Raw genomic sequence first — 288,358 nt, 5'->3', positions numbered from 1 at the left:
AAAGGAACGATGTCCTCGGTCAAGGGATTTGCGATTCAGGAAAGCATCTAAGCAATACTTGCATGCTGATCGGTATGAGATCTAGCAGCACACCTCTGAATTGCATCGATGTCTTTCCTTAATCTGACCAGGCGGGGATCCAAAACACACGGACGATACTCAAGAATGGGTCGCATTAATATTCTATACGCCATTTGCTTTGTACGTGAGCTACACTTTCCCAAAAATCTCCCAATAAAACGAGTCAATCATTCGCTTACCTAATACCAGCCTGACGTGCTCGATCCATTTCATATCGCTTTTCAGTGTTACACTAAGATATGTAACCGCTGTGCGTCTGTCAAGCAGCACTGTACACTATTACTGCAGTATTCGAACGTTACAGAATTGTTTTTGCTACGCATTCGCATTAGCTTATCTTTTTCTACATTTATAAGGAGAGCACCCATTCACCATACCAAGGCAGTCGAGAGCAACTTAAAGGTTTATATTACTTAAGAAGCTTCGGAGCCACTCACACATCTGGGACCTAATCTGCGTGCAGGGTCCTTCAATAGCCTGCAGTGGGGCACCTTCCCAACGTCTTCTGGAAATCTATGAATATGCCCTTCATCCATAGCTCGCGAGATCTCATGTAAGAAAGGGGCAAACTGAGTTTCACTCTATCGATGTTTTCTAAATCTGTGCTGATTCGTGGACAGAAGCTTTTCTGTCTCAAGGAAATTTATTACATTCGAACTTAGATTGGGTCCAAGAATTCTGCAAGAACCGACGTCAAGGCGACTAAAGTTTTTTGGCCCGTTCTATTACTTTCTTATATACGCGAGTCATCTGAGATTTTTTCATTCGCTTCTGACTTTGCACTGAACGGAAGATTAGTGGTAAACGAAAACTAAGTACGGGATGAATGTCGCAGAGTACTCTGGAATTCTATTTGATCTGGTGGCTTATTTATTTTCAACTGCCTCAGTTGGTCTCCTACACTAGAGATGACTATCTGTTATTTCTCCAAGCGGCCGTATGCGACACCGAAACGACTGATGTTAGCAACATACTCCTGCGTGAATTTCTTCAGCGTGAATTTTAAAACTTCAGATTTCCTTTTACTGTCATTTACTGCCACCCTACAATGGTCGACGAGTGACTGGATATTTTCTCTGGTTCTCAGCAATAGGCAGGCCGGTGTGGCCGAGCGGTTCTAGGCACTTCAGTCTGGAATCGCGCGACCGCAACTGTCGCAGGTTCGAGTCCTGCCTTGGGCATGGATGTGTGTGATATCCTTAGGTTAGTTAGGTTTAAGTAATTCTAAGTTCTAGGGGACTGATGACCTCAGATGTTAACTCCCATAGTGCTCAGAGCCATTTGAACCACTTCTTAGCAATATATTTCACTAACGGGTGACGGTGGAAGTAGTATGCATCGTTCATCCATCTTCTTATGGACATACGAATTTCTACTAGCTGTCGACATTTGCGAGTTCTTTTTTGAACCAAGAGTGTATCGATATCTGCTTCCTCAGATTTTAGGAATTTTATTATTAGGCCACGGTGGGTCTTCTCCATCCTTAATCCACTTGCTTGAATGTACGTATCTAGAGCACGATTAACAGTCTGTTTATCCATAATTCTTATGCGTCCGTCATTCTGGAACTCAATTACGTCCATTGTTTTCTAAGTTGGATGCTAACAACTGCTTATCTGCTTTTTCTACGTAAGATCTTTCATAGCACTCATGATGGATTTGTTATCTTTAGTAACCATCGTCGCTACAATGATATCATGATCACTAATCCCTCTCTCTGTACCGACGGTATCGATACGGTCAGGTCTGTTTGTAGTTACTCGTATAAGGTCTAAAATATTTCCATTGCGAACAGGTTGCCTAACTAGTTGTTCAAGACGATTCTCTGAATATTTTATCAAAAGTGCGTTTACAAGACTGTCTGTCCGTACCATCAGCAATGTGCCCATGAACGACCCAGTCTATAATCGGTAAATTGAAGTTGCCTCAAACTAATATGTATGGGTATTACCGCACTAATGAGTGTAGATTTTCTATGAATGATCGTACAACTGTTACTAAGGAATCGGGTGTCTGGTCAAAATATCCGATAATAAACTTGAGTTCATCTTGGCGTGCTTGTCGTGTCCAAAGAATTTCAGCGTTACACTCAATTTCGACCTCAAAAGACACAATATCTTTTTCAACACTAATCAACCTTCTCCCTCCTTTTGTGGGAGTTTTGGTTTTCTGATCTGGCTGATGCAGCCAGCCACGAATTCCTCTCCTCAACCAACCTTTTTATCTCAGATTAGCCATTGCAGCTTACGTTCTCAGTAATTTGGTGGATTTATTCCAATATCTGTCTTCTTCTGCAGTTTTAACCCTCTACAGCTCGCTCTAGTACCATGGAAGTTATTCCCTGATGTCTTAACAGATGTCGTACCATCCTGCCGCTTCTTCTTGTGAGTGTTTTCCATTTATTCCTTTCCTTGCCGGTTCTCCGAAGAACCTCCTCATTCATTACCTTAGCAACCCACCAAATTTTCTGCATTCTGCTTGTAACAATAACAACGCTGTACTATTGTACAAATAAGTAATTTTTTTACCATGTGATTTTTCGATAAACTAGTGTAATTGATGTTCTGATTTCATTTCTTTTTTGTTTCATGTCATTGTGTTAAGAAAACTGTAAACAAGTTTCAATGTGAATATTAATGTTTATGTCAAATGTCAAGCAATATTGTAATAGAACTGAAATGTAACAAATGTTGAAACTGTTGTAAGATGTTTAAAATTGTAACTGTGCGTCTGGTCCATACGTAGGCAATGTGTTAGGATATGTAGAATGCTCATCGAAAGTGAAGAACTTCTGCATCTGTTTGACTGATGGATTTCAATATGTCATGCGGGAAAAGTGCGATGTGGGTTAGACATGATCTTTGTTTTCGGAATCAGAGCGGGCTGGCATGGATGATTGAATCCTGATCGAGATACCACATTACGTTTGGGTTGAGAATATGTTCCAAGATCCTACAACAAATTCATGTCAACGTATTGGACGGCAGTTTTGTAGACCATTTCTGCTACCCTTCTTATAGACAGGGATCTACGGTAGATTATAGTTAAAAATGGGCTAAATCAGCCGCAAATTCAGCATAAAGTCTGATCTGGATTCCATTGGGGTTCTGGAGCTTAGCTGAATTTTAACGATTTCAATTGTTCCTCAACACTACTGACGCTATTTCGTCCACCTAGTCAGTTGTACGAGTAATAATTGGGTCGCAATATTCCTGTATTTTCCTTGTAAAGTAACATCTGAAAACGGAGTGTAGCATTCCTGCCTTTGCATTGCCACTCTCTATTTCAGTTCCTGTCTCTCTCGTGAGTGATTGGACAGTAACTTTGATGCCACTAACAGCCTTTTCATATGACTAAAATTTCCTTGGGTTTTGTAGAATACATTTCGACATTATTCTGATACTATAGTCATTGCTCTGTTGACAGCCAAAAACGTTTCATCCAGCATCTCCCTATCTACAGGCCTATGCCTCGTTTTACACTTAATATAGTCTCTGTGGACCGGTCAACAGAGCGGTATTAATCACACAATAAGTTGTTAGTACGCGCGTCTGGCGATAATTTATTTATATCCTAGATGTACACACAAGTAAAAAACAAGTAAACCTAGAGAAACACATTACAAATCAAATAATTCAAAAGCCGTAGTTCCGAATGATAAATGTTAGGTAGTTTCCAGCGGCTACTGAAGTCCATTGCGCCGCGCGGGATTAGCCGAGCGGTCCGAGCCGCTGCAGTCATGGACTGTGCGGTTCGTCCCGGCGGAGGTTCAATTCCTCCCTCCTTAGGATAATTTAGGTAAAGTAGTATGTAAGCTTAGGGACTGATGACCTTAGCAGTTAAGTCCCATAAGATTTCACACACATTTGAACTTTTTTGAAGTCAATTCCTAGTCATTAGCAAAATATAAATGTCGTGAAGGGCCTCCCGTCGGGTAGACCGTTCGCCGGGTGCGACTTGCGTGTCGATGGGGATGAAATGACGATGAGGACAACACAACACCCAGTCCCTCAGCGGAGAAAGTCTCCGACACAGCCGGGAATCGATCCCAGGCCCTTAGGATCGACACTCTGTTGCGCTGACCACTTCTTTTTAAATCTCATTTTGTTCGTTTTCATTCGTTGCTTCTGCTCAGTGTGGACGTCGGAAGACACCCGTTTCAGTTCGTCGTTGATCCATTAACTCAGTTTTTACTGCAGAGGGCAGCTAACATTCTGACCGAACACGCTGAGTGACCGTGCTGTCGGGTAGACCGTTCGCCGGGTGCAAGTCTTTCGATTGATTTGACTTCACTTCCGCGACTTGCGCGTCGATGGGGATGAAATGATGATCATTAGGACAAGACAACACCCAGGGCCTGAGAGGAGAAAATCTTCTTCCCAGCCGGGAATCGGACCCGGGTCCTTAGGATTGACATTCTGTCCTGCTGGCCACTCAGCTACCGGGGATGGACAGTCATTAGAAGAACTTGCAATAATCGTGAAGATTTAAAGTCCATGCAACGTTTATGAGTTAAACACAATTTGGCGAACCCCATTCTTGGTAACACTGCTAACATTTTCTATGTGATACTGTTGTTGTTATAAGTAATGAAACAGAAATTTGAAACATTATCATTGACAAAATAACATCGAGTCCAACTCCGTAGAGGTGCAGCAGGGTGAGGCGGCACATCTACATCTATGTCTACATAGATACTCCGCAGGCCACCGTATGGTGCTTGACGGAGGGTACCTTGTACCTCTACAAGTCATTTCCTTTCTTATACCACTTGCTAACGAAGCGAGGGAAAAGCGACTATCTATACGGCTCCACATGAGCGCTAATTTCTCTCATCTGTTCTTCCTTGTCGTTTCTTCAAATGTGATTTGGCGGCAGTAGAATTGTTATGCAGTCAGCTGAAAATGCCGTTTGTCTAAATTTTCTCAATAGGGTTTCATGAAAAAAAAAAAAAACATCGTCTTCGCGCCAGAGACACCCATTTGAGTTCGCGAAGCATCTACATGCTTAGAGCCTACCGGGAACACTTCTAGCAGCATACCTTCGAACCGCTTCCTTTGATCTGACACGTTGGAGAGCCCAAACACACGAGTAGTACTCAACAATGTGTCGCACTACGATTCTATATGGGGTCTTCTTTATAGATGAGCTCCACGTTCCTGAAACTCTCTTAATTAACGGAGTAGACCATTCACCTTCCCTGCTACCATCCTTACGTGCTCGAAGATTTCACATCACTTCCCAACGTTAAGCCTGGGTATTTACTTGACTTGACTGTGTGAAGCAGCACACGACGATTATTGTATTCAAACATTACAGGATTGTTTTTCCTACTCATTTGCATTAATTCACATTTGCAGTTCCGGTGGCTGGTAGCTGCTTCGCCGTGTAGACTGAGGGTCTCATCTTTTTAATTTATTGGCTTTCGGTACGTGCCCATGCAGCTATCTCAACAATGGAAGGTCAGTTACAACGATACGAACCTGAGGACAACACCACACGAAGTCCCCGAGCGGAAAATATTTTCCGACCCGGCCAGAAAGCCAACCCGGGTTCCTTCGGTTAGCAATCTGTCGCCATGCAGAGATTCACTTTCGTTCCGTGGCCGATTATGTTGTTCTTCGCGTTGTGTGTTTACGAGTCGGTTGTCGTGACCAGAGGTAATTATATGCCTTTGCTGCTGCACATGACGGAGCCGCACAACTCACGTTACCGATGTTATCATCCTCCGAAGCTAGCAGAGATACACTAACGTACCGAAACATTACGACCACCTGCTTATTGACTTGTTAGTAAACCTTTAGAATACAATACGGCAAAAATTCTTAGATAACATCAGGTTACGTCCGTCTATGTGGAACTATATAAAACCAATAATGTTGAGTTTTACCTGTTTCGCCCTTTTTTTAAAAAAAGGATCATCAGTGGCAAGGTTTGTAAATTCATCTCTATGTGTGTGTTTGTTTTTCTGGTTGCTAACAAGTTGTGCTGTTTCCAGTCATTCGAAATTCCTGTAGCTTCCAGTCTTTCGAAATATAATAAATGATGAAGCCAGACAATAAATATGAACATGATCAATCTGGTGTCGGTGGATGAGCGTTTGAAAGATGCACAGAGTAGGGCCACTAGCTTTAAGGTAGGTTACAAAATGTAACAATATTTATTACAATTTTTCTGTATTTCAGCAGTAAAAGGTTTTGGAGGCTGAATGGGAATGTGGGTAAATGGGGACTTTATTTGTAAATTAAAGGGAATCACTATTGTCAACTGCAGCGGGACATTACGCAGAATCAGCGGCGGCCAATGGAAAAGTGTATCGGCGCAGGATTCGAACCCGCGATCTCCTGCTTAGTAGACAGGTGAGTTAACCACTGTGCCCTCCGGGACAAAGCGTTCTCGCAACTACAAACCTCACGATCGATCCACATACCCACCGAGCGCTACCTATCCGCAATCGCTGTCTACTGACTCCATGTTCGCTATTTTGGTGATCGCACAGGAGATCGGATGTATTTGTGCATCCGCGCTAAAGGAGGTGGATCTATTGCCCAGCCTGGGGTGTCAGTTATATGAACATGTCCGAAAGAACAGACACGACGCGTTGATATAAACGAGGACTGCGTGCAAAGCATACGTGAACCAGCGGTTAACTGACGGGGATTCGCTTGGTGTTTGCGTCGGAAAGACACGTGGCAGATGCTGGGTGGCTGGAAGGCCACGGCGTTAAACTTCGTATGATTCGGTGAGGAATCGCAAGTTCCAGACTTACAAGCAAGAAAACATCACCAATTCGACCTGCTATTGCAAGGAGCAAAATGTATACTTGCAAGGTACCAAGCATAGCAACCGAGTCCGCCATAAAATTTGGGTAATAATTCTTCCGGAGGCACAACTTATAAATTTCACTCGGGCCGTTTGTTCGTCATTCGCTCCGCCCCACTGTAGGTGCATAATGCCCGAGCGCTAAGTACTGCATTGTGAATCGACAAACAGAGCGCTCTTTTCGCAGAATGTTGAAAGAGAGGGAAGAGGACATAGCTGCCAAACGTGTCATGCATTTTGTTCGAGAACAGACATGTTCTAGGCGAAAAACAGTTAAGTAATGTGATTGAATTTTCTCATTTACTCAAGTTTTATTAAATTTTACGTTATGGTAGTTACATTTAAATGATGAGATGGGAGGCTGTGTATGGTATGAGTTCACACAATTGTGAAATTAGCGAGGACGTTGTGGAAGTCGAAGACATTTATTCTTGGTTAAAGCTTGGAGTATTACACTTGAAAGTTTACCGTCTCACCTCCTTGCCTAGGGACGCCAGATGAAAGTTGATGTCGTCAAACCCTGAATGAAAAATTGCGCAACGGATAACTGGGGAGGGGAGCTTGAGAGCGCTACCTAAAGAGCGTGCCTTTTCTGTACGATACTAGGCAAGTGGCTGGATGGCTCACACGCTGATGTGTGGGTCCTTGCATTCTATATCTTCTATTATTAAATGAATTCCTTTAACTGGACTCCTATGTGATTTTTAAGGTATGTTAAAGATTGATGACAGTTGATTACGTATTTATTTTAAATATTATTACTCGATTTTACAGCGATTGCAGCAATTGTTCCAGTTTACAAATATTACAATTTTACAACTTATAGCTCGGGTATATTATATACTAATCTGCACGCACATTTCTACGGGCAAGACAGAATTGCGTTGGTCAAATGTATACCACCAAAGTCCCAATATCTTACATAGGACATCCACTATGTGAGGAGGATAACGGGCAAACTGGGGACCAGATACAATAACACAGGGGGTCAAATTTCCTAAATTAACGAGATCATTCATATCCTTACACAATCCGAAGCTGGAAATAAAAGAATTAGTACAAATATTCAAATACCTCTCTCCCATGCGTGAACATTGAGACAGACGCAGTGAGGGCACGTCTGCTCACTTACCCGTCTTCTGTAACACCTCACGAATATGGCGGGCACCCGGAGGTCCTCCTGGGCCCCGGTGGAGGTGGTGGTCGAACCACTTGGCCGTGACCAACCTCTCCACCCCAAATCTTGTGACACTGGAAAGTCTTTGACTTTACCTGCCTGGGCTGTCTCTCTGATCCCCTACCCTGGAGTAAGGTTGGCACTACTGTACTACAGAACTACTTCCCAACAAAGATTTGGCCACGCTTTACGCAAAGGTGTGAGGAGGATTAGGAAAGTTCATGTGCAGATTCACATTCACGTACACGAAATGCATAATACGCGACACATATAAATGCGTATTATGAAGCCTGACACATTTCTTTCCACCCATCCACATGGGTTGTGTTGCACCCACGGCCAGCCGCGTCGTGTAATAAAACTGGCTGCGAAGCCCCCTCTGTTTCTATTTCCCGGTGCGAGCGAGCAGCGAAGCCTGCTGCTTATAGAGCGGAAACTACTGTACCGTTTCACACTCTAAGGCAAAAAAAGGGCGCGCCAAGAAGGGATTATCCGAATGTGACGGAAATCGGTAGATGTGATGTACGTACACAGACAAAAATTTGATTAAAATTTCAGAGAAACTGGATAATTTATCCAAGACAAAAAGCTTCACAAACAGAAATTAGTAACGCGTTTGTTCATCTCTGGGCCTTATGAAAGCAACTTCCGGCTTCGTATTGTTTAATAGACTTGGTGGAGGTCCCACTAAGGGATATAGTGCCAAATTCTGTGCAATAGCACGTTAGATCGTTAAAACTCCGCGGTGGTTGCAGACCCCTGTCCATAGTACTCCAAACGTTCTCAACTGGGGAGTGATTCGGTCTGCGACCTTCCTTCCAAGGTAGGCTTTGGCAAGCACGAAGAGAAGCAACAGAAATCCTCGCTGCGTGTAGGCACACATTATCTTGCTGAACTGTAAGCCCAGGATGGCTTGCCATGAAGGGTACTATAACGGGACGTAGTATTTCGTAGACGTACCACTCTGCTGTGAGGGTTCCACGTGCGACAACCAAAGGGGGCATACCATGAAAGGTAATGGCACCCGAGACCATCACTCTTGGCTGTCGAGTCGTATGGCGGGCGACAATCAGATTATTATCCCACCGCTGTTCGGGGCGTCTCCAGACACCTCTCTGCAGGTCATGGGCTCAATGCGAAACGGGACTTCAGTCAACGAAATTTCAGACCGAAGATGTGTCTGTAGATGCTCTGCACAGCGGTAGGATTCCAACTTGATTCACGCTCGCCATACGGCCTGACAACCAGGAGTGATGATCTGCGATGTCATTTCTCTCATAGCAGCACCCCTTTGGTGGTCATCTGCGACACCCTTAAAGAACAGCGATACGTCGACGAAGTTCTACCTCTCTCACCCCACCCCCGTATTGTTGACCTTCAGGGCAAGCTATGCCAAGATAATTCCCACCCGAACATGGCGATATTTTCTACCGCCTGTCTTCCGCTCGTCAGGCCCTACCTTGTCTAGCAAGGTTGCCAGGGCATTGTGAGAGAGTCCTCCAACAGAATCGAGATTTTGATGAACTAACGCACCAGTCGGACACAACCTGGCTCGATATTCCTCAGGAGCACCTCCATCTCTATCAGTCAATGCCAATCCGAATAATTGCTTGCATAAGCCCCGGAGTGTACCAACACATTATTGACTTGCTCAATTTTTTAAGCCCTTTCTACTGGATAAATCGTCTAGTTTTACTAGAACTTTAATCATTTGTTTGTATGTACACGTACATCACATTTATCTACTCCTGTCCTACTCGGATAAATACTTCGTCATGTATTTTTTTGGTGTAGTTTCGCTTGAAGGCAAAATTATCGTAGAAGGTTAAATTCCGGCACTATTTGCCAACTCCTGATAGTGATGCTGCTCACAAAGCATGGTCAATATCATTTCTATTACAAAAGTAACACTTGGATATCTAGAGACTGCTGGTTTTAGTTCCACAATTTTTGATGAACTAGAGATCTTCTTACTATAAAAATTTATTTAAATGCTGCTGACAATCATTCCACACATGATGTAATAGTAGAAAGGGAGGCATTTGCAGCCTGGTTGTTGTGGGGGGAGGAGACCAGACAGAGAGGTCATCAGTCCCATCGGATTAGGGAAGGACGGGGAAGGAAGTCGGCCGTGCCCTTTCAAAGGAACCATCCCGGCATTTGCCCGGAGCGATTTAGGGAAATCACGAAAAACCTAAATCAGGATGGCCGGACGCGGGATTGAACAGTCGTCCTCCCGAATGCGAGTCCAGTGTGCTAACCACTGCGCCACCTCGCTCGGGTGTAGCCTGTTGGCGCCCCAGTACAACACGTAGTGAGCAGCCACATAAGAGTCTGTGCAATAGCACGTTAGATCGTTAAAATTCCGCGATGGTTGCAGGCCCCTGTCCAGAGTACTCAAAACTTTCTCAACTGGGGAGTGATCCGGTCTGCGACCTTCCTGTCCAAGGTAGGCTTTGGCAAGCACGAAGAGAAGCAACAGAAATCCTCGCTGCGTGTAGGCACACATTATCTTGCTGAACTGTAAGCCCAGGATGGCTTACCATGAAGGGTAATATAACGGGACGTAGTATTTCGTAGACGTACCACTCTGCCGTGAGGGTTCCGCGTGCGACAACCAAAGGGGGCCTACCATGAAGGTAATGGCACCCGAGACCATCACTCCTGGCTGTCGAGCCGTATGGCGGTCTGAAAATTCGTTGACTGAAGTCCCGTTTCGCATTGAGCCCATGACCTGCAGAGAGGTGTCTGGAGACGCCCCGAACTGCGGTGGGATAATAATCTGATTGTCGCCCGCGATACGGCTCGACAGCCGGAGTGATGGTCTCGGGTGCCATTACCTTCATGGTAGGCCCCCTTTGGTTGTAGCACGCGGAACCTCGTTCCCCGCATCTGTGTGTGCCAAAAACTCTGAAAAATACCAGATCAAGCTCATTAAACTTGGAACACTGCGGAGGAAGGTCTGATGGTGTGGACATGCTAGACCTCCGCCGGTACGGTAGGATGACAGCACTAAAACTTGCTCCTTGTATGGGAGGCGCGTAACTTTTTCATCTTTTGATTAAAAGTTCTGAAGAAGCGTTCCGCTTCCCCATTGGATTGCGGATAAAATGGTGTGATGGTAACATGACTGATGCCAAAGGTGTCACAAAACTGCACTAAGTACGCCGATGTAAACTGTGGTCCACTGGCCAACACCAGCACTTCCGGTAAACTTGTTATCTCTCCCTTCCTAATAGGTCTGTTGGACTGCGATATAAATGACCTTGATCGTGTATGCGTAACGAAATTTACAATGAGTGAGGCTATCGTTGCCGAATGAAAATGATACCAGTTAGTAGGAGGGAAGTATACAACATACCCTTCCGAAGGAAGAATCTATTCTAAACCTAATAAAAATACTTATAATAACTTCGAAATGGGTGCAGTCTCGTACATTCACTCATGAATTATGCAGGGGGCTGAAGAATACCACGTAATATTTACCAAAGATACTGATTAGCAAAAAAAAGATAATTAAACTTTCAGGAAACATTCCTCACACACAAAGAAAGAAAATATGTTATGGTGACATGTGTCCGGAAACGCTTACTTTCCATGTTAGATCTCATTTTATTACTTCTCTTCAAATCACATTAATCATGGAATGGAAACACACAGCAACAGAACGTACCAGCATGACTTCAAACACTTCGTTACAGGAAATGTTCAAAATGTCCTCCGTTAGCTAGGATACAGGCATCCACCCTCCGTCGCGTGGAATCCCTGATGCGCTGACGCAGCCCTGGAGAATGGCGTATTGTATCACAGCCGTCCACAATACGAGCACGAAGAGTCTCCACATTTCGTACCGGGGTTGCGTAGACAAGAGCTTTCAAATGCCCCCATAAATGAAAGTCAAGAGGGTTGAGGCCAGGAGAGCGTGGAGGCCATGGAATTGGTCCGCCTCTACCAATCCATCGGTCACCGAATCTGTTGTTGAGAAGCGTACGAACACTTCGACTGAAATGTGCAGGAGCTCCATCGTGCATGAACCACATGTCGTGTCGTACTTGTAAAGGCACACGTTCTAGCAGCACAGCTAGAGTATCCCGTATGAAATCATGATAACGTGCTCCATTGAGCGTAGGTGCAAGAACAAACTAAAATGATCTCTAACATGGAATTTAAGCGTTTCCGGACACATGTTCACATAATATCTTTTCTTTATTTGTGTGTGAGGAATGTTTCCTGAAAGTTTGGCCGTATATTTTTGCAACACCCTGTATAATAACACCGAGATATTGGCATGCACGTCCAGCTATTGGGACAGTGTTATTAGGGAGGCAGTTGAGATTAAATTAGCGAGCAACCTCGTTAACAGGGATGGAGGTTTCTGTTTAAACTCTGTTTGGAATCTAGCTCTCTCCCTTGTCATTGCACTGCCAACCTGCGGCCGCCTTTGAGACGGACCCCCATCAGTCAGCGCGAACCAGCGCCGCGGCGGGGACCGATTAAAGGATGCTGCACCTCATACCTGTCCAGCTAGCTTGAAGTCTAATCCTGGTGTCTCGACACTCGAGCGCTGCTACTACAGTTTATGCGTGGACTTGCGTTGGCTCACGGATTTGTACGATTTGCTGATTTGGACTTGTTATTGGGAACCGAGTTAATTAAGCGAAGTTTATCACACTTCATTCTTTTGTTCCCCGTGGTAGTAACCACCAACTCCTTGGCGTCCATTACAGGACGACCAGGCATCTGAAAGCGAGGATGTAATTGAAAATTTGGGACATGTTATCAACAATCAGGGCATCCACCCTTCGCAGTCATAAATTTAAACAACATTTTCCGTGGAGCACAGCATCTGGTGCTATACTTTGGTTAAAATAACAGTCGAGATCGCAATTAGATTAGTTTATTACTGGTATTGCGATACCGAGTGTTGTTTTAACCAAACTTTGCAGTCATACTTAACTGCCGTCTGGGACGTTCCAGCTCCACAGAATGTCAGTGAAAACGATGCTGTGTTAGGTAAACTCACTATATTCGGTTCATTCCACATGCGACACAGATTGCAGCTCCATTTCATCGTCTTCAACAAAACGATGTTGCATTTGAGTGGACCAGGGTATGTCAAGTTGCATTTCAGAATCTGCAAAATGCTTTATTGAGCGATCGCTGTGTGGTTGATCCCATTAAGCTGGTGGTTCTGGTGGTTGACGCATCCTCTTATGGTATCGGTGCTATCCTCTCGCCCAGAGTTGGATAATTGGACGAGACAGTTGTCTTCACATCCAAACTCTTAAAAAACCATGATACAGCTCTTGTTATCGTATGTGGTGTGATAAAATCGTACCAATGCTTATTTAGCAGGAAATTCTACCTTGTGACGGATCGTAAGCCTCTCAGATCATTGCCAAGCCCTTCAAACCTGGCTCCTCCATGCATGGCTCGAAAGCTGCAGCGTTGATCTCTGCTCCTCATCACTCATCAGTGTGGGATTGTAAACAGGCCAATGGCTAGGCAAGTGGCTCCAGATGCGGTCAAGTCGTTTTCTGGCGCAAACACGAGCTGCTCCCAGCACAGGGCCCCGCTCGCCATCTTCCTCCTGCCGTTGCTAACCGAAGACTCCTGTCGCTTCCCGTCACACGTCGCATTGCGGCCCACATTCGCACCACACGCCTTTCTGGCAAAGATATTCTACACAACCAGCGATTCAAACATAGAGGCACAAAGTCGGAAAATACCAATATTTTCTGGATAGTTTCGACACACGGCACAATATTCTCAAGATTCTGTTGCAGTACCTCCGCACTGGTTGGCTGCATTGGATTAGACAAATTAGCGATACAATCGTCGGCTATTATTTCGCACTTCGGCACGGATTATCAGTCCAGCGTGATGTCATCTTATTACTTACAGAAAATGCGAAGTCCGTATAATTATGCCGTGGTTGCTTCAGAAGGAAGTTCTCCGCCCTCCCCATCAAGGCCATTCGGCCACTGTACACACTAAGCAGCTCGGCCGTGAGTTGGCATGAACGTTCAAATACAGCTGTTAACCTTCTATCTGGCATGTGTGGATCACCTGGTTTTCACTTGCATAAAGCCCTGCATCCCTTGACAGGGAATGCATACTGACTTCGCATGTCCATGTGCTCCACCACAACAGTTAGCACCATCAAGATTGACATCAGTTGGGTTGGGTTGGGTTGTTTGGGGGAAGAGACCAAACAGCGAGGTCATCGGTCTCATTGGATTAGGAAAGGACGGGGAAGCAAGTCGGCAGTGCCCTTTCAAAGGAATCATCCCGGCATTTGCCTGGAGCGATTTAGGGAAACCACGGAAAACCTAAATTAGGATGGCCGGACGCGGGATTGAACCGTCGTCTTCCCGATTGCGAGTCCAGTGTGCTGATCACTGCGCCACCACGATCGGTTTGACATCAGTCTTTTGCATCAAAGTTTTGTAATACCGAAAATGTATATAAAATACTTTTTACACCATCCCAAAATTTCTCGCTGTTTATTATCTGTTGATAACTTGTAATACACTGTTATTTATGAATCTGCAAGCTTTATTACAGAAACCATATGTAATATGTAATGGATGTATTCTTGTATTTATTTGTGAACTTGTGTAACTGATTGTAATTCTAATGTAAATGTTGTAAACTGCTGGGTAAACACCAAGGGAAGTTTGTTGAAATGTATCGATAGCAATGGCGAAATAGGAATAGATGTGCGACTGTTTATCTTTGGGTATAGAGAGTCTCCTACACGCTGCGAGCAGAGAGAACACACAGCAGCTTGAGTCTTGAGAGAGTGTGTAAGTGTTTGTTGGCCCATCCGACAGGTATGGTGTGTGGTTATGATCGCGCCAATGTAGGCACACCTACATTATTAACCAGAGAGCATTGAGAGCATGGTCGGAATGGACACGCTGAAAAAGATGCAATTCCAACTGTGGCCACTCCCATAATCCGTGACTCAGGAGGCGACTCGTGGTTCTCAGCCAGCAGCAAGAGCAGCTCAGATTTGGCATCGGCTACATTCTGCGTCGTCCGCAACGCTACAACATCATAAGACTGTTAACTGATACGGTACAGACATTACCCAGTGGCATTTCATTAACAACCTTTAATAACTAACTTCAATAATAAAATTTAGTACAAAACTTGTGGGGCATCTGTGTTGTCATTGTCCTCAGACATTATTGCCAAATAGGGTCGCTTTCCTGTCCATGCAATGAACGAGTGTCGTAAAAATATGAAAACTGATTAAATATTTACTGCCAGCTTTGTTTGTTCGCCAAAGACCAGTTTTACTATAAATTTAGCTGCCTCTGAATTTGTTCATTCTGGTATTCCATAACAGAGGCCTCACTAACTTGCAATTTTGAGTATTAACTTCACCCACTTAACATATTGCAAAGTTTAACTAACGAAACACGCAGTCCAAATAAAGAGTGCGCAATTTCATTTATTCTGAATTTAGCTTAGCGAGTGACTTTTGATGGCTTGGTGTGTATTTTCTGTTCTCATGTTAAAAGTAAATCAGTGGCTCATTTGCCTAAAGTAAATTCAATTCAATCTTTCAATAATCAAAAGTAAATTACTTGTTTTTTTTTGCAAATTTTGCATTACGCTATGCTGAGGTTACTGAAAGTCATTTTTTACGTAACGAAATTTCAGTTAGAACCAGTCATTTATTTAACCATCAGCATAATTTAACTTTGCTGTCAAAATTCAATATTTCTTGATAAGCAACTGCGAACTCAGTGTTTTCTGATACATTTATTTTCTCGTGAACTATTGTGCTGTGGAGTGAAACTGCTGCTATTGTCTCGTTACATATTTGTATCATTTCAACAATGACTTACGGAATTTTACCTGACAAAGACAACACAAACGTAACCTATTCATTTATTACCCACAATATACAATCCCAACCCAATCTGACTTTTATGCAGTGACAACACAACTTCAAATAATTAACCCAAAAGAATACCCCTGAATTGGAAGAAATTCCAACAGTAACCCACATTTTTTCATAAGTCACTTACCTCACAGAAAATTTTCATATCATGAATTAAAGCAATTACAGCAAGAAGCAACTACAGCCAGCTAAATAAATAGATTGTAACTACTATAGGCCCTAACTGCTAGGATGCATATAGTTAGCAAAAGAAAGATTTTGTCGAAGAGCAAAGAATGTATTTAGCATTTATTACCTTATTCATGTGACATCCAGTTCCAAAAATTATATATTGGTCAATAATTCCACTATCCAAACATTACCAACTACATCCATCATCATTTTACAAAGCATGTCCTACCAACACTGAGTCTCCACGAAGGACACATGTCCAAGCCGTCCGATCCCTAACTGCTAACTGCTAGTCCGTCAACCACAGAGTCTCTTACCGAGGGCACAGAGCGCTGTCAGCGATATTAATTACAGTCTATAGCACTGCCAACACACAAACATATAAACAGGCTACTTTCAATAGTAGGAAGCGCACCTGCTAACCACACTCACCGATGAAATCCTGGAAAGAACCAAGACGAATGTTTATTTTGTTGACATCAAAACACATGCACCGGCTACACACCTACACATAACAATGTCCAGTGACTTGTAGGCAGTCTGTTGTTACTCCTAGAACTGTATCATTAAGCAGCTTTGTGCATCCATCACTGGGGTGCTCCCTTGTCTGTGTATCTTTCTGTACGGTTGGTCTCACTTCTCTTTTACTATTAACGTTTCCTAGAACCCTCTATGCTAGAGCTGGAAAATTCTTCTCTTTATTAGCGGACAGACCCCACGAGTACGGCCGCAGTAAGTCAGACTAGTGATTGTGAGCCGACAGCCAAGAGTTACCCCTGGGAACTGGTGCCGATGCATTATTGTCACACCGAGTCACACATCAGCGCTAGCATCGATGCAGGGTGAGTCGACATGCGGTACATATCGATTCACCATAATCGAAAAGGACAAAGACGACCAGTCACAGTTGCTCAGACCTGCCCACTGTTGAACTGGTTCCCCAGATCACTGCAGGGATCCGCAAGCTCCCCTTGGTTCATAAGTGTGTTCACGACTCGTTAACTCACCTCTTCTTGAGGGATAAGATCCTGGGTCAAGTCCGTCCTCTCCTGCAGTACTAGGTTGGCTGCCCATGGTTCGTATGGGAATTTTTCCAGTACCTCACTGAGATTGAGGGAGACGATTCAACGTGCCCCAGTGAACAGATTCTGTAGCAGCATGCCAGTAGAGAGTGCGGTCTTCGCGATGGATTGAAGTCCATTTTCTCGTTTGTCTATCTAGTGTATGTAGGATACCACCAATATCCACTTTGAAAATCCTTGGTCTCTCTTACTGCACTGAGGAATTGGTCCGCTGGGTTTTCGGCAGTCTGTCTCAGAATATTTATAACACTGGTAGGTTCCCCATCTCCAAACCGCTCTCACACCGTAAGATCGGAAAAAGGAGGAGAGTATAGCTTAAAGTTCAGTCTACAATGAGATCATTGAAGACAGAGCACAGACTCGGTTTACTGACTGATGTGGAAAGAACTCGGCAGTGCCCTTTTCGGTGGAACCGTTCCAGCTTTTGCCTTAAGCGATATAGGGAAATAACGTAAAACATAATTCTGGGTAGCCGAATGAGGATTTAAACCGTCGTCTCCCGAATGTGAACCCAGTGTGCTAACCACTGCGTCATCTCGTTCCGTGTGTGAAATAAAGAGGGTAGATTTCTACATCCGTAATTCAGACTACGAAGGTGGACCCCGACACGTAGCCTTTAATTACCACACTCTCTCCTCTGGACATGAGACGTCCGTGAAAGTGTAACTAATTTGATGTCTTCCTGACACTTTGTCACTTACTTTCTCCTAACACTGCGTTCTCCTAAAAGCGGCTACTCTGAATTACATGAATCAGAACGATTTAAAAGAAGCCAAGGAGTTCTATAGCCTGAAAAAACTTTTTAGAAATGTAGAGATGTAAATGTGGCGACACATTCCAGAGCTTCCAGTAAGAGTGCATTGTGACAGACCTCGATAGCGTATTTGTGAGACACTGGACTCGCACTCTGGATGACGGCGGTCATGGAGATTTATGTTTTCCGTGATTATGTTAAACTGCTTAAGGAAAATGCACAGGCGGTTGCACTGAAAAACGTGGTCGAGTACCTGCTCCATCTTTCTCCAAACAGAGTTTCGGCTCGTTCTCTAATGACGGCATCATCGACGTGACGTTAAACACTTTTTTTATATCAGTGGAAGACCGATTAGTTTGTGGATGAACCCAGGTTTAAGTTGAAAAATTAGTGCAGACGTGTTTTGAAACATGGTGAAGTTAGAACAAGTTTTCATTCATGCAACGACCGTCGAAGGGAAGACGACGTGTGATATATGGCTGTTTGTTCTTATATGTTTAGAGCGTGACTTTCTACGGAAACATGGGACATCCTTGATGCTTATATGCGACCTTACATGGGTGCACTAACGATTCGTCCTATGGCACTCAACCACAATAGCATTACTTCAATACACTCAAAAACCAGCTCGATCTTCAAGCGTGTAGAACACAGATAATATTGACTTATAAATTCTAGACACAAGCTCATGCCGCAGTGTAAGCAGTCTTGAGTGGCACTCACGCACCTAGATGATCGAGCTTATCTATATGTCATTTTGTTCATGTGATTACACTTCGCCGGCCGGTGTGGCCGAGCATTTCTAGGCGCTTCAGTCTGGAAACGCGCGACCGCTAGGGTCGCAGGTTCGAATCTGCCTCGGGCATGGATGTGTGTGATGTCCTTAGGTTAGTTAGGTTTAAGTACTTCTAAGTCCAGGGGACTGATGACCTCAGATGTTAAGTCCCATAGTGCTTAGAGCCATTTGAACCATTTAATTACACTTCACGTAGGCTCTTCTTGTACAATATCTAATTGACGAATACGTTTTGTACCTTTGAAACAGGATGGACTTTCGATCAAAAACTCTCTGTCTCTATGTTTTAATGTGTTATTAATTCTGCGTTACTACGTTGTGGCGATTCTATTATTCCAAGGAGCTGGAAACAGTGAGTTTAATTAACAACTGTCCGAATCTATCGTTCACGAGCGCTTCATACATAGTTCTGCATGATGTGAACGTCCATCAAAATGAGGTCATACACACAAATACCCAAAAATGAGCAACTATTAACTGTTTAAAGTCTTTTTGTGGCCCTAAATGTTCATCTAACTGGGTACAACACGTAATTTCTACTGTCAACAAGTTCTCAAATCAAGCAGTGAAACCTCAGTTTCAAAATAATTGCCACTCCTTACAACACATCTGTTGCTTTCAGTGAAAAATTAACCCTTAATAAATGGAAACTGAATTCACCTCAAAGAAAGATCCGTCATTCAAAACAAAAAGACAACTGCAAAACGCGAGACATATTATTTCGTTTATATTCTGAAAAAAAAAAATACAAGACATGCATCTCGTAATTCCTAAGTATCTTATATGTAACTCGTTCAGTAACAGTCAACGAAGACAAAAAAGCGGTCGAACAGGGGAAAAATTTCGTATGGTTGCAAATTATTGTACAGTGGTAGAAGGGAGTATGATGAAGATCATGCTATAATTCCTGATCGGTGGGGTGAGAGCGTGAAGGTGGCTGTGGGAGGATGTTGGGGGTGGGGAGGAGAGTGTATGGAGTAGGGTATTTAAAGGTCACAATTTTAGGTTTCTCTTCAACAATATGAAAACCGCTCCTTCTAGCGAAGATGTTTTCCGGTAAAGAATTAAACCAAATAAAATATCCTACAGAAAATGCTTATTCGTATTTTCTCTAGACCTAATCATTACTACGTTGTGGGATGGAAAAATTGCAGTTATTGAAAATTGTGTTTTAATGGCGTGAAATTAATGATTATTTTTTAAATAAAGTGCATTAATATCAAACATTAAATGTACGTATCTCATGTAAGTGAAGCAGAGCCGTATTAAGAGATATATTGTGTTGTGGGTGTGTAACAGAGTGACGATCGAGAGGGGGTGGGGGAGGAGGATGTGTATGGGAACGTTGTTCGCCGGATTGTGCTCATGGACTTAGACATACATATGTAAAAAGAAGAACGAGCATTGGATTACCCATACACTCTATCCCACTACGTCATGAGAATCAACCACATGGTGTTTTCACAGGCGGCACTGTAGCTCAGCGTGTTCGACCAGAGGATGCGTGCTCTCTGTAATAAAAAAACTGAGTCAAGGAATCAACGATCAACTTGAACGGATGTCTTGTGACGTCCGCCCAGGCCAAACGCTACGAACTGTATCGAACAAAATTAAAATAGGAAAAAAAGGATGGACAGAGCGTCTGCCATGTAAGCAGGAGATTCTGGGTTCAAATCCTGGTCGGGGCACACATTTTCAACTGACCCTGTTGATGTATATCACCGCCTGTCGACAGCGCAGGGTCGTCATTTAATTATCATAAGCATCTTTGGCGTCGCAGTGCTTATTTCCACAAAGTGCGTAACAGTATTTGGAATACAGGTTGTTGTTGTTGTGGTCTTCAGTCCTGAGACTGGTTTGATGCAGCTCTCCATGCTACTCTATCCTGTGCAAGCTTCTTCATCTCCCAATACCTACTGCAACCTACATCCTTCTGAATCTGCTTAGTGTACTGATCTCTTGGTCTCCCTCTACGATTTTTACCCTCCACGCTGCCCTCCAATGCTAAATTTGTGATCCCTCGATGCCTCAGAACATGTCCTACCAACCGATCCCTTCTTCTAGTCAAGTTGTGCCACAAACTTCTCTTCTCCCCAATCCTATTCAATACCTCCTCATTAGTTACGTGATCTACCCACCTTATCTTCAGCATTCTTCTGTAGCACCACATTTCGAAAGCTTCTATTCTCTTCTTGTCCAAACTAGTTATCGTCCATGTCTCACTTCCATACATGGCTACACTCCATACAAATACTTTCAGAAACGACTTCCTGACACCTAAATCTATATTCGATGTTAACAAATTTCTCTTCTTGACAAACGCTTTCCTTGCCATTGCCAGTCTACATTTTATATCCTCTCTACTTCGACCATCATCGGTTATTTTACTCCCTAAATAGCAAAACTCCTTTACTACTTTAAGTGTCTCATTTCCTAATCTAATTCCCTCAGCATCACCCGACTTAATTTGACTACATTCCATTATCCTCGTTTTGCTTTTGTTGATGTTCATCTTATATCCTCCTTTCAAGACACTGTCCATTCCGTTCAACTGCTCTTCCAAGTCCTCTGCTGTCTCTGACAGAATTACAATGTCATCGGCGAACCTCAAAGTTTTTACTTCTTCTCCATGAATTTTAATACCTACTCCGAATTTTTCTTTTGTTTCCTTTACTGCTTGCTCAATATACAGATTGAATAACATCGGGGAGAGGCTACAACCCTGTCTCACTCCTTTCCCAACCACTGCTTCCCTTTCATGTCCCTCGACTCTTATAACGGCCATCTGGTTTCTGTACAAATTGTAAATAGCCTTTCGCTCCCTGTATTTAACCCCTGCCACCTTCAGAATTTGAAAGAGAGTATTCCAGTCAGCATTGTCAAAAGCTTTCTCTAAGTCTACAAATGCTAGAAACGTAGGTTTGCCTTTTCTTAATCTTTCTTCCAAGATAAGTCGTAAGGTCAGTATTGCCTCACGTGTTCCAACATTTCTACGGAATCCAAACTGATCTTCCCCGAGATCGGCTTCTACCAGTTTTTCCATTCGTCTGTAAAGAATTCGCGTTAGTATTTTGCAGCTGTGACTTATTAAACTGATAGTTCGGTAACTTTCACATCTGTCAACACCTGCTTTCTTTGGGATTGGAATTATTATATTCTTCTTAAAGTCTGAGGGTATTTCGCCTGTCTCATACATCGTGCTCACAGGTAAGACTCACCAATAACACTAACATAGGAAACGCGCATGGACAGAAGTTACGTAAATCTTTACACACTGTTCTACACAGCAAGAGGGGAAATTGATTCCTAGGTATCCAGTAGGGCAGTTGTAGCGTCCTTCAAGGAGAGGCAACTTCCCCCCGACCCACGAGGTTCAAATTGGCTCTGAGCACTATGGGACTTAAACTTCTGAGGTCATCAGTCCCCTATAACTTAGAACTACTTAAACCTAACTAACCTAAGGACATCACACACACCCATGCCCGAGGTAGGATTCGAACCTGCGACCGTAGCGGTCGCGCGGTTCCGGACTGTAGCGCCTAGAACCGCTCGGCCACTATGGCCGGCGACCCACGAGGGTTGCTCACTTTTAGGTTCACAGACTATATTTTACCATTACTTACAAAAGGTTCACTGAGTACGTGATTATATAGCACAGTTACTTTCAGTGTGTTTGTACGTCTTTGCTTACACTTCTCACATCTCCCTCCGCCCCTCCCCCACGCCCACCCAACCCTGTTACGGCTCTGCTGCACTGAATGTAGTACACACATTTAATATTTGTTTTACATTACTTCATTTAAGAATAAACTCCCATTTTAGAACAACAAAATAAATTTCAATCATTGAGATTTTTCCATTCTCTTCTGAGCAGAATTACACCCTTGTAACGAAATCACGCTGTACCTCCTCATATCGTGTCGGACCTCCGTTTGCCCGGCGTGGCACGGACTCCAAAAGTTGTCGGAACACACATACTGAGCCCCGCTGTCTCTACAGCCGACCATAACTGCAAAAGTGTTACCGGCCCAGAACTGTGTGCGCAAACTGATCCCTCAATTGCATCCTGCGTGAGGCGGTCTGGGTGGCCAAATGAATCGTTCGAACTGTCCAGAATCTTCTTCAAACTAATTGCGAACAGTTGTTGACCGGTGACAAAGCATGTTGTCATTAATAAGATTAGATTACATTAGATTAGATTAGATTAGATTAGATTAATACTAGTTCCATGGATCATGAATACGATATTTCGTAATGATGTGGAACGAGTCAAATTTTCCAATACATGACATAATTAAGTTAATTTAACAACATACTTAAGTTAATATAACAACTTTTTCATTTTTGTGGTTTTTTCATTTTTATTTTTTTTTATTTTTTATTTTTATTTTTTTAATATTTTTTAGTTTTTTTTTTATATCTAATAATTCCTCTATGGAGTAGTAGGAGTTGTCATTCAGAAATTCTTTTAATTTCTTCTTAAATACTTGTTGGTTATCTGTCAGACTTTTGATACTATTTGGTAAGTGACCAAAGATTTTAGTGTCAGTATAATTCACCCCTTTCTGTGCCATAGTTAGATTTAATCTTGAATAGTGAAGATCATCCTTTCTCCTAGTATTGTAGTTATGCACACTGCTATTACTTTTGAATTGGGTTTGGTTGTTAATAACAAATTTCATAAGAGAGTATATATACTGAAAAGCTACTGTTAATATCCCTAGATCCTTAAATAAATGTCTGCAGGATGATCTTGGGTGGACTCCAGCTATTATTCTGACTACACGCTTTTGTGCAATAAATACTTTATTCCTCAGTGATGAATTATCACAAAATATGATGCCATATGAAAGCAACGAGTGAAAATAGGCGTAGTAAGCTAAATTACTAAGATGTTTATCACCAAAATTTGCAATGACCCTTATTGCATAAGTAGCTGAACTCAAACGTTTCAGCAGATCATCAATGTGTTTCTTCCAATTTAATCTCTCATCAAAGGACACACCTAAAAATTTGGAATATTCTACCTTAGCTATATGCTTCTGATTAAGGTCTATATTTATTAATGGCGTCATACCATTCACTGTACGGAACTGTATGTACTGTGTCTTATCAAAATTCAGTGAGAGTCCGTTTACAAGGAACCACTTAGTAATTTTCTGAAAGACAGTATTAACAATTTCATCAGTTAATTCTTGTTTGTCAGGTGTGATTACTATACTTGTATCATCAGCAAAGAGAACTAACTTTGCCTCTTCATGAATATAGAATGGCAAGTCATTAATATATATTAAGAACAACAAAGGACCCAAGACTGACCCTTGTGGAACCCCATTCTTGATAGTTCTCCAGTTTGAGGAATGTGCTGATCTTTGCATATTATGAGAACTACTTATTTCAAATTTCTGCGCTCTTCCAGTTAGGTACGAATTAAACCATTTGTGCACTGTCCCACTCATGCCACAATACTTGAGCTTATCTACCAGAATTTCGTGATTTACACAATCAAAAGCCTTTGAGAAATCACAAAAAATCCCAATGGGTGGTGTTCGGTTATTCAGATCATTCAAAATTTGATTGGTGAAAGCATATATGGCATTTTCTGTTGAAAAACCTTTCTGAAAACCAAACTGACATTTTGTTAGTACTTCATTGTTACAGACAAATATTCCATGCTTGTTTGGTAACATGAAGTCCGATAATGGCTGGAAATGGTCTCCAAGAAAACGAACATGATCTGTTCAGGTGCACCAGAAAACACAGTCCATTCCATGTGAAAGCAGCCCACTCTGTTATCGAGCCCCCACCACCATCTGGCGCAGTGCCTTGTTGACAACTAGGGTACATGGCTTCTTGGGGCCTGCAGCACTCTCGAACCGCACCACTGGGTCTTATAAACTGAAATCAGGACTCATCGGACCAGGCCACGGTTTTCTGTTTGTCAAAGCTCAACCGCCTTGGTAATGAGCCCAGAAGAGGCTCTGCAGACGATGTGTTGTTAACAAAGGCCTGCCATAACTCATTAACGCAAAATTTCGCCACACTGTCCTAACGGATACGTTCGTCGTACGCCCACCATTGGTTTCTGCGCTTATTTTACTCAGTGTTGTTAGCCCTGACAACACAAACGCAACTGCTCCCGGTCTTTGAGTGAAGCGTTGTCCGATGTTAGAAGTTATGCTTGAAATTTGATATCCTCAGAACATTCTTCATGCTGTGGATATCGGAATATTGAATTCCCTGGTGATTTCCGAAATGGAATGTCCCTGTGTCGATCTCCAACTACCAATACTCATTCAAGGTCGTTAATTCCCGTCGTGCGGTCATAATTACTCGTATAACATTTCACATGAATCACAAAAGTACAAATGACAGTTCCGCCAATGCGCTGCCCTTTTATACCTCGTGTACACCATCCCACTGCCATCTGTTTATGTGCATATCTCTATCCCATTCCTTCTGTCACCTCATTGTGTTACTCCTAGAGAAGAAATTAATACGATCTTTTGTGTAGGAAATTTAATGTGGTTTAATTTTGTACTAGGCAACATTTTCCCTAGAAGGAGCGATTTACGAGTTACTGAAGAGAAACATAAAACAAGTGAGCTCAAAGAGCCCCCTCCTTCCCCCCCTCCCCATCCCCCCACCCCCAACCCCAAACACCCACATCACTCACTCCCACGCTCACTTCCCAGTAGTAAGGATTTTTAGCGCGTGGTTCGTGGAACTCCATCCTACCACTGTATAAATAATGGCGACAGATTTTCCCCTAACTTTCATTCGTTGCCTGGACTTAAATTGCGTTAGTTTTTTGAGCCTGGCACTGCCAAAAGCATTACGTCAGTCACAAAAAGGTACAAGGAAATGTCTGACACATTAAAAAATAATATACTTCTTCATTAACCAGCAATGGCTTCTTGTTGAGCCGTCTTCAAATTGGCATCACCGCTCACGCTGCTTACTGCCAGGTACATCGCTCCCTAGCCGGTTGAAATACAGCGTTGCTCCAACGACGTACTAGAAACAATTTTGCAGATACATTAAGACAACGATTATCTCACTTTTAGCTTCAATTCCATGGCTCAGCAAATATTTTTCCAATGGAATGAAAACCCTTAGCTGATTATAGGCGTTAACATACGTCAACGGGTACAGATGAAAATATGTGCCCCGACCGAGAGTCGAAGCCGGGATCTCTTGCTTACATGGCAGACGCTCTATCCATCTTTTTTTTTTAAAAAAAAAAAAACCATTTTGTTCCTTTTTGTTCATTGTCTTTGCTCGGAGCGGACGTCGCAAGACACCTGTTTCAGTTCGTCATTGATCCATTAATTCAGTTATTTTAATGCAGAGGGCTCTGACCGAACTCGCTGAGTTACCGTGCCGGCATCCAGCTGAGCCAGCGAGGACAGAGAAGATAGTGCGACTGCAGGGATTTATTTCTGCACACCTCCCTCGAAACCCATATTCTCAACGTATTGTCCCACACCACATTCATAGTGCCCCCGCCCATTATACTCATCACTCGCGGCGCGTTGCCGACTCCCGTAAGAGTTCGGGCACTGTTTGTGCATTCGCACAGAAGAAGAAGATGGTCAAGTGGCCGGGGACCCTTAACTACATATATACCAAGATGGTATCTGTTCTTTCGGACATGTCAGAAAGAACAGACCCAGGCTTAGTATATAAATGCTTTTCCAGCGTCGCTCTAGCTTTATCACTTTGCAGGAGGAATAAAAATGGCGCTTGTTCAGAGCCGATGTAGTCCTATTGTTGGAATAATAAGTTTTTGAGCTCTTGGTATTTGTCCTTGACTTCTAGAAATATGTGTTCTGAAGTATTTTTTTTGTGTAATACCAAATATCAAGTGAGTGTTCTGTTGAATTTAATTGTAACGCAATGACCAGCCTTACCTCCCCCCGAAAATCACAGGAATTCGTTTGTAATAACAGATACATAAATTTTTCTTAAACAACTTTTCTCAAAAACGACTAAAAAGATTCTTGTAGCCACGTTACTTAGTAACACGAAAACCACGTAATGGAAATGGGAAACGTAAGATAACAACAGCCCAGTTGACGTAACGTTATTGAAACTGGTGACCGAGAGAAGTGGCCAAGAAAAACTAGGGAAATACGCCACTAGAGGGTGCAAACGTAGAAGAAACACAATTACGTGCCAACCGAAGGCTGGAACCCGTTACAAAGTAAATTGCAGAGGAGAAAGACAGTGAAAAAGATAGTAATATAGCAAATATGTAAAGGGAAATTACTGGGCACGGGTGACAGCTGCGAAGATAAATTAAAAGTACCATACAAAACTTTCTGTGATGAAATAATATTTTTAAATTTTCTTAAGAAATATTTCTACTGCGTATCTAAGCTGTGGATGCCCAAACCGTAAGATCAGATGTTCGTCTGGAATAAATAAGTACATCTAGGTGTCTTGTTGCTCAGGGAAGACACATATTACACTGTAGTTATTTATTAAATGAGATTGAAATTGTAGTTTCGAAATGTAATTCTTCGGCCTTTCCGGTTGACAGCAGTTCTGAGAATGAAAATTGAAGTGAAAACACAGGCAGTCTTACGATGAATCAAGCTAATATACGTTGACCCAATAGCACGACAGTCTGTCCTGCGGCAGCATGTCATTCCACGTCGGTGAAAGGCGAACTAATTCGATTACTTGCAGTTTTTTGGTCTGTTGCTTTCTCTCCGCACGGAGACTACCTGTGAGCATCGCACTCTGGCAGAGAGAAAATAAAAACTATGCCCCTTAATTTGTCCTGATTAAAATGAGCGAATAAAGACAGGACTGCGATTTCACTGTCCACGTAGCACGTCAGCAGAAAAGAGCAGAACTAGCGCCACGCGGAGGCAGCGGCGGATGGCGCGCGGGCAGCTGTCTCCGCGACCGGAACCGGAAAAGAGCTCCGCCGTTAGGAACGGCCGACCGCGCTGCCCTCTAGCGAAAGACTTTAATTTGGGCTGGCGCGCCGGGCCTCGCCGGGCCAGAGGCGGGCTAATTTATGCCCGACACGACTGTGGGAGGGCCGCGCGCTGCTCCTTGAGCGAATTACCGCTGCGCTGCGCCGCTCGGCGCGGGGAGTGGCTGTCTGTCGTTGCGCCCGCCGAGTTGAGTTAGCTTCCGCCGCCGGAACTTCAATTAGACTCGCAGACTCCGCTCGGCGCCGACTCCGAGGGCGCGCTGATGCCTCTTATCGGTGCTGCCGAAGCCGCCCGCCTCGGCCTAACCCGCACTGCCACTCCCGGACTTATTATTAATTTTCCTGCCTCAGGTCGTACAGAGATGAGCGCGAGGCATCGCCGCCGCCTTTGTCTCTAAACCGCCCGGCAAAGTCGAGGCAGGCGGCGTAATTAATATTTCCTGCTCTCGGAATGATATCCGTTGAATACTCGAAACTAATCTAATAACGCGAAGATTCATTAACAGATCTCCGCTGCTCTTCGGAGATGAAAGCGGAACAGATCTGGCGACAAATTCAATATTTTCGTACCTACCTGTGTCCGTCCATATCGACAGCTTCTTCACCTAATGCCTCTCTCCACAGGTTCTTTCACCAACAATCATTACTACACTTACACAAAAAATGCAAGGACTGTGTTCAGTGGCACCTGCGTATAACACCTGGTTGCTATAATTAAAGTGCAGATATTCACCGAAGACCGATGTCGACTGTAATTGTCGTATGGTAGAACTTGATGGTATGCTAATGAGTTAAAACGGATCCGATGTACACTAGAAAAAATTAGTTCCAGATGCAAATCTGGCGCTGTACACAATGTATGACAGCATGATTTCCACGCTGCCATTTGACATGCCGTTAAGTGACTGACAGTATGGCTTCAAGCGAGACTTGGCGCTTTTAAGAAAACTGTTTTATGTGAACGGCAGCAATTACAGTGCTGCACTGAGAGAGTATCGCCGACTGGAAAGTGTGAAGAGAGGTCCGATGTTGCTGTGACTGACCACGCGGCACGTGCCACGGGTAATGCTAGGGCTCGTGCAGTGTTCCAAGAATTGTCTGACGCACGATCAACAGTACGGAAAGTCTATTTCACGCTGCTGTATCCGTACAGCAACTGAAAATTCATCTCCCGCAGCAACGTTCTGAAATTACTCTTCGGCTTCTGGCGCAGATCGGAGTTGATCACCTGTGGCCGCACAATCTTCTATGGAGTGACTAGCCGCATTTTACTCTACACAGTGCAGTGAATGCACAAAATTGCCGAATTTGGGGTACTGTTAAACCGCGTGTTGTGCATGAAGAGCCACTGCATTGTCTGTGTGCGACCATGTGGTATGGATTCAAAAGCACCTTTATTCTCTGTAAATTCCTCTTCGAAGTGAATACACCTAGAGGGCCTGACGGGTATATCATGACGTCTGCACGTTCCTAAAACCTCATTGTACACCATGTGATTCCTGCTTTCGAAGAGCCCAACTGTGTGGAAATCACTGTTCTCATGCAAGATGGGTCAACTTCATGTCACACACTCATTGAAAGACCTGCTTCATGGAACCTCCCACGAAAATGTTTTATCTCCAGAGGTTTTCCACACACATGGCCTGCAAGATCACTTAATCTGAACCCATGTGACTTTTGGATCTGGGGATACCTAAAGGATTGTTTTCATCAGGGATAGGTTCAGTCTCCACCGGAATTGAAGCTCAGCATTCAGGAAAAACGTTGCTTCTCAGATTCCAACGTAACTGCTGCGAGCAGCTGTCCGTACATCGTTTTACGGATGCACCATCTCCTCGACGTCTCCGATGCCCATTCTGAACAAACTGTGTAAGTGGCGATCCCGGTAGCTGAATGGTCAGCGTGAGGGATTATCAATCCTCTGATCCCGCGTTCGATTCCCGGCTGGGCTGGGGAATTTTCTCCTCCCAGGGACTGGGTGTTGTGCTGTCATCATCATCCTGTCACCCTCATCGACTGCAGGTCGCCGAAGTGGCGTCAAATTGAAACACCGGCACCCAGCGAACGGTCTACCCGACGGGGGGCCCTAGCCATATGAGTAAATAAATAAATAAATGAAGTGGCCATTAATAACAAAGCCGAGGTTATGCCTTTCTCACTTGTTTTAACTTTTTCTTCCCCCTTCCCGTTCATAGTCCGTCACATATGGAAACATTTCTATTCAGGGTTCCTAGGTGTCACTAAGGAAGGTACAGTTCTGTTTAGACAGCATCTCCAGAGACTTTCTGAGCACTACAGGTGTGGTTGTGTTATATTCAATAGAGTAACTCCCATCATAATGGCTGACAAATGAAACGTAAGTTCTTTAACATCACACTTAGTTCTGTTCATCAACAAGTACTTTTCAACTCTAAACGCCTCGTTCCTGTGAATCTTCCTTTCTCATGTCAACTAGCTATCACTACTGAGCATATCCAATGTAAACCTGCTCTCCGAAAATACAGTTTTGGGCCGATCACCTCTCCCTGGCATGGATATCACTCTGGTCTACCTCTGAACACCTGCATGACACTTGTACTACCACCCATTGCAACCTCGTGCATCAGGCATATGGTGACTCTTCCACTCAGACACTGCTCAAGCTCATCCTCGCTCATTTGCATATTCCAGTCCCCATCTTCTTCAACATCTCTTTGTGCTTCCTGTGGTATCTAGAACACCTTCATCTGCAGTTTCACTCTGCAAGATGCAGTAATCACCTGCACGTGCACTCCGCCGTGTATCTGGCGCAGGCTGTCTGGCCTTAACATGCATCATTCCCCAATGAGGCAGATACTATTGCATTTAAATAATAAATCTAGCCAATCCCAAATTTAATTATTCTAGTACAGGCCACACTTACTCCTGCTACCTCAGACTCCACAATTTGAATGGATATCGGAGCTGGTACTTCTGCATTATTCTCCTCAACAATGTCATTATTTCTTGCCTTGCTTAAATTTCTAGAACTTGCATTTCAACACCATACACAACTGATTCAATCTTCCCAGCGCTGTTCAGTTACATTACTGGTAGTCAGAATTGCTGAACGAACAGATAAACTACCCCCAACCTTCTCTTCTCCCTTTCACTTTCCTCCTAGACCCTTCAATCGTCTACCTCTCTTTTCCTTCTTTACGCCCTCTGCACAATCAACATATTCCAAATCGATCGTTTTTGATCAATCATAGTACGATAACCTGAGGAAAGGGGCCATTATCACCTCCCGTCCCCTAAGTAGCTCGCTATCTTCGATGGCACGGTTCATTACACTAAAAATACGTCCTACCCTAAGAAAAACGCAACAGTCTAGCCTGTATGGAAGAGAACAGTGCCAGATCTGCACCTGGTGGCCAATACTGTAAGTAATTTTTTCCATTGTAAATCGTTTCTGCATTAACGCATTATCAGTTTCGCTACCATACGATCATTACAACCCACAGTGGCCTCCATGGGTAGCTGCACACTTTAATTTCAACCACCTGATATGTGCATACTGAGAGGTTGTATTGTTACTGAGTCATCTGTCGCCGTCATCGTCCGAAGCTCCTCAAGTGGCCTGTCTGTGCACTCTCTTTTTTTGACTCTGCAGACAGTAACTGTGTTAAGAGGTTAACAGTGTTCTCAGCATTCATTCTAGGGCACAGCCATGCTCCGTCAACGAATACATACTCCTATTCAACAGCTTCAGCCATTTTTGAGCTTTGTGGGCCTGTGGGCAGCTAGATTGATATATCGACGTATTGTTGCACATGCTAGTCACCGTGTATCGGCAGTACATTCCTCCCTTCAGATGTGGTCTACGAAAAATTTGCATACCTTTAGACCAGGTTCTGGATGTTCATCTAGTACAGGCACATCTCAAGATCGACCCATTTCGCGAGTGTCCGAGGTCTACTGATCATCATCTAGACACGAAATCTGGGTATAGGTTGCACCTTCTGTGTCACCAGAGGCCACTGATAACCGTCTACTCTCAGCAGGAATAAGATCATTTGTGTCTCTGGCCAAGCTACCAGTGATATGATGATACCATCAAGTGCAGCTACTCTGGTGACTTGTAAGAGTTGACTATAGACCGGAATGGCGCTCTGTTGTTGTCGGTGATGAGAATAGGTTCTGTCTGTATGTGAATGAGGTCGTACACGTTAAAGGCGTATATTTGGTGAGCTGTCTATTCCAGAGTGCATTCGCACAAACGCACTGGCATCATACCAGGCTTCCTAGTGCGAGAGAGGGGGTGGGGGGGAGATCAGTTGTAACTCGCACTCACATCTGCTGTTTATGCAGGCTAAAGTAATCAGCTGTCGCTACACTGCACAGACTGTTATCCCCGTGCTTCTGTCATTTCTGCGACAGAAAGACGATCTATTTTTTTTTCAGCAGGACAATGCACGTCCACGTTCGGCTGCTGCGGCGCTGCGTGTTCCTTATGATGTACAACAGATGCCCTGGACAACAGGGTCACTAGGTCTCTCACCAATTGAATATATGTACTTGTTGTAGACTCTTAGAAGTATTCTCAAATCAAAGGTAATAAGGACTCTCGAACAGAATTACCTCCTTCATGCCAGCCTGCATGGATTCCGTAGACATAGATCACATGTAACCCAATTCGCATTTTTATCACGTGACATACTGAAAGCCACAGATCAAGCAGTCAGGTGGATGCAGGGTTTCTCGATTTTCGAAAAGCATTTGACTCAGTAACACAGCTACTCTTACTGCCTAAAGTACGATCATGTGGGGTATCAAGCAAAATTTTTCGGTATACTGATGGTTATTTGGTTGGGGGAAGGCAGCAAATTATCCTGGATGGAGAGTAATCACTGTGTGCAGAAGTAACTACGTGTTTGTCCCAGGGTAGTGTGTTGGGACCCTCGCTGTACATGGTGTATATTAATTACCTTGTGGACAATATTAATAGTAACCTCAGGATTTTTCAGGCGATGTCGTTATCTATAATGAATTGCTGTCTGAAAGAAGCTGCCCATATATGCAGACAGTGAGATGTTACTATCTCAGGATGGATCACCTCGCAATACCTGTAGGTATATCTGTGATCAGAAGCTTAAAGACTTTCCTGGTCTACCGTATCTTACGTAGCTCGTAGGCAAACTAAGTTCCTCCAGTATCTTCACAAAGATTTCACCTAATCACACCTCTATGTATCCGAAGATCGGTAAAATTATTATTTAGACAGGTTCACTCCGCTCTAGTGGTTCAATTGTGGACACTGAGTAGTATAAATACTTCAAAAAATTATCTTTTGGTGTAATTAAATGAGATGAAACCAAATATCTTCTTTTGTTCATTTATTCATTACTATGCGAACCAAGGAGGGCTGTTGTCACCGAGACCAAGAAGAACAGTTACCTGTGATAAGAGTATAAAAATGCTCAAATGTAGGAAATCTTTAATTATGTAATTGATGTTCAATTTTGATGCCCATTGAATAATGAAACTGGTGATCCCATCACAACATTATAATTTGAAAATGATTCTTAGATTCACAGTTTTATCACTTCTTGTAACCTCAATAAGTCAGATATTAAACACCATGTTCTTTTAGCTTTGTAGGTACAAAAATTGTCATTTAGTAACAATCACCGCTCTTCCGGATATGCACACACGTCAGTATAAATTAAGTGGAGTCATCAATTCCTAAAATAATTAATTCGTTAACACTTTTCGTTTTAGAATACAAAAAAGTTTTATTTCGTAACACCCTACACAGACGACTGCTACGTAAGAATTTCAGTGTACGTCTGCCATCAAGCGTGGCTCTTTCAGAACAGCTAGCGTCAAACTCTGATACCGAGCTGGAGTTACAATACTACATTTTCGTTTATGAGACATAATTTCATTGTTAAAAACACAGGCCACAGCATCTAAGGGGCCTCTCACATGAGCGACGTCGAGAAACTTTCCTATGGAAAATGAACTGCTATGTTTGCAGCTGTTGCAGTTGTTTTTCATATCTCCACGAATACTTACAATACATGAAATTCCAATTAAACTTGCTTTGGAACGTATTTCTCGGGAAATATAGATTACATTACAAGATACATTACATTTAACGACGCGAAATGGGTTGTGTTTAATTTGCCAGTGTGATCGTGAAATTATTTCAACACTTGTTAGACCTCGCTTTTTGTTTTTATTCATTAGCCTCCTAATCTAACTGCGAGTAATTACACAGTTTACTCGTTGTGTCTATAGAGATGATGTCAGTAGAAGTCCAAGTGATTCCACAACTCTTGCTATAATCTCTATGAAAGAAAATTGGCAAATTAGGCAAAATAACGTGATCAGTGGTGGTAATTGGATGGTTGTGTTTGACGGGCAACAACGCAGTTTAGGCACGTGTCGAGCTGGACTGTGCGTGTTCAGTACGGATTATGCATCAGTGCACGATGTTTACGGGTAGGGCACACTTCGTATTTGCATTCAGAGGACGAGGTCGACGAGCAATGAAAGCCCTAACAAGTTCCAAAGAGGGCAGATCGTGGGATTCCGATAAGTTGGAGCATCAGTAACTAAGACAGTCAGCTGATTGCATGTTTCAGGAGCAACTGTTTCAACAGTCATGACAGCCTACACAAAACATGGAAAGACATGCTCGCGTAAGCGTAATAGTAGGCACAAATCAAAACTAAATGACAGAGATCGTCGTAAATTGTGTCAAAACAACATAAAACTACGGCGGCTAAAGTGACTGTAGAGCTCAACAGCCATATTCGAGACCCGGTATCTATCGACACTGTCCGCTGAGAACTCCATAAAGCGAATATTCCAGGACAAGCTGCTATAGCGAAACCATCAGAGACGACAGCCAACGCAAAAAGCGTAAAACATGGTATTAGGAGAATAAATCCTGGATGGCTGATCACTGGAAACACGTCATATCCGGCGAGTCAACGTTTTCGTTATTTCCAACATCAGCCCTGGTATACGTCTGGAAAACGCTAAAAGAAACCTATTATCCTGATTGCTTGATTCCAACGGTTAAGTATAGAGGTGGAAGTGTGATGGTGTGGCCAGTCGTGTCTCGGTATTCTGCTGGTCCCATCATCATTATGAAACGTCGTGTTACAGTCAACGATTATATAAATATTTTAGGTGGTTTGATGAATCCCAGTCCGCAGCTCGTGGTCGTGCAGTAGCGTTCTCGCTTCCCGCGCCCGGGTTCCCGGGTTCGATTGCCGACGGGGTCAGGGATTTTCTCTGCCTCGTGATGACTGGGTGTTGTGTGATGTCCTTAGGTTAGTAAGGTTTAAGTAGTTCTAAGTTCTAGGGGACTGATGACCATAGATGTTAAGTCCTATAGTGCTCAGAGCCATTTGAACCATTTGATGAACCCCATTTCTCAAATGTTGGTCCCCAACAATGACGCAGTATTTTAGAACGGTAATGCACATATTCACACAGCCAGGACAACATAGACGTGGTATGAGGAGCATGAAACTGAACTGCAGAGTTTTCCCTAACTAGCACACTCCCTGGCTTGAACATTATCGAACCCTTGTGTGAAGTATTGGAGCACAGACTCCGGATCTGGTTTCCGCCTCCCTCTTCAGTAAGGGGTTAGAAGAGGTTCTGATCAAAGAGTGGCACAGCACTCCACTCGAGACTATACAATGATTATATGGCAGTATTCCAAGAAGAATCGCAGCTGTATTACGGACAAATGGTAGTCCAACCTCTTACACAGTTCTGCGAGAAAAAAAATTGTTCAATTTTATTAAGTGATTTTTATAGTGTTTTCAATGCGGATTTCGGGAAAAGTAGTGAAAAAATTCCATCACAAACTGCTTGTCTAGTTCTAGCTTTTTTCAGCACTCTAGTGAGTTTGAATTTTGGTTTTTAGGATCTCCGTGAATTGTTATTTAGCCGTTTTTATACTAGATATACGTAAAATAAAGAGTAATTAGGAGAAACCAGCAGTGTCTGTCTGTTGCGCTGCTCCTTTCCCCGCCATCACCAAGCAGTGAGCTTCTGCTATTGTCCTTCACAGTACCGCTTCTGTCTGTGCTGTTCATGTGTTGCTGTTACTAGTGCTTTAAAGTAGAAATTGTTTTCTGGTGTTGTGAAGTTGTTTTATGGACAATGGTTAATGGTTACCAGAAGTATAAACTCGCCAGATTGGTTCAAATGGTTCAAATGGTTCTGAGGTCATCAATCCCTTAGAACTTAGAACTACTTAAACCTAACTAAGGACATCACACACATCCATCCCCGAGGCAGGATTCAAACCTGCGACCGTAGCGGTCGCGCGGTTCCAGTCTGTAGCGCCTAGAACCTCTCGGCCACACCGGCGGGCTCGCCAGATTGATTCTGCTACATTTGTGGTAACCATACCGTTAAAAAGCAACAAAGAAACACTTCCGACTTTGTTGAAAAGGCGTATTTCGCCTATTTTGGTATAAGTTAGGCGATCAAGATAAGCCTTGGGCCCTACACAAAGTTTGTTCAGTGTGTGTTGAAGAAATGAGGCAATTTTTTCAACGTAAAAAGCAGTCCTTACGTTTTGGAATACCAAGGTATTGGAGGGAGCCAAAAAAATCGTAGTGATGACTAATGAATACACAGAGACTGCTACGATCCTGGCACAACCGATCCCATTCCATTCTCACAATCTGAAGTGAACGATTTAGTTAGAGATCTAGGTCTTTCTAAAGAATTGGCAGAGGTTTTATGATCTAGATTGAAAGATAAACATATGTTGGCTCCGGGTACATCCTTTTCCTGGTATCGATCGAGGGAAAAGGCGTTGGTATCTTTCTTCTCTCGAGTAGGTGACCAAGTGTTTTGCAGTGATGTTCCTCGACTTACGGCACCTTTCAAGATACAGTATGCTCCTGATGAGTGGCGACTTTTTATTGATTCTTCAAAAACAAACCTTAAAACAGTACTTCTACACAACGGAAATACGTATGCTTCTATACCAGTTGCACACTCGGTTCTCTTAAAAGAATGTTACGAAAACCTTGAACTGTATTTAAGCAAACTCTACTATTCAGACCACAAATGGACACTATGTGATGATTTAAAAGTGATTTCAATGCTGCTTGGGCAACAAAGTGGCTATACAAAGTTGCCTTGCTTTCTCTGTGAATGGGACAATAGAGACAGAAAGCAACCCTACATAAAAGAGCTTGGCCCTTGAGAAAAATCCTGCAGGTAGCGGTTAAATTGTTGAGAGTGAAAACCTTGTGGATACCAAAAAGGTGTTACTTCCACCACTTCACATTTGGTTGGGGCTGATGAAACAATTTGTTAAGGCATTGCCAAAAGAAGGAGAACGTTGCAGATATATGTGTGGACAGATTTCTGGTTTATCCGAAGCAAAACTAAAGGAAGGAGTCTTTGTCGGACCAGACATTAGAAAACTAATGACAGATCCAAACATTGTGGACAAAATGGAAACAAAAAAAAGGCAGCTAGGACATCTTTTAAATTAGCTGTTACCGGTTTCCTAGAAAACAAAAGAGATCTAAACTACAAGACAATCGTCACAGACATGCTCGACAACTTAAAGAAGCTGGGCTCTAACATGAGCATTAAAGTTCATTTTCTCCACTCACATCTTGACTACATCCCTGCAAACATTGGTGATGTAAGTGAAGAGCAGGGCGAAAGATTCCACCAAGACATCAAAGAAATGGAAATAAGATATCAAAGAAGATGGAACGTCAACATGATAGCGGATTACAGCAGATGATTACAAGAGATAATCCTCAACAAGTCCACAGCCGTAAAAGTGATGAAAGAAACTTCGACAGAAAGCGAAAGAGTTATTATAAGGGCTTATTAGCTTAAAGAGAAATGGAAATGTACTGGAAATGTAGTTTAGAGCATGATTTATAAATAAAATAAAATTGTATAATGTTGGAAAAAATGTAACAAATTTCTTAAATTTTGTTCAAATGGCGCTGAGCACTATGGGACTCAACATCTGTGGTCATAAGTCCTTAAATTTTGTTATTATATCCAAAAGTACTCCCTATTTTGACAGAAAACATGACGTGATAGAAAAAATTGATTGCGTTTTTGAAATCAGCACTGAAAAGTACATAAAAGTCAGTTACCAAATTTCAAACAACTTTAAAAAAAATATTTTTTTGCAGACCTGTGTTATTAATAAACAATTCCCAAGTTAAGTACCGGTGTTCATATTATTTTGCCTGTCCCCTGTTTATGAAATGACAAGGGACTGCATAATAGATTTTGCCTGAACATTTGAATTAGTATGTCCCCTTAACGTTATGCAGAGAAGCGCCAAAGAAACTGGTGTCGGAGTGCGAACCACTCAAGGAAACGTCATCTATATGAGCTTTCGGAGCCGAAGGTCCACTTGTGTACCCTTTATCATTGCACGACACAAAGCTCTACGCCTCGTCTGGGCCCGTCAACATCGATATTGGAATATTGATGAGTGGTAACGTGTTACCTGGTCGGACGAGTCTCATTTCAAATTGTATCGTGCGGATGGATGTGTAAGGGTACGCAGACAATCTCATGAATCCATGGACGCTGCATTTTGGTGGAGGCTCTGTAATGGTGTGGGACGTGTGCAGTCGGAGTGATATGGGACCCCTGATACGTCTAGATACCACTCTGACAATGACACGTACACTCTTTGACATAAAATTCGACCGGCGGCCGGCCGCTTCAGAGGCTAAGTCCGCGCCAATCGCGACATGGGACAAAAAAACTGGCCAACTCGCTAATTCTCTAAATCCGGTTATCTGCACAATCTGGCAACACTGTAGACTGCGGCACTTCCTGGAGGAAAACTTGTCCCAAGATAGAGAGACTCTAGGCTGATTACGCCTGTGGTCTAGCGGTAGCGTGCGTTGTTTCTGTTCATAATGTCAGTGGATCGAGAGCAGCTGGCATAAAATATTTTTATAGCCTCTTCTGTCTGAAAGCTGAAGACGTGAATGTAATGGTAGCGCAGATTCAATCTATTTCGCTTTGTGACACACCGATATCAAAATTTTATCTAGTAACGATTTTGCGGCAGATTTCCTGCAGACTGTCCTCCTCTGGACGCCGTATGCGGCAAAGCTCCGGGATCCATTTGCTGGCTACTGGCAGCGGCCGTGGCGACAGCAGCGGCGCTGCACTGCCCCGTTCTTTATCGAAAGCGCCCGCTACCGCTCATCGCTTTTGATGATTTAAAACGCTTTATTATTAAATGTTGCTCCACAGACAATTTCTACAATTTCCATTCACGCTCAAAAGCAACGGAGACAGACGCCCTGATTAGTAGGCGGGTAATCGGCAAGAGCTGAGTATGGCCCGAAATTAATTTTATAGACTGGGACGAAATTAAACCACCTCACTACATTCGATGAATTTATAAATGCTTCATACCTCGTTTCTTTTCCTTTCAAACTTAATTATTTGTGCAACTTTTGGTCAATGTTTGGATGTTTACGTCAAGCCAGAGTGAGCGTCTGTGGTGTAAAGTGTATTACAGTTCTTGTTTCATTCCTTATGGTAAGTCTATGCGACGAACTGTGTGAGTACCTTGCAATGCATGCTCTGTAGCAGTGCAGGCACACTGCACATTTGGAGTTCCATGTATGGGTTCATGAAGTATTTATTGTTGATCGGAAGTGATAGTTAAGGTCATCAGATTTAAACCAGAAAAATTTGTCGTTTTGAAGGTTTCAGAGAACGGAAAGGAATTGCTAACGCCGGTGTTAGAAAACGTCTACAGTTAAATGCTATTGCAAAAATTTAGAAGATGGGAACTATATTAATGAACATGTGCACTTCATAAACAACCTTCTGACATGTTAGACCTATATGACGAACAAAGCTCAAATTTATATCGTTGACAGTCGGTTTGAATCTTTTCAGGACCTATTTTACAGTGAAGCGCCTTGGAATTTGCAAAGCAGAAATCCATGATATTAACTTAATTTACTAAGTCGAAATCGGACGAAGATTGATGTTTAAAGGCATTCTTCAGATTTCGCATAAGAAATTTTTACTAGCAGTTTGCAACTCCATTAATTAAAATGGAAAATAAAAGGTTGTAGTCAGCGGCTTCTACCGTGATCCGAACTTATAGTACAAGCACTGCAACGCACAAGGGAACCTCTGAGCTAACGACACACTGGCGGCCAGAGGCGGGCTATAGTCACTGCGATGTTGCCTGAGCCTCAAAACGCAACCTTAAACACACAAACAGAGGAGGTGGAGATTACTGTTTTAACGTCCCGTCGACAACGATGTCATTAGAGACGGAGCAAAAGCTCGGATTAGGGAAGGATGGGGAAGGAAATCGGCCGTGCCCTTCCTAAGGAACCATCCCGGCATTTGCCTGAAGCGATTTAGGGAAATCATTGAAAACCTAAATCAGGATGACCGAATCACCATGAACTAGCTGCCTCGGCTACCCAGTGCATACATTCGACTATTTTGTAATCACAGAAATAAAATCACGTTACTGCCACCTACACACAACTGCCAACATTGTAGGATGCAGAAGTTTAAATAGGAAGTGTTCCTTTCCACTTGAGCTATTCTATTGCGCTATCTGTTACTAGAAAACGTCGTTCAGTCCAAAAGAAAAGCTGTAACTGTATGTCTCTCAGAAGTCAAGACCTGGCCATATGCATAATCTCACAGTGCTGTGGAATCCAAAAGTTCTGCAGGAATAGTTGCCGAGCTCTGGAGCTGTTGTAGCTACGTGTCAGCTTGTAGCATAGATAAGATGTCGCGAGTTCGAATACATTCAGTGCTACATTTTTTAAAACGCAGTTCTGCTCTCTGCTGAAGTTATCAATCTAATGGAACTTTGAACATAATTCCCTTCACTTCTCAACCCAAAGTAGTCGCATGTGGAAAAAGGACTAACTACTGTGACATTTTATTCTATTCAGGTTTAATAGACAGCAGGCAGCAGATGCATCTCGAAGATGTGCAGGGAGAGCGCATCGCGCCATAATATGTCAGAAAAGTATTTTCTGCATTAGCCGTCGTGTGGTAGTGATATTTTATTCTTCTTCAAACTTTGATTGACAGCTTTTACTCAGAACAAATTTTCTACATGCATGTAATCAATAAACTGCATGTGCATTGTCAGACTGTCATAGGTAACATCAGAGAATTCGCATATATCGTTGATGATTAATTTCTCTCTCATGTTTACCATTGTTTTAACAACACTAAAGGAAACCTTACAAAAATTGTGCACTGTATTATAAGAAATGAAATAAAACTAACCATGATAACCTTACGACGAAAGTATCTGTACACAAGCATGCCTCTATCGACACGAATTAGTAAAATACTACTCACTTAGATTTTGATTGGGTCTGTGTTTAATTGGTATGCTGTGTCATACTCAAGAGGTATGCAAATGTGGCATTACATAAATATAGTTACGTATTCCTAGAAACCCAAAATTCGCTTGTCAGCAGCGGAAACAGGCGTTACCTGTTGTGCAGCATTGTATGTTTTTCAACATTGCACTATGAGCTGAAAGCATTTTCTTGCGATTTCCTTATTGATGTTTGATGTGACTGCTTGTAGCTCTTTCACAGAAGGGATAAAAACGTTTCAGTCAGTGCGACTGGAACTGCGAACCGTAACAGTTGCTGTTTCACATGTCAGCACGTTACCACAGAGCTGGCGAGGAGGTCTGCGTCTCAGCTTCCTATTGCGACGACAATAGTAACTAGAACTCGTAAACTGCTATTTAAAGGTCGAGATTAGTTGCGATTTCCACCTGCAACGACTTTTCCTGGGCTGAAAACCGTAAATTTTCAATCTTTTGTTACCCTTCAAGCTATAATAACTCAGATTATTCAATGGAAATGACAGGTAAAATCAAGTGAACTTTGAGGCTTAATTCCGTGCACACCAGGAAGTAACTCGTCGATCACAGAGTTGCCAAACATGCGTTGCCTTGTTGCCAAATCTCAGTTACAGTACCAGCAGGAAGAAGACGAACCGATGTGATCCTACAGCGGTCTGGGAAGTGACCATAGCTGGTGTCTCCAAGTCGCGGCTGCTACGGCCTGGAATACGTAATGCGTCTGATTCGCTTTCTGTAACTAGGTTTAGGGACTGGAGCGTAGTTACTAATAATACTCAGAACTGACTGCAAACTGAGCATCATAAATCAGTAACTCTCATTGTTGTTTTTATATTTCTTTCGTAAGTGCACTCAAAACTAAGAAAGTCATTTACAGGCGTTTTCGTGCCTCGCCGATAGTCGAGCACAACATACAAATAAAAATAAAAAAGAATGTGTGTGTGTGTGTGTGTGAGAGAGAGAGAGAGAGAGAGAGAGAAATAAAAAAAAGCAATGAGAGAGAGTGTAAAAAATTGTTGTAAAGAAATTGAATCGTGGTATTTAAAGAAATCTTTCATTAAAATGACACGTTCCACATCATTAAGAAATGTCGTATTCATGATCTATGGAAGAAGAGTTAATCTAATGTAATCTAATCTAATCTAATCACATCATATTGATGATTAGCCATGAAGAGTCATGAATTACCGAAAGTTTTGCCAATACCAGTAACCAAATCTAAACTTGAAAATAAAAGACGACAATTTTTGTAATAAACCGTGACTCCTATCAAGACCCTTTCATCCCTGTTATCTAACCACGAAAGATGTCTGATATACCTCCATTCTGAAGTAACAAAGTGTGCATGCATTTAAAGATGAAGTGCATGATGTGAAGTTCTGTGACGGAGATACGAACCCAACACGTAATCCGATTGTTAACTAAGAAAAATCAAATGTTACGTATCGGTTTTTCGTACGAGCCGCTAGGTGTCTGAATCTAAAATAAGGATACAAACTTTTGTGCCTAAGCGACAATCGAACTGCACACCTACCGTGCATCCACGAATATAGCTTAAGTATCAGTTGCTTACTCATGAACAGTAAGATGTGTGCGTGTTTGACCAGAAATAACGACACCTGTTGCGATTGTTGGCAACACATGAACAGACATTGAAATTGCGCATTAATTTTCACTAGCAGGTGGGTGTGCACTTGATAAAGCTAGAAATGAAATTATGAATATTTTTGTACTGGATCAGGTTTCAGACCCACATACTTACCTTTGGAGGAGACCTAGAGAAGATTGCAGTCTTGGGAAAAGGAACGAAATGACTGAACTATACTGTTCCGAGAGATTCAGATCCTCGAAAGAGGAGATACGAATTCGAATCATAGTCCAGCACCAAATTTTTAAACGTCTCTAGTTCAATCAAGTACAAGTAAAATAAGAGCCCTGTCCCTTTAAATGGCTATCGGTTCATCAAATAAAATAAAATTTTCTAATGTAAGTAAGCTTACTGGCGACTGTATTTCTTTTTACCATGACTTCCGCTGTGTCATTTCCCAACGTAAACCGGCTCTGCCCAGTTGGTAATGAAGGAACGTGATGTTTAATGCGGATTCTGGATTATAACGTCTTTCTCTTGAGGTTACCAGAGGTAAAATAAATCTGTTTGTGCCTCTTAAACGTAAATGCCTGAACCCACGCATTGCACCTGTGATAGCTCGTTCCACCAGACCATTGTGGCCACATTACCCAGCCCCAGGAGTGTGCTGTAACGGATGATGTGCTTAGCTTACAAAATTAGTCACGGTGGAGAAAATGCGAGTCTATTAAATGGTCAAGTAGAAGCAAGCTTCTGACGCAGAGATTATGCTATTCTCATGTCAGCAGGATGTAAAGACTCTTCTAGGCATCATAGGCTGGATGTGAAGCCATTCTGATTTTTCACAAATTCAGCAAATTTCTTAGTTCGAGAAAATCCACTGTGAAGTGTGAAGTTGCCGGATAATTCGATTATTACTGTTATTATTAATATCATTTTATTCATACCGCTGATGGAACACGACCGTAGTCTTGAGGTAGTAAGCAACTGATACTTAAGCTATATTCGTGGATGCACGGTAGGTGTGCAGTTCGATTGTCGCTTAGGCACAAAAGTTTGTATCCTTATTTTAGATTCAGACACCTAGCGGCTCGTACGAAAAACCGATACGTAACATTTGATTTTTCTTAGTTAACAATCGGATTACGTGTTGGGTTCGTATCTCCGTCACAGAACTTCACATCATGCACTTCATCTTTAAATGCATGCACACTTTGTTACTTCAGAATGGAGGTATATCAGACATCTTTCGTGGTTAGATAACAGGGATGAAAGGGTCTTGATAGGAGTCACGGTTTATTACAAAAATTGTCGTCTTTTATTTTCAAGTTTAGATTTGGTTACTGGTATTGGCAAAACTTTCGGTAATTCATGACTCTTCATGGCTAATCATCAATATGATGTGATTAGATTAGATTAGATTACATTAGATTAACTCTTCTTCCATAGATCATGAATACGACATTTCTTAATGATGTGGAACGTGTCATTTTAATGAAAGATTTCTTTAAATACCACGATTCAATTTCTTTACAACAATTTTTTACACTCTCTCTCATTGCTTTTTTTATTTCTCTCTCTCTCTCTCTCTCTCTCACACACACACACACACACATTCTTTTTTATTTTTATTTGTATGTTGTGCTCGACTATCGGCGAGGCACGAAAACGCCTGTAAATGACTTTCTTAGTTTTGAGTGCACTTACGAAAGAAATATAAAAACAACAATGAGAGTTACTGATTTATGATGCTCAGTTTGCAGTCAGTTCTGAGTATTATTAGTAACTACGCTCCAGTCCCTAAACCTAGTTACAGAAAGCGAATCAGACGCATTACGTATTCCAGGCCGTAGCAGCCGCGACTTGGAGACACCAGCTATGGTCACTTCCCAGACCGCTGTAGGATCACATCGGTTCGTCTTCTTCCTGCTGGTACTGTAACTGAGATTTGGCAACAAGGCAACGCATGTTTGGCAACTCTGTGATCGACGAGTTACTTCCTGGTGTGCACGGAATTAAGCCTCAAAGTTCACTTGATTTTACCTGTCATTTCCATTGAATAATCTGAGTTATTATAGCTTGAAGGGTAACAAAAGATTGAAAATTTACGGTTTTCAGCCCAGGAAAAGTCGTTGCAGGTGGAAATCGCAACTAATCTCGACCTTTAAATAGCAGTTTACGAGTTCTAGTTACTATTGCCGTCGTAATAGGAAGCTGAGACACAGACCTTCTCGCCAGCTCTGTGGTAACGTGCTGACATGTGAAACAGCAACTGTTACGTTTCGCAGTTCCAGTCTCACTGACTGAAACGTTTTTATCCCTTCTGTGAAAGAGCTACAAGCAGTCACATCAAACATCAATAAGGAAATCGCAAGAAAATGCTTTCAGCTCATAGTGCAATGTTGAAAAACATACAATGCTGCACAACAGGTAACGCCTGTTTCCGCTGCTGACAAGCGAATTTTGGGTTTCTAGGAATACGTAACTATATTTATGTAATGCCACATTTGCATACCTCTTGAGTATGACACAGCATACCAATTAAACACAGACCCAATCAAAATCTAAGTGAGTAGTATTTTACTAATTCGTGTCGATAGAGGCATGCTTGTGTACAGATACTTTCGTCGTAAGGTTATCATGGTTAGTTTTATTTCATTTCTTATAATACAGTGCACAATTTTTGTAAGGTTTCCTTTAGTGTTGTTAAAACAATGGTAAACATGAGAGAGAAATTAATCATCAACGATATATGCGAATTCTCTGATGTTACCTATGACAGTCTGACAATGCACATACAGTTTATTGATTACTTGCATGTAGAAAATTTGTTCTGAGTTAAAGCTGTCAATCAAATTTTGAAGAAGAATAAAATATCACTACCACACGACGGCTAATGTAGAAAATACTTTTCTGACATATTATGACACGATGCGCTCTCCCTGCACATCTTCGAGATGCATCTGCTGCCTGCTGTCTATTAAACCTGAATAGAATAAAATGTCACAGTAGTTAGTCCTTTTTCCACATGCGACTACTTTGGGTTGAGAAGTGAAGGGAATTATGTTCAAAGTTCCATTAGATTGATAACTTCAGCAGAGAGCAGAACTGCGGTTTAAAAAATGTAGCACTGAATGTATTCGAACTCGCGACATCTTATCTATGCTACAAGCTGACACGTAGCTACAACAGCTCCAGAGCTCGGCAACTATTCCTGCAGAACTTTTGGATTCCACAGCACTGTGAGATTATGCATATGGCCAGGTCTTGACTTCTGAGAGACAAACAGTTACAGCTTTTCTTTTGGACTGAACGACGTTTTCTAGTAACAGATAGCGCAATAGAATAGCTCAAGTGGAAAGGAACACTTCCTATTTAAACTTCTGCATCCTACAATGTTGGCAGTTGTGTGTAGGTGGCAGTAACGTGATTTTATTTCTGTGATTACAAAATAGTCGAATGTATGCACTGGGTAGCCGAGGCAGCTAGTTCATGGTGATTCGGTCATCCTGATTTAGGTTTTCAATGATTTCCCTAAATCGCTTCAGGCAAATGCCGGGATAGTTCCTTAGGAAGGGCACGGCCGATTTCCTTCCCCATCCTTCCCTAATCCGAGCTTGTGCTCCGTCTCTAATGACATCGTTGTCGACGGGACGTTAAAACAGTAATCTCCACCTCCTCTGTTTGTGTGTTTAAGGTTGCGTTTTGAGGCTCAGGCAACATCGCAATTACTATAGTCCGCCCCTGGCCGCCAGTGTGTCGTTAGCTCAGAGGTTCCCTTGTGCGTTGCAGTGCTTATACTATAAGTTCGAATCACGGTAGAAGCCGCTGACTACAACATTTTATTTTCCATTTTAATTAATGGAGTTGCAAACTGCTAGTAAAAATTTCTTATGCGAAATCTGAAGAATGCCTTTAAACATCAATCTTCGTCCGATTTCGACTTAGTAAATTAAGTTAATATCATGGATTTCTGCTTTGCAAATTCCAAGGCGCTTCACTGTAAAATAGGTCCTGAAAAGATTCAAACCGACTGTCAACGATATAAATTTGAGCTTTGTTCGTCATATAGGTCTAACATGTCAGAAGGTTGTTTATGAAGTGCACATGTTCATTAATATAGTTCCCATCTTCTAAATTTTTGCAATAGCATTTAACTGTAGACGTTTTCTAACACCGGCGTTAGCAATTCCTTTCCGTTCTCTGAAACCTTCAAAACGACAAATTTTTCTGGTTTAAATCTGATGACCTTAACTATCACTTCCGATCAACAATAAATACTTCATGAACCCATACATGGAACTCCAAATGTGCAGTGTGCCTGCACTGCTACAGAGCATGCATTGCAAGGTACTCACACAGTTTGTCGCATAGACTTACCATAAGGAATGAAACAAGAACTGTAATACACTTTACACCACAGACGCTCACTCTGGCTTGACGTAAACATCCAAACATTGACCAAAAGTTGCACAAATAATTAAGTTTGAAAGGAAAAGAAACGAGGTATGAAGCATTTATAAATTCATCGAATGTAGTGAGGTGGTTTAATTTCGTCCCAGTCTATAAAATTAATTTCGGGCCATACTCAGCTCTTGCCGATTACCCGCCTACTAATCAGGGCGTCTGTCTCCGTTGCTTTTGAGCGTGAATGGAAATTGTAGAAATTGTCTGTGGAGCAACATTTAATAATAAAGCGTTTTAAATCATCAAAAGCGATGAGCGGTAGCGGGCGCTTTCGATAAAGAACGGGGCAGTGCAGCGCCGCTGCTGTCGCCACGGCCGCTGCCAGTAGCCAGCAAATGGATCCCGGAGCTTTGCCGCATACGGCGTCCAGAGGAGGACAGTCTGCAGGAAATCTGCCGCAAAATCGTTACTAGATAAAATTTTGATATCGGTGTGTCACAAAGCGAAATAGATTGAATCTGCGCTACCATTACATTCACGTCTTCAGCTTTCAGACAGAAGAGGCTATAAAAATATTTTATGCCAGCTGCTCTCGATCCACTGACATTATGAACAGAAACAACGCACGCTACCGCTAGACCACAGGCGTAATCAACTTAGAGTCTCTCTATCTTGGGACAAGTTTTCCTCCAGGAAGTGCCGCAGTCTACAGTGTTACCAGATTGTACAGATAACCGGACTTAGAGAATTAGCGAGTTGGCCAGTTTTTTTGTCCCATGTCGCGATCGGCGCGGACTTAGCCTCTGAAGCGGCCGGCCGCCGGTCGAGTTTTATGTCAAAGAGTGTACGTAAGCATCCTGTCTGATCACCTGCATCCATTCATGTTCATTGTGCATTCCGACGGACTTGAAAAATTCCAGCAGAACTATGCGACACCCCACACGGCCAGTATTGCTTCTGAGTTTAAACACTTTCGCTGGCCACCAAACTCCGCAGACATAAACATTATGGAGTATATCTGGGATGCCTTGCAACGTGCTCTTCAGAAGAGATGTCTACCCCTCTTACTCTTACGGATTTAGGGACATCCCTGCAGGATTCATGGTGTCAGTTCTCCCAGCACTACTTCAGATATTAGTCGAGTCCATGCTACGTCATGTTGCGGCACTTCTGTGCGCTTGCGGGAGCCCTACACGATGTTAGGAAGGTGTAAATCTTCCTCTGGATCTTCAGTGTAGTTGGTACGTACATGCCATTCTTTTTAGAAGTTAAAAACTTTAATAATGCGTATAGTTATTTCATAAATAGCTTACAGTCGTAAAATGAAGCACATTGAATCGCGACTATTACACGAACTTCCCATCTGTTCTACTTCAGTAACACATGCTTCGAAGTGCTAACACAGCAAAATCTGAGGCCTGATTTCATATTATGAACTTCAGTTCTGTTCTGCTTCTATAACACATACTTCAAAATGCTAATCACTACAAAATCGGAGGGTTCATTTTGTACTACTTCTTAATGTAAAGGGCATCTGCGGCTTCCACTTCACTTCGCAGAATAGTCTGTGGTCCCTGGATTATTATGAATTTGAACGTAAATTTGTTACTTAGCGTAGAGCAATGCGAAACGAAACAAAACTGAACAATAAAGAAAGAAACGAATCGCAGCCATATTGCCACATACCATTGCTAAACAGCCAGACCGCCAAATTTTGTGCGCGTATCGCATGCGATCCACCAGATTGCCAGGGATTTCCATGTGACCAGCGATTAGCCATCGATTGCATCGGTTTGCCCACACACGTGCAATCTGCGAAGCGATCTGTTGCCCATCCGAGGGATCATTGCGATCTGTCGTTATAGTGTGTGGGGCCCTTAAGGGATGCTTCCGGCTTGTTCTTTCTGTGCACAGCCGTCTTCTCTCTAACGTGTCCGGTGACTTCAACATTCTGGCCCAGGTGGTAGATTCTTTCCGCTCCGCTTAGTTGCTGCGCCGCTCACAAAACGTAAGAAACAACAGACACACGTATTTGTAGGTTTCAAAAGAGAAATTAACGTGTACATACATTATCTGTTTTATACCATTCTTGGCATGATTAAGTTTAGGCTGACATTTGCCACATGTCGTTGTGTGATAGTTGATACTGTAAAAAGCCTGTATCATCACAACAGTTCTTGATAAATTTCAAATTGGTGCAAAGTTTTGCAGCTGGCTTTAAATGCTCAGAAAACTGTGTAAAATAGTGCACTTCACAAGAATAAAAGAAACATAGTGTCATACGAATACAATTTCATCAATTCTCAGTTTAAATCGGTCAAGTCACATACCTAGCTATAAGAATTTGTAGGGATATGGAATGGAACGATCATGTAGTCCCTGTTGTAGGTAAAGCAGTTGGCAGACTGCCGTTCATTGGTAGCATTATAGTAAAATGCAACCAGTCTACAAAGAACACTTCATGCAAAAAACTAGTGCGAACCATCTTAGCATATTGCTAAAGGGTGTGGATATCACATCAGACAGGGTTAAAAGGGGATATCTGAAGGACACAAAGAGCAGCAGCACGAATGCTCACAAGATTTTTTGACCGACTGGAGAATGTCACGAAGATGCTGAAAGAAGTGAGGCGTCAGAGACAGACGCAAACTATTCCGTAAAAAACCAGTTTGGAATGTCTCTAGAAACAACTTTAAGTGATGAGTCAAGGAGTATATTATAACCTCTAGTATCGCTCCCAAAGGGAACCCAAAATCAAGCTTAGACTAATTACAGTACTCACAGAGGTGTTTAAGCAATCATTCATGCCGCATTCGATAAGTGAATGGACCGAGGGAAAGCCCTAATGACTGATACAGTGCACGTCACAATGGTTTGCAGAGTATATGTGTAGATGTAGGAGTAGAGTTTAAAGTGATAAATGTGGATATGCGCGACGTTATTTCATAATGACTGCTCAAGGTCTGAGCTCTTTATCGACGTTCAGACTGCCAGCAGTTTAAATGGGGTTTGGAGCGTCAAACAAATGATTGTTTTAACTTAGAAATTTGCTTTTGTGTTTGTCATCTGGTAAAACTGTTTCACATGTACTGCATTACAAAGTGTGCTAGATAATAGACAATACTGTCAGACTTCACGTGAGGATTCGTAGACTGTATCATTCTTGCGGATTCTAATTCGCACAATCACTTTATTTCGCATCCTTTGACGCCTCTCAGTGTGTTCATTATTGGGAGGTTATTTTATTAACACTGTTACTTTCATTGTTTGTTTTGGTTTTGTAGACAAGACTATCATGTGTTCTTGGTTTTAAAATGGTGTATTAAAATGTCCACTGAAACTTTACCCGTCTTATGTTGTGATTTGTCGTACGGTCATATGTTGGGAAAGAGCTATGGCAGATTTCTTGTTGCGAGCTCTTCACTCTATTGAAAGTCATAGTGTTGCAGGTTCGTTCGCCAGTCTACCCGGCGTCTCTCCAACTCTGCGTAGGTGTAGTGTAGCTGAAACTTTCCATAGTAATTAGAATGACTACGAAGAGTGATATTTACTTTTAAGTCCCACCTAATTCTTTGTCAGAGATGACCACTTGTTTATTTCTTCCTTGAATACAATTTTACTCTTAGTGTCTAGTTGTAATACGTAATATTCACAATTATAAACCCCCTTCGTCTTTTACATAGCAAGAACAAAATCGTAGTCATTAATATTACATTCAACAACAGAGATAATAAATATCAGAGATGATCCAATGATAATGTTCCGTTTCCTTACGGAAGGAAAATCGTCTTTGGTTCCTACACACAGCCGAGTATCTGACACAGCTATTTTCATAATAAAATGTGATGTTAGATGGTCACTTGATGATAGCTCGACTTCCTAATATCTTATTTTGTTCAAGCCGAAATTCTGACGATGGTACGATGGTTAAAACACTGAACTGAGCGAGATGATGTAAAGAGTTATTGAGTCATCATGACTTTATCGTGATCGTATCTCCACTGTTTATCTAAAATCATTCGCAGATTGCATGTTGAGTTTTCGATGAACTGAAATTCGTCAATCCGTCATTCTGACATTGATCAGTGTTGGGCGTCGTTGTCAATGTAGTGAACGCAAAACTCTTATCAGGCACATTTGTTACACTGTTACATTATCAGGCACATTTGCAGCAAGGAATGAGATTGCACATGCGTCACAACCATGCCTTAACATCACATTGAGTATTTCTGTTTGGAGCAGGATTTAGTAAATATAAAATTGGTGGCGTACTACACAATACACATCGTTCAGTACAACACGATATTTAACTACCACTATATTCAAATGAAGTTATAAATGTTTTGACAAATTCCTCATATGAAGTTTCTCAGAATCATTTGATAGGTGTATTTTTATTGTTTATAGTTTTGAGAAGATAGCAGTTTATGTCATACCCATTTAAAGGCGATTATCAGACATGGAGCGCTGGCGGCGCTGGCTGTATTGAGCAACTGGTGACGATCTATTCCAACGAGTAAAGAAGTGGAAGCTTCAAGAGTCTCGAGTACAAAATTAAACTTTTTAAAAGAGTCACTCCTTTGCGGATCTTCCGGACAATAGTCTTTGTCGGCATTTAGCTGAAATTCGAATGGAGCAGAGAAATAACAAAAATAATTATCTCGTTTTCATCAGTGTCTAGCAGTCCTCTCCCTGGGGTCAGGTTGGAGAGATTGTGCAGTTTGTTCCGTCACTCCACGGTCTGCAATGAAAAGTGCTGCCTACAGAGACTTGTAATCCCGCTGCTACAGCATTCCCTTAGACGAGTTCTTTTTTTTCTAATCATTCCACCTAAAAGCTTCCCTAGCCATTTCTGAAATTTCAGCTTTTTCCCGCTGACTCTGGCTATAGAGAACTTCAAAATATCACACGGAATCTCAACAACAGTCGCAAGCCCACAGCATTGTAAAACGTAACATCGAAAGTCCCTGATTGTCCTCAGAAATTTTCTATCCACAGCGATGTGACACGCAATTTTTCTAGGTTCCAGAAGTAGAACTCTAAAAATTGCGAACTCTTTTAGCGAAGCGACCGACACGTCATGTGTACGAACATAGATAGATTGCGTTAAGCGTTACAATGCAGTGTGTCCCGAGTTACGATGGCGCCCACCCTTGTCGTAGCCAAACTCCCTGAATCATATTTCTCATACAATAATTACATATACGATAGGATACGATATGCGGGGTTAGAATGAGTAGTCGCTTGTCTATCTAACGGCTCCCAAAACAAATATTCGCGTAATTATTGACCGAAATAAAAAATTTAAAATGCTACCTTCGTCTACTAATTAAGACGTTTAATCACAAGTTAAAAGATTAACAGAAAAAGAAAAATTACAGTTAGAAACTGTGTATATGCCCTGAGCCTGTATGACTGAAGACGTGCAAATACTTGGAATTTATTCGTCCAGTATTTCCGACTGAGAGCACCTAGCAGTTTTCAACAAACTTTACCGTCAAATTTCACACTTTTACGAAACTTTCTGTCATTGACACTCCCACAAAATGATGAAAGGAAAAACGTTTATCAGTTACGATCTTTTCGCTGTTCATGTGGCAGAACTTCAGCATCAGAGATCACTTGATTAATAAGTAATTCCTTATCTACCAACTCTACTCGCAACGCAGGTAACAAACATTATACAGAGAAGCATGCCCTAAACTGTCTCTCCGCCCTTAAAGTGGGCACCTGACTCTCGGCTGTGCATTCTTCTGAATTCTACTGCAAGCAACTGTGAATAATAACTCAGGCTTCTTCCATTCTGTACCATTGTGGCAAGTCGCTCTTCCCTTGTTACTTATCAATTTGCTACCACATGTTTTGGCAGTGAAAGACGTTCTTGCACTGTGCTGTATTTCTCGAATTTCCCCTGGATACTGCCAGGTAAGCATTTCAAAAATATACGGGATCTTCAAAAAGTCTCTCCGCAGTGCCGTATGATGATAAGCCGCGCGTGGCGTAATGATGGTTCGCCTGCCTGGGTTACTTCCTTTCAAGTGGACTCTCCCAACATTCCTCTGTTTCGTTTATATCAGCCAGTGACAGTAGTATCGTTGCTGTGTGTCGTTACATGTTGACGTGAACGTTTATGATTAGTTCCTTTGTTTCGTTCGTGTCACTGTTAAAATGCTAACCATTGAAGAACGTGTGTTTTTAGTCGAACAAGTGTTCAAAGCTGGCGGCAAATGCACAGTTTCAGATCGTCAAACACTTAATTCAGTTTTCCCGGAGACAACACCCCAACATGGCAATACTGTGCGAGATTTGGTTAACAAATTTCGAAGTACGGGTTTAGTGACAGATGCACCGTTAAGTGGTCGCCCTAGCGTTTTGTCTGAGGATAAAGTACTCGATATTTCCGATAAAATGTCCATGAGTCCGAACAAGTCTGTGAGAACAGTCGACCAGGAAATCGATGTTAGTGTCGGAACGGCCCATACAGCTGTAAGGAAATAATTAAAACTTTTCCCATACAAAGTGACCGAAAAATATTGGTCATAACAAGAGACTGCATTATTGGCAATGGTTAAAAAATGTCGTTCAACAAAATGGAAGGGATATCCTTAATGAAACCTTTTTCAGTGATGAGACGTGGTTCCATTAATCCGGGTACATGAACACAAAATTCTCGTATGTGGAGTACTGCAAATCCGTTGTGTATTCATGAGGAACTACTTCATTCTGTGAAAATAGGAGTTTGGATTGCAATTTCTAGACGTCGGATTGTGGGTCCATATTTTTCAACGAAACAATAAACGCACAACAATACTGCAGTGATATTCTGTACCCATTCATAGGAGAACTTGTGTTAAGTGAAATACTGAACGGCTACTTCCAACAAGATGGCGCAACTGCGCGTACAGCTTGAAACTTCCTTATTTAAATGAGTGTGGCTCTACTTAAATTGCTGAATGACTGAGTCTCACAATATCCTAGCGCAAGGCAATCTGACTGCTCAAAAAAGGTAACCTGACTTCACATAATTAATTCAAAAGAATGGCCCTGACTAAAAAGAAATTCTAACAATAACCTATACATTTCATTAAGCACTCACCTCACAAAATTCTTCATTACGCGAACTACTGCAACACAGCGAGCGTCAATACTGCCAGTTAAATAAAAGATTTTATTTACTAAAGCCATTAACTACTAATTGGCATATGGTTAGCAAAAGAAAGATTTTGTTGCAAACCAAATAATGTTTTTTTTTACCTTAACAATGTGACATCCAGGTCAGACAAGAATATAAATCGTCTTTGACATATAGTACAAAGGTATATAATCATGAATAACATTCAGTCTCAAAGTCGAACATGTCCAGATCGTTAGCCTACGCTAATTTTCAGACCTCTACCCTCCATCAATGCTAACTTCTCACATCTAACATCCACCACTTCTGGCTGTTTACCTCCAACTGCTCAACAATACTTCCATCACTGCTGGCGACTGACTTTCAACTGCCCAACACTACTGGCGATTAACTTCCAACAAAGAGTCCAACCAGCCACAAGCTCGCGTTTCAATGTCACTGCGCTTCAATGTTTTGGTGATCGCTTAATTTCACAGGAACTTTGGCCGCCACGATCGCCTGACCTAACACCATCTGACTTTTTCTTCTGGGGTGCAGCGAAAGCAACTGACTAGAAAAACCGCCCGAAATCAATCGATGAACTGAAAACTGTAATATCCACTTTCACTGCTTCTGTTACAGAAGAAATGTTACAGCTTGTGTTTGGAAACACAATTAGGCGAATTGAATTGTATATTGAACAACAGGAGGGACACTTTCAACATATAATGTGAAAATTCGTAAGTAAAAATGAATATTAAATAAATTAATAACTTGTATTTCACTGAGTTAAGTTTCAGTATATTCACTGCGGCTTACGGCATGCGCGGCTAACAATCATATTGCACTGTAGAGAGACTTTTTGACCACCCCGTGTATGTTCTTGGATAGTAAGGGTTAAGGTTAATGTTTATGAGCAAAGGGTTTCATTTGGACCTTGGTTATTTATTTGGTTCCGAAACGTAGGTTGTAGTCGAGCGAAGTGGAACCCCTTCAGTTGATTACATCGCACCCGATTACCTTTTCATGTTTAAAATCTGCCTTTATTAGTACACACACTCATTCTCTCGGAATTGTACTGCCGGTTCTAAGAGGTTAATGGGGACGATTGAGCAAAGAAACAGGAGTCATACTAAATTGACCAAAGCTGTTGATGCAGTTTATCTGTGCTCAGTCGTATGACTTGTGAAGAACGAACGTACAGTAGGCAGAGAGGAATAACACTGGATACCCTTTCTAACAAGGAAACACCCTTAACTAAACCTTATATTTTAAGGAGAAAAAATTACATTTGCAAGATATCAGCCCCAGCAGTCTACTCCGTGGGAAAATTTGTGCTCTAATTTTGACAGTATGCACCGCCCCACTGCAGTCGCCTAACGTCAGAGTGCGAAGAACTGTACAGTGGAATCAGTAAAAGGTTTGTGAAATACTTCTGTGACGTAGATAACAAGCCTCGTTTCAGTATGTGGGGGTCCGTGGTCTGTGAGCTGTAGCTTATGCTAGATATATCTTTGCACTGAACATTTTTATGTTGTGATTCACAGACGCAGTGTAACTGAAAGAAACGCTTGAGTATATTATTAAAGAAGTAGCGGAGTGCTATTTCATTATTAACACCACTACTGTGCGTTATTTTCTTTGGATTTGAAAACTCTCAATGTTAAGTGAAGTACACGCAGAAGATGCGCTATTCTTCAACGTGACTGGCATGATTAAATTGTAACTCGACAATAATTACTTCATTCCCTAATAGTTCTTTAGTTGCTTATGCTTACTTATTTTGCTTTTAAGCTATAATATAGCTGCAGCGTATCATACGAGAATATTGTTAAATAGTGTTACATGTGTATGTTCGTGAGGTTGACATATTTTGTACCATACTCTCACTATTTACCCATTCTTCAGGTAGAATAACATGTGATCTCGAGCAAGGTCTCGTAACACATTTGGCAGATGTATCCTCCTTCCTGTCCTCTCCTTACGCCTTCATAGTTTCGCGAATGGAAGGGCTCCGCTTATCATTCCCCTCGGGCATTAGGCTACTGCAGTGAAGCAGAGCGAGTGACAAAACAACCGGTGGCCGCGAAATTTAAAATCTGTACATTCAGAAGGTCATAACCGCTTACTGTCATAGTTACGGCTCAAATGTTCGCACGGGATCGATTTCTGGGGCTGATATCTTGAAAGTGCAGTTTTTTCTTATTAAAGTATGAGGTCAATTAGGTGTTGTTTCTCTATAAAACGAAATTGCTCGTCGATAGAGGGTTACTGCTTTTTTTAACCTCACAAAACCTAACTGTTAGAAAGAAAACCTAGAGGAACATCCTATAGCAGGGCTCTTTGATTTAGCAAAGGAAACAGAGAGAAACTGTAACATTGTGGGAGATGTCATATTATAACTACTTTGACACTAAAGTATGTTTTCCAACTTTATTTATTGCTATTTTGCTAACGTTTAGTAGGTGTACAATTTTGACAACTATTTTTCAAACTCGCCAAGCGTAACGATTTTAAAAATATATGTCTGTCCATAATAAGTTTGAATGATAAGAGGTAAATGATAATACCTCATAACAATGTAATATGTTCAAAATATCCCCGGGTGTACTACCGGCGGATCTACAGTGTCCAACGAGCACAATATTTCGGCGATCATACATGTCGCCATCATCAGGTGAACTGATGGACTGAGCCCCTGTGAACGTGCCGGAACGTAGATCCGTACGCTATGGCTGCTCAGAGGGAACAGGGTTCGGTCGTGGCGGCGGCCGATTTAAATACCCTCCGCCCGCGGCGCGCTCCCTCCGCTGTCCGCGCCTCGCGCAACGGTCGCGCGGTGGAAGAGATTGCGACGGCGTCTGAGATGACGTAGGAGTGGTGGCTCTGTCCGCCGTGGTTGTCACAACTATACGCCGGGAGAAACTCACGAATCACAATGTAATATGTGATTAAAACACATTTTTTTTCCATTTTCTAGTTCTTAAAAAAGTAACAACAAAATGAGGGCGTGGTTTTGGGCTCTTGCTCCTATCATTGTGTGTACCTGCATTTTTCAGCAGATACGACAGCATAAACATTGAGCTGCGTGGAAAAACAAGGTTCTGCTGGTGCATCCAGTGTTTAGTTATGAAAGCGATTAACAACTTACAGCTACCTTATCATAATTTCAAACCTTTCCTAAACTTTTTCCTCGCTTGCATGCTCATCGTCGAATGTTACCATGTTTTAATATTAGCTCATTTGTAAAGCAGTGTGACATTTGATGCTGTTTCATAAACGGGAGTTATATCGAATCTAGGGTATACTGATGCACTTCTAACCGTCACCGGCCTAACTTTTCGCGACATCAGTAACGCTGGCAGTGACGTTTGCACCCTACGCGCTTGCCTCCAGACAGCCGCGCCCTTTCCCGTACCTTACTTTCGGCTGGTCGCCCACTATGAGCCAGGCTGCCCAGGGCATCGGTGGTCTCGCCACCTCATGCTAAGGCTGCGACCCTGTGTCCGGCCCTTCCCCCGAGCCATCTGAATCTACATATACACTCTGCAAACCACCTTGAGGTGCATGGCAGAGTGCACATCCTATTGTGCCAATTATTAACGTTTCTTACAATTCCTTTCACTTATGGAGCGCGGGAAGAATGATTGTTTGAATGCCTCTGTGCGTACTGTAATTATTCTGATCTTATCATTACGACCTCTAAGTGAGCAATACATAGGAGATACTAGCATATTCCTAAAATTATCATTTAAAGCTGGTTCTTGAAACTTCGTTAATAGACTTTCTCAGGAAAGTTTATGTCTGTCTTCAAGAGACTTCCAGTTCAGTTCCTTCACTATCTCTGTGACCCTCTCTCACGAATAAAACAAACCTATAACCATTCGTGCCGCCCTTATTTTTATATTTTCAATATCCCCTGTTAGTCCTATTTGGTACAGGTCCCACACACTTGAGCAGTATTCTAGAATCGTTCGCACGAGTGATTTGTAACCATCTCATTTGTGGGCAGACTGCATTTCCACGGTATTCTACCAATAAAACCAAGTCTATTATGAGCTTTACCCACGTCTGATCCATTGTTATCAGTTCATTTCATATTCCTTCAAAGTGTTACACCTAGGTATTTGTATCAGTTGGTCGATTCCAACAGTGACTCATTGATATTATAGCCACAGGATACTACTTTTTTTCGTTTCGTGAAGTGGAAAGTATTACATTCCTGAACATTTAAAGCAAGTTTCCAATCTTTCCACTACTTTGAAATCTTATCAAGATCAAACTGAATATTTATGCTGCTTCTTTCAAATAGCACTTCGTTATAGACATGTGCATCATCTGCAAAAAGTCTGAGGTTACTGTTAATACTGTCTGCAAGGTCATTAACATGCATCAGTAACCCCTGGAGCACATCCGTAGTTACTTCCACATCTGACAATAGAGATCCAAGATAATATGCTGCATCGTAGCAAGACGCGCGTGCACACTTGCATCTGACTTTATAAGAGTTCCGCCGTTTAGTCGCCTTTTGGTTACCTTAAAAAGCTACGACTTACTACGTTTTGGTTGTGGATGGCCACTATGACTCGACTTGCAGAAGCACGTTGCTAGCCATTAAAATTTCATTACCATAAAGAACATCAAATAACGTAATTGTACTTTCGGTGCGTACTAGCGGAACCGGCAATGGTTCTCAATTTGTAAACATGTATGAAAATTGGATACCTCCTAATCTTCTTCTTCCCCGTTTGTGTAATTGTTTAAATGGTCTATCGGAGATGTTGGGCGACGACTCAGGATCTGCGCTATATGGCGAGTAGCAACTATCCTTTTCGTAATATTGTTGCATTCCATCCCGGATTTTCCATAGTTTGTTTAAATGTTCTGCTATACTAGTTAAAGGTGACAGCGAGAAGGAAATCAAAACCTTCACTGCCTCACCAACACAGTTAGACCGCAATAGACCGGTGATGCTGTATTGTAACATATCACAAAAAAAACGCGCAATTGATTTGATGCAAGTAATAGCGTGCTGTTTGAGATATATAGTACCAACAACGATGTTATAATGACATGTGTTGGACTTAAGGAAACCCCGTGTAACGCATAACTCTTCGATCTGACTTTGTGTAGTACATTCCGGAATTATCTCTCAAATACCAAAAAACATTACTAATACGTAGATTTAGAGTGTATAGTTTCAATTAAAGAACAACATTATTTCGTGTATTTAATGGTATAAAATACCTATCGTAAACTATACTAAACGTTCATAGAATTACAGAATAAGAAGTTGCAGCATTACTTTTACACCTTTTAGTTGCGTTTAGCATGCAGATGTTGGGCGTTTCCAGTTTTGTACGAGGCAACGGGTTGTGAGTTTTGTCGTTCGGTCATTTTGTGTGTTTTTATGTTTTTGAGAATCTGAACAAACTTTCTACTTTGGTATCTGAAGACTGAACTGCTAGTAGAAGTGAAATGATCACTTCGAGGCTTTCGTAAATAACATTACCACGATAATCTTTCAAACTTAGTACCCTCTCCAGTACATTTCAGCCGGAAATTGTTATATTTCTACCTGATCTTCAGCTGCAACGCACTTGTCTTCGAAGAGAGCTTGATGCCTCCATTAATTGGCCATATTTAGGATGTTGCTTTTTGTCAAAAAAACGTTTAAATGGCTAAACACATTTTTCTCAGACTGTTTCTCCATGTTTTGTGCTACTTTGGAAAATACATATTTCAATAAATCGGAAAGTTTCTCATCAACTTCAAACCACTGTTGTATCTGCAACATTAGTTCCACATAAATTTTCCGACAACTTTCACAAAATTTCTTCTGTTCTAGCTTTCTTCTTTAAAGCTTCTAGTATCACATTTGTTTGTAGTCCAACATAAATATGATAGATGTTCAGGTAAATTTCTGACATCCATTTGCACGAGGCAATTTAAATAAGATCTATTGCTGGGGTTTTCTTTCTTGATGAAACTGCGCAGAAAATTTTAAACATCTTCCAAACTGTCTCAGGCAGTATGTACAGCTGTGATGGTTTTGATTGAAGGCAAAAAGAAGTGATATTTCATATTTGGCATATTCATCTTGTATTGTTTGGAAGTTGCCTTTTGCGGTCTTGTCAGTTATACAGATCACATCAAAAATCTGCCGTCCACTTTTTTTATTATACTGTTAAAGAATGTTATTCTGAGAGCCATCCGTTTTCTCATGGGCATATCCGTGGTTTCATTATGATAATGTTAAAATATTTCTTCTTCGAGGTACACTTTTTGATCGGACACCTGGCTGAAAATGACTGACAAGTTCTAGGCGCCCTCCATCGGTAACGCCGCAATTCAGTATGGTGTTAGCCCACCCTTAGCCTTGATGACAGCTTCCACTCTCGCAGGCATACGTTCAAGGATCTGCCGGAAGGTTTCTTGGGGAATGGCAGTCCATTCTTCACCGACTGCTACACTGAGGAGAGGTATCGATGTCTATCGTTGAGGCCTGGCACGAAGTCGGCGTTCCAAAATATCCCAGAGGTGTTCTACAGGATTCAGGTCAGGACTCTGTGACGGCCAGACCATTACAGGGATGTTGTTGTCTGGTAACCACTCCGCCACAGGCCGTGCATTATGAACAGGTGCTCGATCTTGTAGAAAGATACAACCGCCATCCCTGAATTGCTCATCAACAGTGGCAAGCCAGAAGATGCTTAAAGCCGGCCGTTGTGGTCGATCGGTTCTAGGCACTTCAGTCCGACGCCGCGTGGCTGCTACGGTTGCAGTTCCGATTCCTGCCTCGAGCATGGATGTGTGTCTTATCCTTAGGTTAGTTAGGTTTAAGTAGTTCTCAGTCTAGGGGACTGATGATCGCAGATGTTAAGTCCCATAGTGCTTAGAGCCATTTGAACCATTTGAAGGTGCTTAAAACATCAATGTCACCCTGTGCTGTGTTAGTGCCACGCAAAACAACAAGAGGTGCAAGCCTCCTCCATGAAAAACACGACCACACCATAACACCACCGCCTTCGAATTTTACTGTTGGCACTACACACGCTGGCAGATAACGTTCGCCGGGCATTTGCCACACCCACACCCTGACATCGGATCGCCACATTGTGTACCGTGATTCGTCACTCCTCACAACGTTTTCCACTGTTCAATCGTCCAATGTTGACTCTCCTTACACCAAGTGAGGCGTCGTTTGGCATTTATCGGCGCTATGTGTGGCTTATGAGCAGCCGCTCGACCATGAAATCCAAGTTTTCTAACCTCCCGCCTAATTGTAATAGTACTTGCAGTGGATCCTGATGCAGTTTGGAATTCCTATGTGATGGTCTGGATAGATGTCAGCCTATTACGCCGGCCGAAGTGGCCGTGTGGTTCTAGGCGCTGCAGTCAGGAACCGCGAGACCGCTACGGTCGCAGGTTCGAATCCTGTCTCAGGCATGGATGTGTGTGATGTCCTTAGGTTCGTTAGGTTTAACTAGTTCTAAGTTCTATGGACTAATGACCTCAGAAGTTGAGTCTTATAGTGCTCAGAGCCATTTTGAATCAGCCTATTACACATTAGACCCTCTTCAACTCTCGGTGGTCTCTGTCAGTCAACAGACGGGATCGGCCTGTACGCTTATGTGCTGTACGTGCCCCTTCACGTTTCCACTTCACTGTCACATCGGAAACGGTGGAGCTAGGGATGTTTAAGAGTGTGGAAATCTCGCGTACAGACGTATGACACAAGTGACACCCAATCCCCTGACCACGTTCGAAGTCCGTGAGTTCCGCGGACCACCCCATTCTGCTATCTCACGATGTCCAGTGACTACTGAGGTCGCTGATATGGAGTACCTGGGAGTAGGTGGCAGCACAGTGCACCTAATGCGAAAAACGTATGTTTTAGGGGGTGTCCGGATACTTCTGATTACCTGGTGATGCTGGGCGCAGCAAATGCTCAAAAAAAAAAAGAAAAAAAAACCTTTGCGAAAGAAGCGGCGACAGTTTCTGTTCAACCCACCCATCATTTTGCACGACAATGCGCGGGCGCATACAGCGCAAGCTGTGGCTGCTCCGTTCGGTCGATGGGACCGGGGAGTACTGTACCATCCATCATACTCCCAGAACTTAAGTCCTTGTGACTATGATTTGATTCCTAAGATGAAGAAACCACTTCGTGGCATTCGCTTCAGAACTGTTCCAGAGATTCGACAGGCAGTAGAGCGCTCCATTCGCACCATCAACAGAACAGTCTCCACATCGCTGGCAACGGGCTCTACACGACGTTGGTGACTACTTTGGAGGACAGTAACAGGTGCAAACATGTAACTCTTTTGTATCGATTGTGAATGATAGTTGCCACTATTTAAGTTCCAACTCTCGTATAATTTTATATGTTATATGTATTTCAAAAATATAGTATATGTCAGTCGGAATGTTCAATAGAGTATCGGGTAAATTTTTATGTAAATCGTTCAAAAACTTTTCGAGATTTTACATAACTACGCTTCTCCTTTATATATCACTTATACATAAAAAATAAACTATGTCACTCTGAGCCGGCCGCGGTGGTCTCGCGGTTCTAGGCGCTCAGTCCGGAACCGCGCGACTGCTACGGTCGCAGGTTCGAATCCTGCCTCGGGCATGGATGTGTGTGATGTCCTTAGGTTAGTTAGGTTTAAGTAGTTAAGTTGAAACGTCCCCTTAGAACAATTATACAAGACTGTGCTTTAACTGACACACAGATGTTAAGTCCCATTGTGCTTAGAGCCACTCCGAACGTTTATTACAGTAACATGCAAAATTTTGAAGTAAACTGGCCAAGTTCTTTCCGAGATTTTTGGTAACAACATTAAACAACGCCTTCTCTGTATGTAGTAGTACAGGCAATAGGAAGAAAACATCAGTAAAACGGTGCCAATCGTAGCGTGATAAACTGCAGTCTCGATAGATAGCACACAATCCTTCGGCAGTCGAATGACGGTAAGATTTCGTAGACATTGCTTTTCTTTACATGAGAGACAACGTGATAGTTTAACAAACAACCAAAATTCAAACGTGACTGTTGGATGATATACCGCACTGCACAGTTTTCCTCTGCTTCCGTAGTAAGGACGGCGTATTCTTACTTTGTGCCGTTGCGCAGAAATCCTAATCATTAGTACACCCAAGAAAGTAATATGCCGTAGTATAATTTAATAAAAGTATTAAACTATTTGAACCATAACAGATATAAGATTTCATTCGTAACGAGATATAAGCACCTAGGTACTACAGATGAAAAATTGTAACCTGACACTGTGTAAGTAGGCTGTTTAGGTTTTCTTATTGGCAACGCCACGTAGCGCTCTGTATGAAAATTACTGGCTGTGCTGTGTGCAGTCTGTGGCTAGTTTGCATTGTTGTCTGCCATTGTAATGTTGGGCAGCTGGATGTGAACAGCGCGTAGCGTTGCGCAGTTGGAGGTGAGCCGCCAGCAGTGGTGGATGTGGGGAGAGAAATGGCGGAGATTTGAAATGTGTAAGACTGGATGGCATGAACTGCTATATATATTATGATTATTAAGGTAAATACATTGTTTGCTCTCTATTAAAATCTTTCATTTGATAACTATGCCCATCAGTAGTTAGTGCCTTCCGTAGTTTGAATCTTTTATTTAGCTGGCAGTAGTAGCGCTCGCTGTATTGCAGTAGTTCGAGTAACGAAGATGTTTGTGAGGTAAGTGATTTGTGAAAGGTATATGTTAATGTTAGTCAGGGCCATTCTTTTGTAGGGATTATTGAAAGTCAGATTGCGTTGCGCTAAAAAATATTGTGTGTCAGTTAAAGCGCAGTCTTGTATAATTGTTCTAAGGGGACGTTTCAACTGTTATGTAGGACTCAGTGCTGCATATCTTAAGTTTGCAATGCCAACGTTCGTGGACGCTCATTTTATCATGGTTCAAAATATTATTCACCTAATTACATATAACGCAGCAAGTCAACAAAACGGAAATAGTACAGTTTACCTCTGCAGAAACGGCTGATAACGCGTGCGCAAATGACTTTTATTTGAACCCACAGTTATTTTCAGTTTATTTTTTATTTTCATTTTAACCAAGGATCCTCTCTTTTACTTGGATAGCAAAGGAAAATATGTCACAACCACAATGAAAAGAAGAGTTAATGCACCGAACTGTGCAGTATGTGGTTCTTTAGCACTGGCCCAGATTTAGGATTTTTTTTATATAGATCTCGATAAACCGGACATTGGATTTCCAAAATGTTACTTTTGGTAAATTTCAGTTTTAAACTATCCATATCTCTAGTCATTTAACGCTGTCCATCTACGGAGTCTTAATTCTCTTAACTATCTTCGAGCAGTACTAACAAACTTTTAAATTTTTTGTCAGCATCTTAACTTTTGTCCAGCTATGCTTTGTCAGTGTTCCTGAGTATCTTCAATGTCAATGCACATAGGCAGAAGCATAACTTCTCTAGACACTAAATCCTGGGTGCAGTCCAACACAGGGTGCAGCGCTTAAATCCGGACAAATTTTACTTTGAATTTACCGCCATATCTTAGTTCCGCCAGAGGTCGCGATTGGTGTTCTGGAAAGCCATAGGCATCTGGTAAACAGGTCACAACATCAAAATGCTCGAGACGTTACGCGCAAGTGCTGAATACAACCGAAGAGCCGCAATTATCAAAAGGCTCTGAGCAGTATGGGACTCAACTGTTGTGGTCATCAGTCCCCTAGAACTTAGAACTACTTAAACCTAACTAACCTAAGGACATCACATACACCCATTCCCGAGGCAGGATTCGAACCTGCGACCGTAGCAACAGCGCGGCTCCGGACTGGAGCGCCTAGAACCGCACGGCCACCGCTGCCGGCCCGCAATTTTCGAAAGTCATTGCGAACGCCCACTGTTCGGTTCTGCGGGTACACGACGTCAACTTTTGGCCAAGTATAATGCTTCGGAGAGATCTGGGGAAGGTTTCGCTAATGCGGCGAAAACTTTCATTCGAGGATGCGCGTGTCACGAACTACGGCAGTCATCGAAAAGACTCAGACGCTGATTTCGGAGGACTGGGGGCAATCGCCGGTCAAACTGGCGTCAGTATTTAATGTCAGGGAGCGCAAATTGCATCGCATTGTAGAGGAGGACCTCATACGAGCCATTTACTTCAAAACTGACTCCAGATAACGTTGACATGTTCTGGTCAAAGGAGTTCTGACCGCCGAATAGCCCGGATTCGAGCTCCCTCCACTGTTTGGAGCATAGTCGAAAGAGCTACCAACAAGAGGAGGCACTCTTATGTCACATGTCTACGCACCGTTGTCGAAGCAGCATTTGCGAATATGACACCACTGTTTTAAAGAGCGCGTTGCGACGCTTCAGGACAAGATTGGAGGCGGTCATTGCGGCTAAAGGGGGTTACATCGGATAATGTTACTCGTGAAGGATACCACTACTTACATGTTAAAGGATTTTCATTTGTATTTCGCTTTAATAAATTTGCTTTTTTTAAAAAAAAGTTTCATTTGTCCCGATTTAGGCCCTGTACCCTGTACTAAAAACTAGATGGACATTCAGGTTCCGTCACACAAATAATGGACGAAAATACTGTTTTTGGACAACGCATCTATATAAGGTGATCGTAATTCTCATTCATATTTTGTGTTTCTTTCATGAAGACATTTTGTCAAAACTTCACGTTTTGACCAACAACTACCTCAACATACGAGGTATTAATTATGTGGGTCAACATTTGTTTATAAAATGCCTGATTATACTACACCGGAGTTGCGTATTATTGATCAATGCGTCGGAGATATGATTTCTCTTTAAAATTTTTAATTTTGATGAAAATCGATTTTGTAACGTATGCAGAATTTAGGACTGTATTTTATTCTGAATTACTTGTCACCACTAAGAATGTAGCCGATGTTATTAATATGTGTTTCTATCAGTTCTGTTCGTTCATTTTCGACGTTCTGTCAATTTTTTCCCAAATGTATGTAGATTTCTGTTTCCTCCTAAATGCTCCCACAGCCTTCTTCAACGGTCGTACAAAGAACATGAAGATTAATGTTTATATTTAGTGTGGACTGTTGATTATCTTAAAGATGCATTCTAAACGTACGTTGTTTTCACTTTTGTTATATGCTACTTGTATCTTACTGTAAATTTCCGTCCTGTTTGTCCGATGCAGATCTTGTCTCAGTTGCTGCATTTAATACTGTATATCCCTGATTGCTCTGATTTCTGAGGTTTATCTGTTCTGTGTGTTATCTTCAGTCCGAGTTTGTTCTCTGTGCAGAAGCTAATTGTAATATTAGTACTACGAATTGCGTTACATCTTTTTTGCGAAATGTTTCTCGTAAATTTGATGTATTTCGTAAACTAACCACAAGTGAACGTTAACACATAACCCATCGTTCCACCCACTAGCACACAAAACAGAGTATTTTCGCGCTATAATAGATTGTATGATTAGAGCTCCGCTTACTGAAGAAAATATGAAGACAAAATTAGATACAATTAAAACTATAGCCGCAGACAACGGCTATAATCCTAATATAGTCAGTGAAATTATGCAAAAAAACTTGAGCCAGATGTGCAAACGAAAATGAGGAAATGATATCAGCGAATACAGAAAGAAGGAAGAAATATTAGTTATTCTATCAAACATTGGAAATATTTCGCAAAACAGAGTAACACATTTCTGATGTTTCTGATCGATGAACCAGGTGTTCTCCTTCAGTATCGTTCTTCGGATGTAGAGCAAATATGATAACGGGTTTGTTTAAACTCTATTCGCTGTAGCTACACAAAATTTGTCATTTCTCCGGTTTGTTAACATACTACCACTGTTATGACACAAAAATCAAAGAACTGCTGATTTTATTTGAATTCTGTTTGGGTCCCACATTCAAATCAAAACAAAACATTTGCAAACAAATGAAAAGAAATCAGCTAGCACTAAATACATCTGCAGTTCGTTTCAATTTTTTGACGTAGGCCTTTTTACCAAAAGAAAGTGTCACGACAAGTGCGTAGAGATCCAGAACTTTTTAAATCATTTTTCTAGGCACATTTCGTTGATCAGACTTCGAAATAATAATCTTAAATTATCTATTATATCAATAAAACAATAAAAAAGTTTATGAAGTTTCCTCTATTTTGCCATAGAAGTAATTATGGAGAGATACAGATGCACTACTGTTACAATCTTCCCGTTTTTCAAGTTATCGATGTATCTGTGTAATATCTAAATATAATTAAGTTTGTTTATTGATTACAACTGCATCTTTATGAACACTACCGCTATAGGTTTTGACAATTACCAATGTCGTGACTGACAGCAGTTTGATTACGTCGTAATTCGCTTGTGAGGAAACTTCTTTTGACTGGTTGTGCAGTAAGCTAGATGCAAAAAAGGCCATTTGATGTTGACAACTATTATCGAAACGAGGAATGCCTGTGTTAATAAAAGCTGCCGTTGATAGTGATAAAAATGTGACTATATTTCGCATCAGACAATTATAAAATTCCTAATCATTCGATGACGAATATAATTTTGGATTTAATTAAATTCTATCTGGACCACGGTTTCAAACTGATATCTAAGCCTTCTGGATCTCGTGGATGAACTGATCGAGCTGTTTTTCACGTAAGAGTAGTTTGCGGAATCAATGTTGATTTCCACAGAGAAGAATTTTGGTCCCCAGAAATGTCACAATTCTAGCACATAAAACATTTCCCAAAACTCTACAACATACTGACGTCTACTACGTAGGCTTCTTGTTTTGTGCGTCTTTTCGACAAACCATCTTGAGAAAGAGAGCGACGTTTCCTTGTTCATCACCGTAGCTGAATGATCAGTTTGTGTGACTGCCATGCGGAGGTGACAGGTTCAGTTCCCGGTGCTGCCACGGATTTTTTCTTGGTGTGAGGGCTGTAAAAAAGACTGCAGTGCTTCCTTAATGCCAGTTGAGCCGCTGCTTGTATCAGAACTTCTGAAAAAGAAGTGGTTCCACAATGCTAACAATGTCAGGCAGAGGGGTGTAATGGTGTGATGGCCCCATGTCTCTGCATACCGCACCCAATTGACCCTGTATGGCGGAGGACGACGTGCGATCGGTCGGCATTAGCTGGTCCAGGCGGTAAGTTAACAGGTAATTTGAGAAAAAAAGTAGTATGAACACGGAAACCAAATGGGCCTTAGAAGTAGAACGAACACCATTTTCTCGAAGAAGGAAGAGTAATCGGCTGAGTGCAAGTTGTGCCGAATAAGCTGTACTAGTTCCCGATCACAGTAAATGCATATTGGGAGCTTCAGGTGCTTAAGATGATTTACGAACGGAACTACGGGCCCAGCAGCGCTCCGACGTTCGGGAGCAGCAGTTGCAGGTGCCTCTTCGCTAATTGCGCCATTATTTGCTCTACGGAAGCCACCGCGATTAGTTCTGAATCTTGTCGCTGGGCGATCCCTCGTGGCCTATTTAAGTAAACCTATTTCCTCGAGGGAGGCCGAAAAAGAAAGATATTTGAATCTAAAAAGTAAAAAGGGGCCTCCAGTAGCAATTGGAGTGCAGCACTACACGTGGTAGAGCTGATATGTTAACGATATTCATTTATAACGGGCGGAGGTATTCCGAACGGCCCTGGAGAGGCGCTGGCGAGCCATTATGGGTCGACCGGCCGAAAAATTAGATAGCGGCTGCGCTAGGTGTGGGCGGTGGCGGTGGCTGTGGCGGTGGTTGTGGCTGGGCAGTGCTCCCGCTATCTGCACCCATTAGCGGCCGTTCGTTAGGCAGCCGAGCATCGGCCACAAGTATCTGACGCTTTTTCTCATATGCTGCCTTTAACATCTTTCCGATATCGCTTGCTTTACTGCTGCAGCACCGCTCCGTTTATCTGGCAACGTTCCTAAGAGAGGTGAGCCACGCGGTCAAAGCAGTGTCTTACTGCTCACGTCATAAAATGAAACACCTACTGCTGTCGTTTTGATGTTTGTTATGTTGCAGCCAATTGCGGTGACTCTATACACCATATTCAGGCCCTAACTGACGCTGAGGTGGTGAACTCCAATCGTATACACGATCCCATCAGTGCTAAACATCTATAAGCTAATCACAGATTCTGGGCACTGGTGGGTTCTTCTACACGGTTGTATTTCACCCCCTGACCATCAGTTAACACCTCAAGATGATATGTTGAGTCACGGAAACTGTTTGCAGTGTAATAAAACAATAACAAAACGACAGCTGTAAGAGTTTCAGTTTTCTCTATAAATGAACTGCCGAAATCCCGCAGACCGTCTATCAGAAGGATGGATGCATACACACACACATACACACGCACACGCCCACACACAAAAAATCTTACAACACAGTTCAACAATATCATTGAAGGGTTGTTATTGCTGAGTGGTCCTTAATTCTGTTAATTAAATTAGAGTGGCCCTGAATTTTATAATTTCAAATTATTTCCTGTATTATTATTCATTACGAAAGAGATTAACATTCTGCAGCTAAGCTTTCACGTCAGCTGTTCGCGAGACATGAACATTTCTGTCGGACCGGGCCTCAAACCCGGATTTCCGGCTTCGAAAAGAAAAGGAGGAGGGTTAGACTTTAACATCCCGTCGATAGCGTGGTCATTATAGACGAAGCGCATGTTCAGATTACCAAAGGATGGTGAAGCAATTTGGTCGTGCCCTTTTCCAAGGAACCAAATCGGTATTTGCCTGGAGCGACGTAGGGAAATCACGGAAAACGTAAAACTGAATGGCCGAACGGTGTTTTGAACTGTCCTCCTCCCGAATACCACTCTGGCTGTCCAATCACACCTCCAGGATCGATCCAATCTTATGTCACATAGTCATAGTCCTTAAGCTTTCACAAATCGCGATTACCGCACGGGGAGAAAAATATTACATCGTCGTTTTAGCCGTCGAGGCATGGCTACATCACTGATGGTTACAATGTCTGTGTTTGGACAGTGTCTATATTTTCATAACACAATGCCCATCAAACATCCATATATGTCTGAAGGACATTCCATTGCGAAGATACGAACACTGTACAAACAAAGACATTGTAACTATCAACGACCTATTATTATTCACTAGTAAACTAGAGCACTCTAATCTACCAGCACACAATTAATTGCCGTCTCAATTCCTTATTGCAAGTAGAATCGGTTGATGCACAGCCCAGTTGCTTACCTCCAACTGACGATTGCCAAGCGACTTGTCAGCCGAAGTGATTACATACTTCTCACGTTCTTGCTCCCTGTAATTCCGCCGACAAAACACGCTGGAAAGTTGTGCCTGTGCTTGTCGAAACTGCAATAAAAGTTTCATGGTTTCGATATCGTTACGGAGTACTGAATCGTGATGTGTTTGTGTGTTTTGTGTGTGGGCGACAGAGAGGCAGGTTGGAGGAGTAGTTTACATACAGTATGCAAACAAGGACGTTGTTGAGCTGTTTGTGCAATGAAGGATATTAGTGCGGAAGGCGAGATGTGTGACCTTTCTTTAGCAGACCTTACCTGAAATCTGAATGGTGGAAGTCTCGAGGACCAGTTCACTTGACATATGCTTCAGTGTCATTACTAAGCAAAGACAAGTAATTTTTAAAGCTATAGCTCATTTTACTGCGTTGTAAGGCCAAACGTCTACTACCCTGTTGCTTAGCTTCCTTTTTTGAGAAGGCTATGATTTTTATTTTATTTATATATTTTTTTCCTTTAGGGACTCGTCATTTCTATGTTACTCGAACCATTTCGCCTCAGTGCTGGACCAACAACTAAACGATCAGCTAAGGTGAACTTGTGTGCCGGCCGCTGTGGCCGAGCGGTTCTAGTCCCTTAAGTCCGGAACCACGAGGCTGCTACGGTCGCAGGTTCGAATCCTGCCTCGGGCATCGTTAGTTAGGTTTATGTAGTTCTAAGTTTAGGGGACTGATGACCTCAGATGGTAAGTCCCAAAGTCCCATAGTGCTTAGAGCCGTTTGAACTATTTTTAATTTGAACTTGTGTAGACACGGTCTTTTTTTTTTTTTCACGACGTATTTTTATCTTAAGCTCTACCATGTATCCATTGTCGTACTTGGGTTTTGTTAATATACCAGTACGTGTTGAGTGTACCTATCTAGTACAGCCAGCACTAATGCACTGGGCACTGTAGTTACAGGACGCTAAGAAAGATGACGTAATTAAGATACGGGAGTTGTAACGTCCCCTTAGAACAATTTATACAAGACTGTGCTTAAACTGACACACAATGTTTTTAGCGCAACGCAATCTATCAAAGATCCCTGCAAAAGAATGGCCCTGAGTAACATTAAACTATACCTTTCAGAAATCACTTACCTCACAAAACTCTTCATTACTCGAACTACTGCAATACAGCGAGCGCCACTACTGCCAGCTAAATAAAAGATTCAAACTACGGAAGGCATTAACTACTGATAGGGATAGTTAGCAAATGAAAGATATTAATAGAGAACAAACAATGTATTTACCTTAAGAGTCATAATATATATAGCAGTTGATGACAAATTACAAAACTCCGCCATCTCTCTCCCCACATCCACCACTGCTGGCGGCTCACCTCCAACTGCGCAACGATACGCGCTGTTCATATCCAGCTGCCGCTGCCCAACACTACAATGGCAGACAACAATGCAAACTAGCTACAGACTGCACACAGCACAGCCAGTGATTGTCATACCAAGCGCTACGTAACGTTGCCGATAAGAAAACATAAACAGCCTACTTACAGAGTGTACACTTGAGACGCCCCATTATTAATAGTTGTTACCTAAGCACCGCTGTTACCTGAACGATGACTGCAGATCTACACCTACATTTACAGTCAGCAAGGCACCTTTCATAGCATGACGGAAGGTAGTTTTGGTACCACTATCGTTTTTGGTATCCCTATTGATTTCGTGAACAGTACGTGAGAAGAGCTACTGTGTTTAAACCTCCGTAGGAGCTCAAATATGTCTGATTTTATGTCGCGGTCACTTCGCGAGACGTACGCTACGTCATCATAACTATACGTAAACCCCTATGTAATGACCGTGCGAGGGAGGACGACGATTACAACCCACGTCCAGCCATCCTGATATAGGCTTTCCATTATTTCCCTAAATCGCTTCATGCGAATGCCTGGATGGTGCCTTAGAAAAGGCACGGCCGACTTCCTTCCCCATTCTTTCCTCAACCGATGGGGTCGATGGCTTCGCTGTTTGGTCCCCCGCCAAATCAACCAACCAACCTATGTAATGCGGAATTGCCTACTAGATGTCACGAGAGACAGACCCATCAGTATACAAAGAGTGGGGAGAAGTATTTTGTTGGCATTAGCGAAGCACTAATAGCAGGTCAGGAGAATTCAGTCACTTTGAAAGTGGACTAGTCACTGGATGGCACATGTGTAACAAGTCCATCACGGATAATTAAACCCTTGTAAAGCTGAGCAAGTAGATTGTTGATGTTGTGAATAAGAAACGCGAAGGAACAAACACGATAAATTAAGAGCATGCAGACATCATCTACTGACGAATTAGGACCGTAGATTATAGTGGGTAGTGTAAAAAAACGCATGAAATCATGAGTTCCAAAGTGCAGCCCAGCTAGGAGAATGACTGTACACAGTGAGCGAAATGTGGTACAGTGGTCGAGCAGCTCTCATACCAGACATTTCTGTAGTCAGCGTTAAGCGACGTTTGAGATGGTGTGAATGACTGGAAAACGAGTGATTTGGAGTCATGCTATTCTCTGTGGCAATAAGATGGAATGTTTGGGTTTGGTGAATGCCTGAGAAACTTAACTGCCATAATTTATAGTGCCAACTGCGAAGTACGGAGGGGGTGACATTACGGTATGGGGGTTTTTCTTACTTGTGGTGATGTCCCCATGCTGAGCTTAAGAAAACGCTAAATGCGGAAGGATGTGAATATATTTTACAGCGATGTATACTGCACACAGTAAAGGAGCAGTTGGAAAATGATGATTGTATCAGTATAACAAAGCACCAATTCACCGTCATAAAACAGCATCTGTGATGTAAAGGATGGTGGACAATAACAATACTCAAATGGATTGACCAGTCCAGACCCCCGATCTGAGGCCATTGGAACACCTTTGGAAAAGTTGTAACGTCGACTTCACACCAGATGCCGGCGTCCAGTATCATTACCTTCTTTGGTTCCTGGTCTTAAGTGAGAAAGGGCTGTCATTCTTTCAAGGACAATCAAACTCCTTACTGAATTAAAAAGCTTTCGATGGCGTTGAGCCACAGTCATATAACATTTTTTAAATGTTTGATTGTGCATTATTATATTTATCTTTTGTAGTCTCTAGATTTCGGCTTTTATGCCATAATCAAGTGTTGCATTTGATTATGGCATAAAAACCGAAATCTAGAGACTACAAAAGATAAATATAATAATGCACAGTCAAACATTTAAAAAATGGTATGTTACACGATCATTAAGTCACACATTGTGACTCTAATATTGTTTGAGCGAGTGACAGAGACATATAAGTAACAGCACATTTTAAATCCTTCGCAAGACTCGAACCTGCAATCTCCAATTTAAAGTACACTCTATGCGAAACATCCACAAAATGTTGCTAATTTTTTTTCGTGATGAATAAATCCGCACCAGCTGTAACCGACAAGTCCTTCATTTGGATAAATTCGTACACAAGATCCGTGTTTCGGCATGTAAAGCCATCTTCAGACGCTCGATTACGTACGATCAAATCGTGCAGTCATGAGGGACTTTTGCGTGACTGGTACGAATTTCTTGTGCGCATTGAAGCACCTGAAGCCAGGATTTACATCCTGAAATCGCGGCAGTGTTTACGATTTTATGCAAATGAAGATTTGTCACTTACAACCGGTGCGGATTTATTCATGATGTCTAATTTAAAAGTCAGCGACAATACCCTAAGATTGTGCAAACTAACGACAACACAGCAAAAGCTTCATGCAGCGAGGTATAAGTATAAAACGAACGTTACAGTTTTCCACTTTTCGTTGGATTACGCCGGCATCCAGTGAGAACTATATTTGGTGTGATGAATACCAGCTTGCTCTAAATGATGGAAAATGAAAGTTATTTCATGTAAGGAGAATAAGCAATACAATATTAGTGATGTGCTCCTTGACACAGTTACGTCGAATAAATATCTAGTTGTAACACTGCACAGTGATATGAAATGCAAGTATTACGGAAGACCACTTGTAGGGAAGGTCAATAGTTGACTTCGGTTTGCTGGGAGAATTCTAGAAGGGTTTAGCTAGTCTATGAAGGATACGGCTTACAGAACACAACTCGATTGTTTCTTATCTATACCGGGTCGGATTAAAGTAAAGGAAAGACATCGAAACAATTCAGAGAAGAGCTGCCTGACTGCTTACCAACACATTCGATCAATGGGAGTGCATTACTGAAACGCTCCGTGAATTCAAATGGGTATCCTTAGAGCGAATAAGACGTTCTTCACCCTACAAACCAAAGAAGGATTCTGCTGCGGCCAACTTACATTTCGTATAAGGACCACGAAGAAAAGAGCTATTAGGGCTCGTACGGAAGTCTTCGCCTGTTCCATTTTCGAGTGCAATGGGAAAGGGAATCAAAAGCAGTGAAATAAGATCTCCTTCGCAAAGCACCGTTCGGTAGCTTACGGAGTATAAATGTACATTCGAGTACAGTTTCAGTACGCTTGAATGCCTGCAATTCGGTGCACATTTCCTCCTAGTTGTTTTACCTGAAGCTGAATCTTTTACTTAAATGCTCTAATACACATGCATATTCGAAGAAACCTTCGACAGTTTAGGCTCAAATGGCTCTGAGCACTATGGGACTTAACTTCTGAGGTCATCAGTCCCCTAGAACTTAGAACTACTTAAACCTAACTAACCTAAGGACATCACACACATCCATGCCTGAGGCATGATTCGAACCTGCGTCCGTAGCGGTCCCGCTGTTCCAGACTGTAGCGCCTAGAACCGCCCGGCCACCCTGGCCGGCCTTCGCACAGTTTTGCGTACGGTTTGAAAAGTATGTTTTCGACTTCGTTGTAGGTGCACTCTCAACGCTGCGTCACCACTTAAAACATGTGCTTTTAGTCTGATGCTCCTAGGCAGTTCGAGACAGGTTGCTTCATTGTGAAATACTTTTGCTATTGTTTCATGAGAGACGAAAATAATGTAAGGAATTAGTTCCTTATATTTGCAGCTTATTTGATATTTTCAAGTTTCTTTTTGTTTTAGTTCCCTTATGTCCGTATATGGCCAACACCAAACAAAACCAATACATCAGTTAATCAGTTAAGCAATCGTGGAACCGTAACGGCGAATTATTTATAAAACGTAAACTACATTTCCTGTGCATTCAAGAGTACAGAGGCAGACAAATCCGGCGCCCTGAAGTAGTGTGTAATTTATAATGTACCCAGGGTCAGCTTTCACGAAGACCTTGCACTGCAGTAGTTCAGTGGCGAATTACCAGCCAAAGCGAGGCATGGGTCCGCCCGCAGTCAGAGAGATGGACTACTACTCCGATCGTGACACCAAGGTGAGCGCGGGAGAAACTTTTGCTCCTCCTCGAAGGTTTCATTTTTACTCTCTCCTAAATCGTGGGCGTGTTAGTGGAATTACTGGTTCCGTAAGACCGGGTATACCGGCGGCCTTAACTCCCAGCATGTTAAGAAGTTCATCAATCGTGTGCAGCCTATCACGTCACATTCCTGGCTAAAGATTTCATACCTCAGTGACTTACCTAGATTACGAGTGATCTCCACTAAGGTGAGACACGCGACCAGAAGATGACATTTCAACAAAGAAAGCAACTCTTTTTTTGAAGGATGTCATTTTTCTGGTTAGGCTGCTGTTTTATTTTAAAATGTTCTTCTTCTTCCCTGTTCCGGCTTCACAGGATTTATTCCCATCATTTCTTTTATCCTGCCACACTCCTTCCTGCTGGCTTGTATCTACTTGCTGCTTTTGGTATTCTTCTTTCACTCATAGGTTGCAGACGGTCTCCCCATTATTTATGTAGTATTTTATCATTTATGTTATTTATTTGCAACTCTTCTCTTCGTTTCTAAATCGATCTCGTTTAGAAAATCCTTTTACAGTCCTTAGGAAATTCATTTCCACTGTTTGTACGAGGCACTTATCTCTCTCTCATATCCATAATTCGCTTACGTGAAGCAACATACGGAGAGCCATTATAGTCTGAACTGAAACATAGTATTATTTTGTAACAAACATTATATTATAATGTAATTAGTATAACTCTTAAACTGTCGTTTTAACAGTTCACTAAGGTATTTTAATGTGTTATGTATTTTGGAACAGCGACAATACCCGCATAAGGGCTGCACTTTTGCCATTTTACATAAAGACTTCACATCTGAAATAGTTGTGTCCTTCCTACCACAAGTTACACGAACTTGTTTTCAAGAACACCATTACATGTTGTTTCCATCACGTGGATGTGTAGAATACGTCGCATTACACACATTACAATTTTTACTGTGTGGAGCTTAATACACTACTGGCCATTAAAATTGCTACACCACCAAGATGTGCTACAAACGCGAAATTTAACCGACAGGAGGAAGACGCTGTGACATGCAAATGATTAGCTTTTCAGAGCATTGACACAAGGTTGGCGCCGGTGGTGACACCTACAACGTGCTGACGGAAAGTTTCCAACCGATTGCTCATACACTAACAGAAGTTGACCGGCGTTGCCTGGTGAAACGTTGTTGTGATGCCTCGTACGGAGGAAAAATGCGTACCATCACGTTCCCGATTTTGATAAAGGTCGGATTGTAGCCTATTGCGATTGAGGTTTATCGTATCGTGACATTACTGCTCGCGATGGTCTAGATCCAACGAATGTTAGCAGAACATGGAATCGGTGGGTTCAGGAGGGTAATACGGAACGCCGTGCTGGATGCCAACGGCCTCCAATCACTAGCAGTCGAGATGACAGGCATCTTATCCGCATGGCTGTAACGGATCGTGCAGCCACGTCTCGATTCAATAGTCAACAGATGGCGACGATTGCGAGACAACAACCGTCTGCATGAACAGTTCGACGACGGTTGCAGCAGCATGGACTATCAGTTCGGAGGCCATGGCTGCGGTTACCGTTGGCGCTGCATCACAGACAGGAGCGCCTGCGATGGTGTACTCAACGACGAACCTGGGTGCACGAATGGCAAAACGTCATTTTTTCGGATGAATCCAGGTTCTGTTTACAGCATTATGATGGTCGCATCCGTGTTTGACGACATCACGGTTAACGCACATTGGAAGCGTGTATCTGTCATCGCCTTACTGGCGTATCACCCTGCGTGATGGTATAGGGTGCCATTTGTTACAGGTCTCGGTCACCTCTTGTTCGCATTGACGGCACTTTGAACGGTGGACGTTACATTTCAGATGTGTTACGACCCGTGGCTCTACCCTTCATTCAATCCCTGCGAAACCCTACATTTCAGCCGGATAATGCACGACCCCATGTTGCAGGTCCTATACGGGCCTTTCTGGATACAGAAAATGTTCGACTGCTGCCCTGGCCAGCACACTCTCCAGATCTCTCACCAATTAAAACGTCTGGTCAATGGTGGTCGAGCAACTGGCTCGTCACAATACGCCAGTCACTACTCTTGATGAACTGTGGTATCGTATTGAAGCTGCATGGGCAGCTGTAACTGTACACTCCATCCCAAGCTCTGTTTGACTCAATGCCCAGGGGTATCAAGGCCGTTATTACGGCCAGAGGTGGTTGTTCTGGGTACTGATTTCTCAGGATCTATGCACCCAAATTGTGTGAAAATATAATCACATGTCAGTTCTAGTATAATATATTTGTCCAATGAATACCCGTTTATCATCTGCATTTCTACTTGGTGTAGCAATTTTAATGGCCAGTAGTGTAATTTCGAAGGGGGTAAAATTAACTAATCGTTAAATTATGAAACAAAATGTTTATTTGAAACTAAAAGATAGTTGACCTAAGAAAACGAGTTCCTTCAAATAATTCATAGGGCTGCTAGCCCGTACACACGACAGAGTGTTGTAGCAATTCTTTCTTTGATTATCACCATGTACACTTAGATTTTTCTCAACGCACTATATGTGATTTATGCACCTAACTGGTACACTAGTGGTACAAACTTAGACGAGTTACTGGGTTGACCTGGCCTCACCGAAATAACCCAGAAACTATTTTCTGGAAGCGAAACCGCAGGGAAAGCTCTATATCCACTGGGATCGGAGGAAGGGACTTTCACTGAATGCTTTTCTATACTTCAACGCAGTCACCAAGGCACTACAAATAACAGTCGGAGCGTTGCGTTCTAGGAATCGATCAGTTCCTCAACGATAGAAGTCCGTGTCTTAGTCACGGAACCATTCGATAACTGCTGCTTGAAAGTTCTTCGATAGTTGCGGATCACTTTCCCGATTGCCTGGACAATTTCGTCTGTGGTCATTGCCGATGACCTTCGTTTTCGATGAGCATCGACTACGTCTGTGCGGCACTAGTCAATTTGTTGTCACTGTTTCACTACGGCTGGACGCAACATTTCATTTGGTCCGTACACAGCCAGGTTTCAAGGTGAATCTGTGTATAATTTAGACGTTTTGCGGACAAGAATCGTACTGTTCCGCGCACCTCAACTTTGGAATACGTTTCCAGTTGCCGCGCCATTCCACTCCCTCACTCTGATTCGGTGTAGCCCATGAAAGTCGTTTGAAAGCGATGTCCTTCGCGCACAGAATGCAACTTCATTGTATCCTATGCCTGCCATTAACTTGATCTAGAATTGAGACCATGTGGCCGTGTCATTTCATTGTTCCACCTGCCTGCTAATCCAACAGACATGTAAAATATTGTATTTCGCGATCTCTTGCCCGAGGGAAGAATGAGTGGTAGTATTGCGCTTTTGTAATAGGATGGATGAGAAAAATGTCAGAATTATTCTCAGCCTCATACAGCAAGTTTGCTATTGGAGATGTAGGTGTGTTTTGGAGAGGCATTTCCAAGCGGGTGCAGTCGTCAGCACGTCGATGCAGCGGTAAGTGCCTGCATTAATAATACTCTTTAGCGTCACAGGATAACTTCTAGGCACTATCTACAATGGTTCCCCGGTTTTTCATAACAATTTCTAAACTTACTTCGTCATAAACAGCCATAACAAGAACAGAATTATGGAGCAATAAAAGGCAGAGTTGTGATAAATACATTAATAATGTGCAGCATAGTCGTAAAGGGTGATAAGAGTATGCATTACGGGTACTGAGGGATTTTGAACAAGAGAAAGAAAGAAAGCTCACATTAATTTGCATGTCTGAAAAATTATAATTGCTGTAATTCACTGATCTACATTCAAATCCAAACTACGTAAACACTGAGAAGTGTACGGCAGTCGATCTTTTTCCTTGTACCAACTGTAATGGTCTCTTTCCCTTTCATTGGTGTATGGATTGCAGGAAAAATAACCGCTGAAATGCCTCTCTGCACGTTGTGTTTGGTCTAAGCTTATCTTCACGAACCCAGCGGGGGCGACCCTTAGGTCTCAATAGTATTTTCCTAGATTCCTCTCTTAGTACTTCTTGAAGCTTTGTAAATATGTTCTCGCAGGATAGTTTGGTGTCTACCTTCAAGCGCCTCCCAGTGCGTGTTCTTTATAATTTCCATGACACTCTTTAGTAGGTCAGACAAATCTTTTGCCATTTGTGCATCCCCAGTTAGACCTACTTATTGTGAATCCCACACAACTCGGCAATATTCTTAAACTGGTCACACGAATCTTTTGCAAGCATTCGCCTTCTTCCCGAATACTACCCATAAACCAATGTCTAGCTCCGGCTTTATCTGCGAGTGACATTATGTGGTTATTACACCAAGTACGAGTATTTGTACCAGTTGACTGTTTCCAATTTTGATTGGAGGACATTGTAGTCAAAGCTAATAATTCCACCACTTTAAAATTTTATAAAAGAATGCCCAAATATTTGTGCAACATTTTTCAGATAGTAATTCATTATTGAAAATGTGGCCTAATAAATACGCAAAATCAAATGAGAGTTTGTGATATAGCAGATGTAAATGCGTATGTACAAGGTGACCGCCGCGCGGGATTAGCCGAGCGGTCTGAGGCGCTGCAGTCATTGACTGTGTGACTGATCCCGGCTGAGGTTCGAGTCCTCCCTCGGGCATGTGTGTGTGTGTTTGTCCTTAGGATAATTTATGTTCAATAGTGTGTAAGCTTAGGGACTGATGACCTTAGCAGTTAAGTTCCATAAGGTTTCACACACATTTGAACAGTTCAGTAAGAAATGGAGATTTTAACGGGTACATCTCCCCAAGTTGAAGACAGCTCGTGAAGCCGCACGTCTCCCTGGCACCCCACGCACTAATGTTTGAGAGAACTAAGGTGTACCCTCCACTGCCATCCGTACAAAATTCAGCATCAACATGAACTGTTAGCCACCGACATGGAAAGCTCTTCCGGTGTAAACACATCAAGAAGTGGGCGAAGATGACGACTAATTGTCTACGGGTTGCGTACGATGAAGCCCATTACACTTTCCGAGGGTCTGTCAGCACACACAGCTAAAGCATTTGGGCTGTCGGAAATCCAAGAACTGTCGTGGAAACCACACTGCATGACGAGAAAATCATTGGTGCGGAATGGATCTACCACATCAATCATGATCGGAGCTTTTTTCTTCGTGGAAATGAGGGGTGCTGCTTTCAAAATTGTCAACGTGACTCGTGCGTGGTATGCCGACATGTTACAGAGTCGTATCTTCCCTAGCCTGGCTGATAAACACCTGCTAGAAGGTACCACTTCCATGCAGCATGGCGCTCCACCCCTCACTGCTATACGTGTGAAAGATCTCTTGCACACATCGTTTGGTAAGGAACGCCTGACGATCCGTCACTTCCGTCTTGCCTGGCCTCTCAGTTCCCAAAACCTCAGTTCGAGTGATTATTGGTTGTGGAGCTACCTGAAGTCGCAAGCCTACCACTATCGGTCGACTTCATTAGGAATGCTAAAAGAAAACATCCGAAAGCAATTTTTCACCGCACCTATTGATATGCTGTACAGAGCTGTTCTCAGTATTGTCCCTAAAATACAGGTATTTTTCATGGATCACGACCGACTTGTTGATCATTTCCACTGATAAGATTCAATTGTCATGCTAATTATTGCTTTTATGATATGAAGTGACATCTGTTGGCCATTTGGTGCATTTCTTGTGGTATAAATAAAACCCTATGTCATTTCGGGTATGTGCGACACTTTTTACGCCTCTACCTATATTATTCCGTGAAGTATTGAAACTTCAAATGTTAACGGAACTTTCGTTAACGGAATTTTTGGCCACCCTGTATATCAACAACAGTAAATAAATTGCAGCTTTTTCAACACTAAGATACAGTAATGCTCCGGAACGAAGTTCCGCCTGTTCGTGTTCAAATTTTGAAACTGATGCTGAAGATATGAAAATATGCCAGTGGAATGTAATATGGAGTAGTTCACACTCTATTTTGGAATGGAGATAAAGTATAACGAAATATATCTGATTTGCGCAATTTATCAGATATTTGTCCAGATACACCGAGAAGAGTTAGAATAATAGCAGAAGCAATTAAAAACGATGTGAAGACAAATTTAGAAATATTGTTTTCTTCTCGATAAAACAATACGTAGAAGAACGTGCAGAATTTATTACACCGGATGCGGTATAAGTCAGTTAACCACTGTCCATTTCTGTCCATGGTCCAATTTCAGCTAGGTAGTATTAAGTTATATCCCCCGAATTGAAAAATCACAGAACCTGCGCACATTGAATTTGTTAATAGAATGATGGCCAGTTTGTGTCATTTGTGTTTTCGTTGTAAATGTGAAAAGTGTGCATAAGGCACAGCTAACTGTCTACAGAACGTTGTGTGTTTGGTTTACTCATTTGGTGGAAATTTTATCGAAATTATGAAAACACAGAACTATCGTAAGTTGAAAATTTTCACAATACATAGCCACGATGCACGCAGTCTATCTACAAATTAAATCGGAGTTTCTAGCTGACAAGTTCAGTAGCTGACTTATCATTCAGTAACGACCAAAATTAGTAAATACTGAAGAAAATCTGCAGCTCGTGGCGTAGACACTAGTTCACGAAGCCAAAAAATCTGCAAGAGTAGCTTGCAAAGAACTATAATTTCCAAACAGAAGTCGAAGGATAACGTTAAAAGTACTATATCTGAAGCCATGTGAGGAGTATGATCCAGATCGAAGACGTGAATTCTGAGGGTGGTACGTAATTCGCAGTGAAAGTGATCATAACCAATTTTTAAGTTGAATGAAAGAGTTAACAAACACAACCGTGTGTACGGGACTTCTGAAAATTAGCTGGTAGTTATTAAGGCGATAAAAGGTCCTGCAGTTGCGGTATGGGATGGTATATGCAGCAAAGGAGTAATGAGCCCTTACGTTTTCGACGGGATCGTGACAGCAGATAGGTATATTGAAGAGAAGATAGACAATATGCCTATACTTGAAGCTGTACAAAACAACCTCATTTTTTAATCAGTAGGTATACTGCAACTTCAACAAATACGCCGGGAGACATTCTCATCATGATCTTACACTTCACCACTCACATACGAAGGAAACTTAACGAGATCAGATATTTACATCACAACCTTACGCTTCACCACTCACAAGCAAAGAATATTTTCAATATGTACAAGCCCCCCATGAACCATGGACCTTGTTGGTGGGGAGGCCTGCGTGCCTCAGCGATACAGATGGCCGTACCGTAGGTGCAACCACAACGGAGGGGTATCAGTTGAGAGGTCTGACAAATGTGTGGTTCCTGAAGAGGGGCAGCAGCCTTTTCAGTAGTTGCAAGGGCAACAGTCTGGATGATTCAATGATCTGGCCTTGTAACAATAACCAAAACGGCCTTGCTGTGCTGGTACTGAGAACGGCTGAAAGCAAGGGGAAACTACGGCCGTAATTTTTCCCGAGGGCATGCAGCTTTACTGTATGGTTAAATGATGATGGCGTCCTCTTGGGTAAAATATTCCGGAGGTAAAATAATCCCCCATTCGACTCTCCGGGCGGGGACTACTCAAGAGGACGTCGTTATCAGGAGAAAGAAAACTGGCGTTCTACGGATCGGAGCGTGGAATGTCAGATCCCTTAATTGGGCAGGTAGGTTAGAAAATATAAAAAGGGAAATGGATAGGTTAAAATTATATAGAGTGGGAATTATTGAATTCGGTGGCAGGAGGAACAAGACTTTTGGTCAGATGAATACAGGGTTATAAATACAAAATCAAATAGGGGTAAAGCAGGAGTAGGTTTAATAATGAATAAAAAAATAGGAGTGCGGGTTAGCTATTACAATCAGAATAGTTAACGCATTATTGTGGCCAAGATAGACACGAAGCCCACGCCTACTACAGTAGTACAAGTTTATATGCCAACTAGCTCTGCAGATGATGAAGAAATTGAAGAAATGTATAATGAGATAAAAGAAATTATTCAGGTAGTGAAGGGAGACGAAAATTTAATAGTCATGGGTGACTGGAATTCGAGAGTAGGAAAAGGGAGAGAAGGAAACATAGTAGGTGAATATGGATTGGGGGTAAGAAATGAAAGAGGAAGCCGTCTGGTAGAATTTTGCACAGAGCATAACTTAATCATAGCTAACACTTGGTTCAAGAGTCATAAAAGAAGGTTGTATACATGGAAGAATCCTGGAGATACTAGAAGGTATCAGATAGATTATATAATGGTAAGACAGAGAATTAGGAACCAGGTTTTAAATTGTAAGACATTTCCAGAGGCAGAGGTGGACTCTGACCACAATCTATTGGTTATGAACTGTAGATTAAAACTGAAGAAACTGCAAAAAGGTGGAAATTTAAGGAGATGGGATCTGGATAAACTGACTAAACCAGAGTTTGTACAGAGTTTCAGGGAGAGCATAAGGGAACAATTGGCAGGAATGGGGGAAAGAAATACAATAGAAGAAGAATGGGTAGCTCTGAGGGATAAAGTAGTGAAGGCAGCAGAGGATCAAGTAGGTAAAAAGACGAGGGCTAGTAGAAATCCTTGGGTAACAGAAGGAATACTGAATTTAATTGATGAAAGGAGAAAATATAAAAATGCAGTAAATGGAGCAGGCAAAAAGGAATACAAACGTCTCAAAAATGAGATCGACAGGAAGTGCAAAATGGCTAAGCTGGGATGGCTAGAGGACAAATGTAAGGACGTAGAGGCTTATCTCACTAGGAGTAAGATAGATACTGCCTACAGGAAAATTAAAGAGACCTTTGGAGATAAGAGAACCAGTTGTATGAATATCAAGAGCTCAGATGGAAACCCAGTTCTAAGCAAAGAAGGGGAAGCAGAAAGGTGGAAGGAGTATGTAGAGGGTCTATACAAGGGCGATGTACTTGAGGACAATATTATGGAAATGGAAGAGGATGTAGATGAAGATGAAATGGGAGATATGATACTGCGTGAAGAGTTTGACAGAGCCCTGAAAGACCTGACTCGAAACAAGTCAACATTCCATTAGAACTGACGGCCTTGGGAGAGCCAGTCATGACTAAACTCTACCATATGGTGAGCAAGATGTATGAGACAGGGGAAATAACCTCAGACTTCAAGAATAATATAATAATTCCAATCCCAAAGAAAACAGGTGTTGACAGATGTGAAAATTACCGAACTATAAGTTTAATAAGCCACAGCTGCAAAGTACTAACGCGAATTCTTTACAGACGAATGGAAAAGCTTGTAGAAGCCGACCTCGGGGAAGTTCAGTTTGGATTCCGTAGAAATGTTGGAACACGTGAGGCAATACTAAACTTACGACTTATCTTAGAAGAAAGATTAAGGAAAGGCAAACCTACGTTTCTAGCATCTGTAGACTTAGAGAAAGCTTTTGACAATGTTGACTAGAATACTCTCTTTCAAAGCCTGAAGGTGACAGGGGTACAATACAGGGAGCGAAAGGCTATTTACAATTTGTACAGAAACCAGATGGCAGTTACAAGAGTCGAGGCACATGAAAGGGAAGCAGTGATTGGGAAGGGAGTGAGGCAGGGTTGTAGCCTCTCCCCGATATTATTCAATGTGTATATTGAGCAAGGAGTAAAGGAAACAAAAGAAAAGTTCGGAGTAGGCATTAAAAACCATGGAGAAGAAATAAAAACTTTGAGATTCGGCGATGACATTGTAATTCTGGAAGAGCAGTTGAACGGAATGGACAGTGTCTTGAAAGGAGGATATAAGATGAACATCAACAAAAGCAAAACGAGGATTATGGAATGTAGTCAAATTAAGTCGGGTGATGCTGAGGGAATTAGATTGGGAAATGAGACACTTATAGTAGTAGAGGAATTTTGCTATTTGGGGAGTAAAATAACTGATGATGGTCGAAGTAGAGAGGATGTAAAATGTAGACTGGCAATTGCAAGGAAAGCGTTTCTGAAGAAGAAAAATTTACTAACATCGAGTATAGATTTAAGTCTCAGGAAGTCGTTTCTGAAAGTATTTGTATGGAGAGTAGCCATGTATGGAAGTCAAACATGGACGATAAATAGTTTGGACAAGAAGAGAATAGAAGCTTTCGAAATGTGGTGCTACAGAAGAATGCTGAAGATTCAATGGGTAGATCACATAAGTAATGTGGAGGTACTGAATAGAAATGGAGAGAAGAGGAGTTTGTGGCACAACTTGACAAGAAGAAGGGAGCGGTTGGTAGGACATGTTCTGAGGCATCAAGGGATCACAAATTTAGCATTGGAGGGCAGCGTGGAGGGTAAAAATCGTAGAGGGAGACCAAGAGATGAATACACTAAGCAGATTCAGAAGGATGTAGGTTGCAGTAGGTACAGGGAGATGAAGAAGCTTGCACAGGATAGAGTAGCATGGAGAGCTGCATCAAACCAGTCTCAGGACTGAAGACTACAACAACAACATGCATAGGAAGCCGTGACTCTTGAGGGCTTCTAATCCCGCCTACACGCCAACTTCCTGGATAAAGTTGTCAAACACTTCTATACATCTAGAGGTCTGTGTATGGAAATGTATGCATTGTAAAATGTAAATGTCGTATGACACAGTTGGCTGGAATATCCCATGGGGTGGGTTCAGAGAACACCACCTGTATAGGTGGCGATGGTTTAGCTGCCTGGCGGAAAGGCTGTTTTTCCTTACCCCCGACCCACTTTCCTTTAGGATATGTGGGAATAGTGTCGTGTGTTTATATTTAGAGTGTGGATGAGTGTAATGGACGGCTGTGTGGAGTAGTGTTATCTTCTTCTTTGTATGAAGATGTACGGATCAACATCAACACAGACGGTTGGTGACAGGCAAGCTCAGCGCAAGTAAAGATGGCTAGCAAGTCACGAGGTCCATCGCTCATCGGGGTTTTCCCAAGTAGGAAGAGGCGTGTTTCGTCGACATGGTCGCAGGACTAGCTAAGATGGAGGGTCCTCTGACTTGGAATGACAACAGTAATATAATGTTAATGAAAATACGTAAAATTCATTGCACGTATGCTAGACAAAATTCCGTCAAAGTACTGGAACCGTGACAATGGGGCGAGCTCATTGAACTTAAATCCTTCTCTGGAGCTTCAATAGTTTAAAAGTTATGAACATTACTACCAGTATTGTTTGTAACTGATTGTAACTACTGAACCCATCACGAAAGTCACCATTGTGTGCGCCAAATGAAAGAGGATAATGCCTGCAGTATAATGAATAGATTATTTTCTAATTAAACAACTAAGTTAAAATTTTATAAATAGTTCAGTTTCTTACGTAAGTGGTGCCGTAGCTTTGGACTCCTAGACGAAGACACAAATGATACTATTAGAAATTTATTTTCCGTCTTTAATATTCCAATAACTTTCGATGTTTATGTAATTATTGTTGTGATTTATAAAATCTGGCATGTTAGTGTTTAGACCGGATATGACGATTTATGTATCTGACATTTGTGTGTACTTTTTGAAATAATTGAATAAAATATTTTATTGAGAGATTGGAAAATGACTGCAAATATTTCTATACGTTTCATCATAAATATTTATATGAAATTTTTGCGAAAATTACGAATGATGGTCAGGATTAAAGTATCTGTACTGACCCGAGGAGTCGTCATGTGATCGAACGTTTAAATAAGCAGAACAGAGCTCGAGGTCTTCCGCCGGTCGTCTTGCATCTGGAGTTTGGTGAGGTATTTTCATCTTGGTTTCGTCTAAAGTCGGCAAAATTGTGGGCAGTGTGTACGTCGCGAATGTTATTTTCGAGTACCGGGAGTTGTACGTTATTATGTATCGCATGTTTCTTGGTTTAAAAGTTGTATCTGTACAGAGCAGTTCTGCACTGCTGATAGATACTGAGCAGTTATTCAGTCCACTATTTGTATATGCCCACTATGCAAAAACATTATGCTTTTTTTTACATGCGTTATATCAAAGCTAAAATCAATCTGCTTCGAGCAATGTTACATCCTTCGGGATTTCAACCGACAGATCCAACATAAGTACATCTTTTGTTAAATTACTCACTAATGTCTCAGTGCTAGCATAAGGTTTTGCTATTAACACTTCTACGTTGCGGTGTAAGACCAACCCCTCCTGATGATATCGAGCCATGCTCAGAGTTACATTGCCCACACTGTGGTGGAACTTACTACTGCGTCGTAATTGTGTGCATCAAAAGAGAAACATGACGTGAGGAGTGGGAGCTAGAACCCCAGGAAAAGGTGTCATACCGTCACTTCATGAGTCACTGAGGAGAGCTTTGGAATGTAACCCAGGAGACTGGAACAAGAGCCAGTGATCAGGAAATTTATGCCACCAACTCTTCTCCCCGTGCCGACGAAATACACGTAGCGAACAGCTCATCCACCACCAGGATCCAAAACGTCTAACCTAGGAGTCGAATGCCACCGCACAGCAGATTTTATGTAATTACACTCTAAGCCATAGAAAGGAAAAAAAGGAAAGGACGCACCACGGGAATTATCCGAATGGACGGAAATCAGTGGATCTGACGTGCATGTACAGACAAACAGATGATGACGATTTAATAAATGCTCGATGATTTATTCAAGAGAGATTCACAAGCTGAGTAAGTCAATAACGCTTTCGTCCACCTTTCGGTCTTCTGCAAACAGTAATTCGGCTTAGCTCTGATCAACAGAATGGTTGGATGACCTCCTGGGTGATGTCGTTCCAAATACTGCACAATTTGCGCCTTAGATCGTCCAAATCCAGAGGTGACTGGAGAGCGCTGCCCATAATGCTCCAAACGTTCTCAAATGCAGGAAATCCGTCGACCTTTCTGGGCAGAATAGGGTTTGGCAAGCATGAAGACAAGTAGAACAGACTCGCGGCGTGTGCGGGTGAGCATTATCTTGCTGAAATGTAAGTCCAGAATGGCTTACCATGAGGGGCTGCAAACTGGGGCGGAGTGTGTTGTCGACGTACAGCTGTGCTATTGAGGTGCCGCGGATGACTACCAAACGGGTCCTGCGATGAAAAGAAATGGTACCCCAGACCATCATTCCTAGTTTTCGAGAGGTATGGCGGGTGATAGTGAGGATGGTATACCAGCGCTAACCGTGGCGTCTACGGACTCGACTTCGCTGGTCATTGCGACTCAGTTCCAAGTGGGCTCATCACTGAAGACAGTTCTACTCCAACCACTGAGATTCCAGGCCAAAGACGTGTCTGGAAACGCCTCAGACGGTTACCAAGGAGACCATTGCCCACTTTACGTGAGTGTCTGTGGTGCCATTTATTGATCCTTTTCGTTGTCTTATGCGGCACCCTTACACCACAGCGGTCCGTCGGACAATATTCTACAGTCAACTTTGTTGCCCTTCGTGGCAAGCCATCCTGGGTTTACATGTGTGCAAAATAATGCCCGCGCGCACATGGCGACAGTTTCTATCGCTTTTCTTCGTGCTTGCCAAACCAAACCTCGCATAGCAGTGTAGTCGGATCTCTCCTCGACTGAGAAAGTTTTGAGCATTATAGGCTAGGCGCTTCAACCCGCTCAGGAGTTTTACTATCTAATGCGCTAGTTGGACAGAATTTGGCACGACACCCCTCTCTCAACCAATAGCAAGCCGACTGTTTGCATAAGGGCCGGAGGTGGTCCAATGCGTTATTGCCTTCTGAAATTGTAATCATTCTTGTGCCTATACATGTACATCACATATACCGATTTCCGTTCTTCTTGGATAATTACTTCGTCTTGCGTCGGTTTCTTTTCTTTTTTTCTTTGCGTGTATTTGTGCGTAGAACGGATCGGACTATCGTGTGAGAGGCATTGCCAAAATCTAAAGTAATAAAAGCTTATGAAGATAATTCTACGCCTGTAGAGAAAGTTCTTGTAAACACCGTCGCTGACTCCCTGAATTACAATGCCCAACAGAAGGCGTAGCCCACAATCAGTCTACATATACATATACCGTTCTACAACTAGTCAAACGACATGGCGGGATATGGTCTGCTTCAGATAGTTTACGTACTCGCTACTGCGGACATCATCTCATGCCACGAGCGGTGGATTATAGCGTCGTTAATGAGGGAAGGCCTTTTCAAGTGGAGGCAACTGTCAGCTACGCGACCCGTCGCTGCTTGAACGATTCCCCCCTCCTTCTTCCCACTCAGCGTTCAGTTTCCAAGACAAAGCAGTGAGTGGCGATACGGCGTTGGCATCTTTGTTGTGCCAATCCAATTAGTGGCGAGTCCTGTCCGCTTTTAATGAACGGAAGGCGCGCGTGCGTCGCCGCCGCCTCCACAAAACACTTGTTTCCCTAATAAGACGGGGTCGCACCGTGCCACGCCCCACCGTTTCCCTCGCGGAACTTTTACATTCTCGTTTAGAAAATTGCTTTAACTGCTCCGCCGGCTAATGTATGCATTACATCTGCATTTTTTTCAAGCTTACTCTGGTTTAAACAGTACAAGTTCTAAATTATTCTCGGCTACTTCGCAAAAAGAAGTGGCATAGAAACAGCTACCGCACATAGCTTAATGCAAATGAATAAGTATTGTAAAAGTTATTTTCCCAACTTTTATCCCTCTCATGTTGCGACACTGGAATCTTTCCCCCCCGTCGCTGGCTAAAAGATGCAAATTAGGCCTTCCGGTATGCATTGCTGACGGCTCGCCAAACGCAATTCTCATTACAGTTCTGCGAAGACCAACAGCGGCGTATTTACGCTCTGCCATTGCCGTAGCAGGCACGCGCTGCTTATCTTCGTTTCTTTAACAGTGGTGTTGTGCCTATAATTTTAAAGCTAAAAATAAAATTCCATTTACAATATTGTAATTAAGGTGATGTCGAAACACATATGAAACGTCTGTGTCAATGACGTTGCATACCAGAATTTTTGGTTTTCTGAAGTGTACAGTTCAACATTTCTAAAGATTTAAAGGAAGACGTATCCTAGCACAGCTCTTAAATGTTATATAATGCCCGTAAGAAAAAAATGTGGTGTCCAACCGTTAAAACCTGGGCTGTGGCGCAACAGAAGAATGTCATTTGGTAGGATGAGTGTTATTCCATACTTTTACAACTTCCGGCTCAAGAGTGAAACATGACGTGGGTTGAGTGATGATTTTGCGGGCAGCGAAATCGGCGTACTCAGTTGGCTCCACGGTTTCTCTACATGGTCCTATTATTACCAAGGACTATGTGACCTTTTTCTCAGATAAGGTCCATCCCGTGGTACAATGCTTTATCCCGAAAGGTGAAGTTGTGTTTCAGAACGTATGGGCCCCTTTTCACAGGGCTCGCATCACCCATTACTGGCTTTGCGAACAAGAGTATGAATTTAGGCTCTCCCAGCTTCCTGTTGGTGAAAAGCTCTCAGGTTTCTAACCGGTGGCAGAGTGAAAATATTGCGCCCTTTCGACGAGTGTCATACTATTAACTTCCGACTAAGATGATGAATATGACAGTCGGCGAAACATTGCGGTATTTTAACACCGCTTGGAAACCCGAGAGCTTTCCACCACAAGGATGAGTTGTTGCATCTGACCCGGACACATGGTCACCATCTCTTTCAATATAACTAAGAATTTCAGGTTTACATCAGGGAGAACGCTGCGTGATGGCTATAAACTTCCGTCAGCGTTACGTGAACTCGCATCTATTTTGCAGTAAGAATGGTGGTATAAGATTCCTTTGGAAACCGTGCAGCACCTGTAAGTATCCATTTCAGTTCGACTAGAAGATGTTTTGAATGTCAACGGTTTTCCTACACCGTATAATGCATGGTACTGTGTTGTGTTTGCGGTTTACCATATTTTTTTGCATTTCCTGCACACGTTCTGTAAAACTGTTTTTGGGTCACCAGAGAATAATGTTTGAACTTCGTATTTGTAGTAACACCGATTAAAAATTCGTACAAACTGGCAGCAATATCGTGATTTTCGGTGTCCTTAAGGTGCTATGAAGAAATCAGTAATTCAACACGTCGAGCCCCACCTGTGCTGACTTACATATTATATTTCTTCCTGCCCACTATATTGGCATTATAATTTATAAGTACCTTACCTTTTTTTATTTCACTCCCTCATCTTTTTCGAGGAGACTTTATACTTTCAACAACGACAAGTTTGTCTGTGATAAGGCCAACAGCTGACTGTAACGTATCCAATGACCCTGTGAGTCTTACTACGATAGGGTTTCAATTTAATGCTCTTGACACACGGATGGTTTCGTTTACTCTGTTAGCAAGTAATAATTGACTTCCTTCATGACCCTCTACGTAGAGTGCCACACAATAGACGTTTTCTGAACAAGCCCGCACATTGTTGGTACAAACTTTCGAGCATATGCATTTTAGTGTACTAGCATAGACTTGACCACTACGAATGCCGGGGCACAAAAACCACCTTACATATAGTCCGGTACGCTTCCACAAAGGGATAGATCACACATGCTTGTCAAGCCCTGTAGTTCGTTTGTGGTCGCCTTTATTCTACCAAAGCATTAGTCCTCTTTGTCAACTAACGAAACTCGGAATCCTTAGGGGCTGTTGACATTTGAGATGATAGCAGTGTACACCAAATGAATATGAACTAAAAATAATAACATAACCCCCTACAGCAACTCGTCAGCATAAAACACTCACAAAATTCATTCCTGAATGTAACACATCGAGGTCACGTCTCATCTTGGCGCACACCAAAGTACCTTTCAAGCTTTCGCGACACCATTACACGTGATTTTTGTATCAGATACAAAAATGCAAACAAAGAAAGTACACACAATACATTTTTGTTATTGTTACCCGTAGAACCACATATAATGGTGGGCGATATAATGCAGATTGGGCTACTCAAAGGAATGGTATAACGATGAATTAATTCTTTTCTAAATATGTTATATGCGGACGTCATTAAAGATCTCGCTACGCGCTTGGCATGTATTCGTGACGTATTAATGTGTCGTGACCTGGCGGTTGAGAAATGCTGGCCTAATCTACGAAATCCTTACATAATCAGGAAAAAGTCAACTGTACGAAGATAGTCACATTCTTCGGCACAGTGCAACATTCATACATTGTGCCCATAAGACCTTTTCCTTTATTGTATTTATGCAACTTGTAGATGCGCAGTAATTAAGAATTATAAATGTACCTCTTAGTGACTGCCAAGTGTTCAACGATAGAATGAGTCATCTTTGACAGTAACAATGCAGTCGCTGCGAGTCATCGTAGTTTAAAACTGAGAGTTACGCGAGGGAGACGTTGAAATGTTTGTGACAAAACCACTTACTTAAGAATGCTTTTTATTACCTTTGCGTTATAGTTTGTGCACTTTAGTAGCTGTATGACGGTACTTCTATGTTTCAACAAGAATAACTTCTATGTTTCAACAAGAATACATTATCTCAATGTTGTAGTAGTAATATGAAAGCAGGTGCTCTAAATTCCAATTACAGTGTCGACCATGTACTGTGATCTACGAGTAGAATAGCCTCTGCATCTCAATTTTTGAAGACGAGCAATAACTGTAAATATATTACTTTCTACATGTGTGGTGCCAATTACTCTAAACTGAATCTATCTGTAAATGCAATTGATTACAAAGAATGACTATCAATAAAATGTAGAAACATTTTCTCACCAACATCACAGACAGGCTAGATGTCGCGTGTTGAAGACTGTGACCTACTAAAGAAGGCACCTACTAAATAATTTCAAAACTTTGCAAAGGAATACTGCATCCTAATTCCATCTCATAAAGTTCGTTTAGGACCTACAATTGTTTCTTGTCTTGCGCAACAGACAGCTCTGCATAATATGAAACGTCGAAATAAATGTTCTTGAAGTAAATCATAGCGCGGCTAACTACTCTAATATTTTCTATGGGCTGCAGTGCCAAATTGGCATTTTGTTAGCTTTCTAAATAATGCACCCCAATGTACACGCGACAGTACAAGTGCTGAATTGGTGTCAAGTGCTCCTGTGACCGCCAACTTCGGAGGTAAGACATGGCAGTGAAGTGGTGTGTTTGTGTTCCAGCAGATCATATTGAATCAGCACAGTAAGGTGGGTCGGCGTGCTAACGTGACAGAATGGCAGAAACGCGCTATTGTGTTTAGACGTTCCCATAACGACGCCATACATGAAGCTATCCGATTTGTTGGTGTATCTTCGTGACCTGTCCAGTGTGTCCACCGAGAATTGTATACCATTCGTAGTCATGTAACACGGCTTAAGGAAAGTGGTCGTAACCGACAGGTAGCGGATGCGTCAATCTTTGTCAGTGTCGTTCGGTTTGGCGACACGTTGTGTTACTGAATATAGATCGAACCCAACCTGCTTACGGGTGTACGTGGCGAAGAGAACTATTTGCAACGGACGTTTGAGGTGGATAGCACTTGAAGTCCATTTCTGACATCGGCCAACAAAGCTGCATCTCTTTAAACACAGTAAGAGGTGAGTAGCACACAAATAACGACACAGAAAACAGGTCAGTAGCACACAAGTACTAACACAGTAACAGGACAGTGGCACACTGGATTTGCATAGTTTGGTCTGGTATGTCGCCGCTTTTCAAAAGACCCGGACGGCCCAACGAGGCGTTGAATCTGCAGTGAATCGAATCTGCAGTTGAGACCAGAGGTGGATCTGTGATATTTTGGGACTATTTGTTGTAGCATGACTTCTGTCCACTCCTTCAGATTACCAAGCTCATGTTCTAGGATCTTTGTCGACAAATCTCAGTGATAAGTGTTACCCTTTCTTCCCCACCTTGAGAGGACACGCCGCTGGTTGAAGATAGCATGCGATCCTGGTTTAAATAATACTAAGGCGCCGTTTTCACACCAAACTAGCCTGCTAAGTCACAAGATGTTAGTACCACAGCAAAGGTCTGGGACTCTCAGGAGGCGTGTTATACGGTATTAGCGTGGTGTCTCCTGAGGGTAAATAACTTCTGCCCCACGAGCTTACTGTGTGTGCTTTGTTGTACGATTGTTGATGAAGTTCTGTGGTGACTGCTGCTTCGCTATAGCTGCTCTTTGGGTGTTGTTACTCATCCCGTGTTAATAGCATTGCAGTAATTACGAAAACCAGCCGAAACAATGCTCCTATCGGAGCATAAAAAATGCGAATATGCTCCTGTTTAAAATATTGACTGAGAACTACGGTGCCAGCTTCCTCATTCTACCTTCCTCAGGACCTTCAAAATATTTCCAAAAGTTTGGTCTTGTAACATATTCTGCCTCTTTTTTAACACGCAACTCAGCTATCCCTCCCACTATCTCCCCTAACTGTAACTCGCTCATATCCTCTAGTCCATCATTATAACTAGCTCACATCCATCCACTTCCATTGGCCCATTCTCACTCATTCAGCCCAACTCATTATCATTATCTCTCTGTGTTTCTCTAACTGTCACTCTTTCCCGCCTCACAGCCAGAGTCTCCTTCGTTGCCTCCTACTACTACTGTCTCATGTCACTGTCTCCCTCTTGCTCTCATTTACTGCTACTGTCTCATTCATTCCTTCCCACTGCTGCTGCCTTCTAAATGACGCTATATCTAGATCCACGTAGATATTCCACAAGCCACCGTCCGGTGCGTGGCCTAGGATACCGTAGCCATTTCGTTCCCTGTTCCAATCGCAAATAGAGCGAGGGAAAAACGACTATCTAGACACCTCCGTATGAGCCCTAGTCTCTCGTATCTTATCTCCTTGGTCCTTACGCAGTGCATGTTGGCGGCAGTAGAATCGTTAGGCAGTCAGCTTCAAATGTCTGTTCTCTAAATTTTCTGATTAGTGTTTCTTGGAAAGCACGTCGCCTTCCCTCCAGGGATTCCCAGTTGAGTTGCCGAAGCATCTCCGTAACATATGTTGTTCGAATCCACCGATAACAAATCTAGCAGCCCGCCTCTGAATTGCTTCGACGTCTTCCTTCAATCCGACCTGGTAGGGGTCCCAAACACTCGGGCAATACGCAAAAATAGTTCGCACCAGCGTCCTATATGATGTCTCCTTTACAAGTGAACCATCCTTTCCTAAACTTCTCTACATTCACTAATGCTGACCATTCGCCTTCCCTACCAGAGTTCTCACATCCTCTTTCCATTTCATATCGCTTTGCAACGTTATACCAAGATATTTAAACGACTTTACTGTGTCAAGCAGGATACTAGTAGTACTGCATCCAAATATTACAGGTTGTTCTTCCTTTAGAGCCAGCTGCCATTCATCACACTATGAATTTTTGCTAAGTCGTCTTGTATCTTACTACAGTCACTCAACTTCGACACCTCACTGTAATCCACGGCATCATCAACAAACAACCGCAGATTGCTGCCCACCCTGTTCGCCAAATCATTTATGTACGTAAAGAACAACAGCTGTCCTATAACACTTCCCTGGGACACTCCTGACGATATCCTTGTCTCTGATGAACGCTCGCCGTCGAGAACAACATAGTTGGTCCTAATTACTTGAGAAGTCTTCGAGCCACTCACATATCTGTGAACTTATTCCATATGTTCTTATCTTTGTTAACAGCCTGTAATGGGGCACCGTGTCAAACGTCTACATATATGTCATCTACCTGTGGCCCTTCATCCATACTACGCAGTACATCATCTGAGAAAACGTCAAGCTGAGTTTAACAAGTGCGATGCTTTCTATGACCATGCTGATTCGTGGATTTAAACTTCTCAGTTTCCAGAAACTTTATTACATTCGAAATCAGAAATGTTGAAGGATTCTGCACCAAACCGACGTAGCGGATATTGGTCTGTAATTTTGTGGACTCGGTCCTCTACCCGTCTTATATACTGGATTCCACTGCGCTTTTTTGCAGTCACATTGGACTTTGTGCTGGGCGTGAGATTCACGATGTACGAAGGTTAGGCAAGGGTCTAATGCCGCAGATTACTCTTTGCAAAACCGAACTGGGATTCCATTGAAACATGGTGATTTATTTATTATCATGTCTTTAACTTTTTTCTCTACCCCAGGGACGCTTGTTACTATGTCATCCGTACGAGAGTCTGTCCGACGGTCACATGGCGATAGATGTTTGTAGGACCGCGCGTGGCAGAGGCGCGGTCTGAGGCGTCTCGTCACGGTCTGGGCGGCTTACCCCCGTCGAACGTTCGAGTCCTCCCTCGGGCATGGGTAAGTGTGTGTGTGTGTTGTCCTTAGCGTAACTTAGTTTAGGTAAGGTTAAGTAATGTGTAGGTTTAGGAGCCGATGAACTCAGCAGTTTGGTCCCTTAAGAATTCACACATTTGAACATTTGTTTTACGAATCTCCTGCGTGAACGGTTTCTTGAACCCGAAATTTAAAACTTCGCCGGCTGGTGTGGCCGAGCGGTTCTAGGCGCTACAGTCTGGAACCTCGCGACCGCTACGGTCGCCGGTTCGAATCCTGCCTCTGGCATGGATGTGTGTGATGTCCTTAGGTTAGTTCGGTTTATGTAGTTCTAAGTTCTAAGCAGGTTAGTCCCATAGTGCTCAGAGCCATTTGAACCATTGAACCAAAACTTCCGCTTTTGTTTTGGTATCTACAACTGCCGCTCTAGACTGGTCAATAATGGACAGAATGGAAGCCTTAGACCCGGTTAGCGATTTTACAAGGTTCAGAATTTTCTCGGGTTCTCTGGCAGATCTTTTGATACGGTGTGACGGTGCTGGTTGTTGTATGCATCGCGCATGGATATTTTCATGGGCGCACGAACCTCTACTAATCTTTGCTTGTAATCATTTATGCCTTATATTTTGAACCGAGAGTACGACATCCTCTACTTCCTCAGCATCTTTCGAATTTCGTTACTAAACCATGGTAGGTCTATCCCATAATTAATCCACTTTCTAGGCACATAACTCTCCAGACCACTATTTACAAGCTGCTTAAACTGTGCCCATTATTCTTCTATGTCCATCTTACTGGGACCAAGTGATGCCAGGTCTACATCTACATCTACATTTATACTCCGCAAGCCACCCAACGTTGTTTGGCGGAGGGCACTTTACGTGCCACTGTCATTACCTCCCTTTCCTGTTCCAGTCGCGTATGGTTCGCGGGAAGAACGACTGTCTGAAAGCCTCTGTGCGCGCTCTAATCTCTCTAATTTTACATTCGTGATCTCCTCGGGAGGTATAAGTAGGGGGAAGCAATATATTCGATACCTCATCCAGAAACGCACCCTCTCGAAACCTGGCGAGCAAGCTACACCGCGATGCAGAGCGCCTCTCTTGCAGAGTCTGCCACTTGAGTTTGTTAAACATCTCCGTAACGCTATCACGGTTACCAAATAACCCTGTGACGAAACGCGCCGCTCTTCTTTGGATCTTCTCTATCTCCTCCGTCAACCCGATCTGGTACGGATCCCACACTCATGAGCAATACTCAAGTATAGGTCGAACGAGTGTTTTGTAAGCCACCTCCTTTGTTGATGGACTACATTTTCTAAGGACTCTCCCAATGAATCTCAACCTGGTACCCGCCTCACCAACAATTAATTTTATATGATCATTCCACTTCAAATCGTTCCGCACGCATACTCCCAGATATTTTACAGAAGTAACTGCTACCAGTGTTTGTTCCGCTATCATATAATCATACAATAAAGGATCCTTCTTTCTATGTATTCGCAATACATTACATTTGTCTATGTTAAGGGTCAGTTGCCACTCCCTGCACCAAGTGCCTATCCGCTGCAGATCTTCCTGCATTTCGCTACAATTTTCTAATGCTGCAACTTCTCTGTATACTACAGCATCATCCGCGAAAAGCCACATGGAACTTCCGAATCTACTAGGTCATTTATATATATTGTGAAAAGCAATGGTCCCATAACACTCCGAAAAGCAATGGTCCCATAACACTCCCCTGTGGCACGCAAGAGGTTACTTTAATGTCTGTAGGCGTCTCTCCGTTGATAACAACATGCTGTGTTCTGTTTGCTAAAAACTCTTCAATCCAGCCACACAGCTGGTCTGATATTCCGTAGGCTCTTATTTTGTTTATCGGGCGACAGTGCGGAACTGTATCGAACGCCTTCCGGAAGTCAAGAAAAATAGCATCTACCTGGTAGCCTGTATCTAATATTTTCTGGGTCTCATGAACAAATAAAGCGAGTTGGGTTTCACACGATCGCTGTTTCCGGAATCCATGTTGATTCCTACATAGTAGATTCTGAGTTTCCAAAAACGACATGATACTCGAGCAAAACACATGTTCTAAAATTCTACAACAGATCGACGTCAGAGATATAGGTCTATAGTTTTGCGCATCTGCTCGACGACCCTTCTTGAAGACTGGGACTACCTGTGCTCTTTTCCAATCATTTGGAACCTTCTGTTCCACTAGAGACTTGCGGTACACGGCTGTTAGAAGGGGGGGCAAGTTCTTTCGCGTACTCTGTGTAGAATCGAATTGGTATCCCGTCAGGTCCAGTGGACCTCCCTCTGTTGAGTGATTCCAGTTGCTTTTCTATTCCTTGGACACTTATTTCGATGTCTGCCATTTTTTCGTTGGTGCGAGGATTTAGAGAAGGAACTGCAGTGCGGTCTTCCTCTGTGAAACAGCTTTGGAAAAAGGTGTTTAGTATTTCAGCTTGACGCTTGTCATCCTCTGTTTCAATGCCATCATCATCCCGGAGTGTCTGGACATGATGTTTCGAGCCACTTACTGATTTAACGTAAGACCAGAACTTCCTACGATTTTCTGTCAAGTCGATACCTAGTATTTTACTTTCGAATTCACTGAACGCTTCACGCATAGCCCTCCTTACGCTAACTTTGACATCGTTTAGCTTCTGTTTGTCTGAGAGGTTTTGGCTGCGTTTAAACTTGGAGTGAAGCTCTCTTTGCTTTCGCAGTAGTTTCCTAACTTTGTTGTTGTACCACGGTGGGTTTTTCCCGTCCCTCACAATTTTACTCGGCACGTACCTGTCTAAAACGCATTTTACGATTGCCTTGAACTTTTTCCATAAACACTCAGCATTGTCAGTGTCGAAACAGAAATTTTCGTTTTGATCTGTTAGGTAGTCTGAAATCTACCTTCTATTACTCTTGCTAAACAGATAAACCTTCCTCCCTTTTTTTATATTCCTATTAACTTCCATATTCATGGATGCTGCAACGGCCTTATGATCACTGATTCCCTGTTCTGCACTTACAGAGTCGAAAAGTTCGGGTCTGTTTGTTATCAGTAGGTCCAAGATGTTATCTCCACGAGTCGGTTCTCTGTTTAATTGCTCGAGGTAATTTTCGGATAGTGCACTCAGTATAATGTCACTCGATGCTCTGTCCCTACCACCCGTCCTAAACATCTGAGTGTCCCAGTCTATATCTGGTAAATTGAAATCTCCACCTAAGACCATAACATGCTGAGAAAATTTATGTGAAATGTATTCCAAATTTTCTCTCAGTTGTACTGCCACTAATGCTGCTGAGTCGGGGGGTCGGTAAAAGGAGCCAATTATTAACCTAGCTCGGTTGTCGAGTGTAACCTCCACCCATAATAATTCACAGGAACTATCCACTTCTACTTCACTACAGGATAAACTACTACTAACAGCGACGAACACTCCACCACCGGTTGCATGCAATGTATCCTTTCTAAACACCGTCTGTGCCTTTGTAAAAATTTCGCCAGAATTTATCTCTGGCTTCAGCCAGCTTTCTGTACCTATAACGATTTCAGCTTCGGTGCTTTCTATCAGCGCTTGAAGTTCCGGTACTTTACCAACGCAGCTTCGACAGTTTACAATTACAATACCGATTGCTGCTTGGTCCCCGCATGTTCTGACTTTGCCCCGCACCCGTTGAGGCTGTTGCCCTTTCTGCACTTGCCCGAGGCCATCTAACCTAAAAAACCGCCCAGCCCACGCCACACAACCCCTGCTACCCGTGTAGCCGCTTTTTGCGTGTAGTGGACTCCTGACCTATCCAGCGGAACCCGAAACCCCACCACCCTATGGCGCAAGTCGAGGAATCTGCAGCCCACACGGTCGCAGAACCGTCTCAGCCTCTGATTCAGACCCTCCACTCGGCTCTGTACCAAAGGTCCGCAGTCAGTCCTGTCGACGATGCTGCAGATGGTGAGCTCTGCTTTAATCCCGCTAGCGAGACTGGCAGTCTTCACCAAATCAGATAGCCGCCGGAAGCCAGAGAGGATTTCCTCCGATCCATAGCGACACACATCATTGGTGCCGACATGAGCGACCACCTGCAGATGGGTGCACCCTGTACCCTTCATGGCATCCGGAAGGACCCTTTCCACATCTGGAATGACTCCCTCCGGTATGCACACGGAGTGCACTTTGGTTTTCTTCCCCTCCCTTGCTGCCATATCCCTAAGGGGCCCCATTACGCGCCTGACGTTGGAGCTCCCAACTACCAGTAAGCCCACCCTCTGCGACTGCCTGGATCTTGCAGACTGAGGGGCAACCTCTGGAACAGGACAAGCAGCCATGTCAGGCCGAAGATCAGTATCAGCCTGAGACAGAGCCTGAAACCGGTTCGTCAGACAAACTGGAGAGGCCTTCCGTTCAGCCCTCCGGAATGTCTTTCGCCCCCTGCCACACCTTGAGACGACCTCCCACTCTACCACAGGTGAGGGATCAGCCTCAATGCGGGCAGTATCCCGGGCAACCACAGTCGTAGTCCGATCGGGGGATGCGTGGGACGAGCTGGCCGTCCCCGACAAACCCCCATCCGGACCCCCACAGTGATGCCCATTGGCAACAGCCTCAAGCTGTGTGACCGAAGCCAACACTGCCTGAAGCTGGGAGCGAAGGGATGCCAACTCAGCCTGCATCCGAACACAGCAGTTGCAGTCCCTATCCATGCTAAAAACTGTTGTGCAAAGAACGTCTGAACTAATCTACAGAGAGCGCAAACAAAACGACACAAAATTGAAATGGTTATTAAAATACAAGATTGCCTAGTAAATGCAGTAATGCTGCCACTTGTGCACTGCTGACACACTGCTCGGCGGCGGAAGGAGACTATGCGATTTAACACTATTCGAGTACTAAAACGCGATGCTACAACTCTCAAATACTATAATACGCCCTAAATTTATGAATTAAGCAATGCAAGTACCAAAAACACGCAAAGAAATTAAGAATTAAACTATGTAACAAATGAGTGAGCTAGGAGTATACGACTTGCTGCTGCAGCTGCTTATCCAACGGCGGCAGGGAGCACACTGACTGACCAACCGACACTGGCCGTTCAAAACAAAAACAGATGACAGACGACTACGCGAATTTACACTATTCAGGTACTAAAACGCGATGCTACAACTCTCAAATACTATAATACGCCCGAAATTTATGAATTAAACAATGCAAGTACCAAAAACACGCAAAGAAATTAAGAATTAAACTATGTAACAAGTCTCAGTGAAATGCTGACAACTGCTTATTTGCTCTGTATAGCAGAAACACTTTTATAGACTTCTTGCTGATTTATTTACTTTCGTAAACATAGTTGCTCTAATGACATCATGATCGGTAATCCCCGTTTATATATTGGCATTGTCGATGAGGTCTGGCCTACTTGTAGTTACAAGGTCTGAGATATTTCCATTGCGTGTAGGCTGCCGACCTAGCTGCTGAAGACTATTTTCAAACAATGTGTTAAAAAGTATTTCACATGACTATTTCACATGACTGCCTGTCTGTACCACCCGCAATTAATTGACATACATGCCAGTCTATGCGCTGTAGGTTAATGTCGCCTCGAACTAGTATTGCATGATCTGCATATTTAGGCGCCACCGACTGTATACTATCTTTGAATGACTCTAGAACTGTCATAGAGGAATCAAGTGGCCGGTAAAAACTTCCCACAATCAACTTGGTTTCACTTTCACCTGTAATACTTGACCAGATAACTTCTCTGTCACCACAACTTCGACTCAATAGAGAGAATATTTTTGTGAACTGCAACGAGCATTTCCATTCCTATAGCCTTTAATCTGTCTGTCAGATACAAGTCCCACACTCGATAAGTATCTCAGAGCTTTCCACTTTGGGTTTCAGCCGTCTCTCGGTCCCAAGAATAATATGAGCGCGAGAACTTTACCGGAGGGTAGTAAATTCTAGAACTTTACTACGAATACTTTGACAATTTACAGATAAAATTATGACAGTCGAAGTGTCTTTACTCTGAACTCCATCTGACTTCCCTTTCTGCGTATCGACTGGCGAGTGTTGTCTCACTCTTCCTCGTTGTCATTTTCATAGACTCTGTCTCACATTATTATTAGCTCTCAGCTGCTTGCACTTTCTTCTTCTCTTTATTCCAGTCCCATTGACACTGTCTCCTTCATTCGTTTCCTGGCATTGTTCTGTCACTGTCAACTGTGATCCTCCCATTCTCTCACACTATCACCTCCGCTCTTTTTATAAAACAACCATTGTCTACTGTTTTCCAGTATTTATCACTTTTGTGTCTCTTTCCCACTGCCACTGTTTCCTTCTCTCGAAGCATAAAAAAGCGCAAATAAGTTCTCATGCAACTAGAGATACATCTTCAACACGGTGATAGCGAGCTCATGATGAGGTAGATGGTAGTCGATGTCTAAAACTTCGTGTTGTGGTTTCGCTAAAGAATTAATTAAAATGCTGGCGAAACAACACGAGTGGTCTCCGTTCCTAAAGTGAAAAGAAATAATCTCAACAAGGAATGAAACATAGAGTTTATCCTCGCGCTTCAGTGCCACACCTTTGTAACCGTGAGATACAGTCTAGCACTACCATAACATACACCATAGTTCACCAATATCTCTTCAATTACAATTACACCACCTTGTGATTAGTGTCCCGAGCTGCGTATGATGCTCAGTAAATCAGACTGATTTTGTTGCTGGAAAACAGCATGAAACGGTTTCCAACACCAAAGAAATTTTTGTGCAGCTTATATGTGAGCTGAGTATAAAGATGAACAATGTTACGCCCACGGGCTTTACAGCAACGTTCGATATAAAATCCTTGCTCATGCTGTGCCAGCGAAAAATACGCTAGGCGTTTTAGAGGAGAGCATTCAATCTGATTAACGTAACACTGAAAGACACAGTACTACCACACATGATGAGAGTTTACTTGTGCTCCTGATAATATCGTCAGAGCGACTCTTGCATAAATTTGAAGAGACGGCGCAGATTTCCACTTTTCTACGCTGACTCCGTTACGTGAGCGATACCTGCATAATTCAGCTGTACACAGAAGAGAAGCTTCAAAACTTTCTACAGCACCTTATCCAAAAGCAATGCAACGTACTGTTTGTGGTGTGTGTAGCTAAGAACTTGTGCACTATCGTTCAAGGGCTCACGAGTACACTTCAAAGCGAACGCTTATTTTAGGAAAGCAGGGAGGAATTCTGGATATTGTATCATAGTGACACATCAAAATATTCTTGAGTAAAAACGGTATTTTCTTAACCCTTTTTCTGTTTTTCATTTTATAGTGTCAGTACTGAAAAGTCGTACATTTTTATGCTGTCATGCACCATTCTCTTTAAATTGCCGTATGTCACGCTACTTTCACTTAAAAAATCGTAAAAAATAACTTACCCACAAAAGTATAGGATTTATTATGCTATACATTGATATTCATATTTTTTCAAGTTAAATTGTTCATAAGACACCAAATAAAAAGTTTTTCTAAATACATGTAAATCAGATTTTTTCCCTGTACACTATATTTAATTTGAAGAAGGATCACTAATCTCCATAAAATCTACATAAATTTCTAAGTAAGATGACGTAACCAAAATGTAATTATTGTTAATTTTTAGAGAGATAATAAACTTAACACCTGAAAAGTACATTACCACAGCCCCAAGTATGCACCTCAGTATTACATTACATTTTTGCTTAAGGAAAACTGGACTCATTAAAATTACCGGCAAGTACATCATTGTGATATTTTGAGCTCCTGCTGTTTTCAGTAAAATACTCTGTTACTAATATTTTCCAAAATCTCACGAATTTTACCTTCTAAGTTCTCTATTTGGGCTTTTGTTGGACTCATTTTTAAAAAAAATAAATCACGAAAGCGCTTAAAATAAACATAATTCAAACGCTAACTGCCCGCACCTCGTGGTCGTGCGGTAGCGTTCTCGCTTCCCACGCCCGGGTTCCCGGGTTCGATTCCCGGCGGGGTCAGGGATTTTCTCTGCCTCGTGATGGCTGGGTGTTGTGTGCTGTCCTTAGGTTAGTTACGTTTAAGTAGTTCTAAGTTCTAGGGGACTGGTGACCATAGATGTTAAGTCCCATAGTGCTCAGAGCCAAGAGCCAAACGCTAACTTAAGGAAAAGATAACACAAAAACAATGTCAGGATAGCAAAATAAAACAGTGCCATTACACCAAAATACAATGACATTAAGAACTGGACTGCACAAGACAAATAATAATAATAACAGATGTAAACAAGTATTACGGAGCTCGATGTCTGCACTCATAAACATTCTGTAGGAACAGAATTACCAAAAGTCAGTAATCTACTGTACTGGAGTTCAAAATTCGGTAGCCACAAATGTATAGACACCTGAAAATGTTGAATATCAACATTCAGCATTCTACGACTATCTAATGGTAGATTTTAAAAGGTAAATGAGACTAAAGAGCATAACAACAAATCAGCACTCTGGAAATTCTTGCATCAATAGTGGGTCATGATTTTCACTAAGTTGTTTGTGATTGTCGTCTTGTTCTTTCTTCGACTGTTTGGAATTGTTGTCTATTTTTTCATTAAGTTGTAGCAATACTGCCATAATTTGATCCAAGCCAAAATTAGCGACTCTTTTCTCTGAGCTATGTGGTGGTGTATCTGAATTTGTCACGTTTTGTGTAACCATTTCGTCATTTTCTGATTCTTGAAAAGGTTCGCCAATTGGATGTGCACTGTTGGTCACTACCTCGGAATCAAATAAATCTGACATATTTTGCCTACATTGCTCATCTTCGTGAGAAAAATTTATCTGTTCACTATGCAAATTTTGCAAACCGGGTGTGTCAAACTGAGCAGCGGAACGTGCCGCGTCATCAATTGTTACATTTACTCTGGGCATAATTGCATTTGTTCGCTCATCATTAGCATTAAAATCATTACTAGTGATCGGTATGCACTGATTGTCTGTAAATGGAGGATTATCGCCATTACACTGAGTGTCGCAAGTATTATCGGTCAAATTAATCGAGTCGGCAATTTCACCCATTGCACATCGCGATGTACTGTTAAGAGTTTTTCGCGGCATTTTTTCACAAATCAAAATTATGCACAAATGAAACAAAGACAAAGCGAAATGAAACAAACACTTACAACAAAGAGCAATAAATTGCCGATGATCTGTTAAAGGAAGAGTGACAAATTAGTAAATGCGTTGCGCCAGATGCAAACTACATTTAAGTAAATAAGAGCATATATCTGACTACTTCTCAGAAATTCACAAAGGAAATCCGATCCTGGCCGGTTGTCGCCAAGGGTAACCTCCCCACACGAAATAATTTTAAATATTATTTGGTTAATGATTCTAATCACAGTTCGTACTGCAGTCAACACTGCTCTTTGGTCTCAGATTCTCTTATAGCTTACATATCGCAGGCAGCACATACCTCTTACAATGCTCGACAGATAATCAGCGGTCGTAAGAACTTGTCAAATCAGGAAGCTATATCACCACTTCACCTTCTCACCCAGCCTCCATTTTTTTCCCCAGGAGAAATACGTCTCATGTCTCCGGAGTGAGGCGTGAGTGGGCGTCCTTGCAGCCCCCGCCCCCCCCCCCCCCCCCCCACAATCGCCACTGTTGAAAAGTCATTAAGAGCAAGGTCAGAAACTGTGTTAGTGGAGGAACACTTACGGTTTCTAAAGTGACACAATGACTCCTCAGACACACATTGTTATACACTGATGAAAGTAAATGCCTTAAAAATGAAAATGATTGTGAAATTTTGACTTCCGCATTAAAAGTTTCGGTATATTTACAGTCGGTCAATAGCAAAAAGAGACGACATTACATCATTCACATAAATGATGAAAGAGGTCTGTTATAATTGTCAACTTCCCATTTCTCTTGTTTTACACATCTGTTCACTCGCGAGCAGTTTTTGCTGCGATAATCTGTACACAGTCGTCGATGTATGCGGGTAGTCACTGCTGCCTCACCTGTAGTGGTTTATCGCAACGTCGTTCTTTGGTTCAAATGGCTCTGAGCAATATGCGCCTTAACTTCTGAAGTCATCAGTCGCCTAGAACTTAGAACTAATTAAACCTAACTAACGTAAGGACATCACACACATCCGTGACCGAGGTAGGATTCGAACCTGCGACCATAGCGGTCGCTCGGCTCCAGACTGTAGCGCCTAGAACCGCACGGCCACTCCGGCCGGACGTCGTTCTTTGGTATGAGAATTCAGTGCGTACAGTGATGGCCGAGTAGCCTGTGTTTTGAAGCAGGAACAAAGTTTCTACTCAGTTCTGTTCACTTCTTGTGTTTGCTACAGTGTGCTTGGTAAGGAAGAAACATTGTTACTCTGAGACTGATTGAAAGAAGGAAATGGTTGGTGATTGCGACTTGGATTTGTATGAGAAAACATCTGCAAATTCATTGAACGGCTTGCAGCTAACTTTTAGACACAAAGAAATATAACTTTCGCACCTTGTTTGTAATTCAAAACATTATACCATATTCCATGTCTGAAAGTAATTGCAAGCCGTCCAACGAACTTGCAAATGACATGATATATGCCGAGAAACACGTCAACGACCACAAGAAAAAAAAACCGCGGAAAGTATGCCGTAAACAGCGGCAGAAACTATAAAACCAGGCTCTGACATATAGAAAATAGGAATCAAAGAAGTCACTGATGATGGCGACATTTGTCCGTGTAACTAGTTTGCGAAAAAATAAATAAATAACAAAAGTGTCTCGCATCAAGGCGGACCCACAATTCCATATTGTTATTAAGGCAGTATTTGTTGCAAGTGAGTTGCTTGGCGTGCCGTATTGATGCACATTGTCCACGGCTGTACTGATTAGAAGACTACACGGCCGTCAGATATTTGTGTTTTTCTGTTTATGGTAGGTAAAGTTCATAACTCAAATATATATATCCCAAAATTCTGGAAAAAAATCAACTTTGAAATATTCCGAATGATTTTAATCCCCAAAATTAAGGTACATTTTCAGTATGCCATATGGCTTTGTGGTAGAGTGCTTGCCTCCCATGTAAGGGTCCTAGGTTCGATTTCTGGCTGTTGCAAATTTTTAACATAAATACAAGTTCTGCGAGCACTATCGAGAAGTATTAAATACATACAGGTGGAAAAATTATGTAGCGTTCAAAACGTAATTTCTGAGTGGGTAGTCGGAGTATAGAATTGGTCACTTTTCTCATTTTCTTTCTTTCTGTTCGAATTCGTACTTTACTTAAGACACAAAATTTATCAAATGTATGGTAATTGGCTCTTATCTAATTGTTATTTTCATTAAAAATGCTTATCCTCTTATTTAGAAGTGCATATTACATAAAAGTCAAGTTTTCATTCCAAAATTCTTTATTTCAAAACTTTTATAAATAGTTCCTCTTAAAGACTGTTTAAAGTAAAGAAAACTTTAAAAATTAAACTGTTTTCATCTTATTGTATTTTACACCGATAAACAAAACCATTACGACCACTGTCCACCGCGACGTTGGATGCCGTCTGGTGGCGTTGCGACCACGTGACGCGGTAGCAATAGTATGTGAGCGGAGCAGACACGGACGGGGAATCGCCCTAGCGAAGATATGGGATGAAAATAAGGAAATCCTTTGAAATAATCGACTCTGACAAAGGGAAGATTATTATCACACAGAGCCTGTGAACGAAAAACTCGGAAACGGTGAACCTGTTTAGATGTTCACGTGATACTGTCGTGATCATGTATGGAAAGAGATGTAAAGACACTGAAACTACCACTAGGCGCTAAATTGTTGGACACCCACGGCTCTTCAGAGAACGTGGAGTTCCGAGGTTTTTCTGCTCTGTAAAGCAGGATAGATGGTGATCTGTGGCATCTTTGATCATAGAGCACAATGCTGGTGTATGCACAAGTGTTTCGGAAAACGCCGTTCATCGTACATTGTTGAACATGGAGCTCATGCAGCTCCGCAGCACACCACCCCTTCGTATTCACATTTTCGCCTAACGACATGTGAATTACGACTGGCAGTGGGCATGGGACCACCGGGACTCGACCGTTGATCAGTGGGAACGTGTCAGCTCTTCGGGTGAATCACATTTTTCCTACACTACGTGGATGGTCGTCTCCGCAAAAGCCATCATTGAACGGGGGCTCGAAACGTGCATCCCGCTAAGAACATAGGCTGGTTGGAGCAGTATTATGCTATGGGAGACATTCTCCTGCGCTTTCATGGATCGTATGGTAGTAGTCGAAGACAAGCTGACAGCTGCGAACCACCTGCATCCTTTCATCCTTGATGCCTTCCCCGACGGCGATGTCATCTTTCAGCAGTATAACTGTGCGTGTCTCGGAGCCAGAACCATGATACAGTGAAACTTCCTGGCAGATTAAAACTGTGTGCCGGACCGAAACTCGAACTCGGGACCTTTGCCCTTCGCGGGCAAGTGCTCTACCAACTGAGCTACCCAAGCACGACTCACGCCCCGTCCTCGCAGCTTTACTTCTGCCAGTACCTCGTCTCCTACCTTCCAAACTTTACAGAAGCTCTCCTGCGAACCCTGCAGGACTAGCAATCCTGAAAGGAAGGATATTGCGGAGGCATGGCTTAGCCACAGCCTGGGGGATGTTTCCAGAATGAGGTTTTCACTCTGCAGCGGAGTGTGCGCTGATATGAAACTTCCTGGCAGATTAAAACTGCGAGGACGGGGCGTGAGTCGTGCTTGGGTAGCTCAGTTGGTAGAGCACTTGCTCGCGAAAGGCAAAGGCCCCGAGTTCGAGTCTCGGTCCGGCACACAGTTTTAATCTGCCAGGAAGTTTCATATCAGCGCACACTCCGCTGCAGAGTGAAAATCTCATTTATGATACAGTGGACTGACGATCATTATAGTGAACTCACGTTGATGTCTCTGCGACCAAATTCGCCTGTTGTAAATCATATGGAATCTATCTGAGTCGCTATCGGGTGCCATTACTGTGTACGCAAACGAGCGGCCCGTTATTTAAGCAAATTACATCAGCAGTGCGTAGACATGTAATGCCACATACCTCCATAAAGCTGCCAACAAACTGTCGGATCTTTGATACGCAGAATCATTCCAAAGACGGACAAATAAGCTATTAGGGAGATGGTCGTAATGTTTTGGCTCAATAGTGTATGTTTCATAGCAAAGCTCGTAAAACATGCACCATTGCTTAAAATTTTGCACCAAATAGGAATCAAACCAATGCCCCTGTATAGGAGGGAAACAATTTGCTACAGAATCACACTGATTAACGAAAAAGTTGGAAAACTTCAAAATCGATTTTCTCGAGAACTTTTCAGGATTGCACCAGCTGCTTTGGCCAACTTATATTTGAATTCTGAACTGCGTGTTGCATAACTATTTTAAGAAATACAAAAATCCAATGACGGTGTGGTCTCTTTTTGAGCCCTTATGGACAAAATGGTGTGACATGTGGTTTCGATTAGTGTCGGCCAGAACCTGTTTTCTCTGTATTATGCATCTGATTCGTACACAAGTTCTGTAAACCCGTTCTTCACTCACCTTATGACTCTTCATTTTCATTGCTTTAATGAATGGTTTGTGAGTGAAGTCTTTGCCTGCTATGGCGTAGCTACCAAATGTCTTATAATATTTATTGCTTTCTATCAAATGAAATAACTGTATATGTGGGTTACAAAAATTATCGTGGGATAGAGTATCTTATTGTATTTATTCACACAACTTCGCATCATTAAACTGAAAGCATATACTGGGAGAAACGGATACCACTGCAAATATTTTTGTATGTGAGAACTTAATATGTACACACAACAGTGTGTTGGTTGTTTTTTCTGCATCGAACACTCTTCTCACAAACACGTCAGAAATGTTACGACCTTATATTTTATGCATGGCTACAACTGCGCCACTAAGTGGGCCACACTTGTCAGTAAAGACTAACCATTTTGCGCCCCTGTGTCCAATTTCAACACCTGACTTGCTGTCCAGGGAAAAATAGGCGTTAATAGCTTGTTGTTGCCGCATGTACATTAAGGTACTAACCAACCTGGAAACGTACGACATGTAATAATTGTACTATCGTGACATGTGCACTATCCTTCAAAAAGTGGGCCATGGATGACTAAAACCACTAATTCTGCTGTTATTGTCCATCTTATATAGCAAAAGTACGTCCCACCGAAGAACGCCGTTTTGAATAGCTAACAAACACTGGACGCCTTTTACTACTACTTGCTCGTTTCGAAAACTAGTCAATTCCCTAAGAAAGGATGCAGCCAAATAGCCTGGTTTCACGATAAGTTGCTTTTCACTTGTGGGTTGCAAAAGGTAGCAGCTCCGTCTATTTCGCAGTAATAACCGTGCAAACACTTCTGGCGTAGAATGTATTGCAGACTAAACAAAGTTAGAACTTAAGAAGTATCGACCACGTTTCAGAGTGTATTCCGGACCTTCTAAGAGATATAATTCAGTACGTCATATTAACGGGCTGAAACTGACACATGTGAAGATAATTTTGGAGTAATGTATGCGAGTGTTACTGCGCTATTACTAATTACAATGTGTCTTACTGGTCCAATGGATGACATCGGAAGCCTCATTAGTGTATTTGTAGACGATGATATTGTCAAGAAGAAGGTTACAAAACCAAAAGACAATAGCGAAACTGAGGCATCTTTATAGAGGTTTGATGAGTGCTGCAGCGACTGGCAGAAGAACTTCACGTAAATAAATATAATACACTGCGCGGAAACAGGCGAAAGGTCCATTACTTTTCATTGCGGAGTTGATTAAATAGTGCTGGAGACAGTAGCAACAGTAAATTATGTAGCAATAACAATCTGCTGCGATGTAAAGTGAAACACCACGTAAAACAAATTGTACGGAAAGCAGGCTCCAGGCCTAGATTCATTGAAAAAATAAGAAAATATAATTCGTCAGCGAAAGACGTCGGTTACAAAATACTTGTTCAACGATTTATTCGGTATTGTTCATCAGTCTGGCACAATTAACAAGTAGGGTTCACGAAAGATGTAGTGTAGGCCCAGCGAACAGCGACACCTTTCGTGACGGGATCGTTTAGTAAGTGCGAGAGGGTTACGGAGATGCTCAACAAGCCCCAGTGGCAGTAGCTACAAGAGAGGTGTTGTGCATCACGAACTTCCGAGAGCCCATGTTCGAAGAATTGGGCAACATATTTCTTACACGCACATACGCCTCGCGAAAATGACAATGATAAATGTTAGAGAAATCAGAGCTTGTTGGGAAGATTAACATTAGTTCTTACACGCCCCGTTCGTGAATTGGAAGGAAAGTTTGAAAATGATGGTCGTACTAAAGGCACCATAGGCCAAACAGTTAGGTGGCTTCTGGTCTGTGGATGTAATGATAACTTTCCGACGTGACGCAGACACAAGCAAATCGCCTTTGCAACTAAATGGACAAAGATGTAATAAGGTTTCTCGCATTGCTACACGGCAAGAGGATAAGGGATGTCGTGAGACGGGTCGCCGGCAGCTGACCCGCTGCTCCGCCAGTCAGCCGGCACAGTGGCTGCAGCAGCACCTGGTGGCCAGAGCGCGGTTTGCCTTATCGCGCCGGCTGGTGCGCGCCTGACGACGGACGATCATTATGCAAATGGCGCCGGCCGGCGAGTTCCGCGGCGTTAAACCCGTCCTGCGGCTCCACCGACTGCGAAATTAGCCCGGCCTGCCTGCCCCTGGTCCAACAGCCTCCGCGGCTCGCGACTTAGGGTCGCTTTAGAGCTCTGGTGCTGAGCCGCTGTTACAGACCAGACACTGTGCCTCTGCAACAGGCAGGTAATGTCTCCTCCCCTCTCGCCACACTCCTCTCCAATCCTCGTGTTCCCAATCTCTGAAGAGCTTCACTGCTGCCAGATACCGTATTGCGACTCACTCCCATCCACTAGAAACGCCGATAGGTCTAAGGGGGAGGAATTGTCTAATGATGTGCCATAAGAAGAATTCACAATCGATGTAAAATATATACGGATCCAGCGCTGGAGTTTAACAGAACTTAGGATGAAATCAACTACAACATTACTTCGGGATAGCTAAAGGTACGTGGAAGTTGGATGTATAGCCTGAACTCCTTTGTCTCTCTCTCTCTCTATCCACCTCCTCCCCCCCCCCCCCCGCCCACCGCACACACATTTCACATTCTCATATCCTCCTCCCTCTGCGTGTATTATCTCCTCCTTCCATCTCCTTGCCCCTCTCTAAGTCCATTTCCTCCCTCCCGCCCCCCCCCCATTCCATTTCTCCATCTCCTCCCCTCTGTCTGGCCTGGAGGCTTGATTATTGTTGTAGCAAACGAAACTTCGACTTGCTTAAGATTGATGGGTAAACCGGTCGGGATACGTGGTATAAGGGCTATGAGATAAAGTCTTCCATCTTGGATCTGCGGGGACAGTAGCTTCTGCAACAGCATTTCGCATCGTTTTAATATGCGAATTGGGAAGACTACAAAGTTTCGTACCATTCACATTCCGTCGTGGTATTCTTATCACAACCCGATACACCATAATACAACTTCCTGTTTTCTCTAAAACCGACGGCGAGGATGAAGAAGAAAAGCAGCACATTGTTATAAATAAGGAGAACGAATATATGAGGGAGAAACACTTAGTCTAATGATTTAATTGCTCTGTTACCGAACATAAAACTGACTGTGGGAAAGAAAATGAAATTTAAAAAAAATCTGTAGAATACCATTTAAGGTTAGCTGCAGCAGCATAAGTCATTTTGGGTCCTTCGTCGAAATTGATTACACTGGTGGAATTCACCGTACCGACTGCATTACATTTTGCGCGCTACGGAAGGGAAAACGATTATGGTTAACTTGTTGGCTCGGGTGATGACAGTGAGCTGCTTATACGGTATCAAGTAGTGCAAAATTGTGTCACTGCAAATAGAAGACAGTGATAGTGATCATAGTATTCCCAAGAAATTCGCTTTGCATTCTGCGCCATGCTTGTACGTTCGTCAAAACGATTGCAGTTAACTTGTTCGCCCAGGTGAGGACTGTGACGTATTTATGTTAAGTACCAATAAATAGTGTCACTGGAAACAGAAGAGATACTGTTTCTAGTACTCCAAAAAAGTCTACAACCGGTGTGGTTAAATGAAAGAGGCGATTACAAATGTGTGGAACACTCTGGGATATTAGTCTTGAATTTAAAGATTGTTTGTGCGCTTGTGAATCGAACTCCGAAGGGACTAGGTGCAGAACACCTAAAGTAACTTTTGTATCTGAATTGAGATATGTTAAAACAACGGAAAATGAAAATCGTGTCAAAGAGTGAAGTTGGTGCCACACAAATGCCAGGCAATTTTGAGTACATCTCTGAAATCAGCTACAACTGATGCGTCTTTACACAATCAGGCTGACATTTCTGAAACTAAATTGGCAGGATTCGTGGCAGAACACAATTTTCAATGTTTTAGATCATCTGGAGACCGTAATTAAGAGTTACTTTCCTGATTCCTAAATCGTCGACTTAATACAAGTGCGTCGCACTAAATGTTCCCAGATCGCAAAGAACGTGATTGGAGAGAACCATAAAAACCAACTTACAGAAAAACTGAGACGTACAAAATTTAGTATTCCTTTACTGAAGATTCAACAGACGTAAGACCTGTTAAAACGTCATGTGTCGTTGTTAGATTTTTTTGATAAAGACACAAATAAAATTGAAAGTAAATTTTGAAATCTTGGAAATGTTTTATCAGGATGAATATGATAAGGCAAACAAATGTGCAATAGGTAAAAGCCTTCATTCTAATCCAATGCTTTCATTTTCTGGGCACAATATTTCCGAAAACGATATTACAGGATTTGTTTGTGATGGCTGTAATTCTATAATGGGGTCAAGAAACATTTTTGCCTCTCGGTTAAGTGAAATATGTTCTGGGCTAATTATTCTCAAATGTATATGTCACTCGCTTCAGGTATGTTCCTGTGAAGCTGGCAAAAGTCTTCCCAGACGTTGCGAAGACCTAACTGGGAACAGTCATAACCATTTTAAAGCTACTGCTAAGAGACGTGCACTGCTGCATGAATTTCAAAAGTGTTTAGATATCAAAAGCTGTTGCATCCTTCGCAGACAAGATTTCTATCCTTCTGGGTCGTTGTAGTGAGAATTTTTTGCGTCTCTATTTTCATTTTAAATACCTTGAAGAGAGGCTGGTAGCGGCAGAATAAATTCACCGGTCCTTCAATGATAATTTTTAAAAATTAGTTTATTTATTTTTAGCAGATATTTTACCGAAACTCACAGATTTAAACAAGTATTTCCAGAGAGGTAAAGTAGTTGTTATCAACTTATGTGAAAAGATGGTAGAAGAGTGCAAGAAAATACTGCTTCACTGTGTAGATTAGCATTATGTCGTAAAAAATAAATTGATCGACATTGACCCCAACAACAGGTCAAAGTTTCTTTCTGACAGCCAAATGTATATAAGAGTTGAACTTCGGAATGAAATTTAGAAACCATAAATATATATTGAACGGAATGCCGTAAAAGACTTTTACCGCAGATGTAGGAGCCTGGAACCGCTCGGCCACAGCGGCCCACAAATCAGTGAACACTGGAGGAAACCTTCTATCGTAGAAATAGACGACAATGTTAAGAACGGTTCAGAAGTGATTTTGAAGGAATATACTCTACATGAAAACTTTCTTTGGTGAGAGAGAATTCCCAGCCTTACCCGAGACCGCGCTCTTATGTGTATCCCCTCCACATTCAATGCTAACTGCAAAAGAGTTTTTAGTAAGATGTGTCTCATAAAAATGGAAGATAAGAATAAGCTCGTAGCTTCCACAGTCAATGGTTTGCTTGCCAGTCAGAGTGTGAGGAGCAGCAGCCGATGTAAAAATTTTGTTCCTACTGAAAATATGCTCAGTAGCATGAAGAAAATGCAGTTGTAAATTATAGCCAACCACTTCCAGTTCTTCTGTTCCTGACTCTCCAGAGGAGAACGATGATGCTGATGATGCATTCCGTTTCTAAGTTTTCTTCCAAGGTCAGCAAATAATGAAGTAATTTGTTTGTATAATTTTATGGACCGTATTTAATTTTTAAAACTGTTTCCTAATAAAAATATTAAAAATCAGTACAATTAAAATTAACGTGAAACAATCGAACACTTCAATTTTTATGTGGTATCGGTATAAAAACGAGGCGAAGGCAGGCTACGAGTTCTTCTCAGTGCACTACAACAATCATAACAGCGCTCTAGTTCCGTTATTCTTGACGATAAGCACGTAACTGCGAAACTGTTTAGAAAAATATTGAAATTATACACAAAATTTGTTGAAAGTCGCTAAGTGCTTTCATCATGAATTACTGGATTATTACAAAGTAGGTAATGTCAAGCAGAAGCGCGTTTTTGACGCTTCTCATTATTTCTGGCGTCATATCTCCTGAACTATTTGTTGTACGGTGATATTATATTGCAGGTGCATTCAGTGACATATGTAGATACTTTATACAAAATGTGTTACGAATGGCATTAATAGTAAAAAAGTGATAAATTAAAACGTCACGCCTGATGTTGAAGTTTTACTGCGCGCCAATGTGAGCAGAAGCTAGTTTTCGACACGTCTAAGTGCACGTCGTACGCCCCTGACCTATGTGCCGTACAGTGATATAATCTTGGAGATGCATTCGGTGATATATGTACAAACTGTCTGCAAAGGGTCTTGCCAATTGCAGTAGCAATCGATAAACTTTTCTCCTTCCATCATTTTGTAGGATTGCCACCGAGAAAAAGTTTCAGTTATAAGTGAAGCGTATTTCAACTCGCTAAGTGTTAAGTTGTAATATCTGAGCGTCTTCAGTTTCAAGACAAATGCTTAGTTCCCAACTGTAACACTTATAGAGTTAAACTTATCTTGCTCTTAATGAGTAGATTATGATGGCATGTTAAATTTTCAAATTCGGTCAATAATTAAACGAAAAACAGAAAATGAACTTTCTGTTGCCCCTGGAAGCCGTTAGATAGGCCGCCTGCAACAACAATTCCAGGACAGACACCTAAAAATGGATTTTATATTGTATATAGTAAATAAGTACCATCCCTTAGTGAAATGTACGATAATTTAGATTATGCGATCCAGTAACGCTGAAAGGTTAGCGACGCTGGTCTAGTTTTTTATTACCGTATAACGTAGAAGTTTGAAGTTAACTGGTCAAGAACTTTTCGAGATTCTTGATAACAGAGTCAAGTAACGACTTGTCTTTATATAGTAGTATTGATAAGAGTAAGTGACAACGAAACAGCTACTGAAGTTGGTTTGTAGAATCTTTGACTTTGGAGATATGCCATTAGAACGGCACGAGCAGAATATGGCGACTAAAATCGCTCTAGCAGCTTAACAGTTAATGTCTAAAACAACCCATTACTATCATTTTACGCTCAACCTCCTACCCTCCCATAACTTTCCGCCAGTTATGTTTATATGCGACGGTATTCTGCATATAATGTAGTTACTTTTTTACATACTGTAAAGTGATGGAAAGTAGATACTTAGTACTTTTATTTTGTCTCTTTCTTAGATCAGACTATAATTTTATATCAAAAGTACTAATCATAAATGATGAAGCGACGAATGAAAATTCGTACCATCATAGATGTTTGAAACTTGAAAAGCTCTCTGGAACCATACAGTACCATAGGACTACTAACAAAAACAAATGTACAACCGAGGCGATGAAATAAAGGAAAAATAAAATATTATACTATGGAGGAATCGGTTATCTAAGGTACAAGTCTCATTATGAAGTGGCTGTTAGTGCCCAATGGAAGTGAGTGGGAAAAAATCTTAGAAGGAATACATTTTTATACTCAGTCTACCGTGGCTGTGCACAAGAAGTGCATAAAAAATGAAATGGCGGCCATAAACTTACGCAAGTGATTATTGATGTACTAGATGATATAGTCTAATCATATGGAGATGGGTTCGACTTGTGTTTGATCTATAGCGTCTACGTTTTTGTACATCTCGATGATGCTATTGTGAAACAACGGCAGGTCTAACTATATTTACGAGATATGAGCAGATTGTAATCTCACTGGGCGCATGCCGGAACTACATCCTGAATTTTAATATAAACAACGTTTCCCCAATGCATTGCGGACACACAGTAACTTGAAGCCCCGAAACGTCGTTTACAATTTTTTTGTCTTTAACGTAACCCAGAAGGTGTACTGGAATGCTGATATGCTATTATCTACTGACCCGTCGTAATGTTATGTGCTGACAATCTCAGCTCTTAGGTTTATTATGGGTTTGGCACCTGAGGAAATCTCCACATCAATGCGAGAAATACCCCAGTACCAGTAACGGCAGATGTACGGCCATTGTGTCACCGAAAACAGCACTCGCAGTTGCAATACCAAGATGGTGTTGTGTTCCGCTGTATGCTGGTGCTATTGCTCTCTCTCTCCGTCTCTCTCTCTCTTTTTTTTTTTTTTTTTTTTTTTTTTAATGGTACACAACGCTTGTCCTCTCCAAGCGTCTGCGTGCAAAGTGTCGCCCACACATTGTGAGTACCACAGGCTACTAGGTGCTTCCCAAATTTCAGGTGTATTTAACACGTATTTGTAGGTGTTCCAGCTGCAGTTCTTACTAAAATGGGTAGTACTCTTCTGATTCTGATCGCACATCCCTACGGACATAAGCAATAAAAAAACTCCTTGTGGAACATGCCATGTCTTGAAAAGCAATAGGGATCACCACTGCAGCCACATACCCTCATAAGAGACAATAATATTTTATATGAATGCTTGGTGTTTGTTTTTAGGAAATGCCCAAAAGAACAGACATCACGCATTCTTACAACTGATTCGTCCCGATAGGCAATGAATCCAAAACCTTCACTACGGATGCACAACTAAACCCAGTCTCCTGCGGGTATTTCAATATAGTGAGCATGGAGGACATGGACGCGATCTGAGGCTAGGTGGTAATATGGGTCGGTATAGAGGTGTGCAGGCATAGTCTGCACAGTTGCGGTAAAAATTGTGTCAGCGCGGCGCAGAACTGGCACCACTCATTCATGTAATTGATTCGCCGCGATAGGCAATGAATTCAGTGCGGATGTATAATTACGCGTAGCCTTCTGCTAGAATCTCAATGGTAGCGAGCATGGAGGGCACAGACGGGGCAGTGGATAGGTCGCGCTAGATTGAAATTGGGTCGCCTGACAGGCGTGACGAGATAGTCTGAACAAATTCTGTAAACACTGTGACCGGGTGGCACAGCAGTTAAGGCAACTTCGTACTAAGCAAGAGGTCCCGGTCTAGCACACATTTTCACTCGTCGCCGCTGATGCAGCTGACATCAATAGTCCCTTGCACATCCTTTCATTTTTCTGCCCTACACCTTCTATTCATGTAACAATATTTTGTGAAGCACGATGTATTTCTCCGACATGTGGTTTGCACAGTAACTGTGCTGTAGTATTGTCAGCATAGACACAAAATGTCAATGGAACAAGGCCTAGATTGATCAGACAACGAGCACAGGACGGGAAAACTGCGTTGAACGTAAGTGACCAAACTCGTCTTTCGCAGCCCAGTAAGTCAGACATTGCCAAACATCGTGTCTCCATACGACATTCCATGGAGCATTCCATCACGGAACCTTGACCTCGACAAGATCCTCTTGTAGTTCGGTACAAGAGTCTGTTAATCGTGATGGCAGCTTTCTACTGCATAAAGCGTGGACTCCGGTGATCTTCTTAACATCTTCAGAAAGAAAATGTTTTATGTCTCGACAGGTAATTTTTATCAGTTTGACATCTGAATTTTAACTACGCGATCCCGCGTTCCGAGAGAGAGCGGGGTTGCAACATCACCATTACGCATGCGTCTGCGCGCCGTAGACGGAGCACTATTCGAAGCCCGCGCAGAGGTTACTCCAGTAGCGGCTGCAGTGTGCATGCTTTGCAGGGTCAATTTTTGGGATAATCAATTATTGGTGTAACATTAGCGACGTGAAGCAGCGATCTCCAGCCCAAAACACTCAGCTGAAGATGGCTGAATGGTTGTCAGCTCATATATCGCGGAAAGAAGTATACGTCATCTGGCTGCAATCAGACATTTCACTGAACAAGAATTCTGTAGCGTCCGCATCATTACACTCCATAATGTCGCCACCATCAATCACGGATTAGGCCTTAAGGCGTCGGCATACGTGACAAGGCATCTGACGTTGACGTGCTCGCACCCAGGGTGTCCAACGTCACGACACAGAGTGAGCGCTGTCGCCACATGGGACGAGCTGCTTAAAGTGATTTTGGACTCTTAGCTCTCTACAGTGGAGGTATCGGCTTTACTTTGCACGCAAACAATACAGTTGTTCACGGAAATGGATGCGCCTAAAATTTCTACGTTAGGTCTATTAAAACGCCCCTTCTCTCCTTTGTTTATATGCTGGTCATGTTCTTCTGAATGTCTTATACATAAATAAAAGGATGTCCGTGAGCATGTAATAAGACAAACAAGAAAGATACGTGTCCGAGTCAGTGAGGACATCGGCTTACAAAAGGTCACCAAATCGATCAAACTTACGCCTGACTGAGAACACTCTTACATTTATATAACATTAATATTATAGAAATTATTTCTATTAATTTCATAAGAAAGTCCCACAACCTTTTACAGACAGTGAAGATGAAAAAAAAAAACAGATTAGATACAATAGGACAAGAACTTTATGATCACCTAACTTCTGCACTATAAAATGGTGCTTCTACACACTAAACTGGGCTGAAGCTTCGTTATAAGAGGTTTTGAGTCTTATTTATAGTCTTGTGTAGGCTTTAATCATCGATACGTTACAAATTTATCTTTAATTATATAGTAACAAGAACGACACGTGTCTCACGAACCTTTAACGTGCCGTTGCCTTAAAACTGCTTACTCTGGTAACATGTGAATTACAGCGAGGTAATAACTAAGAAAATCCTTCAAACACCATTATGACATTACCCCAATAACGATTCATTCTCGAGATGTTCAACGCGCTGGTGCTTCGAAACAGCGTTTATTCATTGGGTGTAGAGTGTAGCGTAAAATTCACCAAATAGGGGCTTCTACTGAACAAATAAAATATTGCGTCTTGGTGTCTGCGGGCCTCAAGCTTTCTGCTTGTGACGTAGGGAGCGTTCTTGCTTCCTACTGGTTAGAGCTTACATGACACGTCGCCGTAATATCACAGAACTTATTTTATGTTTCACGTGACGAAGTGGCTCCTCAACGTTAAACAGCAGGAAGTGACTTCACAAAATCAGTAAAGCCCCACCTTAACGTTAGCTAACTCGTCCAGTGTACCGACGGAGGAGGAGGAGATTAGCGTTTAACGTCCCGTCGACAACGAGATCATTAGAGACGGAGCACAAGATCGGATTAGTGAACGACGGTGAAGGAAAGCGGCCCAGCCCTTAAGAAGGAACCATTCTGGAATTTTTCTAAAGCTATTTAGGGAAATCACGGAAAACCTAAATCAGGACGGCCGGACGCGGGTTTGAAGCGACGTCCTCCCGAATGCCAGTCAAGTGTGCTAACCACTGCACTACCACGCTCCGTGTATTCTGTCGTCCTTAGGCCTGTTCTGATTGACTGACTCCTGCTTACAAGGCAGTACAGGGAGTGATCTATGATCGTGGGACACGTAATCATCATATCGTCAATCACTCCAGCCGTTCTTGCCAGTGGATGAATCCTGATGATGTCGCCGCTTCTTTATTCAAGCAGTTCTTCATCTGGTCTCATGATGCTGACTGAACCCCGTTGCAGACATCCCTGCCGCAGAAAAACCAGAGTAGGTCCTCGATATCGAACCGGAGGTCTTCCACATCGCGGGCAACAATGCTAACCATTCGGCTACGGAGGCGACCCACTCCATCATATATCGCACTGAAAATATATCCTTTCATGTGGTATGCCTTAGTAGGTTATGTACGATCCCTTATTTGTTGCCTAGTTGCTCTGGCCAAAACATTGCTGGATGCGTGGGAATCATCGTGAATGAAGTACGAAAGAGCTCAGACGAAGCACTTTCCCGCAGTCCTGTAGTGGCAGCTTGACTCACATAAAAGCGGCAAGTGTTCTTCTCTGCCCTCACCGGTTCTTCTCTGAGACGTTTCTCGTAGCAGAGCAACTTTCATCCGACAACTTTCACTTGATTGGGTCCAGTAACAGCACTTTTACCGCCGAGGTCAATGCCACTCGTGGCACATTTTCTTCCCCTCGTCCACAGACTCCAGCCCACTGGAGCGTCTCGGCTTTCCTGTCACAGCATCGGTTTCAGCGGAAAATTTTGGTAATAACATATCCTCCGTATGCGTCATTATCGTATACAAAAGGCTATACTGTAGCTCAGAAGGAGCAGAACATCATGAAACTTTTTATTAATAGCCTGAGACATAACAGGAGGTACAGAATGTAAGAGAATTTTTCGTGGAAAAGTATATTCTAACTAGGAGACGTTTGTCGTAGACGAAATTTTCCTAGTCATCATTTCAGGGAAGTAATTCTTTGAAGAAATACCTTCTACAGGTATATGGACACAGGAAAAAAGTCATATTTGTATAAATCTGGTCAGTGTCATTTAGCAGACTAGAGACATTTTCTACTGATTTGTTTTCGTTAGTGTTCAAAGTAGACCCAGAAAACTTGCAGATGTTTTATTTGCAGCGTTTGTGTTCCAGTAGTAAATTACTAATCAAAAAATATGTAGGCATTAGTACGTGTTTTGTGGTACCTTTCATTTTGTAAGAAAACGATGTAGCATCATTTCTGACTTTTACCCTTATCATTTTAGGAATAGCTCATTCTTCTCAAATGTTTGCCAAAGTACTTAATACAGCAGCTGTCCGTCATACAGTAATATGAGATAAGAGAGTACTGATCTGAGTATCTAACAGTGTAATGCTCCTCTAGCTAACGGCAGGGAGAATTGATGTCCATTAGTCTCTGACTAGCGTAATAAAAACCTCAGTGCAGATGGCAGTTTCTCAGTAGTTACTCTGTTTTTCGTATTTGTCATTTTTGTGTCTCAAGATAACAATAATAGTAATAATAACAATAATACAATTATATTTAAGCAATTAGGTTACCATAACTGGCAGCAGCCCTCTCTTGCAATAGTTTCACGGTCAACACGTGTTGTATTGAACTCAATAATCAAATCAGATTGGTAAGTAACATTTGTTTCATCTTAAACTTTATCAATAATTTCCTACTGCATACCCATAAACGATGAGGGAACTGATGTTACGTAACTTGCATGCACATTCAGACTTGGAAAAAAAAGTGTTCTATGAACTTTACCAAGATGCAGAAACAACAAACGTTCTTGAATGGTAGGTTTCTGCGGATACGGTTTAGCATTAAGCTAATTAAGTATCGTATTGCCTCTGTATTCCTACTATTTGCTTTAAGTATAATTTCAGCAAGATATGACTGTATACCTTCTATATATGTTTCTGTGCTATATTTGTTTCCTTTGGATACATGTAACACTCATTTTCATTGAGACTTCCACATTTAACTTACTTTTGTGTCTTGTCAGTTTTGTTAGGAGTCATTGGGATAGCTCTGCAAATCTATTCCATTTTTAAACTTCGCCCTGCGTTCGTTTACCGAACTGTTACTGACGTATACATTTACCTATAAGAAAGTACTGTTGGGGTGTGTACTCTGTTTCCCACAAACTGAACCAATGATTTCGGAAGATTACGATGGCTGAATAGCATTGAACAAGGATCGGACGTGGGGAAGTGGTTTTTATGCTTCGTGCAGCAATTTAATTGAAGACAGGATCTGCTACAGCTTCAAAGCAGTGATGCATTATTCTGATAGTGTATCGTGGTAGACACGTAGGGTGACGTATACAACATTCTTGTGAAAAGAGGTTCTAGCCCTTGCTTTAACACAACCCCCATCACATTTACACATAACCCTATAGAGCTGGGACTCGATATCACACCTGGCAAATGTAATGTGCACAATTCCGCCAAACAGTCATAGTGATAAGAAAAAAGAAGTTAGGAGGAACAGATAAGTTTATTGTCCAGCAAGTTAAATAATATTTGTGTTTGACGCAGAAAACCATATCAATTTTTCTGGCTTCGTTTCATGTAGACACTTACGAACACCATAACGAAATACGAGACACTTGTAAGATCTTTTGCAGGCCTGATTTTTCATCCTGCACTCTCAGCACAGATGTTTGAAGTTATTTACCCCGTGTAGTTACAGTGGGAAGGTACTGACCAGAGATCCCCTCCGATAACTACAGCCTATCAAAAATGGTTCAAATGGCTCGAAGCACTATGGGACTTAACATCTGGGGTCATCTGTCCTCTACACTTAGAACTACCTAAACCTTATTAACATAAGGACATCACACACATCCAAGTCCGAGGCAGGATTCGAACTTGCGACTGTAGCTGCAGCGCGGTTCCGGACTGAAGCGCCTAGAACTGCTCGGCCACAGCTACAGCCTATCGATTATTATCATTACCTTATAATCTGTGTAAAGTACCTGCTATAATAATTTTGTTACATCGTAAGAAACTAAGCGTGGAATATATTAACGTTATCCATTCAATACACCCTGCGCTAGAGTCCATAATTGCCGTGGACAGTCATTTCTATTCTGAACTTCGCGAAGTGAGTCTGCACAACAGTAGATTAGGTTTGAATACCTACTCCTAAAAATATCCTATTCCTAAAAATCATACGTAAGTATCCAATTTACAATATTAAAATGGCAGAAAATTTAAGGCCCGTGTATCAAATTGATACTTACGACCCTACTGAAATGCCGTATTAGATGTCTTAAGTAAAGGATGCAATTCATTTTGTCACCAACACATTGTTACAACACGCTTTTCTCGAATTCGTTTATAACGCATGATTTAACCCATTGATAATTGTTTTTAGAACTTAGAGTCCATAGTTCTAGTTGACTAGTGCGTCGAAGTAGCATCAATAAGAGGAAATAGTGTCTCACGGAGACCCATCTGGTATTTCAAATGATGTACAGGAAGACGGTTGTGAACATTTTATTACAAAAGAGTTTTATCACTTACAAATGTATCAACAGAGAAACAGATAACAACAACAACAGTTAAAGCAGTCTATGGGCAGTGTGGTAAGGCACCGGCAGCTGGGTGCGGCAGCGGCGGCGGCGGCTTCAGTGGTGGTGGTGCGGCGCGTGGTGCAGCACCGGCTCGTGGTGCTTGGGGATGTGGTAGATGTGCTTGTAGACGGGCACGTGCACGGGGAAGGGCTGCGGCACGGGCACGGGCACGTGGCGCGCCACCGCGATCGGCACCGGCTTGTCCACCGGGTACGGCACCTGTCAACAGGGGTCCGCTGTAGTCACTCACTGGAGCTTCACGGCACTTCTCTTGTAAACGTCAAGTCTCCCTTGGGGATGAGCAGGGAAACAAATTAGTGGAACCCAAACATCATATAAGGACTTATGCAAAACCACATTAAAGGAACACGATCATAAGATACTGTAGAAGCTAAGAAGCTACAATGCAAAATTCATCAGTAGTTTAGCAGCTATGACCACAACGTGACAGGTATAACTGAGAATGGTTGAAATAATAACAAATGAGAAAGTACACTACTGGCCATTAAAATTGCTACACCGCGAAGATGACGTGCTACAGACGCGAGATTTATCCGACAGGAAGAACATGCCGTGATGCAAATGATTACCTTTTCAGAGCATTCACACAACGTTGGAGGTCGGATAGTAGCCTATCGCGATTGCGGTGTAACGTATCGCGACATTGCTGCTCGCGTTGGTCGAGATCCAATGACTGTTAGCAGAATATGGAATCGGTGGGTTCAGGAGGGTAATACGGAACGCCGTGCTAGATCCCAACGGCCCCGAATCACTAGCAGTCGAGATGACAGGCATCTTATCCGCATGGCTGGAACGGATCGTGCAGCCACGTCTCGATCCCTGAGTCAACTCATGGGGACGTTTGCAAGACAACAACGCACGAACAGTTCGACGACGTTTGCAGAAGCATGGACTATGAGCTCGGAGACCATGGCTGCGGTTACCCTTAACGCTGCTTCACAGACAGCAGCGCCTGCGATGGTGTACTTAACGACGAACCTGGTTGCACGAATGGCAAAACGTCACTTTTTCGGATGAATCCAGATTCTGTTTATAGCATCATGATGGTCGCATCCGTGTTTGGCGACATCGCAGTGAACGCAAATTGGAAGCGTGTATTCGTCATCGCCATACTGGCGTATCACGCTGCGTGATGGTATGGGGTGCCAATGGTTACACGTCTCGGTCACCTCTTGTTCGAATTGACGGCACTTTGAACAGTTGACGTTACATTTCAGATGTGTTACGACCCGTGGCTCTACCCTTCATTCGATCCCAGCGAAACCCTACATTTCAGCAGGATAATGCACGACCACATGTACGGACCTTTCTGGATACAGAAAATGTTCGACTGCTGCCCTGGCCACCACATTCTCCAGATCTCTCACCAATTGAAAACGTCTGGTCAATGGTCGCGGAGCAACTGTCTCGTCACAATACGACAGTCACTACTCTTGATGAACTGTGGTATCGTGTTGAAGCTGCATGGGCAGCTGTACCTGTACACGCTATCCAAGCTCAGTTTGACTCAATGCCCAGGCGTATCAAGGCCGTTATTACGGCGAGATGTGGTTGTTATGGGTACTGATTTCTCAGGATCTATGCACCCAAATTGCGTGAAAATGTAATCACGTGTCAGTTCTAGATAGTATGTTTATCGAATGTATACCCGTTTATCATCTGCGTTTCTTCTCGGTGTAGCAATTTTAATGGCCAGTAGTGTAGTTCAACCACAATCAGCGAACTTCACGTAAATACTTTTTCTAAACGTCACATATCCTATAGATGTATAAAATTGCATATACACCGCTACAAAGCTGCTGAAGCTCTACCACAAACCTCGTTTGTCAAATGGTTTCTAATAGAGCAGACACGTTGTTTATTGTTCGACTCCGAAACATTTGAATTCTAAAGTTCTAAAGTCTATCCCTTTCAAATGTGAACAAACAGAAAAAAGTGCAGTTACACTCACTCAACCAGTACGCTACATATGTATATGAAAATATAATGAAATGTGAAAAAACGTCATACAATAATACACATTTTATCTTGTATTGGGAACTAGGAAAAGAAGGATAATAGCAAAGTTGATACCAACATTGAATGTAAAACGATCAGAATGGCTGAAATTTGATATGAGAAGCGCAGTCAGTGGCCAGCAAGACGTACGTATTTGTTCAAATCGTTTTTAATAGCTTACACATTCATCACCGCTGCGATAATTTTGTCACAAAAAATACATTTACTGTCCTCTCATAGATCTGTAAGGTATCCAAATTAATAATCAAGTTTCTAATGCACTGTAGCTGAGTTGTATTGGACACGAAAGTAGTCGATTTGAATGCTATTAGTGGAAGAAATATTCAGTCTAGGAGAACACATAGTTACGTGAAGATTTCTGTCACCGGAGTTTATACTAATGACCTCGATAATGAAATCGATTGCAACGAAAATAGCAACTTGATAGCTGTATTAAAAAGTCCTAAAAGGCTATCCTACTAAACTAGTGCTGCCGTGGGCCGTCACAATAATCGTCTAAACGAAGAAAACCTTTAGATCGAACACTGTATACTGAACGCACTGATGGTAATGGTATACGTTGTCGAGTAGTAGTAGGTCATTGCCCATTAGAAACTGTAGCGGTTTGTCCCTGCGCATTCTTAATTGTTGCTTCTGAATTATGCACGTGAAAAATGAGAAAAAATATGGAGGAATAGGTGGCGACTTTCTTTTATCAAACTCAGTTGTGATAGAAAAGTCTGCCAATAACCAGCTTCAGATCGTACGAAGAAGCAGTAATTCACGCACAGTAGGAGAATTATTTTCTCTGAAGATGACCAGTGATGTCCGAAACCAGCGACCCCCATTTGCATATTTATTCGATAACACCGGACAATAAACCATTTTAAAATGAACTCTGCCAGTCATAGACGATTTCATAGCGACTGAGACGTCAGGACGGCCGAAGCAGGCATTTACATTTCAAATGTTATGTGACTGTGTCGGACTATAAACTATTTTAAAAAGAACATTATCCATATGTTACTTACGTTCCCAACTGCGGGGCGGGGTTTGGTCTGTCACTGGCGATGGTGTCGGGTTTAGCCTTTGATTACATCAGTTACTTAAAAAAAGTTATAGGAATCTAAATTTTCTTAAGCTCGATGAAGTAATATATCGTTGCTAAAATTTTTTAAGATGTTGGCGATGGGCGCTACTGGTCATATTTCTTAAATAAGACTACCAGTCAGATTTTCTAAGTAAGGGAACAGAAAGCAGATGAATTGCAGAAGATGTGGTATAAGGACGCATGTGCTGTGAAGGGTTAAGAGAAGGAACAGAAGTGGTAGGAGACAAGAAGCACTGCAGCTGTGCAGGAAGAGAAATGTTAACAACATGCTATTATTGTAATTAAGTTAGTTAAGTAATGTCAAGAACCTGTCGCATGAATTCTGTAATGAAATTATACCATCATTCTAATTCAGATTGAAGTGATAACAAAGAATGAAAATATGTACATTGTCATGTCAACAAGTTGAAAATATCATACGGGCTGAGGACGTGTGATTCAGTATTGATATTTATTTCGCTTAGTACGGTGCTGAATTTGGCACACCGCCAAAAAGTCTGTTATTAAAAATGTTTTGGAATATTGTATGATTTTCTTCCTTTTCTCCTAATACAGTTAACAGATAATTGTAACATACTCTGTCATTTTATTTCTGTTTTATGGACCAAAGGGCAAGTGATCATTCACAGTACGTAGATAAGTACCTGAGTCAATTTTTCTAAAGTTACTGCCTCCAACGACAACGTGTGGGGATATTACTAGGGTATTTGCTTGAAAAATAATATGATTAACACATTTATTTACTAAAGTGATTAATTTTGTAAATTATGAGGCGAACAGTAATTTGAAAGAGTATCCTCAGATTCCACTTTCGTCTTAGCATGCCACTCACCCCTCGGACAGCGAGCAACTCTTGGCATGATCATAGTATAGCTCGAGCATAATGTCTTTCCCTGATTACAAAAATTTATTTCTAAGGGACATTTTTAAATACAGCCATATGCGTTGTTGCAAAAGGTAGCTTTACTCATAAGTTTATTTCTATAGACTTCTACATGAGCTCTGATAGCATCTCATTTCTTTACGCTCTCTCTCTCTCTCTTTCCTTTTTTACAGGTTGCGTAATTTAGAAACGCCGCTCCCATAAAGGTGTCCATACAAGAGAAAACACGATGTGTTTCTCAGTTTCGTGGAACAGACCTGAAACGGGTGACGACAATGTTGATACGTGAATACAATGTTTCAGTGCAGTCAGTGGAAACTGAAATGTTATTTTTGTAGAGAAACAGGCATACCTCAGCCCAGTGATGAAGATTTTACAGAAACTGCTGCAACCCCATATGTAAAATATGTCACTTCTGCAAGTTGCGTAGCCAGATGATAAGCCGAGTCGAGCTGAGTTTGCTAGGACACGACGGCTTAGTAAATCGTGCTTTTCCTTTGAAGAAACTTTTCAAATCAGTGGGAAAGTAAATAGGCATACCGTGCAGATCAGAGGTTTCAAAACTCGTATATTGTGGTACACCGGGTAAGGGACAGCTCTACAGTGAATGTGTGGTGGGACGGAGTCAAGCACTATGGCAACAGTTTACTTGAACATGTTGAAATTCTACGATATACCGCAGTTACAGGGATTACAACCATGAACAGCGTTTAAACAAATTGAAATCTTCCCTGATAGATGGCTCGGTTAAGTCTGTACAACATCGTGGCAATCACGTTCACTAAATATAACCCATTTTTTTCTGGGGGTACATTAAGGACAAAGCTTTCAGTTCACCAATCCTGATGTGCAGACTTTTACAGCACGAGTAGAAGGTACTGTGAAGCTACTGATGGAAGAGATGTTGGAAAATACGTGGAGAGAAATTGAGTATCCTATAGACCTTTTACGCGCAGCAGTCCGTCCCAATAGCCGAGTGGTGCCGGCACGGAGCTCAGCGTGTTGGGTCAGAGAGCTGGTTAGCCTCTGTAATAATAAAAAAATTGAGTGGAAGGATCAATAAACGAATTTTAACAGATATCATGTGACGTCCGCAACGACCAAACACAACGATCAATTAAAAAAGAAAAAGTGGTCAGCGTGACGGATTGCCGTCCTACGGACCCGGTTTTGATTCCCGGCTGGGTCGGAGATTTCCTCCGCTCAGGGACTGGATGTTGTGTCGTCTTCATCATCATTTCATCCCTATATGGCCCGCAGGACGCCCAATGTGGCGTCGCATGTAATAAGACCTGCACCGCACAGGGCCTTCCGGCCAATGACACCAAACGCTCATTTCCATTTTTACGTGCCGCCAACGGAGTTTGTGTGGAAGTGGATCCATCAAGTTTTTTTGAACTTCAGTTGGAACCACATAACTATATAAAACATGGTTCCTTAGAAATAGATTTTTGTAATTAGGGATAGACGTTATGCCGGCCCTGTACAGTGGTGTACTTTACAGATCCATCTGTCGGGAAAGGTTTCATCCAAGAACTGGCGAATAACCTCCACTGTAGCGGTACACCATCTTGTTGAAAAGTTGTAATGCCTGTAACTGAGGAGCAGCGTAGAGTTTGCACATGTTCAACTAAACTGTTGCCATTGTTGTAGGTTCGGTGAAAAAATAATCGAACAATAGTAGTGAAGAAGTCACACCACACATTCACTATAGGGCTGTCCCTTATCTGGTATACCCTAATATATGGATTCTCCGAACCTCTGATCTGGACATTATGACTTTATACTTTCCTGGTGAAGTAAAAAGTCGATTCAGAGGAAAAATAAGTTTTATTAAGGTACTCATGGCAACTGATTCATTCCAGGGTTTCCTAGTAAACTCAGCACGTCTGCTCGTATCATCTGGCTACAAAGCTAGCAATGGTGACATATTTTACAAATGGAAATGCAGCCGTTTCCTCTAGAAAAGTCACTGCTCCATTTTCGCGGACTACATTGAAATGTGGACTGCAGGGTTATCAACAGTGTAGTCTCTCGCTGCAGGTCTGTTCCACGAAACCGAAAAACGTGTCGCGTTTTCTGTGGAAGTGTGCCATTGTGAGAGCAGCATTCATAAATTACGTTATCCGTAAAAAGAATGTGTGTGTGTGTGTGTGTGTGTGTGTGTGTGTGTGAGAGAGAGAGAGAGAGAGAGAGAGAGAGGGGGGGGGGGAGAGAAACAGAGAGAGAGAGAGAGAGAGAGTAAAGAAACGAGATGCTATCAGAGCTCAAGTAGAGGTCTATAGAGGTCTTATGAGTTGAGCTATCTTCTGGAAGAAACCATTTGGCTGTATTTAAAAGTGCGTGCACTTACAAATAAATTTTTGTAATGAGGGAAAGACATTATACTAGAGTTTTTTTATGATCATGCCACGAGTTGTTCGCTGTCAGAGGGGCCAATGGCATTTTGCCCCCGCACCTCGACAGATAGCAATGTGCGGCTGTTTGCTGATGATGCTGTGGTGTGCGGGAAGGTGTCGTCGTTGAGTGGCTATAGGAGGACACAAGATGACTTGGACAGGACTTGTGATTGGTGTAAAGAATGGCAGCTAACTCTACTTATAGATAAATGTAAATTAAAGCAGATGAATAGGAAAAAGAATCTTGTAATGTTTGAATACCCCGTTAGTAGTGTAGCGCTCGACACAGTCACGTCGATTAAATATTTTGGCGTATCATTGCAGTTCGATATGGAGTGGGACAAGCACGTAATGGCAGTTGTGGGGAAGGCGGATAGTCGTCTTCGGTTCATTGGTAGAATTTTGGGAAGATGTGGTTCATCTGTAAAGGAGATCGCTTATAAAACACTAATACGACATATTGCTCAGTAGTGCTCGAGCGTTTGGGATCCCTAACAAGTCGGATTGAGGGAGGACATAGAAACAATTCAGAGGCGGGCTGCTAGATTTGTTACTGGTAGGTTTGCTCATCACGCGAGTTTTACGGAAATGCAGAATGAGATTTTCACTCTACAGAGGAGTGTGCTCTGATATGAAACTTCCTGGCAGATTAAAACTGTGTGCCGGACGGAGACTCAAACTCGGGACCTTTGCCTTTCGCGGGCAAGTGCTCTACCAACTGAGCTACCCAAGCACGACTCACGCCCCGTCCTCACAGTTTTAGTTCTGCCAGTACCTCGTCTCCTACCTTCCAAACTTTACAGAAGTTCACCTGCGAACCTTGCAGAACTAGCACTCCTGAAAGAAAGGATATTGCGGAGACATGGCTTAGCCACAGCCTGGGGGATGTTTCCAGAATGCACCGAGCGAGGTGGCGCAGTGGTTAGCACACTAGACTCGCATTCGGGAGGACGACGGTTCAATCCCGTCTCCGGCCATCCTGATTTAGGTTTTCTGTGATTTCCCTAAATCGCTTCAGGCAAATGCCGGGATGGTTCCTTTGAAAGGGCACGGCCGATTTCCTTCCCCATCCTTCCCTCACCCGAGCTTGTGCTCCGTCTCTAATGACCTCGTTGTCGACGGGACGTTAAACACTAATCTCCTCCTCCTGCTCTGTTTCCAGAATGATATTTTCACTCTGCAGCGGAGTGTGCGCTGATATGAAACTTCCTGGCAGATTAAAACTGTGTGCCGGACCGAGACTCGAACTCGGGACCTTTGCCTTTCGCGGGCAAGTGCTGAGTCGTGCTTGGATAGCTCAGTTGGTAGACCACTTGCCCGCAAAAGGCAAAGGTCCCGAGTTCGAGTCTCGGTTTGGCACACAGTTTTAATCTGCTAGGAAGTTTCGTTACGGAAATGCTTTAGGAACTCGCGTGGGAGTTTCTAGAGGATAGGAGGCGTTCTTTCGTGAATCGCTACTGGGGAAATTTAGAGAACCAGCATTTGAGGGTGACTGCAATACAATTTTACTGCCGCCAAGTTACATTTCGCGGAAAGACCAGAAAGATAAGAGAGATAGAGAGATTAGGGCTCGTACAGAGGCATACAGGCAGTCATTTTTCCCTCGTTCTTTTTGGGAGTGGAACAGGGAGGGATGATGCCAGTTGTGGTACGAGGTACTCTCCGCCACGCACCGTACGGTGGATTTCGGAGTATGTATGTAGATGTAGATGTAGTGTAGTTGGATTTGATTTTGCGGGAATGCTGTGGAGGAAGAACGAATGTAATCGTGCTGAGACGGTGAGGGCGGAAGGCAGAAGCGGGCGCACGCACCTTCCTCTCGACCTCGACGGGGTAGTGCTTCTCGACGGGCACGTGCACCTGCCGCAGCACGGGCACCTCGACGGGCAGCGGCACGCGGATGTGGACGGGCACGGGCTGCGGCACGGGCACCAGCACGGCGTGCGGCACGGCCACGGGCACCGGCGCCGCCACCGGCACGCGCACCACCTTCACCACGGGCACCGCGTACGGCCGCAGCTTCTCCACCGTCTTGCCCAGGCCCTCGCCGCCCGCCGTGCCCGCGAAGCCCACGTCGCCCACCGCGTTCTGCTCTGTGAACACGGCGCACGCGTACCATGTAGTCGAGCTAAAAAATCCTAAGGAATTGCAATCCGAAAGCAAAGAAAGTAGGTTACACTGCGCTTGATCGCCCACTGCTTGAATACTGCTCAGCAGTGTGGGATCCGTACCAGATAGGGTTGATAGAGGAGATAGAGAAGATCCGACGGAGAGCAGCGCTCTTCCTTACAGGATCATTTAGTAATCGCGAGAGCCTTACGGAGATGATAGATAAACTCCAGTGGAAGACTCTGCAGGAGAGACGCTCAGTAGCTCGTTACGGGCTTTTGTTGAAGTTTCGAGAACATACCTCCACTGAGGAGTCAAGCAGTATGTTGCCCCCTCCTACGTATATCTCGCGAAGAGACCACGAGGATAAAATCAGAGAGATTAGAGCCCACGCAGAGGAATACCGACAATCCTTCTTTCCACGAACAATACGGGAATGGAATAGAAGGGAGAACCGATACAGGTACTTAAGGTACCCTCCGCCACACACCGTCAGGTCGCTTGCGGAGTATGGATGTAGATGTAGATGTAGAATGCACTTTACGAAACCTTCGATACCGGTGGGTATCAATCTCGGTACCACTGGGTATCGATCTTTTCATTTATAGTATAAAATCGGACAAGTGTGCGATTTGAGGGTACCGTACCAACTTAATATGTATATATGGTTCATCCACAGGTTATGATGAGTGAGGCTGCGAGGATCAAAATGTTTGATATTAATGGCCATATCTTTTGATTGCATTCGCTTAGAAGTTTAAATTTTCTACCCCACAAAGGACAGCAGATCTTAGTATTTGACATAAATTTCCACTTGCTACTTCCTCCCGTTCCTTAGAAATGGGTCTTAATAGATGGACAGACAGAGAGACAGACAACGAAGTTCAAAATGGCTCTGAGGTCATCAGTCCCCTAGAACTCAGGACTACTTAAACCTACTAACCTAAGGACATCACACACATCCATGCCCGAGGCAGGATTCGAACCTGCGACCGTAGCGGTCGCGCGTTTCCAGACGGAAGTGCCTAGAACCGCTCCGTCACAACGGCCGGCTTAAAAATGTTCACATGTGTGTGAAATCTTATGGGACTTAACTGCTAATGTCATCAGTCCCTAAGCTTACACACTACCTAACCTAAATTATCCTTAGGACAAACACAAAAACCCATCCCCGAGGGAGGACTCGAACCTCCGCCGGGACCAGCCGCACAGTCCATGACTACAGCGCCCCAAACCGCTCGGCTAATCCCGCGCGGCAGACAACCAAGTGATCCTGTAACGGATCCGCTTCTACCGATTGAAATACGGAACCCTAAAAAATAACATCTTTATAAATCGATTTCAATGTAAGCGGTATGCTTTGTGAACTTCTGCTTTCATTTGACGTGAACTGGTTTTGTAATTAACTAACAAGAAACTTACATGTCTTGTTTTGATACAGTTATTTACAGAAATTATTTTCTACAAATTTTGCAGTATTTACGAAAATAGTTGTGTTAAGTAAATTTAAATATTTTTGTCTCCAGCTATGCAAATGATGAGCCTGTTTGCTATCTCTGTTGTACTTCATGTCGGGCGGGAAGGGATGAAGTAATAGTGAGTCATTTTGAGTCAATTCAATAGAGAGACATATTTGAACTGTTCCAGCGCAGAGACAAATTTATGTAGTCGTAGAGGTTGTATTTTGTAAAACTTCATTTATCATTGTGCAAAAGTTTGTTTCTTTTCTAAGAGAAATATAGAAGAAATAAGCATTGGTAACTCTCATTATTTAAGTGGAAGAGCTTGGAAGAGCATGTCACATGCAGCATAAGCACACGTCACATGATTACACTAGAAACAAAATAGAACTAACCTACTGAATTGTAAACCCATTTAAATGACATCGATTTGCAGTATTATTCTGGAACGTATACTGTGATGCAGTATTATGAAATCGAAGGGAGCGATTTACTGACACAAAACTAGACAGATTCAAATAACATAGTTTTCGCGAAACTCAAGTTCGTGAAATTCAAGTGTCTTTTTACTCATGGAATCTCGACTTGATTCAATATTTTTAGATTTCAAGAAACCTTCAGAAGCAGTTCATCACAAACAGTTTCAACTCAGCCGACCGTAGTGGCCGAGCGGTTCTAGGGGCTTCAGTCTGGAACCGCACTACCGCTACGGCCCAGGTTCGAATCCAGCCTCGGGCATGGATGTGTGTGATGTCCTTACGTTAGTTAGGTTTAAGTAGTTCTAAGTTCTAGGGGACTGATGACCACAGATGTTAAGACCCATAGTGCTCAGAGCCATTTGAACCAAATGACTTACGAGGCAATTTGAGTAGCCCTCTCAGATTGTTTACAGATGATGATGATGCATGTTCCGTCTAGTAAAGTCATCGGTACATCAACACTAATTTCAATATAATTTATACAAGATCTCCACATGGCGCAAAAAGTGGCAGTTGAACCTAAACTAAAAGCCTAAGGATTACAATTAATATCAAATTCATTTGGAACCATCGCATACTGCTGAAGGGAAAGATAATGGAAAACGAAGTTTTACTGATAGAACACTACTAAAGAGTCTGTTATCATCTTCTAGAGTACTGCTGCGAGATATGAGTTGGAGATATGATACACGAGTTGGGATGGAAATTATTTAAACAAACCAAAATGTTTTTACTAGATTTCAGTTTCACTAGATTTCAGCCATCAACTTTGTCCTGCGAACGAGAAAACGTTTTATTGATTTGCACTAACATAGGCAGAAATGTCACTGCAAATCAATAAAACATATAGGGAGAAATGGAAATGTTGGAACACGTGAGGTAATACAGACCCTACGACTTATCTTAGAAGATGGATTAAGGAAAGGCAAACCTACATTTCTAGCATTTGTAGTCTTAGAGAAGGCTTTTGACAATGGTGATTGGAATACTCTCCTTCAAATTCTCAAGGTGGAAGGGGCCAAATACAGTGAGCGAACGGCTTTTTACAATTTGTACAGAAACCAGATGGCCGTTATAAGGTTCGAGGGGCTTGAAAGGGAAGCAGTGGTTGGCAAGGGACTAAGACACGGTTGTAACCTATCCCCGATGTTATTCAATCTGTATAGTAAGCAAGCAGTAAAGGAAACAAAAAAAATTCGAGTGTGAACTAAAAACCATGGAGAAGAAATAAAAATTTTGCGGTTTGCCGATGATATTTTACATTTCTCAGAGACAGTAAAGGACCTGGAAGAGCAGTTGAACGGAATGGACAGTGTCTTGAAAGGATGATGTAAGATGAACATCAACAAAATCAAAACGAGAATAACGGAATGTAGTCGAATTAAATCGGGTGGTGCTGAGGGAATGAGATTAGGAAATGAGGCAAGGTAGTAGATGAGTTTTGCAACTTGGGGAGCAAAATAACTGATGATGGTCGAAGTAGAAAGGATATAAGCCTTATACTGGCAATTGCAAGGGAAGTGTTTCTGAAGAAGAGAAATCTATTAATATCGAGCATAGATTTAAGTGTCAAAAAGTCATTTCTGAAACTATTTGTATGGAGTGTAGCCATCTATGGAAGTTAAACATGGATGATTACTAGTTTAGACAAGAAGAGAATAGAAGCTTTCGAAATGTTGTGCTACAGAAGAATGCTGAAGGTTATATGGGTAGATAACGTAACTAATGAGGAGGTACTGAACACATTTGGGGAGAAGAGGAATTTGTGGCACAACTTGACTAGAGGGAGGGATCTGTTGTGAGGACATGTTCTGGGGCATCAAGGGACCAAACATTTTGAATTGGAGGGCAGCGTGGAGGGTAAAAACCATAGAGGGAGACCAAGAGATGAATACACTAAACAGATTCAGAAGGATGTAGGTTGCAGTAGTTACTTGGAGATGAAGAACTGGAGAGCTGCATCAAACCAGTCTCTGGATGGAGCCCATAACAACAAAAGGGAGAAATGGCCATCGTAATAAAAGAAGAGATATGAGAGGTAGCAAGGATACAATTGTGTGTCCACTTTGCATTTGCTGTTTGAGTGTGGAACGGTTGAAAAATAATATGGACATTCTGCCAAACACTTAAGAATGAACTGCAGATAAATCGTTTGGGTGTCGATAACCGACACATAGAGTACGCTCCTACTGCACTACTGTGCAAAATTAGGCGTAAGTAATGCAGAAGGAAAAGGTAGGGAGTAATTGTCAGCAAGCAAAAAGAAACTACCATCAGATTACAAGGTTTGAGGTAAGCCTCTGAAATCCATCATGCTGTTCAAATCTTCTGTTTCTACATATCCAGCTCCAGGATATTTCAGGAATGGCATCTTATTATAAAGGAACATTCCTGAATTGCGCTTGAAGTTGACAAATAGTCTTATGTTATCACGGCCGATGCTGAGTTTAGTTAAATGTCCGAGCAGAGAGTACGTGGTCGATCTGTAAGACAGTTTAATAATTGTTCGTCCCCATCAGCGGGAATATGATTAAATGAAACTTTGAATATAATAGAGAACGTTTACTATTTGAGAAGGAAGTGACTGCCGATGTCAGAGGTGGATACAAAATGGAGGCTGGTAACAGCAAGTGAAGCTTTTCTGAAAAAAAAAGAAAAGAAAATATCGAACATATAATAAAGTGATTTCAAGTAGATTCTGAAAACATTTGTCAGGAGGGTAGCCGACTACAGAAGTGAACTTGGACGATATCCACTACAAAGCAGTCTTTCTGTTGTGGAGGGAGGTACCCTACTGTGTCAAAGATGACAAACAAGTGTGTCGATGCTGCATAAATTAGTTGAGTTTCTTTTATTTGATGCTTACAGCGCAAATGTTTGTTTTCCGCAGGACAAGGTCTCTACTTTAAATGACACAGAGACGAGTGTGGCACTTGGTTTTAGCTTTTGTGACTCAGTTCCCTTACCTAAAAGAGTGTGAGATTTTAGTGTCAGCAAAATGCCTGGGTGCGTCGATCATTTTTGAGGAGGCACCCAGCCACAGTAATTTAGCCCCTTTTAGAGGTGTCTGTATCCGCATTTTATGATTAGCTAGAAATCCATCACGGCTTCACACAGATGGCAATGGGTATCTACAACCGGACGACTTATTTATAACATGCAGAGATATAAGGAAACCTTCCTTGTAAATAAGTCTATCTGTTAATGAAAACTGTATCAAAATCCCTAGAACAGTTCCTGAGGTTAACCCGAATCCACAGACCAAAACCACTACGAGGAAATTTAATCTATCATACGTTACATAGAAGATATACACGAACCTTCCTCGTGAATCAGTGTACATAGTTGCGTAAACAGTATCAGAATCCCTACAGCAATTCCCGAGCTTAGCTATGACATACAGGCAGAAAAAGATGGCACTGACTTTAATTTATAACGTGTACAGAAGGAGGGTGTATGTATATACATACAGTTTCCTGCCGGCCCTTTGCAAATCTTTCAGTTAGTCGTCTCCCTAGGCAGTTATCCAACCGGAGAAAGGTAACCTGCGGCTTAACGTGGAATCCGTACCTCTTTTCCTTCTGGCGACTGTCCACTTAATTGAGATGTGAATGCTGGATTGAAAGACAGTTTGGAAAATCCGTGGGCCAACCGGTATTCGATCCCGCGTCCTTTCAGCTTCCAAGCAAACTTTTTACTGTCAGACCACCACGCCCGACTTGGATTGCACTCAAGCTTCGCTGCTCTCTGGAAATGCGGCGGCGGACAGTTCATAGTTCAACCAGTTTCAACGAAATATTTATAAATTATGTATACGAAACTTCCTCGTGCACCAGTGTACCCTTAATTAAAATATGATCTATATCCCGACAGTAGTTTCTCTGATTAACCAGAGCATACAGTTAGAAGCAAGCAGGGGACTTCTATTTATACATGCACAGATTTGATCTATAGTTATTTGACTGCCTTTTTTCTCATTTCATGGACTGTTTTTTATGAGCCTCCATATGTAAATGTTTTAATTCTTGTTTATACAGCGGGGTGACGTAAAGAGGAGGCTGGGATACGATCTTCGGGGCACCTGTAAAGAGCACTCATAGGAACGGTACTCTCCTCGCATTTCGGCGGTAGCTGCTCACCTGCCAGGGAGCCGCCCACGTCGGCGACGCCGCCGTAGTCGGCGGTGAGCGCCGCGGCGTGAGCGTAGCTGTCACCGGCGCCTGCCGCCGCCGCCGCCCCCAAGTCCGCCACTGCTGCTGCCGCTGCCGCTCCCGCGTCACCGGCGCCGCCCCCGTAGTCCCCGGCGGCGGCCGCGTAGCCGCCGTCGGCGCTGAGGCCGCGCTTCTCCACAGGCTTCTCGTCCGGCTCCTCGTGCACCTGGATTGGCTCGGCCAGCGCCGCCACAACCAGCAGGAGCAACTGCAACACGCCAACCCAGTGAGCAGCTCGTCACCAGTGAAGCCAGGGAGTTGGAAAATCAAACTATCTGTAACGGTGGAGGCCTAGTCAGGAGGCTGGTGCTTTATATACGGCGTGGGTTACAGCTAGTCAACGCAGCATTTCGCTTCCTTCATAGCGAACCAGTTTTTCGGGCAAGTACCGTCCTTCAGAGAGGAACTGAACTGTGTGGCAGTATTTGTCTTCTGCATTAACCAGCCCCCTTTGGTCGTTGACAATGTCCTAGAAGGAGCAGTCATTATTCATACATATGAAGGATCGCTCGTTTGGGCATACGGACTATTACGAATGGATTGCGAGATAGAGCACATTAATTATGTCACTGTTGTGCGTTTTCCTTGAATAACTCGAAAATCGCGACCTTTAGCAAAAACTTGTCGCACTATAAAATTAAACTACGTTGAATTTCCTATACGAAAGTCCTTTTTATTTTTTTTCTCTAACTAACAGTCTGCATGAAGAGAGTGAGAGAATACTGAAAGTCTTGCGCGACGCGCATGCGCTGTAACTTAGGTAGTTTTTGTAGGCCAATTCAAGATAGAAGAATACGATTAGACTTCAGCTCCATAATTTATTGGTGACGTACGACAAGCTGTGCCGCACCCGGATATCGCGCTTTACGAGAGCGGTCGCCTTAAACTATTTGGCTCTCCGGGCGCGCTTCCTGTGCCGACCCAAACCTCCATATGTCACCGTGTGTCCATGTCCTATATTCGCACAGTTGTCGATATCCTCACAGGAACAGACTAATTTATTATTATCGCGGCCTCTCTAGGCATGTGCTATTATTTTGCAATGCCCGTGTTTTATGGTTTACTATGCGATGTCTTCAAGACATGCATTAATGTGTTTTACGGTGTACTGTTAAATGTCTTTCAGTCATTTATGCGTGTGTGCATGTGTGAAGGATATTGTATAGTACATTGTAAAACACAGACAATGTAGGATTGAACGATTTAAGATAGTTTCCCGACTGGATTGACTATAAGTGATCCATATCAAACTGTTGGCCTCGACTTCCACTGTCTAAACTACTGTGGTACGATGTAAACAACGACAAAGTATTGTATAATCTAGAAAATAAATAACAATGTACATTAAAATGCATCAGACTAAAAGCAATCTTCATTGAGAAGTTATTTAATATTAATGATGCGTTTCATTCTTTCGGGGCAACATCAGATTGTAAATATAAAACGAGAAACCACTCAATTAGAAACAAACAGAGGATGGGGCATTGTCCTATCTCACACGGCTAGGCACGAAAAATGAACTAAAAGTAACAGAAACTTGCGCAAAAGTAGCTGGATATGTAAATGACCTGTGGTAAAACCATATAAAATGGAAAATAGACGTAAGAGTAACCAGAGATGTAATCCATCCGTAATAAAACATATAAAATGCAATGTGGACCTAACGAAAAGAAAAGAAAACCGACAGTACATCATTAAGGAGATACAGGAACGTGGTAGCTGTGTGTACGCCCAACGGATATTGTGCTGTGTGCGGCTCGTACCACGTTTATTTTGTAAACGTGGCCCTATTTTGCACTGCTGTGGCGCAGTCAACTGGTTAGCCGAAATAACATGCGATAGTCGCTCAAATTTAGCGGCCACCTTTCTGTCCCTTATTGAAGGCGGTTTCCTTTTCTTTTAACATGGTTCCACCTTGCATTTTATATGTTTTTGTGGTGAATGGATTATATGTCCAGTTACAGTTGGGTCGATTTCCCATTTTACATGGCTTTATAACAGTGGGTTACATATCCAGCTCCTTTTGCGTAAGTTTTTATTACTTTTAGTTCAATTTACCCTCGTAGTCGTGCAAGATACAACCATTTGTTTCAAGTTGATTGATTTCTTGTTTTTTTATTGACAATCGAATGATGCCCCAAAAAGGGTGAAATGTGTCATTGATGTTAAATAATTTCTCAACCGAGACTGTTTTTATTCTGAAATAATTAGAAACTGGTTGCTTACCACCCTGCCACAATGGAATGGAATAATTCTTACATTAAATGTGTTCATGGCAACCGTTTGGACTAGGGCGTACGTTCGTATGACTGTTTTCTGCTTCAAATAATCGTTGCCGTATAACCCTGAATATTGGTTACTTCTCCTGGGACACTCTACATATACCCCCTGGCCAGCCGAGCAGGTAATCGGTAAGGCTGAGGTATCCATCGACGTCCGCCGTGTGGTGGTCTCTGCTATGGAATCGCAGACGCTCTTCCACCACAGCTCTCATCGGCGCAGCTAGGACGCAAGCCAACTACCGCTTTTTGCCGGCCTAGCCATCAGGCCACATTCAATCCACCACTGTCTCCTCAGAACCGCCAGTCGGGCATCCTGCCCCCGCCTCATGGTCCAAGGTACGAACTGAGACCCTCCTAATGCCAAGCCGCTGGGGCTCGACGCTGCCGGATGCAGCGTTCCAGCCAGGAGATCGGGGTTCGCCATCCTGACGCGTCCGCCGTTTCCTGCTTGGCTGCCTACTGCCCTTCTCCACTCCGCCACGCCATCGTGATTCATTAAGAGCCAGCCGCTTGATATGCCCTGGTTGGCAAGGCCGCTCGCTACCGGGCTGCTTCTTCGAGCAGTGCTTATTATATCGGCGCGACCACACCGGCGCGCCAGGGTGCAGGGTTCAACGCCCATCGGTCGTCGTTCAACTACTTCAGGCTCGCCGCACTACGCCTGTTTGTGTTAAACCATAATGCACCATTATGTATCCCTCCCGCGCCATTACGTTTTACAAACATCAGTTTACCTTGTGTACCCAGGAACAACGTAAGATTCCGGGGATCTCGAAAATGTCTCGGTTTGTTCCAGTGTATATGACGCGTCGCAGGTCAGGACTATAAACCGATCTCAATCGCTACAATTTTTACAGCAGGAAGCGATCTACTAGAAATACTCTTTCTTCATAAACGTCGTAACAGCATTTGCTGGATTTGACACTTAGCCCGTTTCGACACTAATGAGTCATAATCAAAACCAATATCTTGTCACAAAAGTAACACCCTGACGAGAGCTGCCCATGGTCACTTAAAGTCATGTGGTAGAGGACGGCTTACCATTTTGGTTATAAAATGCCGGTCAAAACTGTTGTCTAATCCACCAAGTGTGAGCAAGATACTTGTAAGTGGATGGCAAATTGTCTGCGCTCTTGAATGACGAAATATGTGAAGAGCAAGGACTTGCCTATAGGAGCCAAAACTACTCTTGCAAAGTCTGCGAGTGCTCTGTGTGGCCAAAACATCCACAAACTAATAGGTACCAGATCCCATCAGTATGTGTGTGGCTCCCATCTTCCAGAGAGATATTCGCTCAGTTCCGCACTCTGCTGAATTTAGTACTTGCTTCTTTACATCTACATCTGTACTCCACATGCCACATTACAGTGAGTGGCAAAACTTGCGTCTGCTGGTTCTACCATCTCACCCTTTTCATCTTCCATTCACAAAAACCTCAATCGCTAAGTCTGCCGTGACCTCTAATTTATCTAACTTTCTCATAGTGATCGTTTCGCTAGACATATTTCGGAGGAAGTAATATGTTGTCTGACTCTTCTTAGAAAGCAGACTCTGCGAATATTCATGATAAAACTCACTTTGCTACACAACGCCTCACTTGTAACAACTGCCACTGGAGTTTGCTGAGCACCTTCGTAACGCTCTTCTGCTTACTGAACGAGCCCGTGACGAAGCGTGTTGCTGTTTGTTGAATCTTGGGTGCCAGACTAATGACAAGTGCGTAATAATTACTCTAAGGGATAGTTTGTGAATAAATTACATGTTGTTACGTTTCTTCCACTTGAATCTCAGTCTGATATCTGCCTTTCCTGCAGTTAGTTTTACGTGGTAATCCCACCTTTGGTCGGTGTCTCCTTGGTATTCTACTGTCGTTATTGTTTTCGATGATATGTCGGCAGAAGGGTGATCAACCCTTATAGGAGTTCCTCTTTTATTTATTCACAGTGCGTTGCATTTAATCACAATAGATAGCATTTGTGGGTTAAATCCCAGCCTCTGTTTCAATAACCGATCTTCCATAGGTCTTCCTGCCTTTCGCTATAGCAGTCCGACATAGCAGCCTTATGGAATATTACTCCAAGTACGCGACTTCAGAGCGGATTGTTAGAAAACAGAATTCAGTACCTCATTTTCAATGGGGGTATATCATTCTTAACTCTAGGAAATGCAATAGGGTCGTTAAAATTTAGTAAGTAAACTTCCGTGAGAAACTGAAATAGAGATAGCTGCTGCGTAGGAAAGAGAAAGCTACTGCCGCCTCAGCGAAAGGAGTGAATCAGCTTTGTACGTGACTAGGATGTCATCACTGCTTGGACTCGGCTAGTGGAGGATGGGCTTTTATGGTCATGATCGCAGTTCCTTCGTGGCTCCCCTTCGTATGGGACACACTATCTTTGAAGTAGTTCATATCAAACAATGAGTGTGTCTTTGTATTCGGATATACCCGTCACGCTCAGAATGAAATGTTCTTGACAATCAGGAATTGTTAGAGAGGAGACAGCACAGCACTGCGATCGGTGATGCAGCCACCTGTAGCTAGTCTTACTAACCACAGGCAGTACCTCGTGAAATGGTACTGAAAGTACTATCCGACATACGTTGCCCTGCTCATGGAATGCTGACAAGGACAGAGATTAGCCAGTGCGCCGCAACGCTACCATAGGACGTTCTAAGCATCAAAAGGTTTAACAAGTTTTTATGTAATAAAAACAGTGTGTATCGCATACAAAATTTTGTTTTAAAAACGGTGACTGGTTTCGATCAGTGTTTTATCATTTTCAGACGGTTACTCCATGCTGACTTCCGGAGATGGTGGCACGGATCATGAACAGCTCTAGGATGGCGTGAGGATGATATGCTCTGAAAATGATCAACCACTGATAAGAACTGGTCGCCGTTCTTAAAATAAAATTGCCGTACGCGATATCAACAATTTTAGTAGGGTTTTACCACCGCTGTTGCTTCGTAGAACAACGTTTCAAAAAATCAAAAGATTTACCGTGACTAGTGTGTCGCGCTATGTGTTAGTGCTCGCCAGCGGTAACATAAAGGCGGAAATCAATGTGAGACGATGATTTCGTCAGCCAGTTGCAAACTTTTCAGGCTCGTAGTGGAGCTATTCAGATCAGGGAGTTATTTAAATGAGGGAAAATGAGGCCACTTGTAAGTTTCGAATAACAACGATCTACTTTTCATTCATAACATGCAACAGTTCTTATTTTTCAGCTCTAGCATGCGGTATGTGATCATCAGCAAGACAACACGCTAGTCCATTTCCCCCATGGAAATGGAAATGCCGTGTGGCTAGGGCTACCGGCCGGGTGCACCGTTCGCCTGGTGCAAGTCTTTCGAGGTGACTTCGGCGACTTGCGTGTCTATGGGGATGAAATGATGATGATAAGGACAACACAACACCCAGTCCCTGCGCGGAGAAAATCTCCGACCCAGCCGGAAATTGAACCCGGGCCGTTAGGTATCACATTCCGTCGCGCTGACCATTCAGCTACCAGGGGCGGACATAGCCCCCATAATATTTTACTATTGTTTGCGGAAGACTCAAGAGAAATGGGGATGCTTATGTGCTTAACCCGGTCACATGATCTCAATCCTACTGAGCACATCTGGGATGCCAACAAACGAGAAGGCCGAGCCTTTGAACAGCACCCACGCCAAAAAATATCTTTCGATTTTGGACTCCGTTTGAGAGGCCCGTCAGCAGTTTAGATCCTCTGTTTAGTAGATGCCACTCCACGACGCGTACAGCCATAAGGGAGAAAGTTATTGCTTCTCTCTAACATACACTCCTGGAAATGGAAAAAAGAACACATTGACACCGGTGTGTCAGACCCACCATACTTGCTCCGGACACTGCGAGAGGGCTGTACAAGCAATGATCACACGCACGGCACAGCGGACACACCAGGAACCGCGGTGTTGGCCGTCGAATGGCGCTAGCTGCGCAGCATTTGTGCACCGCCGCCGTCAGTGTCAGCCAGTTTGCCGTGGCATACGGAGCTCCATCGCAGTCTTTAACACTGGTAGCATGCCGCTACAGCGTGGACGTGAACCGTATGTGCAGTTGACGGACTTTGAGCGAGGGCGTATAGTGGGCATGCGGGAGGCCGGGTGGACGTACCGCCGAATTGCTCAAAACGTGGGGCGTGAGGTCTCCACAGTACATCGATGTTGTCGCCAGTGGTCGGCGGAAGGTGCACGTGCCCGTCGACCTGGGACCGGACCGCAGCGACGCACGGATGCACGCCAAGACCGTAGGATCCTACGCAGTGCCGTAGGGGACCGCACCGCCACTTCCCAGCAAATTAGGGACACTGTTGCTCCTGGGGTATCGGCGAGGACCATTCGCAACCGTCACCATGAAGCTGGGCTACGGTCCCGCACACCGTTAGGCCGTCTTCCGCTCACGCCCCAACATCGTGCAGCCCACCTCCAGTGGTGTCGCGACAGGCGTGAATGGAGGGACGAATGGAGACGTGTCGTCTTCAGCGATGAGAGTCGCTTCTGCCTTGGTGCCAATGATGGTCGTATGCGTGTTTGGCGCCGTGCAGGTGAGCGCCACAATCAGGTTTGCATACGACCGAGGCACACAGGGCCAACACCCAGCATCATGGTGTGGGGAGCGATCTCCTACACTGGCCGTACACCACTGGTGATCGTCGAGGGGTCACTGAATAGTGCACGGTACATCCAAACCGTCATCGAACCCATCGTTCTACCATTGCTAGACCGGCAAGGGAACTTGCTGTTCCAACAGGACAATGCACGTCCGCATGTATCCCGTGCCACCCAACGTGCTCTAGAAGGTGTAAGTCAACTACCCTGGCCAGCAAGATCTCCGGATCTGTCCCCCATTGAGTATGTTTGGGACTGGATGAAGCGTCGTCTCACGCGGTCTGCACGTCCAGCACGAACGCTGGTCCAACTGAGGCGCCAGGTGGAAATGGCATGGCAAGCCGTTCCACAGAACTACATCCAGCATCTCTACGATCGTCTCCATGGGTGAATAGCAGCCTGCATTGCTGCGAAAGGTGGATATACACTGTACTAGTGCCGACATTGTGCATGCTCTGTTGCCTGTGTCTATGTGCCTGTGGTTCTGTCAGTGTGATCATGTGATGTATCTGACCCCAGGAATGTGTCAATAAAGTTTCCCCTTCCTGGGACAATGAATTCACGGTGTTCTTATTTCAATTTCCAGGAGTGTAGTAGTGTACTGGCGTCCAAGAAAAACATCAGTTCACACTTGTAGTTCACTGAGAACGTATACATTGTTATTAAACAGTTCTTTATTTTAATGTACAGATCAGTATCTTTTACTCTTTATAGACCACTAACAATAAAATGTACTTATTGTTGACCAGGTCGTATGGATTTCAATAAAAAATTAAAAATATAAAATTAATTGTTAATCGTGTACGTTTTCTTATAAGATAATTACGCATTCGATAGTGAAACTACTTGTCATAATTTGGACACACGAGGGCAAACTGGACAGTAATGCCTCTGAATTTTTTTTGTGAAAACTCTTAAGCCGTTTAAATAAAACAAACGTTATTAACATCCTACATCTTTATTCTCCGCACATACAAGGCCATTTTTCGACATGGTCACCATGGCGACGAACCCATTTCTCCCAACCAGAGGCGAGTTCGTTGATACCGCCACTGTAGATTATTTGAATTTGTTGACGATGCCACAACCTCAACTCTGCATGCACCGCTTTATCACTATTAAATTGAACTCGTCGAAGTTGTTCTTGAAGTTTTGATAACTGAAGCGAGTCGGATGGGGTCAACTCAGGACTGTATGTAGCACGATCGGTGACAGTGAACCCAAGGAGTGGGATTATTGCAGTTGTCACAGTTCTGAAGTGTGGTCTGCAACCGTCATGCGGAAGGAGTGGGTGCGTTGAGGGTGGACTAACTCCTCGAATTCGAAACTCCATTACAGTACCGTATTACTCACGCACCTATATAGTTAAGTTACACACCGCCATGTTACACTTTACAATTTAGAGCTTTCTAGCGCAGAAGGCTGCAAATATGCAGAAACCCGGAATAATGCTGTTTTACTTCAAAAGCCTTATGAGTTTTCACATAAGAAATTCTGAGGCATTAGTTTTCACTTCGTAAAACATAAAGAGACAAATTCATTTTGCTGTCGGAGGTCCCACTTGTAGTTGTGTACTGTGTGACAACGTTAGAAATTTGTTACAAAATGCAGCAAGACATGAGGCCGTCAGCACTTGTTGGGAGCATTGTCAACTGTCATTATACATAAATCAATGTAATGCATATTACTTGACTTCACGATTAGCTGACTCTACTCATCTGACGAGGAATGGTCACATAAAATGTTATTAGTGTAACCAATACCTTCATTGGGATGTGTCGGAAGAATTCTAGAGCAGTGGGATAATTCATATGTGGAGAAGGATGAAAACATTGTTCCATCAATTCCGGAGCATTCCTTGTCAGTTTTTGACCTCTACCAAGTTGTATTGACGGAAAAGATGATTTAGATTTTAAAAAGGAAAAGAAAGATTTATGGTAACAGTCGCTCAAGGGTGATGTCATTAACGACGGGGCACAAGCTCATAGTAGGGAAAATAACTGGCCCTTTCGATATCATACAAAAGATCTCGACATTAATGGAAACCCTGAAAAACTAAGTTTGAACCACAGTCCTCCTGAATGCAAGTCCAGAGTCTCAGAACGGCATCTCTTCGTTCGGCTTCAAAGAAGAGCTGCGCAGTTCGTCACGGTTGTGATTATTTTGCGAAATGTCAATATAGAAGTGCACAACAAAATCCAATGGTAAACATAAAAAGAAAACCACAGTGTATCGCAGAAAGCTTCACTCTGAAATTATCAACGGCTATGGTTCAAACACAAGTGGTATACGTACATCAATTTCTCCGATATACGTTTCACTTGATCATCACAAGGGTAAAAACAGGGATATTTGGAATCATAAAAGAGGGGTACACCATTCGCTCTACCCACGCGCTATTTACAAACAGAGTTGCAAGGAAATGGGGGTAGAGGGGAAGGCGGGGATGTAACCATAGCTCACAGCGTGTGTGAGATGTACTACGTAGATACAACTTCGTCGTCAGCTTCACTGTTAATTTATTTCATTATTTAAGTTCAAATTACCATACAGAATATTTCACCTGACAGCTGAGAGGAACAATCTGACTTCCGAAAAGATAGCTTGTGGTCGATGCTGTTTTCAGTATATCAAAAAGACAGGAATATGACACTGAGACATATATTATTGCTTTCATATACTAAGGGTTCTGACAAAAATAAGACATCGGAAATGGCGTGAGATTGTAAAAGACAGAGTAACAGTAATGTATCATTATTCGGTCAATCCTCCTGATCTTGTGAAGTGTTCGCTGCTGTGCATATTTGAAAAGGAGTCAACATACTGTACCAGTCACTTCTTTCTACCTAGCAGAACGTGTTACGCGAAATTATTGTTAAAATTGTGTATTCTACATCTTTTTGAATGTGACTCATGTCTGTATGATATTCTCGGTTTTAATGCTGTCGTCATTTATGACAGATAAGCCATAAGGGAAATAGCGTAGGTTAATAACGAATTATAGGGTGCAACTTTTAAATGTAGTTGAGGGATGTTCGGTCAATGGTTTGATTCTAGGAGCCCATGGTCTGCAGTGGCTAGACGCTCTCTAGAAATAAATGGACACGTTACACATTTCATGTCTGCAGGACTATATCAGGCGGACTGTGACGACATAGTTTGATGTGGGAGCTATTCATTATCTTTAAACGACTGTAACATCGTGTGCATAGAAACAGTCAAGCGACGCGCACAAACCGTTGCATTCTATGACGTTTTATTGCAACTTCAACTGAGAGTGGCCTAACCATCAGCTGATTCGGGTATCGGCTGGATATCACACACAGGACTCCAGAATATCGTCGGTATCATGACTGATGACCGGACTGGTCGTAATACATTACTGCTAACAGCAAACTGTCGCTGAAAATATTATGGCACGAAGATAATCCCGAATACCGCATGCAAGGTGCATCGATGCTCCATTGCACTAAGCCGCATTGTTGATACTTCATCGGTGGCACATTCATCTGCAAATGTGAGTAGACATTCTGAAGCAACATTTTGAAGACTTATGAACATCATAACCGCTTTTGGAACAGGTAGTTCCTAATCAGACCCATAGCATCGGTTGCAATAAGTTTAAGCAAAATTTTGAAAATGAAATTTATGTTCCGAAAGCGACCATGCTGTAACACATAGGATAATAAAAGCTATTGCAAAATACTTTTCCGTTACTTCCAACACAAAATTCCATATTTATAGTTGGTACGCCTGATTTCTGTAATCGCAGAACACAGAAGGAAAGTAGTTCACACAATTGATTCGTGAGTTGACCAGTAAGAAGAACTTGAGCAGCTGTATGTAAGTTTGTGCAACGTTTTTATTCCTTTTTAAAAAGCATTTCATTGTCTTCATCTTAGCAGTTGTAAGTATAAGTATTGAGAATCACATTACTCTTGTATGACCTTTCAGCTACAGTATTTCAGTACCATTTGGAAAAAAATGCAATAAAATAAAATAAAAATAAAAAAGTATATTTCACCACCACCAATATATGCTGGTACCCCAATTCCTTATGTACTAGCCATTTCAGTCATTTTATCTACAGGTATCATAAAATTATCTTAGACCAGCGCACATGGCAGCAATTTTGAGTTAACTCAAGAAAGTCAAATGACTGAAGTCGGTAGGAAATACAGAAATATATCGCTAGGTGTTAGCGGCCTATAATCTGTATTTTGAGCTGTTGGTTACCACTTGCACATAATATATTCTAGTACAATATCGACTCTATACGAAAGAAACCTCTCATGTACCGAGCTAGTGCGAATGCAGAAACATTCAAGCAACATTTTAAAAATTGTCGCCCTTTAGACTTCGGATGAAACTAAAGCCTTTTGCAAGTGTCTGGGATTTAATTGGTATCTAATTTTGTGACATTACATTAGAACCGGTAGCTAAATTAAGACATTTGCACTAGAAAATAGGCTGAAATTTGATTTGACTACTAGATGCCTGAATAAATGAATTTATTGAACCATAAGGTCATGTTCTACAACTCAATGGCGGTAGAAATTCACTGTTTTCAGTGGTTTCTTTCAAATAAATAAAGCAACCTGTAGCTCCCAACCTGTGAACAGCGTTCTGGCGTGACTGCAAGTGGAATATAGGCTTTCATTCCGTGAGGTACTAGGAGAGGTAGGGTGATGAGCTCATCACCGTGACCGTCTCTAACCTCCTGAAAAGATCCACGGTCTCCGCGGTCCTCAGTTGGATAGGAGCCTAGGCAGAGATTGGGTCGTCCTGAAAAGAGGAATCCCCTACCAGGGATTGAATGTGGAACCTCGAGGGTCAAAGTCTAGTGCTCTGCCTGCTAGATTCATCACGACCACTTTCAAGTAAATATGAATTGCAAAAGGATTCTGCCTTCAGGTAAGAAAGTTTCCTTCCTCTTTCTACTCACTCTTGTATCAGTGAAGTTTCGCCGTAATCAGTAGGTTTACTTTTTTTTTTTTTAATAGGCATACTTATGTTCCTGTTACTGCCTGTAATCTGAACTCGCTAACACACACAGTACAGCCGTTCATGAGGGCTGTGTGCTCAATAAACAGTAGCACAGTGTGTGTTTCATAGAGTCATAAAAACCAAGAACCCACTAAAATTGCAGATGACCCGCTGCTGAACTGTAGATAGCTATACGAACTTCAGAATGTGCTATTAAAAAAAAAAAAAATGAATCAAACGATGATGGTGAAACTTCACCGAAATATGAGTGGTCGAAGAAAAAGAAAATTGAGTTTGGTCGTAGGCAGAATCCTTTACACGTGTAATTCAGCAGAGCTTGTCAGTGCTGTCTTACAAGAAACGCCTCCTCCTCACGCAGTGTAATCGTCGGCGCTACTCACTGCCTCTCACTGCAGCTTTCATTCACCTACTGATACTTAACCCTAGCACTCGACGTCGTTGATACAAGTGCGATTACGGTATGCGCGAAAGGCAAACGTACGATCTTGATAGAGAAGGACGTGATGTGCAGAAAGAGGCGGTGAAGGTAGCCGACTCACCGTCACGACGGTCCTCATGGTGAGACGCAGAGGGAGCCTTCTCTAGTTCTTCAGTCCAGCTGCGGCAGCGGCCTCTCACCGGCAGAATGGCTGTATTGGGGGGCGGGCCTTCTTATTATACCAGTGTTTCACTTTCTCCGCGGCAGTTTTCCCCGTGACCGCGGCCACAGCGGCGACGGCTTTCCCTGTGGACGGAGCCGCTGGACCGGACCGGTCTTACCTGGCGGTCAAGGCTCGGTCCGCAAGGCCGACCTGCCCAGCCCAGCCCAGCCCAGCCCAGCGGCAGCGGGCAGCAGGTCCCGCCTTCAATGGCATTGGCCGCTGAGAAGCCGCTACTGGGCCGCCTTAGCACGCCTCGCCCCTCTCACGTAGGTGCCGCTACGGACTGCTCCGCGACGTGAATACCTCGCCTGCGAGACTCACAGTGCCCGAGCAAACAACGGGTGAACTCACAAAGAGACCGCGTCGTCATCGATAGCGTCCTAATTTGTGGTATATCAAACGCTGGGTCAGAAATTAAAGCGAGCTCTAGATGGCCCAGCATTTAGAAGTATTTGACCAGCTGCGAGTGGAACCAGTGCTCTTATGGTTCCGTAAAAACCTAATTACCCTGTACAGAAAGTTCATTCATCTCAGGAATCGAGAATCTCTACTACTTTTGCTCGTTACTGACGTTAATACTGGCAAGATATCAGTCCCCGGAATTCTTGAACTTTCAAGAACGTTTAAATTTCAAGTCTGAAACGGAATAACAAATGACAAAAAATAAGTTTTCCGTATTCTATAATTACAAGTGAACACTTTTCGCAATTTTTTGGCTTTAAACCTTGCCTCTAGTCTAATTTTATGATTCTGTGTAAACGGAAAGTGCGCTATAAGTTTTCATGAATGAGTTTCCTAGTATCAAAATGTCACACGATTGGAATATCTTTTGATCGCATCAACGTAGAAGCTTGCATTTTGTTCACCGCCAAGGGACGATAGATCTTAACATGTGACAAATTTCAACGTTATGCGTGTACCGTTTCCTGAGGAAAAGTTCGTCTTAACAGACTCATGAATAACAGATGACAAAAAATTTTTTCGTGTGATACAATTACAAATTCGCAATTTTACTATCTTTTCCTTATTTTCGCTGTAAAGTCTTTCTTCTTGACAAATTTCGTGATTCTAAGGTTTTGATGGGTGAGTTTTCGATTGTTAAGGTATATGAGATAAATTGCCATATCTTTTGATTGCACTGACTAAGAAGGTTTAATTTTTGACACAGTCAACCGATAATAGATCCTAGTATTTGATGTAAATTTCAACTTGATACGTCTAGCCGTTTCTGAGAAATAGGGGTCTTAATAGATGGACGGAGAGACAGCCAGATAACAATGGACAACATTTTACACTTTTAGGATTTTCTGCTGTAGTTGAGCTGTGAAACATTGCCTTTTACCAAAATTCATGATTCTGGGTCAAGAGGAAGTAGGCTGTATGTTTGGATGAGTGAGTCTGCGAGTCTCAAAATATGTGACATAAATAGCCGGATGTTTTGACTGAACTGATTTGGGAGCTTTAATTTTTTCATCCTCCAAGAGACCATAACGCTCAATACGTGGCTTAAATTTAACTTGAGGTAAAGAATTCTTAACAGTCGGGCAGGCAGACAGACATGCTGAGTGACAAATGAAAAACAAAGCGATTCTATAAGGGTTTCTTTTTTGCAGTTTGAGGCACGGAATCCTAAAAAATAACGTTTTTCTGCATGGATGGTGCGAGGTTCGAGCCATTTATTTTAGCACGGTTTCCAGACGTCCTTTGGCGTAGCGTAAAGAGGCAGAATGGCAATGCAACGGTCGTGGGCTCGTGTTCCAACGTGAATCCCTTATTTTACTCTCAATTTTTGCATTGCTTGCACTACTAATAAACCTAAGTAATGTTGAGCATATTGAATTTATTAATATTTACAAAAAGGCGTGAAAACAAGAGGTAAAAGTCGAAGATGCTACTCCAGGCGGGTGCGCAACGGAAAATAATAAACGCTAAAATGAAGATTTGCCATTGTCTGACTACCCCCTGAAGCAGATCGTAGGATTTCTTAATGCTCTTCAACATATGAATTCCAATCTAAACAGAAATGAATGATTAAGGGAACTAATTATTCTAAATGATAAACGTTGTTGCTGCTTATACATTTATTGTATATTAAAGACAATCTTTATTAGAAATGTTTATATTTCCTAACTAAAATTACTGATCCATTGAACAACTCTGCCCTTTTATTGTGACTGCGCAATCTAATATAAATAACGCGAAATGACTGACATCATCTCCGTACCAAACACAAGAAGACACTACTTTTAGAGACGATCTACAATGGAGTGCATCGTCAGTGGAAATAAATCCTACGTGATGACAGCTGTTCAGCCATACATCCCCTAATAAGCCAAAGCAATTAGCAATATCACCGTATGTACTGCGTCCGGTGTGTCGGAGTGATGGTTCTAGTACACGCGACGATGGAAGAAATCCAGCCACAAATAAACTTTTTCAGACACTAGGACGGCAGAAGGCGGTCCCCTGACTAATATGCTCTAACACTGTCGTCTCCTCTCTGTGTCCTACAGACGAGAAACGCGATCTCACAACCACAAGGACCGAGTTCAGATAACATCTCAACACTAGTATAGGCAGAAGTGCTCTCAATCACTGAAGGCTGCGTACTCAACGACGACTTTCATCCCGGAGGCGAAGTCCAGAATCGTATAAGTTCAAAACAGTACTGTGCAAAACCGTTCTAACTATAAAATCTCATGAGAGCAAAGACAACAAGTCCATCCGTACCAACAAGAAGCTGATACTGAGCGACCATCACACATGGGAGCTCAAAACGGAAGACCACGTCTCTCCAGTGCTGGCTTCCCAGCAAGGCTTGGCTCCCCACCATCGTAATTCCGAAAACGAATCATATTCCCGAAACCACGGAATATTCTCCCTCTCTACAGATTCTCCCGAACGCTGACCAACCATATTTTAGTCTTTTGTCGTCCAGCGCGGAAAGTGTGAGAGGAAAAACCTGTACTCGTACAATGGAACGCTTCTGAGTAAAAATCCTTGGAGATAACCCAGCCTGTGTGGTTTCCGCTTTTCGTTCTTCTCACCTGTATCCAATATTTTCGTAGTTTCCGAAGTATAATCCTTCCGGTTCGGCTACAACACCGGCCGGCGCGACTCTATTGTGCTCCAGCACTTAGCTACTATGACGTCTCCTACTTCCTGTGTTTAAGCAGGGCCAACACACTTGTGTGGGCCTTCCACCCAGGGCTTGAGTTCCGTCTGCCATTTCATTTCCACTGTCGTTCCAATCTCTAATAGCATGATCATAACGCACTCCAACACCTTTCATGCAATAAGCGTTAACAGTTTTTTACAAGGCGTACATCACAATGTCAGACTCCTTTAAATATTCATAAATACGATGTACTACCAATCAAATAATAAATAAAGTGGTTGTAGATCACGGCAAAGTGATTGGATTGAAGAGTTCCTAGATAACAGAACGATAACAGAACAGCATGTCATTCTCAATGGAGAGTAGTCTTCCGAAGTAAGAGTGATTTCAGGTGTGCCGCAGGGGAATGTCATAGGACCGTTGCTATTCACAATATACATAAATGACCTTGTGGATGACATCGGAAGTTCACTGAGGCTTTTTGCAGATGATGCTGTGGTGTATCGAGAGGTTGTAACAATGGAAAATTGTACTGAAATGCAGGAGGATCTGCAGCGAATTGACGGATGGTGCAGGGAATGGCAATTGAATCTCAATGTAGACAAGTGTAATGTGCTGCAAATACATAGAAAGATAGATCCCTGATCAAAAATGGCTCTGAGCACTATGGGACTCAACTGCTGTGGTAATCAGTCCCCTAGAACTTAGAACTAATTAAACCTACCTAACCTAAGGACATCACACACATCCATGCCCGAGGCTGGATTCGAACCTGCGACCGTAGCAGCAGCGCGGCTCCGGACTGGAGCGCCTAGAACCGCACGGACACCGCGGCCGGCGATCCCTTATCATTTAGCTACAAAATAGCAGGTCAGCAACTGGAAGCAGTTAATTCCATAAATTATCTGGGAGTACGCATTAGGAGTAATTTAAAATGGAATGATCATATAAAGTTGATCGTCGGTAAAGCAGATGCCAGACTGGGATTCTTTGGAAGAATCCTAAGGAAATGCAGTCCGAAAACAAAGGAAGTAGGTTACAGTACGCTTGTTCGCCCACTGCTTGAATACTGCTCAGCAGTGTGGGATCCGTACCAGATAGGGTTGATAGAAGAGATAGAGAAGATCCAACGGAGAGCAGCGCGCTTCGTTACCGGATCATTTAGTAATCGCGAAAGCGTTACGGAGATGATAGATAAACTCCAGTGGAAGACTCTGCAGGAGAGACGCTCAGTAGCTCGTTACGGGCGTTTGTTAAAGTTTCGAAAACATACCTTCACCGAAGAGTCAAGCAGTATATTGCTCCCTCCTACGTATATCTCGCGAAGAGACCATGATGATAAAATCAGAGAGATTAGAGCCCACACAGAAGCATACCGACAATCCTTCTTTCCACGAACAATACGAGACTGGAATACACTCCTGGAAATGGAAAAAAGAACACATTGACACCGGTGTGTCAGACCCACCATACTTGCTCCGGACACTGCGAGAGGGCTGTACAAGCAATGATCACACGCACGGCACAGCGGACACACCAGGAACCGCGGTGTTGGCCGTCGAATGGCGCTAGCTGCGCAGCATTTGTGCACCGCCGCCGTCAGTGTCAGCCAGTTTGCCGTGGCATACGGAGCTCCATCGCAGTCTTTAACACTGGTAGCATGCTGCGACAGCGTGGACGTGAACCGTATGTGCAGTTGACGGACTTTGAGCGAGGGCGTATAGTGGGCATGCGGGAGGCCGGGTGGACGTACCGCCGAATTGCTCAACACGTGGGGCGTGAGGTCTCCACAGTACATCGATGTTGTCGCCAGTGGTCGGCGGAAGGTGCACGTGCCCGTCGACCTGGAACCGGACCGCAGCGACGCACGGATGCACGCCAAGACCGTAGGATCCTACGCAGTGCCGTAGGGGACCGCACCGCCACTTCCCAGCAAATTAGGGACACTGTTGCTCCTGGGGTATCGGCGAGGACCATTCGCAACCGTCTCCATGAAGCTGGGCTACGGTCCCGCACACCGTTAGGCCGTCTTCCGCTCACGCCCCAACATCGTGCAGCCCGCCTCCAGTGGTGTCGCGACAGGCGTGAATGGAGGGACGAATGGAGACGTGTCGTCTTCAGCGATGAGCGTCGCTTCTGCCTTGGTGCCAATGATGGTCGTATGCGTGTTTGGCGCCGTGCAGGTGAGCGCCACAATCAGGACTGCATACGACCGAGGCACACAGGGCCAACACCCGGCATCATGGTGTGGGGAGCGATCTCCTACACTGGCCGTACACCACTGGTGATCGTCGAGGGGACACTGAATAGTGCACGGTACATCCAAACCGTCATCGAACCCATCGTTCTACCATTGCTAGACCGGCAAGGGAACTTGCTGTTCCAACAGGACAATGCACGTCCGCATGTATCCCGTGCCACCCAACGTGCTCTAGAAGGTGTAAGTCAACTACCCTGGCCAGCAAGATCTCCGGATCTGTCCCCCATTGAGCATGTTTGGGACTGCATGAAGCGTCGTCTCACGCGGTCTGCACGTCCAGCACGAACGCTGGTCCAACTGAGGCGCCAGGTGGAAATGGCATGGCAAGCCGTTCCACAGGACTACATCCAGCATCTCTACGATCGTCTCCATGGGAGAATAGCAGCCTGCATTGCTGCGAAAGGTGGATATACACAGTACTAGTGCCGACATTGTGCATGCTCTGTTGCCTGTGTCTATGTGCCTGTGGTTCTGTCAGTGTGATCATGTGATGTATCTGACCCCAGGAATGTGTCAATAAAGTTTCCCCTTCCTGGGACAGTGAATTCACGGTGTTCTTATTTCAATTTCCAGGAGTGTAGAAGGGAGAACCGATAGAGGTACTCAGGGTACCCTCCGCCACACACCGTCAGGTGGCTTGCGGATTATGGATGTATATGTAGATGTAGAAAGTATGTGGATGAGTGCTTGTAAGGTGCGAAATTATAGCTACCACACAATGGAAAATTTCAGTTTGCTAAAGGGGTGATTAGGACGCTCCTGCAGCGTTTCCGATGGTAAGGGTTTGATCGCTCTCTTACAGAGTAACTTGGTTCCCTCTGATTTTCGTCACTCTTCACATGAACAGCTGGCTATGGAGACAACATTTTGGTACAGGCAACGAGCTGCAGACCAGCTTAGAGAACTGGCGGAAACCACGGGCTGCTGCCTTTTATGACGAGGGTACTTGAAAGTTGGTACAATGTTACGTTATAAACATGGTCCTGCTTGCAGATGTTCAAATAAAGTAATCTCTTATTCGGAGCGGCGAGCATGTAGAGAAGTAACTAGAAGGTGTAGTGAACTGTTGCAAATAAAACATTTTTGATTTTCATTGTGGTTTCTGTTTCGCGACCGATCGGTCCTTAGTTTCCGAATAACCGTCGTACGCCTAGATGTAAAAGCACTAATTTCCACAGTAACTTGCACACGTTATAAAAGCTCCAATTTTGCAATTACACGATGGTTTCAAAGTTCCATAAAATATTGTTTTACGTTCATAAAATGGTCTGTCTTACAACAGTTTGACAGCAAACCACGCGTAACGCATAATTTCGCTCAATATTGGTGAGGGTAACTGATGATGTTGAGTGGAATGTATTTTGATGTTCTCGTAATGTAATTTCTTTTTTTCTGTCGCGGAGATAAGAGCAGTTTTGAAGCTTAGCTGACGATATACGTAAGCATCACTGGAAAGCACCACCTAAGTGCATTTACGGGAATTATTTTAATAATGCACGATGGCAAAATTTCATCTTTGAAACACCTTGGTGCATAATTGTGAACTTGTTTGTTCTCAAATTCAAATGGTTCAAATGGCTCTAAGCACTATGGGACTTAACATCTGAGGTCATCAGTCCCCCAGACCTAGAATTACTTAACCGAAACTAACCTAAGGACATCACACACATCCGTGCCCGAGGCAGTATTCGAACCTGCGACCATAGCAGCAGCCCGGTTCCGGACTCAGTTGTTTGTTCTTCCGACGAGTCAGTTACCAGAAAAAATTTGTTCTCCTGCACTTGAAATACCATATATAGAACATTATCTCGGTTTACTTGTAGTGTAAGTAATGTAGAAACGGAATGGAAAAAAAAAACTGAGCTAGCAGTGTATTCTCACATTGTTACTCAATCACATGACCGCAAGCTTAACGCCAGCCGTTGCCTGAAAACTAAGCAAACATAAATGACTCGCGCTTCTCCCGAACCAAGCCATAAATACATTTTTTTTCTAAACACTTGGCCATCTGCAGCTCCCACTTCTGTCCTTTTGATTTTTGGGCGTAAATTTGGACGAACTCTGTCATGACGAGTAGGTACGGTTCCCTTGTGAGTCTTCCTGCAAAACAAAAGCAATATGGAAAGAGAAACATTCGAAGAAGATTTATAATCTTACCTGTCTTTAGGAGTTATTTGGCAAGCAGAACACAAATGCGAGGAATGTGTTCACTCCCCCACTGTACCGTCCACATGATAACCCACAATCAACTACTTCTATCTCCATTTCTTTCCCCTCATCCAATTCCCCATCTCTAGTCTATAAACAACAGAGATGAGACTTAGCGACTTTAGCGCTGTTTCTTCCGTTTCATAATGGTTTGATCTGTGAGAGAGCCCGCTGATTCAAACAGCAATAGGAGTGCAACACGAATTTAAGACTTCAGCTTATTAAGTTATGTAATAGTTATTTTGTTTCATTTAAAAAAAAGATACCTTTAATTTCAACACCTGCAGATCATGTCGCCAGGGGATCCCGCCGAAGTTGATGGAAAGCCTTCCGCGCGGATGACGGATTTACTTTTCAACAACCTGCATGATTTAACAATGGAAACTCTCGCATGACAGAAGAAACTGGCGCCGACGAAGCAGCTTTTGGCATGCGAGCAGAAGACGGGCTATGAGAACCCGCCAGGTTAGCCGAGGGCGCTATTGCACTGCTTCCTGGACTCAGGTAGGCGAGCCGGCTCCGGATCGAATCCGCCCGGCGGCTTAACGACGGAGGCATGTGTGCCGCCAGGCTGGATGTGGTTTTTAGGCTGTTTTCCACATCCCACTTGGTGAATACAGGGCTGGTCCCCACGTCCCGCCTCAGTTACACGGCTCGCAGACATCTGAACACATTCGCACTATTCCATGGATTACACTCGACACAGACAGTTGGGGTACACTAATTCTGTCCCAGGGGGTACGGGGTGGCGGCAGGAAGGGCATCTGGCCACCTCTTAATTTAAGCTTGTCAAATCCGATTAACCATGCTGACCCTGCGTCATTGCGGGAAAATGGCGCAAGCAAAAACAAGAAAGGACGGGCTACAAGAGCGGTTGGAAGCCCAAATCAAAAATAGCTCAGTCTGTAGCGCATTAGCCTGCGAATGGCAAAAACCCAAGATTCTAGTCCTGTCCGGCGCCCAGAAATTTCCTAGTATATGCTTGTTTTCGGAAGTATCTAGTGCACTGGAAGGCAGCTAACGTGGCGTGAAGCAGATATGGCTAGTGTTATCACTACAGGAATGGAGCACTCCTGTGAATGGGAAGCTGTATGGAGAAGCGAAGGAGAGAATCAGATGTTGCCAATTCTACAGTAAGACGAGGGCTTTACATCCGATCTTTTATTATGTTTAATTTTATAATTACTTCACACTTTTGTAAGTGCTTGTGTTGAAGAGATGGACGCAGACAATCAGGTGATCGAAGTTTGACTTCCGAAACATGTAGTTGTCAACTACATTCGTCACTCAGTCCACGCCGCGCGGAGTGTCCGCGTGGTTCGAGGCGTCATGTCACGCACTGTGCGGCCTCTCCTGCCGGAGGTTCGAGTCATCTCTCGGGCAAGGGGTTGTGTGTTGTACTTAGCACAAGTTAGTTTAAGGAGTGTGTGAGTCTAGGGACCGATGACCTAAGCAGTTTGGTCTTTTAGGAATTCACACACATCTGAACATTTGAACACATTCCACGTTTAACAAATATCGTCGTTAGGATATCATACTGTCCCGCATGTAGGACATAGAAATAGGCATCCATGACATACAGAAACAATTAAAGGAGTTGAAAACAAACAAATTCCCACATCAAGATGGAATCCCAATCTGGTTTTCCAAAGAGTGCTCTGCGGCATTGGACCCATACTTAGCTTGCATTTAGCGCGATTCTCTAACCCGGCGCGAAGTCCAAGTGTTTGGAAAAAAGCGCAGGAGACTCCTGTATATTATATAGTATATAGGGAACGTAAAAGAAGGGACCTGCATAATTACAGACCAATATCTTTAACTTTGGTTTCGAGCGGAATTCTTGAACACATTTTGAGTTCCAGTATAATCCATTTCTTTGAGACAGAAAGGCTTCTGTCCACAAATCAGAAAGGCTTTAGAAAGCATCACTCGACCGAAACTCAGCTTGCCCGTTGCTAGCGTCATATCTTACGAACCATGGATGAAGGACAACAGGCAAATTCCATAATCCTAGAGTTCCGGGAAGCATTAGAAAGAAATTGTTCAAATGGCTCTGAGCACTATGGGACTTAACATCTGAGGTCATCAGTCCCCTAGACTTAGAACTACTTAAACCTAACTAACCTAAGGACGTCACACACACCCATGCCCGAGGCAGGATTGGAACCTACGGCCGTAGCAGCCGCGTGGTTCCGGAGTGAAGCGCCAAGAACCGCTCGGCCACCGCGGCCGGCGGAAGCATTAGACACTGCGCGTTACTGCCGTTTGTTGACAAAGATCCGAGATTACGGTTTAGGTTCCGAGATTAGTGAGTGGCTCGAAGATCTTTTTCTTTTCATAAAAGAACTCATTAAGCTGTCCTCGATGGCGAACGTTCATCATAGACAACGGTACCGTCAGCGGTGCCCCAGAGAAGTGCGATGGGACCGCTCTTATTCTTCATATACATCAATGATCTGACCGACAGGGCGAGGAGCAATTTACGGCTACTTGTTTGTGATACTACGGTGTACGGGAAGGTGTCGCCATTGAGGCACTCTAGTATACTAGATGACTTAGAGAGAATTTCTAGTTCGCGTGGTGAATGACATCTTCGTCCGCTTCGGTAGCCGCGCGGTTATGGGCCGGCACGGTAGCTCAGCGTGATCGGTCAGAGGGTTTAGCTACCCTCTGTAACAAAAAACTGAGTGAACGGATCAACGAACAACCTGAACGAGCGTCATCGGACGACCACCACGCACAAAGTCAACGAACAATAGGAAAAATGAGATTAAAAAAATAGGTTATCGTGGCAGTACGCTAACCAAAGGGTCCTGGGTTCGATTCTCGACGAGGCCGGACATTTTTTGGTGGGTGTTGTTGTTTTTTACGTTTGTATCGTCATAACTGACATTCCATTGTTGATATGGCTCCATGGACACGTCATAAAAGTCAATCAATTAAAAAATAGACAGCTTGTTCTAACTATAGAAAAATCTAAGTCAATGCGGATGAGTAGGTAAAACAATCTTGACATGTTCGAATACAGCATTAGCAGACTGCTGCTTGACACAATTTCATCGATTAAATATCTAGGCGTAACGTTACAAAGACATATCAAATGGAATGAGCACGTTAGGTTGGTAATAGGGAAGGTGAATACTCGACCTTGTTTTACAGGAAGCATTTTGTGAAAGGCAGTTCATCCGTAAAGAAGACGGCGTATAGAACTCTAGTACGACCCATTCTTGAATACTGCTCGGGTGTTTGGTATCCTTACCAGGTCGAATTAAAGAGAGATCTCGAAGCAATTCAGAAACGTGATACTAGATTTTTTTGCTGGTAGGTTCTATCAGCACGCGTTACCGTCTTCTCTCCAGGAATTCCTAGAGAAATGTCGGCGCTCTATCCTCAAGACACTACTGCTAAAATTTAGCGAACCGGCATTTGGGGCAGACTGCAGAACAATTCTACTGCCGCCAACGTACATTTCGGGTAAGGAAAGGAAAGATAAGAAGAGAGAAATTGGGGTTCAAATGGTTTCAATGGCTCTGAGCACTATGGGACTTAACTTCTGAGGGCATCAGTCCCCTAGAACTTAGAACTACTTAAACCTAACTAACCTAAGGACATCCCACACATCCATGCCCGAGGCAGGATTCGAACCTGCGACCGTAGCGGTCGCGCGGTTCCAGACTGTAACGCCTAGAACCGCTCGGCCACTCTGGCCGACAGAAATTAGGGTTCCTAACATAGGTATATAGGCAGTCGTTCTTTCTCTTGCGCTGTTTGACAGTCGAACAGGGATGGAAATCACTAGAAGTGGTACAGGGCACCCTCCACCGTACACAGTTCGGTGGCTAGCAGATTATGCATGTAGATGTAGAGTTGTGTGTTGTAGGCTATTTAAAGGTAATGTAGTAGTTGTCCGACGATATTCAAGGAAAATAAAACAATGCTGGGAATATTTCTGAATAAAATGGAACACGATAAACATAGATAAGAAACTAGGTGAAACAACGTAATAACGATGAAAGAGATGTCGTTGAAATTAACTCCATTCCAGAAAATGAGTAACTGGATAATTTTCAAAATTGATGAACAGGTACAAAGAAGCCGGCCGAAGTGGCCGTGCGGATCTAGGCGCTACAGTCTGGAACCGCGTGACCACTACGGTCGCAGGTTTGAATCCTGCATCGGGCATGGACGTGTGTGATATCCTTAGGTTAGTTAGGTTTAAGTAGTTCTAAGTTCTAGGGGACTAATGACCACAGCAGTTAAGTCCCATAGTGCTCAGAGCCATTTGAAGCCAGGTGCAAAGGAAATGTGAGAACTGCATTTAGTGACGAGCATGTTGATCTTATATTAGTGGAAGAACTTAAGGCTGCGTTAGAGACACCCAAAGAAAAATATCCCCTGGAGAAAACACTCTCACTACAGAATTATTTATATATGCTTGAGAATCATCACTATTCCACCTATTAAATTTTGTAAATACATGTCAAAACGATAGTAACATACCAGAAGAGTGACAAACCGTAGCTGTAATACCACTATTTAAAAGTAATGGGACGGTAATCATCTTACATCTCTCGATAAAAGATAAATGCGAGGCTAATAATATATAAAGATATTTTCAGAAACGTTACTTACAGAACAGAATGGGTTTTGGATGGGAAGATAGCGCGTAAACAACGTTTTTCCTGTCTGCCAAACTACTGAAAGACGCAGACAGTACAATCATCCCACATAGATAGCCTTTATCCCCTATGAGAAAGCCTTTGACAAAGTTAATAAAGTAGATTCATGGGAAATTTTAGAAAGGACTGGTGTGCCTCAGCATCTAAGAACTCTAACTTGACGTATGTACGTACGTAAAACAATCAAAATACAGAAACTAAGACCATTTACGAGAACCATGCCCCAAGGAGTGAAATAAGAGTATATTTTATCACCCACATTATTTACTGTGTACACAGACAATGTAGTAAAGATGTGCCACAATAAAGCAATGCGCCATAATAAGCTTATTATAAAGTTATAAACATACTCCTGTTTGCAGATCATCAAATAAACTTAATGGACATTGAAGATAAATTACAGTGAGTAATTTTCTGCTTGACCTAGACTGAAGTGATATTACTTACTCAATATCTAAGAATAAAACTAAGGTAGTGACATTCAATGGTAAGAAGCATTTAAGAGGAAAAATAATAGTTGATGATAAACAACTAGAACAAATAAATAGCTTTAAATACCTGGGATGTGAGATTTCATATAATACATCCAATTCAAAAACACATCTCAAAACTTTCAACAGTCAGTAGGTATTATAAATCTCACCCTCCTTGAAAAAGTCCTGTAGCTGATTACAAAGTCATAGATCGGAAAAAAATAATGGTGAAACTGGAAATGAACTGGGCGTCAAATGTATACTTCAGAAAATAGACGAGTACTGGAAGGAATGGTATGAAAACGTGGAAAAAATGTCAGTTGAACGAATAACTAAAATAATATACAAAATGTTGAGCGTTCTATGATGAGGTGAAAAGATCAGTTGTAGTCTTATACAAATTGGAACAGGCGGAAATGCCTAAACCAAAACTGTATATGGCGAACCTGAAGTACAAAAGAGGACAGAGGACAAAATATTTCTTTGCTTTACATTATTTCCTAAGAAAAAAGGAAACAGTCCTCACTTTCATTGACAGTTGATTTAACTGCGCTATGTTGCTGCTGCTGCTGTCTTCTGGCCGAAGATGGTATGATGATGCTCCTCACGCTAGACCATTCGTTGTATATCTCTTCCTCTCTGCATGACCACTCTGCAACCTACATACATTTGAACCTGCTTGTTGTTGTCAAGTCTTGAACTCCCTCCGCAAAATCCTCTATCACTCTCTTTCTCTACTTTTTTTGGCCAAGTTATGCCTTAAATCTCTTTCCTTCCACAATTAGATTCAGTAGCACTTCATCAGCTATCCAATTTACTAATCTAATCTTTGGCACTCCTTTGTTGTACCACATTTGAGAAGCTTCTGTTCCCTTCTTGTCTGAACTGTTGACTGTCTCCGTTTCACTTTCATACGAAGCTATACTGCAGACAAATACCTTCAGTAAAGGAAGATTAACTGCACCATTCAAATGGAAATTATCAGTTCCATTTCCACAAACAATCCTTTTCGAGGAACGTCCGCAATTGCGCATTATAGCAGAGGTTGAAAATGCCGCTTCAGCTGTAAAGTTCTATTATTTTTAAATGACCGACTTCGGACGCCCATCTTCAGGTGTCGTGACTTGGTTCTCTGGCCCCCGAGCGCCGCGGTGGACGTGTGCTAGGCGCGGTGTGCTACCTGTGAGCGCAGAAGAGGCAGTTTTCGAAAATCGTTCTGCGCTCTTCGGTAGCACAAGGTGCCTAGTACACGTCCACCGCGGCGCTCGGGGGCCAGAGAACCAAGTCACGACACCTGAAGATGGGCTTATAAGAGCCCGAAACCGGTCTTGTGATAAAAAAAGGACTTTACAACTGAAGCGGCATTCTCAACCTTTGGTAGGTCCATTTCTGTTCCATATTCTCCATGAGACAAAAGTTTGAAAAAAAAAAAGAAAAAACTAGCTGTTTGTGAAAAAATACCACTACTATATAAAAAAAGAGAAGAAAATTGCCAGAGTGCTCTAAATCGAAGAAGCAGTGACGGAAATAAAGCAAAGGCTCGAGTGGGATTAAAAATCAGGATGAAAGGGCATCAGAGGTGTAATTCATTGAGGATACTGCTGTGTTCAGGACCTTTTGAACTCAATGAACAGTATAATAGGAGTGCTCTCTATGGATTCCGGAAAGAATGCAGAAGCCGAAAGTAATGGGGAGTAGTAGAAACGAGATTAGTGATGACCTTAACGTCAAAATTGGAAACCACGGGGTAGAAGAAGGGACGGAATTCTACCACCTCCGAAAGAAAATCGTGCATGACGACCGTAGCAGGGAAGAAAATGGTTCAAATGGCTCTGAGCACTATGGGACTCAACTGCTGTGGTCATAAGTCCCCTAGAACTTAGAACTACTTAAACCTAACTAACCTAAGGACATCACACACATCCATGCCCGAGGCAGGATTCGAACCTGCGAGCGTAGCGGCCGTACGGTTCCAGACTGTAGCGCCTTTAACCGCTCGGCCACTTCGGCCGGCACAGGGAAGAAATAAAGGACAGTCTACTACAGGCAAAGACAGAATTTCTGTAGGTGGGCTATACTTCAGGTTTTGTTAATCTTTTGATTGAAAGACATCCAAAAGCTATGAGTCGCTTACTCTAATAGACAGTGCCACAGGCTGCCCGCAATCGTAAACATATAACATACATGCCCCATTAATTCAGGAGTGCAATCTGTTTATATATAGTGACTCGTATCAGTAAACGCTTCAGTCGCTTTAGTAAGTGATACGCTCATTGTCTCAATACGTTAAAGAGTAAGGAAGCAAAGACCCAAACACTTTCTCAACTTACATTTTAGGTTCTTTTACTTCCCATTTCTTTTAATGGAACCAGTGTGTAACCTGTTCCGGAAAGCGATTAGTAATCTTCAGACGAAGGCATTGTGAAATATGCCTCTGACTTTGGCATTTAATAAATAAATCACTTAATTTCCACGAATAGCGTGTGATTTTTTTCCCAAAATCGTAAGTATAATGACAGAGAAGTTGTCGAGTTTGTAATGATGACACACTCGCTCCGCCTACGCTGAGCCGCAGCAAGTGCATAGTTGCACCAGCTGCTTACACGGCATCGTTGCAGCAACTAGTGCCGTGAAGGTTGTTACTCCACAGCGGTCAAGAGCGCTGTGGCTGGCGAAACGCCATCACGCTTCTGCTAAAGCCACTCGCCGTGCAATGAATGGCAGTCGAGTAATTGTGCTTCTGCATTACGTGGAACAAATAACACCTTCCCCCTCCTTCTTCACCCCTCCACACACAGACACACACACACACACACACACTTTTTAGAATCGGGCACCATAGGTCCAATAAATTCAATGACTTACCCAAAGCCGGCCGGTGTGGCCGTGCGGTTCTAGGCGCTTCAGTCTGGAACCGCTTGACCGCTGCGGTCGCAGGTTCGAATCCTGCCTCGGGCATGGATGTGTGTGATGTCCTTAGGTTAGTTATGTTCAATTAGTTCTAAGTTCTAGGGAACTGATGACCATACATGTTAAGTCCCATAGTGCTCAGAGCCATTTGAACCATTTGAACTTACCCAAACAAGTCACAGGCAACTCTAACTGCCAAACAGTCAGTCAGAGATATGAGCAGTCATATCATAAATAGAAAACACGTACTCTAAATTCACATGCACAGCTGAACACTTTAACTGAGATCATAGAAGAAAATAAACACAGATGTAAACAAAATCTACACACCACCTTTAGTTTTATAAAATAGTCAATTAACAAGTATTTAATTTTTTTACGCTCTCTATGATATACAGGAATTATATCAAGTTATTTTACTCCATATATTTAAGATGTGAGCATCGTTAATTAAATCTTGCCCCTTATTAGACGCCATATTATCCTCAATCAAGTTTGCTTGATGGGTAATCCTCCCTTGTAGAGAAGTACGTTACGTGTATAGCATGTCTTAAGCTGAAACTGTTATGCAAAACCCTGTGAAGTATTCATGTGCCGCAGCTGAATGCATAATATGTGCGTGCTGTTTCGGTATGAACATTTTGTACCTCTCCGAAAAATAAAGCGAAAAAAAAATAAAGCACCCTGTCTTGAAATAAAGGGAGAGGCGTATAGCATTGCTAGATTGGAGATCTTGAAGGTTTATTTATCTGTCCAATCGGAAATACATTCCAATCGGTGTTTAATAATTGTGCCTTACGTGTAAGTAATGAGCATAGTTGACAGTACGGAATGTATGTGTGTCTAGTGTCGTATCGTGTTAATAATTTTTCGGTGAAGGAAAGGAGGGTGTGAATCACTGAGCCAGCTACACAGTCTATTTCTCTAGAATAGCGCCGAACAGACCGCTGAGCATAACGACCCAGTCCGACTTGCCCTTTCTTGATGAGACACGGAGAAAAATGTGAAGCTTAATCCAAGATCAGGAACTGTGCGTCACCGCCATTCCTCCTCTTACAGACCAAATACTGGTGGTGAAAATTTCTCCCAGCACTTGGATTCGAACCGCCAAGCTCCGAGCGAGTCGCCACCACCCAGGCGTGCGTTAGCGACTCGACTCCGAAGGCAGGTTACATCCAAGCATTTCCTCAGCACTCCATACAGACCGTTGTTTACATCACAACTAGCAGAATTTGGAACGTTTTCAACGTTACATCGGCTTTGGTCCTCATGCAAGATACATCGCAATATACTGTTGGTTAAAGTTACATACATAGAAGTAATTCGGTACGTTGTGGGGCTTGCAAAATCTGCAATCAAAGACCATAAACGTCGTCGTATGCTGAGAGTGGGTGTAACTTTGGTGAATTCCCTGAACGTCGTTCCTATGTGAAACCACAACTTGTCAACAGTGGTTTCTGGAAGAACTTGACGAGTGAGAGCGTGGCCACTCTTTCCTCGCTACACAGACCCAGGTGTTGAAATGCTAGCGTGCGGCATAGAGTTGTCTGGGATAATGTTAGGACCTTCAAATCTAGGAGCTCCTTGTCTCATTGCCACGAAGGCGTAGAATCAAAACCGCTCCTTGTATCCAATGACGCCATCTACCACAATATGTCGATCAACTACACGTGCTGCAGTCTGCCAGAGAGCGGACATTTGCCTCACGATTTGCCTCGATTGCGTGTTTTTAGCAGCCTGAGGTGATTGTGATTTTACGGTATGTTTGGTGAGAAAATAGTATGCGTGCAGATACTCTAGTCTGGAGCAGACAGTGTCGAGGTGTCGACTCAGACAAGTCAGAGTGCTAGAGTCACATCGACACTGTGGATAGAGGTGTCCGGTCAATTACTGCCATGCACGGTAAATAACTCCAACAGCCGTTAACTGCTGCACACGATGCTGTTAATACCGAGGTACTGCTACGTGACCATTTTTAACGGACTGTCCTGTAATACATGTAAAATCCAGAAGAAAGCGTCAAATCGAAACGGAACAGATTAATCTCCACAATATAATGTAATGTAAATGAGGTACTGATTGTCAATATTTAAATACTCACATTAAGATATCCTGTGTTGAATTGCATGAATAGCCAAATGAGAAGCCGCTGAGAAAGCAAGTTCGACTCAGCGGACAACGAGGGAGGCGCCGAATAACCATAAACTGCAGGGAGTCAGACCCTACCCTGATTCCTTGAATCCCTGTTCGCCTCCGTGCGGAAGAGAACACTAGGTATAATGTTCGGCAGGGCTGTGATTTGAAAAGGAATTTGCCCTGGCGCTGAACGTCCGAAATGAAACAATGCAGATTATACACATACCTCCAGGATATGCGTGCCAAGAGCGACTGTTTCTCGCAATTATTTCGTCATGCATGCCTCCAAACGACAGAGTCCCGGAAGAGCTACCACAGTGGAGAGAAACTCGGGCACCTTAAAACACGAGTTGTTACGATAACATCTTAGGAAGGGGAACAGGAACAGAAAGTTTAGGGCTCCTTTGAAGATCACGAGATACCGACACCTCACCCAGGTGCCGACAAAACAAAGTAGTTATCGAAATGTAAAAATGGCTACCACTGTCTCACGTAAATAATTTAGGAATGGGAGTAAGTATCGCCGCAGTGCTTACAGAGTTCCTTCAGTCCTAGCCGAAGCACGAACAAGTAAGAGAGAGAAGACCGAAATACTGAATTCGGTCTTCCGAAATTGTTTCGAAACAGAAGATTGTAACACGGTACCCATTTTCAATAATTGTACAAACGTCGAAATGTAAGATACTGACATAACCGATCACAGAATGAAAAATCATCTACAGTCGTTTAATAGTGGAAATAAATCGGGACCAGGTGAGATAGCTATAAGAATCTACAAAGATAGTGTGAAAGAACTTGTCCCCTCCTAGCACCAATCTATCGTACATCGATGGAGCAACGAAGGATATCTGGCGAATGAAGGAAACCGCAGGTCATACTCATTTTAAGGAGAGTAGTAGGATAGATACAAATAACGACAGCGCTCAAGTTGATGACGTGTCCCTTGACTTCAGGAAGGCATTTGATACCGTCCTGCAATGCTGTTTAGTTATAGATACACAAGCCTACCGATTATCGCACCAGATTTTGGAACAGATTCAAGACTTCCTAGGAGATAGAACTCAACAGGTGGCTCTTAATGGAACAAAATATACTGATCAAATGTAATTTATGGAGTACCACAAGGAACTGTGATAGGGAAGTTACTGTTTACAATGCACGTTAATGTTCTATTAGAAAGCGTCGGGAGTTCTGTAATACTATTCACAGATGATGATACGACAATTACTGTTTTAAAATGCATGTAAATGTTCTATTAGAAAGCGTCGGTAGTTCTGTATCACTATTCGTAGATGATGTGGTTGCTATGAGAAAGTAGCAAACGCCGGAAGACAGTATCGATAAGCAGAATGGCCTGCAGAGGATTAATGAGTAGTGTTGGCTCTGACATCTACATCTACATGGATACTCAGCAAATCACATTTAAGTGCCTGGCAGAGGGTTCATCGAACCACCTTCACAATTCTCTATTATTCCAATCTCGTATAGCGCGCGGAAAGAATGAACACCTATATCTTTCCGTATGAGCTCTGATTTCCCTTATTTTATCGTGGTGATCGTTCCGTCTTATGTAGGTCGGTGTCAACAAAATATTTTCGCATTCGGAGGAGAGATTTGGTGATTGGAATTTCGTGAGAAGATTCCGTCGCAACGAAAAATGTCTTTCTTTTAAAGATTTCCAGTTCAAATCCTGGATCATTTCTGTGACACTCTCTCCCGTATTTCGCGATAATACAAAACATGCTGCCTTTCTTTGAAGTTTTTCGATTTACTCCGTCAGTCCTGTCTGGTAAGGATCCCACACCGTGCAGCAGTATTCTAAAAGAGGACCGACAAGCGTAGTGTAGGTCTGTTACATTTTCTAAGTGTCCTGCCAATAAAACGTAGCCTTTGGTTAGCCTTCCCCTCAACATTTTCTACGTGTTCTTTCAATTTACGTTGTTCGTAATTGTAATACCTAGGTATTTAGTTGAATTTACGGCTTTTAGATTAAAATGATTTATCATGTAACCGAAGTTTAACGAGTTCCTTTTCGCATTCATGTGGATGACCTTACACTTTTCGCTATTTAGGGTCAACTGCCTCTTTTCACACCATTAAGATATTTTTTCTAAATCGTTTTGTTTTGATCTTCTGATGCCTTTATTAGTCGATAAACGACAGCGTCATCTGCAAACATCCGAAGACGGATGCTCAGATTGGCTCCCAAATCGTTTATATAGATAAGGAACATAAAATGGCCTATAACACTACCTTAGGGAACGCCTGAAATTACTTCTGTTTTACTCGATGACTTTCCGTCAGTTACTACGAACTGTGACCTCTCTGACAGGAAATCGCAAATCCAGTCGCATAACTGAGACGATATTCCATAAGCACGCAATTTCACTACGAGCCGCTTGTGTGGTACAATGTCAAAAGCCTTCCGGAAATCCAGGAATACGGAATCAATCTGAAATGCCTCGTCAATAGCACTCAGCACTTCATGTGAATATAGAGCTAGTTGTGTTTCACAAGAACGATGTTTTCTAAACCCATGTTGACTATGTGTCAATAGACCGTTTCCTCCGAGGTAACTCATAATATTCGAACACAATATATGTTCTAAAATCCTGCTGCATATCTACGTTAACGATATGGGCCTGTAATTTAGTGGATTACTCCTACTGCCTTTCTTGAATATTGATGTGACCTCAGCAACTTTCCAGTCTTTGGGTACGGATCTTTCGTTGAGCGAACGGTTGTATATGATTGTAAAGTATGGAGCTAATGCATCAGCATACTCGGAAAGGAACGTCATTGGTAAATAGTCTGGACCAGAAGACTTGTTTTTATCAAGTGATTTGAGTTGCTTCACTACTCTGAGGATATTTTTTTCTTCTCATGTTGGCAGCAGTTCTCGATTCGAATTCTGGAATATTTACTTCGTCTTCTGCTTTGGCAGCACTGTCTTCGATAGTATCTCCATTGTTTCTTGCCGGTAACATACTTCGCATACGACCAGAATCGCTTTGGATTTTCTGCCAGGTTTCGAGACAAAGTTTCTACGTGGAAACTCTTATAGGCGTCTCGCAATGAACTCCACGCTAACTTTCGAGCTTCTGTAAAGGATCGCCAATCTTGGGGATTTTGCGTCTGTTAAATTTGGTATGATTTGTTTTCTTGTTTCTGCAACAGTGTTCTAACCCGTTTTGTGTACAAAGGAGGATCAGCTCCGTCGTTTGTTAGTTTATTTGGTATAAACCTCTCAATTTCTGCCGATACTACTTCTTTGAATTTAAGCCACATCTTGTCTACACTTAATATATTAATTTTATCTGCTTTTTTGAATAGAAATATTTTTCGCTCATATTTAGAGGATTTGGGGATTACAATATTCAATCTTGCTACTACAACCCTGTGTTCACTAATCCCTGTATCGGTTTTGATGCTGGTTATTAACTCAGGATTATTTGTTGCTAAGAGGTCAAGTGTGTTTTCACAACCGTCTACTATTCGCGTGGGCTCATGAACTAACTGCCCGAAATAATTTTCAGGGAATGCGTTTAGCACAATTTCGGACGATATTTTGTGGATACCTCCAGAATTAAACATGTATTTTTGCCAACATATCGGGGGTAAATTAAAGTCACCACCAACTATTATCGTATGCGTCGGCTACGTGTTTGAAATCAAACTCAAGTTTTCTTTGAACCTTTTAGCAACTGTATCATCTGAAATGGGAAGTCGATAAAAGGATCCAATTATTATTTTATTCCGGTTGCCAACAATGACCTCTGCCCATACTAACTCACAGGAAGTATCTACTTCAATTTCGCGACAAGTTAAACTACTTCTAACAGCAACAAAGACGCCACCACCAACCGTGTTTAGCCTATCTTTTCGGAACACCGTTAGCTTCTTCGCAAAAATTTCAGCTGAGCTTATATCCGGCTTTAGCCAGCTTTCAGTGCCTATAACGATTTGAGCATCAGTGCTTTATCTCTGAACATAAATAAATGTAACATATTGCGCATACATAGGAAAAGAGATCCATTACTGTACCGTCACACAATTGATGAGATATTGCTGGAAACAGTATATGCCGAAAAGTATCTACGAGTAACTATCCAGAGCGACTTTAAGTGAAAGACCACACAAAAGAAATTGTAGGGAAAGCTGATGCCAAAATGACATTCATAGGAAGAATCTTAAGGAAATGTAACTCATCGACCTAGGAAGTGGCTTGTAAGGCACTTGTTCGACCGATTCTGTAGTATTCTTCATCAATCTGGGAGAGGACTGATAGAAGAAATAGATAAGATCCGAAGTGGAGCGGTGCGTTTCGTCACGGAATCGTTTAGTCGGCGCGAGACCGTTGCAGAGATGCTTAACAGATCAGTGACAGACGCTGCAAGAAACACGTTGTGCTTCACGGAGATAGTTGCAGTGGAAATTTCGATAGAGTACTTCCCGGGAAGAGTCGGACAACATATTACTTCTGCGAATGTAAATGTTTTGTCCAGATGCATGTTCACTTTAATCACATTAGAGATACCCGATCCAAACTGCCAAGACGTTAGTCCAACCATTGTAATGTGTGTCACATTTCTTTATTGTGAATTTGATTGCGTACGATTGACAGCAAAAGAAGTGGGCCATTACTGAATGCAACCGACATAACATAGCTGTGTCACAGGTCCTCTAAATATCGAAAGCCTGTGGGCTTCAGTCGTTTGACTATACACAATAGTTACCACAAGAGACAACTAGAGAACACTGCTCAATATAGCAGTTAGTCCAGATGTTGGCTAATACTACTCGTACATCTACATCTACATCTACATGATTACTCTGCAATTCACATTTAAGTGCTTGGCAGAGGGTTCATCGAACCACAATCATACTATCTCCCTACCATTCCACTCCCGAACAGCGCGCGGGATAAACGAACACCTAAACCTTTCTGTTCGAGCTCTGATTTCTCTTATTTTATTTTGATGATCATTCCTACCTATGTAGGTTGGGCTCAACAAAATATTTTCGGATTCGGAAGAGAATGTTGGTGACTGGAACTTCGTAAATAGATCTCGCCGCGCCGGCCGGTGTGGCCGTGCGGTTAAAGGCGCTTCAGTCTGGAACCGCGTGACCGCTACGGTCGCAGGTTCGAATCCTGCCTCGGGCATGGATGTGTGTGATGTAATTAGGTTAGTTAGGTTTAATTAGTTCTAAGTTCTAGGCGACTGATGACCTCAGAAGTGCTCAGAGCCAGCCAGATCTCGCCGCGACGAAAAACGTCTTTGCTTTAATGACTTCCATCCCAGCTCGCGTATAATATCTGAAACACTCTCTCCCCTATTACGTGATAATACAAAACGAGCTGCCATTTTTTGCACCCTTTCGATGTCCTTCGAAAATCCCACCTGGTAAGGATCCCACACCGCGCAGCAATATTCTAATAAGAGGACGAACGAGTGTAGTGTAAGCTGTCTCTTTAGTGGACTTGTTGCATCTTCTATGTGTCCTGCCAATGAAACGCAACCTTTGATTCGCCTTCCCCACAATATTATCTATGTGGTCTTTCCAACTGAAGTTGTTCGTAATTTTAACACCCAGGTACTTAGTTGAATTGACAGCCTTGAGAATTGTACTATTTATCGAGTAATCGAATTCCAACGGATTTCTTTTGGAACTCATGTGGATCACCTCACACATTTCGTTATTTAGCGTCAACTGCCACCTGCCACACCATACAGCAATCTTTTCTAAATCGCTTTGCAACTGATACTGGTCTTCGGATGACCTTACTAGACTGTAAATTACAGCATCATCTGCGAACGACCTAAGAGAACTGCTCAGATTGTCACCCAGGTCATTTATATAGATCAGGAACAGCAGAGGTCCCAGGACGCTTCCCTGGGGAACACCTGATATCACTTCAGTTTTACTCGATGATTTGCGTCTATTACTACGAACTGCGACCTTCCTGACAGGATATCACGAATTCAGTCGCACAACTGAGACGATACCCCGTAGGCCCGCAGCTTGATTAGAAGTCGCTTGTGAGGAACGGTGTCAAAAGCTTTCCGGAAATCTAGAAATACGGAATCAACTTGACATTCCCTGTCGATAGCGGCCATTACTGCAATACAAAAAATATTGGAAAACACGTTATTAGATATGAAACAATCCCTAACGCTTGTAAACTTCATTTTAATAGATGACACTGACTAAGTCGTGTCACACCAATTTAATGACATTATGAGTTTTGGTTTGTGATCTGAATTTGAACCCACTGTTAAGCACACAAAGACTTCGTGTCTGATCGAGACTTGACTGGGCATAAAGAGAACATATTCAAGTTTTCTCTAGTATCAGTTTACAATGCCGAATGTCCGAACCTGGAAAAAATGACGATACTTTTACACAGCACCAGAAATCCCATGAAGCTTATATTGCCCGTGAGAAGAAACCATGGAAGGTGTGTAATAAAATGCAATGTACAAATGTGAAATGGTACAACGTAAAGTTTTGGTGATGGTTGGAGAGTAGAACCCAGAATCTATATGAATTGTTAACAGCACAGTTAGATATCAGATACTAAATGTGTTTACTAACAGGGGATAGGCAAAATAATGTGAACACCTGTACTTACTTGGGAACGGTTTATTAATAAGGGGTATGACCCCCACCCTTCTATCAGAACCTCTTCTAACTCTTGTAATGACGAGGGAGGTGGAAATCTGCTCCGGAGTCTGCGCTCCAATACCACCCACAAGGGTGGCTGTAACACGGCCTTTGATAGTAATTCCGGGAGCAGCAGAGTACCATAATATGGCTACCCACACGATCACACTTCCACATCCGTGCTTAACTGTTCGAATCAAGCAATCAGGATTGTAGGCTTCTTTTGGCGTTCTCCAGACGTAAACCCGGCCCGATGTTGGAAATAACGAAAACGTTGACTCGTCCGACCATATGACGTGTTTCCATTGATTAGCCGTCCAGGATTTTTGCTCCTGACACCACATTTTACGCTTCTTTGCGTTGATTGTCGTCTCTAATGGTTTCGGTATAGCAGCTCATCCATGAATATTCACTTTAAGGTGTTCTCGGCGGACAGTGTCGATAAATACGGTGTCTCGAAGATGGCTATTGAGCTCTGCGGTGTTTTAGCCGTCGTAGTTTAGTGTTGTTTTGACGCAATACGTGTTAACATACTACGATCTCTATAATTTAGTTTCGATTTGCTCCTATTATTACGTTTACACGATGATGTCTTTCCTTGTTTTGTGTAGGCTGTCACGACTGTTGAAACAGTTGCTCATGAAAGATTCAATAAGTTGGCTGTCTTGGTTACTGATGCTCCAGCTAATCAGGCCCCCCACAATCTGCACCCTTTGGAACTCTTTTAGGTCTTTCATTGCACATCGACCTCAGCCTCTGAATGCTAATACGAAGTGTGCTCTACTCGTAAACAGTCTGCACTGTTGCCTAGTCCGTACTGAACATGCACAGTCCAGGACGACAGGTGTCTTACCTTTGTTGTTGACCGTGAAATACGACCATCCCTATACTACCACTGTTCACGTTATTTTGCCAATCCAATGAACAGTATGGTCTTGGAACCTGAAAAGGTGTCTTACCTGTGTTGTCGACCGTCAAATACGACGATCCCTTTACTACCACTGTTCACATTATTTCGCCTATCTAATGAACAGTTTGGTCTTGGAACCTGAAAAGATGATACGAATGATTTTTGCCTGGTAGGGATTAGAACCCGACATATTTCGCTATTGTCTTACAGCTACGAACAGACTTGAAACATTTATTGCTCCTTCACCAGTAGCGGGATGTGCACATGTTCGGATGGAGATAACGCAACCACTGTCACATTGTCTTTCTACCGTTCCTCTTCCAAAAATGCGCGTGGAAATAATGAACAACTAAACCTTACCGTGCAAGCATTGATGTTTTTATAACAAAGCTCATGTCACTTGTGTATGTAGGAGTAAACAAAATATAGTGGCATTCAGCGGAGGCGGTTGGCGATTCGAATTTAGTGAAAACGCCTCGCCGCAGTGTAAGACGCCTACGTTGCAATGATTTATATCCTAACCCGCTTACTATACCCTTATTTCGTGATAACAGAAAAATAGCTGCCCTTCCATGACCGTTTTCGATGTCTTCCGTCAGTCCTACCTTGTAGGGATCCCAGACCGCACAGGAATACTCACAAAGAGGACGGAAATCAGTTTTGCAAGTGGTCACTTCAATTTATTTGTTGCATCTACCAATAAAAGGTTGTCTTTGGGTTTCGTTCCGGAGTGTAGCCATGTATGGAAGTGAAACGTGGACGATAAATAGTTCAGACAAGAAGAGAATGGAAGCCTCCGAAATCTGGTGCTACAGAAGAATGCTGAAGATTAGATGGATAGATGACATAACTAATGAGAAGGTACTGAATAGAATTGGAGAGAAGAGAAATTTGTGGCACTACTTGAGTAGAAGAAGGGATCGGTTGGTAGGGCATATTCTGAAGCATCAAGGGATCACCAATTTAGTATTGGAGGGCAGCGTGGAGGGTAATAATCGTAGAGGGAGACCAAGTGATGAGTATACTAAACAGATTCAGAAGGATGTAGGTTGCATTAGGTACTGGGAGATGAAGAAGCTTGCACAGGATAGAGTAGCATGGAGAGCTGCATCAAAGTAGTCTCTGGACTGAAGACCACAACAACCCCACAATATTTACCATATGACGGTTCCAGTGTAAGTTGGTGATCGTACCTCCTAGATGGTTGAATCGACAACTTTTAAACATCACTGATGTATCGCGTAAGCGATCATTAAAGGAATTGTTTTGCTATTTATGCAAAGAACCTCACAGTTTTTATTTTTACGTCCATTTGTAGATTTTTGCACTGTGACGATATACACTCCTGGAAATGGAAAAAAGAACACATTGACACCGGTGTGTCAGACCCACCATACTTGATCCGGACACTGCGAGAGGGCTGTACAAGCAATGATCACACGCACGGCACAGCGGACACACCAGGAAACGCGGTGTTGGCCGTCGAATGGCGCTAGCTGCGCAGCATTTGTGCACCGCCGCCGTCAGTGTCAGCCAGTTTGCCGTGGCATACGGAGCTCCATCGCAGTCTTTAACACTGGTAGCATGCCGCGACAGCGTGGACGTGAACCGTATGTGCAGTTGACGGACTTTGAGCGAGGGCGTATAGTGGGCATGCGGGAGGCCGGGTGGACGTACCGCCGAATTGCTCAACACGTGGGGCGTGAGGTCTCCACAGTACATCGATGTTGTCGCCAGTGGTCGGCGGAAGGTGCACGTGCCTGTCGACCTGGGCCCGGACCGCAGCGACGCACGGATGCACGCCAAGACCGTAGGATCCTACGCAGTGCCGTAGGGGACCGCACCGCCACTTCCCAGCAAATTAGGGACACTGTTGTTCCTGGGGTATCGGCGAGGACCATTCGCAACCGTCTCCATGAAGCTGGGCTACGGTCCCGCACACCGTTAGGCCGTCTTCCGCTCACGCCCCAACATCGTGCAGCCCGCCTCCAGTGGTGTCGCGACAGGCGTGAATGGAGGGACGAATGGAGACGTGTCATCTTCAGCGATGAGAGTCGCTTCTGCCTTGGTGCCAATGATGGTCGTATGCGTGTTTGGCGCCGTGCAGGTGAGCGCCACAATCAGGACTGCATACGACCGAGGCACACAGGGCCAACAGCCGGCATCATGGTGTGGGGAGCGATCTCCTACACTGGCCGTACACCACTCGTGATCGTCGAGGGGACACTGAATAGTGCACGGTACATCCAAACCGTCATCGAACCCATCGTTCTACCATTCCTAGACCGGCAAGGGAACTTGCTGTTCCAACAGGACAATGCACGTCCGCATGTATCCCGTGCCACCCAACGTACTCTAGAAGGTGTAAGTCAACTACCCTGGCCAGCAAGATCTCCGGATCTGTCCACCATTGAGTATGTTTGGGACTGGATGAAGCGTCGTCTCACGCGGTCTGCACGTCCAGCACGAACGCTGGTCCAACTGAGGCGCCAGGTGGAAATGGCATTGCAAGCCGTTCCACAGGACTACATCCAGCATCTCTACGATCGTCTTCATGGGAGAATAGCAGCCTGCATTGCTGCGAAAGGTGGATATACACTGTACTAGTGCCGACATTGTGCATGCTCTGTTGCCTGTGTCTATGTGCCTGTGGTTCTGTCAGTGTGATCATGTGATGTAACTGACCCCAGGAATGTGTCAATAAAGTTTCCCCTTCCTGGGACAATGAATTCACGGTGTTCTTATTTCAATTTCCAGGAGTGTATTTTCAACGTCATTTTGCAATTCACTTTGTTATTCTGATTAGTTTACTAGACGACAGCATTACCTGCCACAAATTTGAGAGATATGTTCTGAGCGTTTGCTAAATAGCTTGCATATATTGGCAATAGCAGAAGGTCTATATCTATTTACTTGCGGAATCACATACTTCTGTTTTACTAGGTGACGTCCGTTCAGTTACTGCGATGTGTGACCTTTCAGGCAGGAAATCACGAATCCAGTCGCACATCGGAGACGGTAGTCTATAGGAAAGCAATGTGGTTGGAAGCCGCTTATGAGGAATGATATCAAAAGCCTTTTTGGAGCTCTACAAGAACGGAATCTATTTGAGAGCCGCTGTACACAGTACGTCATGCTAGTAAAGTGCCAGCTGTGTCTCACAAGAGTCATTCTTTCCAACACCAGGCTGGTTTGATGTCAGTAGGTAATTTTTTTCGGGGTATTTCAAACGTTGGAACAAACTACTTGTTCTCACGACCTGCTACATGACGATGTCAATGAAATGGATTTGTTACTCACTGTATTAAGTTTATTTTCTCTTGTATGTATTGCGGTGGACCGTGAAACTTTACATTCTTCTCCCTAGCCATAAAAAACTATAATAGTTAAAAACTAGTATACTCATCATTATGTCGTAATAAATGTAATTAAGCCATTTCATTGTTAATAGACAAGATGCACTCCTAAATTGTTAGCCCAGTCAAGAAAGACATTGCCTGGACAAACATAATGTCCCTGCAACCACTATGGCAGGGACTCGAGAACATGGTGGAAAATGTCTGGTGACGCTGTGATCTTGAAAGATTCACTTGATGTATTTGTGCTATACTATCTAAAGATCCTGAATAAATTCCACTTTGGCGTGCCATCCACTTATCAAATATAGGTTTGTTGGCACTGGACTGGGATTACAGCTTCGATTCCAGTTTTCCCTAGAATTTGAACCCTTCAAGATGGTACTGTCCCATCATTTCGTTGTTTCTTCACGACGCCAAACTCCTCCAGATCTCTATGAATGGCGCAATCCTAACTACTATTGAAAAAGGATCTGACAGTTGACACCTCTTAACAATGACGCTACGCACGGTTTACTGTCCCAGGAAGCACATAACTATTCGTTGCGTTACCACTAGCGGAAAATGCACATCTCGCTACTGGTGAAGAAACAATAAATATTTCATGTCTATTCGTAACTATAAGACAATAACTAAAGGTGCCGGGCTCGAATCCCTGCCAGGGAAGAATCATTTGCTTCACCATTTCAGGTTCCTATATCACACTGTTGGTCAACGTGTTTAATATCTAACATCTACTTGCACTTAGTAAACAATCCAAATAGGTACTGGGCTCTACTCCCCGTCCATCACTACAACCCAACTACATGGCGTTTCACATTCATGCGTTGCACTCTATTACATACTTTCCAAGGTTACTTCTCAATGGGAAGACAAGCTTCGTTGGAGTTCCTGGTGCAGTAAACAACGTATTGTCAGTTCTTTCCCGCCTCGACATTCGGCCTTGTAAACTGACACTGGTGATATTTTACGTGTCTTTATGCCTAGTTGAGTCTCGATCAGACACGCAAGCTTCGTTTCGTTAATAGTGGGTTCAAATTCAGACCATGAATAACAACTCATCATGCCTTTTCATGAGTATAATAAGACTCCTACAGTGTCACTTATTGTAATGAAATGTTCAAATGTGTGTGAATTCCTAAGGAACCAAACTGTGGAGGTCATCGGTCCCTGGACTTACACACTAGTTAAGCAAACTTAAAGTAACTTACGATAAGAGCAACACACACACCCATGCCCAAGGGAGAACTCGAAAATCTGGCGGGAGGGCCGCACTATTGTAATATAGTTTAATTTACAAGCCTTAAGGAATGTATCATCTCTAATAAAATGTTTTCTAATATTTGTTGTATGATGGTACTGGTTTACATCTGCACTGACTGCCGTTAGCAGGAATGTTCTCAGGAAAGTTTTTGTGGTGCCCATTATATCAAGCCAAACGACTGCACAGCTGATGCTTAGTGGATCTGTGACGCAGCTGTGCTATGTTGGTTGCATACAATCAGGTGCAGCCTACGCTTTGGAATTCAGGGATGGCCCACTTTTTGTGCTGTCAAGTGTACGTGGGTCATAAACTGACACCATTGAGATATTTGTCGAATTTCGTAGTTAGATGAATTTCTTTATCATTAATTTGATGGATTACAGTTTACGTATGTCAGATATACTGGGCCCTATTCATTCAGTCAAAGAATCAAATTAAAATACTCCACCCACAAATCACATGATAGGACATAAACTTACAGTGTTATAAACCCATCACTGTAATAGCAACATGCCCACTATGAACCCAAATTTCACAGTATCAACCGATAACCTATAGCCTGATCATTTATTGCAAGTGTACCACTTCACAACAATGGCAAGTATATTGGCATTTGCTTCCTAGTTATGATCATGTTTTACATCTCTGCCGTACCTTATTTTAACGTGAAGCTAATGGGGTATGTCTCACAAAACCCAATGCTTCTCGGTAAGCGTGAGTCCTGTTCATATGAGCTTCATCGCTTTCTAATGACACATTTTGTGTGGTGGTAAAGGTGATCATTCTGCAGTGCAGATATCATTTGCTGTTCTATTGAATTGAAAATTATAATTTCCCTGCTAACAGATTCGTGCAGTCTTCTTGGATTCTACTTCTAGGAAAATTTTCTCTTTTCTCTTATGAGTACACGTTGATTCTATTGAATGGCGATCGCAAATTTTCTTCTCAACATTCCCCTCATATGCAACTGCGATCTTTTAAGTGATTATAGTTCTCAAAATAATGTATTGCTTCATACAGATACTGAAGTTGTTGTTATTCATTCAACATCTTTTCCAAATAATTTATTTTTTATTCCAATACCACCTACATCTGTTGTCATAATGTTTATTTCATTTTCTCCTCATGTATCGATGTGGCTAATGATGCGCTACACGAACGTCCTGAATTTTTTAAGAGTTACAGTCTTTAATTTCTTTCGTCTAGACAAGATTATATCACCTGGCAGCTTATAGCATGATGTTAATTGGCTTATAAGCTTTATCGTGCGAATCTTATGTCTGACAAGATGCTTTATCCCCTACCCTCAGATCTTCCCATGTATCGTTTCCACAATGTGCAATGATTTTACTCTTCATCTGAGTGCACGCTATTTTGGAAAGTTTTGGGTGATTATAACTGGGTGCTGGCCAGCACTCGATCTCAAAACATTGCCCTCTGTGCATAGTGCTCGTAACGTCGGAGCTACCTAGGCACGAATTATGACCCACTCTCACAGCTTTGCATCTGCTAATCTCTTCTGCCTTCCCAACTTCACCGAAACTAAACGGACTGGGACTCTTACAAGAAATACAATATTGCAGTGCCCGTGTTAATCTGATTACGATGCAAAGTTCCTCTCGACATGCATGCATGTCGAAATGAACTTTGCATCGTAATTAGAATAACACAGTCACTGTAATATCGTATTTATCTACCCACACTGGGCAAGTGACTTTCAAGTACAACGTCTGACCTGTATAGGAATATACGAATGGATGTACGACATATGGAGGTTTGGGTCTGGCCATGCGTCGTGCACAGATAGCAGAATGGTACTGCCAGCACGGTAGTTCAGCCTGTTCGTTGAGAAGGTTAGCTGCCCGCTGTGATAAAAAACTGAGTGGACGATGAGTGGTAAAGCGACCAATCGCCATAAGCGAGAAATCTGGATTCGAGTCCCGGGCAGGCATTAATTTTAACTGTCTTCATTCCATTCTACAGCTGATATTTGCCCTTATTCGCAATTCCGAATTCAATTAATGTATCTTACAAGAAAGGATGGTGCGGTGAAATGGTTTTGCCACAGTGTTTGGGATTGACCCTAGATTGTATTTTTCAGCATTAACTGGATTGTCTTGGGGTGGTCTATGGGTAGCGTCTTTGATTCATAATTAAAACGTCTTCAGTCCCGGGTTCGAATCCCGTCGCTGCTCAAATCGTGATTAATAATCAGCATTGACTTCCAGCATAAGAAGTCACGCATCATTCTGCCAAATGCCTTGTCAAAGAGGCCGGAGGAGCGCACAGAAATTGAGGGCACTCTCTTGTCCTAGAGGTGTGAAGATACCCCTAAAGGCGAAAGAATCAGCAATGATCAATGACATGAGGATGCAGAAGGCAATAGAAACCACTGCATTAAAGACCTGCTATTGAATAAGTGCCATGATGATCCCTCCATTGTCAAAAGATTCCGGGATAGTCCCCCATTCCGATCTCCGAGACGGGACTTCTACGGGCGAGGTTACCAAGAGACAAAAGTTGAATAATCAACGGAAGGATAACATCGGGTCGTGGGCGTGGAATGTCAGAAACTTGAACGTGTTAGGGAAACTAGAAAATCTGAAAAGGTAAATGCAAAGGCTCAATCTAGTTATAGTAGGGTCTCAGTGAAGTGCAGTGGAAAGATGACAAGGAGTTCTGGTCAGATGAGTGTAGGGTAATATCAACAGCAGCAGAAAATTTTATATTGGGAGTAGGATTCGTTATGAATAGGAAGGTAAGGCAGAGAGAGTGGTACTGTCAACAGTTCAGTGATAGGGTTGCTCTTCTCAGAATCGACAGCAAACCAACAACGACAACGACAGGTCAGGTATAAATGCCGACGTCGCAAGCTGAAGATGAAGAGATAGAGAAAGGGTAATATAGTATGTGAAGGGATATGAAAATCTAATAGTCATGGGAGACTGGAATTCAGTTTTAGGGGTAGGAGTAGAAGAAAAGGTTACAGGAGAATTTGGGCATCGGACAAGGAATGAGAGAAGAGAAAGACTGAGTTTTGATACAATTTTCAGCTAGTAATAGCGAATACTCTGTTCAAGAATCACAAGAGGAGGAGGTATACTTAGAAGAGGCCGTTTGATACGGGAAAATTTCACTTAGTTTACGTCATGGTCAGACAGAGATTCTGGAATCAGCTACTGGATTGTAAGGCGTACCCAGGACCAGACATGGACTCAGATCACAATATAGTAGTGATGAAGAGTAGGCTGAAGTTCAAGACATTACTCAAGAAAGAAGTGGGATACGGAAGTACTAAGGAATGACGAGATCCGGTTAATGTTCTCTAAGGCTATAGATACAGCAATAAGGATTAGCTGAGTAGGCAGTACAGTTGAAGAGAAATGGACATATCAAAAAAGGGCCATCACAGAAGTTGGGAAGGAAAAAAATAGGTACAAGAAGGTAACTGTGAAGAACCCACGGGTAACGGAAGAACTACTTCAGTTGAACGATGAAAGCAGGGAGAACGAAAATGTTCCGGGAAACTCAGGAATACAGAAATACAAGTAACAGTGGAATGAAATAAATAGGAAGTGCAGGGTAGTTAAGACAAATAGTTGCATGAAAAATGTGAAGAAATCGAAAAAGAAATGATTGTCAGAAGGACAGACTCAGCATACAGGAAATTAAAAGCAAGGCTGGTAAAGAGTGCAGCGGGAATTCCACCGTTAAATGTAGAGGAAAGAGCGCATAGGTGGAAAGAATACATTGAAAGCCTCTATGTAGGGAAGATTTGTCCGATGTGATAGAAGAAGAAACAAGAGTCGACTTAAAAGAGTTAGGGGATCCAGTATTAGAAACAAATTTTAAAAGATTTTTGGAGGTCTTAATATCAAATAATGTAGAAGGGATAGGCAACATTCCATAATAATTTCTAAAATCATTGGGGGATGTGGCAACAAAACGACTATTCACGCTGGTGTGTAGAATGTATGAGTCTAGCGACATACAATGTGACTTTCCGAAAAGCATTATCCACACAGTTCCGAAGACGGCAAGAGCTGAAAAGTGCGACTATTACCGCACTTCAGCTCATGCATCCGAGTTGCTTACATGAATAATATACAGAAGAATGGAAAAGGAAATTGAGGATGCGCTAGATGACTATCAGTTTGTCTTTAGAGACGTTAAAGGCGCGAGAGAGGCAATTCTGACATTGTGGTTATTAATGGAAGAAAGACTAAAGAAACACCAAGACACGTTCATAGGATTTCTCGACCTGGAAAAAGAGTTCGACAATGTAAAATGGCGCAAGATGATCGCAATTCTGAGAAAAGTAGGGGTAAGGTATAGGGAGAGACGGGTGATATACAATGTGTACAACAGCCAAGAGGGAATAATAAGAGTGGAAGACCAAGAAAGAAATGCCCGGATTAAAAAGGGTGTAAGACAAGGATGTAGCCCCTTCGCCCCTACTGTTCAATTTGTACATCGAGGAAGCAATGATGGAAATAAAAAACAGGTTCAGGAGTGGATTTAAAATTCAAGGTGAAAGGACATCAGTGATACGATTCGCTGATAACATTACTATCCTGAGTGAAAGTGAAGAAGAATGAAATGATCTGCTGAACGGAATGGTGTAATGAGTACAGAGTATGGATTGAGAATAAATCGAGGAAAGACGAAGGTAATGAGAAGTAGCAGAAATGAGAACAGCGAGAAACTTAACATCAGGATTGATGGTCACGGAGTAGATGAAGTTAAGGAATTCTGCTACCTAGTGAAACGTCCCCTTAGAGAAATTAGTGAATTACTGGGCTGACAAACTTCTTACGTTATTTGATTTTCAAACAGGTGAGCAGAAGTGAACGTACTCAGACATTACTCTCTTTACTTATTCTGATCAACACTAAACTGACACAATATTTTTAGCGTAACGCAATCTGACTTTCAACAATCCCTTCAAAAGAATGGCCCTGACTAACAATACCCTATAATTTTCATGAATCACTTACCTCACAAAAATCTTCGTTACTCGAACTACTGCAATACAGCGAGCGACAATACTGCCAGCTAAATAAAAGTTTATAACTGCTGAGAGCACTAACTACTGATAGGCATACACTCCTGGAAATTGAAATAAGAACACCGTGAATTCATTGTCCCAGGAAGGGGAAACTTTATTGACACATTCCTGGGGTCAGATACATCACATGATCACACTGACAGAACCACAGGCACATAGACACAGGCAACAGAGCATACACAATGTCGGCACTAGTACAGTGTATATCCACCTTTCGCAGCAATGCAGGCTGCTATTCTCCCATGGAGACGATCGTAGAGATGCTGGATGTAGTCCTGTGGAACGGCTTGCCATGCCATTTCCACCTCGCGCCTCAGTTGGACCAGCGTTCGTGCTGGACGTGCAGACCGCGTGAGACGACGCTTCATCCAGTCCCAAACATGCTCAATGGGGGACAGATCCGGAGATCTTGCTGGCCAGGGTAGTTGACTTACACCTTCTAGAGCACGTTGGGTGGCACGGGATACATGCGGACGTGCATTGTCCTGTTGGAACAGCAAGTTCCCTTGCCGGTCTAGGAATGGTAGAACGATGGGTTCGATGACGGTTTGGATGTACCGTGCACTATTCAGTGTCCCCTCGACGATCACCAGTGGTGTACGGCCAGTGTAGGAGATCGCTCCCCACACCATGATGCCGGGTGTTGGCCCTGTGTGCCTCGGTCGTATGCAGTCCTGATTGTGGCGCTCACCTGCACGGCGCCAAACACGCATACGACCATCATTGGCACCAAGGCAGAAGCGACTCTCATCGCTGAAGACGACACGTCTCCATTCGTCCCTCCATTCACGCCTGTCGCGACACCACTGGAGGCGGGCTGCACGATGTTGGAGCGTGAGCGGAAGACGGCCTAACGGTGAGCGGGACCGTAGCCCAGCTTCATGGAGACGGTTGCGAATGGTCCTCGCCGATACCCCAGGAGCAACAGTGTCCCTAATTTGCTGGGAAGTGGCGGTGCGGTCCCCTACGGCACTGCGTAGGATCCTACGGTCTTGGCGTGCATCCGTGCGTCGCTGCGGTCCGGTCCCAGGTCGACGCGCACGTGCACCTTCCGCCGACCACTGGCGACAACATCGATGTACTGTGGAGACCTCACGCCCCACGTGTTGAGCAATTCGGCGGTACGTCCACCCGGCCTCCCGCATGCCCACTATACGCCCTCGCTCAAAGTCCGTCAACTGCACATACGGTTCACGTCCACGCTGTCGCGGCATGCTACCAGTGTTAAAGACTGCGATGGAGCTCCGTATGCCACGACAAACTGGCTGACACTGACGGCGGCGGTGCACAAATGCTGCGCAGCTAGCGCCATTCGACGGCCAACACCGCGGTTCCTGGTGTGTCCGCTGTGCCGTGCGTGTGATCATTGCTTGTACAGCCCTCTCGCAGTGTCCGGAGCAAGTATGGTGGGTCTGACACACCGGTGTCAATGTGTTCTTTTTTCCATTTCCAGGAGTGTAGTTAGCAAATGAAAGATTTTGATAGAGAACAAACAGTGTATTTACCTTAATAGTGTTCCAAATCATCATATATATATCAGTTCATGATATCCAATATTACAAGTTTACTGTTTCAGATGGACACACGTCCAGATCGTCCGCTCTCAAAATTCTGCCATTTATCTCCGCACATCCACCACTGCTGGCGGCTCACCTCCAACTGCGCAGTTCACATCCAACTGCCCAACACTACAATAGCGACTATTCCAACAATGCCAACCAGCCACAGACTGCACACAGCACAGGCAGTGATTTTCATATAGAGCGCTACGTGGCGTTACTAACATAAAAACCTAAACAACCTACTTACACTAGGCAGTAAATTAACTAATGACGGACGGAGCAAGGAGGATACGAAAAGCGGACTAGCAATGGCAAAAAGGGCATTGCTGGCCAAGAGAAGTCTACTAAGATCAAATGCCGGCCTTAATTTGGGGAAGAAATTTTTGAGAATGTACGTCTGGAATACAGCGTTGTATGTTAATGAAACATGCACTGTGGGAAAACCGCATCAGAAGAGATTCGAAGCGTTTGGGATGTGGTGCTACAGATGAATGTTGCAAATTAGGTGGACTGATAAGGTAAGTAATGGGGATGTTTTGCGCGGAGTCGGAGAGGAAAGGGATATGTGGAAAGCACTGATAAGGAGAAGGGACAGGATAATAGGACATCCGTTAAACCATGAGGGAATGACTTTCATGGTACTATAGGGAGCTGTAGAGGGCATAAACTTTAGAGGAAGACAGAGATTGCAATACATCCAGCAAATAATTGAGGACGTAGGTTGCAAGTTCTACCCTGAGATGAGGAGGTTAGCATAGGAGAGGAATTGGTTGCGTTCCGCATCAAACCAGTCAGAAGGCTAATAAAACAAAACAAAAAAATATTCTGTGCTGTTTCAAAGCATCCTGGCTGATTGAAACAGTGTGCCGTACTCAGACTCCGAGCATGAACCTCGGCTATCGAGGGAATGACCTCTCCGATTGAGCCATTCAGACTCGACACAGAATACTACCACACGGATTAAGTCCTGCTAGTATTACCGTCGTACTTTCCAAACTTCACAGGAGTTCCTCTGCGTATGAGAGAGGGAGTGGGAAGGAGTGGGAAGTATGTACAGTTCCATATGTCGTGCAGTTTAGTGCCCAGGATATGGATATGAGAGTTTAATAGTAATTCTGAGCTTCGTATTGGCATACTTATTTTGGCATGATTCACAACTCTATTCGAGAGAATGATTGACTTCTGTTTTTCTCCTAATGCACTGCCTGATCAAAAGTATTCGAACACCCATTTGTTGGACGTTAATATGATGTGGAACCTCCCTTCGTTTTTGTGACGGCCTGACACCTGCTGATGACTTTCTCAGTTAGTTGAGTGTATGTCCACTGTCACGGTAAAATTTTAATTTAGTTGATTTTTAAATTTCACACCGATTCTACTGAGTGATTCAAGTCATGACCCGTAGCTAATAAGAAAGAGACAAACACCACCGATAAAGAAACAATGTAGTAAACATGGACTTTAGCGTCACCCTCTATGTTAATTCTTGTAGAAGATATTGTGAAATCGGACGAGTTATTTCGAAATATCGCTATCGTCCTGAATCTCACATGGAGTTCACGCTTGCTGCGCTACACAGACGTATTTTCCCGTCTTTAGAATAAGGTCTTCATGTGGTGTAGAAGAACAAAATGATGCAGCGCAACGTTGTTTGAAAGTGACAAAGAAGTATCTCACTTTATCCTGGCGAATCGTAAGTGAGATGAAGTGGAGAAAACACAGCAACAATAACGAGTGTGGGAGACGAGTGAGGAGGGTAGTCTGGATGGAGTGTCGACGCCCCTTCCGGCGTCAGACGACGACTGGCGCGTCCGAGCAGGAGTCGGGGGAGCGGCGACACCCCACACGCAGCACAGTGAGAGAAACGGCGCCCCGGCAGCCACTAAATCCATCGGCTGTAACAAAGTTTATGACGACCACAAAACACGCGGCGCAGGCCAACAGGTTTCCGGCAACAGCGGCCAGTGTTTACGAGTGGCGCGACGTGATGCGCTTGTTTACGGTCGCTAACTCGGCGACGCCGGCGCCATCGGCAGGCGTCGCACTGTGCGTGGGAGGCGGTGGCGTCGGCAAGAAGCGAAGCCACTGGCCGTATCGAGATAACAATTTACAGACCTAACAAACTCACCCGCGGCTATGCTGGGAACTATAATCTGCGGCGGAGACCGACTTCGCGTGTAATCTCCAGTCAGATCGCTTCGATCCAGTTTTAGGATGTTTCTGATACGTCGTAAAATATACTGCAGCATCTCTTCTATCATAGGAGACGTGTCAACAGTGTGTTTGTTTCTCCATCATCTGAAATTATGGTAGTAAGCCTCTCTTTCCAGCCTATAACAGAATACTGCTCTTCTACTCCGTATCAGGTCTTCAATAATCACACCCCTTTTCCAGGATCCTCTCCCCCTTTCTAGATGCTTGGTTCGGCGTCCTCCTCCCCAAATGTTTTATCCCACATCTTTTCCAAAACTTTCTCCATCCACTAACACATTCGTTTTCTGTAAATGTTGCAAAACGCAGTGCTCAATTTCTTAAAAACAATAAAACGGGAAATGAAATTCCTGGAAACCTTGTGGACTTGTGTGAGTAAAAACGTCTAGAGCGCTTAATATATTCACTTATAACCGTTTCTCCCCTACTCCCTTTATTACATTTGTAATTAAGGTAAAGGAGCCTAAGAAGGACAGATGGTATAAATTATACTATGATAAAAGAAAAAGTGAAAGAATTAAAACAAATGTTCTCACGAAAACTGAGAATAGAAACATTGAATTCGAATGGATCACATCATCTTTTTTCGTGCCAAGACACCTGTTGTTGTTGTGGTCTTCAGTCCTGAGACTGGTTTGATGCAGCTATCCATGCTACCTTATCCTGTGCAAGCTGTTTCATCTCCCAGTCCTTATTGCAACCTACATCCTTCTGAATCTGCTTAGTGTATTCATCTCTTGGTCTCCCTCTACGATTTTTACCCTCCACGCTGCACTCCAACGCTAAATTTATGATCCCTTGATGCTTGAGAATATGTCCTACCAACCGGTCCCTTCTTCTTGTCAATTTGCCACTAACTCCTCCCAAATTCTATTCAATACCTCCTCATTAGTTATGTGATCGACCCATCTAATCTTCAGCATTCTTCTGTAGCACCACATTTCGAAAGCTTCTATTCTCTTGTTAGCTTTCTTTAAATATGTATACAGGGCATACATGACATGGCTTGATATTGTCAAATGATACTGCATAATTGTGATTACAACGAATGTTTTCATACCGAGATAACGGTAAAATACCGAAACCAGTATAAATAAAAGTTGGCTCTTACTCATTTCAAAAAGTGCAATACTCGGAATTTGTCAAGTAACATTTAGTGTCAGGTGAATTAAAACTGTGCCCTAACGGTGCGAAAACTTCCAACTCGGTTTAAAGATATGCAGCGCTACCCAAGAAGTGGCGATGTTGCGGCAGACATTTTCTACATTTTTCAAGTCATACATATAAAAGTACTAACAGTCTGTAAACTGAGAAATACTCTAAGTCAAATCATGAAATATAACTGGAACCAGTATAGTTGCACACTCACAAAATTACCTTTTCAGATGCCAGCCGGACGTTTCTGCTGAGTTAACGGTGTAGCCATCTTTGAATGCATCAAAAAAGATGATTTTCATTACTTTTCTAAGGAAAAACAAAAAGTAATGGTAAATCCGATGATTAGTTTTATTTCTCACTCTCTTGTCTTTAAGGAATAATTTTTTGTGTCCACTCGGCCTCTCCTTGTAATCGCTGCACTTTGTGGAAATACCCCTTCCAGCCGAAACATTCCTCACTGGCGATAATTCCTGAAGCTCACCTTTTGGACCAGTAACAAAATAATTTTGTACTATTTATGAACTGCCAACTTACTGATGGAGGGTAAGACCAACAACTTGGATATTAAATTTTTATTTTCTCCACAATCGGTCGCAGTTGTGAAAAGGCAAACTCTTTGTAGTGACTGGTTTCCAAACATTGTCAACTTCGCTATTTGACGTAAGCGTAATAACATAGCTCCTACCAGTCTACGTGTGAGGAGACAAATATTCATTATCCTTCACTGGTAATAATTAGAGAAATACAAAATGAAAAACTTCTTGTGGGTATACAATTCGATTTCTTTCCAATTGAACTAAGAGAAATAATGAATATTTCTTAACTTACACAACTTTGGTGGGAGCTGTATATTTACACCTTCGTCTGGGTCTTTGGCCTGAAAGTGGACATGACGGTCCGAAGCTAGTGGCCGCTAAGGAATGATTATTATCGTAGCTGTGACGGATAGTGAAAGAAAATGAAATTTTTGTGTCTGTCATTTTCGATAGATTCTCTGTCAGCATACATAGAATAATTGAAAACAATAAAGTTTAACAAAATATTGGCGTTTGGAAACAAATGACATTTCTGTCGTCCAGGAAGTCTAGACAAAAGCGTGCGCCGAAGTTAAATTTTTGAACGTATCGCAAAAGGGCTACGAACGATGACAAAGAATTTAATTTAGAAAGCTGACATCAAATTGTGGCCAAAATCGTATGTACCGTTCTCAAGCTATGTTTCGCGCCAATCTGAAATATATGGTTTCGAGAAAAACGCTTTTAAAGTTGAGGGATGCATTGTTCGTAGTTCAATTAAACATGTCTATACCCAGCGATACATGGACCACTTAGCAATCTTTCTGGGTCCGAAAGCTCCTCCATTTTCTTCGTGACCATGGTAATCTTGTGGTCATGTCTGACAACTTCTGCAATTCGTTGCTCTGCTCGCTCGATACGCTCTTCATCCGCTTTTGTACAGAGGTTTTAACAGGTGGTTAAACCTCAATTTCGACCACATTCATAATTTCCATCATGCATGTTAGGTCATTGTTTAAGTTACTGCTGGCACGTTGGTTGTGATGCTGACTACCTTTTTCCGCTGTGAATACTTTTCGGAGAAACTTTTTCACAAATCGTCTGGTGACTCGATAACTATTTTGCCTTAACATTATGCTGTAACAACAAAAATTGGTTTTGCTGTTACGATTCTGCGCGCGCAATATGAAGGTGGTCAGAAACAGTCTGAAAAACCTGTAAGGATTTTAAAAGGCAGGCTGTGATGAGAAATAACTGTGAAGAATGCGATATGGGACGAAGTTTCCGAGTTAACAAACATTGAAATCAGCCAATCAGGGCATTGCGCTCGCAAATTCAAGCAGCACAGGTGGTGTCGCCAATCGTGTTCTTCGTTTGGTTTCCACAAACCGAACAGGAGAGCGATACGAATTTTGGGCATGCTACGGTAATAAGGAGCCAACACGAGGTAAAAGCTGAGCAGTCTCGCGTGATGTCGTCTACCCCATGAGAACAACTAACACTTGTTTTATCTGGCAGGCCACTTGAAATTGCGAGCGCAACGGCGTGTTTCGCTAACTTCAGTGCTAATTAACTAGTAAAAAACGCTACGTATCGATATTTTTCATAACACTTATTTCTCAGAACAACATACTCTTCAACACCCGTAAAAACTTCTCATACTGTTTCTGGCCACCCAGTATAAAATCTGTGTCGTTAGATTTAAAAAAGAAACTGTCGTCCACTTCCTGTATTTTAAAAATATTCAGTTTAAATGCTTCAATGTATCAGTTCCTGTATTAATAATGTAAAGAGAAATGTACATACCTTTACGAGCCAAAATGTAATGATCACCTGATTAACAGTATTTTTGCCCATCTTTCGTATACAGTGGTATTTATGGAAAAAAGCAATATTGCAGCGATTCTGTATGACAGAAACTTACAAGTCATTGGTAGATTTTCAGAAATACGTCTACATATGCACCACACAGTTCACGTAAATTACGGACCTATGTTCTTTGAGCGTGGAGTTGGCACTCGATATTTTCACGGATGTGTTCCATCGGTTCCAGGTCAAGCGAATTTTGTGGCCAAGACGTCAACGAGAGTTCAGTAACGTGCTCTTCAAATCACTGTAGCACGATTGTGACCTTGTTACACAGACAACTGTCCAGATGGAAACAGCATCCTCCTCCGGGAAGACATCAAGTATGGACGAATACAGCTGGTTTTCATAATGTTCGCACATAGAGCACACACTGAGAGCCTTTACCTGTCGGCGAAAGTGGCATGATGCAGTTTAGTTTCTGCTCATTTAAAATAATTCCCCACATACCATTTTAAATGAGCAGACAGAATTGGCGTATAACTCCTTCTTTCAGAATTTTAAGGATTCTTTGAACTTAAAAAACTAAACAGTCATTCAGAAACAATATGCCCCCCCCCTCTCCTTTTTCCTATACACCCCCCCCACCGCTAACTCCTTTTCCACACCCTTTCAAGTACCAGCATTACTTATTATTTCAAGTTAACCATCAACCTCTCATCCCTGACATCATATGCCAAGATCAGCCAATGGAAGGAGCAAGAAATTAGCTGTCATAATACTCTCAATACCAATAATCTTAAATGTAACTGAAATATTATGTAAAAAAAATTTAGTTTTATATACCTGTTAAAATTGCACAGTTAATTTATAAATAAATATTTTAATAGTTTAAGCTAATTTACATTTATTTTCTATGTAATAAAGACAAATCTCTTGTCAGTGTGTGCGATGACTAATAATGCCTCTGGTCAACTTGAAATCTTTGATACTGTAGTTATATTGCAATCTTTGGCTTGTTTATAATGTGTAAATCCTGTATTCGTATCTGTGGCTAAGTGTGTTCAGCGATGTTTACGGAAAACAAGATATATGTTTCCTACAGTGCCTCATAAAAGTAATATACATCTAGTGAAAGTTTTAACTTGTGTAATTGTGAAAAACAAGACACAATGGTTTCAAAAATACGTCCTAAAAGAGATATATATACCTGCAGAAAGATTTATCTGTAAGTAACACCTCAAAACGTAAATTAAACTGTAAATATTTCATGTAACTGTACCACATGTAGTGATTATTTGCTCTTATACGTTAAACATAAATTATTCTGTAAATATTTCGTGTTACTGTACCACATGTAGCGATTATTTGTTCTCGTTTCTGTTTAGCCACAGATACTCAACCACCCACACAATGGGTACAAAAAAGCACTAAATGTATATACCATCTGATGATGAGTTGCTAGGCAGCTCGAAACCGGTCATGGTTAAATAAAATACATCTACATAAAAGGCGACTGGTTGCAGTAATTTCTGAAAACCTTTTCACACCACAGTCGCAGTGTTCCACATCCACAATGGATAAAAGTCAACGTCATCAGTTGTTTATCTATGCCTTATACAGTTTTTACTCGCTATAGTTCCGTCTAGTAGCAAATAAGTTATTTCCCTATGTCTTAAAACTCTCTTCTTCTTGTCAGCATTTTCCGCATTTTCATTTCTTCGTCGATTTTGCGGAGAACCTGCTCATACCCTACCTTATCACCTCACCAAAATTTAAAAATTATTCTGTAGCAACCTATGTCGAATGCTTCGATTCTCTTCCGTTGCGGCTGTGCTCTGATCGTACATTCTCAGTATTTTTCGTCCATAAATTAACACTTTTTTTGATACTAGTAGAGTTCTTTGGCCAGGAATACCCTCTTTCCCTCTGTTAGTCTGCCTTATGTCTTCCATGCCTCGCCCGCCGTGGGTTACTGTACTTCCAAGATAACCTAATTCTTTGACTTCATCTACATCGTGATAACCAGTTTTGATGTTAAGCTACTCCTTATTCTCGTTTCTGATACTTGTCATTACTTTCGCAATCTCCTGTTTACTCTAAACCCATATTCTGTTTTCCTTTGACTGTTCATTCCATTCAACAGATCCTGTAATTCCTACTCACCATCACTAAGGGCAGCACTCTTATCAGCAGATCTTGTCGTTGATATTCTTTCAACCTGAATTTTAATCCCATTCTTGAATAATTCCTCAAGTTCTGTCATCGTTTCCTCGATGTATACATAGAACAGTAGAGGCGAAACACTGCATCTGTGTCTTACACTCTCGTTCTTGATATTCCATTCATGTTGTTCCCTCTTGCTGCTTATACATATAGTATATTACCCGTCTTTCCCTATTTTTCTCAGAATTTCAAAAATTTTTCAGTATTTATGCTGCCGAACGCTGTTTCCAGATCGACAAATCCTGCCGACGATGTCTTGAGCTTACTTCAGTCTTGCTTCCATTCACGAGCGCATCGTCATGGCTAACTCTCTGATGTGTTCACCTTTCCTGAAGCGAAACTGATTATCATCTAATAGAACCTCAGTATTATGTTCAGTTCTTCTGCATAGTAATGTTGTCAGCAAGTTGGATCCACGAGCTGTTAAGCTGACAGAGCGACAGTTCTCTCACTTAACTGCTCTTGCTACCTCCTGAATCACTTCGATATTTTTACGAGTAGTTTGGTTGCTATTTACCACAATGACTTTACACTATTGGCCATTGAAGTTGCTACACCACGAAGATGACGTGCTTCAGACGCGAAATTTAACTGATAGGAAGAAGGTGCTGTGATATAAAAATGATTAGCTTTTCAGAGCATTCACACAAGGTTGGTGCCGGTGGCGACACCTACAACGTGCTGACATGAGGAAAGTTTCCAACCGATTTCTCATACACATACAGCAGTTGACCGGCGTTGCCTTGTGAAATGTTGTTGTGATGCCTCGTGTAAAGAGGAGAAATGCGTACCATCACGTTTCCGACTTTGATGAAGGTCGGATTGTAGCCTATCGCGATTGCGGTGTAACGTATCGCGACATTGCTGCTCGCGTTGGTCGAGATCCAGTGACTATTAGCAGAATATGGAATCGGTGGGTTGCTGGATCCCAATGGCCTCCTATCACTAGCAGTCGAGATGAAAGGAGTCTTATCCGCATGGCTGTAACGGATCGTGCAGCCACGTCTCGATCCCTGAGTCAACACTTGGGGACGTTTGCAAGACAACAACCATCTGCACGAACAGTTCGACGACGTTTGCAGAAGCATGGACTATTAGCTCGGAGACCATGGCTGCGGTTACCCTTGACGCTGCATCACAGACAGGAATGCCTGCGATGGTGTACTCAACGATGAACCTGGGTGCACGAATGGGAAAAAGTCATGTTTTCGGATGAATCCAAGTTCTGTTTACAGCATCATGATGGTCGCAACAGTGTTTGGTGATATCGCGGTGAACGAACATTGGAAGCGTGTATTCGTCATCGCCATACTGGTGTATCACCCGGCGTGATGGTATGGGGTGCCATTGGTTACACATCTCGGTCACCTCTTGTTCGCATTGACGGCACTTTGAACAGTGGAACTTACATTTCAGATGTGTTACGAACCGTGGCTCTACCCTTCATTCGATCCCTGCGAAGTCCTACATTTCAGCAGGATAATGCACGACCGCATGTTGCAGGTCCTGTATGGGCCTTTCTAGATACAGAAAATGTTCGAGTGCTGCCCTGGGCAGCACGTTCTCCAGATCTCTCACCAACTGAAAACATCTGGTCAATGGTGCCCGAGCAACTGGCTCGTCACAATACGCCAGTCACTACTCTTGACGAACTGTGGTATTGTGTTGAAGTTGCATGGGCAGCTGTATCTGTACACGCCATCCAAGCTCTGTTTGACTCAATGCCTAGGAGTATCAAGGTCGTTATTACGGCCAGAGGTGGTTGTTCTGGGTACTGATGTCTCAGGATCTATGCACCCAAATTGAGTGAAAATGTAATCACATGTCAGTTCTAGTATAATATATTAGTCCAATGAATACCCGTTCATCATCTACATTTCTTCTTGGTGTAGCAATTTTAATAGCCAGTAGTGTATTTATTTGATTCTTAAATGAATTTTATTGTTTTATTACTGTCTTTCCTTGAAAATTTATTTAATTCGTGCTTCGTCGATCAGTTGAAGTGTTTCTCCTGTTACCCAAGATTTGTTCACAGTTACCTTCCTCGTATCTACGTTTCTCCCTCCAACTTCTTTGAGTTCACTTTTTCGAGAAGTACATTTCTCTTCAATTGAATTGCCTGCTGTGGTATGCAGTATCTGCATCCCTAGTGCACTTCAAATGTGTCTCGTCATTCCTCGGGGTTTCAGTATCCCATTTTGTTTCAAACTGATTCTTCGAGAAGGTTCTCTTAAACGTCAGTCTACTCTCCCCCATTACCAAGAGGTGCTCTGAGACTACTTATGAACGTAGATAAGCCTTACAATCCAGTTGATTTCTGCATCTCTCTATGACTATGATGTTCAAATGGTTCCAAGCACTATGGGACTTAACATCTGAGGTCATCAGTCCCCTAGACTTAGAACCACTTAAACCTAACTAACCTAAGGACATCACACACATCCATGCCCGAGGCAGGATTCGAATCTGCGACTGTAGCAGCTGTGTGGTTCCGGACTGAAGTGCCTAGAACCGCTCGACCACAGCGACCGACCGACTATAATGCAATCCAGCTGGAAAATTCCTGTGTCTCCAGGCCTTTTCCACAAGTACATCCTCCTCTTGAGGTTTTCGAACTATTACTAGCTGAAATGTATTGCCTAATGCAATTAGTTTTCCTTCTCTCTCATTCCTACTATCGAGCCGCTATTCTATAGGGATCCTTTCGTCTTCTCGTTCCAATACAGCAAACTACATTCCCCTTTGACTGTCAGATTTTCGTCTCCTTTGTGACGTTACACATATTTAGGCGTTGGAGTCGTTCGCCAAATATTGGTACGAGTTAAGGTGTATTTGATGTACGGCTGGATGCTAGCACGCTGGGGGTTCAGGGCAGGCCGCTGCGACCGCTACAGGCCAGCCCGGGACGAAGACTAGTAGTGTAGCATGATGTGGGAAAATCGCAAAAGAGGGAAATTGGACAACAGTAACTCGCTTAGCAGAATGCGGAATGACCAGCATTGGTGGACTCTGAGATGTGCTTAAGGTTGGGGACTTATAGCTCTTTGGGGACTTAAAGATATTACAATCAAATATATTAATGAAAATTTGAATACACCGGCAATACCAGAAAAATGAGGCGCTTTTAATGACACAACAGTAATTTCAATGCATGTTGATGCTGTTACGTAGAAGATAACGGCAACCAACTACTTTTTACAATGCTATTTAATTATTTACCGGATAAGATACATTTTACATCTATCTTAACGTGAAATAGCCCTCTAAAGATGAACCGATAACAGCGTTATTTAAGTGAAGAAATAGCGTTGTTAAAAATGGCTGGTTGCTACTGTCTTCTGTGTAAGATTCAACCTACATTTTGTACACAGCCACGGGCTCAGAATGTCAGTTTTTGACGAAACAGAATTTCAATATCTTTAAAACCACAAAATTAATATTTCGCAGCGTAAAAACATTTTCACAATGAACCTCTAAATGGACAGTTTCAGTATATGATACCTCAGATGATAGCATTGCATTATAGCTATCATCTTTGAAAGTTACGCATCTGTATCTATTTTATTTCTAGATTTATTACGTCTTCTATATCTTTTTTACTATACAAACGTTTGTCATCATTTACGCAGCAAATGAAGACAGCATCAGTACCTTTATTTTGTCATATTTGTATATTTATTTAATGTATAGTTTACTATTTTGCCAGTAACTTTATTCAGATGTTGACTGCAAGTGTCTTTAAGAAACTGTGCTAATGCATGAGTAGTCAATCACATTTGTTAGCGGGCACCGCAACTGAAAAGAGAACCACAGACCTTCTGTCAAGAAGACATAAATAGTTGTTTAAACAAAAATACCTTGTCATTTAATGTGAGTGCACTGTGCAATAGTATTACTTAATTAATTAATTAATTTATGCACAAACCTTTATTTGTAACTACTGTGATTGATCTGAGTGTGACAAAATGTGTACAGCAGTTTTATTTAGTTAGGGTTGTAGCAGATTAATTTAGCCTGGGAAGTGTTTAAATCGAATCAAATCATGTCTTTATTTTCGGCGGTGACGGCCTACAGCCAATGGAAAGGCAGACAGTGGCGGGAGACTGCTGAAGTCAAGTTGAGGCAGAGACTTTTCGAGTGCAGAGCACAAGGGAGCGATACGGACAGTTTTGCACGAATGAAAGAGTGTGAGCTACTATGCGTCAGTTTTTGAATCATGTTGATCTATGAACTGTTTTGAGCTGATGGATGTTTTGTGTGCTGTGATCACGAAATTGACTTAGGTTTGGCGAATCTCCGATTACAACTTAGCCTGGGCATCTTGCTACCATTCTTGTCAGATTTTCTACGTATTTTTAGTGCCTTTGATAAGAGCATTTTGTCTGTATTTTAATTGAATATCTTAGCACCACTTGACGTTTATCTGAGATGAACGTTCTTGAACAAACATTATTCAACACAATTTTCTGTCATCTACAACAATTACAGACATTAGGATAAAATCCTTGTTATTAAATTATTCATTCAACTTTTATTTTGTATTGCTGTGTATTTTATTAACTCGCAATGCATATATTGTTTGAGTGCAGAATCACAGTTATAGGTTATTATTTGAAGCTACAGGTTATTATTTGCAGCGAATTAGTTTCGGGACATGAAAGCAGACGTGAGGGTCTCGACCTTATTCCTTCATCGAGCTATTCCTTTTAAACAGAGAGCCATGCGCAGCCCAAGTACCTAAGGTTCGAGTAATCAGAGATAAAGAAACAACTGATTGCCGTTATGGGATATTGTTTGAAAGAGCAACTACACTCCTGGAAATTGAAATAAGAACACTGTGAATTCATTGTCCCAGGAAGGGGAAACTTTATTGACACATTCCTGGGGTCAGATACATCACATGATCACACTGACAGAACCACAGGCACATAGACACAGGCAACGGAGCATGCACAATGTCGGCACTAGTACAGTGTATATCCACCTTTCGCAGCAATGCAGGCTGCTATTCTCCCATGGAGACGATCGTAGAGATGCTGGATGTAGTCCTGTGGAACGTCTTGCCATGCCATTTCCACCTGGCGCCTCAGTTGGACCAGCGTTCGTGCTGGACGTGCAGACTGCGTGAGACGACGCTTAATCCAGTCTCAAACATGCTCAATGGGGGACAGATCCGGAGATCTTGCTGGCCAGGGTAGTTGACCTACACCTTCTAGAGCACGTTGGGTGGCACGGGATACATGCGGACGTGCATTGTCCTGTTGGAACAGCAAGTTCCCTTGCCGGTCTAGGAATGGTAGAACGATGGGTTCGATGGCGGTTTGGATGTACCGTGCACTATTCAGTGTCCCCTCGACGATCACCAGTGGTGTACGGCCAGTGTAGGAGATCGCTCCCCACACCATGATGCCGGGTGTTGGCCCTGTGTGCCTCGGTCGTATGCAGTCCTGATTGTGGCGCTCACCTGCACGGCGCCAAACACGCATACGACCATCATTGGCACCAAGGCAGAAGCGACTCTCATCGCTGAAGACGACACGTCTCCATTCGTCCCTCCATTCACGCCTGTCGCGACACCACTGGAGGCGGGCTGCACGATGTATGGGCGTGAGCGGAAGACGGCCTAACGGTGTGCGGGACCGTAGCCCAGCTTCATGGAGACGGTTGCGAATGGTCCTCGCCGATACCCCAGGAGCAACAGTGTCCCTAATTTGCTGGGAAGTGGCGGTGCGGTCCCCTACGGCACTGCGTAGGATCCTACGGTCTTGGCGTGCATTCGTGCGTCGCTGCGGTCCGGTCCCAGGTCGACGGACACGTGCACCTTCCGCCGACCACTGGCGACAACATCGATGTACTGTGGAGACCTCACGCCCCACGTGTTGAGCAATTCGGCGGTGCGTCCACCCGGCCTCCCGCATGCCCACTATACGCCCTCGCTCAAAGTCCGTCAACTGCACATACAGTTCACGTCCACGCTGTCGCGGCATGCTACCAGTGTTAAAGACGGCGATGGAGCTCCGTATGCCACGGCAAACTGGCTGACACTGACGGCGGCGGTGCACAAATGCTGCGCAGCTAGCGCCATTCGACGGCCATCACCGCGGTTCCTGGTGTGTCCGCTGTGCCGTGCGTGTGATCATTGCTTGTACAGCCCTCTCGCAGTGTCCGGATCAAGTATGGTGGGTCTGACACACCGGTGTCAATGTGTTCTTTTTTCCATTTCCAGGAGTGTATTTAGCAATAACCGTTAGATACCGTCGCACCTCCTACGTAGTGAATTGTCCGTTCTACATTTTTAAATACTTTCGCTGCCTCTTCATCTTTTACTTGCGTCGTCGGCGATGGCTTGCTGTCGAAGCTGGTGACGACAATCTCATCACTGAAGCGTTCACATTAGTTCACTCTCTGCCCTAGAATCCCCTTCATAGCGAATCCTATTCCCGCTCTACCATTTCCTGCCGTTTTTGATATTATCCTGTACTCGTCTGCACAGAAGTCCTCGTCTCCTTTTCGTTGCACTTCACTCTCCCGCGCTACATCTAGATTGAGTCTTACTATTTCCTTTTTCAGGTATTGTAGCTTCCTGCCATGATCAAACTTCTGAGATTCCTCCGACTCGCAGAACGTTAGCCTCTCGTTGATTAATCCATTTTTTCTCATGATCACCTCCCCTTTGGCAGTCCCAACCCCAAGATTCTAAAGGGGGACTAATCGGGAGTATTTAGGAAATGTAGATGTCCTCATGACACTTTGTCAGTAACAGGCCAGATGTTACGTGGGTACACATTAAGTGTCGTCAGTGCAGTGGTTTCCATTGCCATCTGCGTCCTCACGCTTTCGATCATTGCGATTCTTCCGCATTTTTGTGGGAATTTCCTATCCCAAGGGCAACAGACTGCCTTGGAACTCTGTCTGCTTCAACATTCTCTTTGATACGGCTGATGGTAGAACGAGGCAGACTTCTTATAACTAAAGTCTTCTGCGGCATTGCTGATGATTTTTGTAGCGAGGTTAGACTACTGGACCCACAACGCTGGCGTTACTAATCAAAGATGCTAGCCTCCAATTTTTTTTCTTCTTTCTTTCGATCCTCTTTTTCATCGTTATTTCATAACAGGTTGTTTGTTGATGCCGCATGATATGTTTAAAATTCTCTCGACGAAAACTTCTCTATCTCTTTTTTAATTTTTTATTACAGAGAGTGGTAATTCCCCTGACCGAACACGCTGAACTACCCTGCCTGGAGACGCCTTAGTCAAAAACGACCTGCCCTTTGTCAAAGTCGACTATGTCAGGATTTGCGGCTATATCATCGCTAAATTGCTTCCACATTCGTCTGTGCTTCGATTATATACTATTCGTACAAAGTTCGCGTGCCGTTCAATCTCACGATGGCAGAGGTTATTATGTTTTATATCAAAAGTATATTTTACGTTTTCTATACTTTTAGAGCTATATTGCTTCATTAATTCTTTAGCTGAATAGCTGCAATGTACCGTGGCAATTTCATGCTCACTACTACATTCGAGCGAATAAGCAAGGTAAAAAATTAAACAATTATAGTCCAAAGCTCGATTACGAAGGTTAACAGAGAGTATTCAATGTAGAGTTATGATTCTCGTCACCTTCCGTCACCAATCGAAGTGGGTAACTGAAAAAGTACTGAAACGCCATCGGGTGGATGGTGGTTACAGTCCGCGTCTTACCATTCTGATTTGCGCTTTCCGAGTATCCTTAAGGAACTATCATCAACCTACTTCCTAACCCTCCTCTCTTTCCAAACGGCGAGATGGTCGTCGGAAGAATAATTGAATTTAATCCTAGTTAAATCTGAATTCCAGCGTTTTTTGCGTCATAGCCATTTAACCAAACCCCTCCCCAAATTACCATGGACCTTTCCGTAGGTGGGGAAGCTTCCATGGCTCAGAACGGAGCGGTATCTGTTGAGAGGCCGGACAAACGTGTGGTTCCTGAAGAGGGGCAGCAGCCTTTTCAGAAGTTGCAGGGGCAACAGTCCGGATGCTTGACTGAACTCGCTTAGTAACACTAACCAAAACGGCCTTGCTGTGCTGGTACTGCGAACGGCTGAAAGCAAGGGGAAACTACAGCCGTAATTTTTCCCGAGGCCATGCAGCTTTACAGTATGGTTAAATGATGATGGCGTCTTCTTGGGTAAAATATTACGGATGTAAAATAGTAACCGATTCGGATCTCCGGGCGGGGACTACTCAGGAGGACGTCGTTATCAGGAGAATGAAAACTGGGATGCTACGGATCGGTAGATTAAAACTGAAGAAACTGCAGAAAGGTGGGAATTTAAGGAGATGAGACCTGGATAAACTGACAGAATCAGATGATATAGATAGTTCCAGGGAGAGCATTAGGAAACGATTGACAGGAATGGGGGAAAGAAATATAGTAGAACAAGAATAGGTAGCTTTGAGAGATGAAATAGTGAATGCAGCAGAGGATCAGGCAGGCAAATGATGAGGTCTAGTAGAAATCATTGGGTAATGCAAGAGATATTGAATTTAATTGATGAAAGGAGAAAATATAAAAATGCAGTAACTCAAGCAGGCAAAAACGAATACAAACGTCTCAAAAATGAAATTGACAGGAAGTGCAAAGTGGCTGAACAGGGATGGCCAGAGGACAAATGTAAGGATGTAGAGGCATATATCACTAGGAGTAAGATAGATACTGCCTACAGGAAAATTAAAGAGACCTTTGGAGGAAAGAGAGCCACTTGTATGAATATCAAGAGCTCAGACGGAAACCCAGTTCTAAGCAAAGAAGGGAAAGCAGAAAAGTGGAAGGAGTATATTGAGGGTGTATACAAGGGCGATCCTCCCCCATGAACCATGGACCTTGCCGTTGGTGGGGAGGCTTGCGTGCCTCAGCGATACAGATGGCCGTACCGTAGGTGCAACCACAACGGAGGGGTATCTGTTGAGAGGCCAGACAAACATGTGGTTCCTGAAGAGGGGCAGCAGCCTTTTCAGTAGTTGCAGGGGCAACAGTCTGGATGATTGACTGATCTGGCCTTGTAACATTAACCAAAATGGCCTTGCTGTGCTGGTACTGCGAACGGCTGAAAGCAAGGGGAAACTACAGCCGTAATTTTTCCCGAGGACATGCAGCTCTACTGTATGATTAAATGATGATGGCGTCCTCTTGGGTAAAATATTCCGGAGGTAAAATAGTCCCCCATTCGGATCTCCGGGCGGGGACTACTCAAGAGGACGTCGTTATCAGGAGAAAGAAAACTGGCGTTCTACGGATCGGAGCGTGGAATGTCAGATCACTTAATCGGGCAGGTAGGTTAGAAAATTTAAAAAGGGAAATGGATAGGTTAAAGTTAGATATAGTGGGAATTAGTGAAGTTCGGTGGCAGGAGGGACAAGACTTTTGGTCAGGTGATTACAGTGTTATAAATACAAAATCAAATAGGGGTAATGCAGGAGTAGGTTTAATAATGAATAAAAAAATAGGAGTGCGGGTTAGCTACTACAAACAGCATAGTAAACGCATTATTGTGGCCAAGATAGACACAAAGCCCATGCCTACTACAGTAGTACAAGTTTATATGCCAACTAGCTCTGCAGATGATGAAGAAATAGATGAAATGTATGACGAGATACAAGAAATTATTCAGGTAGTGAAGGGAGACGAAAATTTAATAGTGATGGGTGACTGGAATTCATCAGTAGGAAAAGGGAGAGAAGGAAACATAGTAGGTGAATATGGATTGGGTGGAAGGAATGAAAGAGGAAGCCGCCTTGTAGAATTTTGCACAGAGCATAACTTAATCATAGCTAACACTTGGTTCAAGAATCATGAAAGGAGGCTGTATACATGGAAGAAGCCTGGAGATACTGACAGGTTTCAGATAGATTATATAATGGTAAGACAGAGATTTAGGAACCAGGTTTTAAACTGTAAGACATTTCCTGGGGCAGATGTAGATTCTGACCACAATCTATTGGTTATGAACTGCAGATTGAAACTGAAGAAACTGCAAAAAGGTGGGAATTTAAGGAGGTGGGACCTGGATAAACTGAAAGAACCAGAGGTTGTAGAGAGTTTCAGGGAGAGCATTAGGGAACAATTGACAGGAATGGGAGAAAGAAATACAGTAGAAGAAGAATGGGTAGCTCTGAGGGATGAAGTGGTGAAGGCAGCAGAGGATCAAGTAGGTAAAAAGACGCGGGCTAATAGAAATCCTTGGGTAACAGAAGAAATATTGAATTTAATTTATGAAAGGAGAAAATATAAAAATGCAGTAAATGAAGCAAGCAAAAAGGAATACAAACGTCTCAAAAATGAAACCGACAGGAAGTGCAAAATGGCTAAGCAGGGATGGCTAGAGGACAAATGTAAGGATGTAGAGGCTTGTCTCACTAGGGGTAAGATAGATACTGCCTACAGGAAAATTAAAGAGACCTTTGGAGAGAAGAGAACCACTTGTATGAATATCAAGAGCTCAGATGGCAACCCAGTTCTAAGCAAAGAAGGGAAAGCAGAAAGGTGGAAGGAGAATATAGAGGGTTTATACAAGGGCAATGTACTTGAGGACAATATTATGGAAATGGAAGAGGATGTAGATGAAGATGAAATGGGAGATAAGATACTGCGTGAAGAGTTTGACAGAGCACTGAAAGACCTGAGTCAAAACAAGGCCCCGGGAGTAGACAACATTCCATTAGAACTACTGATGGCCTCAGGAGAGCCAAACATGACAAAAATCTACCATCTGGTGAGCACGATGTATGAGACAGGCGAAATACCCTCAGATTTTAAGAAGAATATAATAATTCCAATCCCAAAGAAAGCAGGTGTTGACAGATGTGAAAGTTACCGAACTATCAGTTTAATAAGTCACAGCTGCAAAATACTAACGCGAATTCTTTACAGACGAATGGAAAAAATGGTAGAAGCCGACCTCGGGGAAGATCAGTTTGGATTCCGTAGAAATGTTGGAACACGTGAGGCAATACTGACCTTACGACTTATCTTGGAAGAAAGATTAAGAAAAGGCAAACCTACGTTTCTAGCATTTGTAGACTTAGAGAAAGCTTTTGACAATGTTGACTGGAATACTCTCTTTCGAATTCTGAAGGTGGCAGGGGTAAAATACAGGGAGCGAAAGGCTATTTACAATTTGTACAGAAACCAGATGGCAGTTATAAGAGTCGAGGGGCATGAAAAGGAAGCAGTGGTTGGGAAAGGAGTGAGACAGGGTTGTAGCCTCTCCCCGATGTTATTCAATCTGTATATTGAGCAAGCAGTAAAGGAAGCAAAAGAAAAATTGGGAGTAGGTATTAAAATTCATGGAGAAGAAGTAAAAACTTTGAGGTTCGCCGATGACATTGTAATCCTGTCAGAGACAGCAAAGGACTTGGAAGAGCAGTTGAACGGAATGGACAGTGTCTTGAAAGGAGGATATAAGATGAACATCAACAAAAGCAAAACGAGGATAATGGAATGTAGTCAAATTAAGTCGGGTGATGCTGAGGAAATTAGATTAGGAAATGAGACACTTAAAGTAGTAAAGGAGTTTTGCTATTTAGGGAGTAAAATAACCGATGATGGTCGAAGTAGAGAGGATATAAAATGTAGACTGGCAATGGCAAGGAAAGCGTTTCTCAAGAAGAGAAATTTGTTAACATCGAATATAGATTTAGGTGTCAGGAAGTCGTTTCTGAAAGTATTTGTATGGAGTGTAGCCATGTATGGAAGTGAGACATGGACGATAACTAGTTTGGACAAGAAGAGAATAGAAGATTTCGAAATGTGGTGCTACAGAAGAATGCTGAAGATAAGGTGGGTAGATCATGTTGAAAGGTCTCTGTTGGATTCCTTTCATGTTTAATTTCTTAAATCTGTTGCCATTTATGGAATAAATTCCTCTTCTAAATGTACTGTGGCGTTTCTGACTATCTGGGAGGAGACTGAGCAGTGGAACGTGTTACTTTTACACATAAACAAGAACGATCTGTCACACTACTACACTTTAAAGCACAGTTTATATGTAATTCTTATATGTAATTCATGTCACACAGTCTCATACGGAACCTACATCCGCTTTCTTTTATATACTGTATATGATAAGATACTGTCATCCCCCTCCCCTTTTGTGTGAGAGGATATGTATTTCTAGTTGCATGCTTGAGGGTAGCAGACAAGGCTGTCTGCTAGAGAACAGTAGGACCAACGTCGGAACAGGTAGCTACGCTTCCTAAAAGCAAAGAGGTTTCTATCCTTAGTATGGTCCTGTCCGTCCGTTGTCATGTTGGTATAGGAAGCTGCCCCTCTGGCCACTTCCGTTGGTCTTTGAGAGCCGCTCTCAGGAAGCACGCTCGGCAGTAGTGAGTTGCAGTGTGGCCGTGGCGAGCGTCTGAAGTGGTAAGATCTCCGGCTAAGCGCGTGTCTGTTAAGTCCGTAGGACAATGGATTTCTTAAGTTCAGCCTAACTGAAAATTTAATCACTTTTATTTCGGGTTTAGGTCTAAAATATCCGATGTTATCTTAAATTGCAGCGCAGTGTAATTATCGGGTGAAGTTCAGATTATTTTTCGGTAGTTGCTTTGTTACTACTTTGTGAATAAAGTGGAACCACGTGTTGATCAGTAACTCTAACTAAGTTCATCAATCTTAAATCCGAATGTGCGTGAGATTATAACGTCTCGTCTTGAGAATATTTTTTTTATATAGCAACTTTTCTTTATGCTTTTCTTTATGTTCAACCCACGTGGGGTGTACTTTGCGAGACCAGTACCACGTGCTTATATAACTGTTTGACCCATCAGGTTAATAGTAAGACGTTAGTAACCTGTTCAAGGTTTTTCTTTTGTCAATTGCTTTTCGATCTAATGTATTTTAATTATCAAAATTATTGTGGAGTTGTACGCTTTGTGTAAACCAAGTTGACCACGTGCAGCATGTGGTGTAATCATCAAAGTAGCCCTCAGCTATTCTTTTTGCGAAGACTTCACAAAGAGTTAATATGAATTTAGTATACCAGTGTGTGGTAATTACATGACGGACAGGATTGTGGTATGAACGTAATTTCTTTGGGTAAAAACTGAATCTGTTGGTTGTGGTTAATTTCTTCTTGCTTATGTTTCAATGTTCTTCGTGTGTTATTTTATGAATGGAGTGTTGTATGCAGTTTTCCAAATCTTGGCTCCATATTTTATGTGTTCCGTAAGATTACAATCTCACATTCTTTTCAATCGTAAACAAGGCACCAGCTCAGTTATAACTCAATTTCCAAATATAAACTGATTTCTTTCTTTTTATTTAAATTCTCCTTTATATATATATATATATTACCGGTTTTGTATGACTATTAAAAGATTATCATTAATGTTAGTCTGGTTGGTAAACCTAGACTAAATATCTGATGAAACAGTTGCCCAGTAATCCACGGTTAACGTCCCCAGACAGATCACGGCTTTTAACCCACTTTCATTGTCTATTAGCTCCGATTTCAGCATACCAAATTAAAGTAACAATATTACACATGGCGACCCTGCCCATTGTCAATTAGCACCGATTTCAGTATACCAAAATTAAAGTAACAATATTACACATCAGCATACCAAATTAAAGTTACAACATTACACATGGCGACCCTGTTCTGTGATTCCGCTAGACTCTGGAATCTCTGAAACGTTAGATTGCGAGCGTGTTATAATCTTATTTTTTTTCCCTACAGCGCTCAAACAACTTCTGCGTTGTTTCCGAGCAGACTTTCAAAAGATACACAGCGTTGCGTTGTTTGTCTTGTTTTGTTTTTTATATTTGTGTGTTTTATATGTCTGTGTGTTTTTTATTCTCGCTTGTAAATTCCACTGTTTCGATCAAAGATAAAAAATTTGTTTTGCGTGTGAAAAAGTGTGTACTAGGTTGGGTATCTTTCGTGTGACTGTCGTAATTTTTGGGGGACACATTTATTGTGATTAGTGTGTTGCGTACTGAGTATAAATTGCACTAATGCAAACACGTAACCAAGCTAAAAGTAAGCGGTCCAACAACTTAAGCAACATGGACCAAGGGGATAATTTGATTTCCAATATTAATGCGTCGGGCGGTTCCGAAAATGCAATGGGGAATACTTCAGACGAAATGCAAAACAGCACGAACAGGCTCACATCAGAGCCAGAAATTAATTTGCCTCTAACTAACCAAATTGATGTAGCAGAACTTATGAAAGCATTATTGCAACAAAATAAAGAAAACGCAGAGAAATCAGAAAAATCGTTCCGAGAACAAAAAGAATCATCCGAAAAATCGATCCGCGAGCTAGGCGAACAAATAGACAAAAAACTAATCCAGCAGACAAATAAAGTCGACAAGTCGATGCAGAGAGTGTCGGATGATATCTCACAAAGAATAAACAATCTAGCAAGTGAGATAAAAAGTGATATTATGAAAGAATTAGGCCGTACATTTGAACAAATCGATAATCGTCTGCAAGCCTTAGAACAGAGCAAGCGGAGGGGCGATGCCGAATCTAAAGAAAGCGAAGAACGGCTGCTTAGGAATTTCCGAGAGCTGAGGGAAGAATGCCAAAGGGAGCACCAGCAGGTACTCTCGAGTATCCAAGAGGCAGAAACGCATTGTCCCACGTCCGTTAGCAACACAATAGCGGACAACAGTTTAGCGATCCACGCGTTGGAACAGCAAGTAGAACAATTGAAGCAGACTGTGGCGGAGGACAAGAGACAAATTGATGATAAGATTGCGGCATTAGCGGACATTGTAGGCACGATGAAGCTGATGGAAAGCGAGAACAATACTACACCAGTAGCGGCCGCAGAGACCGAAGAAGTGCGTTCGCTTCTGAGATTTCAGAAGGGACAGTTCGAAGTGAACAGGCAAAACAGAGCTGTAACAGGCGAATTACGAGAACGCGTGGCGCATCTGGAAAACCGCATGGCGTGTGATTCCGAACTCGTCAATAGCATTAAAAATAGCCGTACGAACAGTGCAGAGAGGGACTCCGGCCACGAGGGAGATTTTGACGACAGGGAAGAATGTAATTTGAGGGGCAGACATGAGAATAATAGAAACATTCAAGGGCCTCGCCAGGAGGAAATGCGGGGATTTGATTTCAAACATTTCCTTACGGTGAGAAAGTTTGAGATATTCCGAAATTCGCAAAAAGGAATACATCCACGAGCATGGCTCGAGCAATTTGAGTTCTGTCTTCCTCCCGACTGGGCAAGTTCACATAAGATAGAATATATGTGTGGCTATTTGGAAGGCGAACCGGCGATTCGCATGAGGTCGGCAGCGCGTCACTGCAACTCCACTCGGGAGTTTCGACAAGCCTTTCTGTCCGCCTATTGGTCGGAAGCGGCACAAGATAGGGTCAAACATGGCATAATTAGGCTGCCAAATTTGAACCAGTCTGGTTTCGGCAGCCCTGCACGCCTATTCGATCACATGCTGCAGGCAAATCAATTTTTATACGACCCATACGGGCCTGCGGAACTAATTAGGATATGCATCACCAAATTGCCGATGCACTTGCGGCACGTCATTCTTGCGGGACGATGCAAAGAGGACGTGGAAACGTTTAAAACACTTCTCCAAGAGTTGGAATACAATACAGCAGAATGCCCGCCTAATCAGGCACAAAGTTATTACGGGGCACAGCAGCGCGACAGCAGTCGTGGCCGTATTACTAATCAACGGCGTGACTGGTCGTCGCGACGCGTACGGAACAATAATCGGGACAGGCCGTATAGAAACTGGGGTAACAGTCGCGAACACAGGTGGAACAACAGAAATGATCGAGGACGTAGACAGGATCGTGAACGCTACAGGTACGGCAACCAGAATCGACACTATGATGAATACGGTGGGAATAGGACTGTAGGCGGAGCACCTCATGATGTCGAAATTCGGCCGGCTAACCCTAGACATAATCCAGCAAATGGAAATGAACGAAACCGGCAATGACAAACGATCAGCGCAGAAGGCGCCCAATCGGAACAAATGAGCGACATGGCAAATGAGTAGAAAGGACAGTGAGAAGTAGAGAGGACGGTGAGGAGAAATAATTGATTAGTTTAAATTTGTGACGTATGCATTTTGAATAATATGTTAGTAAAAATTAATGATAAAGATGTTTCTATGTGATGGATTGAAGTGATGTTTTAATTTTTTTCTCTCCTTGTGCAATTAGGATTTAGTTTGATTCAAACGTGAAGATAAAAGGTTTCTTTGTGAACGAGGAAAATGCTGTTTATGTTTTTTTTGTGTGTAAATTGAAAAGAGTCGCTCCTGAGGAAAGCAAGATCGTTGCTGAATTAGTGCATAAACTCAGGGGAATATCCGATCTGTGGGTATTATGGGTCTGGCAAACCCAGGTCCCCAGCTGTTAGTAGCCTTGTTTCCGATTTTCTGCTTTCAGTGCTACTATCTATCTATTACTATTCTATATCTGTCAGTATAAATGAGGATCTCTTACTATAGTATGCGTGCTGTATGAATATTTTAAGATAGGAGAACTCTGAGAAAGGAATGAGTAAGTTAGGAATCTTGAAAACAGGATGCGATAATACGATTGTTGAACCATTGGCTTCCAATATGCGATGATATGTTAATATTGATGATATATGTCTTTTTTTTTGTTCTTTATAGCTGAGTACGTAAAGTGCTGTCTGTGGATTTCGTAAGTATATTGATTCCCTTCAAGGTGAAAGAAGAATTGTGGTTTGTGTAATTTACGTGGCTCTGAAATATTATTGTGGTAGTCAAATACGAGCAGCTTTTCAGCAAATGGAGAATGGAACGGAAATATGGATCCTTTTTGTAGTCTTGATTGATGTTGAGCCAAAGCCTAAAAAAATTATTCTGCGTTAATACTTGTCCTAGAAAAGCGACGTTTATGTGTTTTGCTGATGCTGTGAGCATTACAGCTTACTGTTCTCGCTGGTGCGGGATGCACTGCAGCCTATATGATTTGTACTGAGGAAATTTCCCTCTTGAAGGTAGAGGATGATTAAATAATTTTGATTATGGGAACGAAGGAAAGCTTGGTTTAAGGTAATAAGGATAAAGCAAAACATTTGTCATTTAAACTACAGGAGGATTCGGATCTTTTGTGTCTGTTGTAAGTTCAATATGTTAAGATGATACTGTTTTACAGAATAGAGGTGACCACAATTTTGCCATTCATGAGAAATGAATCCAGAATAACCACCACAGGCGAAATAACTGATTTGGAAGCGAAAGGTAACGTAAAGAAGGAACGAAATCGCAGCAAAATGGGTAAGAAAATGTAATATAACCTGTATAATGCAAATATTTTTAACCTTCTCAGAGTCATCTGCGTGATTAATTGTTGTGATAACGTAATTTTAGGTGAAATTTTCTTACTGTTTTATGTGTGAATATATGAGTATGATAAATGTATAATTGCGAATCTCTTTTCAGGTGTGCGAACTGGTATAAATGTTTTGGCGTGTAAATAACCATTGTTCTTTTTAATGTGTATGTTTAAGGAAAGTTCTCCGTATTCATTATATGACAAGACATATGCGGCGAGCGTCAAGAAGAGGACGAATTAGAACAATGTTGTAGTGGTGTAAACACTTTGTTGAAGTAGTATTGAAGTAGCTTGTTGGCTTAACTAGTAGTGGATAGAAGTAGAATTATGAGTAATGCATGTTTATGGGTAGTTAGTTTGTAGAATAGACAGCAGGTGTGTGTGTGTGTGTAAATAACATGTGAACCCTATGCTGTCCTGACCTATACTTGCACAAGGCATAATCCTACTCATTTTAGTGAATTAATAAATAGCATTTGATTTATTAAAACGTAAGTGAACCACATTAGTGATGTGGATTTAAATATTATATTGTCAGTTCATTTAAATTTTTATTTTTATACTGTCAAGTCATTTCACTTTTATTTTTTTTACATTGTCAAGTCATTTACATTTTATTTTATATTGTCGATTCATCTAATTTTTTTATTAAAAAAATATTAAGTCTCACTTTGTTCTTAAAAATTGTGAAAGACAATACTATGTGGTATTATGTACGACATTGTGTAATCACATAAGGATGATGAAAAATTTCTGTGAATGCAGTTGAGAACGTGAAAGCCAACCGGCAAAACTCTTAAGACACAGCGGGAGCAGCCGGACTAGTTGTAAACTGGCGGGTTTCCCAGCAGGACACGCTGTCAACCGGGCCACTTCGGGAGCGCGGCCGACAACAAAAGAAGGTACGCGGCAAACACTTTCCCTTGTACCTGGAGCTAATGGGCGGCCGCCCCGGGCGACCCTTCCTCGAGGCGATGACCTGAGATGGGCGAGCGGTCCACCGCGCGGAAATCCATCTGCTGGCAACGCACCACACGCACGCGACCGTGACGAGACGGCCGCGGTGAAACAACACAAGGGGCGTCGAGCCTTTTGACAGGTACTGCCCAGAGAAACTTGCAGACGTCAACGACGCCTATCGACATTTCCTGATGGATGCCTACTGTCAAGCGACAGTAAATCATGGTTCGATGTTCTCTGGTCGCTAAGGGTGGCACAAAAGAAGAGCCATTAAGTGTCATCCTTGCCCAGGAATATCAAACCGGCGAGCCAATTGAGGATAACCCAAGAATGTAACAACACAAAGGGCGTGGAGCCTTTTGACACATACTGTCCAGAGTAACTGGCTGACTTCAATGACGCCTATCAACATCTCCTGACGGATGCCCACTGTCAAGCGACAGTAAATCATGGTTCGATGTTCTCTGGTCGCTAAGGGTGGCACAAAAGAAGAGCCATTAAGTGTCATCCTTGCCCAGGAATATCAACCTGGCGTGTCAAACGAGGATACCGCACGAATTTGACAACACAAACATGGAACCAAATCGAGATGACGTGACACAGGAGAAACTTCATGAGAGGGCAGAGACGGCGGGATCGCACGCAACAGATGGACAAAAAAATCCCTACTGACAGCTGCGGCGACGAACCCCCCCTCTTTCCCCTATATTGTGCCTCGGAATAGTGGAAGTACTGAGTGTGTCAGTGAACAGTGATTATACGGTTCTTAGTCCAGTGCATATACGTGTGTTTCTGTCAGAGAAACTCTGACTCGTGTGTTTTGCAGGAGTTCGATTTATTGGTGTTTATTAGACTGACTCTTGTATTTTGCAGGTGTTCTATTTATCTTTTTTTATACTTTGACTCTTGTATTTTGCAGGTGTTTTATTTATAGGTGTTTTTGTTTTGTTTTAGATGTTGACTATTGTACTGTTTTATTTATCAATGTTTGTTTTTGTGTGATGTATTAGATTTGTGATATTTTGTTTCGTAAATTCATTGCTGTGGCATTGCTTCGTTTATCAGTCAGATAGCTTTTTATTCTCATCGAACTGTGATCGATTAGCCTTTGCATGGGGCATATTTACTGTGAGGAACCCCTTAAGGGTAACAATCACATAATTATTGTAGTTTCTGTATAATGACAGTGCTCATTGTTTGCTAGCTAATTGAAATATAGTAGAGTGATTAAATGAGTGCCATATAGTTATTTTAATTCTACAAATTATTAGTTTTATACGATATAGAATTTTTTTGCGATAACCACTTTGTAAAACATGTTTTTTCTCTTATCAATTTGTTGCTTTTGCAGATTGTGCATTGTTATGTTCTGCTTTTTAATACCGATGTTATTTGATGTTCTTTTTTTAATTGCTGTGGCACCTTTGCTATTTTCATAAATTTTGCTTGTTAATAAACAGTCATAAATTTTCCTGTGATCAGTTGGCTCTTGCAATGAGCAAATACTGGTGAACTCCATAAGGGTAACAACCAGAAATTGTTTTCATATTAATGACACAGAAACCATTGTTTTTACTTGCTGACCGAATTAGGTCTACACTACCTTTTAAATAGGTGTCACAGATTGTGTTCTTTTTTTTCTGTTTGAAATTGGTAGATTCTAAAGATGTGTTGAAATTATTGTGTTTTAGCAAGTAGCTGGTGTCCTTTTGCCTTTTCTTTTACACTTTTGGTTTAAGTAGGGTGTGAGAAGCCTGCTTGGGAATGTCCTAGCATGGCCAGAAAATTCCCTGCACAGTCTTTTCCCGGAGCGTTGGGGTTATGAAACGTCTCTGTTGGATTCCTTTCATGTTTAATTTCTTAAATCTGTTGCCATTTATGGAATAAATTCCTCTTCTAAATGTACTGTGGCGTTTCTGACTATCTGGGAGGAGACTGAGCAGTGGAACGTGTTACTTTTACACATAAACAAGAACGATCTGTCACACTACTACACTTTAAAGCACAGTTTATATGTAATTCTTATATGTAATTCATGTCACACAGTCTCATACGGAACCTACATCCGCTTTCTTTTATATACTGTATATGATAAGATACTGTCATCCCCCTTCCCTTTTGTGTGAGAGGATATGTATTTCTAGTTGCATGCTTGAGGGTAGCAGACAAGGCTGTCTGCTAGAGAACAGTAGGACCAACGTCGGAACAGGTAGCTACGCTTCCTAAAAGCAAAGAGGTTTCTATCCTTAGTATGGTCCTGTCCGTCCGTTGTCATGTTGGTATAGGAAGCTGCCCCTCTGGCCACTTCCGTTGGTCTTTGAGAGCCGCTCTCAGGAAGCACGCTCGGCAGTAGTGAGTTGCAGTGTGGCCGTGGCGAGCGTCTGAAGTGGTAAGATCTCCGGCTAAGCGCGTGTCTGTTAAGTCCGTAGGACAATGGATTTCTTAAGTTCAGCCTAACTGAAAATTTAATCACTTTTATTTCGGGTTTAGGTCTAAAATATCCGATGTTATCTTAAATTGCAGCGCAGTGTAATTATCGGGTGAAGTTCAGATTATTTTTCGGTAGTTGCTTTGTTACTACTTTGTGAATAAAGTGGAACCACGTGTTGATCAGTAACTCTAACTAAGTTCATCAATCTTAAATCCGAATGTGCGTGAGATTATAACGTCTCGTCTTGAGAATATTTTTTTTATATAGCAACTTTTCTTTATGCTTTTCTTTATGTTCAACCCACGTGGGGTGTACTTTGCGAGACCAGTGCCATGTGCTTATATAACTGTTTGACCCATCAGGTTAATAGTAAGACGTTAGTAACCTGTTCAAGGTTTTTCTTTTGTCAATTGCTTTTCGATCTAATGTATTTTAATTATCAAAATTATTGTGGAGTTGTACGCTTTGTGTAAACCAAGTTGACCACGTGCAGCATGTGGTGTAATCATCAAAGTAGCCCTCAGCTATTCTTTTTGCGAAGACTTCACAAAGAGTTAATATGAATTTAGTATACCAGTGTGTGGTAATTACATGACGGACAGGATTGTGGTATGAACGTAATTTCTTTGGGTAAAAACTGAATCTGTTGGTTGTGGTTAATTTCTTCTTGCTTATGTTTCAATGTTCTTCGTGTGTTATTTTATGAATGGAGTGTTGTATGCAGTTTTCCAAATCTTGGCTCCATATTTTATGTGTTCCGTAAGATTACAATCTCACATTCTTTTCAATCGTAAACAAGGCACCAGCTCAGTTATAACTCAATTTCCAAATATAAACTGATTTCTTTCTTTTTATTTAAATTCTCCTTTATATATATATATATATTACCGGTTTTGTATGACTATTAAAAGATTATCATTAATGTTAGTCTGGTTGGTAAACCTAGACTAAATATCTGATGAAACAGTTGCCCAGTAATCCACGGTTAACGTCCCCAGACAGATCACGGCTTTTAACCCACTTTCATTGTCTATTAGCTCCGATTTCAGCATACCAAATTAAAGTAACAATATTACACATGGCGACCCTGCCCATTGTCAATTAGCACCGATTTCAGTATACCAAAATTAAAGTAACAATATTACACATCAGCATACCAAATTAAAGTTACAACATTACACATGGCGACCCTGTTCTGTGATTCCGCTAGACTCTGGAATCTCTGAAACGTTAGATTGCGAGCGTGTTATAATCTTAATTTTTTTTCCCTACAGCGCTCAAACAACTTCTGCGTTGTTTCCGAGCAGACTTTCAAAAGATTCACGGCGTTGCGTTGTTTGTCTTGTTTTGTTTTTTATATTTGTGTGTTTTATATGTCTGTGTGTTTTTTATTCTCGCTTGTAAATTCCACTGTTTCGATCAAAGATAAAAAATTTGTTTTGCGTGTGAAAAAGTGTGTACTAGGTTGGGTATCTTTCGTGTGACTGTCGTAATTTTTGGGGGACACATTTATTGTGATTAGTGTGTTGCGTACTGAGTATAAATTGCACTAATGCAAACACGTAACCAAGCTAAAAGTAAGCGGTCCAACAACTTAAGCAACATGGACCAAGGGGATAATTTGATTTCCAATATTAATGCGTCGGGCGGTTCCGAAAATGCAATGGGGAATACTTCAGACGAAATGCAAAACAGCACGAACAGGCTCACATCAGAGCCAGAAATTAATTTGCCTCTAACTAACCAAATTGATGTAGCAGAACTTATGAAAGCCTTATTGCAACAAAATAAAGAAAACGCAGAGAAATCAGAAAAATCGTTCCGAGAACAAAAAGAATCATCCGAAAAATCGATCCGCGAGCTAGGCGAACAAATAGACAAAAAACTAATCCAGCAGACAAATAAAGTCGACAAGTCGATGCAGAGAGTGTCGGATGATATCTCACAAAGAATAAACAATCTAGCAAGTGAGATAAAAAGTGATATTATGAAAGAATTAGGCCGTACATTTGAACAAATCGATAATCGTCTGCAAGCCTTAGAACAGAGCAAGCGGAGGGGCGATGCCGAATCTAAAGAAAGCGAAGAACGGCTACTTAGGAATTTCCGAGAGCTGAGGGAAGAATGCCAAAGGGAGCACCAGCAGGTACTCTCGAGTATCCAAGAGGCAGAAACGCATTGTCCCACGTCCGTTAGCAACACAATAGCGGACAACAGTTTAGCGATCCACGCGTTGGAACAGCAAGTAGAACAATTGAAGCAGACTGTGGCGGAGGACAAGAGACAAATTGATGATAAGATTGCGGCATTAGCGGACATTGTAGGCACGATGAAGCTGATGGAAAGCGAGAACAATACTACACCAGTAGCGGCCGCAGAGACCGAAGAAGTGCGTTCGCTTCTGAGATTTCAGAAGGGACAGTTCGAAGTGAACAGGCAAAACAGAGCTGTAACAGGGGAATTACAAGAACGCGTGGCGCATCTGGAAAACCGCATGGCGTGTGATTCCGAACTCGTCAATAGCATTAAAAATAGCCGTACAAACAGTGCAGAGAGGGACTCCGGCCACGAGGGAGATTTTGACGACAGGGAAGAATGTAATTTGAGGGGCAGACATGAGAATAATAGAAACATTCAAGGGCCTCGCCAGGAGGAAATGCGGGGATTTGATTTCAAACATTTCCTTACGGTGAGAAAGTTTGAGATATTCCGAAATTCGCAAAAAGGAATACATCCACGAGCATGGCTCGAGCAATTTGAGTTCTGTCTTCCTCCCGACTGGGCAAGTTCACATAAGATAGAATATATGTGTGGCTATTTGGAAGGCGAACCGGCGATTCGCATGAGGTCGGCAGCGCGTCACTGCAACTCCACTCGGGAGTTTCGACAAGCCTTTCTGTCCGCCTATTGGTCGGAAGCGGCACAAGATAGGGTCAAACATGGCATAATTAGGCTGCCAAATTTGAACCAGTCTGGTTTCGGCAGCCCTGCACGCTTATTCGATCACATGCTGCAGGCAAATCAATTTTTATACGACCCATACGGGCCTGCGGAACTAATTAGGATATGCATCACCAAATTGCCGATGCACTTGCGGCACGTCATTCTTGCGGGACGATGCAAAGAGGACGTGGAAACGTTTAAAACACTTCTCCAAGAGTTGGAATACAATACAGCAGAATGCCCGCCTAATCAGGCACAAAGTTATTACGGGGCACAGCAGCGCGACAGCAGTCGTGGCCGTATTACTAATCAACGGCGTGACTGGTCGTCGCGACGCGTACGGAACAATAATCGGGACAGGCCGTATAGAAACTGGGGTAACAGTCGCGAACACAGGTGGAACAACAGAAATGATCGAGGACGTAGACAGGATCGTGAACGCTACAGGTACGGCAACCAGAATCGACACTATGATGAATACGGTGGGAATAGGACTGTAGGCGGAGCACCTCATGATGTCGAAATTCGGCCGGCTAACCCTAGACATAATCCAGCAAATGGAAATGAACGAAACCGGCAATGACAAACGATCAGCGCAGAAGGCGCCCAATCGGAACAAATGAGCGACATGGCAAATGAGTAGAAAGGACAGTGAGAAGTAGAGAGGACGGTGAGGAGAAATAATTGATTAGTTTAAATTTGTGACGTATGCATTTTGAATAATATGTTAGTAAAAATTAATGATAAAGATGTTTCTATGTGATGGATTGAAGTGATGTTTTAATTTTTTTCTCTCCTTGTGCAATTAGGATTTAGTTTGATTCAAACGTGAAGATAAAAGGTTTCTTTGTGAACGAGGAAAATGCTGTTTATGTTTTTTTTGTGTGTAAATTGAAAAGAGTCGCTCCTGAGGAAAGCAAGATCGTTGCTGAATTAGTGCATAAACTCAGGGGAATGTCCGATCTGTGGGTATTATGGGTCTGGCAAACCCAGGTCCCCAGCTGTTAGTAGCCTTGTTTCCGATTTTCTGCTTTCAGTGCTACTATCTATCTATTACTATTCTATATCTGTCAGTATAAATGAGGATCTCTTACTATAGTATGCGTGCTGTATGAATATTTTAAGATAGGAGAACTCTGAGAAAGGAATGAGTAAGTTAGGAATCTTGAAAACAGGATGCGATAATACGATTGTTGAACCATTGGCTTCCAATATGCGATGATATGTTAATATTGATGATATATGTCTTTTTTTTTTGTTCTTTATAGCTGAGTACGTAAAGTGCTGTCCGTGGATTTCGTAAGTATATTGATTCCCTTCAAGGTGAAAGAAGAATTGTGGTTTGTGTAATTTACGTGGCTCTGAAATATTATTGTGGTAGTCAAATACGAGCAGCTTTTCAGCAAATGGAGAATGGAACGGAAATATGGATCCTTTTTGTAGTCTTGATTGATGTTGAGCCAAAGCCTAAAAAAATTATTCTGCGTTAATACTTGTCCTAGAAAAGCGACGTTTATGTGTTTTGCTGATGCTGTGAGCATTACAGCTTACTGTTCTCGCTGGTGCGGGATGCACTGCAGCCTATATGATTTGTACTGAGGAAATTTCCCTCTTGAAGGTAGAGGATGATTAAATAATTTTGATTATGGGAACGAAGGAAAGCTTGGTTTAAGGTAATAAGGATAAAGCAAAACATTTGTCATTTAAACTACAGGAGGATTCGGATCTTTTGTGTCTGTTGTAAGTTCAATATGTTAAGATGATACTGTTTTACAGAATAGAGGTGACCACAATTTTGCCATTCATGAGAAATGAATCCAGAATAACCACCACAGGCGAAATAACTGATTTGAAAGCGAAAGGTAACGTAAAGAAGGAACGAAATCGCAGCAAAATGGGTAAGAAAATGTAATATAACCTGTATAATGCAAATATTTTTAACCTTCTCAGAGTCATCTGCGTGATTAATTGTTGTGATAACGTAATTTTAGGTGAAATTTTCTTACTGTTTTATGTGTGAATATATGAGTATGATAAATGTATAATTGCGAATCTCTTTTCAGGTGTGCGAACTGGTATAAATGTTTTGGCGTGTAAATAACCATTGTTCTTTTTAATGTGTATGTTTAAGGAAAGTTCTCCGTATTCATTATATGACAAGACATATGCGGCGAGCGTCAAGAAGAGGACGAATTAGAACAATGTTGTAGTGGTGTAAACACTTTGTTGAAGTAGTATTGAAGTAGCTTGTTGGCTTAACTAGTAGTGGATAGAAGTAGAATTATGAGTAATGCATGTTTATGGGTAGTTAGTTTGTAGAATAGACAGCAGGTGTGTGTGTGTGTGTAAATAACATGTGAACCCTATGCTGTCCTGACCTATACTTGCACAAGGCATAATCCTACTCATTTTAGTGAATTAATAAATAGCATTTGATTTATTAAAACGTAAGTGAACCACATTAGTGATGTGGATTTAAATATTATATTGTCAGTTCATTTAAATTTTTATTTTTATACTGTCAAGTCATTTCACTTTTATTTTTTTTACATTGTCAAGTCATTTACATTTTATTTTATATTGTCGATTCATCTAATTTTTTTATTAAAAAAATATTAAGTCTCACTTTGTTCTTAAAAATTGTGAAAGACAATACTATGTGGTATTATGTACGACATTGTGTAATCACATAAGGATGATGAAAAATTTCTGTGAATGCAGTTGAGAACGTGAAAGCCAACCGGCAAAACTCTTAAGACACAGCGGGAGCAGCCGGACTAGTTGTAAACTGGCGGGTTTCCCAGCAGGACACGCTGTCAACCGGGCCACTTCGGGAGCGCGGCCGACAACAAAAGAAGGTACGCGGCAAACACTTTCCCTTGTACCTGGAGCTAATGGGCGGCCGCCCCGGGCGACCCTTCCTCGAGGCGATGACCTGAGATGGGCGAGCGGTCCACCGCGCGGAAATCCATCTGCTGGCAACGCACCACACGCACGCGACCGTGACGAGACGGCCGCGGTGAAACAACACAAGGGGCGTCGAACCTTTTGACAGGTACTGCCCAGAGAAACTTGCAGACGTCAACGACGCCTATCGACATTTCCTGATGGATGCCTACTGTCAAGCGACAGTAAATCATGGTTCGATGTTCTCTGGTCGCTAAGGGTGGCACAAAAGAAGAGCCATTAAGTGTCATCCTTGCCCAGGAATATCAACCTGGCGTGTCAAACGAGGATACCACACGAATTTGACAACACAAACATGGAACCAAATCGAGATGACGTGACACGGGAGAAACTTCATGAGAGGGCAGAGACGGCGGGATCGCACGCAACAGATGGACAAAAAAATCCCTACTGACAGCTGCGGCGACGAACCCCCCCTCTTTCCCCTATATTGTGCCTCGGAATAGTGGAAGTACTGAGTGTGTCAGTGAACAGTGATTATACGGTTCTTAGTCCAGTGCATATACGTGTGTTTCTGTCAGAGAAACTCTGACTCGTGTGTTTTGCAGGAGTTCGATTTATTGGTGTTTATTAGACTGACTCTTGTATTTTGCAGGTGTTCTATTTATCTTTTTTTATACTTTGACTCTTGTATTTTGCAGGTGTTTTATTTATAGGTGTTTTTGTTTTGTTTTAGATGTTGACTATTGTACTGTTTTATTTATCAATGTTTGTTTTTGTGTGATGTATTAGATTTGTGATATTTTGTTTCGTAAATTCATTGCTGTGGCATTGCTTCGTTTATCAGTCAGATAGCTTTTTATTCTCATCGAACTGTGATCGATTAGCCTTTGCATGGGGCATATTTACTGTGAGGAACCCCTTAAGGGTAACAATCACATAATTATTGTAGTTTCTGTATAATGACAGTGCTCATTGTTTGCTAGCTAATTGAAATATAGTAGAGTGATTAAATGAGTGCCACATAGTTATTTTAATTCTACAAATTATTAGTTTTATACGATATAGAATTTTTTTGCGATAACCACTTTGTAAAACATGTTTTTTCTCTTATCAATTTGTTGCTTTTGCAGATTGTGCATTGTTATGTTCTGCTTTTTAATACCGATGTTATTTGATGTTCTTTTTTTAATTGCTGTGGCACCTTTGCTATTTTCATAAATTTTGCTTGTTAATAAACAGTCATAAATTTTCCTGTGATCAGTTGGCTCTTGCAATGAGCAAATACTGGTGAACTCCATAAGGGTAACAACCAGAAATTGTTTTCATATTAATGACACAGAAACCATTGTTTTTACTTGCTGACCGAATTAGGTCTACACTACCTTTTAAATAGGTGTCACAGATTGTGTTCTTTTTTTTCTGTTTGAAATTGGTAGATTCTAAAGATGTGTTGAAATTATTGTGTTTTAGCAAGTAGCTGGTGTCCTTTTGCCTTTTCTTTTACACTTTTGGTTTAAGTAGGGTGTGAGAAGCCTGCTTGGGAATGTCCTAGCATGGCCAGAAAATTCCCTGCACAGTCTTTTCCCGGAGCGTTGGGGTTATGAAACGTCTCTGTTGGATTCCTTTCATGTTTAATTTCTTAAATCTGTTGCCATTTATGGAATAAATTCCTCTTCTAAATGTACTGTGGCGTTTCTGACTATCTGGGAGGAGACTGAGCAGTGGAACGTGTTACTTTTACACATAAACAAGAACGATCTGTCACACTACTACACTTTAAAGCACAGTTTATATGTAATTCTTATATGTAATTCATGTCACACAGTCTCATACGGAACCTACATCCGCTTTCTTTTATATACTGTATATGATAAGATACTGTCATCCCCCTTCCCTTTTGTGTGAGAGGATATGTATTTCTAGTTGCATGCTTGAGGGTAGCAGACAAGGCTGTCTGCTAGAGAACAGTAGGACCAACGTCGGAACAGGTAGCTACGCTTCCTAAAAGCAAAGAGGTTTCTATCCTTAGTATGGTCCTGTCCGTCCGTTGTCATGTTGGTATAGGAAGCTGCCCCTCTGGCCACTTCCGTTGGTCTTTGAGAGCCGCTCTCAGGAAGCACGCTCGGCAGTAGTGAGTTGCAGTGTGGCCGTGGCGAGCGTCTGAAGTGGTAAGATCTCCGGCTAAGCGCGTGTCTGTTAAGTCCGTAGGACAATGGATTTCTTAAGTTCAGCCTAACTGAAAATTTAATCACTTTTATTTCGGGTTTAGGTCTAAAATATCCGATGTTATATTAAATTGCAGCGCAGTGTAATTATCGGGTGAAGTTCAGATTATTTTTCGGTAGTTGCTTTGTTACTACTTTGTGAATAAAGTGGAACCACGTGTTGATCAGTAACTCTAACTAAGTTTATCAATCTTAAATCCGAATGTGCGTGAGATTATAACGTCTCGTCTTGAGAATATTTTTTTTATATAGCAACTTTTCTTTATGCTTTTCTTTATGTTCAACCCACGTGGGGTGTACTTTGCGAGACCAGTGCCACGTGCTTATATAACTGTTTGACCCATCAGGTTAATAGTAAGACGTTAGTAACCTGTTCAAGGTTTTTCTTTTGTCAATTGCTTTTCGATCTAATGTATTTTAATTATCAAAATTATTGTGGAGTTGTACGCTTTGTGTAAACCAAGTTGACCACGTGCAGCATGTGGTGTAATCATCAAAGTAGCCCTCAGCTATTCTTTTTGCGAAGACTTCACAAAGAGTTAATATGAATTTAGTATACCAGTGTGTGGTAATTACATGACGGACAGGATTGTGGTATGAACGTAATTTCTTTGGGTAAAAACTGAATCTGTTGGTTGTGGTTAATTTCTTCTTGCTTATGTTTCAATGTTCTTCGTGTGTTATTTTATGAATGGAGTGTTGTATGCAGTTTTCCAAATCTTGGCTCCATATTTTATGTGTTCCGTAAGATTACAATCTCACATTCTTTTCAATCGTAAACAAGGCACCAGCTCAGTGATAACTCAATTTCCAAATATAAACTGATTTCTTTCTTTTTATTTAAATTCTCCTTTATATATATATATATATTACCGGTTTTGTATGACTATTAAAAGATTATCATTAATGTTAGTCTGGTTGGTAAACCTAGACTAAATATCTGATGAAACAGTTGCCCAGTAAACCACGGTTAACGTCCCCAGACAGATCACGGCTTTTAACCCACTTTCATTGTCTATTAGCTCCGATTTCAGCATACCAAATTAAAGTAACAATATTACAATGTAACTAATGAGGAGGTATTGAATAGGATTGGGGAGAAGAGAAGTTTGTGGCACTACTTGACTAGAAGAAGGGATCGGTAGGTAGGACATGTTCTGAGGCATCGAGGGATCACAAATTTAGCGTTGGAGGGCAGCGTGGAGGGTAAAAATCGTAGAGGGAGACCAAGAGATCAATACACTAAGCAGATTCAGAAGGATGTAGGTTGCAGTAGGTACTGGGAGATGAAGAAGCTTGCACAGGATAGAGTAGCATGGAGAGCTGCATCAAACCAGTCTCAGGACTGAAGACCACAACAACAACAACAAGGGCGATGTACTGCTGGACAATCATATGGAGATGGAAGACGACATAGATGAAGATGAAACGGGAGAAATTATACTGCGTGAAGAGTTTGACAGAGCACTGAAAGACCTAAGTCGAAACAAGGCCCTGGGAGTAGACAATATTCCATTAGAACTTCTGATAGCCTTGGGAGAGCCAGCCCTGACAGAACTCTACCATCTGGTGCGGAAGATGTATGAGATATCCTCCGCCTTCAAGAAGAATATAATAATTCCAATTCCAATAAAACATGTGTTGACAGGAGTGAAAATTACCGAACTATCTGTTTAATAAGTCACCCCTGCAAAGTGTTAACACGAATTCTTTACAGACGAATGGAACAAACTAGTAGAAGCCGACCTCGAGGAAGATCAATTTGGATTCCGTAGAAATGTTGGATCACGTGAGACACTACTAACTCTTCGACCTATCTTAGAAGATAGATTAAGGAAAGGCAAATATACGCTTCTAGCATTTGTAGGCTTAGAGAAAGCTTTTGCAAACGTTGACTGGAAACTCTTTCAAATTCTGAAGGTAGCAGGGGTCAAATACATGGAGCGGAAGGCCATTTACAATTTGTACAGAAACCAGATGAAAGAGAAGCAGTGGTTGGGAAGGAAGTGAGACAGGGTTGTGGCCTATTCACGATATTATTCAATCTGTATATTGAGGAAGCAGTAAAGGAAACAAAAGAAAAATTCGCAATAGGAATTCAAATCCATGGAGAAGAAATAAAAAAATTGAGGCTTACTGATGACATTGTAATTTTGTTAGAGACAGCAAAGGACTTGGAAAAGCAGTTGAACGGAATGGACAGTGACTTGTAGGGAGGATATAAGATGGACATGAACAAAAGCAAAACGAGGATAATAGAATGTAGTCGAATTAAGTCGGGTAATGCTGAGGGAATTAGATTAGGAAATGAGACTCTGAAAGTAGTAGATGAGTTTTGCTATTTGGGGAGCAAAATAAATGATGGTGGTCGAAGTAGAGAGGATATAAAATGTAGACTGGGAAAGGCAAGGAAAGCATTTTTGAAGAAGAGAAATTTATTAAGATGGTGTATAGATTTAAGTGTCATCAAGTCGTTTCTCAAAGTATTTTCATGGAGTGTAGCCATGTATGGAAGTGAAACATGGAAAATTACTAGTCTATACAAGAAGAAAATAGAAGGTTTCGAAATGTGGTGCTACAGAAGAATGCTGAAGGTTAGATGAGTAGATCACGTAACCCATGAAGAGGTGTTGAATAGAACTGGGGAGAAAAGAATTTTGTGGCACAACTTGACTAGAACAAGGGAGCAGTTGGTCGAACATGTTCTGAGGAATCAGGGGATCACCAATTTGTTATTGGGGGGCAGCGTGTAGGATAAAAATTGTAGAGAGAGACCAAGAGATGAATACATTATACGGATTCAGAAGGATGTAGGTTGCAATAGGTACTGGGAGATGAAGAAGCTTGCACAGGATAGAGTAGCATGGAGAGCTGTATCAAACGAGACTCTGGACTGAAGACCACAACAACAACAGCCATTTAACAAACAAGAGAAAGGATTGGTACAGCGCTGAACTTTCCTTGAATATACCAATCGGCTGCCACTATGATCTGTGTCGAACCAACTTAGGCGCGTACAGCCCAGCACCATCGCCGGGGGCAATCTTCTTAAAATGAGATCCCGCCGTTGCCCGAAACAGTTTTCCTCAGCGACATGGTCTCTCACCGTTAGCTGCTGGACGTTACATGCCCACAGTAGCCACTTCAGAACATCCTGTCCACTCCTATCAAACCGTGAATTGTTCACAGGAAAAGTGACTGGCGGTAATCCTAGTTTACTTAAGTTTGAAATAATTCGACTATAAAGTCGTTATTATTTAATGAAAAAGAGAAGGAACACTACATCGCTCAACTTTCTTGAATATATTCTCTCGAAATTTTGAAGGTTGCTTCTCCATTATGCACAGAGCTTCTTTAATAGTTCCCTCCGTTTCATTTGATTGATCATACTTGCAACTCTGTTCGCGATGACTACAGGAATCAATGACGAAACTAAAGATCTAATTCAAATCTCCTTTACTACTTCTGCTTAAACCACTGCCAAATAAACGATTATTATCTACGGTATTTGCTCCATGGATGAATTACATTTACTTGAAATTCTTCTAGCGAACATTTTTAATTTTGAATGGTCATTTAACTTAATTTGCTCCTGGCACAATTTCTGTAGGTATGCTACTGATTCCAATGAATGTTCGCAGATAGTGTAATTAAGAAAACAGTGACTGATTTTTTATCCCTTTTATATCCACGTCATTATCCATTTATTTATTTTTTAGGGATGGCTGCCATTCTCTTGAAGAAGTGTTGATACTCCTCTGTTCTTCCGTCTCGGTCGCTTTGTCACTTCCCTAAACACAATATCATTACCCGCCAACAGGTCATGCATTTTCCGTTCTACCAGGTAAAGGCATGCACCGCGATCAGTACCGCTTTCTTTTGGGCACACTTCGAAGCGACTTCCCCGTTTAGCCATTACTGCTAATTGACATGCTTCCTATTTGCTACGAACTATTCACGCCAGTCACCACTCTGTACCCACATTTCATAATATCTTATTTCGTTTGCTTAATCGCAGTTTGGAACTTTATTAGACGCATCCTGGAAGTTAATAGGCCTCGTGTCCATTTATTACTACCAACTAACTAACATGAACGAAATGAGCGAGTAGCTTGCGAAGTTCGTCTTCGTTACTAAAGAATGGACTACTTCATGTTTTTCGCTAGCGAGAGTCCTGCAACAAACACATCTCAGAGATACAAGCTTACAGCTCTTCAGATTAGTGTTTACATATTCAACAACAACGTATGTGCGTGACCTGGAAGCTAACATCCTCTCCAGAAATTTTTTCCAGCCCATAAGTTTTGACCCCATTTTGTGGACAGGAGAGTGTTTCAGATGTGTATCTGACTGTCTTTGATCTTGTTTCAAGCACTGATGGAAGTAGGTGTCATGCAGATGGGAAGGGAAGACACCGATGACAGCACATCGACTGGGCTTCACGAACGAACACTCAAGCTAAATATTGCCATCTGTTAGGAAGATGGCGATTAATCGAATGACATAGCCTCACTCAGCGAGACACTAAGAATAGGTTTGTAATCTGTGAAGGTGTAATGATAAAATTGGTGCAAGGAAAGGGGGAAATTTGTCGGCGTGACTAGATTTCGTTTCTACACTCGAACAGATGTAGTCCGAAACTGATTGTGGCCAACTACTGTAAGTAATCTTAGTTAAAAGTTCGTGATTAAAAACAAGTATTGTTCAATGACAAATGTTCTTGAGCAAGTAAGTTTTTAGTTTTTAACGTAGTATGCGTTGTAATGAACATTCGTGGCAGTTTAATGATATATGAAGCTGCCTGATTCCTCCCACGCTTCCATTTGCGAAAACCGAGCGAACTTCAAGGTTGCCTTTAGTTCAAGATGTCGTCGCTTTGATCAAGACCGCTTTTACTATCCTGGAACTCTGTGAACGATGAAACTAATGTTCTTCAAGTAATGCAGAAGTTTCTTTGAACAACGAGAAAAATTGTTTACCAAAATGGCTCTCCATTCTTCTGCGAAATCTCTTGATGCTTACTACTCGAAAACTATGGAATAACTATGTGAATGAAATAATCCCCATTAGCTGTAATACGATTTTTATTAAAAATTGCGACGAGTTTCGCGCATCGGAAAGATGCTTCCTCATGTGATCTACACACTTAGAAGGAAAAATTCTTTTACAAAGCATCTTTAGGAATCGTGTAAAGAGAAAACGTTTAATGAAAAGTAACATTATGGAGCTGTGCTCGAAGTGTACTCACAATGATTATTTTTAATAGGTCATAGCCGAAAGGTAAATGCCTTAGAGCCATTTGCCATCATTCGCGTCATCTTGTAAATAGATAGCACGCTAAAAGTGGTAGTAACAATTTGAAACGAAGGGGGTAACAGAGCCTATAAAAATAAAGTCCGGATAAAATTTACGGGTCAAGACAAGCTGTAAGCCAGTAACGCATCGTGACAATTTCAAAGTCTGAACCCAGTAAGCTGGAAGAGCTTTAACTCGCCAGAAGCTGGAAGGTGGTTCAACAGTGACAGACGAGGCACTACTGACCGCTGTGCAATGGGAAAGATGTTTACAGGTGGCGTCGGAAGCGACGGAACAAAACCGACGCTACAGAGGGCATGAATGGTGCGGGGCAGCTGTACATGTGCTAAATTACTTTAAAATGGGTAAAAAGAGTGAGTCAACTTCATAAAAATACAGAAAGTGCACAATAAATATTCAATATATTAGTAAAACCTGAGTGGTAATTTAAATTCCCTCTTTCATAAATACAATTTATAAAATACTGGAATAATGATGGTAATATACATTCCCTCTTTCACAACTACCATTCCGTATTAATGGACAAACGCAAAGGTTTAGTTTAGTAAACTAAAGACATTATTTTATTATCCAAGTCTTCAGTTTCCCATGCTAGCCAATTGCATTTGTTCATTAATATTGTATGGTAGTTGTAAAAGAGGGAATTTGTACTACCACTCAGGTTCTGCTGACATGATTCATTTTAATTCTCCACTTTCAGTATTTTTATAAATGGGACTCAATCTCTTTATAAAATTATAAACAGCCGAAAAGTTGCAATGGATAAAGAAATCTTTACCTAGGTTTCAACAAATTTAAATTTGTCTTCTTCAGAAGGTGGCAATTTTACATTAGTATGGACTGATGTAACATCGTCGTTTTTACAAATATCTGCATAGATCCATTTGAGTCGCTTGTGAGCTCTGAAACATCCATGTACTAATTTACATTTACATGACAAACCCTATTTTCAGGGCTATATTTTAATTTGGACAAATGTATCTATGAAGATATTTGTAAAAACGACGATGTTACATCAGTCCATACTAATGTAAAATTGCCACATTCTGAAGAAGACAAATTTAAATTTGTTGAAACCTAGGTAAAGATTTCTTTATCCATTGCAACTGGTCGGTTGTTTATAATTCTATTACGTGGAACCGTTGCTGTTGTGCAGCTATGTTTAAAATACTCAATCTCTTTACTTATTTTAACTGGTTTAGCACTGTACAGCCGCCTCCCACAAGTCTCCCCCTCTATAACGTCGTTTTTATTTCCTTCGCCTCTTACGTCTTCCGCATTACGTAGCGGTCAGTATTGCCTCGTCTGTTGCCGCTCAACCACCTTCCTGCTTGTGACGCGGTTAAGGGTCTTGTAGTTTACGGGGTTCAGACTTTGATATTGTATCGATGCGCTGCCGGTTTACACTTGGCTTGGCCCGTTTATTTTTTATCCTGATTTTATTTTTATAGGTTATAGTAGCCCCTTCGTTTTAAACAATTACAGCTTTTAGAGTGCTGTTTGTTTACAACATGAAGCGAATGATGGGGAGTGGTTCTAAGGCAGTTACCTTTCGGTGATGACCTCTAAAAAATAATACTCTTCAAGTACGGCTCTATAATAATACTTTTATTTATCGCTTCGTTCTTTACACCATTGTTAAGGATTCTTTTTAAACGAATGTTTCCTTATAACTGCACAGATCGTCTAAGGATGCGTCTTCCAGTGGCGTGAAACCGGCCCTGACGTTTAAAACGTTCCCATTTCTCTATCTTGAGCCTCACGGAGAAGAATATCGTCTAGAGTATTAGTCTGTAATCTTGCCGGAAGCTGAGACAGTGTTATTTTGTAAATTACGTAATGCAGTAGCAAACAAACCCTATGCAACATGTACTAATTTAAATTTTACACGTTCCTTATGCCGTTTTCACTTGACATATATCACACATAATGAACTTCTCGTTAGCTATATTTAAAAACGCTGTTTAGTCTCTATGATATATGTGTGCATAGCGAGTGAACAGAGGCGCCGTTTAAGTGCGATTCCTCAAACTACGCACAAATTTCTCCGCTAGAGCACAAAGAAAATGAAACGGCGATACGCATGGATCCACGAATGATATTTCATCCGTGGCCCATTCATTTTTTGGGTTGAAAGTAACGTGGAAAGGTTCCAAGGGGAAAACAAAAGTCGATGCGGCTGTAAATCTGAAGGCAGGAACAAAAGAAAGCAAATGGCGAGCGGAAGGCGCCAGTGCCTCCCTCCGGCGGCCGTTGAATTAATTAGGAGCGGGAAGTCAGTCCTCCAGGAGCAGGAGCGCCGTGCGCTGATTAGCGATGTGCGTTACGTTTCGTTAAGTCGTGCTCACATTGACCGTTCATTCGAACGTTAACGTTAAGCTTGCCGAGCTTCTGACGTCATAGCGTGTAGAATGCACGTCCGTGAGTCTTTTCAAACGTGTAGAACAATATCTAGCACGTCAGATGTTCTGAATGTGCGTTTGAACGTAGACCAATGATATGGAAGAACGCTTTCTACGTCAGATGACGCCATTTATCTTCAGTACAGAGTCTCGAAACGCCATTTTGGCTTTCAGTTGAAGCCCACATGTACCTGATGGTTATCGTAGGTATTTTCATTAGTCGGTGCGCTCGCTAAAAATAGAACATGATGATTCCACTTTCTGCCATAGGGTGAATATAAAGTGCTTTAAGCAGTCAGAATGTGAACTGTTTCCTGTTTCGACGTCAGCATTATGTTTGTCAGTTGCTGAAGCGTGTAGATTTATTTTGTGAAGTGACAATTGGTGTACAGCGTTAAGATGGTTGGAGTTTTCACTGCGAAACGCAATGGCTATTGAGAAAAAAAAAAGCTGTGTACTGGTGATGAAGCTGTTTTAGCAGAACGGCACCAAAAGCAGCGCTACACTGCGGGAATATCGCCGACAGGAACAGCTTCCAAGAGGCCCAATGTCAGTAAATCGGCTAAAGAACATGATCAAGAAATATGAAGAACAGTACCATACTTTTATCCGGTGGGAGAAACTGGAACTATTATATTTTTCAGAATACTCTGGTGTACGCAGTGCAGCACTCGAAACACCGTCAGTTTAATTATAACCACCCAGTGTATAGGGTGGCCTACTTGAATGTTTCAGCGCATATATCTCTGGAACTAAAATAGATACTGAAAAACGACTTTTACTGGTATGAATGTAAGATAGGGTCTCATGAAAATAAACACTATGAGACATTCTTAAACGTAAGCAAATAACAGTTTCGACGGAAACGTTTGGTTTTTAAATGGACACCCCATATTATTTCTAACGGAATCAATAACGTGAGAAATCATAAAAAGAGCAGCGTTGGTTGTGTCGCAGTACGTCAATTACACAGCGAGTAATTGAAAAGCTAAGTTGACGCTTGAAATAAACGAAACGCGCCGCTATGGCACGAGACGATTGCAAGATGCAAGCGTGGACCTCACGTTGCTCGTAATCGTAATATGACTGAGGTACGTAATTTTACTTTCACTATTTTGACGGGAGCCGAAAATAATAACGAGACTGCCACAAGCAGTGATACGTGGGATGAGGCTTGCACCGGGGATGTCCAACAGCGGCACGTTTCATCTACACTCCTGGAAATGGAAAAAAGAACACATTGACACCGGTGTGTCAGACCCACCATACTTGCTCCGGACACTGCGAGAGGGCTGTACAAGCAATGATCACACGCACGGCACAGCGGACACACCAGGAACCGCGGTGTTGGCCGTCGAATGGCGCTAGCTGCGCAGCATTTGTGCACCGCCGCCGTCAGTGTCAGCCAGTTTGCCGTGGCATACGGAGCTCCATCGCAGTCTTTAACACTGGTAGCATGCCGCGACAGCGTGGACGTGAAACGTATGTGCAGTTGGCGGACTTTGAGCGAGGGCGTATAGTGGGCATGCGGGAGGCCGGGTGGACGTACCGCCGAATTGCTCAACACGTGGGGCGTGATGTCTCCACAGTACATCGATGTTGTCGCCAGTGGTCGGCGGAAGGTGCACGTGCCCGTCGACCTGGGACCGGACCGCAGCGACGCACGGATGCACGCCAAGACCGTAGGATCCTACGCAGTGCCGTAGGAGACCGCACCGCCACTTCCCAGCAAATTAGGGACACTGTTGCTCCTGGGGTATCGGCGAGGACCATTCGCAACCGTCTCCATGAAGCTGGGCTACGGTCCCGCACACCGTTAGGCCGTCTTCCGCTCACGCCCCAACATCGTGCAGCCCGCCTCCAGTGGTGTCGCGACAGGCGTGAATGGAGGGACGAATGGAGACGTGTCGTCTTCAGCGATGAGAGTCGCTTCTGCCTTGGTGCCAATGATGGTCGTATGCGTGTTTGGCGCCGTGCAGGTGAGCGCCACAATCAGGACTGCATACGACCGAGGCACACAGGGCCAACACCCGGCATCATGGTGTGGGGAGCGATCTCCTACACTGGCCGTACACCACTGGTGATCGTCAAGGGGACACTGAATAGTGCACGGTACATCCAAACCGTCATCGAACCCATCGTTCTACCATTCCTAGACCGGCAAGGGAACTTGCTGTTCCAACAGGACAATGCACGTCCGCATGTATCCCGTGCCACCCAACGTGCTCTAGAAGGTGTAAGTTAACTACCCTGGCCAGCAAGATCTCCGGATCTGTCCCCCATTGAGCATGTTTGGGACTGGATGAAGCGTCGTCTCACGCGGTCTGCACGTCCAGCACGAACGCTGGTCCAACTGAGGCGCCAGGTGGAAATGGCATGGCAAGCCGTTCCACAGGACTACATCCAGCATCTCTACGATCGTCTCCATGGGAGAATAGCAGCCTGCATTGCTGCGAAAGGTGGATATACACTGTACTAGTGCCGACATTGTGCATGCTCTGTTGCCTGTGTCTATGTGCCTGTGGTTCTGTCAGTGTGATCATGTGATGTATCTGACCCCAGGAATGTGTCAATAAAGTTTCCCCTTCCTGGGACAATGAATTCACGGTGTTCTTATTTCAATTTCCAGGAGTGTATATCAAGGGCGCGGCCATTTCTTAAACTGTTTGATTTGCGAGCCAGCTATAGCCGACGACTGCCGCTGGAGCTCGCTGTGATCGCGTGTTCCATGTTTTGGCCAACTTACCGTATGCTTAAGTCGCATCGTTTCTGAGTGTTCAGCAGAACGCTGAACTCGGCACGTTCAACGGTCCTTGATGGATGTCCGTTACGCCTGACGGGAGCTCAGTTCAACAGCCAGTTACAGCCGCATGAGCCGGCCGGAGCGACCTCGTGGCTATAGGCGCTACAGTCTGGACCCGCGCGACCGCTACGGTCGCAGGTTCGAATCCTGCCTCGGGCATGGATGTGTGTGATGTCCTTAGGTTAGTTAGGTTTAAGTAGTTCTAAGTTCTAGGGGACTGATGACCTCAGAAGTTAAGTCCCATAGTGCTCAGAGCCATTTGAACCATAGCCAGCCGCATGAGCAGCATCTGCGGGTAGAGATACCGAAATTATTTACTGTATTACATATTAATGTGAATAAGTAATGCAGTTCCACTTCTGGTGTCGCTTACGGCACATACCATTCAGTCACTCTTGCAACGGAACACATTACAGAATTTGTAATATTGTTATGAAGACCCCCTGGACATGCATATCACGAGCAACGGAACCTAGCACGTTGAGAACCAAATAGCGTAGAAAACGATATTGGATAATTACTCCTGTATCCCAACAGGATTTGATGGCTCGTAGAATTTAACCAATTTGTTATGCTGCAGATAATGTCCTGCTTCGTGTACCATACAAGACTGTTCTATGGCTACTGTTAGTGATGAAAAGGAAGAAATAATAGTGGCTCCAATCAGAATAGATTTTTACTGAAAATCATGAACTTTAGTGGTCTTTTATTTCTAAGTTTAAACGCAGTCAGCTGGCTACAAGTCGCTGTTTGTCATGCTTTTGACTCAATAGGGACCATTAAGCTTTGGGTAGGGCCAAGTGGAGTCGTGGACTTTCCGAACCATGACGTCAACGTGGTGCTTCCGACCACAGACATTTTAGGCGTGAATTTGCCGACCGCCTTAGTAATAAAAACATTTTTTCTCGTTTTATCAAGACTTAGGAGTAGTTATGCGTACACTATACAGACGTAGTTAAATGTTTTTTTTAATTTGTTATAATTTTATTTTTTTACTTTAAACTCGAACTCGGGAGCTTTGCCTTTCGCAGGAGAGCTTCTGCAAAGTTGTGGGGACGCGGCGTGAGTCATGCTTGGGTAGCTCAGTTGGTAGAGCATTTGCTCGCGAAAGGCAAAGGTCCCGAGTTCGAGACTCGGTCAGGCATACAGTTTTAATCAGCCAGGAAGTTCCACATCAGCGCACATTTCGCTGCAGAGTGAAAATCTCATACTGATATGGATAAGGTCATCTGTTAAGTATGATGGAATGTCTTCCATAGTACTACAGGTAACTGTAGAGGGCAAACGCAGTAGAGCAAGACACAGATTGGAATACATCAAGCAAATAATTGAGGACGTAGGTTGCAAGTGCTACTATGAGATGAAGAGGTTGGTACAGGAGAGGAATTCGTGGCGGGCCACAAAAAACAAGTCAGAAGACTGTAGACCCAAATCAGTACTTCATTACATTTACTTTTATTAAGCTGAATCTTGATTTTCTATTCACGCACCTATCATGTGAATTGTGGATTGAACATGGGACTTCCGATAGACACCTTACATGTAAGTACTCAGCAACTGAGATACACAAAAGTAATACCACTAAGCATATTCCACGCAGTCTGTAACGTGAAGCTAATAACAAGTAAAACACGATAAACTAATTATATATTATGAAACTCAACTAGCTCATTATTCTTGCGAATTAATAAGTACGATCGACAGGGGATGTCAAATTGATTCCATAATTTTAGATTTGCACAAGGCTTTCGACACCATTTTACAAAAGCGACTTCTCATCAAATTACGTGCCTATAAAGTATTTACTGAGTCCTGCGACTGGATTCATGAGTTCCTGTCAGATAGGTCACATTACGTAACAATTGACGGATCGTCATCGAGGAAAACGTAAGTAATACTTGTTGTTCCCCAAGGCCTTTTGCTGTTCCTGGTCTATATAACGACATAGGAGACAATGTGAACAGCACTCTTAGATTGTTCGCAGATAATGATGATGCCATTTATGGTCTTGTCCAATCATCAATGATTAAAATCAATTGCAAAATGATTTAGACAGTACATCTGTAACGGTACGAAAAGTGACAATCGACTATAAATAATGAAAAGTGTGAAGTCATGCACGTGACTACTAAAGGAAATTTTTTAAATTTCGGTTACACGATAAATGACACAAATTTAAAGGCTGTAAATTCAATTAAATATTTAGTGATACCAACTATGAATAAATTAAACTGAAACGATCACCTAGATAACCTTGCGGGGAAAGTAAATTGAAGACTGCAATTTATTGGCAGAACACTTAGAAAACTCAACAGTTCTACTAAAGAGATTGCTTGCACCCCACTGCTCCGCCCTCTTCTGGAATATAGCAGTGCTGTGTTGGATCCGCATCAGATGGGGCTAACAGAGAACATTGTAAGAGTTCAAAAAAGAGCAGCTCGTTTTGTATCACCAAGAAACAGAGAGAGAGAGTGCTACGGACATGATACGTGAATTGGGCTGGGAGTCATTAAAACAAAGACTTTTTTCGTTGCCGGCTCTTTTAGTGAAATTTCAATCGGTAACTTTCTCCTCCGACTGCGAAAATATTCTGTTGGCACCCATCTACATAGGGAGAAATCATAATCACGATAAAAAAAATCACAAATAGAACAGAAAGTTTTATGTCCTCGTTTTTCCTGCGCGCCATTCGAGACTGGAACGGTAGAGAAATAGCTTGAAGTGTTTCAGTGTACGCTCTGCCAGGCACTTAATTGTGGATTGCAGAGTAATCATACAGTTGTAGATGCAGGTGTAGATCTAGACGTGGTAAGTAAGATGAACGACAACCTGAAAGCTGCAGTCAAAAACTAAGACTATATAGCAGGCAGTTACCAATGGCATTTATAAAGGAGTTTGACCGTATTTTGGTGTTAATAGGTATAGTTAGTTATTCACGTCCGTTTCAGGAAGTGGATTTGAAAAGTGGAGAAACCGATTCACTGACATACACAGAAATTCATGCCTTGATTCGAAAGTGCTCACCTTTGAAAAATCTCAAAACGCTAGTGTATATATAGGCAGAACAGTGTAGATCTTTTTTCCCAAGGATGTTTACGATAAGTCATTACTAGACCGTTAGGTGTTATAGTTACGTCATGATCTGTAGACTGTGATATGGAAAAAAATGATTTTTATTTCGTGATGCTTATCTGATGGTTGGTTGTTAGTGTTTAACGTCTCGTCGACAACGAGGTCATTAGAGACGGCTTATTTGAACTGGTGAGCGACGTTCTTCGAGTAATGCTTGTACGAGGTGCATTCAAGTTCTAAGGCCTCCGATTTTTTTTTTTCTAATTAACTACTCACCCGAAATCGATGAAACTGGCGTTACTTCTCGACGTAATCGCCCTGCAGACGTCCACATTTTTCACAAAGCTGATGCCATGATTAAATTGCAGTGGCGAAGGCTTCTTTAGGAGTCTGTTTTGACCACTAGAAAATCCCTGAGGCAACAGCAGCACGGCTGGTGAATGTGCGGGCACGGAGAGTGTCTTTCATTGTTGGAAAAAGCCAAAAGTCACTAGGAGCCAGATCAGATGAGTAGGGAGCGTGAGGAATCACTTCAAAGTTGTTATCACGAAGAAACTGTTGCGTAACGTTAGCTAGATGTGCGGGTGTGTTGTCTTGGTGAAACAGCACACGCGCAGAACTTCACGGACGTTTTTGTTGCAGTGCAGGAAGGAATTTGTTCTTCAAAACATTTTCGTAGGATGCACCTGTTACTGTAGTGCCCTTTGGAACGCAATGGGTAAGGATTACGCCCTCGCTGTCCCTGAACATGGACACCATCATTTTTTCAGCACTGGCAGTTACCCGAAATTTTTTTGGTGGCAGTGAATCTGTGTGCTTCCATTGAGCTGACTGGCGGTTTGTTTCTGGATTTAAAAATGGCATCCACGTCTCATCCATTGTCACATCTGACGAAAAGAAAGTCCCATTCATGCTGTCATTGCACGTCAACATTGCTTGGCAACATGCCACACGGGCAGCGATGTGGTCGTCCGTCAGCATTCGTGGCACCCACCTGGATGACACTTTCCGCATTTTCAGGTCGTCATGCAGGATTGTGTGCACAGAACCCACAGAAATGCCAACTCTGGAGGCGATCTGTTCAACAGTCATTCGGCGATCCCCCAAAACAATTCTCTCCACTATCTCGATCATGTCATCAGACCGGCTTGTGCGAGCCCGAGGTTGTTTCAGTTTGTTGTCACACAATGTTCTGCCTTCATTAAACTGTCGCACCTACGAACGCACTTTCAACACATCCATAACTCCATCACCACATGTCTCCTTCAACTCTCGATGAATTTAAATTGGTTTCACACCACGCAAATTCAGAAAACGAATGATTGCATGCTGTTCAAGTAAGGAAAACGTCACCATTTTAAGTATTTAAAACAGTTCTCATTCTCGCTGCTGGCTGTAAAATTCCATCTGCCGTACGGTGCTGCCATCTCTGGGACGTATTGACAATGAACGCGGCATCATTTTAAAACAATGCGCATGTTTCTATCTCTTTCCAGTCCGGAGAAAAAAAAATCGGAGACCTTAGAACTTGAATGCACCTCGTATGTGTCCACCATTTTATCCCTTCTCCTTAGCTATCTCATTTTAGTCAATAAAGGTATTGAATAAACCTTATGTAGACCTTAGAAAAGTTTCTTTATGTCCAAATGTTTTGATGAAATCTGTAATATTTACCCACAGACCACATGCATTATATATAACTTTTTAGTAAATAGCTGTTTCTATATCTCTCCAAACAACTTATTGGTCCCAGAAAATAGACGCTCATTTCTGGCGTGTCTTATCGCTCAGGAGAACTACAGGACATACATAGCCGGAGCGGAGCTTCCCCTTCACTGTTAGGAAACAGATACGTACCAGCCAACTGTTTGCTAAAGAAGTACCGAATCAATAATTAGTGGTAACCCATTGATGTTCTGAATTGGAGAGCCAAACCACCATATGTACGGAAACATCATTCGACGTCGGAACACTTCCACTCTCTTTAATTAATAGAGAGGTATCGCCCGATCAGTGATTGACAGTAACCAATGGTCGAGCACTGCAGGACGGCTGGTACCTCGACTCGTTGGGAACGCAGGATACACCCCACTGCTAATGATATACGAATATGAGTGACTGTCAGCTTTCGCATGCAGCAGATTATATCGTTATCATTGGTTTATTTATTATGTCAGTGGCGGACAGTCGATATATCTACAAGTATTACGCATTAACTCTCGCAATATCAACGCATTTTCCATAACACACATTACCAAGCGAGTGGCGACGGGGTGGGATGTACTTTATGACCACAAATAGAAATTAAAAAAAATCGTTAAGTGACGTTTAGTCACATTTACAATATACCTTTTAAAAAGGTGCTGATGTGTCAGTAGGGTCCAAAATCTAAAAATATATTTTAGCACACTCTGAACAATATCAACACACTTTCAGTAACGTGTACTATAAAGGGGGTGGGGTGGGGGGCACTTCATGCTCACCCCAAAAAAAGTGCAGGTTTCGTTAATTGTTGTTGACTTTTACTCAGTATATTGTTTTTAAAGAGACAGTGATGTCTAAGTAGGGTCTTGAACCAGGAAATATTTAATGTGAGGTTTATGGAATCTGGTAGAATTAATTAAAAACAATACCGTCTTCAGAATTTTAAAATATAGAGTAACGACAATGTTATAATATTTTAAAGAGGTGGGCGTAAATTACTCTCCCCATCCGCTTAGAATTGCGAGGAGTAAAGCACCCCCGTCGCGTTTTCCTGCCTAGATATGAAGGCTAATCTGAGGACCTACTCTACGTATTCTGATACATTTTTCGTTAATAGATTGGTTGATTCACGAGGGAAGTTGGTGTGTATAACTTATTACTTATACGCCAGACAAGTCAACTTTCACATGCAGCAGATTAAATCGTTATCATTGGTTTATTTATTATGTCAGTGGCGGACAGTACATACCAAGCCAAGCCAAGCCACCAATACATACCAAGCCGGGGCACGTCACCAGTGCCGAACAGATAGACACTTCTTAACCATGTGCGAAAGACTCTAAATAGTCAAGTAAAGCATACTATAATATGCAACCTTATTTTCAGTGCGTGTAGTTTTTGTCGAGTCTTTCTAAAATCTATTAAGCTCCATACCCACAAAAAACATACTCTTATGATCTGCCTTGAACGATGTGACACAAAACGAAATCGGTTAAAAGAGCTATAGGTGGTGTCATCTTCTCTGCATGGCAAGGATGCAGTCCTTCTTTGGGTATCATTCATACTGGAAGATGTTAGGAACAGGACCCACGAGAGTTACGGTTCTTTTCAGTCAAAATAATAGGTGAGGTGCTAGTGACGCACAGAGCTTTCCGTCTTTTGCCCAAAAACCGACGGAACTATTCCGAAAACGTTGCTCGGACCTGGGGAATTGGAAATATTTTTAATTTATTTCTGAGACAATGTTGGTCATTTTCCTAGGCAATGCTGTGTATAGAATCAAATATTGAAGTTTGGAAGGTAGGAGACGAGGTACTGGCGGAATTAAAGCTGTGAGGACGGTGCGTGAGTCGTGCTTGGGTAGCTCAGTTAGCAGAGCAATTTCGCGCGAAACGCAACGGTCCCAAGTTCGAGTCTCGGTCCGTCACACAGTTTTAATCTGCCGGGAAGTTTCAGTGCTGTGTATGTATGTGTTCAAACACACTCTCGTGACTCTTAATCTTTTAATTCCTGACCAATAGCGGTTCGTGGGTATACATTCTGGCTGTTCACAAATTTTTAGACTTAGATAAATAGAAGAGTGTGAAATTAATAGCATCCACTGTATAACAGTTATGTTTATCAACACATTTATACAACTATAACCACTGTAAATAATAATAATAATAATAATGATAACATGCGTAACTGAAAAAAGAAAGCCGGCCGGTGTGGCCCTGCGGTTCTAGGCGCTTCAGTCTGGAACCGCGTGACCGCTACGGTCGCAGGTTCGAATCCTGCCTCGGGCATGGATGTGTGGGATGTCCTTAGGTTAGTTAGGTTTAATTAGTTCTAAGTTCTAGGCGACTGATGACCTCAGAAGTTAAGCCGCATAGTGCTCAGAGCCATTTAAAAAAGAAAGAATTGTTTTTGTGAAATTTTGTTGTTTTGTACATAACTAAGCACAGTTTAGGGCAAGAACGAAATGATGTTTAAGCTTTCGCTACTCTCCGTTTCACATTTTTGCGTTAGTGGAAGTTTTCGTGCCTTTTTATTTTTTTGGATTAATGTACAAATCCTTAATACATATGTTGGTTAAGGAGTTAACTTTATAGCTGAAAATTAGACATTCTTACAGTGCACGCACACAACCACTTACGGTTTTTACACACATGTTCGTTAAATGTTCACTTATAGTCACGCTTGCTTGACTTCGTCTCTTTCTCAGCCAATGGATTTAGTCTGGGAGGCCCTAGTTCCGATGCGACTAATTTTTCCTAGCAACTTCCTTTTCTGTTAGCACTTCAAATAGAGATCAAACAGAGTTCATGTTGGGATTCCTGCACAGTAAACAACCAACTCCAAACACAAACTGCCGTTTGTGGAAATGATTAAACTCAAGTAATACTGTCTACCAACGTGGTCACTTGACTAGAATACAAATGAGACCCTGAGAATTTTAACGGCCAAAATCACACTTTCGTTGATCCCACATTTAAGTGAGTATCAGAGAAACCAGCGAGACAGCTTTCCGCGAGTGTCCACTTATACATTATGGGTCTACAGTACAGATAAACCTGACCCACCATAAGATGAACAAATGTCGTAAACACGAATAACTGCTACAGCGTCACAATCGATGATGATGTGCTCTATGGTTCTCAGCGCCTCAAATGAATTTCTGTATGATAAAATCCAAAATGTAATATACTATATTTCATTCTCACAAAATAGGTTTTTTCTACCAGTATGACTATAACATATACTAACGTCAGACCTAAATTTACTGTGTAATGAGTAAATTGGATTATCTGAGGAGTGTGCTACGGTCTAGCGGGAGTTAGGTCAAGAGAACGGGGATAAAAGTCTGATACAGCAGGCTGCCACCTGGTGGTACTGACGTAAACTAGTAGTAGAGTTGTAAGGGCTAAGTGAGCACTCCATGAACCGTGCATGTTGTTTATAAAATCCGTACACATTTCGGCCCTATGCGAAGACCACGAGTTTAATAATTATTGATTGCGCATTTAAATGGATGCAAGTTCTCTACAGTACACGACAAAATTAAGACCTTTAATTGGTACCTTTCCAATTAAATATCGATTTCCAATGGGCCATGCATGGAGCTGAGGTTTCCCGAAATGTAGCGGACAAGCCTACTGGTGTGACGCCACAAGTTCGTTCCAGGACACGTATATATCGTTGACCCTGGCCCGTAAGGTATTTGTCACGCTAGTTGCGCATGCGCAAAATCTCCTTAAAAGGTGTGCAACTGAAGGTGTGCTCGCGAGCTTGATTCCAAGTTTTACTATGTCAAGAGGAGTAGTAATGTAGCATAGCGTGGTACACTTGGTGCCATGTGTTTTAGAGTGCCATATCTACATTACGCTCAACAGGAATCAAAGAAAAATAGCCAATAAACCGGCAAGATGTCAAAACGTCAGAGTGTTGTAAGGGGTTCACCACCCTGCTGAAGCAAATGTAACTCGATGTATTGCTCACGCGCTGCCTGCGGCAGAAAATATCTTTGCTGCAGTAGAGTCGCAGGTCAGAGCAGTATCGGCAGTTGTTGCAGACCCTCACCGCTACAGTGCAGCTGTAGTCTGTCGCTGGTACAGCGCAGTAGATAGCCATGTATTGTGAGGTAAATTTTATTATTTTTATTGGCCATCGCGTAGTTAAGTCACTTATCTGAGATGTTGATATGAATTTGTTTCAATCATTTGTGATTCATCAGCACCAGTTGACCCAGATTTGTAATATTGAAACTTTCATATAATGGATTGCAGATCTTTATCAATAATGTTAGAGATTTTCAGAATTTAATTGTTAGCAGTCAACAAAAAAAAAGGAAGGGATAATTTTGCCTTAAGTCAGTACCAATCCCGATCCAGTCATTTACTTAAATTTAAATATTTCAGAAATTTTCATAGATCATAGTCATGTGTTCTTTACGAGGTGCATTCAAGTTCTAAGGCCTCCGATTTTTTTTTCTAGATAACTACTCACCCGAAATCGATGAAACTGGCATTACGTCTCGTCGTAATCGCCCTGCAGACGTACACACTTTTCACAACGCTGACGCCATGATTCCATGGCAGCGGCGAAGGCTACTTTAGGAGTCTGTTTTGACCACTGGAAAATCGCTGAAGCAATAGCAGCACGGCTGGTGAATGTGCGGCCACGGAGAGTGGCCAAAAGTCACTAGGAGCCAGGTAGGGTGAGTAGGAAGCATGAGGAATCACTTCAAAGTTGTTATCACGAAGAAACTGTTGCGTAACGTTAGCTCGATGTGCGGGTGTGTTGTCTTGGTATGGAAATGGAAATGAGCGTTTGGCGTCATTGGCCGGGAGGCCCCTCGCGGGGCAGGTCCGGCCGCCTTGGCGCAGGTCTTATTACATTCGGCGCCACATTGGGCGACCTGCACGCCGGATGGGGATGAAATGATGATGAACACAACACAACACCCAGTCCCTGAGCGGAGAAAATCTCCGACCCAGCCGGGAATCGAACCCGGGCCCGGAGGACGGCAATCCGTCACGCTGACCACTCAGCTACCGGGGCGGACGTTGTCTTGGTGAAACAGCACACGCGCAGCCCTTCACGGACGTTTTTGTTGCAGTGCAGGAAGGAATTTGTTCTTCAAAACATTTTCGTAGGATGCACCTGTTACTGTAGTGCCCTTTGGAACGCAATGGGTAAGGATTACGCCCTCGCTGTCCCAGAACATGGACACCATCATTTTTTCAGCTCTGGCGGTTACCCGAATTTTTTTGGTGGCAGTGAATCTGTGTGCTTCCATTGAGCTGACTGGCGCTTTGTTTCTCGATTGGAAAATGGCATCCACGTCTCATCCATTGTCACATCTGACGAAAAGAAAGTCCCATTCATGCTGTCATTGCGCGTCAACATTGCTTGGCAACATGCCACACGGGCAGCGATGTGGTCGTCCGTCAGCATTCGTGGCACCCACCTGGATGACACTTTCCGCATTTTCAGGTCGTCATGCAGGATTGTGTGCACAGAACCCACAGAAATGCCAACTCTGGAGGCGATCTGTTCAACAGTCATTCGGCGATCCCCCAAAACAATTCTCTCCACTATCTCGATCATGTCATCAGACCGGCTTGTGCGAGCCCGAGGTTGTTACGGTTTGTTGTCACACGATGTTCTCCCTTCATTAAGCTGTCGTACCCACGAACGCTCTTTCAACACATCCATAACCCCATCACCACATGTCTCCATCAACTGTCAATGATTTTCAATTGGTTTCACACCAAGCAAATTCAGAAAACGAATGATTGTACGCTGTTCAAGTAAGGAAAACGTCGCCATTTTAAGTATTTAAAACAGTTCTCATTCTCGCCGCTGGCGGTAAAATTCCATCTGCCATACGGTGCTGCCATCTCTGGGATTTATTGACAATGAACGCGGCCTCATTTTAAAACAATGCGCATGTTTCTATCTCTTTCTAGTCCGGAGGAAAAAAATCGGAGGCCTTGAACTTGAATGCACCTCGTAGTAATCAGACGACCATCTGTACAGCTATGTCAATAAGCCAAATCGGTTTTTTTAATGATTCAGATCTCGGACAAATGTTGTCCAGTATTAGTAGATAGGCCAGCATTAGACTCAGTTGCCACATATAGAGCAGATATATAGGCAGCGTTACCGGCGGCACCATCATGAGGTAAGAATTTTTCAGTTTATTCAGATTGATTTCACAGGGCCATGGCGTAGCACTTCTTACGTCAAAATTTATCAGTTTTTATGAGTTAATTTATTAAGAAAAATTTATCATTTTTATTGTTTTACACGGGAAGGTTACGGTGTTCATGTGCTCTTGTGCTCTTACACAACAGCCGCCACTCCTTCTGACTTCAGCTCTTCGTCAAATGTACGAAGGAGCTGTTCCAAGGCGAGGTACTCGGATATGACAAGGCGAAGACGGAGGGAGGAGATCGGAGGAGGGTCATGAACAGCCTGTGATGGTATACTGCTTTGGCTGAAGCTCTTGTGCGGTTCTCGACCGGAAGCGAACCATTTCAGAGCAAAACAAGTGATAAGAGAAGAACCCCTCCATGTCGAAAAATCTCACTGTGCAGTAAACGCAGGGGAAGGCAGAATTAATGACGGCACTGGAGCCAGACTAGCTATGAATGGTTTCCTGGCGGTGAAAACTCTCTCCAGGATTGTAAGATCCGAAACAAGCAGGAATTCACAAGTGAGACCACCTTTCACTCTTGGTAGGAGCGAGGCAGCAATTGGCACGGGAGGCGCGTTGCCGGCCGGCAGGAGGAAGTGGGACCGGACAAGGGAGACAGCCGGAGAGAGGGAGTAACGAGAGGCCCGCCTTCCGGGGACTGCTCTTAATGAGGACGAGAGCGACGCAGCGTCAGCACAAACCGTAGCAGCCACGCCGTGGCGCCGAGCGCCGCTTTCCCACGGCCGTCTTCCAGCTACGGAAAAAAACAGCCGCACTTCGGCGCGCTCAAGGCTACGTGCCGTACTCAGACACCGGCCGTTTCTGTTGTCTCGCCGTTTCTTTGTACCTGCAGCACCTCTGTTTGTGTTCTTACCTCACTCCTAATTGCCCGAGCCCCTTCGACGAAACACTTTCTTCGTCCTTGCTAATACTTCACATTTTTATCTGTTAATGACCTGGAAGAGACATTAGGCGAGAAATTTCGCGCTTATCAAAGTAACTTACAAAAGTCTAAGTCGAATATTGAGGGCATAGGTTGCAAGTGCTACTCTGAGAAGAAGAGGTTGGCACAGGAGAGAAATTCCTGGCGTTCCACATCAAAGCAGCAGCCAGAGAATTGATGAAAAAAAAAAGAAGAATACATGCTTTCTTGGCCGTACATGGCCACTACCAGTCCTTTGTGAGGTAAGCTAAGCTAGAGTTTAGCCTGGTCGCCATCGACGTGATCAGAAACGAAATGCTAGCTTAACGGAGAAACGTTGGTGAGTTCGTTCAAGGAAACACACAGACATTTAGCTGAAGCAATTTTGGCGAAAGTGAATGCAAATGGCCAGATGGAAACTGAAATAAGAAAGTTTGTCAAAGGACAGACTTTTATGGGACCGATAATCTCGGAAACGGTGAATATGGTCGGCTCTCCGCGTGTTATTTTAGTGGGAGTCTGTGGAAAGCAATGAAGGACGGTGAAACCGTGTGTAGGCGTCAATGTGTTGGATATCCACGCCTTATCGCAGAACGTGGAGGTCGGTGGTTTGCCCACTCTGAAAACTAGGATAAGCAGTGATCTGTGGCAGATATGCTCACAGAATGCAGTGATTACGCAGGCACGCGTATTTTACGATTACTAAATCCGCTCAAGTGGTACTTGACAAATTTTGTGTTTGGATAAAATCGTACAAACGACCGGGGTTTCAGGATGTAAATCCCATCTTCATCCCCTTGATGGAGTACGCGAAAGTCGTACCAGCTATGCAAACAATCCTGCTACTTGATCAATTAGCAGGATTTTTTACGACTGGTACGACTTTCTCGTACGCAATCAAGCGCCTGAAGGTGGGATTTACATCCTGAAACCAGGGCCATGCATACGATTTTATCTAAAGAAAGGATTTGTCAAGTAAAACTAGAGCGGATTTATCCAACGTGAAAAATTTTATCAACAGTTGTGAATGTCCAGCGGACAATATATTGTGCACGAACAAGTGTTTCGCACTCCGTTCACCACCCATTTTTGAAGCTCCGCAGTAGTCAACTCACATGTATTACATTGTTGACGTAACGTCATCGAGAGGTACGACTGCAGTGAGCTTGGGATAATCGAGGTTGGATCGTCAATCAATGGAAACTCGTCACTTTCCGAAAGACACACTCGGTCGATGGTCGTGGTCCAGGCGAACGACGGTTCGCTAAATGCACCGACACAGGCTAGTGGGGCAACATTATGCTATGACAGACATTCACCAGTGCCAGTAAACCAAGGCAGCATGACGTGAACATTATTGCGGACCACGTGATTCCTTTCAGTTTTGATGGCTTCCCCGACAGAGATGTTATTTTCCAGGAGGATAACTACTCATGTCACAAGGTCGTAACCATGCCACAGTAGCATGAGGAACATGATGCTGAATCTACATTGATGTCTTGGCCACAAATTCACCTGATCTTAACCTGATGGGATGTATCTGGGACGTTATCGGGCAGCAGTAGAACAAGACCCTTTGCTTAATTTCTGAGATTTTAGATGCCAAAAGGTATGTCTTTAACCATACAAAGAGCCCCCCCCCCCCCCAACTCAGCCATAAAAGTCACAATTTTCGATGTTTCAATGCTTGTGATAAGAGTTACAATAAGAGATAAGTTTTTGCACAATAATGTTTTAAATTTCTTATAATCTAAACAATAGAACCCATTGTTTAATATAAAAAACGGTGCTAACATCTTTCCAGCTAGCTAGTAGCAGTGTCACTTTGCTTCCTACTCCTGCTCGATATGTTTTCAACTGGTGCCGGCCACAACGTGACAATAGTTGCTTGCATTGTAGATGCTCTGTGAAGGGGAATGTTTGAAAGAACGCTTGTATTCCTAGGTTTTAGAGAAGCTCACAGTGTATTGTGTTTAAAGACAAATTCCCTGATTGAAATATTTCGATAAGTAACATATTATTCTAGTTACACAGTGCTTCGCCTCACACCTCCGCCCATCACAACACGTTGATCACCCACTGTCAAATTCGCTAGTGCCGCCGTGGCGGCAAATTATATTTACGTTGTGATTTAATATGTGTGTACTGTTTTAAAAATCCGGTACCAACTTGTTCCTGCGCGTTCCGGCCGAATGTCAGCGGGAACTGCGAAATTGTCGGTAGAAAATATACTGGCAAGTGTACATTCGTTTTCAGATAAGTTTTTCAGGAAAACGATTTACTTTAGAAAAAATTACAATTTTCTGCCTAGTATTCGACCATGCTTGCGTAACACATCCCCTCTCCTCCCCCCACCTCCCAAATCATATTACAAAGTAAGTAAACAGCAGGATAAAATACATGGCACTTGTGAATTTTATCATTTAAGATCAGAGACTGATGAACTGGCTATCATTTCGTTACTGACCACAGAAACGATGCTTAGATATTAATTTTCTTATAATATGTAATTGAAACAATCTCCAGTGAATCATGATGTCAATGACTACCTCTTGTTTGGTGCTGCCCCACTCACAGCCTACTGTTATATTTGGCTCCAAATAACAAAGCTGGTTTTGAAACTTCCTGGTAGATTAAAACTGTGTGCCCGACCGAGACTCGAACTCGGGACCTTTGCCTTTCGCGGGCAAGTGCTCTACCAACTGAGCTACCGAAGCACGACTCAGGCACGGTACTCACAGCTTTACTTCTGCCAGTACCTCGTCTCCTACCTTCCAAACTTTACAGAAGCTCTCCTGCGAACCTAGCAGAACTAGCACTTTTAATCTGCCAGGAAGTTTCATATCAGCGCACACTCCGCTGCAGAGTGAAAATCTCATTCTGGAAACATCCCCCAGGCTGTGGCTAAGCCATGTCTCCGCAATATCCTTTCTTTCAGGAGTGCTAGTTCTGCTAGGTTCGCAGGAGAGCTTCTGTAAAGTTTGGAAGGTAGGAGACGAGGTACTGCCAGAAGTAAAGCTGTGAGTACCGTGCGTGAGTCGTGCTTCGGTAGCTCAGTTGGTAGAGCACTTGCCCGCGAAAGGCAAAGGTCCCGAGTTCGAGTCTCGGTCGGGCACACAGTTTTAATTTGCCAGGAAGTTTCATATCGGCGCACACTCCGCTGCAGAGTGAAAATCTCATTCTGGAATGCTGGTTTTACAACATTTCTCCCACTTGTCAGTAAGGAATGAAAGATGTGAAAAGAAAATCAAGTGGAAGCTAGGTAGCTACACTGCGCTTATCAAGCAGGTCGTCGACTTTACTCTATACGCACATATACAAATATACAATGATATTCACTATGATTTCACGATTTTTCTCTGAAACATATCGCCCCAAGATGAAAATTACCTCCCATCCGCCGGATCTGATCAGTTTTGAGGGGTATTTCCCTAGGTTGTGTCGCATCCCAAACGTGAGTGTTGCTTGGGATTTTGCTACAGGGTTTGGCAAGAAGTGAAACAGTCGCCTGGCCTAAGTGAGAGGGAGTCTTGATCTATGTTGTTAAAATTCTCTTATAACAAAAGTTTTACTTCTGACTTCATTCAGAAAACAGTATCAGCTCCTGATTTTCTTGCTCTCAGGGAATTGTACCCACTGAAGGACCAAGTCCTTACACAGAGACGGTGACTACCGAGCACCGACCCGTCTACTTACAATGAAACTGTCCGTACCAACTGATCCAACACGCCGGCTGGAGTGACCAAGCGGTTCTAGGCGCTACAGTCCGGAACCGCGCGACCGCTACTGTCGCAGGTTGATGTTGATATACCGGGAAAGTTTTTTTGCCTTGAAAGTGAAAAATTAATAGAAGACCGGGCAGACCACCGAATTCTAGACGCGTAGATGACAACAGAGAGCATACTAGAGCTACGACGGGAGACGACACTACGTGGGATAGTCTCGTGGAGACTACTGGAAGTTATATGCATGATGATGAGAGTGATATTTATGATAATGATACATATTGTGATTGCAATGTATTTGACATTCAACCAAAGGATGAGATTCCTACTATAACGAGTACCTCCAGAGTAGATACCTGTGTGGATGCATCCTTTTTGTTAGGGTTGCTGCATGCAGTAAAATTAGATGTTCTGCAGCGAAAGCTCTAACTGTTTTTATTTGAAAAACTGAACAAGTGAACTATGAAACCAGCTCTCAAAACAATTCGAACATTACTTCATTTACACTGAAACGTTTTTGGTTTTTAATTACACTGGCGGAAAGAAATCGTAACGCCAAGAAGGAGTCCTGCGACATAAAAGAAAGTTGGTAGACGTGGTTCCACACCTGGAAGATGATCTCTATTCAAATTTCACGTCAGTCACTTGAGAGTGACGCTACTAGCGCCACTATGAGGACACAAATAAGGTTTGCTTTAAATACACACTGTAATGGTCGTGAGCGTTAGTTACCTTTGAGATTGGACGTGGTGAACTGATGTTAGTCAAGAATGTCTTTAAGGAGACAAAGACGTCGTTATCAACACTTCACCGAGTTTGAACGAGGTCGTGTAACAGGGCTACGAGAGGCTGGGTTTTCTTTCATGCCTCGGTACCAATTCGCCTAATGAAAGTTCCTGGCAGATTAAAACTGTGTGCCTGACCGAGACTCGAACTCGGGACCTTTGCCTTTCGCTGGCAGGTGCTCTACCAACTGAGCTTCCCAACCACGACTCACGCCCCGTGCTCACAGCCTTCCTTCTGCAAATACCTCGTCTCCTACCTTCCAAACTTTACCGAAGCTCTCCTGCGAACCTTGCAGAACTAGCACTTGCGAAAGAAAGGATAATGCGGAGACATGGCTTTGCCACAGCCTGGGGGATGTTTCCAGAATGAGATTTTCACTCTGTAGGAAGTTTCATATCAGGGCATAGCCAAGTCTCCTCAATATCCTTTCTTTCAGGTGTGCTAGTTCTGCAAGGTTCGCAGGAAAGCTTCTGTAGAGTTTGGAAGGTAGGAGACAAGGTACTGGCAGAAGTAAAGCTGTGAGGACGGGACGTGAGTCGTGCTTGGGTAGCTCAATTGGTACAGTCAGCCTTCGGCGGCGCAGCGGTTCGGATGGTGTTTACGTCCCTGCCGCACGTCTGGGCGAGAGGTGTTTACGTTAAGTGTGTAGCGGTGTGCCGCGGTATACATAGAACGAATCATGGCCTTGTCGTTCCGCAGATCGACACTGAAATTTAGTCTTGTTAACGAATATGCTCGACCGAAGGCTTACGAGATCGAACGTTATTTACGGGACGAGGTGAAAATCGAACCTGACGTTCTAGTTGGAATACACTTATCTATAGTCAGCAGCGTGGTCTATGTCAAGCTCATAAATGAAGCGGCATGTGACGAACTACTACTTCGACACCGACAAGGACTTCGTTTCTGTCATTCGGACGGGAATGTTGGAGCGGTAACAGTTGAACACGCCGGCATGGGACTCCGAACGATCCGCGTCTTTGAGTTTCCATTCGAAGTGCCAGAAGAATTGGTGACAGACGCACTGCGTCCTTACGGAACGGTCCCATCCCACGTTGCTGAAAAATGGGCGAGTTTCAAGACGTATCCTGTCCTCAATGGCGTCAGAAAATTACGGATCGAACTCCGAAAACACGTCCCGTCATACTTGAACATCGCCGGTTGTAGGGCGATTGTCATTTACGACGGACAACCAAGTACGTGCTGCCGGCCGGGGTGGCCGAGCGGTTCTAGGCGCTACAGTCTGGAACCGTGCGACTGCTACGGTTGCAGGTTCGCATCCTGCCTTGGGCATGGATGTATGTGATGTCCTTAGGTTAGTTAGGTTTAAGTAGTTCTAAGTTCTAGGGGACTGATGACCTTAGAAGTTAAGTCCCATAGTGCTCATAGCCAAGGACGTGCTCTGGTTGTGGGAAGGAGGGACACGTACGTTCTGAGTGTGCTCAACGAAGGTTATTACAGCTGCCACGAGATGATCCACCCCTCACGCCGCATCCGACTGTGCTCCCCATGACTTACGTCGCCGCTTTACGCGATGACGTGGGCCGCGAGACAGACGCGTACCAGAACACACAGACAGCGGCAGATCGTGGCGAGCCACAGAAAGACGACGTTGCGCTGGACCGCCTGCAGCAGTCACAGGACGCCCTCTCTTCGGTTCCGCTTGCGGCCCTTTCAGATAAGGCACTTGGAGACGTCGATAATACGACGGCGCACGATTCCGACGTCCCCCACGAACAACTGGAGACCATGCTGACCTCTGATACCGAGGCCCGGCAACGTAAACAGCAATCACCAAAACGCCGGAAGAGGCGCCGCCTCACGGTGGAGAACGACCACTCTGATCTAGCAGACAGTTCTGAGACGTTTACGGGTACAGAACAAACGACCATGGAAACAGAAGAACTGCCTAGCGTGGATGCAGCGGTGGCCACCGGGACGGCTGCACGACCTACCGCTGACGATGCTCCAGACACAGCGAAGGAGCTCGATAGACGGCAACAGGTTACTGATGAGGCTACGGCGCCTGCACCGCACAACGATGGGACGCTAGGGGACTGGTCAGAAGACTAACCCCCGTGCGGAACAGATGATGCCGGAGGAACTGCTCCCACGCACTCTCCCGGTGTAAGACCGGCAGAGGGCACGGAATAACGGCAGACCATATGAGGGGACGGCGGAGGACGTTATTCCGACAGCAGCCTATGTACGGCGAAATTAGCGACCGTACGGTACCCTATCTACGTTGACCGCCATGCAAAAAGCTTATCGGATAGGGTCTGTTAACATCAATAGCATTGGGACGCCGGTAAAAATCAAGATGCACAGTGACATGATAAAGGCTGCGGATTTAGACATAGCACTATTACAAGAAGTTCGGGTACTTCCCCCCTCGGACTTTTACGGTTACGACATTTACTGTTCCCCGTGTGACGAGAGAGGCGTTGGCACAGCTATACTATTAAAGGAAGGGATACGTGCAGACGAAGTAGAGTATTTGCCTTCTGCCCGTGGTACGGCGGTGACCATAGGTGGAATACGTTTGATCAACATATACGCACCGTCAGACTCGGATAGGAGAAGGGACAGAGCAGATTTTTACGCCCATGAGGTTACACCGTTGTTCCAGGGACGATACGATGGTTGCATACTCGGCGGAGATTTTAATTGTGTGCTCGACAGAAAGGACCAACAACCTAACTATACTACTAGCCACGAACTTAGGGAGCTGGTCAACGGGATGGAATTAGTCGATACATGGGACCTGAAGTATCGCAACCAACCAGGATATACATTTTTTACTAGCCACTCCGAGGGCCGTTTGGATCGGATCGTTGGCAATGTCGACGGTGGACGCAGAAATATGGCCGACAGCGTTTACAGACCACGAGGCATATATTTGTACGGTTAACCTTGAAAGACAACAGATATGGAGACTGAGGGTAATTGGAAGATGAACGTCTCCCACCTGCGAGATACAGAATGCCGACGCATGGTGGAGGACGCGTGCCACCGCTGCCTCCGTCAACAAAATTCTTTCGGTTCTGTCCTGCAGTGGTGGACCGAGTGCGCGAAGCCAGCTTTACGGAGGACGTTAATAGGTTACGGGAAGGAGGTTTCTCAATGGCAGCGCACGACACTGAGTTTTCCTTTATGGCTCTCCGGGAACTGCCAGCTCAGCCATCCACACCAGAACGCCAGACGGTCGTCCACTGAGTCAAGGCGAAGCTGGTACAACTTGCGACGCAGAGGATGGCAGGTACGATGATACGCGCGAGGTCGCAGGATTGCCTGCCCAACGAGGTTCCCTCGATGCATTATGTGCTAAAGGAAAAACGAAGAAGACGAAGGAATTTAATACATGAGATCGATCTCGGCGATGGCCGTCGTTTTACAACACAAAGGGGCACAGCACAGGCGTTCACGGATCATTTTAGCAGATTCTATGCGAGCAACGGGGAGGGTCAGAGGGAGCTGGGGAACGTCCTGGAAGAGATCCCAGACGCGAAGAGTGTGAACGGGGAAGCGGACGGGTTATCTGAAATTACGTGTGAAGAGTTGGAGGAAGCGATTACACGAGGTGCCTGCAACAAGTCCCCAGGTCCAGACGGATTCCCGTTGGAATTTTACCGTGCCTTTGTGACCATTATGACACCGATGTGGCTATGTATGTTTAATGAGCTTCTGCGGCAAGAAGTACCGGTTCACATTCAATTCACGTAAGGGCTCATGACACCGATACCGAAGCCCCGTGGTGACAAACGGCCTTGTGATTATCGCCCCTTGACCCTCCTTAATAGTGACTACAAGATCTTCATGCGCATCCTGGGAAGTCGTATCAAAAAGTCGCTGGAGAATCGAATGCATACCGATCAGACTTGCCTTGGCGGCATCAGTAATATCCAAACAGCCTTGGGAGACTATCGTGACGTCGTCGCCCTCCGGGGGGCGATGGTTGCAGTAGATTTCGATCATGCTTTTGATCGCGTGGATCATGTGTACCTCTCGGCGGTGATGAACAGGATGGGTGTCTCGCCATTATTGACCAATCCTGTGGTGCGGCTGATGCATGGCGCCAGATCAGCGATGGTGGTCAACGGAGGGAGATTTGAGTATTTTAAGATCTTAAGATCAGTGAGACAGGGTTGCCCCTTGTCGATCCTCCTTTATGCGATCGCCTTAGAACCGTGCCTCGCAGGCCTTCGCCGCCGTCTTACTGGGATCTCCCTACGGCATTTATCATTCAAATGCAGAGCATACGCGGATGACATTGTGTTCCTCGTACTGAATGAGGGGGAGACTCAAACAGCACTGGATTGGCTACAGACGTATGGGATGGCAGCTGGAAGTGTGGTCAACTACCGAAAATCACAATTCATGCATGTGGGGCGTGGACTAGAACCAGGAACGGAAGGACCCTTATCTGCGGTGGAAACCCTCCGCTGTTTGGGTATCACCTTTCATAAAGAGACAGCGAGAACGGCTGCGGACAACTACCGAAGACTGTTACTCAGAGTCCGCACGGGTGTACGACTAAACGCCCTACGGTCGATGGATATGCTGCAGTGAGTGTTACTCGTCAACCTTTATCTCGCGCCCATGATGTGCCACCTGACACATTTTCTCCCCTTGACGCGCACGACGGCTATGAGGATTCAGGCGGCTTTTGGGTACTATGTGTGCTTGGGACAACTCTTTAAGGTACAGTACAACACGCTTACCTTCCCAGCGCGAGAGGGGGGCGTTGGTTTAGTGAACGTGCACGCGAAGGCGCGTGCCATATATATTAATACTATGCTCTGAGTTTCTATGGGCATGTCAAAAGAATGGAACCAGAAAGAACGGCAAAGAAAATCCTGGAATACATGGAAAGCAGAAAGACACAAATTAACTGGCTGAAAGAAGTAAAAGAAGACATTTCAGAAATGAACATTATACCAGAGACAGTTTACAACAGAATGGAATATAGGAATGCCATCAACAAAATACAGGGATTCAAAGACCGAACGCAATCAAGGAAGACGGGAACAACCTGGTCGCAAGAACGTAAAGAAGCCCACTCAGAAAAAATGAAGAAGTACTGGGAAGAACGCAAGAAAAAGCACAAGAAATGACTGATGCTTAGCGTAGTCCAAAGTTGACTGTAACGAATAATAATAATAATACCATGCTCAAACGGTGGCGCAACAGGAATCACTCGCTTACGGGGGCGATCATCGAAGAACTCGTACCAACATCGCATCTTCCTCCAGTCAGTGTCGGCCATATATCGCCACCTTTAACGTATGTGAGCACGTTCATCGTGGAACACAGTTACGTTCGAGAGCGTTTACCGACGACCCGACAGTCGACATCGAAGGACGTGTGCCATCTGCTTCTTCGACAGATCGCCCGGAATAGGGTGGAACGGAAACATCCAGCTGATAATTGGCACGTTGTGTGGCAGACGGTCCACCATCCCCACCTACCTACAACAGTCAGATTAACATGGTACATTGTCGTCAACCGAAAATACCCTACAAATGATAAAAGTACGCAATACATTTGGCGGATTCGCCCTTGTGTCAGTAATGCGGCGTGCTGGATACGGACGACCATCGGCTGGTCTACGGCGAGGCATGGGCTGTCTGGACTCTCGTAAGAAAGATAATAGCGTTCATGCGGCGCACTATCTACACAGCAGTCTGTTCTGACATAGTATTTTTTCCTGAGAAAACGTATTTTCCGCGTCATAAGACGAACGCAGTGGCGTGGATCACAGGTATGACGGTCCATTACATCTATAGAGACACACGTACGAACTTACTGAACATCCTGGATTACTGGCAATACTTGCAAGATGGACACAGGAAACTTTTACGGATACAAAAGTACAAGGATTGGTATGCCAATTTCCTGGTAACGGTTTTTGCGGACCCGCCATATACTTTGGGTGTGCCGGGTGCGCAAAGATGAGCGACGGTGCTTTCGTTGTGAAACCGACCAAGTAAAGTGATCGACTAAGAACACTATGCGAGTATGCGACTTACGAAAAACTCACGCTTGCACAGTTAGCAAATGGATGTACTTCAAATTTTGTTTTCATATCTATAAATACTTTTCTTTAGGGTGCCGGAGGGGTGGTCCCACTTTGGTTTTGTTGTTATTTCATGCTGCATGGTAGGACGGCAGCGAGGTTCCTTCCAGGACAGTTATCATGTGTCAGGACGTACTATGTTTATTTTGTGAATATTAAAGGTTTCTGTTTCTCCTACCTTCCTTAATATAAAAAAAACATAAATAAATAAAAACCCTAAAAACAAAGTTCGAGTCTTGGAAAAAAGTCGGTAGAGCACTTGCCAGCGAAAGGCAAAGGTCCCGAGTTCAAGTCTCGGTAAAAAAAAAAGAAAAAAGTAAAAAAAATTGGTAGAGCACTTACCCGCGAAAGGCAAAGGTCCCGAGTTCGAGTCTCGGTCAGGCACACAGTTTTAATCTGCTAGGAAGTTTCATATCAGCGCATACTCCGCTTCAGAGTGAAAATCTCATTCAGGAAACTTTCCTAATATTTGACTGAAAAGTAGCTGATTTTACTGGGTAGTCTAGATCCTTGATAATTGTTGGTTGGGCAGGAAGGTTTTTTTTTGTTTGTTTGTTGAAAGTCAAAAATTAATGGAAGATCTAGTCGATGATCCAACTGCAGGAAGACTTGGCAGAAATGTAGCCATTATACATTGTCGCTGGGAGCGGCGGTTACGGGAAGCTAAGGTTGCAAGATCAGGCTCCGGAAGGTTACGAAGCACTGCCGAGTGTGAAGAAATTGGGTCCGATGTATGGCTCATGCTCTTCGTACTGTATCTGCAGCAGCGATGTGCCACCACAGTGAAACAACGAACTGTTACAAATCGGTTACTTCGCTTAGAGCTCCGATCCAAACACCCTGTGACGTGCATTCCTGTAACCCCAAACCACTGCCATTTTCGAGAGCTCATTGGAGCGCAGGGTGGTGGTCTGTTTTGTTTTGTGCTGACAGTCGGTGCTAGTGATGCCGACTGTTGGTCAGAAGGAGACCAGTGCAGGTCTTGCAACCAAACTGTCTGCGTGGTAAACGCATTCGACGTACAACTGGAGTTATGTTCTCACTCACTCACTATATAGACGGGCCTGCCTTGGCCCGAGGTAGCGGAGTTTAAGTTGTTTTAGTTGTTCCTCCTGAAGTCCTCTCTGTCGGGAATGTTTTTCATCACGTGTTGGTCTGGCCTCTTGTTTCTGTGGATGCAGGAACTTATCTGCTGGCTGATTCCGGCGGCTTCGTGTTCTTCTTCTTCTTACTGCTTCCTGGCTGCCCGAATTCTATTTTCTTCAGGCAGGAGTAGTCACTGGCGGCGTCTGTGTCTGGATGTACATGACTGCTTGCTCAGTCATGTACAGCCAGTCCTCGTCCGTGAAGATCGGGTGCTTGTTTATGAGCTCCAGATCTGCACGCCTGACGAGTTCCCTCCCGTGCAGCTTCTGGTTCAAGGGTTCGCACCCCGTGGAAAGGATAAGGTTTGTGAGGAAGGGGAGGGATGTTATCTACCGTGAAAGGGTAAGGATGATCATGATGGGGGTAGCTACCGTCTCGCAGGGAATCGGCGATCTTGGTGAGCACCTCCCTCACACAGTTCATGTTGTGGAGGGGGAGGCACTCGAACGGCTCATCTTCTTCTTCTCCCTCGGTCTCCATCGGCACTTCCTGTGTCGTCTGCGTTTCCGCAGAGACAGGAGTGACGACTGCTTCCGAGGGGGCCGTCTCCTTGTTGTCGGCGGTTTTCCCCGACTGCATGACCACCTCCCTAGCAACCTGCGTTGCCGCGTCGGCCAGGGAGGCGGTCGTTTGTGTTACCGCGTCTACCGCCGTACTGGTGGGGGTCGGTGCCACGTCCGTCGTCGTGCGGGACGCGAGGTACAACGCGACCCTTAGTTGAGTCACCTCCTGACGCGTCTCTTCGAGTTCCGCTCTCAGGGCCGCTCTCTCCCCCGCCATGGCGGATTTGAGCGCGGTGATTGCGTCCTCGTTGGCCTCCCGCAGTGCTTGGCGGAAGGCGTCCACGTCTTCTTGGTGGCGCAGCCCGCTTCCCCTACTGAGGCAGGAGGGCGGGGTGTCCACCTTTTCTTCTTGTTGGGGCACCTCATCGTGTGTGGTGGCGACCTTCCACTGCTTCCACTGCAGCTGCGCGCGTTTGCGGCGTGCGAGCCACCGCAATTTGCGCACAGTGCTGCAGTACTCCTCCGTTTGGTGCAGTTGCGCGTGTCGTGCGGTTTCCCGTACTTAACACACGCAACCACGCCGTCGCATTCCTTGGCTATGTGTCCAAGCTTTTGACACTTATAGCACTGTAATTGTGCCACAGGCTTCCGCTTCTTCTTCTTCTTCTTGTTGCCGCAACCGTTGCTCCCGACTGTGTTTAGCAGGAGATCCACAGCAGCAGCAATCTTGCCTCTTCCTTCATTCCGGCTTCTCGGCATGGCGTTGGCGTGCGTGAGCGACGGTAATGAAGTGAGCCGCAGGGAGTCGAGCAGCGGAGTGCGTGATGTTCTGATGAGCGCTTTCGTATGGCAGCAGCAGCAGGTGCATCTACATCTACATCTACATCCATACTCCGAAAGCCACCTGACGGTGTGTGGCGGAGGGTACCTTCAGTACCTCTATCGGTTCTCCCATCTATTCCAGTCTCGTATTGTTCGTGGAAAGAAGGATTGTCGGTATGCCTCTGTGTGGGCTCTAATCTCTCTGATTTTATCGTCATGGTCTCTTCGCGAGATATACGTAGGAGGGAGCAATATACTGCTTGACTCTTCGGTGAAGGTATGTTCTCGAAACTTTGACAAAAGCCCGTACCGAGCTACTGAGCGTCTCTCCTGCAGAGTCTTCCACTGGAGTTTATCTATCATCTCCGTATCGCTTTCGCGATTACTAAATGATCCTGTAACGAAGCGCGCTGCTCTCCGTTGGATCTTCTCTATGTCTTGTATCAACCCTATCTGGTACGGATCCCACACTGCTGAGCAGTATTCAAGCAGTGGGCGAACAAGCGTACTGTAACCTACTTCCTTTGTTTTCGGATTGCATTTCCTTAGGATTCTTCCAATGAATCTCAGTCTGGCATCTGCTTTACCGACAATCAACATTATATGATCATTCCATTTTAAATCACTCCTAATGCGTACTCCCAGATAATTTATGGTATTAACTGCTTCCAGTTGCTGACCTGCTATTTTGTAGCTAAATGATAAAGGATCTATCTTTCTGTGTATCCGCAGCATGAGTTGGATGATTCGACCTGTTGTGCTCCATTCACGAACAGCATTCCAGGGGTTGTTTTCCAACAGCATAAGGCTCGCCCACATACCGCTGTTATAAACCGACATGCTCTACAGAGTGTCCACATGTTGCCTTAGCCTGCTCCATTACCAGATAAGACATATGGGACATCATAGGATGATAACTTCAAAGTCATCCACAGGCAGCATTAACCATGCCTGTAGTGACCGATCAGGGGCCGCAGGCCGGAACTCCTTCCCACAAACTGACGTCCTGCATTTGTACAACACAAGACACGCACTTTGTATTCAACATTTTGATGGTAACAACAGTTATTACTGTACCAGAATTTCACATTTGCAATGACTTACCCCGCGCTTGCGTTAATCTGTGATCTTGCTATGTTAATCACTTACATATGATTCCTAGACAAAGTATTCAGAAAATTTTGCGATTTTTTTCCGTCAGTGTACATGTGCAGCATGTTGACAGATGAGGAGAACATTGTCTTTCGAAAAGCGTTTATCATTTGCGTTAAGTACAACTGAAGCGTTTGAGTGCTACCATTTATTATTGATAAAAAATGACAACCGCTGCCTCAAGACCGAAAAATGGATAACATTAAACAACTTGTGACATTGGTACTTACCTATAAAAGCACGTTAACGCACTGTAGCTTTGTAACACCTCGGTTCAGTTTAAAGTGATAAAAGCTATAGAGAGAATAATTTAAAATTAAGAATAGAATTTTGAAAGGGGAAAATAGTGTAGAATCAAAGTTCGGTAATTGCAGATCAAAATTATAGTATATCAGCAAGTAGTTTAACGTCTAAGTACAGCAAAGCCACGGAATCTCCGTCATGGAGAAGGCAGTGACGTCAAACTCTTGTGATAAAAGAACCTATAAAAAGGCCTGATCGTCATTATTGCCGCCTTTTTTCCTTGATTGTTTCGTTAAAGGGTGGGGAACCCGTGTCAGTCAGCGAGACAATAATTAGATTGGACTTTATCATGTTAAGATTCACGATACACTGTTAGAATATTACGGAGATTAAAAGTGATGTAGTGTACGATCTCTGACTGTTGGTAGCAACGGAGTATTAAGGGGATTTTAGGACTTTAGTGCTAGTTTGGAACTTTACGGACATATAGACGACAGAAACTCACATTATCTGCTGATACGAGTGAATTCAGAGGTACCGGTATTCAGATATTAACGTGTGGACTTTTGAAAGTGTCATGCGCCGTTAGTTGCGAATCTGGACGTAGAGCGCGCGCATATCGGCATTCGCGGACTATTTAGATTCCTCCAGGCTAGGAACCTTTTAAACAGAGCATCGTTCATCACCATCTTAATCCTTGAATATGGAGCGAAAGTGAAATACAAGATTGTTGTACTTATTACATTTACGTAGTACTAATCAGTGAAGGTTTTACGGAGCCAAAGCTGTTCAGCAGTAAGTCAGCACCATCTAGCGGAAAGCGTAGGCATTAACTAACACGCTAACTGAAGTGAACGTTTACGTGTTTTACGGACTGCTTAATATGAACTTTTGTGACTCTTTGACGTCCCCACTCCCTCCGAAAGGAGGCGCAGGCTGTCTTAATCATAAAAGGGGAGAGTTTTAGCCGGGCAAATTACTAAAAAAAGCGATATTTACAGGACTCGCAGTAATAGCAGCCGGCCGGAGTGGCCGTGCGGTTCTTGGCGCTACAGTCTGGAACCGAGTGACCGCTACGGTCGCAGGTTCGAATCCTGCCTCGGGCATGGATGTGTGTGATGTCCTTAGGTTATAATGTTACTTACAATCCGTCTTGATTGCAAATTTTTTATTTTTATTCATATGACCGGTTTCGGTTCATTCAGAACCATCTTCAGATCTGTAAAAATAATTGTACTAATTTACTATTTCACGGAAGCAAATCTTTTTCATCCTATCTAATCAACATCAATTGTACCAGAACGTACCTGATATTTCAGTTACAGGAGTAACACGTCCAAATCCAGCAACTTTCACATGCTACGTCACATAAAATTGGTTGGCAGAGTGCACGTCATTTATATTAATTATAACACTATTACCGAACAGGTGGCGTCTGGTACATTTGTTACATTCCATTTGCACATACTGTATTCAGTAGATCTTTTTTATATTAAAAATATTTAATTAAAATATTTAGATGTCAAAGTTAAAATCTGTACTTGTCAGGATTAAAAACAATAAAATTATCATTTTTATACGATCTGGTACATTTGATGTTGATTAGATAGGATGAAAAAGATTTGCTTCCGTGAAATAGTAAATTAGTATAATTATTTTTACAGATCTGAAGATGGTTCTGAATGAACCGAAACCGGTCAAATGAATAATAAAAAAATTTGCAATCAAGACGGATTTTAAGTAACATTATAAAATCACTGATTGCTGTTATCCCATAAGACATTTTGTCTGTTTTTGCAAAGTCCTTAGGTTAGTTAGGTTTAATTAGTTCTAAGTTGTAGGCTACTGATGACCTCAGAAGTTAAGTCGAATAGTGCTCAGAGCCATTTGAACCAACCAGTAATAGCAAAACACAAGGCCCGCACCTCATCGGAGAGTCGTCGCTGTCACGTCGGGAAGTAAAGCCGGAAAACCTACCGACGATACGTATCTACAAGCAAACGTCGACGTGAATTACCTAAAAAGGGGACCACAAGAGAGTTGGGGATGCGTCAGATTTCATCTGCTTCAAATTTCACATCGATAAACCGGGTTCCGGATGCCGTGGACGCAACTTAGTATTCTGTCAAGGACGCTGAGGCCGCTGCCAGAGCCGGCTGTATGTGCGTAACGTCAGCGACGCGGCGCGCCGCCCTCAGAGGCGTGCGTCAGGGGCGGCGGTGGAGGCGGCGCCGCCACCTGCAGTATTAATGAAATGCAATTACGGCCGCCACGCACGGCACGCACAAAGCCCGCCCCGGGCCGGCGCCGCCCTGCTACCCGCTGGCCTACCAGCCCGCTGTCGGAATTCCCCAAATGAGAGCCAATCCTACTTTCATCAGCGCACAAACGGCTGGTAACACGACGGACGGAAGTGGGCTCCTGCCGGATATGGTGATACAGTTATTGACAACCGTCTGACGTCACAGTCGCTGTTGTCCCACGCACGCTCGCGAATGGCATTTTTATGACAGCTCTCAGGATACCACGACTACACTGCTCAACTCGTGACTCCTTGACGTGCTCTGTTACAGTAGATGATCAGAGTGTTTGTAACACCGAAGCTTACACACTACATACTCTTAGTTGATTCATTTAGCTTTCTATTTTGTTCAACATCCCATCATTAAACTTCTGTAATTAGTGTATGATTAATTCGATACTGTAATGAAGAGTAATCTCTGTAATATGCAAAATTTGAGCAAATGATCTTTTGTCTTCCTCATATAATCTCTTTGGTTATCTTTAAAATTAAATAACTTTATTTAAATAATTTTGTGTAGAACTACCAATATATGCAAATGCTCTGATTTATTTAAAATGTTTGTTTCCTGTTGTGTAAACTGCTGACCTTCACTTAGGATTTTTAGTTATTTTTTGTGTAAAAGGTGTTGTGGTTCCCCTCGGAAACGCAACTGTATAGCGCGGGCAAATTGTGGTTGGCCTAGGTAGAAAAGGTGGAACTGAGAATCAGTCGGGGACGAGCTATCAAACTATCAACTACTTATGTTAAAGTTATGTATTGTGCTGGTTCTGAGAGAGGATTTTCCTGACGCTTTCCAGTGCCTCGGTTGGATGGATAAAGAGCTGGAACTATTCTGAAATTGGTATCTATCATCGCCACCAAGAAATGACAGAGTCCAGCAATTCTACCTGCAAATCCACCTACCAACATGCAGTCGCCACCACATTGCTTGCTAAGTACTTGTTTCTCTAATGTATTGAAAGTGTGTTTAGTTTGCCCTGCTACAGTGGTCAAGATTAAGGGCCCCCTCCTTTGAAAGTAGTTCAAATGCACAAAGTTACTTAATTATAGAAAGTTTTAATTACTCTTGCTATTCCAAGTCAAATTCTGTACAATATTGGGTTCTTCTTGTGTATTGAAAGTGCATATTAATAGTGTAATAGGATCCAAAGTTTATCCTTTATGCTCATGATAAATAACAATTAATAGAAAGACCACTATCTATGAAAACAGTAACTCTTTTTATTCAAAATTCAGTAAGAAATTGTTTGTTAGTGAAATATATTTAACTTTCATTCTACATAGAAAAGTATTCAGCTGAAAGAGACTTAACCTATGACCAGTTCATAATAATGCAGTGATCTACATTTACAATTTTTTTCTCAGATAGGAAAATGTTTGAAAAGTAATACTGAACCTAAGTCCAATTTACGATTCTACAGTGAATATTAATAGTAATGTTATCAAGACCATTCAGTTTTAATAAGCCCTGAAAGTAACAGTATGTATGGTTTTCTGTTATATTTATGCAAATAATTTGTTCTGCTCTGTCAGATCCAACCTTACCGTGAACATATGCAGGTGTCAGAGTTCATTTCACTCGCGAGTGACAAAAGTATAGGCTGTGCTTGGACACTGAAGTTACGTATTTTCAGTTCTTGAATAATAATGTTACTCATTCTCTTGCCTAATTAGGCTGGCGACCGTTTTCTTTACTCTTTGAACAGTGTAGATAGGTAAAACATTGCCGGCCTGTGTGGCCGTGCGGTTCTAGGCGCTTCAGTTCGGAACCGCGTGACCGCTACGGTCGCAGGTTCGAATCCTGCCTCGGGCATGGCTTTATGTGATGACCTTGGGTTAGTTAGGTTTAAGTAGTTCTAAGTTCTAGTTGACTGATGATCTCAGACGTTAAGTCCCATAGTGCTCAGAGCCATTTGAACCATTAAAAAAAATTTTTTTAAGTAAAACATAGTTTGTTACTGTTTAAATATTTACGTAATTTAGACTTTCACTTCCGATAAGCCACCTCTGTTAGGTACAACACGGTCAACATAACAAAATTTCTCTCAGAGGATAACACTGCTCTGCTTCTTTATACTATAACTGCTTCAATAAAAATAATTTCATTTTAGAAACTGCCTCCAGCTTTGAGGTTATGGTATAGCAGTAGCGCACGGAAATGTTACACGTGGCTTTTCAGTGACAGGACTATTTGTTCTGTTGGTGCTTAGTAAGTAATAAACCAAATTTGGTATTTGATTGCACAAGCTACGTAAATCCGGTTGCAGTGTTGTATGTTCCAGAGAGAAAAGAAGAGACGAAAGCGGTAATACGAAGCAAAAAGCGCAATTTTATTAATTGCCAGTTCTTGAGGCAGAACATATTTCAACGAAATTACAATATCTCTCAGTATTTTGACGCGGATTCGGAATGTTGATTGCACAAGCTACGTAAATCCGGTTGCAGTGTTGTATGTTCCAGAGAGAAAAGAAGAGACGAAAGCGGTAATACGAAGCAAAAAGCGCAATTTTATTAATTGCCAGTTCTTGAGGCAGAACATATTTCAACGAAATTACAATATCTCTCAGTATTTTGACGCGGATTCGGAATGTTGGCATATTGCAGTTACTGTGAAAAATGTCACGGATTTAATGTGACGTTTCTCATATTTAATTCGCTTTAGTTAACTTTTTATAGCATAATACATCACATAAATGAAGAGATGTGTAGATCTGCAGTGACGTAGTAAGTGTGCGTATATTTCTCTTTTTATAACCGTAACTTTATTTTTAATGACGATTGATTTTATGGCTAAAATAAAGATGTGAAGTTTGTGGAGGGAGGGCAGTCGGCTTGGGTAGTCGGTACCACAATGTTAGCCAGTTATTGCGGTAGTGTAATGGTCAGCTTCCGTGCCTAGTGAGAAAGAAGACCCCGGTTCAAATTCCAGCCGTGGTACAAATTTTAATTCATTTATTCTGCTACCATCATTATGGTAGATAAAGATGAGACTTAAATGTCTCCAGCAAAACTTAATTATAGGATCTATATGATCACTTGAGGTATAGGACTTCACCATTACGTCCAACGCTGGGGCGTTATTCCAATGCTGGAGAGACCTGGCAAGACTGACGATTTAGAGCGAAAATAAGCTGCGGACATGAATTGAAGTTTGTGTCATCGATGACATTAGAGTTGGGTAGGAACGTTACCCACGGTGCTGCTGTGGTGTACTGGTCAGCATTCCTGCCTAGTAAGCAAGCAGACTTGGGTTATGGCATAAATTTTAACTAATTTATTCAGCTTCCATCATTATGATAGATAAAGATGAGACTTAAATGTCCTCAGAAAAATTTAATTCTAAGATACAAACAATAACATTTAATTTTTATTACCGCTTTAGCATGACATCACGATGTACTTTGTGATACGTGGTACTTACTGGAATTAAGGAAAACGTGGAAGGGAGGACTCGCAAAAGAACTTTCTTTTCACACAACCTGTTTATTTAACAATATATAAACTATGTTTTACAGATAATCGAAGCATTTAACCATAAAATTTTCTTTAATAAAATGAACAAATTTGCAAACATCTTTTGGTCTTAAACCTTAAGTTGAATAAGCTTTCAATCTTTGCAAAGGAAATCTGAAGCGCTGTATTGCAAAACAGTAAACAGTATGACAATGATTACAAGACGGCCAGACCTGCAGCCCGCCCGTTATCTGGTGAAACAGCGGTGTTTACTATCGCATTCTGTCTTATTAAATGCACTTCTGCTACACATGAAAACTATATGAGCACCACTGAGAACAGCAGCGATTGAATTACTCGAAACACATGACGTAACTTTTATTTGGAAGCTATATGTCGAAAGGTTCGGGGTTAAGATGCGCACGTGTGCCTAAAAGTTAAACAGATTAGCAAACAATATGACAATGACAACGATTACTTCAAAGCAACCAACCTCTTAATTCCAATCGGCAACCAAGGTGCGACTGGATCCTAACCCGTCCCTTCTGACAATTTTATTTTGAATAAAGCCCTGGTGACCGTTGGCTGTTAATATTTTCAAAGTTAAACTGACTGTCAATTATTATGACCACTCTGAAGGAACGTCTTAAAACATGACTTGTGAACACTTATTACAAGAGAACTCACTCTGTGGAACCACAAGATCCCTCTAAAATACATCAGTAATGACCCCGTCTTTCAGACACAGAAACGAACAGCTTACTACAACAGGTTGTTCAGATTATGACTAACGACCGACTAATGCAATTACAATCAAAGAACTGAACCGGTTAACAGCTGAATCTAACCACAAGGTACCTCTTTTGTTTAACAGCAACCTGTGCCTTAGTACAATTGTTCCGGCTGTATTTACGACCAAGAGCTGTTTAATTACAACATTAATGATCGGGTACACAAGAGAAAAGAAAGGCAATATAATAGCGGGACAATTTTCAAACGGCGACTAGTGTCTTAGTACAATACTACTGCCTGTATTTACGACGAAAGAGCCGACCCAGTAAGGCTCTGAAGGTCGGGTACAAACCAGAAAATAATAACGAGGGCAGGTAGACAACGAAACAAATCACCGAGAGGATTAGAGAATATTACTCCCCTTTATCAGCAAGCAGTTCCATGGATCCACGGTGCGTCACCCCGGTGACGTATTCCGGTATCTTCGCTCTGCGCAGGCCTTCCTTGCGCAGCTCCTGGTTTCGGCCGCTGAGACCTCGTGACAACCTCTTGTCACGGTGCTTCCGCCAATCCCCAAAGTTCGTGCTTCCCTCTTCGGCCAGAAAAACTCCGTATATATATCGGTAAGCAAAGAGCTTCTCAGGACAGACTTCTGGTTCAGTCCTCTGAAGGCGTAAGCATTTTTCAGTCCTAGTGAGACAACGTCACTCTAAGAGTGAGTTCCATAAGAGCGCCACTCAGGATTACATACTTTATTGAATTTAGCCCTGCTGACTTTATTCATACTGATAGAATATATCTTGATACTTGAGTTTGTTCAAAAGGCTCTGAGCACTATGGGTTTTAACATCTATGGTCATCAGTCCCCTATAACTTAGAACTACTTAAACCTAACTAACATAAGGACAGCACACAACACCCAGTCATCACGAGGCAGAAAAAATCCCTGACCCCGCCGGGAATCGAACCCGGGAACCCGGGCGTGGGAAGCGAGAACGCTACCGCACGACCACGAGCTGCGGACTGAGTTTGTTCGTTTGAAAATTTAAAGACGGGTTTTGCGTTGGTATGTACGTAGACAGTCATCCTCATTAATGTAAGTGTGAATAGGTATTGTAAGCACTTATTTCAGCGTAGTGGGGGATTAGGCACATTTTTGTCAGCATCCACCAGACGTGTCTGTAGAGACAGATTCGTCATGCAGCGCACGAGCTGTTCCGTCATAGCAGAAGACACAGATACAAAAATGCAGCACACACGCTTGATACGGTAAAGTACAGCTCAGCTCCAGGAGCTTAGGGAAATTTGGTGACTACTTGCACAGTTCTGGTCATGATTCAGTTGATCTTTGGACTTGCTTGCCAATTTTAATTTCATAATGCACTTTCATAGTTGGTTAGGAAGGGCATATTCTTTCATGAGTGAGTAGGAGCTCACACCAATCGTTTTCCCTTTCTTTAAAACCACTCGTCAACCAATTAATTAAGTTCATTTTTTATAACACGTAATTCTTGCTTATGTTCATCGTTCAGTCAGCAGTGTTGGTGAAACACGTTCAGTGTGTACCCTCCTTTTTTTGTTTTTTCGTAGTAAATGAAATTCTTTTAACATAATGACTGTCGTTCAACTAGCTAGTACCAGTCATCATTTATATCTGTTTATGACCCTTAAGGCTGAGAGAGCCACTGATTTAATTTCAAGCAATCATGTTGGTCAGATGCGTAATATTTGAGTAATTAGCAGAAAGAGGTTATTCATGTGTCAAAATACCCAGCCTTCGGTTGAAAGTCACAGGGCTTATTAATTTCTAGCGTTCTCTAATGCCGTTGTTTAATTTTGTCAAGCACTAGGAGAAATGTGGTGTTACACATACACACAATTCAAAAAATTTAGTAAATAACACTCTTGGTGTTTGTAACTGAATACAAGTGTCTAAATTACAATGGCTATCACAGTAAATAATATTTTAACCAGCCAAACTCGGAATGGCTTAAGTCCGAACGTGGATGTCCTGTTTATTTTACATAGTCGCCTTGATCCCTTAGGTCCTGCAACCACACTTGCGGGATTCTCTAAGGTTTTCGTCGTACTGTAGTTTCCCAACTGTTACTTCCGATTACAGATTTTCAGAAATAACATGTAGTACTACTAAAGTTGGTGACCGAGGCCCCCATTGTCATAGGGGTGTATAATAGATCAGTAAAACACCTTGAAGCGAAATTAATGGAATCAGAATCGGTCTTGCACAGATTTCCATTTTTTGCGAATCATTATCACATTTCAGTTTCAGGATTTCACGTATAATTCGGTTGCAATTCTTCGATTTCATTCCTATCGATTCCATTTATTTCCGTATATTTAATTCCTGGAGGTCCACTCGGCAGCTGCTCGTGACAAGCAGGAGATCAAGGTTGGTATCTCAGTTTATTACAGAACTTCGTTTGTTACATCATATCCATTAACTTGTGTTTTATCATTTTTCAGCATATGTCACTAGTTTACATTTTCATAGTTTCATTCATATTATTTCCGTTCATTCCTTTCGTTTCAGTAAATTTAGTTGACAGAACATACTACTTGCACTTTCCTTGTCTTCTCAATGGCTCTCGAGTCTGTATTATAGATCTACTCTCTTCATTGCCCACAGAGGTGACGAAAGTCAAGGAAAAGCTCTTAATATCGTGTGAAACCTTATTTTGTCCGACTTAGTGTAGTAACATGACGTCGCATGGTCTCAACAAGTCATTAGAAGTACCCTGCAGAAATACTGAGGCTTGCTGCACCCGCAGCCGTCCATAACTGCGAAATAATTGCCGGTGCAGTATTTTGTGCACGAACTGGCCTCTTAAGTATGTCCCGCGTATGTTCAGTTGGATTCATGTGGGGCGATCTGAGTGGTCGGATCATTCGTTCGAACTGTCCAGAATGTTCTTCAAACGAATTGCGAACAATTGCGGCCCAGTGACATGGCGCATTGTCATCCATAAGAATTTCATCGTTGTTTGGGAACGTGACGTTCATGAAAGGCTGAAAATCGCCTCCAAGTAGCCGAATATAACCATCTCTAGTTACTGATGGGTTCAGTTGGACCAGAGGATCCGGTCCATTTCATGTATATGCGGTTCACCCTATTATCGAGCTACCACCTCCTTGAACAGTGCGTTGTTGACACCGCGGGTCCATGGCTTCGTGTTTTCTGCACCACACTTGAACCCTACCGCTAGCTTTTACCAACTAAAATTGGCACTCATAAGACCAGGTCACTGTTTTTCAGTCTTCTAGGGTCCGAACCGAAAGGATCATAAGCCCAGCAGTGGCCCTGCAGGCAATCTCGTGCTGTTAGCAAAGGCGCTGTAGCCCATTAATAACAAATCTCGCCGCATTGTCCTAACGGATACATACCGTATTGGTATCTGCGTTTACTTCACGTAATGTTGCTTGTCTCTTAACACTGACAACTCTGCGCAAACGCCGCTTCTTTCGGTCATTAAGTGAAGGTTTTCGGCCACTGCGTTGTCCGTGGTGAGAGGTAATGCCTGAAATTTGGCATTCTTCGCACACTGTGACACTGTGGATCTCGGAATATTGAGTTCCCTAAAGATTTCCAAAACGGTATGCCCCATGTTTCTAGCTCCAACTACCATTTCGCGTTCAAAATATGTTAATTCGCGTGGTGCGATCATAATCACGTCGGAAACCTTTCCACGTGAATCACCTGACTACAAATGTCAGCTTCACCAACACAGTGCCCATTCACACCTCATTTACGCCATACACAGCGTCTGTATATGTACCTATCGCTATCCCATTTCTTTTCTCACCTCACTGTACCTCTATGTAAGCTTAACGACTTTCATGGCATAACACACAACTTTTGAACACCAAAGAAATAGTAGAATAGGCACTCGTGGAACCCAGGGGATGAAGCCCTTTGTTGTGTTTCGAAAGTCAGGCAAGATCTTGAAAACTGATCCTAGAATGATTTTCACGTTTCCTCTATCGCCTTGTTGCAAAAAAGTGCAATGGGAACCACAAGAACTTTCTCTTACATTTTTGTCAAATACGTGTTGTATGTTAATGTTTTATATTAATGTTCGGATTATATAATTAATTCACACTATGTTTGAGATTAAAGAATGAGCGTCATCAAGAAGTGGTCTACAGACACGTATTAGTCGCCACTAGGAGAGATGTTCTCGGGAATAATAGCGAAATGGACAGTATACGCACTATAAGACACCACCGTGGACAGCAACTAACTGGGTACAGTCTGGCAAAAGTTTCATGCAGCAGTACCATAGGCCTTTTGCATGGAGCCAGAGAACTGTACACCAGAGTCCAGTGGATTGTTAAAGATGACCGTCATCCGATACCATTATCAGAGTGTATCCTTCAGATGGGTTAGCAAGTAAAAGTCAGTCTGAGTGCAACATTTGGTTATATAATTGTAACATAACCTGGTTGAATAATTATAACATGGTTGTGATGTAGTAACTGTAATTTTGTAGGTAAGATCCATTACTATACTCATGTCGTCACACCTGGAATGTGACCATATCGCTACTTATAAATCCAACAGAGTGTTACGGCGTTCATGGAAATACCAGCATATATACTTACTTCTAAATCCAACAGATTGATACTGCGTTCATGGAAACACCACATTATAAATACAGCGTGAAGGGGAACGCAATCGAAACATTTGCAGAGGTGACAGTGGAACCAAAGCGAGAGGGAGAAAACCTAATAAACATGAGCTCAAAAATGCACACCATAGGAGCTATGACTGTATGTAAGCTGTTTAGGTTTTTATGTTGGTAACGCCACGTACCGCTCTATATGAAAATCATTGACTGTGATGTGTGAAGTCTGTGGCTGGTTGGCATTGTTGGAATAGTCGCTATTGTAGTGTTGGGCAGCTGGATGTGAACAGCGCATGGCGTTGCGCAGTTGGAGGTGAGTCGCCAGCAGTGGTGGATGTGGGGAGAGAGATAGCGGAGTTTTCAGAGCGGATGATCTGGACGTGTGTCCATCAGAGACAGTAAATTTGTAAGACTGGATGTCATGAACTGATATATATATATATATGATGATGATGACTTCTGAACAGTATTAAGGTAATGAATTGTTTGTTCTCTATCAAAATCTTTCATTTGCTAAGTATGCTTATCAGTAGTTAGTGCCTTCAGTAGCTGGAATATTTTATTTATCTGGCAGTATTGGCGCTCGCTGTATTGCAGTAGTTCGAGTAACGAAGGTTTTTGTGAGGTCAAATAACGTAAGAGGTTTATCAGCACAGTAATTCATTAATTTTTCTAAGGGGACGTTTCATGACCAGTTGTTCATCTCTGCTACTGTGAGACACATATCTTCTACAGAAAGCTCTTTGCATTCCATATGTTGAGTGATGGTAGTATTGCGACACGACGGACAGTTATTTGTGGGGGAGATTTGAGTTTGGTCGTGAGTGGCGTTCGAGATGGGCACGCTCCGCGACGTGCACTCCGGGTGAGCGGCCCCAGTCACCGGCTGTTGGTTAGATACCGATCCGTGTACTAACAGGTAACGCTACCTTAGTGCCGCTCTTGAAAATCTGAGAAACGTTTTTTTTATATGTGCCCATACGGCCGCTGAAGTGGTGAAAACCGTCCAGAGGAAAACCCCGTTGTTATCTTTCTGAGCACATATCGTCGAAACGGTAGGAGATACAACAAAAATGTTGAAACATAATTTTCATGATTACTACTGTACATTATAACTGAGCAATCACATCTTTAAACGTGTTGATATATATCGAAATCCTTCCTTCAACTCACAATTTTTGAGACGGTAAAATGTTTAAGTGTAGAAAATCTGATAGTATATTTAACTACAAATTCAACCATATATGATAAAGTTACATCCCGAAGTCGCATTAGTCGGACGTAAGTTCGAAGCACCCGTGTATACCGCTGTAGCGCGTTCTGTCCGCCTTATGACCTTGTCATACATGCCGATAGTATGTTTGCAATTTCACAGTGCAAATATGGGCTCCTGAAGAATTTTATGGAATGAATAAGGTTTCGCTCTCTGTCGAGTCCGGGAGGTGGCGAGAGACAATTCCCGTTTTGTTTTTTTACAGTCTGCTTTATTCTTTTTTTGTTTGTTGTGTGTTTTGTTTCGTTTCTTTGGTTATTTGGATATGGATACTACGTTTGACATCTACTTTGTTATTTTACAGTTTTTAGGCTGTTTTGCATTATCTTTGATAGCAGTGTAGTTATGAGGGGATGTTATATTACCCATTTCAAGGAAGTGGTGCATACACATACGCGTTGTGCACCGCCCACATCTGAATATTGCATATTATTGCACAATTTACAGCATGTATCACAATTTTGAAAGCAATAATTAACAGGAGGTTCACATCTATCAAGTTCTTCTGTGATGTATCGGCTCTTGAACCACGCATACCTAAACATCTTCACAAATGGACTGATTATGAATGAGATTGCATTTTCAGGATATTATTCCTCGGGTGCAAATTTACATCAAAGCCGCGTAGTAGGATTACACCAGAGAATTATTTTAGAAAATTGTTCCGTGGGCTGAATGTGTAAACATCAAGTAGCTGGATAATGCCGATTGTTCCAGTAGAAACTGTCATGTGACATCGTACACTTCCCCGGCGTCATAAGGATGAAGACAGCTGAAGTGGTCCAAAAATCTATTAAGAGCATCACGTCCATGCGGCCAGACGAAAAAGGTATCATCCACATATCCCCAGAAGGACGTTGGTTGCAAAGCTCAATTCCTCAGTGCCGTATCCTCGAAGTCCTCCATGAATCAATTGGCGACTGTGGGTGATAAAGGACTACCCATAGGCACTCCGTCATTCTGTTCAAAAATGTTGCCGTTAAATAAAAAGTACTTGGATGTTATCACATGACGACAAAGCTTCACCAGCTCTTCATCCAATTTTTCACTCATCAGACTAAGGGACTCTTCCAGAGGAACTCGGGTAAAAAGAGAGACCACATCAAAACTCACTAATAGATCTGAAGGACTCAACTTCAAAGATTTCAATCGTCGAATAAAATCCACCAAATCTGAGGTATGGTGTTCACACTTGCCAACATATGGACTGAGAACAGATGCTAATACTTCGCCAGGATTTTTATTTAACGGCAACATTTTTGAACAGAATGACGGAGTGGCTATGGGTAGTCCTTTATCACCCACAGTCGCCATTTTATTTATGGATGGCCTCGAGGATATGGGACCGAAGAATTCAGCTTTGCAACCACAGTCCTTCTGGAGATACGTGGATGATACCTTTTTCTTCTGGTCGCATGGACCTGATGCTCTTAACAGATTTTTGGACCACTTCAGCTGTCTTCGTCCCTGCATCAAATTTACCATGGAGGTTGAAACTGATGGGATGCTTCATTTTTAGACGTTATGGTTTATAGAAAGCCAGATGGTACTTTGGGACACAGTGTTCGCCGAAAGCTGACTCACACAGATCGGCATCTGCATTCTAAGAGTTGTCATCCACCACACCAACCCAGTGGTGTCCTTAGGACTGTGGTACGCCTGAATCTGACAGCTTAACCCAAGAAATTGAGCATTTGATGGCTGTTTTTAAGGAAAATGGATACTCAGAGAAGCAGATTTGTCGAGCTATGGAGTTTGGACCATATCTAGAGGCGCATGAAGAGGAACATAGGTCGGTGGCCTTTCTTCCTTATGCTGGAGGCATATCGTTTAAGATTGGACAAATTTTGAGGAATTTTAATATTAAGAGTGTGTTCCGTCCACATTCTAAAATTAGGACACTACTCGGCTGTGTGAAAGATGATTTGGGGTTTAGGAAACTCGGTGTATACAAAATTCCGTGTCAATGTGGGAAGGCTTACATTGTCCGTTCGATTCGCACAATTCATGACACGTGTGTGGAACATCGCCGAGAAAAGAGGCTACAACAGCCGGAAAAATCGGCAGTAGCTGAGCACTGCTTAAATGAGGGACACGGTATGAAATTTGATGAAACTGTGGTAGTTGCTAACATTTCCGGTTTTTGGGACAGTGTCTGTGAAGAGGCGATTGAAATTTGGTTGGCGGATAATTTAATCAGCGTAGACAATGGGTTTCCTCTTAGCAGGACGTGAAATCCTGTACTATCTCGCATCAAAATTGAGCACCCTTCGGTGCGGCCCTGAGTGCGATGTATCGTTTCCACCAGTGTCTACTAAGGGCGGTGTCACCTCTCTGTCTTGGAGAGCAGCAACCGTGATGGGTGGCGCATGCGCCGTGTACTAAACGGTGGCCTATATAGGACATCGATTTGCACCCTGGAGTCAGTTCTCAGCAGGACTCATCAGCAGAAGCAGCGTTCTCCACGAACATGGCGACCAGTTGGATCGCCGAAATGTCGAGTCAAGTTGATTTTAGGATCCGGTACCAAATCCGAACAGACTTTCAAGAAATTGTCATAATTTTCACACCTTTGTTGCCTTTGTCTGTGTTGTTACATTTCTTTTCCTTTATCCTGTCCAAACACAGAACAGATCGTTTACCAACAGCAGGCGAGTGAACATCTGCAACCATTTGAAACGTCCCCTTAGAAAAATTATACATGACTGTGCTTAAACTGACACACAATATTTTTAGCGCAACGCAATCTGACTTTCAAAAATCCCTACACAAGCATAGCCCTGACTAACATTAACCTATACGTTTCACAAATCACTTACCTCACAAAAATCTTGGTTACTCGAACTACTGCAATACAGCGAGCGCCACTACTGCCAGCTAAATAAAAGATTCAAACTACAGAAGGCACTAACTACTAATGGGCATAGTTAGCAAGTGAAAGATTTTGATAGAGAACAAACAATGTATTTACCTCAATAGTGTTCAAATGTCATAATGTATATAGCAGTTCATCATATCCAGTATTACTAATTTCAAAACTCCGCCATCTCTCTCCCCACATCCACCACTGCTGGCGGCTCACCTCCAACTGCGCAACGCTACGAGCTGTTAACAGCCAACTGCCCAACAGTACAATGGCAGACAACAATGCAAACTAGCCACAGACTGCACACAGCACAGCCAGTGATTTTCATACAGAGCGCTACGTGGCGTTACCAATATAAAAACCTAAACAGCCTACTTACATAGCCCCCATGCTCCCCACAAAAAATTTTACAAATTGTTTTGGGTACTGGCCAATACAGATTTGAAAAAAATTTCATAATTACAGTAAGAAAGATATCAAATGCACACACTTATTAATACAGTGTTGGTCAAAAGCTAAAATTTTCTCACAGTCCATAAAGACAGTCCTGATCATTCATCACAGTAAAACTGCCATTTCTTTTCTCAAAGTCTGAGCAGTAAAAGACAATTCACACGGAAGTAGTGGATTTCCATGCAGTCTTGAAGAAGTAGTGTTGTGCTTCCAACGGAAAGACAGTGCTCACTCTTGACATGCTGACACGTAATGGGCCACAACAGAGCAAACCCACAGCAGAGTCATTCGACGTTTTGAAGGAGATTGGTAGGTAGGTCATCACAGAGCAGACCCACTGTAGTCCCGGTAGGGATTACGGTATTGGTGGGCCACCAGAGAAGCAGACCCACTGCAGTCCTTGTGGAAATAATGATATTGGTGGGCGATCAGAGATGCAGACCCACTGTAGTCCTTGTAGAGATGGCCAGCAGCCATCTGTTGTGACTGTGCGGGTGCACAATCACCATTGCAGAGTCTTGCAGATAATACAGCAGGTCCATAACCACCACTTGTGCACTCACAAAGTTTTTGGAATTGTCCTTAGAACCAGCAATGCTGTTATCCAGTCCCTTGTGAATTATTAACACACGTGCAAACACTAACAGTCCCTACTTCTCACATAGTGTCCATATACTATGACCAACAGAAATGTGTGTAGTGAAATGTAACTTACAAGTTAATAATATGATGAACTGGTGTCAGTTACAATATTATAACATAAGAATACAATTACAAAGGTACAAGATACAGCATTAAAGAACATAACAATACAGCGAGCGCCACTACTGCCAGCTAAATAAAAGATTCAAACTACGGAAGGCACTAACTACTAATAGGCATAGTTAGCAAGTGAAAGATTTTGATAGAGAACAAACAATGTATTTACCTCAATAGTGTTCAAATGTCATAATGTATATAGCAGTTCATCATATCCAGTATTACAAATTTCAAAACTCCGCCATCTCTCTCCCCACATCCACCACTGCTGGCGGCTCACCTCCAACTGCGCAACGCTACGAGCTGTTAACAGCCAACTGCCCAACAGTACAATGGCAGACAACAATGCAAATTAGCCACACACTGCCCACAGCACAACCAGTGATTTTCATACAGAGCGCTACGTGGCGTTACCAGTATAAAAACCTAAACAGCCTACTTACACATTTAATAGTGTGATCTGATGTTAATTTACCAGATGTTGAAGCAAATGCAAAAAATATGATCGTCTTTGTGCATAGTTTGTTGAGCAATGGGTCCAAATCGGCCACCTATTGCCTTCAGGACAATGAGCAAAACGGATTGTAAAACGTCACTGGCTGATAGGATGAGCCGTATCGTGTAACTGTGAGTTAACGCATTCAACGGCTGAGCCAGACATTCAGTTTTTAGTGTTCCTTTAAAGGATATGGTAAGACTTGCGTGTGATTCCAAATTAAATTCAAGTAGGTCTGAATTGTGTACATGTACTCTCCTAATGGTGCAATATTCGATTTAAGTTTGCCACAAATTCATTAGCTTCTTCTACTAAATGTTCTTTATTGGTTAATTGTTTTTGTGTAATACGTCGTCACACACTGGTCCCAGGTCTTGCACCAAACATAGCACACGCCCCTCAGTGTCAGACGTGCGGACTGTTCGGGGCCTTCCACTGTCAGTCTTCCGAGGTGCAAGGGTACCTGTATCCCTCAGACGCTGGCAAAATCTGCCGAACTGCGTATCAGCTGAAGGTTTTACCTCGAATTTTAACTAAGCTTATCGGAGAGCATTCTTCGCTGTGGATAATTTCAGCGTAGAGGTCACGAGCTCGCAGGCTACGTCTATTTGCTACACCATAGCAGAATGTCATATCAGCCATTTCACTTGTCGAATAGTAGTCTTACGTTGCTAACAGGTGGTGGAAGAGAGAAAATGGATATGTGCTACACCATATGTAAACACAATAAACGCACTAACATTAAACAATTAAATGAATCCGCCCTCGAAAGAAGGAAAACACCATGATACATTCCAGGGTTGACAGTATTGTACAATAAGGCGCACAAACACGACGAAACTAACGTAGCCTACAACGCGACTCGAACCACACAACTGACTGCAGACTGCCTAATGCTCGATAGAGTACTGTGAGTAGGACATCATAATACATTGCCGAGAAATTTCACGGAGCGCCAGTGCAACGACTGTGCTAATATCCGCAACCAAGCGTCGCGCAGCACTTCCTAGAAACCAGTGTTTACCTCGTAAATTATTTGTTTTCGGACCTATGTTTCCTGGATTCATTTTGCTTGTTTGGATGAGTTCTACCGCCTCAGAAAATATTTGGCACCTTTTTGAACACCCTCTACTTGTTGTAATAGTAATTTAAGAGTGACTCTCTGGCTCATTGAACTGGCTCAACGACTCATGCCTACTATGGACCTTTAGTTCCTCATTCGTATGAAATCAGTGCTATTAAAATTAATTAGTTTTCTGACAATTTAATTGGCACGAATTTTCTTGCATTTTTCGGTATTATTTCTTGTATCTCTGAGTTAACTGAACTAACCTTGTTGAGGCTTTGAATGAAGGATTTGGCATTGAATTATCATTTTGAGTGTAGAATTATTTTGTGTGTGCTCTAGCAGAATTATTTTAAAAGATTTTTTCGGATTAGAGACCGCTACACTGTACCGGTAAAAGTTAATGTCGAAAGTTGCTTGTTGATCGCCCACTTCCAATTTTCCAATAATTTTTATTCAGTAACCCTCGGACTTATCTTTATTGATACCATGTAAGAAAGCCTCTGTAACCAGTATCGATATATACGGTAAAGACCCTTTGAATTTTGTCCCTGTGAAATGTTGTTGAGGAAGCGTCGTCATCTGTGATGGATCCTTGGTTTGAGCCAATCAGCGCGCTGGCAGTTAATCTTAGAACACCAAAGGGGGAAATGTTACATTGTAACTATACCGTCGTAAAGTTTATTACTCCACATTTAATTTAAAGGAAGTCGTACTTTATAGGTTATGCATTACCTTAATTATTATTGTTAGAACTCCACGGTACGTTACACACAAAATTATGCATACAACCTACTGCAATCGTAAATTTTACAAGGTTTAAGTAATCTAGGGCTAGGAGAGCATCCTAGCGGTCAGCTTTGGAAGAATCTGTCTTGTTCGCTCAGCCAGATATCGTTCGTGGCTGGATGCAGCGTTGCGTGTTTACAGTTCTTGGAAGGAATATTTTCCTTATTTGCGATTATACTAAGTGGTTTCTCGCTGGGAAGATTTTCCTATCAGTTCAATGTCTGGCGTTCGTATCCTTTTGCTTAATTTGCTCGAGTTTTGTGTACTAAGCTTCCTATGTCTCGCAAAGGCGAGCATATATCATTGCGCGTAGTGTTATAAATTTTCCGTGTCTTTACAAATTCGTTGAGTTTGAAACGGTTACAGAGTGGTATTCTTACAATTTAAAGCACTCAACTCCATCACCTTACTTATCAATTTAGCCAAGTTTATGCTTGTCATCTGATTCTGCAAACATATTTGAGTCTCTGAGAATGCCTGTATTCTCAGTTTATGTGAACGTGTTTTTCGGAAGACAAGTCGCTTGTGTTCATGTGTGCTAAGTTGCCACCTTAGTCTACCTGACCGTTGCACTAACAAAGTTTATGTAACATATTAATTTTCAAATGGTTTCCTCCTAATTTATAGTAATAATTACAAGTTCTTTGCAGCTGTGAAAGTGGGTACTAACGACGATCTTTGAATGAAGAAAAGCTGCGGCTGAACCAAAGAAGTGATTGTGTTCAAGTTCCGCAAAGTAAATTACAAAGAGTGTTGCATTGATATGTCCATTATTACTTAATATATCAAGTATGTTCAAAATTTTGCAATTGTACCTTACTCTAACGATTTTAGGCGTATTGCTAGCACTTACTCACTTCGACTATTTAATTTCCGGAGAGGGGCCACCATCCCATTTGCACAGTATTTGACTATAATTTGCTCACTATTACACTCAGTAATTTTAGCACAATCTTACGTGTGATCTTCCTAGTCATTGTCGTCCAATTACTCGTACTATGCTTGCTTACATTAATTTGCATGATTTATGGATGTGTAAGGTACTCTGTTGATTTCTTGTGTCATTGTGGAATCAGACTGCGTTGCAAAATTGATTAGCTCGGTCAATATTTAGATTATAGCGAGACATAGTTTTATTGAATGAAGGCTTAATGGTTCTTCCACTAAGTAGTAGTCCAAAGCTCAAAAGAGTAGCCGACTCATTACGTGTATCGACGTGCTTCCGTTGTTGTGTACGTGGTATGAGTCACAATCATTACAGTATGAATTGAAGTTACGCGTGGAAAAAGTTGGAGAGTGGTGCCACCTGCTACTGGGTACGGGAACTTTCAAAACTGAAGTTTGTCTAACTCCTAAAAATCACATTACGATGTAATACAACATAGAGAATTGCTTTCTGTTCGCTAGAGATGATTTCTCTAATTTCAAAGGCGGGCTAATCTCCCGCTATACTCCAGCTTCCTTCTAGCAGAATGGAACTAAACAGCTGACTAACAAGACAGCCAATACAGCGCCACATGATAACAGAGAATAGTTAATGATACGCATTAATGACATTTGGTTGTCTGGGAGTGGAAGGACAAGGTAATATAAAGGCTGGATAAAATTCGTTTTAAGATTTTTATTAATACTTTCCAGAAAAATAACTTTATCACTTAGTTCAACAGGACCTTGTCACATTAAGAGAAAACTTCAGTTAGATAAAATTATTCAAGAACACTTACCGATAATCGAGCAACAATATTGTCAGATGAGATCAAATAACCAACGGTTACAGTGTTAATTCAGATACTTGATCTCAACTCCCCAAGTCGTTCATGGGAACATGAAGTACGAAAATTTAAATTTACAGCAAATGTTATTCTCATCCAAAAAATATACAAACCTTGTGTGCTACTGGTTACTATTGTTGAAATATTTACAGCAAATTTCAGTAAGAGAAGCAAGATAGTATTTCAACAATAGAAGTTACATAACAATCTCTTCAAAGATTCTAAGAAATCAGTCTTCAAATAGGTCGGCTACAAACATCTTTAGAGTGTGTTTGACTGAAATACGAGAATATAATTGAGTCCACCTGGAAAGGAGTTCATTAAAAGGAAGCAAATCGATTAAAGCTGCTTGGTAAGTGGATGAACAGACTCGAAATTACTTAGGGCAGGCCCGATACGCTGTTCACCACACTCCTTTTTTAAGCAACGAGTGGGAAGACCCCCTAAGACACAAAAATGCAATGATGGCCTGATGAACAGAGAAGTCATTTTTAAATAAAACGAATAATACTTAAGCATCAGATTACATGCTGGCAGTGCAGACAAATTATTTGTGAAAGTCGGTGGAAGTTAGTATGGTAACTGGGAAAGACAACCACGCCACTTACAAATGATAGTAAAGAAGTTCAACGGCCAACTTAGCTTCAGCGTCAAATCTCGCCCTGAGAATGAAACGGTAAATATTTAACCGTCGCGCTGGAGAGAAAACGTAGGTGTAAGAAGACTCAAACAGTTGTCTGATGGGCCTCACGTATGTAAACACAAGCTTGGCTTGGGAGTAAAATCCACCAAAATAAGCATTAAGATTTGCCCCGGTGAGGCGCATAAGTTTGTGGGCTCCAAATAACTGAAGAAAGCTACTTGGCCATTTAAAAGAAAAGGTACGAGGTGAGGAAAATGTTTTGGGCGCTGTGATTAATGACTTTGAGCATAAAAGAAATTTAAAAAACACAAATAATTTTAAATATAGAATCAAATCATAACACTATGACGATTACCAAATGTGCTATTAGCCATTAAAATTGCTACACCACGAAGATGACGTGCTACATACGCGAAATTTAACCGACAGGAAGAAGAAGCTGTGATATGCAAATGATTAGCTTTTCAGAGCATTCACAACGTGCTGACATGAGGAAAGTTTCCAACCGAATTCTCATGCACAAACAGCAGTTGGCAGGCGTTCCCCGTTGAAAATATGTTGTGATGCCTCGTGTACGAGTAAAGAGGAGAAATGCCTACCATCACGTTTCCGACTTTGATGTAGTTCGGATTGTGGCCTATCGCGATTGCGGTTTATCGTATCGCGACATTGGTGCTCGCGTTGGTAGAGATCCAATGAATGTTAGCACAATATGGAATCGGTGGGTTCAGGAGGGTAATACGGAACGTCGTGCTGGATCCCAACGGCGTCGTATCACTAGCAGTCGAGATGACAGGCATCTTATCCGCATGGCTGTAACGGATCATGCAGCCACGTCTCGATAACTGAGTCAATGGATGGGGACGTTTGCAAGACAACAACCATCTGCACGAACAGTTCGACGACGTTTGCAGCAGCATGAACTATCAGCTCAGAGACCATGGCTGCGGTTACCCTTGACGCTACATCACAGACAGGAGCGTTTGCGCTGGTGTACTCAACGACGAACCTGGGTGCACAAATGGCAAAACGTCATTTTTTCGGATGAATCCGGGTTCTGTTTACAGCATCATCATGGTCGCATACGTGTTTGGCGACATCGCAGTGAACGCACATTGGAAGCGTGTGTTCGTCATCGTCCGACTGGCGTATCACCCGGCGTGATGGTATGGGGTGCCACTGGTTACACGTCTCGGTCACCTGTTGTTCGCACTGACGGCACTTTGAACAGTGGACGTTACATTTCAGATGTTTTACAACCTGTGGCTCTACCCTTCATTCGATCTTTCCGAAACCCTACATTTTAGCAGGACAATGCACGATCGTATGTTGCAGGTCCTGCACGGGCCTTTCTAGATACAGAAAATGTTCGACTGCTGTCCTGGCCAGCACATTCTCTAGATCTCTCACCAATTGAAAACACCTAGTCAATGGTGGCCGAGCAACTGGCTCATCACAATACGCCAGGCACTACTCTTGATGAACTGTGGTAACATGTTGAAGCTGCATTGGCAGCATGTACCTGTACATGCCATCCAAGCTCTGTTTGACTCAATGCCCAGGAGTATCAAGGCCGTTAATACGGCCAGAGGTGGTTGTTCTGTGTACTGATTTCTCAATATTTGGCACCCAAATTGCGTGAAGTAGTAATCACATGTCGGTTCAAGTATAATATATTTGTCCAATGAATAGCCGTATATCATATGCATTTCTTCTTGGTGTAGCAATTTTAATGGCCAGTAGTGTAGAAGCTATTACATTTGATATGAGCGACGCGCTCCTCAAATCGCCTGGCCAGATGTAGGCACAGGGAACGACAACAACAACAAGAGGCTGAACCAAGTCCGATTTAGAAGCAGCAGGGCACAATCATGCGCACGAAGCAAAACCAATCACAATTATCATGTTCAAAGATCAGTCTTTAGGGACGCCGAGCGATGTCGGTACTGAAGCGAAGAATTAAACGTATCTCACCGAGCATACAAAGCCGCAGTGGGGTGACAGTGGAAAAACTTGGCCCCGCCAGGAGGTGTGTGGATGACGACGACCCACCGCTCGCCTCTAGATGTGGGCGGATAAGGAATAATGTGTCCACTTCTGTTTTCGTTGCATGTCCGTCGTGTTCGTAAGATGCTCGTCCAGACAAATTTTGAAGTCTCAGGGGAGGTAGAACAAACAGTCTGCCCGTTGCCCCACAGACCTGAGCTGTCCGTACAGGTTTTCTGACTGCCTTCCCCGGAAAACTGCCTCTATAGCTTTGGCGGCAAACGTGCCGCGCCCCCTTCACGCCGAACATTGCGTTCCAGGAGACCTGGCGCGAGCTGTCGATCGCTCAGCGGCTCAGTTAGTTAAATGAAATTTGAAAAGGTTCGGGGAAGATGTAGATTATATAGGAATTAATAAATGTGTTAATTAAATGTTTTAACACGAAAAAAGTCTTGCGTAATATGAAATATTAATCACTTTATGAACCACTTTTAGTGTCTTCGAAGTGTTCAGTCGCCATACTCAGTACAGAATACTAATAATGAACGTGGCGTATGTAGAAATGGGAAACGTTGACGTAAGTGTGAAAATTACTGCAAATTATCGAAAGGGGAAACGTAATGCACAGAATTGCCGCAAAAGAATATGGGAGGAAGAAGCGAAACAATACTAAACAGTATAGTTATTATAAGCGTGTAGTGAAAAGGGCAGAAATCAGAAGGTTCAGATTGTACCTGTGCGAGAAAATGCTTCCATGTTGTATCTGTAGGTGCATGGGAGAAATTTTTTCGTGATTTCTGAAATCGAAGTAACAATGATCTTCAAAACTCTTATATATTTGGATGTGTGACTATGAAAACTGTCAAGTGGAGGTATACTGATGATCCAGAGAGGGGCAGGCGGTAGATAATCAACATGTATAAGGTTACTGTAGGTAAAGTAGAGGTTCGGATTTGTAAGAAAGCTTTTCTACATATCTCAGATGTAATCGATGGGTGTTGGTCGCCTGCGAATCAACAAAAGATAACGTCTGGAACCCTGAAGTATATTTCTGTGTTTTATAACGCAACAAAACGCTAGATGTACATTCACAGTGATAGATTTATGTATAGCATGACATTAAAAGCTAAGTATTTTATTTAAGGTGAATAATCGGTGGAGACATAACAGTCGCCCAAATAATTACAGTGGCGAGTACCAGAAATTTGCACAGGCCTATATAAATATTTTTTCTACAAAGTCAAGTCACTGCTCCAGGAAAAAGTCCCCCAACATGACCTATTTCTGTGCAGATCAAGATATTAGCAAGATGTACTGTCGTTATCTAGTTAACCACAAGGACAGCAACAAGGAACCTCTTAGCTTTAGCAGCGCGGCAATGCCGATGGCACTGTATATTAGTAGGACAGACTGAATTCACAGTGATAAAAATGTACGTGTTTCGTCTGAGTGTTGTTGCACATTGGGTTTCTTTTGTTTTACATTTTGATTAGCGCATATTACTGGATTTTTCAGTGTTGTGAACGTATTTACACGGGAGCAAAAATAACTGTGCGTAAGAAGCCCAATAAATCAGAATTGTGAGCGGGCTTCGAAATGTAAATTACACCTTATTGTGGCAGACCACGTAACTTTTAGTGAATGCCGCACTACACTGAAAGGTACAGGAGATACATGCCACCGTTTTTCAACATAGTCACCAAGTTCTGCAAACAACGGTCGGGACTTTCTACCAATCGTTGAATTCGTGGAAGAAAGAAACTCGGTCTTTCGTTGCAAAGCCATTCTAAACTCGTCATTGAAAAACCTTGAGAGGAGGCAGAAGCCCCCTCTCATATTTCTATCTTACTCTGAGTAATTCAATTTTCCTCTCTAATTGCATGCGGTGAAAAGTTGCTATTCCTTCACACGCGGACTTCCCACGCAGCATCTCTCGTCACCCGGGTGGTCCGGTGACAGGTGGGCTCTGCTGATTTTGAAAGGGTTAAGCCGAAAGTTGTGAGGGAGTCGAGTGAATGCTTTCCAGACGCCGACATTGTCATAATAGCGACGGAGACACGCCCGCAGGGGCCTGAAGGAGCAACTGCGCTAGAGATTCCGTTATTTCGCAGAAACTTAGTGAAAACACTTTCTGGCGGGCTATCAGCGAAGCGAGGGAATGACTTGTGTCCCCAGGCAGTCTTGGCGGGCAATTTACCACTTTTTTTGCAAAATCGTAACTGTGATTGGCTTGCTCAAGGCACAGCTCCGTGACGTAGCAAAATCGGCGCAGAAATTGGCGCCAAGAATCTCCATTGGTGGAATGGTAGTGTTTCGGCAATAGAGTGGAATTTTCCGCCGTTTTTCGAGTTGCTGATTGGAACGTTTAACCACGGCCACTGTCATGGGGATGGCAATGTTCTGTGTTTCCGAGTACAGTTGGTAATTGAGCGTTCTGCGTACAAGCGGCGTATGTTGTCTGTCTTGAGCAGTTTTGGCTAAAGTTGACTGTATCGGAGTTACTGTGTG

The sequence above is a fragment of the Schistocerca cancellata genome, chromosome 2 (assembly GCF_023864275.1).
Source record: "Schistocerca cancellata isolate TAMUIC-IGC-003103 chromosome 2, iqSchCanc2.1, whole genome shotgun sequence".
NCBI classification, from domain to species: Eukaryota; Metazoa; Arthropoda; class Insecta; order Orthoptera; family Acrididae; genus Schistocerca; species Schistocerca cancellata.
The sequence above is the reverse complement of the archived record's forward strand: the minus strand, read 5'-3'. Positions refer to the sequence as shown.